At 45.8% G+C, this 288,358-nt stretch overlaps 3 protein-coding genes across 6 annotated transcripts; 2 read left to right on the plus strand and 1 right to left on the minus strand.

The window, feature by feature from the left end:
* Nucleotides 1–23,304: 23,304 nt before the first annotated feature.
* Nucleotides 23,305–40,506, minus strand: STX2 (syntaxin 2). 3 transcript variants are annotated; one of them, XM_054288867.1, is made up of 11 exons: nt 40,419–40,506; nt 33,806–33,877; nt 33,206–33,305; nt 31,873–31,947; nt 31,402–31,475; nt 30,568–30,676; nt 29,247–29,320; nt 29,017–29,154; nt 27,546–27,656; nt 26,443–26,503; nt 23,305–25,354 (listed from the first exon to the last, which is right to left on the minus strand). In XM_054288867.1, exons 1-11 carry the CDS (start codon nt 40,446–40,448, stop codon nt 25,188–25,190), a joined length of 1,011 nt encoding a protein of 336 aa, XP_054144842.1. In that variant the 5' UTR covers nt 40,449–40,506; the 3' UTR covers nt 23,305–25,187. The 3 variants fall into 3 exon arrangements, with proteins under 3 accessions (XP_054144842.1, XP_054144840.1, XP_054144841.1); XM_054288865.1 differs by having other exon boundaries at nt 26,376–26,503; XM_054288866.1 differs by lacking the exon at nt 26,443–26,503.
* A 3,325-nt stretch (nt 40,507–43,831) lies between these two features.
* Nucleotides 43,832–48,998, plus strand: RAN (RAN, member RAS oncogene family). Its single transcript, XM_054288722.1, has 7 exons — nt 43,832–43,924; nt 44,674–44,716; nt 45,616–45,700; nt 45,797–45,922; nt 46,845–47,032; nt 47,524–47,694; nt 47,772–48,998. The coding sequence occupies exons 2-7, from the start codon at nt 44,681–44,683 to the stop codon at nt 47,814–47,816; spliced, it is 651 nt and encodes a 216-aa protein (XP_054144697.1). The 5' UTR covers nt 43,832–43,924; nt 44,674–44,680; the 3' UTR covers nt 47,817–48,998.
* Nucleotides 48,999–58,674: 9,676 nt separating this feature from the next.
* On the plus strand, nt 58,675–168,739 carry ADGRD1 (adhesion G protein-coupled receptor D1). Of its 2 annotated transcripts, XM_054288934.1 has the most exons (26): nt 58,675–58,758; nt 58,854–58,890; nt 60,963–61,046; nt 65,013–65,108; nt 67,540–67,662; nt 67,992–68,171; nt 69,836–70,084; nt 71,955–72,019; nt 72,575–72,730; nt 74,502–74,561; nt 75,810–75,927; nt 76,874–76,984; nt 78,774–78,849; nt 82,735–82,876; nt 116,006–116,079; nt 118,179–118,302; nt 130,726–130,829; nt 133,645–133,756; nt 137,192–137,345; nt 139,070–139,136; nt 140,054–140,120; nt 143,560–143,651; nt 164,162–164,288; nt 165,494–165,535; nt 167,914–168,006; nt 168,644–168,739. In XM_054288934.1, exons 1-26 carry the CDS (start codon nt 58,690–58,692, stop codon nt 168,737–168,739), a joined length of 2,718 nt encoding a protein of 905 aa, XP_054144909.1. In that variant the 5' UTR covers nt 58,675–58,689. The 2 variants fall into 2 exon arrangements, with proteins under 2 accessions (XP_054144909.1, XP_054144910.1); XM_054288935.1 differs by lacking the exon at nt 65,013–65,108.
* Nucleotides 168,740–288,358: the final 119,619 nt, after the last annotated feature.

Raw genomic sequence — 288,358 nt, forward strand, 5'->3', positions numbered from 1 at the left:
ACAGACAGATGTTTGCGCTCCCTGGGGCTCTGGGCTAGCAGAACCTGCCACCCACATCCCTCACTGCTCTGTCCAAGGTGGTGTTCCTGAATTCCATCTGAACTCCATTCCTGAACTCCATCTGAATTCCATTCCCGAATTGCACCTCAGAGCCTGCCACAGGTGCAGTGCGGGTGGGCAGGACAGAGCTCAGTGACAGCGGGGACAGACAGACAGACAGTGACCTGGACCTTTCCAGCAGCTGGAGCTCCAAGCTGCAGATTCCAGCTGAAATGAAAACCCTTTGTCCTGCTGCTTGCCCAGCTCTGGGGATGGACAGGATCTCTGCCCTGAAATTTCCCGACACATTTCCCGTGACAGTGGAACCTTTAATAATGGTGTTTCCCCCAGCCTGGGCTGCCAGTGAAACCACCCTGGCGGCTGTCAGCTCTCTCACAGCACCCAGAATAAATGAGTGAGATGAGTTTGTCACCAGACAAAACCATCCTCGCGTCTCTGCTCCAGCATCAGCCAGACTGAACAATTCCCACCACGACAGCAGAGAGCAAACACTGCTGAAAATGCAGAGTTTGGCTTGTGGCTAATTACACACAGCCAGCTTGGGTGAATGGTGGTCTTGATTGTGAATGGGAAGACTGTTGATTTGATTTTTTAATAAATAAATTTAAAAATTAGAGCTCGCTTGTCACTTGCAGCTCAAAGCAAGGAAGAACAATGGGCAGCACTGGAGGCTGTCCAGGCATGCAATCCCAGCCCTGGAACAGAAACACCCAGAGCCAGCATCCCCAGAATGACAAAATGAATGCAGACAGCTGACAAGAACAAAGCCCTGATAAGCAATAAATGCTCCCACCAACCCGTGGAGAACACTGCAGAGAAAGCATGATTTACTTTGATTTGGGGAGTGGACTATGTGGCAAAGTGAACTGCTTCCTTCAAAATCAGCTAAGGACTGGGCTTTTCTTTTTTAATGGGAACAATAAAATCTTCAGCAACTACATTATATTAACTATATACTATTATACCTTTTTTATATATATATATATATACACAATATAAAATATATAAATTATATATTATATATAAATTATATATTATATATATATAATATAAATATATGTACAATATACAATATAAAATACATAAATTAGAAATTATATAAATCTATAAATTATAAAATATATAAAATATATTTTATAATTATATAAATATATATAAAATATATATTTTCTATATTATATATATAAATATATATAAAATATATTTTATATATATTATAAAAATATATAATAACTACAAGCTATTAAACTACTTTTCCACACTTTTCTCCATCTAGGTCCCCATGGCTCTGTGCTCCCCTTTGTGAAGCAGACCCTCTGGAGCCCCCTTGGCACACAAACCTCCCTCCATCAGTGAAACCCCACAAAGCCAGCTCTGCTGGGAGCTGCACTGACCAAACCCCAGCCTGCAAAGCCTGCTGTCCCTTCTCCACCCTGCCCTGAATTCCCCTCCCTTGCTCTCAGCATCCCATTGGCCTGCCCTGTCATTTTAAAGCCTTCTCCATCCCTCTGACTCTCACAGAGGCTCCTGCTGGAGCTGACACCAATTCTGCTCAGCACTGCAGTCTGGAGGGCTCCCATATTTTTAGCTACTGTGCCAAATTGCTCTGAATCTAATTAGTCAAACACCTATCTGCAGAAATCTATCCCGAATGCAAAGTGAGAGCCTGCTGTCAAAGTTCTGATGATGAATTCAAAGCAACTTTGGTGCCTTCTGGGCAGGAAGCTCTGGTGCAAGTGACTCACGGTGCTGTGTCAATCTAACACCACTTCTGGCTGAAATCTCAGAAAGCAGAGCATGGCAGAAGGTGCCAATAAATCCTGTGGCCAGAGCAAGAAACGGCATTCTTGGGAAAACACAAATCTGGCTATTAGAGGGAATCATTGCTTTATTTATTACTCTTTAGCACTGATATAAAACTTACAAGGATAAGCTAAGGTAAAGAGGCAAGAGACATGTCCATACTACGGAGATTTCTTCCATGAAGTATCAAATAATTTACCTCATTTACAAATTAGAAAAGCCATGTGTCACCCTGCAGGAGCACCATATAACACATACAATAAATACATAATACAATACCTCTCTTTTCCATGGGGCTGCTGGTTTTTATGTAAATGAATTATCTATTGGCCAGACCAGTTTTTCTTCCACTTCACACATGTAACTAATACATTTCTTACTGGAATTATCCCGCAGTGATACTGCCACAAGTCTAAGGAGAATCAGGCCTTTAAGCCCTAAGTATTATCAACACAAAATGCAAATCCTTTAAAAAGGATTCGAGGTGGCTTTTTATGAGGAAATGACGGTGAGGAAAATGTCTGACTGCCTCTGACACAAACAACAGGACACGAGCTGAGGACTCATCTCTGTGAAGAAATGTGAAACCCAAATGGAGCCAGAACTCATCTGATGGCAGCTGCTGTCTCTCAATAGCCAACCCACCCTGAAATCCTCCTGGCAGCACAGAACCCTCGTTTGGCAAAAACAGAGGGGATCAAACAGCATCCTGAGCCTGTCCTGCACAGCCCAGGGTCTGTGCACCCTGCCCCAGAGCAGCCCTGGGAACATTTCTGGGCAAAAAGGGACAATTGTGGGCAAAAAGGAACGGTTCTGGGCAAAAAGGAACGGTTCTGGGCAAAGAGCAGAACGATTCTGGCCAAGGGGCAGAACCATTCTGGGCAAAAAGGACCAATTCTGCTCCCCAGCAGCCGGCCCAGGGCTGTGCTGATCACTGTAAATGATGCCAGCACCAGGTTTAATGGACCTGCCGGGGCAGAACGGATCCTGCAGGGAGGGACTGTGCCGTGCCAGGCCAGGCCGTGCCAGGGCCCTGCAGGGAGGGACCGTGCCGTGCCAGGGCCCTGCAGGCCGTGCCAGGCCAGGCCGTGCCAGGGCCCTGCAGGGAGGGACCGTGCCGTGCCAGGCCAGGCCGTGCCAGGCCAGGCCGTGCCAGGGCCCTGCAGGGAGGGACCGTGCCGTGCCAGGCCAGGCCGTGCCAGGCCAGGCCGTGCCAGGGCCCTGCAGGGAGGGACCGTGCCGTGCCAGGGCCCTGCAGGCTGTGCCAGGCCAGGCCGTGCCAGGGCCCTGCAGGCTGTGCCAGGCCGGGCCGTGCCAGGCCAGGCCGTGCCAGGGCCCTGCAGGCTGCCCTGCCCTGCCCGTGCCAGGTGAGCAGCCTGGCAGGCACTAATGGCACTAATGGCACTAATCAGAGCTCAGCTCAGCCCCTGCAGAGCAGCCGGACTCACATGTGCCCACACTGAGCTCCACTCCTCCACAGAAACACAGCTCCCTTCAGGCACTGAGCATCTGGGATCATCTACATGGAAATTGTAAATGATGCTTCAACATTTTACCAGCACCAACCATTTTTCAACATGCACTGCAGTCACTGAGATTAGAGATGCTCACAATTAAAAATGCATCCATTTATTATGCAAAATCGACAATATAAATCTTCATGGGATTATTCTGTTTCTCATTAGAGGTGTATAAACTCGAGTTGTCTGGGCCCTCTGACACTCAGTCAAGGAATGGGCACCGTGAGGTGTAATTTATATCCCCTCTAAGACAGGTACTGAAAATAGAAACCTTTCTTTTTCCATCTATTTCTGTGAGTTATTACTGCCTGAGCATTAATGTGATGGTGCTAAAGGTGCCCCTTTCTGGCCAGCTAACAGCACACGTACCTTGGCTTCCCACTTGCTTTTCTCACATAAAGAGGAGTCACTTAAAGCTCACCTGGACCCCACACCTGTGCTCACACCCTCACTGCACATGGGACTGTGCCTGGAATTGCTGCTGCCTCCTGCCCTTCTGCAGGGAGCTCTCTGAATAAAGGCAGGTGAAATCACAGAACCAGCCCAGGAACTGAGAATCAATTCACTCTGACTTCCCTATCAAGTTGTATGAAGATTATTTAAAGGATTTTCTCCGTTCTCCATCTGCATCCTGCACCAGCAGAGGGGTGGAATTGCTGATATGCAAGTCACATCCACCTCCCTCCCTGATCCACTCAATCAAAGTGAGATTCCCTGCAATCTCCTGCCTCCCATCTCTGAAGGCATGTGGTCACTTTGAAGATTCCTTGAAGCTTGCAGCCTTTTCCCTTGTCACTAAATTCTGTTTCTCCTGGATATCTCACTCCTTTATCACTGCCAGTATAAGTTGTTAATGCACATCTGTATACAAACATTGGAATTGTATACAAATACCGAGATTGTATACAAATACCGGAGTTCATCCTTCCCACTGAAAACAAACCCCAAAACCCCCTCATCTCCTGCAGGTGTGTGCCTTGCATGCTCTGCTGGCAGCTCAGATTCCATTAGTGATGGAATCAGACCCACCTTGTCACTTTGTCACTGTCAGACAACAAAGAATAAGCTCTTTTAGTGTTTCATAACATAAGCTCCCCAAATTCTGGTTTGTTCATAGAGCCCTTTCTTCTCCTTGCTCCAGTTCCAGCTCATCCTTCCTGAACACAAATCCCACACTGGCACAAAAAGCCAGAGCTTTAAGGGGTGTTTTGAGAATTCCACTCTCTTTGTAAATGGTGTTAATTATTGATGATGGAAATGACGGGAGTTGTTTCTCACACCTCTCAGAGTGGGATACTGTGATATTTCCCCTGAAGTATTTACTTGCTGTCTTTATTATTTATGTAGCAGTGGTCTGTTACCAATCCAGCAGTGATGGATAGTGATAGTGAGCATTCCTGTGGGATTTCATCCCTAAAGCAGGTTTGATGGGAGTGTGAAAACCCAAATGCATTTTCCCATGCACACTTGTGCTGGATTGCAGCAGTGGGACCCGTGCACACAAGGAGATTTACCCCAGATCTGAGTAAGATACACTGCACCAACCCATCATGAAAGAAACCCAATCCAGCCCTGAAGTTACCCCAATAAATCATAAATTCTGATAATAGCAGTGCCATGGGCCTTTAAAGCACTGCAGCTCACAGGCATGCATTATTCTGCCTAGTTAATGCCAGCAATTATACTTTTAATGAATGTTGCAGGGAACAAAAACTAAACAGTGCTACATGCCTCAAATCTGCAATTTCCTAACAGCCATGACTGCTATGGAAATGCTGTTCTCTTGCAATTGTTACACAGCACAAACCCAATCTCATTTTCACCCCGAGGCAATGTGGGGCCAAGGACAGTCCCTCTCTGCTTACCCCTGAGTTCAGCTGGGAACAGGAGCACTCCACAAATGACAAGCTTGTGGAAAGCTGAATTGTGATGTACTGCTGAGGACAAAGCCAGTACCAACGACAGGGAATTAATAAATTAGTAAAACTCACCAGGGTTTAACAAAGAGCACGTCTGAATTCACTGATTGTAAGAAGCAGGCCCAGACAGACAACAGTGGAATCCCTTTACACACATGGAAAATAAACATATTTCCACCTTTTAATTCTCTGTTTTGCTCCCCACCTTCTCACTGGGTGTTTTTAAGCCTCTCCATCTCCTCCTCCCTCCTCAGTGGCTGGGAAACCCTGCAGGATCTGATCTCACTTCACTCAGCACTGAGAGCTGAACTGGGCAAGCCAGGCTGGCAAAACCCCCCAGAGAACACCAGGGCAGGTGGATGCTCGGCCCAGACACCTCTCCTGGTGCAAAAGTCCTCATTTCAAACACCAATTTCCAATTCACTGCAGCCAGCTCCATCCTCACAGCACCGTGCACAGCCCAGCTGCACCGGGGGAAATTCCTGTTCCCTAGTTACAGCAAATCAGGGAGAGGAAAATCCTTCCCAACAGCAGCACGGGCCCTCAGCGCTGTTAAATGGAGGGATATTAAACAATCAGCGCTCTGACCGAATGTTCTGGTGGTTTTCATGTGCCAGGCTAAATTCTGGTTACAGGAAGGATGGTGATGGTGACACAGCAGCAGGAACTGCGCTCCATCTCACATAAACCAGAGCTACCAAAATGGGAAGTACATTTATACACAAGATTTAGGGCTGCTGAACACAGACCCTTCCAGAGAGACATTTATAGTTCTGTACACCCAGCAGGAGCACAGGCAGCCCTTGGGGTGCACAAACTGGCTGTAGCCACACTGATTTATGAGAGCAGTAATTTTCTTAAAGATTAATAGATTTGCAGGCTCATTGCTATGAGTAGCACATGGCCAGTTAATTTAAAATGAAACAAAAAAGGTCTGGTTTTAGAAGATCAATACTTCCCCTCCTCCTTTCTCATACAGCATTTAATTAAGAGAAGCAATACAATGGACAAATGTTAGAGCAGGTTCTGCAAACAATACCCACGGATTTCCATTGACCCTGCTGAGTGACCCTGGGCACACAAACCTGAGGCACACTGAAAATTTCCCACCTGCAAAACGGACAGAATGACAGCAAACCATCATTCTTGGGCACTCAGTGAAGAGTTTTCCTACTGAAAAGTGCCACTGCAGACCAAGGGCTTCTCTAGACAAAATGCAGGTTCGCACAATTAGATTTCAATATGAGATTATAAACTTGTAAGCCTGATATTCTTTTAAAAAAAACCCCCAACACCCAAATTTCATCCAGTTCTTCCTGATTGCTCATTCCTAATTACAACTTTCACTCCAGACCACAGCAGCTCATTAACTGAGCCTTGCCAGCAGACAAAGAGTGAGGCAGAGATCTCCTGTGGGTGATCAGGAGCACAGAGCCACAGACAGACAGACTCACAGACAGACAGACTGACAGGACCCAGCCTGCAAGGCCATGCCCTGGCCAGGAAACCACAATGGGATTTGATTCCTGCAGGGCCAGGGCTGGTCCCTCCATGGAGGGCTCAAGCTGCACTGGAGAGGGATAAGGATGGAAAAAGATGGGTAAGGGTCTATAAGGGTGTACAAAGGATGTTTAAAGGTATATAGGGGTGCATTAAGGATGTATAAAGATGTAAAAGGGTGCACAAGGGTGTATTAAAGGTAAATAAGGGTGTATAATGGTGTATATTGACTATATAAAGAGTACACAAGGGTGTACAAGGGTGTATTAAAAATATATAAGGGGGCATAAGGGTGTATTAGGGATGTATTAAGGGTGTGTAAGGATGTACAAGGGTGTACAAGGGCGTATAAAGGTGAATAAAGGTGTGCAAGGTGTACAAGGGTGTGTTAAGGATGTGTTAAGGGTGTATAAGGATTTATAAGGATGCATAAAGATGCATAAAGATTACAAGGGTGTAATCTTTATGTACAAAAGGTGCACAAAGGGTGCACAAAGGGTGCTTTAGGCCCCAGGAGCTGTGTGTGCAGTGTGCCCAGGAGCTGGCTCTGGCTGCAGGAGGAGGAAGAGCTCTCACCCTGTGAGCGGACACGCTGCTGCCATTTACAAAAGGCTCCTTTAGCAAACCAGGCAGGGCCTAATGAATTAGCAAGCATTAAAAATTGATGGTCCCCGCACAGCATTTCTGAAAGCTGTATTGATTCACGTTTTCATTCTGCAGAAAGCACCAGGGCCCAGCTGGGATCTGGGGGGACACACGGGGAGGATTCCTGTGCTCAGGGCTGGATGGGCAGAGCTCTCAGATGGCACAGGGGCTCCTGGGTGCTGCATTTCGGGTGATTCCATCCCCACCTGGCTCCTGGATGCTCATTTAGGGTGATTCCATCCCCACCTGGACACTGCATTTAAGGTGATTCCATCCCCACCTGGATGCTGAATTTAACGTGATTCCATCCCCACCTGGACACTGCATTTAAGGTGAATCCATCCCCACCTGGATGCTGCATTTAACGTGGATTCCATCCCCACCTGGCAGGGGCTCCTGGGTGCTGCATTTCGGGTGATTCCATCCCCACCTGGATGCTGAATTTAACGTGGATTCCATCCCCACCTGGATGCTGCATTTCAGGCGGTTCCATGCCCACCTGGCAGGGCAGAGCTCGCAGCCAGCCCTGCCTGCAGGGATCACCAGAGCTGCCTGCACACATCCCTGGCAGGCAGCAGCACAGCCCAGGGCACACGGCCTGGGCCAGAACAAACCCTGCCCGGGGCTCCTGCAGCCAGCCCACACAGAGAACCTGCCCAGGCTCCAGACACAGCCTGCTGCCAGGCCCGGGATGACACAAGCACATTTCCACAACTACTTAAAGGTTATGTAATGGAGATCTGCAGAGCATTAGCTGTCACATGACGGCCCCGCTAAGATTCCAAAGTGCCACCTACCCAATGTAATTAGCCAGCAGTAAACAGGGGAGAAGGGATGGAAGGCGCTCCTGCAGCTGGCAGGGAAGGCTCCTGAGGCCCTGACGCCAGGGCTGGAGCAGGCAGGTGGGGAGGGCAGCGAGGAGGCCGTGCCAGGAGGGGCAATGGGGAGTGCCACCCATGCAGGAAATGCAGGGCACAGGGGCAGAACCAGCCCTGCAGGGCTGTGCCAGGGACGGCTGAGAGCGCCTTGCCCTGGGCTCTGGGCACCAGCAGCCCCCAAACCCTGACCCTGACCCTGACCCAACCCATCTCCATCCCTCTCCGGGCAGTGCCAGCCCCAGCCCGTGCCCAGGGACCCTGTGCTGTGTCCCCCTGGCACAGATCTGTGCAAATCCTGCCCGATGGACACCACAGACCCCTCACGGCGAGGGGCAGGGCTCTCACTGCATTTCCCATGGTTTTCCACACAGGAGTAGCCATGGTTCCCCCCATGGTTTCCCACACAGGCCAAAAGGCACCGTGGGATCCCATACAGGAATAACCAAGAGCATTTTTCAGCTCTGTGAGCAGGAGGTACAGAAATACTCAGCAGGAGCTGGAAAGGTGAAGTCACAGAATAAGTGCCCTGTTCTGGAGGAATTTAGCCTAGATGTAGGATTTTTCTAAGCCAACCCTAAACAAGTTAACCTGCCTCAAGAAAGGCTTATTTTCCTTTCGAAGCTGGCAAGAGTTGGGGGTATAATTGTAATTTTTCCCATCACACATCCAGTGTAAAGACTTGAGGAGGCTGCCTATAAAAATGATTGACGCTCCTCAGTGAAAGAAAATAAATCAGGGCAGTTCTATGGGAGGCAAGGGGTGCATTGATGGGCGCCCAGCAGCTCCCCATGCTCACACCCAGCCCTGAGGAAGAGGGGCTGGTGCAGGGTGGTCCCCAAAGGAGAACTGGAGAAGGTTCTGATTGCCTGAGATGGGAGCAGGGAATCTGTGCCAGGCTGTGATCCCCTCAGTGCCTCCCTCTGGCTCACAGGAACAGCCTGCCCTGCTGCTGATCAGCCCTGGGCACAGCAATGCCTGCTGCTCCACAAACCAGCCCTGCGTGCGGCAGAAAATGAACTTTATCACAATTATATATATTCTAAAATAGCAAAAATCCGCTCCCCTGTCCCATTCCCTGTGTCCTGGCACTGCTCTGTAAATGCCTCCCCCAAACCACTGCCACCAGCAGGGGAATGAGGCTCCTCACTCCCACTGGACATCCCCACCAGCAGCACAGAGCTGACCAAATGTACTTCAGAAACCCCAGAACAAATTCAGGTTCTTCTGGCACTCAGCAGTGTTCTTCTATAGACCAGCAGCACACAATGCAGGCTGTCAAGTGATTTATAAGTAGCATCTAGAAGCCTCTGCTGGGATTCAGCATCCTGATGGAGAAAATAGTATTTGGTCTGAAAATCTCATTTCCAGAGCAGATAAAATAAACAGAATGTAGTGTAAAGAGTTCAGTATTATTCCCACTTACAGGAGGAGAACAGAGCCCAGGAGATGCTGAATGCTTTGCTCAGGGCCATTCACAGAACCTTTTCTGGAGCTCTTTTCTCCATCTCTGAGTGTGACAGTGCTCACAGGGATCTCAGGATGAGGGAAGGGACGAGGATCTGACTCCATGTATCACAAGGCTGATTTGTTATTTTATAATATATATTACATTGAAACTATACTAAAAGAATAGAAGAAAGGATTTCATCAGAAGGCTAGCAAGGAATAGAAAAAGCAAGAATGATAACAAAGGCTCTGTCTCGGACAGAGAGTCCAAGCCAGCTGACTGTGACTGGCCATTAATCAGAAACAACCACACAGACCAATCCCAGATGCACCTGTTGCATCCCACAGCAGCAGATAACCATTGTTTGCATTTTGCTCCTGAGGCCTCCCAGCTTCTCAGGAGGGAAAACCCTAAGGAAAGGATTTTCCATAAAAGATGTCTGTGACAGCTGAGCCCCCCTGCCCTGCCCAGAGCCCTTCACACCCTGTCTGAGCCCTTCTCTCCATCCCCGAGCCCCCTGCCCTGCCCAGAGCCCATTGCTGGAGCTTTTCCCAGCACAGAGCCCACCTGGGTCCATGGCACCCTGCTTGGGAGCAGCTGCATTTCCCCAGCACTGTGGCTACACTCCAGCTCTATTTTTACTCCTGATATTGGGATATATTTTTCAATTCTAGCAGCAAGTGCTGCTCTAACAGAGGAAACGCTGCTGTCAGCAGCACAATCCTCATCTGTGCTGGGCAGGCATCAACACAGAGCACCAACAAGCACAGGAACCACAGGTGCTGGCCAAAACCTGAACAGATTTCAGCTCCTGGGTCCTGTGCACAGAGGTTTCCAAACACAGAGAGGAGCTGGTGTCTGCACAGCCTGACGTGCGATCAGAACGGGATGCACAGGCTGTGACAGGGGGAAACAAAGGATCCGCACAAAATTCCAGTTAGTCAGAACCTTTTGCTGAATAATAACCCAAAAATAAGTCCCAGGAAAGTCGTGACTAACAGGCACTTCAGCTGCTGTGACATGTCTCCTAGCAGTGAGGAGGGCCTGAAACACTTTCAGTGAAATGACAAACAGCCCTGACTGTCAAACCACACTGCGTTCAACAGCAACATGGAGAGGAAGGACATGCCCAGCCAGCTTCCCTTCACAGAGCACAGTCAGCCTGATTTTGGATATTTAGCTCTGACCTGTGCCGGGGTGTTTGCACAGAAAGGAAACCCCCTGACCCCCGAGGATGTTAATTACCCACTGATCACAGGCTGCTCATTCCTCTTGTGGCAGCCCAGAAAGGCTCAGGGTTTTGTTACAGGAGTGCTGGAATATTGATTTAAGGCTCAGTATCACACAATGGATGCACAGATTTGTTCGGGCAGATGCAGAAATACAAATCCACAGTTTGTACAGGTAAGGATGGACAGGTATGAACTGACAGGTATGGATGTACAGATTTCTTTATGCAGATGCAGAAATACATCCATGGCTTGTACAGATATGGATGCACAGGTAAGGATGCACAGATTTCTTTATGCAAATGCAGAAATACATCCATGGCTTGTACAGGTAAGGATGCACAGATTTCTTTATGCAAATGCAGAAATACATCCATGGCTTGTACAGGTAAGGATGCACAGATTTCTTTATGCAAATGCAGAAGTACATCCACAGCTTGTACAGGCATGGGACTGCTCACATCTACGGAGAGATGCTTCAGGTTTCTGAGCTTGCAGTTGTCAGTTAATTAAGTAGCATTTAGCTGCTTTAGTTTCTCCATTTCCATGCAGAAATTTCTCCATTACCATGCAGAAATCTGTGGCACTGCCCTGCCCCGTATTTTGTCCCACCTCACTCTTCCTACCCCTAAACCCCACGTGCTGTTTTAGAGCTGTCACTTGGTTTTAATTCCAGAAATTTCAACACGCTGCCTGTCTCAGAAAGGTGCCCCAGGCAGAGACAAACACATCAAGCTGGGTGTAACAGCAGAGCCCCCGTGTTCTGTGCCTGCAGCAGGCAGTCATGCTGTATTTTGGCAGGCTGGAGCCCGTTCAGGTACCCGAGCAGGGAAAATCAGGGCTGCTCTCCAGCCTGCAGACAGCAGGGCCTAGTCACTGGCTTCATTTAGAGCCGGTCTTTCCCCTTTTAAAAATAAAACAGTCGGCACAGAGCCACTGACCAGGACCATCAGATCAAAAGGAACAACAAAGAGGCACCTAAAAAACCCCAACCTCCTTTAAGGTACCAGAAGTAGCACAAATGCGCTTCAAAGGCTGTCTACAGTGCTGAGTCCTGGCTGACATCTGGAACATTTCATCTGAATTACCTTCTCCCTTTGTCAGCTGGGTAGACAGCCCCCCTCCAATAAAAATGTAACACCTCCCCATCAAAACCACCAAAATACAAAGTGGCTACAGCAACTTTCCTATCGGTGCCACATCCTGCTATTTTTTATCCTATTGGCTTTATGGGGATGCTGTATCCTCCCCTCTGCTGCTTGGTCTGTGTTTCAGTATTTCTGAAATACAGTATTGGTTTGCCTTCAGTATTTCATGCTGTTTTCTTTAGGCCCTGTTCTATCTTGCCAAGCCATATTCCTTATTTTTATTTGGATTGTATCAATCATGGTATTCGTCCCCTGTCACAGAATACTTGGCGCAATTCCTAATGTTACAACCAGTGGGTTTGAATTAAGGTATTTCTTTAAAATATTTACAATCCCTTAAGAAGCAGACTCTGTATTTACCAGATACAGTGCCAAGGCTCACTAATAAGTTATTCTGCTGAGTTATTTTGTGTACAAACCCTGCACCACGACCTGCACTGGACAGAACAGCCCAGGCAGTGTTTTACCGCTAAAAAACCAGGCAGCAGTGGATTAAAAAGGAAAAAAGGAAGCTGTGATGTGCCCTGAGGCTCTGCTCGGCCACAGCTGCACTGAGGCCGAGCACAGCTTAATGTCGCCCATCACATCGCGGTGGCACAGACACACCCCCGAGCCCAGGCAGTGTGGGGAGAGGGCAATAATAATAATAATAATAATAATAAACCCTGTAACGCTGAGCACAGCACACTGACACACACTAATTCACCGGCATTTGTGGAAATGGGCAATAATAAACGGTATTATTGTGTTGTATGTGCTGGTCTGCAGAGCAGACAGCCCCAGTCCTGCTGTCTGTAGTGCCCGTGTGTCTGTCCGTGTCTGTGTGCACATCTCGCCGTTCGGTGGCAAAGGATGGGCTATTTCCTTGCAGTCGGGCCGGTTTAGCACCAAAGGATGGGCTATTTCCTTGCACTTGGGCTGGTTTAGCACCAAAGGATGGGCTATTTCCTTGCACTTGGGCTGGTTTAGCACCAAAGGATGGGCTATTTCCTTGCACTTGGGCTGGTTTAGCACCAAAGGATGGGCTATTTCCTTGCACTTGGGCTGGTTTAGCACCAAAGGATGGGCTATTTCCTTGCAGTCGGGCCGGTTTAGCACCAAAGGATGGGCTATTTCCTTGCACTTGGGCTGGTTTAGCACCAAAGGATGGGCTATTTCCTTGCAGTCGGGCTGGTTCAGCCCCAGATGCCAGACGAACCGCACGTATTCGCAGGGACAGCGGCTGTGCGGAGCAGCGGCCGCGATGACTTTGCCCTGACACCACAATCCACACTGGCAAAGCGAACACAAAAGCCGGGGAGCAGCCCCGTGCCGGGGCTGGGGACAGGGACAGCCACCGCCAGCTCTGCCCACGGGCACCAACGGAGCAGAGCAGAAACACGGCCATCAGACCGGCCAAAATGGCTTTTGTTCCATCGGAAACCCTAAAAGCGACTGGGAAATGACATCAGATTAAACATCAGTCGCAGGGAGGATGGAATAATCTAGCAAGAGTTTAATCCCTTTACCTAGCGCTCGTGCACGATGCACATTTTATTATTCAGAGCAGCACCTAGCAGGGACGATGCAGTGAAGGGCATCGCCGAAAACGCTGCAGAATAATAAAGTTTGCCTGCCTGCGATCCGAGTTACCGATGCCGGAAGGGGACTGTCCTCCCGCACACGCATCCGCATCCCCATCCCTATTACCATCCCCATCCCATCCCCGCGGCCCCGGAGCACCGCGGCCGTTCCCGGGAGCGCTCCCCGCGTACCTGCGCTCAGGCGGGGCCGAGGGCGAGCGGGATCCTGCGGGAGCGGCGCGGGGCCGGCAGCAGCGGCTCCGGTGTCAGCAGCAGCGGCTCCGGGTATCGGGGCGGAGCGGGGCCGGCAGCAGCAGATCCGGGTGTCGGCAGCAGCCGCAACTCGGGTGTCGGTAGCCGCAGCTCCGGTGTCGGAGGGAGCGGAGCGGGGCCGGGCCGGCAGCGGCTCCGGTGTCGGTAACAGCGGCTCCCGTGTCGGGGGAGCTCCGGTGTCCGCAGCAGCCGCAGCTCCCGGGGTCGGAGCAGCTCCGGGGCCGGGCAGGAGCTCAAGCTGTCGGTACAGCCGCAGCTCCGGTGTCGGTAGCAGCAGCTCGAGTCCGGCAGCAGCCGCAGCTCCGGGGCCGGCGGTAGCTCCGGTGTCGAAGCAGCAGCTCCCGGTGTCGAAGCAGCTCCGGGGCCGGCAGTAGCCCCGGTGTCGGTAACAGCAGCTCCGGTCCGGCAGCAGCCGCAGCTCCGGCGGCGCTCGGCGCTCGCTGCTCGGCGCTCGCTGCTCGGCGCTCGCTGCTCGGCGCTCGGGGCCGGCGCTCACGGGCGCGCCGCGGGCGGGCAGGCGCGGGGCCGAGCGAGCATCGCGGCCGTGCCGGGCCCGCAGCCCGCGGTGGGGAGGCTCCGCAGCCCCAAGATGGCTCTGGCGGGCCCGCGGCGCTCACATGGCCCGCGCCGGGCCGGGCCGCGCCCGGAGCGCCTGCGGCTGCGGCTGCGGCAGGGCCGGGGCTGCGCTAGCGCTGGGGCCGCCGCCGCGGGCTCGGCTCTGGCCTGCGGGCACGGAGCGACGGAGCCAGCATGCCAGCCCGGCCCCGGGCTCGCCGCGCCCCGCCCGCCCCGTGGAGGCGCGGCGGCGCCGCTGCGGAAGGGAATTAAGGCGGATTACCTGGAGCATCCCCGCGTTCCGCTTCCCGGGACAACGGGGGGCACCGCGTTCCCACAGAGCTCCCGAGGGGCAGCGACACCTCCCCAGCAGGCACGGGGACGCGCTCCAAGGGGATACGGGGAAAGATTGTCAATAAATCAAATTTTAGAAACCCAGCTTCAGTCGTTTTTCTCATTGTTTCTTGCTCCTAGCTTCTCTGAGCACAGGTGATTTGAGTGACAGAATCTGATCGCTTTGGGAGTGCATTCACTACAGCACAACTGAATTCCCCGGGCTGATGAAGGTTAAATCATCGAGAAAATATATGAATTATATTGAGTGGTATTTCTGTATTTCCCTTTTAGTATTTCACAGAGGAAGGAAATATTGCCCTCTCAAGGCACTATTTTATTGAATTCTGCTAAAGTATCTGGAGAAATACACCCCTCAATTCAATGCTGTTTTTCCTACAGTTCCTTCTCAGACACCAGCCTTCCTCCCATGGTTTTACCCACAGGCATTATGAGGAAGAGCAGCAGAGTTTTTGGAAAAGTTTGGCATTGACAAAAGCAGGCAGATTTCCCCCCAAGCGCAATGGTTCTCTCTGACATTGGAGTGCATGGGCAGTGCCCTGCTCTCCAGAACTGCAGCACCTGATGCTGCCCTGGAGGGGATGAGGAGCCATGGAAGAGGGAACTCTCAGACGATCTCTGTCCCAGGTTCTGTGCCACCTGCATTTCCAGCCCAGTGTGAGCCCCTGATGGTCACTGAGCAGCTGGGGGATCTCTGGGAACTCTCAGACGATCTCTGTCCCAGGTTCTGTGCCACTTTTTCATTTCCAGCTCAATTGAACCCCTGATGGTCACTGAGCAGCTGGGGGATCTCTCCCTCCTGGCCTTGTCAGGATTCCTGCTCCCACCCATCCCGTCAGAGCCCCCAGAACTCCCAGACCACCCCCATTTACACGGAGCCGGTTTCTCCTCAGGGGTTTGGGGTTCAGTGGGGGGCACGGTGTGCCCTGCAGGTCACTGCTGCAATCCTGCCCTCGCTGTGCGGGTGGAACGCCCAGATGTGAGCTCTGAGCTCTGAGCTCTGAGCCTGGTGCCGCTGCAGAGCAGCAGATGAGGAGAAGGTTCACAGACAGTCTGTGCTGCCTCCCAGCAGATCTGCGCTGGCACCGTCCAGAGAGACCAGAACATTCTGAGTGAGAGCTCCAAAACCTCAAAACAAGGTCCCCAGACCGCCCTGTTGTGCGGATCCCAGCCCCAAAGGACCTTCCCTGAGATCCCCCATCACTGCAGCAGAACAGAACTGGCATTTTCTGAGGGGAGAGCTGCTCCCAGCCAGGCTCCTGTGCTCGTGCCCAGATTAGATCATGGCTCTGGTCATCAGGCAAGGCACTCTTACTTTTATAACCACTTCATGCCATAAATGCCTTGCTTTTTTGGGGGTTTTTTGAGTCTAATTTTGGCTAGTCAGATTTTCCCCTCAGCTGAGCTGCACTTCAAACTGCAATGCTCCCTCTGACAGCACCAGCGCCGAGCTCGCTGTGCTCCAGCCCCAGCTCAGACCTGCAGCTCGGGATCTCGGCTGCACCAGAATATTCTGGCACATTCTGCAGATCTGCCTGGAACGTGGCTGCTTCTCTGCGTGCATTTGTACAAGCGAAACAGAAACTCACCAGGCCAACCTGACCCCTGAAAGGCTCTCAGGTCAGTGTAAAATGGAGTTATTGACGTGTTCAACTGAGCCAAGCCAGCTCTGCTCCTTCCCTGTCAGGGTGGGTTTAAAACATGAATATCTGTGCAGGGGGGTGTGGGAACACACAGGGATAAAATATGTAAATTATCATAAACTTTCTGAAAGCCTTCTTTTAAACATATGCAAAGTTATATGAGTAAATTTGATTAAGCCACTCTGAAAGTAAAATACCAGTACAGACTCACTGCTAGGAAGGTTTTAAAACATATTCTTTATCTCAAGAACATGTTTAGCAATTTGAGTCATAAAAATTTGACACATGCAACTTGTTGTGCCACAGCAGACGAGAACTGACATTTTACTGGAACTGTAAGATGTTAGGATTTATTATCATAAATATTTTATTATTATTTTGGTAGTTTGTGTGGATTTGTACCTACCCTCAGGTCTCCCAGCTGATTTTGGAGCTCTTCACACGCCTCTTGCAGCATTGGATCTCCATGTCTTTTTTGCTTTTGGATTGTTTGTTGATGTTTTGGTGATGCTGAGAGTTAGCACTGACAAGGAGCATTTTCTGCTGTGGAGGCAGAGTTCTGGAGACGGTTTTGTGATGGCAGCAGTGTTATTGGATCACAGTGTCAATGGAGATGAAGGGTTGGCAGCCCGGTAAGGAAAAAATACATTTCTCATTTTTCATGTCATTCTTGCTAAAGCTTTGTCTGAGGGGAAAAATTTAATTCAAATTCTATCAGAAATCACAGCATAAGTGCTTTATTTGAAAGATTTCTCCCTCAGACATTTCATTCCAGCTGTAAGTGAATAAGAGACAATCCTGCCTGATCAGTCACCGGTATGGAGATGGGGCTGACACGAGGAAAGGAAAAGCAGACAGTTTCTTTTCTTTCCCTTTCTCTTTCCCTTTCCTTTCCCCCACCCAGCCACGCTGGGTGACTCTGGGGTCACCGATGGGTTTGCCACTGGATGGCAACAGAGCGCTGCTGCTGCTGCTGCTGCTGCTGCTGCTGCTGCTGCTGCTGCTGCTGCTGCTGCTGCTGCTGCTGCGCCTCCGCCAGCCCGTGCCGAGCTGAGCCGTGCTGAACAGATCCGTGCTGAACCGAGCCGTGCTGAACCGATCTGTGCCAAGCCAAGCTCACAGCCTGTTCAGAACCGATCCATGCCAAACCGATCCGTGCCGAACCGATCCGTGCTGAGCCGATCTGTGCTGAACCGATCCGTGCCGAGCTCACAGCCCGTTCAGGACCAATCTGTGCTGAACCAATCCACGCTGAACCGATCCGTGCCAAGCCGATCTGTGCTGAACCGATCCGTGCCGAGCTCACAGCCCGTTCAGGACCAATCTGTGCTGAACCAATCCATGCTGAACCGATCCGTGCCAAACCGATCCGTGCCGAGCCGAGCCGTGCTGAGCTCACAGCCCGTTCAGAACCGATCCGTTCTGAGCCGATCTGTGCTGAGCCAAGCCGTGCCTGCCCGCGGCTCTCCGGTGCTGCGGTCCCCGGGCGCTGGGGCACCAAGCCGTGCCCGGGCTGTGTGCTGGGATGTTTCTGTGTGCCCCAGCCCTGCCCAGCCCAGCCCGGCCCGGCCTGGCTCGGCTCAGCCCGGCCCAGCCCGGGGGTCCCTGAGGTGCCCAGGTTTCAGCTGTGCCCGCTGCCCCACCTCACACTCACTCCATCTTTAAGGCAATAAACCTCCAAATTTCCTGTGATGGAAATTTCTGCCCCAAAGTGGGGTTTGGGCACAAGCTGCCCCTGCCTCGGGCAGCTCCAGCAGCACAGCTCAGTGCAGGGGAAAACCCGATTCTGTTGTGAATGCAGAGTGAGAAAAGCAGAACCAGCCCCAGGCGTGTTATAGCTGCTAACTCTGCAGAGGAATATTTAACTGGTGCCTTTCTCCTATCAGGCATTAAACTGGTGAGTAAAGGATGCAGTAAAATCCCGAGAGCTGCCAAACACTTAAGTGTTCATTGATTTTTGTAAAGCATTTTTTATCGTGTTTGTACCCACCGAAGGGAGAAACACTGGAAGCTCTGCAGAGGGGATCCATTAGTGAGCAGAAAAGATGAATCGCAGCAAACACCAGGTACAGCTGGCTCCCACTGAGGCACCCAAAGCCGCGGGAAAAGCAATTTCTCTGCAGGCAGATGGGGCTGTGCCTCCATCTCCAGCCGTCCTGGGCTGGTCCTCAGGGCTGCCTGCCTCCCCTCAGGCTCAGGGCTTTGGGAAGGAGCTGATCCCCCCTCTCACTGGGCACATGTGCAGACAAATGGTCCAGAATCTTCACAAAGGCATTCAACATCAGCATCGGGGGCTTTTTGGTTTTGGGTTTTTTTTTTTGCGTGTTGGGGGATCACTGCAAACTGGCCAATATTTTAAAATTAGTGTCTTACAATGCAAGCAGTATATAACTCCAATTAGAAGAGTAAAGAAGAATGGGGTAGTCCTGTCACTGGTTAACACTCACAACGTCACTCCTAAAACTGCAGAGGGTTACTGGTGTAATTTGTGCCTCTCTCCTGCATTCAGGGACACTGAGCAGGGCTGGTTCCCCTCTCCTGTCCAGGGACACTGAGCAGGGCTGGTTCCTCTCTCCTGGCCAGGGACACTGAGCAGGGCTGGTTCCCCTCTCCTGGCCAGGGACACTGAGCAGGGCTGGTTCCCCTCTCCTGGCCCAGGATGCTGATCCTCTCTCCTGTCCAGGGACACTGAGCAGGGCTGGTTCCCCTCTCCTGGCCCAGGATGCTGATCCTCTCTCCTGTCCAGGGACACACTGAGCAGGGCTGGTTCCCCTCTCCTGGCCAGGGACACTGAGCAGGGCTGGTTCCCCTCTCCTGTCCAGGGACACTGAGCAGGGCTGGTTCCTCTCTCCCGGCCCAGGATGCTGATCCTTTCTCCTGTCCAGGGACACTGAGCAGGGCTGGTTCCCCTCTCCTGGCCCAGGATGCTGATTCTCTCTCCTGGCCAGGGACACTGAGCAGGGCTGGTTCCCCTCTCCTGCCCAGAGGATGCTGATCCTCTCTCCTGTCCAGGGACACTGAGCAGGGCTGGTTCCTCTCTCCTGTCCAGGGACACTGAGCAGGGCTGGTTCCTCCCTGCTGCCCCTGAGATGCCCCTGCCCCTCGCTCCGAGCTGGCTGCAGGCGCTGGCAGAGCAGCTGCTCCCTCACTTTACATAACATTTAATCTTGTGTAACCAAGACCGCTCCCACAGGGCAAACACAGGGTGAGATCTCTTTTTTCCAGGCACACCACCCTCATTTCCAGCTCCTCTCTCTCTGTGAGTCAGGCTGGCTCTGCTTGGCCAGCAGCATGGGCTCAGTCCCATTGAGTGTGGAGCTCACATTGGAGGGAAGGTGAACCCTGCAGCACCAAGCAAGAAATTCTCTTTGGGATGGGGAGTTTGGAGTTTGTTCTTTGCTCTGGTCAGATCTCAGAATTATCCAACTACTGACCATTTACAGCAATTCAGCTCAGCTTTCCTTTTTCTGCTGTGCATTACTGCACTGTGCTGAGGCACTGGGGGTGCCAGAGTGTGAGGGCAGAGCTTGATGTTAATGAAACAGCTCCCCTTTAAGCACATAAAAGGTTTTTAATGCAATTAAAATAGTGCCACATTCACTTCTCTAGTATAAATGGTAGGGAAGCCATCAAGGGCACTTATTTATGTCTGTGTGGGATGAAAAGAATGCTCATGGAAACCCAAGAAAAGCATCCTGGCCCACAGGGCTGAGTCACTCTGTCAGCACATGCTTGCCTTAGCAATGAACCTGCTCTGAGGAGGCAAAACACAGAAAGCAGATATGGAACCTAAGCCCAGCTCTAGTGTGGGTTTGGGAACCCAGCTGGATTGCAGGGAAACTGAGATTTTGCCTTTATTTTTCTTAAATCTCGCCTGAAGTTTATAGTGATCTCTGTTATTTTAGGGATTAAAACATAACTATATTAGCTGTGATTAAAATACACGTCAACACTTGCTGCATTTTATTGTCCTGTGAGTTGATGCTTTGTTTCTAAGACTGGTTTGTTCCACGGTTTTATTTGCCTCACATTGGAAGGAAAACCATGCCCAAAACCCCATTAGGGGGAACTGCAGAAATGGGAGCTCTGACAGAATCTGTCTATAAATAGCTGCAAAGTCAAGGGAGCACAAGAGTGCCCAGCTGTCAGCCCGGGCCTGGCAGAGCTGTGCCCAGGCTGCTGGGCAGCAGGGCTGGGTGGGAGCAGCATTGCAGCATTGCAGGATTGCAGGGGTTGTGAGCCCCAAACTGCCCCCAAACCCCCAGCTCTGCACGGCACAGGTGCCCCTCTCTCCACGGCACACCTGCCCTTCTCCCCATGGCACAGGTGCCCTTCTCTCTCCCCATGGCACAGGTGCCCCTCTCCCCATGGCACAGGTGCCCTTCTCTCTCCACGGCACACCTGCCCTTCTCTCCCCATGGCACAGGTTCTCTTCTCTCTCCCCATGGCACAGGTGCCCCTCTCTCCACGGCACACCTGCCCTTCTCCCCATGGCACAGGTGCCCTTCTCTCTCCCCATGGCACAGGTGCCCCTCTCTCCATGGCACAGGTGCCCTTCTCTCTCCATGGCACACCTGTCCTTCTCTCTCCCCATGGCACACCTGCCCTTCTCCCCATGGCACAGGTGCCCCCTTCTCCCCATGGCACAGGTGCCCTTCTCTCTCCCCATGGCACAGGTTCCCTTCTCTCTCCCCATGGCACAGGTTCCCTTCTCTCCCTGTTCCCCTGGGCCCTTCAAACCCCACTGCTCACCTTGCTGTGGTTCCTGCCGTGGTTCTGAACCCAGTTTCAGGTGAACTTATTTTAAATCCTGCCGTCAGTGGCTACTGAGGAATAGCCTCGTTCACTGTGTGAATCCGTGGTGAGAAATAGCTCTGCACTGTAGGAGTATCTAAATGCACCTTCCACACATGCAAATGAATTTATTTAAAATCAGCGTAGCCCTTGGTGGGCAGCTCAGGAGGCAGGGGCTGGTTTGGAACGTGGGGACATGAGAAGGAGCTGTGATTATTTAAGCAATGGATGTTTAGGATGGTTGCACTGGGACAGCAACATCAGTTCCCCACAAATGGTGATGTCAGGTATGAGGAATAATAATAAAATATATTACTAATAATTAAAAATGAATATAATAATAGAATAAAGAATAAAAACAGGCCAGGCAAGCCCCATGGGAAATCCAGGAGACACAAACACTGAACCAAATCCTTATTGTGGATGATTTGTTGTGAGGATAAACATCTTGCTTTCCAAAACCTGCACGTGCAGCCCAGCCCAGCCCCACAGGACACCCAGAGGAGCTGAGAGCTCACAGCAGAATCTCCCTCCCCTCCTTGGGCCCTGCTGCCTGTGCTTCAGGAGAATTGTGTATTTAGCGGCCCTCTCACAGCTGCGGTGAAATTGTTATTAGCTACTGAAATGTTAATGATGCTCTGAATTTCCCCTGCACAAACGAGCTCTTTTTAAAAGCCTCACATTTGAAACGTCCCCATCACGGCTCCCAAAATGAAAATAAAACTGCAAGTCAGGCTCCAGCTCCAGTGAGAGAACTGCTGACAGGAACATCAGGGGAGTAATGAGTGTATGGAAATATTCCAGCTTGCAGGAATGAAGCCAGAGCAGCCTCTCACAGGTGCAGCTTCATTTCCCCTTCATTTCCTCTGAGCCCAAAAGCCCCTGTGCAGCCAGGGGAGCAGTGATCTGCATGTGACAAACAATGCCCAGAAGAGGGCCCAGCCTGCGCTTCCCACACAGCACAAAATGTGACGTTTTCCCAAACAAAAAAAGTGCAAAGTAAACAGAGAAAATTGTATGGCAACACCCTGAATTATTGAACGGCCAGCTATGCAGAACAAACATAATTAAAGGGTCTCATTATCTTCTAAATAATCATTGTAAATAATGCTTTAGATAATTACTTCATTAGTTCTCAAAACACTGGCTTTTATTCTCCTCTGAGATTCTACCCACTAACTCTACTCTGAATAAATTGCCAAAAGGGAAAAGCAAAAGCAGAGCGAGCGTGCGAGCTGGAAATGCAATGTGCGCTCGTAGGAACTGATTCAAACCCAGGGTGTTTTGAAATGGGTTTTTTGCAGCTTTTCAGATGAAAAGCAGTTTGTTGGTATATTGAATGTGTGTATTTCTCCCTTCAGCCTGCTGGCTGCTCAGCCAGGCTGCCCTGCTTGCAGCTCTCAGCCGATGCTGCAGAGGGGACTGGAGCTCGGTCGCTCCCACTGAACACATTCCAGAGCTTTCCCCAGACCCAGCTCCACACTGGGAGCTGAGCTCAACCCCGAAATCCCAGGGAAGGCCTGGAAGAGCACAACCAGAATTACCTGTGTTTCCTGAGAGCCTTCCCATGGCAGGGAACTCTGCAGCGTGCAGGGCACGGGGCTGGGAGGGAGCTCTGACAGAAACGGCTTTGTCTGCAGGCTTTGCTTTCCACTTTCCCAATGTAAAACCCCAAAACCCTCCCTGCTGCCAGGCTGTCCCAGGAGCTGTCCCAAATTATTTCTGTGTGAAGAGAGCACTCACTCATTGCAACCTGGGGGTTTCTTACACTGACATTTCTGTAAAAATCTCCCCCATGCGCACAGCTTAAATTAACGCACCCCATTGTTTTCCCCATAATTATCTCCACACCTTTCTTGGTGGGACGCTGCAGAGAAGATGCCACCTTACCCTGTGTTTGATGTAAGCCAGTTCAACGCTTCTGGAACATTCCAGGGCCCCAGGAGCAGCAGGGACACCACGCAGACACAGCAGGCTGGCTGGATGAGTTTATTAGTGCATAGGTTAGAGATTCACTCCCTCCGACCTCCAAGCAAAGAGGTCCACGTGAAAAGGCCTGTTTTGCTTTAAAACAAACTCATTGAGGCAGCTGTTCAACAAGAAGTAAAAACTGTGGAGTAGCCTATTCCAATTTCTGGTCTTGATGGGTAATTACTGCATTACAGAGAGAAAAATTCAACAGGACAGGATTCTGAGGGTCAGTTTACATAACCAGCTGGAAAACAGCAGGAGTGATTTCCCCCCATCTAATTCGCATACCTGTATAAATAATATTTACTGATAAAAATCTAGAAAACTACAGAATAAAAGATATTTACCTAGAATGAGCATTAAGGCAACCAATCCTTCCTTACTTTGCATGTAAACTTCCTCCCAAACATCAGTGAGCATTCTGGACTCAGAGGTAAAAGAAATTTGTTCATTGTTGAAGCCGAATTTTCCAAGCGACTTCTTTATGGCTGACTTGTAAAGAGACCAGTAATAATAATAACAATATTTGTTTTCTTCTTTAAACATGCTTGACATCTGAATAGCTCCAGCATATTCACAGTATACCTGGACAGCAAAGCAGGAATATTCATACATACAAGAGGAACTGTAAACTTTGCTGAATTTTATGAAGCCTGAATTCTCCCTTACTGAGTAACTTTGATCTCAGACACTTTCAACAAAACCCAAGTTTAAGGATTCTAAACTGGTAGGACCGAGTTACTGCAGGCAACATGAGAGCTGAATATCCGAACACACTGATGAGCACAGTTTTAGGCTATGTTTAAAAAGGCACAAATCATCCTCTCCTCTCCTTCTCTCAGAGTGTAAATATATCTACATATCTACATGGATATGCTTAAACAACGAGGAGTCACAAACCCAAGTTACAAATATCTTACACACAAAAATACAAAAATAACCTGTAACACTAAATGCAGTTATTTGGGTACATTTGAATTCTTTGAAGCTTTCAAGTGGTGCAAGCTGGCATTACAAAGGCATGTGTACACCAAAACACTTCATCCATGTTATAGCCACACACATTTCATAACAAATCAGTGTCTTAGTTTGTGTTAAGTTTCAGATCGTCTGGGGGAGCTCATCCCCCTGTGCTCTATTCATACACCAACATTAGCAAACTCCAGAACAAGAAAACTTGATTTGGCTTTACAAAGTCATTTTTGTCATATCCATGTAAGCAATAAGGCTAAACTGATCCATCAGTCTCCTTTGCACAAGAACTACCTGTACAATTACCCGCCCAAGTGCAAATTCAGCATTTCAGAGCTGTGTGCTTTTACCAGAAATGCTGCAACTAACTTTTTATGAACCACGAAGGAAGCATTTAAAGCAGTTAACCTTGACAGAAAAATAAAAAACCTGGCAAGTGTAAAAAAGCTTTTTTTCGTTTTTCTTCTCAAGTAATGCACTAGGCAGTTAAAGGAGTAGTCCTGTCAGGATAAGATATTTTAGCACTTGTCGGAGAAAAAGCATAAGGTTTAAATAGGTTAAGGTGACTAAATAATTAATACACTTAAACACAAGGCTACATCTCATAAAAACATTCACAAGAGTGCTAACAAAGGCAGCACTGGCAAGGTACTTAAAGTCATGATTAGAGTTAGGTTAGCAATAGGAAAAAAAGCCAAACACTCAAAACTCAATAGTCTCTCAACTCCCTACTGCAACTGTAACACTGAGATGTGAAAAAACCCGAAGTTATTTAGTTCAAAACCAAGTTTCAGTCTCACAAGTGTCTAGTTTATGCTGTAAAATCCATACACCCCCTGGTACATTCTGATCTTCATTTGTGAGTAAACATTAAGAGTGATTCTGTTTCACTTTCAGCCGTTAGTGACAGGTCATCATGGTAAGGCATCACTGTGGAAAAGGTTTGGTTTCCCTGCAGATGCTCTGGAGTTCCTCAAGGTTGGTAACTCTTGGAATGTGCTTGCTAGGACAGAGTTGTTGCTAGGATAATTCCAAGTATCAGAAGCAGTACAGTTACACATATTATTATGAACATCAATTTCTGCAGGGAAAAGAGAGGAAAGTTAAGACTGAAATACTTTGTCAGAACAGAATTAAACCCATTCAGAGCCACAGCAAGACTGACAGCCAGGCTGAGTGCTGGGATTTTCTTTCTAAGGAGCAATCACTGCTATGAGTTCCTGTTTCTAACACACATGTAACCACAGTCACAAGACAGAGCATCTGTGCAACATTTCCCTATTTTCCTTTCCAGAATGTTGGCTATTACTCATGCCCAACTTCTGTAAACATCATTACAAACAGATGTAGGTCAGCTCTAGGCAGCTGCTCACTGCCACCCTCCCTGGATAAATATTTGCAGCCTGCTCAGGCCCTCACAGCTGCACCCTGAGTGGAACCCACCAGAAGGTCAGAGAAACCGTGCAGGCTTAGCTCAGAGGAGCTGCAGGGGTTAAAAAGGAGAGATGCACTGTGCAAACCAGGAGTGACTGGGGCAGGAGTTCCTGACTGCAGGGAATGACAGTGAATTCTGCCCCCTCCCACAAACCTGGGTGTTAAAGGGTGTTAGTACAGAAATGTGAATTTCTGGGGAGCTGTCTGAACTGGGCCCTGCTCCTGGTGCAGCTGTGGGTGCAGCCCAGAGACTGGGCATGCTGCAGGCTGCATTTGCTGCACCCACACGCAGCAGGAGCTGCTGCTGCCTGCTCAGCCTGGCCAGGCACTGTCTGGATGGGAAATGGGACTTTACTGCAGAGGAACATGGACACCGAGACAAATCCCACGTCCCAAACACATTGCTGTGTCCCACTGCTTCATTCAGGCGAGCATTAACAAACAGTTTCAAAGTAAGAAACTGAAGATGCTCTCCAAGCCATAACAGCCAATTTCATGGCTGCAGACATCTACTTTTTAAAAACTCTGTTTAAAACCACAGAAACCCCCACTGGGGTCACCACCACAGGTCCTGCAGGGCCACAGGGGAGGGGGCACACAGGAAGGGTGAGCAGAAGGAGACAGAGAAAACAAGAGCCAAATTAGAAATTAGTTGATTAGTTACTTACTGCCACAGTGGCAGGAAGCCATGCATGCTGAGGTTATCCAAGCATCACCGAATACCCACAGACAAACCAATTATTAGAGCTACTATGGCAATCAACACCACTGACACAATGATAATTATCACCATTTTCTGTCAAAAAAACAAGGCAGTGTAAATATTAGGCATATTAACACTTGCATTTATGTTCAATTTTTCAAGTAGTTTTTAGATCCACAAGCACTTTCATTAAAGCCTCCCATATTCTTAAATTGAGATAAATTTATCTGTATAATCTTGCAAATGTAAGAATTAAGGTTTCTAAACAGGTAAACTCGTGTGATTAACGCCTGTACAGTTATCAGAGATGACACAAGCCCCATTTACATAGACATTAAGTGGGCTCTTTGAACACTTCTGAAAAGATCTTTTATAAAGGATCAGGCGTGTTATCTCTGGGTGGATCTCTATCTATAGAAAATGAATTATTCCCTCAGATCCAGCTCACCAGAACGAGCCTCACCCAACTGCACAGCACATCAAAAGGGGAAATTAGAATGCAAAAATAAACTACTTAGTAGTCTGACATCAGAATATATTATTGGTGGCTGATGGGAAGAAAGATACTGAAACAAAGCAAGTGCCCTGGAAAGTGCCAGAGCCTTCCTTTGAACTCAGGTCCTCCACAAATTCAGTGCCATGGCACAATGCCACATCCCTTCCACAGGGAAGATTCCCCTAATTTATCTAAAATCATTAAAAATCAAAGCAGAATTTTTAAAAAATAAGCCTATTCAGCAAAATCACTTTTAATTTTTTCTGCTAGCAAATGGATTTCATAGCTTTAAATTCAGGTAAATTCACTTGTGATAAACAGCCAGAAACTTTTAAGGTTATTTAGAATCTGAATAACCTAAGGTATTGTGAAAGCTGATAAGAAAAATATGGGAATTTATCCACTGAAATAATACATTAATTCTTCTTTTGGGGTTTTCACACTCTGTAATAGCAGTTCTGAGTGGGAAACTGTGAACACGCCCTTAGCTGTGCACGATGTGTTCTCACAGTCCCAGAAGTGTCCGTCCTCTGCTGGTATTACAAATTTTCAGTATTAACTGCAGCAGCCATTCACACTGGAAATGCTGCCGTGCTAAATTAAAACAGTGCCTAGCACAATGACAGAAAGACAACATACCCTGCGTGCTTTGCTTTGATATTTAACTGCCTTCTTTGTCTCTTCTTTTGCATGCTCCACATAGTCTGTGGCATTCATCACGTTCTTCTCTATGTTGTTGATCATTTCTCCCTTAAAACGAGATTTTGAAGGAAAACCAGGTTATTGGAATGCACGGATCTTTGTTTAACCAGTCTAAAAGAAAGGCTCTAGAACACCAAGAACTACTTTCACAATCAATGATGCACGTACTGGGGAAAATGTAAAACATGACATTTGTTCTGTGTGGCATGTGAAGGAAAAAGGGAATGAGAAGCAAGGGCTGCCAGCTCTGAGGAACCAGGGATGCTCATGGGCAGGGCAGGGGAGTTTCTCCCTGTGCAGGAGCAGAGGTGAGCGCCTGCAAACAGCCCTGGTGTGCAGGGAGGGAGGCTCGGCAGCCACAGCTGAGCGGCACACCGGGATCAGAGAGCCCTGAGAGGGACAGGGGGACGCTCCCTGCCTCCACAGGCCCCACAGCTGTCTGGGAGCACACACACACGTGAGCTGCTCGGGGACTGGGGGGTCAGGGCATGGCAAACTCAAATCGATCATGAGCAATGGCGGCTGGCAGTGAAATGGAGGACTGGTGAGGGATGACAGTAAGTCTGTTACCTGTGTCTCTGTCCAGCAGAAGAAATAATCAGCAGCATAAACAGCAAAGCATTACACAATGATGCACAAGTAACTTCTGTTTGTGTGTAATTCAAAAGAAACCTGCCACCAATTTCTCTTGGCTGTACATTTAATATCAAAGCAACAAAGGACTTCGAGAACAAAACCCAATTACCAAGAACATGCAAGCTCCTCTAACTTGCTTTTCAGGCAAGTTTCTCTTTAACACTATTCTTTTCACTTTCCTGCAGAAGTCAAACCATTTTAAGGTCAGGGTTAAGAATACTTTTGGTGGATATTTGGTATTTAAAGGCTAAAAGTAGAACAGATTTATGTACATGTCAAGACAAAGCCTATGAATACAAGAGATGACTTGAAGGACTTGTCAAGCCCTTTACATTCACACTGGTGAACACAGAACTGCACTTCTGCAAGAGGGGCAAGGTGCACACAGCCTTGCTGACACACGTGTTATTCCACCGAGGCTGAGAACCCAAAATCCCCAAGGAATTAACAACATTCCACAAGATAGTTTTTCTTACTTAAACATGCCCAGAGATGTTCCAGCATATTGCAATTAATCAAATAGAAAAAAATATTAAATATACTGACTGGAAGGCAAGTCTGTGGTCAGTTACTGAAAGCATAAGGACACTGAGATGGTCAATTTGTCCACAACAAAACAAGGAACCTCCAGTAATTGAGTTCCGTTATTATTACTCCAACCACAGCCCAGAGCCACTCTAGACCTGCACTACCTGAATGTGACCAGCTGCTCTGCCCGTGGCAAGGGAAGGGCGAGGCCAGCCCAGCCCTGTGCCCGGGCAGCCCCACGCACCTGCGTCTCCACAAACATGGCCATGTCCATGAAGAGCTCGTGCAGCTCGCGGATGCTGGACTCCAGCCTCATGATGTCCTTGTGCCGCGACTCGATCTCGTTCAGCGCCTGCCGGGTGATCTGCGAGTCCGAAATGATCTGGGACGGGGACACGGGGACAGGCTGAGCGCCAGCGCCCTCCAGGAGCAGCGCAGCGGGGCAAGGGCAGGGGCTGGCACACAAATACATACATCAGAAGTGAAAATGGAGGGATTGCCGCTCTCCAACATCTCCTCCAGCTCCTCGTCAGTGGTGGTCTTGCCAGCTAGGATAAAGACAACAATTAGCACGAGAGGCTAATGACAAACTTGAAAAGCACACTTTTTACTTTGAAAAGTAACATTTTCTTGTAATTTGCCAGTTCCCCTCTTAGCATTCCCCATTTCAGCAACGTATATATTTGTTTCTATAGAGAGCAATAAAAAAAAACCTAATTTTAGGCACTTTCCAAGGTAGAGACACTTTCCAAGACACTTTTCCACTGAGCTTCAAAGTAAAGTCAGGAACTTTTGTAAATACTCCCAATAATGAATTGGAAGTAAGTCATATGTGAGTCAGTCAACAAATGATTAAAGCACATGTAACAGCAGCACTGATTTCATGCCAGATGAAGTGTCCTTGTGGACAAAAATGGAACCACAAAAAAAGAGCTGTTATCCTGTTAGGCATGTTAATTTTGGAATGGCTTTTAATAACACTTGCTGTTTCAGAATGCAGCTTTTCTTGATGCCTCATTTAAAGTTGCAACATTGGAAGTAAATGAAGCAAAGGAAAAAGATAATTTCTTTAATAATTTTCAATCTAAAGGAAATTATTGAATTTTCTCTCTTTTCTTTACAGCTGTTCTGAAAAGAGTAATATCAAGGAGTTTGTGCCATGCAGTAAAACTGTTACTTTTCTCTCACACCCTGTGAGATGCTGTCCAAGATCTCCGATGCTTTGAACACCAATGAATAAGGAACAAAGGGGGCACTAACAATGAATAACTGGTTGGTTTGAACAAGGGGGCACTAAGAATAAATAACTGGTTGGTTTGAACAAGGGGGGCACTAACAATAAAAAACTGGCTGGTTTGAACAAGGGGGCATTACCAATAAATAACTGGTTGGTTTGAACAGGGGGCACCAGCAACAATTAATTGCTTGGTTTGAACGCGGGGGCACTACCAACAGGTAACTGGTTGGTTTGAACGTGGGGGCACTACCAACAGGTAACTGGTTGGTTTGAACGCGGGGGCACTACCAACAGGTAACTGGTTGGTTTGAACGCGGGGGCACTACCAACAGGTAACTGGTTGGTTTGAACGTGGGGGCACTACCAACAGGTAACTGGTTGGTTTGAACGCGGGGGCACTACCAACAGGTAACTGGTTGGTTTGAACGCGGGGGCACTACCAACAGGTAACTGGTTGGTTTGAACGTGGGGGCACTACCAACAGGTAACTGGTTGGTTTGAACGCGGGGGCACTACCAACAGGTAACTGGTTGGTTTTGGGGCACTGGGGTCACTCACTGATCTCCAGCTGCCTCTGGATGCGGCCCTTGCTGCGCTCCCGGAACAGCGTCTGCGTCTCGTTGTACTCGGTCATCACCTCCACAAACTTGTGTGCCAGCACCGAGTGCTGAGGGGACAGACAGGGGACAGCGGTGAGACGGGGACAGACAGGGGGCAGGGGTGAGATGGGGACAGACAGGGGGATAGCGGTGAGATGGGGACAGACAGGGGGACAGGGGTGAGACGGGGACAGACAGGGGACAGGGGTGAGATGGGGACAGACAGGGGGACAGCGGTGAGACAGGGACAGACAGGGGGACAGGGGTGAGACGGGGACAGACAGGGGGACAGCGGTGAGACAGGGACAGACAGGGGGACAGGGGTGAGACAGGGACAGACAGGGGGATAGCGGTGAGATGGGGACAGACAGGGGACAGGGGTGAGACGGGGACAGACAGGGGGACAGGGGTGAGACGGGGACAGACAGGGGGACAGCGGTGAGACGGGGACAGACAGGGGGACAGCGGTGAGACAGGGACAGACAGGGGGATAGCGGTGAGATGGGGACAGACAGGGGGACAGGGGTGAGACGGGGACAGACAGGGGGACAGGGTATCAGGGAGGGACAGACAGGGGGACAGGGTATCAGGGAGGGACAGACAGGGACAGAGAGGGGCAGACAGGGGTGTCAGAAAGGACCATTTCTGTCACACAGCAACAGCTCCGCACGACACCTCCCAGTGGCACTCAGAGCCCCACAAAGCAGCACAGGAGCTCTGAAATGAGCTCAGAACACTTAAACTCATTCTCCACCAGAACCCCCTGGTTTTCTTTAGGCTGCAGGGAGCCTACCTGTGTTTTTCTGATCCTGAGGTCCACTGATGTCCGATTGGCATTTTCACCCTGATCAAAGCTCTGCTCAATAGCTGGGAACAGGACAAGTGTACAGAGTCAGTGTCAGCAATTTAAGAGCTCAATTACTGTGTAAATATTATTATTACTTTTTAAAGGTACAAGCTCCCCAGAGACATGTGTAACATTCAGGGGAGAGGGGAGGCATATATAAGTAAAATTTTAAAATAATTGTGGTAATTGGTAGAGATCTTTAAACACAGTAACTGCTTCAATCATACTCTTAACATTACACTGGAAAATTTTTAAAAGGTGTCATTTTGCAGTTAAAGTTAATCTTCTTCCAAAATATCATCTCCCCAAAAAGCACTTCAGTCGCAGAAGACACTTCTCTATGGAGGAATTACTTTGCATTGTCATTTTCTAGGTTATTTCTGAAAGCAAGGAGCTTCACTTGTCCTCACAACTTACCCTTTAACCTGGCCCGGATTTTATTAGCAATCTTCTTGATTTCCTCATTTAGTTCTTCAAGTTCTTCCTTTGTTCCTTTAAAAAAAAAGATTTTTGAACCATTAATGATTGATTATAATAAGTCAGCAAGTCTACAAATCCACGTTGTAATCTCAGAATTTCATTCAGTACAACTCCTAAGTACTTTACTGTTTTTGTAACAGCAACCATCAGGGGCTTGCTTCTCATGACAGGCTTACACCTGGGCAATATTATTATTACCAAATCTTCAACTAAACCAGGTGACAAACAGTTTTGTTAACACTTTCAGGGTAATGTCAATCTGCTAGTTGAAAGTTAAATGCTCCTGAGCTGTAAGTGCAGGAGAAAGCGGGGATTTCTCTCCCCTTTTCTGCGAGTGCTGGGTACCATGTGTGCACTGCTTCAGCCCTCAGTGACATGTCTGTGCCAGGCACCACCGGGGACATTCTGAGGCTTCCAGCAGAGCATTCAGGGAGCTGTGCACATCCCCAGGAACACACACTGCTCACAGGGGCTGCCATGCAACAGCCAGGTGGGCCCTGGTTCAACCCGAGACCCTGAAAAAGCGGCTGCAAAATCGGCTGTGGGAATGCAAACAAACACCAAGGACAACAGGATAAAATAACACCCCAAATTCAGTTTCCACCACTGAGATGAAGTCACAAGATAAATGGCAAGGCAGCATTGCAACATTCACACATCATCTCAGCATCTTTTGTTCCCTTTTCTCTGAGCCCTGCCCAGGAGCACAGACAAGGGCTGGGCCAGGGCCACGCTCTGGGCAGGGGCCCTGAACTTCCCAGTTCTGTGCTGGGAAAGCACAACTGCACTCCCAGCTCTGGGGTAAAGCCTCTAAAAACGGGGCTGCACGTGGAACTGCAAGTTCTGCAGGGGAACTGCACGTGGAACTGCCAGCACTGCAGCAGCAGCTGGCCCTGGTGCCACGCAGGAATAAAGACCTGACAGCACAAGTTGCAGCTGACAACTTCAGCATTTCCACAGATTAGAGGAAACCTAAGCAGCCTCTCTGCTTCAGAAGGAAAACACCCATATTAAACTGAGTTTTGGTCTAGGAAAGGTTTGGATGATGCAAGAAATATTCTGAACACACATTTTTTCAAATGAGACTTAAAAAAGGTCAAAATAAACAAATGTAAGTATTAGTTCAATATAAAAATGAAAATGTTTACTTAGTGTTACATTTTGCATCCTGAACATCTGAACTTCTATTCCTATGGACAGCTAAAATAAGCAAACAATATTTCAGAATATCTAGCCACCCTTATGTGACATCTTTAAAATTATTACTCACTTCCTTCAGGATTTGGTGCTGACAGGATAATGCTGTGCTGCTTCTTCACTTCTTCCACATTTTGTGCTATTTTTGCTATGTTATTTCTAATTTCCTCAACCTAGAGGAAGGAAATATGACAAAGAAGACATTAGAATAATTTAGGGCCCATATTTTTTTAAAAAACAAACAAACAAACAAAACCTGCTAATAAAACCCAAGCTATTTCATCTGTAAGTAGCAGAGAAAGAAATCCCAGCAGAAGTGTCAACATTTAAACAGTCTGTAATTAATTTTTTTAAACTATAACCCAGTAGTGGTAATAGCAAATATATTCTGAATGGCCAAAAACTTAAGTGCTAATATTCCTCATACACAATTATTTTAAAATTTTATTAGCAAATTTATTATTGACAGGGAACTAAAAACATTTCTCTGCAATAAACACAGAAAATACCCTGAAATAAACTAACAAAGCATTACCAACATTTGTTTTGGCATACAATTACCAACCACACTGGGGAGGATGTGTAGATGAGTTGTTAAACCTCATTACTGAAATTAAAAGGCACAGAGAGGGAACAGTCAGTCTTCAATCCACGGTGAAAATTGTAACCTTACCTGTTGGAAGAAGTCATCCATAAAATGGTCTTTCTCGATGATAACTGTCTCCCCATCTTCATTTCCTTTATACTGTAAAAGACAACAAACACAAATGTGTGACATGACCCCAGGACACGCTCTGAGGAACCCACAGCCCTGCCCCGCTGCTGCTCACACACATCTCCATCAGCAGTGCTCCCAGCCAGGGAGGTTTGCCCTTGCTGAGGGCTGTAATCTAAAAGCAAACAGGCAGAGAGGCCCCAGGAGTCAAGTGACTCCTGGAGAGCAGTGACTGAGTGCTGGGAGCCCCAGTGAAATGCACTGCACCAGAAATGAACCAGAAATGCATCCCTGCATTGGTGAGGAACCCAGGCTCTGCCCCATTCCCACCAGGCAGCCCCAGTGAAATGCACCACACCATAAATGCATCCCTGCATTGGTGAGGAACCCAGGCTCTGCCCCATTCCCACCAGGCAGCCCCAGTGAAATGCACCACACCAGAAATGCATCCCTGCATTGGTGAGGAACCCAGGCTCTGCCCCATTCCCACCAGGCAGCCCCAGTGAAATGCACCACACCAGAAATGCATCCCTGCATTGGTGAGGAACCCAGGCTCTGCCCCATTCCCACCAGGCAGCCCCAGTGAAATGCACCACACCAGAAATGCATCCTGACCTGGCTGAGGAACCCAGGCTCTGCCCCATTCCCCAGCCCAACCCACGGCTCTCAGCTTCTATCACAGGAAAAGACACAATTCATGTGCATCACAGAAGGGAAAGAGTTCAAGCTTCTCCCCTTCCATTCCCTCCTGGAGCACACACTGTTTGAAGTGCAGTGGGTCAAAATTAAAACAAAATATTACCCTTAACATACAGTCAACAGGTTATCTGTTAGGAAAAACAAACGACAAGATAATTGTCATTAAGGGACTTTCATTACAAGACACCTTTCTTTTCTTACAAGGCCATCTGATCTCCTAACACCCACTTTCTGCTCCTCACCTCTGATCCTATTACCCAAGAAGTTTAGTTCTGGTTTTCTTAAATTACAGGAGATACGCATTGTTTGCATGACAATTCTGCAATTTAATCCCGTGTCAAACACTGCCATTATCTTATGAAGAAGTTACTGTCAATTAACACAATCTAGGAGCGGCCCAGCCCTCGGGAGAAGTTCCAGACTCGGTGCCAGCTCCTCTCCCACAAGCTCAGGGAATGCACCGAGCCCGGGGCAGAGCCCATCTGGGTTCGTGCTGGGGAAACAAACAAAGATGCCCCGGGAGAAATGCAGGGGGGAGATGTCGCTGCCCTCCCGGACCAGCCCCAGGGCTGGCTGCCCTGAGCACGGGGAAGCCACTCATGGTGGGGAGATAACGCCACAACTCACATTATCTGTCCTTACAGATTGCCATCAATTAACAGCCTTGCTCAACACAAGGAAGGGAGGAAGGATGTGCCCCAAGGACGTCAGGCACAACTTCACCATTCCCAAGACTGCACTGCTACCAAGCCACAAGCTCCAAGTTAATGTTGAAAAAGGAGCTACGCTTTAAAGACATTTCATTATCTATGCAAAAGAACTATTTATGTTTACTGATAAAGGATAATTTTTCTCCTTGTTCATAACTGCATCCTATATTTAGCTATCTGGACTAAAAATCATGAAAATAGCACCTACTAAGGGATTCCGAATGTCAGCTTTTAGTAAACCACGTAACACCTGAGTGAATCCTGACTGAATGAAAGACAGCAATGTGACTCAGAAATGTGTCTGGAGATCTCAGCTGGGAGGCAGCTGACCATGACTCCCAGCCCACAGCCTGTGCCGTGTGTGTTCCACTGTCCCACCTGGTGGCAGCGATACCACTGACAGATCCATTTGTTCAAGGATTTATGGGCAGCCCGCCTCAGTCAGCAGCACTTGAGACACCTGAGGAATTTGTCAACCTCTGTTTTCTGTATTCCTAAATCATCTCTTACCTAAAATACAGCTCATTTGCTGACTCCCTTCAACTGATGAGCTTTTGTGCCTCTTCTGACAAGCACACCAGTGACCAAGAACTCACTTTTATCAGTTTAGCAGAAACACACTGCTCTCCCTGGACTTCACCTCCCCAGTACAAGCAGTATCACAAGAAGCTGATAAAAAGTTTCACGTCAATGCCAAGAGCAATCTAATAAACTCTGTTTGCAGCTCCTACCTTGACCTTGGGACTCAAAGCCTGGGATACACAGCTCCATAAACACTCAGAGACTGAGAAATCCATCCAGCCCCAGCAGGGGCCGGTGCTGCTGTGGCTGGGACAGGGTTAACTCTCTCCCCAAACAGCTGGGTTTGGGCTGTGTTTGGGATTTGTGCAGGGCTGATGACACAGGGATGTTGCAGTTATACACCTCCAGAGGCCAGGCCTTTCCTGCTCCCCTCCAAGGGGCTGGGGGGCACAGATGGGAGCAGCTGTCCCCAGTGACCCAAGGGACACTGCAGAGCACATGGCACCACGCTCAGTGCGTGAAGCTGCAGCAGGAAGGAAGGGGGGCACCTTTAAGGTTTGGGCATTGTCCTCCCAAGCCACTGTTACGTGTGACATAACAGTGTTATGCCACTTTTATGTCTGCTTTTCTGCCCATTGGAAGTAGGAAGGAATTCCTTTTCCTGCTTTGCTTGCGTGCAGCTTTTGCTTTACCAATTAAACTGCCTTTACTGACAATCCACGAGTTCTCTCCCTTCTGGAATTCTGCCCCATCCCACCCGGGTGAGAGTGAGAAAGCAGCCGTGTGCTGCTCTGGCTGCCAGCAGGGTTAAACTACAGAAATCCTCACCAATGTCATTTTTCAGCTCCAAGCAGAAACTATGCTGATGGTTTATGAAGCTTCTGTCACTTCCACTACCTTACAGAACTGCAGAAATAACTCAGGCCGGAGATCTCTTTGCAATGACTGACCTCTGGAACTGGAAACAGCTTTTGACTGAAAAACATGACTCCTACTTGCCCTTGAAGTTCTGCTCGAGGCTGGCAGTTTCTCAGAGCAGATCACGTGCAGATCCCTCCTGTGGCAGGCTGCTGACCATAGCTGACCATTCTGCTGGGGAACCGGCTCACAGGAGTGCCTTACCCAGAGCCACAGAGTCACAGCCTCCAGGAGTGCCTTACCCAGAGCCACAGCATCCTGGCCCACAGGAGGGCCTTACCCAGAGCCACAGCCTCTGTGCACCCAGGAACCCTCCTGCACCCAGCAGCCAGGGAGGGCCCGCAGAGGGCCAGCAGGGCTGGGGCAGGTCAATCATTAACAGCCCCGAGCAGCAGGGCTGCTCCAGCCCCAATAAAGCCCTCACGCTGCACGGAGGGCACGGCGCTCATCCTCAGCAATCCCCACGTCACAGCCTGACTCAGGCAGAAACAGCAGCCTGAGCCGTGCTCTCCTCCTGCTGCAAGCCTCGCTCTGTGCTTGTTTCTGCACCGCCCAGCTCCAGCAACCCCAGCCTCTGTGGCCGAGGCGTTCCACCTGCTCTGAACGGCTCTGGGGGCACTGAGACACCGTCCGAGAAAGCGTTTAGCAAAAATCAGTGTACTTCTGTTCCAGTCACAGGTCCTGCTTAAAAAAAGCTGCAGTCAGATATGAACTTGTAGAACTCGCTGTGTTCGACTCATTTTTCAAATATGAACTTGCTGTGTACGACTCATTTTTCGAACATTACACGTAACAGATCTTCATTAACACTCATGAGTAAAGAAATATAAAAATCAAGTACTTGAAATGATTCACCTATCAAGCATGAGAAATGGATTCCAGCAGACAGCCCAGCATCCCCTTCAGCACATCACAAGGGGGAAATCTGGGAGCCATGTGGGCAATGCAGCCCAAAGCTGAGACCTAACCCAGCACTCTGCCTGAGCAGAGGTTTATGCCTAACCTCCTCCTGAAATGGCAGAACAACAAGGAAGTCTGAATAAGTTTTACTGCCAGACTTTAAAAGGCAGTCTGTTTGCAATACCTGAAGCTAGCTAAACGGGCTCGGCTGAAGCTCTGAACATGGACTGTACAGCTCTTTTAGAGCCCTTTCAGATGGACCTGTGTCTGTGAACAGCACACCACTCAAGGCTGGGAGCACACCTTGCAATCACAGCTATGTACTACTCATTTTCTTCTTCCCTAAACATCTACTACAAACCACTGCTGAAAACAGTGTATTGGATCAGAGAACCTTTTCATCTTATATTTATTGTGCTCAAAATAACTAAAACCATTTGGATTTGCTCAATTGTCCCATTAATTGTATTAAAAGACAATTCAAACAGCTTAAAGAAGTTCATTTGGGCCTGCTTAGAGTAATTTAGAAATGACATTAAAATAACCCCCTAAAGTTGAACAATTACAATTATGGTGGCTGTCTTCTCAAAAAGCACATGGTTTACAAAACTTCTCTGAGCCAAGAAAACAAGAGGAAGCAGCATTATCTGAAGGCTATATAATCTGCATGTCATCAACCACTTCTTTCTCTGGCCACTGTTTAACAGCCTAAACATAGTGCCCTAACAAAAATATCAGGCAGTTATGTTAATGTTGTGTCAAGGAACCACAAGCACTGATAGGCAGCATTTCTCCCTCTTCCTTACAACGATCTAGGAAAAACTAACAGCAAAGTGTTTTGCTGGCTGCCCAGTAAAATGCAGGAACACACGAATGAGGAGATGGGAAATGAGAATTTCTGCTCATTCTGAAGGCAATGGTGTGCTCAGTTAGAGCAGGCCAGTGCAGCCTGGGATCTTTGGGACTCCTTGTGCACCAGCGAGGTTCTGGGGGCTGGAGGGAGCTGACCCACCTGGCACAGGTGAGGAGTGCCCAAGGAGGGAGCTGACCCACCTGGCACAGGTGAGGTGCACCCAAAGGAGGGAGCTGACCCACCTGGCACAGGTGAGGAGTGCCCAAGGAGGGAGCTGACCCACCTGGCACAGGTGAGGAGTGCCCAAAGGAACAGGGAAACCCTCATGGTAAGGGAAAGAGGCGAGGCACAGCTATTCCTGAAGACTTTGCAGGCCTAGGCTGGCTGGAAAACCACAATGCCTATGTTCCACTCTTAGTGATTAGCCAAATGCAATACAGTGAAAGTACATTCATAAACCTAAACGCTTTGGAAACAGGCAAGCAATAGTTAACACATTATTTCTTTGGATTCACTATTCCTTTTCAGAGCATCTCATCCATGTGTCAAGCATCTCTGTTCAAAGCATTCATTCTATAAAAGAGAAACCACTTCACAAAATCATTATATTTTTGTTATTTCAGATAAAGAAGATGGAAGCTGCTACTTCAATGAGCTGCCCGTGGAAATGGGAATATCCATCTCCCTTGGATATGCAACTTCACAAAACTTCAGGTCAACTACACACTTCTAATTGTGACAAAACATAGACTAGATCTTCAGTTGTCTTCTTTAGAACAAAATGTTTAAGCTGTTCATTAATTCTACAGAGGAAATGACATTGATGAACACATGAAACACTTCAGCAATACTGGCCCATACATATTTAAAACGCAGCCCACTACAGTAATGTTTTCAGATGTGAAATTCTAAAGCTGCGTTACAAATTCCTCTGTTCAGCTGCATGAAACACTTTTAACGCTGTCAATTGGGGGTGTGGCAGGGTGTGGACTTGGTTTCTTCCATTTACAGAAACACAGAACAGGATTAAGTCTGCGGGTACAGAACTATAAATATAAAGCAAATTTGGATCGCTACTGGTTGTTTCCTCTATCTGGGAAGTGTGCACCAGCACCGAAATCCGGCACGCGTTCCCACAGCCTGGAAAGGGAATAACTACACCTGAAAGAAATGACACTGGTTTTTTGGCATGACTCCAAGACATCATTCCTGGTAGAGAAACTGTAATTTAATAATCCTAAAACTTTTCCAATGCCTATTCACCCTTTCAGAGAGGAAGACAAAGAGACTGGTAATTCCATCACTAGGGATGGAGCTCCCAAAATGTGTTTTATGATCCAGAAGATGAAAGAGCCCCAGACCCGAGTGCAGCTCAACACAGCCCAACTTCCACACGTACGTGGAGTACTGGAACTATCACAGGAACTCCTGAGCGTTCTCCATTTCCATTCCTTTTCAGGAAAGAAACAAAACAAACCCAGAACAAAAACCCTCCAATATCCTTTTATTCTACCCAAGTCATATCCTGTTGCAGACAGACGGATGGTGCCTGTCCCCAGACTGTCCCTTCTTTTTTAGGATACTGTTTCCAAAGCACAAGTAGGGGAAAGGAAAGGAGCGTATAAACAGAGGCAGCTACCATTTTGTAAACACGCGGAAAATGAGGCTGGCAGAGCGCTTTCCTGCCGCATCACGGCCCGGGAGCCGCCGGGCGGGCCAACCCGCCCCGCCACGGCTCCGGGGCGGCACCACCGGGGAATTCAGCGGAACTCGGAGCAATTCAGCGCAATTCCGCGCCGCCCGAGGCGCTCCGCAGCGCCGGCGAGCAGCGGAGCGGGGCTCGCTCAGACACGGCGGAGGGCGGCACGGAGCCCGGGATCCCGGCGGGAGCGGGGCCCGCCCGGCCCGCGGCGCCGCCATCCACCCATCCATCCATCCCGCCCGCCCGCCGCCCCGGCCCCGCGCCCACCTCGGCCAGGTCGGCCAGCCGGTCCTTCATCCCCGCGGCGGCCCCGCGGCGCTGCCGCCCTGCGCGCTGCTTCCTCCGCGGGGCCCGCCCGCCTGCCCGGCCGGCCGCGCACCGCGCACGCGCGGGCCCGGGCCGCGCCCCGCCCGGCGCCGTGACGTGAGGGGACGGGGGCGGGCAGCGGGCACGGCGGCGGGCACGGCTACATGGGCACGGCTGCATGGAGCGGGGAGAGGGCACCGACAGCGGGCACGGCTACATGGGCACGGCTGCATGGGCACGGCGGGCGGGGAGCGGGCACCGACAGCGGGCACGGCTTACATGGGCACGGCTGCATGGGCATGGCTACATGGGCACGGCTACATGGGCACAAGGAGCGGGCACGGCTAAATGGGCACGGCGGGCGGGGAGCGGGCACTGACAGCCGGCTCGGTTACATGGGCACAAGGAGCGGGGAGCGGGCACCGAGAGCCGGGAACGGGCACGGCTAAATGGGCACGGCGAGCCGGGAGCGGGCACGAGGGAGCGGGCATAATGGACCGGTCACGGCGGGCAGTCCAGCCCCACAGAGCGGGCACGATGGAGCGGGCATAATGGACCGGTCACGGCGGGCAGTCCAGCCCCACAGAGCGGGCACGATGGAGCGGGCATAATGGACCGGTCACGGCGGGCAGTCCAGCCCCACAGAGCGGGCACGATGGAGCGGGCATAATGGACCGGTCACGGCGGGCAGTCCAGCCCCACAGAACGGGCACGATGGAGCGGGCATAATGGACCGGTCACGGCGGGCAGTCCAGCCCCACAGAATGGGCACGATGGAGCGGGCATAATGGACCGGTCACGGCGGGCAGTCCAGCCCCACAGAACGGGCACGATGGAGCGGGCACGGCGGGCAGTCCGTAACTATTCTGCTGATTACCTTCGGATCTCACAGACTAATCTAGGCAGTGATCTAACACCAATGAAGTGTTTTGCTGCCTTTGCTGAATGGGTTATCTGGAGCAGGTGTTTTGTGCATCCTCTGAACTGAACGCTTAATTATACATGCCGATAAAACAGCTGCTAAAAACTAGATTCCACATGGTAATTTATCTTTTTAACAGTGAAATAAGTGTTTGCCAGAAGTTCAAATGCTGTGATAATGGAATTTTTAATAATTCCAAATTAAAGTGCTAGATAGCTTGCAGGGAAAAAGAAGTTCACTAATAAATTTGTTACAATATTAAGAAATAACTAAAGCACATACACAGTGTTACACAGACAGTTACAGATTGCTTTTCTCCGCATGTTTATATCCTTTAAAACTGCCAAACTCCACTAATGTGGCTTTATGGCCTCCTATTCATAAACACATTCCTGTTTGTCAAAAGGAGAGGTGGAATTCACAAGGGTTTTACCAGGATAGCATTGTGCTGAGAAATATAAAAGATGAGTTGCATATTCTGAAAAAATAATCCTGACACCTAGAGGCGCTCAGCAAAAATGCTAGAAACCACACAAACCCAACTCCTCTCAAAAAGGGAAGGCAAATTCAATGTGCCAGTGATTTTTCCAAGCAAATCTCATACAATATTTGGATTGGCATTACACTATCAAATAAGCAAAAATCACAGCACACGCCAGCTGCTCTTGTAAAGCTTTGCGTGTATTTTGTGTCTATGTCAGAGGAAATTTACAAGAAATAAACTACATTTGTATATGTCAGCTGCCATGAAATACTTTCCTTGTCAATTACATTCATTCAGATATATGTAAAAACATATCATTTATTTATTCTAGATAATGGGGACAGCAGCAAAGATAATAAAAGTAATTTAAGTATACTGGATAAAAAAAAAATACCAGAGGCCTTAAAAACCAGAGTGAACCCAAGAGCTTGGTATTTATAGACACATGCAAAACTCGTGTGTTCTTTGAAAGTCAGTTTTCAAATGAGTTTTTTTCACTGATGTTTGGACAGAGTTTTGAGATCTTGGAGAACAATTCTAAATGCAAGTCTTCCAGAACAACTTTTGCTTTCATTGCTGCACTCAGTGAATGCAGGTCAGTTTGGATGAAGAATGGAAAATCACGGTTGTGAGGCACCATGAAGGAAAGCCCCTTAGACCACAGCTCATCGTACCTGAGAGCTGCTCAGTTAAACCCTCCTGCTGTAAAAGCCTCTTTATTAAAGAGGCGCACTGCCACACTGGAGGCTGTTGAACAATTTATCGAAGTAACTACATGCCTTTTTTCACTTTGTCTGTGGAGAGAGCATCACCAGCTGACAGCACGTCCCAGGATTCTATCGATGCAGCGGCTGTGTCACCCACAGCAGGACAGCTCGGCAGTGACCACAGCTGCCACAGTGCCCAGGAGCTGCTCCGGCCACCAGGGCTGACTGCCCGGCCTGCCCAGTGACCACTGGCCAGCCGGGAGAGGAGCCCTGAGTGCTGCGGGCAGTGCTGGCCCCTCGCTCTGTGAGGGCCGTGGGGTGCTGGATGTGCCCAACGAGGCCACCGGAGGTGTGGAGAGTGCATCCTTGGAGGAGCCGTGAGGGCACTCAGGGGGCACCTCCTGCTCCCCTCAGCTGGCAGCAGGGCACCATCAGCTGAGGCCAGTGCCTCCTGCCTGCAGCCAGGCCACCACAGCGCAGGGCCTCGAGGCCACATACACTTTGGGTATTTGGGAATGCTGTTGGGTTGTTCGGGTACTGGAGGAGGATGCCCCGGGGGATGATGGAGTCACATCCCCGAGGTGCCTGCCAGGATGAGGGGCTGTTTGGGAGGCCGTGCTGGGCGGGCATTCAGGCCGGCTGGCCTCACAGGGCCCTGCCCGGTGCCCACGAAGAATCGTAACTCAGCTGTGGGAGATTGTTACGACAGAAGGAGTTGTAAAAAGTGCGGTCTAGTTACTTTTTAGTGGTTCAAGCTTGTGTGAAAGGCCTGAGGGTTTGTAGGGCAGAGCGTGCACACACGGACTGTGGAAGGCAGTGCTCCTTCTCACATCTCCAAACGCTCCGTACCTGCTGCCTTTTGTGTGTAACCCGTGCCACACTCGCTAACTCTGCTAACAATTGATCTGAGTTGAGATACAGGAAATGTAAAGGCCTTTTAAAAGTAATTATTCTGCCGATTATCTACGGATCTCACGGACTAATCTTTTAGGCAGTGATCTAACACCACTGAAGTGTTTTGCTGCCTTTGCTGAATGGGGAGCAGATGTTTTGTGCATCCTCTGAACCGAACGCTTAATTACACATGCTGATTATTCTGCCCGGTGCCCCGCTCGGTGCCATGACCCGCTCAGTGTCCCGCTCTGGGCCCCACTCGGTGCCATGCCCGCGGCGCTCCCTCATGGCCGCGGCCCGGCCCCGCCTCCCGCCGCCTCCCGCGCGCCGCGCACCACGTGACGCACGGCCCCGCCCCCGCCCGCGGCCGCGCGGCGTCGCCGTCCGGGTATTTGAACGGCGCTTCCGCCATTTTCCCTGCGCCCGGCACGGAGCGAGGAGCGGGAGAGCCTCAGTAGAGGTACGGGCCCGGTACCGGCCGGGGCTCGGCCCCCCGCGCCCCGCCGCCATCGGGACACGCGTGGCCGCTCTGCAAAGCGCCACCGGCGGGGGCGGCGGTGGCCGTTAGCTCGCGGCTGGGATGGGCTGGGCTGGGCTGGGCGGCGGGAGGCTGCGCCTGAGGGAGCGTTGCGGCTGCGGGAGCTGAGGCGCGTGGCGGCTGTTCGGCCCCGGGAGCGGGGCGCTGGGAGGGCCGGGGCCGTGCGCGGCTCCGTCCGCGATGGAAGGGCGGGCGCGATGCGCGGGGCGGCGAGCGGGGCCCCGCGGCCCGGGCGGGGGGAGGCGGCGCTGCTCAGTCATGGTGGCTCATGGCGGGGAGCGCGCCCGGCCCGGTGCGCGAGGAGGCCCGGCCGGGCGGGCCCCGCTCGGAGCTCCGCGGGACGGGCCGCGGCCTCTCCCGATGGGGCAGCAGCTCCATTGAGCGGCGGGATGCTGGGTCTGGGCGGGCCGGGAGGACTCTCCGCGGATCCGGAGCGGGGCCGGCCGCGGCTCAGCCGCCCTGCCGAGGCCTTGGCCCGGCCCTGGCGCGGCGGGCCCGGCGGGCGCGGGGCGGGCGGAGGCGGCGCCGCCATTGCCGCGCGCGGTGCCGCCACACGCGGGCGGGAGGCGCCGCCCGGGCCGGGCCGGCCGGAGCGCGCCCGGAGCTGGAAACGGCCCCTTCCGGCGGGACCGCTCCCCGCGCTCGCTCTCACGCTGCCATTTCCCCCGCAGAGCCAGCATGGCCGCCCAAGGAGAGCCACAAGTGCAGTTTAAGGTAAGCGAGGGCTCGCGCCTTGGCTTTGGGGATTTTTTTCCCCTTCGCTAGAAAAGTAGCGTAAAGGACTCTCGAGTGTCGACGTGGATGGTGGGTTTGGTTTCGAAGTGCTCGTCTTTCCTTAATGGGGCGATTTACTGTAGTGTTGGATACAGCACACACAAAAAGAGTCTGTTGACTGTGCCAATATATTCTATTTGCAGTTTAGTTTAATACATTTTAATAAATAGTTGCCTACAGAATGATTTTTAAATTTAAGAATTCAAGTGCACTGTAGAAGTGAATTAGACTTGCTCGGAATGAATTAGAATAGCATTCTTTCTGTTATGTGCTCATTGTTAAGTGTTTCAGAAGAAAATTTTCCGGTGTTTTGAGTGGCTGATGGGTTGGTGGTGTTTTTTGTTATCTTAACAGCCAGAAAGTCCTGAAGACTGCTTCTTGAAGGTTGTTACTTGTGTTTCCTGCAATTCTTTGCTAGTGTATTCTAGTTCAAGGTGCAAACGTTGATGGGTTTTTAGAGTTGTTGGTCTCTTTGATTGTAAGATAATTGGTTTCGCCAGTAGATATTTGGATAATTTCCTCTCTAAATCTGGTTGCATTCAGGTTGAAAGCCCTAAACATTCCATTCAGTCTGTTGTAGTAGTTTAGTAGAACCATATTCACAATTCAGTGCAGCTCTTACCTACAAGGACTAGATAAGACTGACCAGAGTTACATCATGATGGATGGGCTTAACAGATTGGTTCCCACAGGGAGATGCTTCATGGGGAGTTCTGTCTTTGTTTACAGCTCCTTGTAGGAACTAAACTCTTTGTAGCAGTGAGTAGTATCTGTGCTAGAATGACTGATAAGTGTCTCAAAATGCATTATTCTGACTTTTGTCCTTTATCTCTCCTCAGCTTGTTCTGGTTGGTGACGGTGGCACTGGTAAAACAACATTTGTGAAGCGTCACTTGACTGGTGAATTTGAAAAGAAGTATGTAGGTATGTCTGAAGAAATATTGAGCTCCAATATCTCACAAATGGAAGTTTAATCCATGACTTGCTAAATGCACTAAATGCTTTTTGTTCTTTTCCTAGCAACGCTGGGTGTTGAAGTTCACCCTCTGGTGTTCCATACCAACAGAGGCCCTATTAAATTTAATGTATGGGACACAGCTGGCCAGGAGAAGTTTGGTGGCCTGCGTGATGGCTACTATATCCAAGGTAAGAGCTGTGGGGGGACACTTCTGTGCCTCTCAGGGCTCAGTGCTTCCTTCTGCCCATGCTGGCCCTGCTGGAAGCTGTCAGTGTGGCTGCAGTGATGAGCTGGCGTAGAACTCCTCAGACTCTTTGTAGAGAGGATAATGTCCTTTGCCAGACAACATGTGCCAACGTGGGAACATGGTAGGGTTGTGTTTCAGGGGTTACTGTGGGTTCTGGTGTTGGTGGAATGGCCAGGTACCACTGGCAGCCTTTGCTGGTTAAGGGGGAAACTTTCACTGAGTGCAGGTTTCTGTCTCTGTTGCTGTGCTCGGGCAGGGCCTTGGAGCACAAACTCAAAGTTTTCAAGAAAGCTGGACACCTTCGTGGCAGAGTCTGTGTTTCTGAAAATGGGCAGTGTTCCTTACTGCTGCTTGGCAAAGATCTGTCCTGTGCCACTTCACTCACTTGCATATCTTTATTATATCTTCTTTTTATATAATATTCTTGAGTTCCTCAAGAAACTGCTCTGGATAAGAGCATCCTGAGATGTGGACCACTGGCCCTCAGCCGACCTTTAAGCCTTATTAGCATGTCTGAGATGAGTTGAATAGGTGTTAACTGATTCTGCCAGGTATTTGGGTAAATCCAAGTTGGCTTCCATAGTCTTGTATATTCCCATATGTGCAATGCCCTGTTCCTCAGTGATACGGCTGAGCTGGTAAAGGCAGCACAGCTGTGGGGTGACACAGCATGGGCCGGGTTCTGTGCACTTCTGCACTGACCTGGTGAGCAGAGCAGCAGCTGTCACAACTGTGATGCTGAGAGGGAAATGGTAATGCAGGTGCTTAACCCTAACGTGGGATGTCTCTGGGTTCCTCTTCTCCATCCTGTGTTGAAAGCAAGTGGTTACACCAGGTGTAACTTGACTTTGCTTCTCTTGCAGCTCAGTGTGCCATCATCATGTTTGATGTAACATCAAGAGTTACTTACAAGAATGTACCTAACTGGCATAGAGATCTGGTACGAGTATGTGAAAATATCCCTATAGTGTTGTGTGGCAACAAAGTGGATATTAAGGACAGAAAAGTCAAGGCAAAATCCATTGTGTTCCATAGGAAGAAGAATCTCCAGGTAAGTCCCGAGGAATCCAGTTGGTTTTGTCTTCTGAGTGCAGCTGGGCTGTGGATGGTGAATTGGGTACTGTGCCAGCCTCACATCTGTTGGCTCTTCAAACCAAAATTCAGGGCAGGGCAAGGTGATGATGATAAGGATGATCATCACTGGCCTGGAGCAGAAGCTGTGACAAGTTCTTAAAGAACTTGTGTGCATTTGGCTGTAGCTGCTCAGAATCTCATCCCATGGCAGGACTGGGACTACAGTAGATCATGTCACAGGAGTATTGCCTTCTGAAATTTTGTCCTGGATGAGATTTGATAACCTTTTAGTTCATAGTTTCTGCCAGAAACTGCTTGTTTCTGGACACTTAAGTCATAACTGCTTATGAGTATGGAAACAAAAGCCATGCAGTCAAAAAAAAGAAAGGAAGGTAAAAGAGTTGATTATCTTAATGCTGTAAATATTAGAGGGTTTTTAAGATAATGTCTTATGTGTTGTTTTTTCAGTATTATGACATTTCAGCTAAGAGTAACTACAACTTTGAGAAGCCTTTCCTGTGGCTTGCTAGGAAGCTAATTGGAGATCCCAACTTGGAGTTTGTTGCCATGCCTGCCCTTGCACCTCCTGAAGTTGTTATGGACCCAGCACTGGCAGCACAGTATGAGCAGGACTTACAGGTCAGTGACAGGGAGCTGCTGTCTCGCTCGGGGCACAGACAGCAGAGCAGTTCTGAAGTGTGCCTTCTTTGTTGCAGATTGCTCAGACCACTGCACTGCCAGATGAGGATGATGACCTGTGAGGGATGAAGCTGGAGCCCAGCGTCAGAAGTCTAGTTTTATAGGCAACTGTCCTGTGATGTTGGTGATGCAGCGTGTTTGCCACTTTATTATCTAGCTGAACAGAACATGTGCTTAATCTTTGGGATGCTGAAAGAGATGAATGGGCTTCGGAGAGTGAATGTGGCAGTTTAAAAAAAACAAACAAAACAAAATGAAAAAAAAAACCAAAACAAAAAACCTTCATATTTTGGACCTGCATATTTAGCTGTTTTTTGGACTGCAATTACTTCCCCTTTTGAGTTTTAAATACAAGACTGCTGCAGTCACATCAGAGTGTTAAGTGGAAAATCTTGTTTCTGTCATTCCCATTCTTTTGTTTAGGTAATAAAGTTGTATTTCAAGTATCTCCAAGCAAGTGAACTTTCATGCATTGTTAGGAAAACTGTTCAAAGTGTCTTCTGTTCTTCATTTGAGGGTAATACTTGATTGTCTACTACTGCGTTTCTCATTCTGTTTTCCTTCCTGCTTCTCATTTTAAGCTCCTCTTGCTAATTCCGAGCTAACAGTAACCCTGTCCTTTTTTGTGGGCTGCCAGAGCTGAGGCGTGAGGCAGGCTGAAGTGCCAGGCAGAGCCCCAGCAGCGAGGGGAGCGTTGGTGCTGCAGGGGTGCAGAGCACAGCCTGCAGTTGTGCCTGCACGTGCTGCAGCTGCATGCAGCCCCAGCTCCTCACTGGCACCTTCAGCTCTGTTTCAGCAGCCAGAAGCAAACGGCACCCAGGCCTGTGAGCTGACTTCAGCTGTGTCTGTGCATGGAGCAGCAGTAGAGCTAGAGCTGGTTAAAGCAATCCTAAGCATCTTCAAACTCACTAACCAGAGAACAGCCGTGGTTGGAGCTGAAACGTTCCTGCCTACCCAGTGCTATATTAGCTGGAGCCACAGTGATTTAAACATCTAGACTTTACTGTAACTGCACCAAGTTCTTAATTTGAGACTGGCTTATTACAGCACAAATGGTGGAAAATGTCAACTTTTAACACTACCTTGTAGAGATGAATCTTGGTCAATATTAGTACTGCTAGTAAGCAAAACTTAAGTTTAGGAATTTTTTTTTCAGTAGTGTTTGAGTACATGAAGTCTTGAACTCTTCAGTTTTGTATTTTTGGTTTCTTAATAAAGTGGAGCATTTCATTTATTCCTTTTAACTTGCATGTTTGTGTACATTAATTACTTCAATATTCAGCTTTTGCTGCCTAGTAGCAAAAATTGGACTATGATTATTGTGCAAGATTGCTCTTGCGTCATTTTTAAGCTAGTTCAGTTTGGGAATTCTTGGGGCGTTGGGTTTTTGGTTTGTTTTTTGGCTACTCAGAAGTGTTTAAGACTTGAAGCTCCTGGATGAAAACGAGAGGTGTTGCACACTTGGTGTTTGTAAAGGGACAAATTCCTGCTGAATGTTGCATTGACTCTTCTTGCTGCATAATCCTGCTCTAACTCCTGTTGTGGGCTTTTGCCTGTAGTGTCACTAATTGCTGTGCAGGTCGTGGCTAATCCTGCTGCCTTGGCTGCTGCTCTGCTGCTGTGCTGTGGTAGCTCTGTGCCTTCAGGCTCCCACTTTGGAAACTGCGGCTCCAAACCGGCATGGGACCCTTAGGGAGGAGCAGGCAGCAGCAGCCCCGGAGCTGAGCTGGTGTGGTGTGACAGTGTCAGCGGTGTCATTGTCACAGCTCCCCTGCCTGGCAGCTCCTGCCCTTGGTGTGGTGTGACAGTGTCAGCGGTGTCATTGTCACAGCTCCCCTGCCTGGCAGCTCCTGCACAAAAAGCTGCTGGGAGCTGCCCTAACCCACCTGGGAGCTTGGCTCTAATCCTCTGACAGAGAGGAGTGCTCATCCTGCTGTAAGGGAATCTTCCATTTGCAGTGTTTGGGGAGCGGAGCAAAGCCCGCTTGCAGCATTTGTTTAGTCCTTGTGAATTCTTGATTTCAAATAATGCAGGTACCCTCATATTTATATTAACATTACCAGAACTTTTAGTGGATCAAACTTCTCTCTAAACTCATGGGTTTAATATATTAAATACAAGCATTCAAAATTGAATGCTATTAATATGGTTCAGGTTTCTAGGAGACAATTATGGCTTGCTCGGAGTTGCCTATTTCTGTGTTGGCACTTTATTAGCAAGGACTGAAAACCAACTGTAAAACAGCCATAAACAGGAAGCTCCTCAAGGTTGTGGTGATCTGTAACATCAAAAAAGAAAAGTTTTCTGTGTCCCTCCTCCTGTGATTGCTGAAGTGACAAAGTCACTGATTTTACCTTTCCCAATGCAGCCTTTCCAGTCACTGTACAAGGTGCTGAGCCAAAGACAGCAGATTAATTCAATAACAAATGGTTTTTGTGCTGAACTTCTTTCAGTGGACAGTCTGCCCCGGTCTGATTTCCCAGCAGTGATAATAATTAATTCCTGTTGCTCCGCTGTATGAACTTGCCACTGCACAAAACCAGAGGTAACTTGCTGATGGCTTTTTTCCATCTTGGTGCCTTTAACAAATCCCACTGGAGGGGGGAGCACTGTGTGTTTTGTTTAGACTGAGAATACAAAGGTTAGTTTTCCTGTCAGAATTTTTCAATGGATAACAACATTAAAAAAGGGAAAGATTCCCGGGTTTTCTGGGCAGGTTTTAGGGAATGAGCTCAAGCCAGAGAGCTTTGTTGCATTTATAATTTAAAAAGTGGGTCATAATTAACAAGGAATCTGCAATTTTTGGCATTATTCATTGTCATTTGATTCTGGATCTAGTACTTTTGTTTCTTACTTGTACTGGATGTTTTGTTTTATTGGAATACCGAAGTTGGGGTCTAGGTATAACGCTTATTTCAGACCACAGCAAGAGAGAATCCTGCCCGGTTTATGAGTGAGGAGCTGCCTGGGACGGGTCCCTGCAGGCTTGGCCAGGCCCAGAGCAGCCGTGAGCAGCTCTCGGCTCTCGGAGTGAACGATGAACGGCTCCGATGGAGCTGGGAACAGCCGTGTCCCGGGCACCGGGCGGGCACTGCAGAATTAACCAATCAATCAATCAGTTAATTAATTAATGCCCTTTTCCCGCGCAGCAGGGGGGATTCTCCGAGCACACGGGGGCCATGCCGGGACGCTGCCGGGCCGTTCCGGGATGGTCCGGGTCCTTCCGGGCCGCTTTTGGGCCCTTCCGGGCTGCTTTTGGGCCGGTTCCGGGCCGTTCCGGGCTGGTTTGGGGCCGTTCCGGACCGATTTTGGGCCCTTCCGGGCTGGTTTGGGGCCGTTCCGGACTGACTTTGGGCCGTTCCGGGCCGTTCCGGGCTGGTTTGGGGCCGTTCCGGGCTGGTTTGGGGCCGTTCCGGGCCGTTCCGAGCGCTGTCCCGGCCCCCGCTGCAGTTCCCATTTCGGCCACGCGGTGGCGGCCGCCGCCCGCCCAGCGGCTCTCGGTCCCTTCAGAAATTGATATTAACGTTCATTTTTACATTGATTTTTGTATTTTTATGTTGTTTTTTTTTTTTTTTACATTTCCACGTCGAGTTTTTGCATTTCTACGTTGATTTTTATATTTTTTACAGGTGAAATCCGCCAGAAGCGTGAAATGCACCCTGACCGAGCTCTGCAGGTGGATTCCTCCATCCTGATGCTCTCAGCACAGCGCAGCGCAGCAGCACCATCATCCTTCCCACAATTCATCACATTTATGTGAAGAACTGTTACAATCAGAGCTTGTTAGAGGCAGACAGCCAACATATTGATAACTGACATTGAAATAAAGTATAGCTTCACCGGGGGAAAAACTCATCCATCCATCCAGCAGCACATCCAGCAGAGCACAGCAGATATTTTTGATGAGAAAACAATGCTGTCTGATTTAGTTCATCACTAAAGCACTTTCCAGGCTGATTTGTATTTTAATTTCCACCTGTGGAGTGGATGGGGGCTCCAGTGGTTCACTACTAGCAGAGGATTAATGGTTTTATTCTCTTTGAGCAAAAAATCCTGCTCCTAAACACATGGCAAATATCCCTGGCTGTGGCAAATCTGACGTGCTGAGTTTGTAATGCCATTTCCACAGGTGCTGGCCTGGCCACAGAGCTGTTTCTCCCTATTTAACTCTACAGATTGGTGTGCTGGGCATTCCTTGGTGTTTCCATCTCCTGCTCTTTGTCCCAGCTGACTTTGCATATGCTAAAAAGTCTTAGAGCCCAGAAGGGAAACACTGAATCTCTTGAAAATTCTGAATTTCTAACTAATTAAAAGGGATATGAATCAGGTTGCATCAATCCTCTCTAGCTGCAATGACATCTGAAAATGACGTTTCTCTAAGGAGCCTATGGAAATCACGGAGGGATTGACAAATCCTCCAGAAAAAGAAAGGGGGATTTCTTTGATCTCCATATCCTATCCATTTCCATAGTCCAAATCGCATTTTGAATGGTTGTTTTTATTCCAGTTTACTTTCCTGCAGTGTGCATGAAGAACAATGGCAGATACAAATGGGATTTTCTTTTCTTTTCTTTCATTTATTGTTTTGGAAGGATGTTTTAAGGCAGTTCCAGGACTCCAGGGCGTGCGCTGTGATTTCGGGATGTTTGGGACGGGGGTTCCTCGGGCAGATGTGAGTGATTGTTCAGGTTCTGGAGCAAACCCAGAGGGGCCCCAGGGCCCAGGGGGGCACGGAGGGGAATCTGTGCTGGCTTTGCTGTGGGCGCTGGCCCAGGAGCCAGGGCGGGCACCTGGAGGGACGGGGCTTGTTCTGGAATTGTTTCCGTGCCTTTGCAGTGTATGGTAGCGATAATCCGTGCTGTTCGTGTATAAAATATTGTAAAATCCAAACTGTGTATTTTGGCCACCCTGGCCGTGGCAGTGCCTCATTCACATACATGCAGTTCCCGGACTATGTTGAGATAAACATCGAGGTTCCAGTGTAAGAATAGAAGTTTCCAGGCCGATAATCACCGGATTGGGTCCCGGCACCACTCCAGAGTGATCGCTGCCTCGAGGATTGCACCGACCACGATGCTGGACGCCGTGTGAACGCTGGATTCCCCGAATTTCTGCGACACCGTCAGACACCTGGGCTGGACCTTTGTCCATGCAGAGCCCCGGTTCTGCATGTGAAGGGACACAAAGAACATCCCAGGGGCTGCTGCTGCCTCCTCCTGCTGAGCTCTGCAGGCCCTGGGACCTCTGGGAGCTGCAAATGCCCCAAAGAAAAGCTGCCACAAACCCTACAGGCAGCATTCATCACCCTTTAGGGATTATTCACCATTATCATCTAATATTACAAACATTATTTGTGTAATTAGGGGCACCTGAGTGCCTGAGTGGTCCCACAACGTTCCCAGTTACACACGGGAGCTTCTGGCAAAAAGGATTTGGCTTAATCACACAAAAAAAGGATTTGTAAAACATTGTATTTACACAATTATCCAATTTTATGTGAGCTTGGCATTAAGACTCAGATAATCAAAGATTTGATTAAATTAAATCTTTGAGATTGGCGCAAAATCCTAGAGTGCTTAGCAAAAATCTGATGTTTCCTTCAGCGCATGGAGTCAGATACTCAAGGCACTATCGAGATGCAAAGGCTGTCCAATGAACAGAAAATAGACAATAAAAGGGCCAATCCAATAACTCTGTTAGGAGCTGGGACCTCATTTAGGGAAACTTTGAATGTATAATTTATTGTATGGTTTTATCTACCGGCTAAATTGGTCTTTGAATCATCAGTGTCTTAATGTTTTCCTAAGGAATATCTCTCTCTATATATAAAAATATAAAATCAGTTTAACATTACATATGTTGCACAACAAAAGCATTTTCATTTGATTAGGCCCAAATCGCATTGCCAAAACGCTGTATTTTGTTTTCTGGCATCCACCAGCAACTTCTCATATTCTTAATTAGAAAAACATTTTTCCCTGCTCGCGTTGGCCTTGCTGGGTTGACTGCAGGGTTTGCGTTTGTTTTCCTTTTCCCCATCTGAGCTGCTCCGTTTGTCCTTCCCAGCTCTGTCAGCCCAGAGATCCCGTGGGATGGGCTGGGGAACTCCACCGAAAAAATCAGATTGGTAATTACGGTTTGACCGAAATATCGTTAATTACAGCTTAACCCAAACATCGATAATGACTTGATCAAAACATCGATAATGGCTTGATCAAAACATCGTTAATGGCTTGGTCTGTCCTGGGCAGTGGAGCTGTGCAGTGGCCACCCTTTGATGCCCTCTGTTCGGGCATTTTGGAGGGAGTTTAGGGGGTTTTGGAGGTGCTGTGGGTATTCAGAGGATATTTAGGATATTCAGAGGGTATTTAGGGTATTTAGGAGGCTGTTTTGCGTATTCAGAGGGTATTTCAGATATTTTGGAGGGTGCTGTGGATATTCAGAGGGTATTTAGTGTGTTTTGGAGGGTGCTGTGGATATTCACAGGGTGTTTGGGTATTTTGGGTATTTAGAGGGTGATTAGGGTGCTTTGGAAGGTGCTGTGGCTATTTGGAGGGTATTTAGCTGGTGTTTTGGGTATTCAGAGGGTATTAAGGTATTTTGGGTATTCACAGGGTATTTAGCTGCAGTTTCAGAGCGCGTTGTGCAGGGCAGAGCTGTAAACCCTCAGTTCCTGCTGCCCCTAAGGGCTTTTTCAGCACTTTCAGGGCTCTTTGCAGGTTTAGAAGGAAAACAGAACTCGTGTGCTGCAAACCTTAAGGAAAAGCGCAACTCAGCCTTTTCTACCCCATCCCCTACATCGGTGCAGATTGATAAGGTGATAATATCTGAAATAATCGATTTTTCCACCTTTTTTAAAGCAAAAACGCCCTGGCTTTGAGGGAGGTTTGCGTTTTCCTGCTCCCCGGAGCCAGGGGGCTGCCGCATCCCGAGCCAATCTCCGCGTTTGGCCAATTAGCGCAATTAGTGGCAATTACCCATTAGCGGGGATCGATGGGCACACTCCAGGGAGAGCAAAGGGAACATTCCTCGGTCTCCGGGAAGGGGATGCAGCTGCAAATGGCCTTTACCGTGCAAATCCCCCCCAAATGGCACCTGCGCGCACCTGAGCGGCTCCGGGAGCCGAGGACAGACGGGCGGGTTCGCAGAGCTGCGGTGATCGGTGTGAGCCAATTAATTAAATAAATCCCTCCACGAGCGCTGGGCCGGGTGTGCATTAGCAGGAACAGCGGCAGTGAATGTGCGGGATGTGCGCTGATCTGTCAGCTGTAATCTGACAGAGCCTGGCACTGACACACAGACAGACAGACAGACAGACAGCCTGGCCAGAGCCGCTGTAACCCGCAATATTCACCCGTGTTAGCGGAGACTGCGATGTGAGAGCTCTACAGAACCGATCCATTCCCAACCCGCTCCTTCCCGAGGCGTTTGCCGGAACGGTTCAGCCCCGGCCGTGCTCCGGTTCTCTCAGGGTGAATAAATGGGCGATTCCAGGGCAGGAGCAGCGAAATCACACAGGGTTTGTGTCCTGCAGGGTCGGGGATCCTCTCTCAGCGATGGCTCCCGAGCTTTGCTCAGGTGTCAGCGCCAGGTGTGGCTCAGCCACAGAGGCTCCGCACCCGGGCTGGGGTCGGTGCCAGCGGCAGCCTGTGCTGCCTCCGGGCCGGTCCGGGCTCCAGCCTGGCCTGCAAGGACCTGCAAGGGCTTCCAGGGACCCACAGGGACCTGCAAGCACCTGAAAGAACCTGCAGGGACCTGCAAGGGCCTACGAGGGCTTCCAGGAACCTGCAAGGACCTGCAAGGGCTTCCAGGGACCCACAGGGACCTGCAAGGACCTGCAAGGGCTCCCAGGGACCTGCAAGGACCTGCAAGGGCTCCCAGGAACCCACAGGGACCTGCAAGGACCTGCAAGGGCTCCCAGGAACCCACAGGGACCTGCAGGGCCCCACCAGGACTGTCAATGACCTCTGTTCCATGCTGGGCTCCCCGGAGCCTCCCTGGTGCCCAGCCCTCAAATTATTAAATGTATTAAACTAAACTGCAAATCGAACATATTGACACGGTTAACAGTGACTCCAGTTTGCCCCGCGGCGCTGCCCCATCTGTCCTGGGCGCTCTGTGGCTTTCCCAGTTCGCGTTTCAGAGCATCCCAGGGATAAATTCGGAGTTTGTTTCTGCACAGTCCCCAGTGTCTGCAGCAGTTTGCTGTTTCTGCAGAAATTCCTGGCAGGGAAATTGTTTGCTTGGATCCTCACACTTGTTTTGGTAAGCGTATTCCGTCCCCTGACAGGCCCCTCTTGGCAAATATTTCAAATTCCTGCCTTTCTCTTTTTACATTTTAGCTTCTTCTCGGGATTTTTAGCTGCAGATCTCTGTTATTCCTAAGAAAGGCTCTAATTGTCACCATAGGGTTTGCACAGAATTCCTCCTCTTCCTGCAGGACATCCAGGAGATTTGGCTCTCACTAATGAGGGAGGAAGGCTCAAAAAGCTGGAGGGAAATAGGCAAATACACTCATTTTTGTAGGAACTGAAATTCAAAAATTCAGAATTTTCAAAATGATTCTTTTATGGGCCCTAAATCAGGATTGCACACAAAACTCACGTTTCATTTCAACACTGAAATTTTGTAGCACTGAACCTGGGTAACCTCGGAGCATCCATGCAGCGTGAGGGGCTTAGGGAATGCCCAGGAAGGGGAACAGAAAAGGTGTGGATGGAGAACAGGTGCAGGTAGAGAACGTCCCCAGAAAGGAGAATAGAACAGGTACAGAATATCTCCATACAGGAAAATAGAACAGGTGCAGGTACAGAATAGCTACAGGTACAGAGTGTTGATAGGGAAATGCAGGGAAGGAGTTAACAGGGATGGAAAGCTTATCAAATTTTGTTCAAAATAGTAGTCTTTCAGTTAATTTGGCTGAAAATAAAGAACTTTGAGAGAACTGAAAACAAGGCTTTATCGCAGAAGAGCAGATAAAATTAAGAATATCAGCTAGTTCTAGCTGCTATTTTTCCTTTACATGTAAAATGCTGGTTAATTGTGACATGGAGTGCAATTGGGAGACTCTCATAAAATACTTACATGTAATTATTTTTATTAAAACACGAAGCAAAGCAGCAACTGCAGAAGATTTTTCCTAACTTTGTGCAGCTGTGAGGACACCGGTGAGATGAGGAGTGCCTCAGTTTCCCCTGCTCGGTACAGAAAAAGTAAAACCAATCCCTGGGAGCGCCGTGCGATTGCAATCAGTGATTTAAAGCTTTCTTCGGACAGAGTACAACATGAGTTTGTTGTTTTTTAATAAACAGGTGTCAGGTGTTAGGTGTTGTTTTTAATAAACAGGTGTCGGATTTTGGAGGTGTTGTTTTTTTTTTAATAAACAGGTGCCAGGTGTTGTTTTTAATAAACAGGTGTCGGATTTTGGAGGTGTTGTTTTTAATAAACAGGTGCCAGGTGTTTTCAATAAGCAGGTGTCGGGTTCCAGGGTGTTTGAGCTGCAGGTGCTGGGCTGGGTGTGGCCGCGATCGCTCCCAGGTGCGGATTTTGGGGAGCTCCCTCCGTGCCGGGGCTGGGGCCGCTCCCAGCGGCGGGACAGGGACAGGAATGGACAGAAATGGATATAAATGGGCAGAAATGGCCAGGAATGGATCGGAACGGGCAGGAACGGGAAGGGCAGGGTGGGACGGGGCCGGAGGGCAGCGCTGACATCAGCGCGGGCTGCGGAAGCGGCGTGAGCGGGACGGGCGGGATCGCGCCGCTCCTTTCGGCCCCTTTCGGCTCATTTCAGCCCGTTTCAGCCCATTTCAGCCCGTTTCAGCCCATTTCAGCCCGTTTGAGCCCAACTGGAGCCATCAGAGAGTTTTCCCGGGGTCACAGGCAGCGCCTCCGAGCTCGGGGGCGAGCGGAGCGGCGGGAAGCGCAGAGCGCGGACAGAAAGTCACAAACGAGATCTTTTCGGCTCGTTTCGGACCATTTCGGGTAATTTCAGCCCATTTCGGACCATTTGAACCCACCTGGGAGCCATCAAGGAGTTTTCCCCGGGGTCACAGGGAGCGCCTGTTCCTGCTCGGAGCCAGCGGAGCTACCGGGAGCAGAGAGCGCGGACAGAAAGTTACAAACGAGATCTTTTCGGCTCGTTTCGGCCCATTTCGGATCATTTCAGCCTATTTCAGCCCATTTCGACCCACCTGGGAGCCATCAAGGAGTTTTCCCGGGGTCACAGGGAGCGCCTGTTCCTGCTCGGAGCCAGCGGAGCTACCGGGAGCAGAGAGCGCGGACAGAAAGTTGTAGATAAGATCTTTTCGGCCCATTTTGGCTCATTTCAGCCCATTTCGACCCACCTGGGAGCCATCAAGGAGTTTTCCCGGGGTCACAGGGAGCGCCTGTTCCTGCAGCGCCTCGGAGCGAGCGGAGCTGGGGAGGAGCGCAGATCACGGACAGAAAGTTGCAGATAAGATCTTTTCGGCTCTTTTCGGCCCATTTCGGCTCATTTCAGACCATTTCAGACCATTTCAGCCCGTTTGACCCGCCTGGGGGCGGACAGGGAGTTTCCCCGGGGTCTCTCCCTCGCAGCGAGCGGAGCTGGAGCGCAGCCCGCGGACACAAAGTTCAACCCGGATCTTTTCTCTTTTGGCAATAGAGGTGTTGGGCTCCTTGCCACGGGACAGCACAGCTCCGGCGCTTGCCGCGCGTTTCTGTGAGTTTTCCTCCGGTCGCGGGAGTTTATTCGGAGTTAAATGAAGATACCGAGGGGTGAAGCAAGAAAACAGCGCTCGGAGGGTCTGCGAGGACATTTTGCCAGCGCTGAAGGGATGGACCTTTTGAACCTGCATGGAAAATGTCCCTTTTGATACCAAAAGTCGCAAAGGAAAACTTATGATTGGAACCTTGCAGGAGTTTGAGTTCAGCTCTACTTTTAGCCTTGCACAGACCATGGAGAGTTTGTTACCGCTGCTCTGTTGCCATTATTCCTTGCTGATTTTATTTCAGCAGAAATACCAGGTAATGCTGTGAACCCCCGCAGTGCCGAGGGGTGTTTGGGCTCCTCGCAGCGGTTCTGCCCGCCCGTGTCTCACTGTGCGCTGTTTTCTGTGCAGGTGTACGGGAACCATTCCCAGCTCCCCAAACACCCAGGTAAGGAACGCTCTGCTTCCATTTTCTGAAAACGTGCTTGAGTATTTATTGGCTTTTTTTGCAGTTTGTGGGGGTTTTTTTATTCCCTTAGTACCCCAAAGAAGCTGAGCCCTTGTTTGAGTGCCAGCTTGTATTAAAAATGCGATATCCAAAGTGTCAGGCTGTCCCAGGCGTTTTGAATTCAGCACCCCACCCACGGAATATTCTGGACGCAAACACGTTTGGAGAAAAATGCCTTCTATTTGATACGTGGGAAATCCTATCCTCACTTTCCTGAGTGTGAGTTTCCGAGTCAGATCTCTGCACAGAATGTTTTCCTTTCCCCCCATGTTCAGCGTTTTTGGTTCAGTGCTGAACACTTGGATGTGCCAGTTTGTTCACTTTGCTGTTCCCTGGCACAGCTTCAGCTCCTCTCCCCTCCTCCCAGCCTCGCACTCGGGTTTAAATCAGTCACAGAGCAGATTAAGGATTTCTCATCTGTTTCCAATGTGAAAAACTCCCTGAGAGCTCGGAAGGGTTTGTGTGTGCAACTGCAGAATTCCTCCGTTTATATAAATAGTTTAACCTCAAGCCTCGTGGTGGTGTGCAAGTACAGCTTTACTGCTTTGCCAGCCCCTGGGGTGCCTTTTTCGGCTGTGACCACATGTAATTACTCTCGAGTGAAAGGCAGAGCGGTGGGGAGAGGCCGCGTCTGTTGGGGCAGTAATTAATGGCTTCTGCTGCACCGAAAAAAGAGAGTCCCATTTCCTAAAAACGAGCGTCTGTGGCCTCTGGCTGGTGGAACAAAGGGGAAACGCTGCTGCCCCGGGTGGGGGGCGCCACGGGCTGGCTTTGGGGTGCTGGCTTTGGGGTGCAGGGATGGGTGCAGGGATGGGTGCAGGCTTTGCTGCAGGAATGGGTGCAGGGTTTGGGGTGCGGGCTTTGCTGCAGGGATGGTGCTGGGTTTGGAACCAGCCCTGGGGTCTCTCCTGGTCGGTGTCACTGCCTCTGAAAGGATTTTACATTCAGGACAAACAGGTGCTTGATCCAGAGGCCTCAGGTGAGTTGGGGTTGCCTGGAATTTTCAGATTTTGTTTTGTGCGGGTTTCTGTGCTCCAAGGCTGCAGTGCCCTCTCCTCTCAGTGCCAGCTGTGCCCTTCTCTGCCCCCCGGGCCCCCAGAGGGGATGGAGATCCACAGAACCCCTTTTCCCTCCCATTTCCATCCCATGGGACGTCTTGTCTGTGCTCTGCTCCCCTCCCGAGGGAAAGCCTCTATGGCGACGGCAAACACTGAGTTAGGTGGGCTAAGAATAGAGCCTGGATTAATGAACTCAGTTATGAATCATTTGTTAGATATCTCTGGTGTGGCTGGCTTTGGGAGCCAGTCTGAGCAGTTCTCGTACCCTCACAAGATGCAGAACTCGGAGTCCTGTTTGCTCAGACCTGCAATTGCCTCTTGTGAAGTTTAGCAATTTTATCAACTTTGCACTCAAAATAAAAAAATAAATCTTAGGATTCGTCACCTCAGAAACTGCGCCATGAGGATGGAGACCGTCAAAGGGCTCTACAGGGGGGCATCAGGCACTTGATTGAAATTTTAATATCCATGATACCAAACTCTGGTGTATCCAGGGCAGGACAAGGACAGAGCAAACATCAAACAGGCCAAAGGGTTTGGTCTGCAAGGTGAGGAAAGGTGTGGGATGAGCCACAGAGGCCAAGGACGCAGCTCCCAGGGCTCTGGGCTGTCCCTGCTGCTCCAAACTTCAGGAAAATCTGGAATTATCTCAGTGGATGCTGCATTCACCAGCAGAGGTTCAGTCAGAGACTGTGACCCCTTTTAGGTGCAATTAGAAGGAGAATCAGCTGGGATTCAGAAGCAGGTTTTCTGCAGTGGCTAATCAGTGATAAGGCTTTAATCTACTCTGCTGCTCTGATTTATGGCCTCGCTTGTGTGCCACGCTTGATTTACATAAAATATTTTGGTTTACTTAACCTTCCGACCTCTTTTATGGTTATTTTCTGTGGAGACTCGTTACGCACCTCGCTGCTCTTTTAATTTAATAATCTCCTGACCTGTGTTTCTTGGAAGGGTTCAAAGTGCTGGCATCAGCCTCCCACTACTGGCCCCTGGAAGATGTGGATGGGATCCGGGAGTTCCGCGACACCAACGGAGGTACCGAGGCTGCCCTGGCACGGCAAAGGGGGATCGGCTCTGTGTGCCTGCGGGAGATGGCACAGGGATCAGCTCTGTGTGCCTGTGGGAGATGGCACAGGGATCGGTTCTGTGCCTGCGGGAGATGGCACAGGGATCAGCTCTGTGTGCCTGTGGGAGATGGCACAGGGATCGGCTCTGTGTGCCTGTGGGAGATGGCACAGGGATCAGCTCTGTGTGCCTGTGGGAGATGGCACAGGGGATCGGCTCTGTGTGCCTTTGGGAGATGGCACAGGGGGATCAGCTCTGTGCCTGTGGGAGATGGCGCAGGGGATCGGCTCTGTGTGCCTGTGGGAGATGGCGCAGGGATCAGCTCTGTGCCTGTGGGAGATGGCACAGGGATCAGCTCTGTGTGCCTGCGGGAGATGGCACAGGGATCAGCTCTGTGTGCCTGTGGGAGATGGCACAGGGATCAGCTCTGTGCCTGTGGGAGGGCAGCAGGACGTGGCACAGGGGGATCAGCTCTGTGTGCCTTTGGGAGATGGCGCAGGGATCAGTTCTGTGTGCCTGTGGGAGATGGCACAGGGGGATCAGTTCTGTGTGCCTGTGGGAGATGGCACAGGGGGATCAGCTCTGTGTGCCTGTGGGAGATGGCACAGGGGGATCAGCTCTGTGTGCCTGTGGGAGATGGCACAGGGGGATCAGCTCTGTGTGCCTGTGGGAGATGGCACAGGGGGATCAGCTCTGTGTGCCTGTGGGAGATGGCACAGGGATCAGTTCTGTGTGCCTGTGGGAGATGGCACAGGGATCAGCTCTGTGCCTGCGGGAGATGGCACAGGGATCAGTTCTGTGTGCCTGCGGGAGATGGCACAGGGATCAGTTCTGTGCCTGCGGGAGATGGCACAGGGATCAGCTCTGTGTGCCTGCGGGAGATGGCACAGGGATCAGTTCTGTGTGCCTGCGGGAGATGGCACAGGGATCAGTTCTGTGTGCCTGCGGGAGATGGCACAGGGATCAGCTCTGTGTGCCTGCGGGAGATGGCACAGGGATCAGCTCTGTGCCTGTGGGAGATGGCACAGGGATCAGATCTGTGTGCCTGCGGGAGATGGCACAGGGATCGGCTCTGTGTGCCTGTGGGAGATGGCACAGGGATCAGCTCTGTGTGCCTGTGGGAGATGGCGCAGGGATCAGCTCTGTGTGCCTGTGGGAGATGGCACAGGGATCGGCTCTGTGTGCCTGTGGGAGATGGCACAGGGATCAGCTCTGTGCCTGTGGGAGATGGCACAGGGATCAGCTCTGTGCCTGCGGGAGATGGCACAGGGGGATCAGCTCTGTGTGCCTGTGGGAGATGGCACAGGGATCGGCTCTGTGTGCCTGTGGGAGATGGCACAGGGGATCGGCTCTGTGTGCCTGTGGGAGATGGCACAGGGATCAGCTCTGTGCCTGTGGGAGGGCAGCAGGACGTGGCACAGGGGGATCGGCTCTGTGTGCCTGCAGGACACAGCACAGGGGATCAGTTCTGTGGCTCAGAGCTCGGGGTTTTCCCCAGTTAATGTGTTTGCAGGGCTCCGATGCCCAAACGACGCTGTGTTTGTGATCTCTGGTTTTTATGGAGTGTTCTCCGGGGTTTTATGGGCTGGGTGTGCGTGGCTGAGGTAATAAAGAGAGGAGTTAATGATGCGCGGAGCCATTGGGATCACGCTGTTACTGGCTGGTTTGGTGCAGGCCCCAGGGCGCTCGGGGGTCCCTGGCCGTGCCAGCAGGGCACGGAGGGGGCTCTGCTTTGGTTGGGGGGCAGTTCAATGAACGTTCATGTAGCTCTACGCAAAGAAATGAGTGAGAGGTGTCTGATGGGAGCCCACACTGTCCTATCTGCCTTTGGGAGCCTCATTATTGCAGCGTGAGCTGATAGACGTTAAATTCTTTTCCCAGCTGGGCGAAATCGGGAGAGATTTGCTGAGGCCAAGCCGTCCCTGATGAGCCAGGGTGGGGACCCAGAGGGAATGGCACTGCTGCTCTCTGGGTGGGAGGCACTGCCCTGGGCGTCCCCAGAGCTGTGGGGGTGTCCCTCCATCCCCAGGACTGAGCTGAGCTCTGCTCCTCTCAGTTTCAGGGTCCCCAGAGCTGGTTCTGCCCCACTGACACCGTGGCCAGCCCCAGATGTGCTGCTGGGCGTCCCCAGATGTGCTGCTGGGCCTCCCCAGAGCCCCCCAGTGTCCCCCAAACTTCCACCACAAATGGCAATGTCAGTCTGTGATCCGTGACTATCCAAACCCCTTCCCTGGAGAGGTGTTCAAGTGTTCTCAGCCCAAACTTTGACCTCTTTCCACAACGTTTCTGAAGGAATGGAATTGCCTGACCAGAAATAGATCTGGGCAATGTTCTGCTTCCATTAGGAGCTGATGGCACCACTCCTACTGACTGCAAGAGAATGATAATTTGGCTTACAGAAGTTGCCACATATGTTCTCTAGAAGTGTGTTAAAGTAATTTTCTGACCCTGGACTCCACGTGGTTTCAAAAAGAATGAGGAGCTCCATATCTAGCACTGTCTTGGCAATCACAGTACAACCAAGCTGTTTTGAAAATTATATATATATAAAATACAGCTCTTGGAAAAGGACAATTGATGTTAGATTGTTTCTCGAATTTAGTTTAGTTTTACTCCAGCAAAATTCAGGAATATTTCAGTGCCTTGGAAGACAGAAAGCAGAAGAGATGAAGTTCCTGGTGCTCGCAGGAGCAATCTCCTTGGATTCCTATTGCAACATGGTGACAAAGGAATTTATAAACGAGCCAGCTGCAGCACTTTGCTGAACACATGGGGTGGATTTTGTCCTGCAGTTCCTTGCAGGGGACCCCATGGCCAGAGGTGTTGGTCTCTGCAGTGCTGCATTCCCTGCAGCGCTGCCCTGGGTGCTCAGGTTCCTCCCACTTGTTTGCATTGCACCTTATCACACACAGATATCATTTCAGCTGCCTCCAGCGGGGGTTTTATCTAGCTGATATTTCACTTTGATATACAAGAAAAGTGTTCTTTATTGCTGCGAGCTACTCCAGGTGACAATTAGCTTGGTGCGGGCTCCATTCTGATTACACAACTCTTCTGTTTATTGCAGAGTCTGCCTTGTTTTTCCACTCATCATATCATGCAATTATTTTCATTCCATGTTTCTCCTCTTAAATCCTTGAAGCACCATGATCTGTCTGTCACGTTAATCCATTTTATTTGTTGAAGTCATTGTGTGTGGAGCCAGATTTATATCTCTCAAAGCATTCGTGTGCTGAGAGTGTGGCAGCAAATTAATGCTTTGGAAATCTCAGCACTAGCAGCAATTGAAAGGAAACAATCAGCTCAAAATATAGCAAATAAAAAGAAAGTGGCCGCGCTCAGGTTTTTCATCTGGCCCCTCGATTTTAATGCATTTTTATCTGGAGGGTTTTGTGTGTGTTTTTCTTTTCCTAAGAGCATTTGTCTTTTTGTTCTGCGAGCTCAGTTGGTCTAAATGCCAAATCGATGTCTCTCCATCTACTTTCATGGGCTTTTCATCAGGCTTTATTTGCCTGCCCAGGGTAAACAATTACAGTGTGCAAGACACTGTTAAATTTTCAAAATCAGAGAAAAAAAAACCAGAGCATAAAACCTTATGGCCAGACATAAAAAAGTTGGATATTTTCTGATATTTGGCTGGAGTTTCTCGTATTTTGGTTTGTGTCCGTTGCTCTGATCTGCTCTGTGGGCACAAATGAGCAGAGCCTGGCCCATTTTTCCATTTCCAGCCGGGATTTTGCAGATTTTTGTGCTCAGCACCTGAGGGGAACCTTCCTGCAGTGGCTCTGCCTTCCCTGAGCAGGTGGAGCCGGGGCGGGTTTCAGTCGGCAGATCTGAGATTTGTGCTGTGTGAGAGATATGAACTGGCCATTCATTGCTGACGGTGTTTATTCATTGTTTGCTCATTTGCCTGTTTTCTTTTGTTGTTCCACCCAGCTCTAAGAATCCACAACTTCACTGTGCTTCCTCCCCATAACTCTACCTTTGTAAATACCAATGACTCTGCCTACTCTAACTCCTCTGCAACTGTAGGTGAGGAATCTCTGGTTTTTTGTTCTGCATTGCTCAGGCGTGGATGGTTCTTGTAACCCCGGATTCAGAGTGAACTCTGGGTTCGGGTTCAAGTGGTCGTGTGGTAAATGGGTGGTATCATTATTATTGTTATTATTATTGTTATTATTAGTGTTATTATTTACTATTATTATTTACTATTATTATTTACTATTATTATTTATTATTATTATTATTATTATTATTATTATTATTATTATTATTATTATTATTTCTTCGCTGTCACACACTGCTGGAAAAGCAGCCCTGCAGTGTTACCTGCATTGCTGGGATTCTGGGAGAGGCATCCCCACGTGAATCCCATGAGAGGAAGGGCCCCAGGGATCCTCCAAAACCTAAAGAAATTAATATTGTGCTTAAAAGAAACAGAGGCGACATTTCAGAGGAACATGTGAGAGTAAGCAGGTTAATTTTTTTCTTGTCTTTCAAGGCTGAAATGGAAAAAAAGCCCTCTGGTTTTCACTGGTTTATAATGGTTTTAGAGGACATATTAAGAAAGACAAATGCAAGCAGATTGAGTGGGGTGTTGTCAGTCATGACAACTTTGATTAACATGATAGTTTATTTTGGTTTTTTGTTTGTTTGTTTTTTTTAATGAGAAGCAAATATTTATATATGTATAAAAATTAATTATTATATCAATTTTTTTAACACCCACACACAGAAACTGCCAATTCCAGGCAGGATCCTGGCAGGCTGGGAAGCAGCTGCAGCAGCTCAAAGTCCCTTAATTTCAGTAATTGCATTTGCGCTGTGTGGCTGCGATGGAGGTGTGACCTGGTGCCCGCTGTGCCTCGGGTATAGCTCACATCAAGGTGTCACAAACCCGACCTGGGGACGAGGATGGAGATGGCAAAGCTGTCATTGGGCTGCTCAGATAGGGACACTTCTACATTGCAGTACTAAACCCAGTGTGTTTTACTCTCTAACAGTAAAAGTGTGCTGGCAAGTGGGAACTCTATTAATGGTGAACTCCAAATGACCCTAATTCCTTCCAGCCCTCTCTTATCTGCTTTATAGACCATTTGCACAGTTCTCACATAATAAAGTGTGTTTAATTTGAGCATTAGAGAGACACCCCTGGCAAAGGAAGGGCTGGGGGAACAGAAATGTGTCACCTTATGGGAGCTTCCTGCAGAGGGAATTTATAATTCAGGTGCCTTGAGAAGAGCTTGGGAATGCTTGATTTACCCCATAGTACACACTCACATTTTAAAAAGGAACTAAATTTTATCTGTCAGTTAGAGGTGGGGCTTGATGGCTTCTTCCTCAAAGAAGAGGGGAAAATACCTGAAAACTGGTATTTAAATAAGGATAATTTATTATCCTTATTTATGTTTCAATGTGAAACATGAAATTCGGTGCATTGAAACATGCATTCGCTGCATTCATTGAGGAAAGGAAAATGTGTCTCATGCTGGAGCTTCCTCAGAAACAGCAATCCAACATTCTCTGCTCCCTGCAGGCATCTCAGCCCAGCAGGAGCTTTGGTTGGGGTTTTTGGTTGTGGTTTCCCATTGTCTGCATTGTAAAATCAGCCGGGACAAACAGGAAAGCTCCCCATCGTTTTCTGCGAGCTGCACTCAGACCCTGAGGGGTTCACAATGCAGCAAAGCAGCCCCAGGCTCTGTGCTGAGAGCGTCCCTGTGCTCAGGGTGGGAGAGGAGCACCAGCGCTGTTCTGTGCGAGGGAGCACCGGGAAATCACAAACAAATTACTCATTATCCCCATTGGGTAAATAGTCATTGTCCCCATTGGGTAAATTACTCGTTATCCACATTGGGTGAAGCAATTGCCTTTCCAAGGGCCAAGCGCACCCCAGCAGAGCATGTCTGAGATCCGTTTCTGTCTTTGAGTGCACTTTGTCAGGGATCTTTCATTGAGGTATTTCCCATTGAAAACGAGATTGATCACCAGCTTGCCCTTTCAAAAACTGAAAAAAGAAACACTGTTTTGTTACCTTTTAATTGGTGAAAGAATTTCTTTACTGGCTCAGCCTAACATGGTAAGACACCTCTAGGAAGGGCCTGGCATTCCAAACTGTGCAAAGCAGAAAGTTTACTCAGATTACTCTAAAATAATTATTTTTGGGTGTATGGGTTCTGTCAGTCTTAGTTAACCACGGAGCTGAGTGGGTATGAGTGCAATATGTACAAACTTGAAACGAAAGAGATGTCTGTGCGGTCTTTAAAAATACAACAATGGAAACAAGCAAAGAAACTGAACGCACAAAACTGGAACACAAAACACCAAAAAGGAAAACAACACAGAAAAGCCCTACAGTTGGACCTAGATAAACATCTGAGCTATAGCCAGCTGTTAAAATCACATTTCCAGGAAGTTTGAAGCTTTCCTTTGTGTGAATGTTAAACTGGATTTGGTTTTGCTCTAGATATTGTAGAAGGGATGGTGAACAAAGGGATTTACGTGACTGAAAAGAAAGGAGTCACCTTTCTCTTCTTTGGGAGCTACAGAAATTCCTGCATCAGTAATCCAGAGGCGTGTGGGCCTGAAGGTGAGAAACCCATTCATTGTGATTGACTTTTGCTGCCAAACTATGTTATTCAATAGTCGTTTTTTCTTTCCTCCTTGGAATGAAATCTAAAAACGAGGCTTGACACTTTGCTGACTTCTGAGACAATTGAGTGCTGATTGCTGAAACTTTAGTTTTTTCCAGCTGCAAGTTAAATTGGAGCTGGAGCTCTGTTGATTTTAAAAAGGCTGTCCTGGTTGGTGCCAGCAGATGACCTGAGCTCAGAGGCATTCCCACCGCCTGTGCTCTGCACGCTGGAGATCTTCAATTGCGCTCGGTTTTCTCATTCATTCTGCTCTCCCTCCCTTCAGGGGTGACGTTCTCCTTCTTCTGGAAGACCCAGGACCAGCAGGCCAAGCTTCTCCCTGCCTCTGGGGGCCGAGTGATCTCCAGCGGCTTCAAGATCTGCTCCAGCGAGGGCGAGGGCTCCGTGGAATTCTACACCCGGGGCAGCGCCATGATGAGGTGGAAAGCGAGCTTCAGCCCGCCGGGTAAAGTCTCTACATTTAAAAAAAGAACGATTTCTTTGCAGCATTTTGCTTTATTCCTGCAGACAGATGTGACCGTGTCCACAGGGGTTTTCAGGTGAGGGAAGAGATGAGAGTGTTGACTCCATGTTCAGAAGGCTTGATTTATTATTTTATGATGTACATTACATTAAAACTATACTAAAAAGAATAGAAGGAAAAGTTTCATCTCAGAAGGCTAGCTAAGCTAAGAATAGAAAGGAATGAATAATAAAGGTCTGTGTCTTGGACAGAGAGTCCAAGCCAATTGGGCTGTGGTTGGCCATTAATTGCAAACATCCAACATGGGCCAATCCCAGATGCACCTGTTGCATTCCACAGCAGCGGATAACCGTTGTTTACATTTTGTTCCTGAATCCTCTCACCTCCTCAGGAGGAAAAATCCTAAGAAAGGATTTTTAATGAAAAGATGTCTGTGACAACAGAGGTGGTGAGAAGAGCACAACTCAAGGAAAGAGAAGGGGATATACAAAAGCTGCAGCTTTTGGGGATATAGCTCCAGCTGCAGACACCTCTGGGCTGGAGAGCTCTCCTGGCGTGGGGAGGGAGGGGTGAGGTGCAAAAGGAAAGCAGAGATGTGCAATAGAACACTTGCCATGGCCAGCAGCCCTGGGCCAGCCTGCAGGGGTGTCTGGAGTGAGTCCTCATTGACTCCCGTGCTTCCTGCATGTCTGGGTGGGAGCAGGAGCAGAGAATGCAGGTTCACCCCGTGGCACCCCAGGGCTGCTCTCTGCTGAGTTCAGCCTTTATTTGGAAACTCTCTGACTGCTCTTTGGTGCCTTCATGATGCTGCTTCTGTTGAGTGCCATGTTTCCTGTGCCAGGCCATAGCATTAATAAACATTCTGGTATATCACATATCTCACTGCTCTGTCTAAACTGTGCCTTGCTGGGGAGCACTAATATCTACTGACTGGAACAAATGCTGGTCTTCCAGTAATGCTAATGGCATTCCATAAATATTTTCTGGCCCTAATTTGGCTGCCTGTACATTGTTAAAATTGGACTCACGGTAGCAGTTTCATAAACCTTAATGAATCAGTTCAGAAATCTTCTTTTAAGAGAAAAGCTGCAAATGGCAAGAATAATTCACACGTTTGTGGATTATCCAGTCCAAGTGAAAATGAGTATTGTGTTTTCTGGCTCTCAAGCATATCAAGGGAACGGTGAGAACTTCAGAGTGGTTTATGTGCTTGTTCTCCTGGAGTCCTTGTGCTGCTCTCTCTGGGCTGGGTTTGAGGCAGGAGTGAAGAGTGATCTTGGCCAGCAGCACTGAGCGGGGGAATTTATGGAGCTGCAGCGAGCCCGGGCTCAGGCAGGGCTGGGGGCATCCTGCCAGGCATGGGCTTCCCCAGGGGGGTGAGGATTCATGGGCACAGCACCAGCATTGCATGGCTCACCATGGCCCTGCTGGCAGCTCCATGGCAGGGAGAGTCCAACAGGGAGCTCTGGATGGAGCTGCCCCCATTCCCACTGAGCCTCTGCTGCCTTGCGGGTCCCCACTGGACCCCGTTTTGGGGGCTCTGGAGCTGCCCCAGCCCTGCTGAGCCTCTCCCTTGCAGGTCCCCACTGGACCCCGTTTTGGGGGCTCTGGAGCTGCCCCAGCCCTGCTGAGCCTCTCCCTTGCAGGTCCCTACTGGACGCACGTGCTGTTCACCTGGCGCTCGAGGGAAGGCCTGAAGGTGTACGTGAACGGCTCGCTGAGCACCACGGACCCCGAGGGGAAGGTGTTCTACGACTATGGGGACGCCAGCCCTGACCTGCTGGGCGCGGAGGGAGCGGCCCCGCGCTCGGTCAGCGGCGCCTTCGACGAGTTTGTGATCTGGGAGAGGGCGCTGAGCCCGCGCGAGGTGCGCCAGTACTTCACTGCCGCCGTGGGTGAGTGCGGCTGGGGCAGGGCTGTGAGAAACGGCTGCTCGCTTTTCACAGTTTGTGTTATAAATTAATTAACCAATTCGGTTAATAAAGAGAATTTATTCAGTATTAAAATACAATTGCAAAAAGGCCAAAGATCAGCTCGGCGCCGAGCCTGCGCACGGCGCGCCAGTGCTTCACTGCCGCCGTGGGTGAGTGGGGCCAGGCTGGGCAGAGCTGGGTGGGCAGGACACCTGTGAGAAACAGCTGCTCACTTTTCATAGTTTGTGTTATAAATGAATTAGCCAATTTGATTAACAAGGAGAATTTATTCAGTATTAAAATACAATCATAAAATGGGCACAAGCAAAGATCAGATTGCACGAGGTGCACCAGTGCTTCACTGCCGCCGTGGGTGAGTGGGGCTGGGGCAGGGCACCTGTCAAAAAAGGCTGCTCACTTTTCATAGTTTTCAATCTTTAAAAGGTTTATTATGCTCTGCTCATGGTGGAAAAAATGCTTTTGCATTTGGCTGCTGTGTCTTTGACAACAGTGGAGGGTTACTATAACACCGTCCACTCCAGCTGCCATTATTCATCCTCTGTGATTAATGCAGCTCCACAGAAATGTTCTGCTGCCAAACCCCAGAGCAGCAGCTTTTCACATTGCCCCCATTCATCAATATGTGTGCCCTGTCCCACTGCCAGGGAGGGATGGCTTAAATAAACACAGGGAGACCCCTTTTTAACCCCTTTTTAACCCCTGTGCGCCCAGCACTGCCCTCTGACGGACTGGGAAGGTCCTCCCGGGGAATCAGATCCTGCTCCCTGTCCTTCCCTCTGGGCTGTGCTGAGGGGTCTCTGGGCCCCAAATCTGATTCTGCACATCAGTGCTGGAGCTCCCTTCTGAAACCCTCCTGGCCCTCCCATTCTGCCAATTCCAGATTTTTCCAGAGCTGTGCAGAATTCTGCCTGCATCCCACCCTTAATCCCTGCTGGTTTTCGGGAGGCTGCATCCCAAACTCCTTGATTTGTGCCTTGAGATGCTCATGCCGTGAGCACCTGTGACTTTACTGCAATTTCCATGGCATTAATTGCTCTGTTGATGGGGTTTTCTCCTAAACTCCTGGTTCCACAAGTTTTTTAGTGTCATGTGGAACTATCAGAATGCTGTGAAAAATAAATGTATGCCTCTTAATTGAAAGTGAAGCTGGATGTGTATTTTCCAGGGGCTTAGGAATTCAAATGTAAAGGGATGCCAGGTATGTATTTTTTTTAATTAGACAGAAGAACTCCAAGCCAACATTGCTTTAATGTGATCAGGTGTTTTGGAGCACTTGGGAAATGTGGCAATTTAATTTTTGGCTTTTCTCTTTAAAATAATAGACTGATTGGATTTTATAAAATTTCCCACTTAATGTATGAAATTAGAATATTCTCAGAGGAAGCAATGGGTATTACAATAGTAATGAACATAAGTAGAAAGGCTATGATATCTATTTATTGATTTTGGGGGATTTCTAGCAGGGTTGAAGCAGGGTAATGTGGTTTGACATAAGCAAATAGAATAGTCTGGTTTTTAATTGAGTGAATGTTCATGTTCCTTTTGGATCTGAGAAATGGGTCCTGTGCATGCAGCTAGTGTTGGATTGAGATTCCACACCCCTGGCAAATAATAACTCTTGCTCAGATGCAGATTAGAAGAAAATTTGATTTCTCTATCACAAGGCTGTGTGGCTACAGTACTGGAAATAAATAAAATCCACAGAACAGCAAATCTGCTGCTTTCAGTTGGAACTGATCCAGCCTGAGGTGGGAATTTATATATAAAATTATGTATCCGATATAAGAAATCCAGATTTGTAACGGCCTCATTTGTGTTTGCATTTCCCCAGGTGTGCAAGTCCTGCTCTCCTCAACGCTGCCCTGGTCTGTGATGACAACCACGACAAGCCCTGTGGTAGGACAGAGCTCAGACTCTTTTCCATAAAGGCAGAACGTGCATAAATCAGAGTTACACACCCTCCTCCCTGCCTGATTTCTCTTAATGGCACTTACTTTCATGCCTCAATTATAAATGCTTTTGGACATGCATGGGCAGAAGTTTTGGCCGCTGTGGGAAGGTGGGAACACAAAGGAAGTTCCCTGTTAAATGAAATATTTACTATATTAAATAATGAAAAAAAGTAGCAACTTATGAAGTATTGCTATTAACTTTGAAAATACAAGAGGCTAAAATTTTGATAATGTTCCTTTTCCTTCCCTCCTTGGGCCCGTGCAGATAATCTGGGATATTCTGTGCTGATTTCTGGCCCTGCTGAGGGCAGCACAGATAATTTGGTGTATGTTGTATGTCTGTTGAGGGCAGTATGGGTAACCTGGTCTCTCCTGTGCCGTTCTCTGCCCTGCTGGGATGCAGTATGGGTAACCTGGTCTCTCCTGTGCCGTTCTCTGCCCTGCTGGGATGCAGTATGGGTAACCTGGTCTCTCCTGTGCCGGTTTCTGTCCCTTGCAGCTCCCCACGGACGCGTACCAGCCGGTCCTGGCGGCGCTGAGCCGGCACAGGGGCAGCTCCCCCTCGGCCCTGTCCCTGCTGGGGCACCTGCAGAACGTGTCCTGCAGCCTGCCCAGCCACGCCCTGGCGCAGCACACGGCCCTGAGCCTGGCACAGGTGAGTGGGGCCCAGGTGAGCCCCAGGTGAGCCTGGCATGCCCAGGGCAGCTTGGGAAGCCTCTGCTCCCTGCAGACACCCCCTGTGAAAGAGCTGTGGCTCTTTAGGGAGCAGCAGGAGTTGGGCAGAGCTGAAACGTCTCTCCAAACGTCTGAAATCTCCCTGGAGATGTCGCTTTATGCCTCTGCACCCATCCTGAGCAAGGAAGGCGCCGAGGGGCTGGGTCTCCTCTCCCAAACGACAAGGACAAGAGGAAACGGCCTCAGGTGGTGCCAGGGGAGATTTCAGCTGGATTTTAGGGTAAAATCCTTCCCTGAAAGGGCTTCAAGCACTGGGGCAGCCTGCCCAGGGAGATGGTGGAGTCGCTGTCCCCTCTGAAATGGGCTGAAGGAATTTGTTTTGTCCAAGCCAATGCACAGATGGGAAAAAGCAAGCAGGTGTTTTCTGCAGGGTGAGCTGAGAACAGGGGCCGTGTGCCACTAACATAAAGGTATAACATAACTAACATAAAGTTATAACATAACTAACATAAAGTTATAGCATGACTAACATAAAGTTATAACAGAGTGCAGGAAAGCCATGGGCACTAACATACAGTTATAACATAACTAACATAAAGTTATAACAGTGCTGGAAAGCGATGGGCGTCTAATTCCCTGATTTCAGCCAAGCCATTATTGCAGAGATCAGCTCTGGCCCCGCTGCTGATTGTTCCCCTGAGCCCGAGGGTAATTCCAGAGTGACAAGGGCGCTTTATTCAGACAAAAAATACAAATAAACCCTCTGCAAACCACAGCGACAGCGACTGAGAGACTGCGTGGAAAGCTTAGCATTTGCAAACTCTAAAGCTTGGATTTCACGGATCACAGTGTAATATGCAGCAGCAAAAGCCCTTCTGAAAAGCCCTAATTCGTTGTTTCCTTTGTTTTCCCGGGATATTTCCGTGTGCTCTGGCTGCAGAGGGAGCAGCATCCTGCCCGTGCCTGCTCCCCATCACTGCAGTCCCTGCTGGCGCTGCTCTGGGCGCCACCACAGCCATTTGCAGGCAGAAATTGGGCCGTGATTATCCTCAGCAGAGCTATTTTGGGACGCAAATACGAGAGTCTGATCATACAGAGCAGCCCGTCATTTGCCTGATTGATGTGGGGCTCTGCATTGTCTGCAGCTAATTCTGAGAGACAGGCGCCGAGGTTTTCTGTGCAGTTATCTCTGCCTGATCGTGCACGCCTCACAGCGCCAGGAAATTTGATTTAAGTGACGTGCAATAAACTCTCTGATTACTGACACACGTTATAATGAATCGCTTCTGACAAGTCTGACTTGGGTTTGTTGTGTGGTGTCTTCCACATCTCACCGTGTGGAATGACTATTATCATTCTGTGAAGGCTTTTGAATGGATGAGTTTGAGCTGGAAATGTGGGTTTTCCTTTTTGATTTTCTGTGCAGTTTCTGTGCTCCCTTTTCCCCTTGCATGCCAGCAGGACTGTGTCGCAGACATCTTTTCATGAAAATCTTTTTCTTGGCATTTTTTCTTCCTGACAAGCTGTGAAGCCTCAGAGACCAAATGCAAACAATGGTTATCTGCTGCTGTGGGATGCAACAGGTGCATCTGTGATTGGTCTCATGGGGTTGTTTGTGATTAATGGCCAACCACGCTGCAATGGGAGTGGGCTTGGCATCCTAACATGGACCTGAGAAAATCCTGGCAGAGATCTGCCCTGCCAGGAGATGTAGCTGGTCAATAAGTAATCGAGTTTTGTTTGTCTTTCAGGCGTTTTTGAAAGCTATTGAAGACTTCCTGTTGCTGTCTGACTGGATTGATGGACCAGAGGTAAGAGAAACGGGCTCAGATTGGTGATTCCCCTCAGCTGCACAAATCCTCATGATGGCAACTGAAATGATTGCCACTATTACTTCTCTTTTTGGCACTATGACTTATTTTATCATCTGTCACTGATGAAAGACCTGCAGGGTGAATCCAGAAATTTCCTGAGTTTTTTGCTTGAATGTTAAAAACCCACAGATTTCAGGAAAGAGAGCTTTTAAACTGAGAGAAGGAGAAGCTAAAGCACAGGGAGGTCTCATTGAAGCCTAAAATGCTTTTGAGACCAAAGGATGTCTAATTGATTTAAGTTCTTAGTGTCAGATCCTTGCTCATCTCTGGTGTAAATGGATTTCAGATAAAACAGGTTTCCTTTTCACTGGAACATGCATTAATGGTGAGATTTCATGAATCAAGTTTCTTCCTGGAGCGTTAAAGTTGCCTTTATGCTGAGGAGCATTTGAATAAAGATGAAAGAAAGGCTGAGCTGCAGCGTCTCAGCTGGTGCTCCGAGAAAGACCCAGTGCCAATCTTTAGATATTGTCAGGAACAATTCTGGCCAGTTGTGGCCTCATCCTGCTGAGTGCTGAGTGCAGCTGGCTGTGGAGCTGTGGGGCAGCTCTCCTTCGGCTGCTCCATAAACAGCATTTTGGGAATTGCACTCCATCCTGCTGAGTGCAGCTGGCTGTGGAGCTGTGGGGCAGCTCTCCTTCGGCTGCTCTGCAAATGTGCCCGTGCTCACAGGGGTCCCAGGGTGAGGGAAGAGATGAGGATCTGACTCCATGTTTCACAAGGCCGATTTATTGTTTTATGATATATATTACATTAAAACTACACTAAAAGAATAGAATGAAGGATTTCATCAGAAGGCTGGCTAAGAACAGAAAAGGAAAGAATGGTAACAAAGGTTTGTTGCTCAGCTCTCTGTCCAAGCCAGCTGGGCTGTTATTGGCCATTAATTACAAACAACCAATCCCAGATACACCTGTTGCATTCCACAGCAGCAGATAACCATTGTTTACATTTTGTTCCTGAGGCCTCTCAGCTTCTCAGGAGGGAAAACCCTAAGGAAAGGATTTTCCATAAAAGATGTCTGCGACATACGAACGCTTTGGGAATTACACTCTGGGTGGCCTCGGTTTGGGTGACGCCTTCTCCAGGGAGGGTGGGAGCCCCTGGGCTGGGCTCAGTCCCTGCTGACCCGTGTCCGTCTGTCTGTCCCTGCTCACCCGTGTCTGTGTGTCCGTCCCCCCGCAGAGCCCCGCCGTGCTCAGCAGCCTGATCTACACCATCGACACGGTGCTGGCTCACCTGTCCCTGCACCTGGAGGGGAACTCGCTGCCTCTGACCCTCGAGGGCTCCTCGCCCGTGGCAGGTGGGGCTGCACAGCTGGCACAGCTGGTGGGGCTGGCACAGCTGGTGGGGCTGGCACAGCTGGCACAGCTGGTGGGGCTGGCACAGCTGGCACAGGTGGGGCTGGCACAGGTGGGGCTGGCACAGCTGGCACAGCTGGTGGGGCTGGCACAGCTGGCACAGGTGGGGCTGCACAGCTGGCACAGCTGCACAGGTGGGGCTGGCACAGCTGGTGGGGCTGGCACAGCTGCACAGCTGGCACGGCTGGCACAGCTGGCAGGGCTGGCACAGGTGGGGCTGCACAGCTGGCACAGCTGGCACTGCTACTCCTCTTCTCCTGAACCCCTGGGCCTGAGCCCTCCTTGCCAGCACACACACAGCTCCTCATCCCTCTGAGCAATGCCAAGCTGAGTTTCACTTGTCACTGGAGGCGATGGGCTCTGGCTGTGCCTGGGCTTCCCCGGGGCTGTTTGGGGAGGATTCAGAATCAGGGTTACGTGTGAAGGGTTCAGTAATGCTGTGCTAATGGAGTTAAAGGGCCTGGAGCTCATGTGCAGCCCCTGGAGCTTTGGGTGCTACAAAACCTTCATCTTTGCAGTGCTTTTCCAAGAGACTGAAAATGATAGGAATAGTCTTGACCTTTTTGGAGAATTTTATTTTACTGCGGGTTAGCATCTTGGCGCCTTAATTTGATCTGCACCTTTGGATGCTGCAGGTGTCAGAGGAGTTAAATCTGCTCTGGCTGCCTGCGCTGCCTTTTGAGCCTCCTCTGAGGGCTGAATAACCTGAGCAGCCCCAGGGGCAGGAGTGCTGCTGGGGGGGCTCTGAGCTCTGCCCTGGGGGGCTCTGAGCCTGTTCTGGGGTTTAATACAGGAATATCGAAACGGCTGCAGCAGCTCAGGGAGGGCAGGTTAGGCAGGCAGGGGGTGCAGGGGCTGTGCTGATGTTTCTGTCTGGCTGCCCCACAGATTATGCTGTGGTCAAAATGCTCCCTCAGAGCCTGAACGTGTCCCACTATCGGTTCCCATCCCGGGGGCAGAGCTACATCTCCATTCCCAGCGAGGCTTTCCATGGAAAAGGTAAGGAGGAGATTAAACAGAGAGCTGCACCCGTGTGCACAGGGTGCCCAAAATGACTTTGCTGTAGGACAGCTTTTGGTTCGCTCTGTTTTCCCAGGTAACTGATTTGATCCCTGTGGATTGCACCGAGGCTGAGGAAGCAGCAGCAGCCCTGTCAGGCTAACGAGCAATTAATGTGGTGCAGTTTTCATACTAATTGGATTAATATTGAATAATGGGGCTGAGCTACAGAGACCGAAGCCATTTAATTCTGACACATTTTTACATCAGAGAAACCATAATTTCGTAATTATTCTTTTATAATTATCTGAACTGGTTATTTTTAAGAAATTCTAGGATGTCAGGTCAGGTATTACCTATCCCTTCATGCAAAATTGGTCTTTTGTCTAAAATTAAACTGTAAAATGAGAGGTTTCAGCAATAGCAGCTACAGGAACAGAATGAAGATACAGACTACACTCATGGCAAAAAGGCAGAGCTCAGAAATCCATACCTATGCAAAAATTTTAAAATCCCCAAAAGAAGCATGGCTAAAATCTGCACCTTTAGTCAAGACTCTGAAATAGCAATGTTAATTATCTGTGCTTTACTCAGAGGTTGAAGGAACCCATCTACTTCCATTCTCAAATCTGTGAAAATGTGACTTGTGTGCCCCAAATTCCAGCCCACAGAATTCACCCACCCAGAGCTTTTCTGCAGCCACCTCTGCAGAGGGGTGGTCGGTCCCTGCTCCATGAAGTGCAAAGTTAGCTGAAAATAACCTGCAGTGAGGAATTCCCTGCTAATTACTGACCTGTCTGCCTGATTGGGGGTGGCAGCTTTGTTTCTCTGCACTGGCTGCAGACTGCAAGTCCTCCCAGGTTTGAGTAACTGTAATTGCAAACCAACTTGGAATGCCAAAAATAGCATGTGAGGGGAGTTTCTCCCTTTCCCACTTCTGCAGCTCCTCACCATACGGGTTTTCTTTGATTTTCCAGACCGTTGTCATGCTTTCTTTTAATGTAATATATATCATAAAATAACAAATCAAACCTTGTGAAACACGGAGTCAGATCCTCGTCCCTTCCCTCACCCTCAGACCCCTGTGAGCACGGTCACAGGGCAGGGCTGGGCAAGGCTGGGCAAGGCTGGGCTCCCAGGGAACAGGGGCTGCAGCCCTGGAAGGGTTCTCCTGCTGCAGTAACCCTGTTCCCTCTCCCTGTTCTGAGCAATGACCCTGTTCTGGGGTATAGCCCTGCTCCCTGTCCCTGTTATAGGGTATAACCCTGTTCCCTGTCCCTGTTCTGGGGTATAACCCTGTTCTGGGGTATAACCCTGCTCCCTGTCCCTGTTATAGGGTATAACCCTGTTCCCTCTCCCTGTTCTGGGGTATAACCCTGTTCCCTGTCCCTGTTCTGAGCAATGACCCTGTTCTGGGGTATAGCCCTGCTCCCTGTCCCTGTTATAGGGTATAGCCCTGTTCCCTGTCCCTGTTCTGGGGTATAACCCTGTTCTGGGGTATAACCCTGTTCCCTGTCCCTGTTATAGGGTATAGCCCTGCTCCCTGTCCCTGTTCTGGGGTATAACCCTGTTCCCTGTCCCTGTTCTGAGCAATAACCTTGTTCTGGGGTATAACCCTGTTCCCTGTCCCTGTTATAGGGTATAGCCCTGCTCCCTGTCCCTGTCCCGGGGTATAACCCTGTTCCCTGTCCCTGTTCTGAGCAATAACCTTGTTCTGGGGTATAACCCTGTTCCCTGTCCCTGTTCTGGGGAATTAACCCTGTTCCCTGTCCCTGTTCCCTCTCCACAGGCTGCATCACCATCGTGGGCCTGCTCTACCACAGCATGCATCGCTTCTTTAACAACATCAACCCCGAGGACACCAGGTGAGTGCCTGAGCCCTGCAGCAGGTGCCAGCCTGTTCCTTGCTGGGTGACACCTGCAGCAGGTGCCAGCCTGTTCATTGCTGGATGATACCTGGGCATACCTGCAGCAGGTGCCAGCCTGTTCCTTGCTGTGGGGATACCTGGGGACACCTGCAGCAGGTACCAGCCTGTTCCTTGCTGGGTGACACCTGCAGCAGGTACCAGCCTGTGCTGACACCTGGGCACAGCCCTGTCCTTATCACCTGGGAACAAACGACAAGCCACAACCCTGCCTCTGCAGGGCTGAGGCTGTGCACTCATTGACCAGGCAGGGATTGAATTTGCACTGCATGGTTTATTTTAGGTGGCAATAAAATAGATTCCATAGCGACATATTTGTCTTTCCTTGTCTTCTCCTTCCACTCATCAGCTGTGGTACTAGAATTTCATAATTTAACCTGTCTCCTACAAGGAAATAGCATTTTTTTCTCCTAATCCTAGAGACCCATAAGGTAATTCTATAACAGAAGACCAGGCAATTCTTTGCAGACCTTGTGCTTTGCGTAGTACCCCAGTGAGATCATTATTAGATAAGATAAAGCAGAGCGGCTCCCAGGCTGTGCTGTTCCCTGCCCTGCCCTCTCACAGGTGGCTCTAAGGCAGCTCTGCCTCCACTCTGCAATGTTTTGTGCTCACATCAAGAAATTGGGGCAATAACTTATGGCAGCCTATGTTTTCCAAAGAGGAAGATCAGTGCAATTTGTTAGGGTAATAAGATGTAATCTCAGTTTTTCAAAGGGACAAAGAGAATTGCAGTGATCCTGGCTCAGGTCAGAGTTTACTGAAGATGCTGCATGTCAAAGCTCTGTATTTAAAGCACTGTCAGACCCTGGGGCTGTGGTGCACAAAAGGAACAGATCTGTAATCTTGGAGTGCATTCCCTGAAATCTGGAGATCCATTGCTGCTCCCCTGAGCTGGGTTTGATTTCAGCACTCATTCTGAGAATCAAGGGTCTGCCCTGTTCACAATTGTAAAAAATACAAAATCGCTGGCAAAGAAATGTTTCCTACATTTCTACAATTAACTCAAACCGTGATGTCTGCAGTATGTCATGCACTATGAGATCTTGTCCTTAAACCTGTAGATGCAGGTCTGCCCAAACCAGCATCCAAAAAGGCAATAATTCAGGGAATGCTGCATCCAAAAAGGCAATAATTCAGGGAATGCTGCCTTAGCTATTCTTCTCTGTGGAGCCAAACCCCAGGTACTCAAAGATGTTTTAAAATAAGTATGCACTTCTCTTTTGCTTGCGTTTCTTTTTTGTACCTACTGTTATAACTTTTTTGCTTACTTTTCAGTAGAATAATTTTTTTTTTCTCAGAGTAGTTTGTTTTAGAGAATTTCTTTTGTGTTCCTTCTACCACTGGGCTACTTCCACACCTGTAATTTGAAACCCAACCTTCTTCTTTTCTTGTGGTGGAAAACCAAAACCAAAACTCTTGGAGCTTTTGTGCTGTGCAGACACAGAGTTATTTTCAGGCTCCATAAATACCAGTTTCCGAGGGGAGCAGCTTTTGATTGTTCACCCAGAGAAGACGAAACCCAGCAATGTTTGAGCCCATCCTGCTGCTGCTCAGGGCAGTTTGTGTAAACGTGGGGCTGGCACCAGGGCCAGGGTGAGGAAAGGCTTTGCAGGAGCTCCATTCCCCAATTCTGGCTGTGCAGGAGCTCCATTCCCCAATTCTGGCTGTGCAGGAGCTCCATTCCCCAATTCTGGTGAGGGTTTGTCACACTCCAAAATTCACCAGGGTCTCTGAAGGGAAAACAAGCAGAGGAAGGGTGTGGGAAAAGCATCCACGCTCCTAATCTGGGTAGGAATAACCCCAAACTGCTGGATAATGAGTTTCACTGCACAAGTCCTTACCTAAACTGAAATTTGCGGTACCAGAGCAGCAAATTCTGCCTCAGATGAACAAGTCCCATTCCCTGCTGGTTTCTGGGAGCAGAAGTAATCTCTGGTGCTGATGGGTGTTTAAGGTCAGAACTGAAGGGTTGTGCTAAATGAGTTCTGTTCTGTGACAAGGAGCTGAGTGCAGTTATTTCAGTGTGGGTTTTGGGGTTTTTCTGAAATAAAAACAAGAAACCACTGCAGACAGGTGGTGGGTGCAAACAAGGTGGTTTTTCATTTGTTTCTGGCCCTCTCCAGGTGGGCTGTGTTTGGGAACCCAGGCTGGTGGTTAATTCACCCAGGCTGACATTTCCCTGGTGAAACCCATTAATCCACTGCTCAAGGCACAGATGACAGCAGTCATTTATTTAATCCTGCAGTTTGGTACTGAGAGGGTAAAAAATCTACCCTGAACCCAATGGATCTCAGTTACTCCAGAATGTGGAAAATGCCAAACTCACAAGTTTTACCTTAAAATAAGGGTTCTTATGTACTGCAAAATGACTTCTCCCTAGAATAAATTCATTTCCAGTCTAATCAGCTGTTTAGTCCAGTTCAGCTGTGTGTGTTGTGACCTGTCTTTCCCTCCAACAAATCTAACTGGACATCATCTATTTTTCAAGGTAGAGCTATAAATCACCTCTAAATACATTCCTGTGTTTATTTTGAGCAGTTTGTCTGTGTGTCTCTCACACACTGATTTATCTGTTTGACCAGCCAGCCCCTGCCAGTTTCCTCCTCACTTTCAGGGAATTGTTTGGATCCCTCCTTGGGATTCTCCCTAGTTCCCTGAAACACTTCCAGCAAGGCTTGAGACCCTTTGCAAGGAGGAGCAGGGTGAAGGAGGAGCTTTGCTGGCAGTCCCCAGTGTCCAGAGCTGTTCCCCATCCTTTACAGTGTCCAGAGCTGTTCCCCAATCCTGTACAGGTGTGCAGAGCTGTTCCCCATCCTTTACAGGTGTCCCCATCCTTTACAGTGTCCAGAGCTGTTCCCCAATCCTGTACAGGTGTGCAGAGCTGTTCCCCACCCTTTACAGGTGTCAGAGCTGTCCCCATCCTGTACAGGTGTCCCCATCCTGTACAGGTGTCCCCATCCTTCACAGGTGTCCCCATCCTTCACAGGTGTCCCTGTCCTTCACAGGTGTCCCCATCCTGTACAGGTGTCCCCATCCTTCACAGGTGTCCCCATCCTTCACAGGTGTCCCTATCCTTCACAGGTGTCCCCATCCTGTACAGGTGTCCCTGTCCTTCACAGGTGTCCCTGTCCTTCACAGGTGTCCCCATCCTTCACAGGTGTCCCCATCCTGTACAGGTGTCCCTGTCCTTCACAGGTGTCCCCATCCTTCACAGGTGTCCCTGTCCTTCACAGGTGTCCCCATCCTGTACAGGTGTCCCCATCCTTCACAGGTGTCCCCATCCTGTACAGGTGTCCCCATCCTTCACAGGTGTCCCTGTCCTTCACAGGTGTCCCCATCCTGTACAGGTGTCCCCATCCTGTACAGGTGTCCCTGTCCTTCACAGGTGTCCCCATCCTTCACAGGTGTCCCCATCCTGTACAGGTGTCCCCATCCTGTACAGGTGTCCCTGTCCTTCACAGGTGTCCCCATCCTGTACAGGTGTCCCCATCCTGTACAGGTGTCCCCATCCTTCACAGGTGTCCCCATCCTTCACAGGTGTCCCCATCCTGTACAGGTGTCCCCATCCTGTACAGGTGTCCCTGTCCTTCACAGGTGTCCCCATCCTGTACAGGTGTCCCCATCCTGTACAGGTGTCCCCATCCTTCACAGGTGTCCCCATCCTTCACAGTGCACAGCCTCTGCTCCTGTGGGACCTCTGGGGCCAGACCTGGCTGCCCTGGAGGGACTCGGGGAACAAGGAGGGTCTGTGCCCCTCTGCTGTTATATATGAACTAAACCCCAGTGGTTATTTGTTCCCTAACGTGTCTGCTCCTTCCCAAGGATTGCTGGAGCTGCTGCCCACCGGGGCTCCCTGATCTCAGCCAGCAGTTTGCTCATCTCCATCAAGGTGGAGCCCCTGCCCCAGCTGTCCTACAACCTGTCGGGCTCTCCCCTCATCACCATCCAGCTCAGCCACACCCTGGTGAGTGACACGGGGCTGCTGCTCTGGGCTCTGCAGGATTTCCGTGCCTGGGATCCTTTCTTTGTGCTTCTCCCGTGATTTTTGTGGGCGTTTTTAGCAGCAGCTCAGTTGCCATTTGTGGCTGCCACATTCCTGTTTTCCCCAGCATTGTGGTTTCTTTCTCCTCAGTGCCAAAGGCTGCTGAGGGCTGGAACTCAGGCAGCTCGAGCCCTTGTGTGTGTTTTGGTGTGCTGTGCAGCCTGCGGCACGCTGGGGTGAAGTGCTGCTTTCCCTCCCCACTGGGGTGCTCAATAGCAACAATTCCCTTGTGGTTTTTGCTTTTTGATCCTGGTCCACACTGAGATAACTGAGGGGTTTTGATGGTTTTGTGCCAGTGGAATGGAGGAGCTCAGGATTGATGGTTTGATATCAGTGGAATGGAGGAGCTCAGTTTCTCATGGTTTGGTATCAGTGGAATGGAGGAGCTCAGGCTCTGATGGTTTGGTGCCAGTGGAATGCAGGAGCTCAGTTTCTCATGGTTTGGTATCAGAATGGAGGAGCTCAGACTCTGAGGGGCTGAGAGGAGGCAGTGCAGCATCTCTGACCCACTTACTGCCGTGAATGGGAGCAGCAAGGAAAGATTTAAATTCTTAAGCATTTCCTAGAATACATCTCTTAGATGTTCTCCTGAATATTTTATCATATTTTCCTTTTAAAGCTATTTCCAAGCTGTTTATCTTCTTTCTGTTGGGCTTTTGGTGAGGCTGGAGCAGCAGCAGGGAGGATCCCTGAGGCCCGGGAGTGAAATGTGCTGTTTTGCTGACATTTTCCAAACAGAGAGCCCCAAATGTCCCCAGAGGCCTCTCGGAGGTGGGCACTGGTGAGGAGAGAGTTTTGCGTAGATAATTCCAAATGCACCTTGCTGTACCTGCCCAGGTTGTCCCCTGCTGCAGAGGTGGTGATTCATTGGCAGCTCTTGCATGAACCTGTGGTTTTCCCTTTTCTGGGGCACAGATAGGAATGCTGCATTTGTCAGGAATCTCTCTTTGCTCCAGGCAGCAGAGCCCCGAGGAGGGGAAGGATGAATGTGTCAGGAAAATTCATCCACAAACACCACAGGTTTATGTCCAAAAAGGAGACACAGGAGCCCTTTTGGCTTTATTTGAATAGAGGAGAGGCCGTGGGGCATCCCCTGGGGTCTCTCACATTTTTGGAGGATGCACCCTCCTTTTTAGCCCAATTTCCCATCCACATTTTAAAACACGAGGTATTCCAAACGGGGACTGATTAATTAATTAGGGAAGGGTACAGGGAATATCTGTCAGTGCTGTGTCAGTGCTTCCCTTGGCAGAGCTGGGCTGTGGGGCTCAGAACTCACCTCAGAGCCAATAAAAACCTGTTAATTCAGGTTAATTCAGGTTAATTCGTGGGCCAGGGGGGGCAGGCTGGGCGCTGCCAGGGGGATTGGCTGTAATTGCAGCACAGCCTCTGTGAACACTGAATAAATTTCATTGCTCTTCTTCATCAGCAAAATTTTGCCTGAATTAAGTCCTCTAAGAGGACAATTTTATTTAATTTAAATACACGCTAAATTGCAATGGTCAGTTGTTATTCAGGAGTGCTTCAGGGACAGAGAGACATTTTTTGACAGATGTAGAAAGTGGTGATGCTCTGCTCTTCACCAGCTCAGTGAGTTACCATGTGCAGAGCACAGGAATTCACAGAAACCCCCAGAGTCTCCTCCAGGCCTGGGGAGGATGTGGAGGCTGAGGGACCTGCCCAGATGTTTGTAGTGAGGCAACAGCACATTCTGTAAAATGATTATCTGGAAAAAAAAAAAAAAATCCTGTTTCCAGCAAGATGTTTTTCATAGCAGGAACAACTGGAGAAGCACTGACATTTCTCTGCTGTGATCCAAGGAATTACAGCACAGGGTAGAAATTCAGAAGGGATGAGTGTCGGGGCTGAAATGCAGCACGATGTGCTCTGGAAAAAGCCAGGGGAGGAAATGGTGTCGAACAGCCCCAGAGCTCTGTGGAGCCCTCACGGCTGCGCAGCATCAGCAGCCCTGGGTGCTGCCCTGCTGGAGCTCAGCCTGACACAGCTGTGGCTGATGGAGCACACGTGTTTGCCAGGGAAATCAGCCCACAAACACCAGGGGTTCATGTACAAAAGGAGACAGAGCTGTCCTTTCTGGCTTTATTCCAATAAAGGGAGAGGCCGTGGGGCGTTCCCCTGGGGTCTCTCACATTTTTGGAGGACACAGCCTCCTTTTTATCCCAGTTTCCCAGCTGCATTTCCCTTCTCTCTTTCCCCATTTCTGAGGTACCTGAGAGGTTCAGACTCCCCAAAATGCCTGATACTGGAGATTCCCCTCTAATGTACAACCCTCCCCTTTAGTTTTTCATTCTTACGGAATTTAGGGGTTTTTCCCCATTTCTGAGGTACTTGAGAGGTTCAGACTTCCTGATATGCCTGATACTGGAGATTCCCCTCTAATGTACAACCCTCCTTTTAAATTTTTAATTCTTACGGAATTTAGGAGTTTTTCTTCCCCATTGTTTCTTTCATTTTTCAATGTCCAGTTTCATTTATCGGCAAACCTAAACTTTATTTGTAAAAGCAAAATATCTTTTTCCATTCACCAATCAGTGGAATCCTTCCCGTTGTTTCTTTTATCTCCCAGTGCTGGTGTCATCCACCAGCTTGTTTGGAAAGACAAATCTGCTGTTCCTCTCATTTTGCTGCTGTGAGTCCCTGTGTTCCAGGCTGCTTTCAGCTGTAGGAGCAGCAGCAGGGTGTGAATCAGGCACGTTGAGCACAAAGAGGGCGCAGAAGTGCAGGGACAATGAGACAATGAGGAGGTGGCACAGGAGGGCAGCGCTCCCATCCCTCACTCGTGGCTGGCACTGCAGAGACAGCTGCCTCACATCTGGAGGAAAACTTCTCGTACACTCGTTTCGAGCACTTGGAGTTCTCTCCAGGGCTTTGTTTCCTCGTTGCTCTTTGCAGAACAGGAACATGTGCAGCTGCAGTTTGGAGAGTTATGAGCTCCTGGCTGCTGCTGCCTCTGTGAGAATCCTCTCGTGAAGATTAGATGCAAATTGGGAATTCTTAATGCAGCTGCTTTTCCCTCAAGTATAGTTTGGGGCAGTGCCACTTTGAGGAATTGTTTGGTTCTGGGAAAAAAGGCATGTTTTACTGAGATACTGCGAGTCAGGACTGATTTAGCATTGTTCCATGTCAGTGCTGGTCCATTTTAACAAACACCGTGCTTGGGGAACCGAGAGGTGCTCATCTTTGCTGCCGTGCTCTCACACTGCATCCTCCAGCAGCTGCTCCTCTCCTCTGTGGGAGCTGCCTCTGCTCTGTCCCCTTGTGCAGGGAGGGCTTCAGACCAGGCCCTGCTGGGACCTTCCCTCCACAGGGAGGCCTCAGCAGCCCCTGCTCTCTGATACCAGCTCCTTCCTTTGGCAGCTTCTCTGCATCATCATCAACCCCTTCCTTCAGCAGCCCCTGCTCTCTGATATCAGCTCCTTCCTTTGGCAGCTTCTCCTCTGCATTATCAGCTTCTCCTCTATCAGCCTCTCCTCTCCATTATCATCTCCTTCCTTCATTAAGTAACTTCTCCCAGTTATATCTCCTTCCTTTAGCATCTTCTCCTCTCCATCATGAGCTTCTCCTCTGGATTACCAGCTCCTTCCTTCCTCTAGCATCTTCTCCTCTGGATTATCAGCTCCTTCCTCTATCAGCCTCTCCTCTCCATTATCATCCACTCCTTCCTCCCTTCCTTTAGCATCTTCTCCTCTTGATTATTATCAGCTCCTTCCTTCAGCAGCTGCTGCTCCCAGTCCCTCTCCTGTTCCTGATACCCTCTCCCACTCTGTCCCTGGCTCTCCCATTCCCCTCTCTGGTTCCCAGTCTCTTTCCCACTCTGTTCCTGGCTCTCCCAGTCCCTCTGCTGTCCCTGGCTGTCCTGCAGGAGCTGCAGGAACATCTCAGCATTGGGGGATGCTGCCCTGCAGGCACCTCAGACCCTCTCCTCAAGCTCAGCCTCTCCTCGCTTGTCCCTTCTCTCTGAGCTCTGGATGAGGCAGTGGATTCTGCCTGAAAGCTCACCCAAATCCCTTCCTCTTCTCTCTCTTGCTCCTGGCCAGGCCACACCTGGGGTTTGTTTAACAGCATTGCTGATAAGAAAATAAAACAAGGGAAGAAGCAATTCCCGTTGGTACACAAATGCTGGTGTTACCCTGGGGGAGGCAAATCAATGTGGAGCCAATTAATTTTTATGGCAAGTTAAGTGTTGGCTAATTGATATATTGATTGAGGAAAAACAATGAATCTTGCCCACATCTGCAGAACACAGGTGGAATTTTTCAGCGGATGGACTTTGACAGAGACAACTGGACTAAAATACAATTGAAACTGTGACTCTTGCAGAATGTACCACAATTAAGCAAGAAGAAACAATAATAATCCAGGTCATTATTTTATAATCAATGCAAAGTTTGGCACTGTGTTACACAAGTGAAGTCCTTGCTGTAAGGAATTCTCCACTGAGTCAGGAGGGCAGAGCACTGACACCTTAGAGAGGAGGAGATGGCACGTTTGGGGTTTGTTCCCTCCACGTTTGGGGTTTGTTCCCTCCCCACTGCCCATTCCCCAGGCCCTGGAACTGCTCTCCTGGTGGATAATGCCATTTACAGCCAGGAGGGTTTTGGGGTTGTCGTTCTGGCAGGAAATGTGCAGCTGCTGGGGAGGGATTCTCCCTTTTTGACAGAAAAAGAGGAGTTCAGTGCTTCCCAGTCCTTCCCAGCTGAGGAGGCAGCACGGGCTGGCTCAGAGCAATTCCTGCAGGACAGGGAGGAGCTGCCTTGGAGGAGACGAGCCAGCGCTGCATTGCTGCCAGCGCTGCATTGCTTCTTTCCCTGCATTGCTGCCAGTGCAGCACTTCTCCTTCCTCTGCATTGCTGCCAGCGCTGCATTGCTCCTTCCCTGCATTGCTGCCAGCGCTGCATTGCTCCTTTCTCTGCATTGCTGCCAGCGCTGCATTGCTCCCTCCTCTGCATTGCTGCCGGTGCAGCACTTCTCCTTCCTCTGCATTGCTGTCATCCCTGCATTGCTGCCAGCTCTGCATTGCTCGCTCCTGTGCACTGCTGCCAGTTCTGCATTGCTGCCAGTGCAGCATTGCTCCTTCCTCTGCATTGCTGCCAGTGCAGTACTTCTCCTTCCTCTGCATTGCTGTCATCCCTGCATTGCTGCCAGCTCTGCATTGCTCGCTCCTGTGCACTGCTGCCAGTTCTGCATTGCTGCCAGTGCAGCATTGCTCCTTCCTCTGCATTGCTGCCAGCTCTCCCATGCCCACAGGGCTGGCACCACAGCCCCAGGCCGAGCTCCCCATGCCCACAGGGCACTGCAGCCGCTCCTCCCTGGCTCTCAGGCAGGCAATGCATGACCTGACTGCCCAAGGAGATCGCTGATTAACCAACCTGCAAGGAAAAAAACATCCCGTGGCAATTGGGATGGGCTCACCGCGAACTGTGTGTGGGTTGTGCTGCTCCTTGTCAGCACTTTCTGCAGCAGAATTCGTATTTGCCGGAGGATGTTTAAAATAATTTCAATAGCGAGAGCTCCGGGAGCCAGTGCTGTCTGTATTCCTCATTCCTTGTTTCTGTCTGCTATGATAATTGACATCAAATACAGCTTGAATAGCCAGCAAAAGAATAACTTTGGAGAAAGCACCAGACACACCAGGGAATTTGCTTTTCCTGAGTGATTTTGCAATTATTCAGCCACACTGGTGGAATCTTACTGATTCCCATTTGTCCTTAGGGAAGCCAATTCTACCCTCAATAAGATTTGGAATGACAGATTTGGGAGAAAGCTTTTTTGTTTGTTTCTTTGTGGTTTTTTCCACCTTGACCTAAAAATAAGTTTTCGTGATTTTTGCATGTGGCAGGCATATGGTAATTTTTTAGGAGTATTACTTTAAAGGCTCTCAGAACTGGATTGATTTTTCTCTATCAAGAAACTCAGCTTTGCAGTGTAATGCTATTCATTTGCACTCCAAGTAATTAAAAAGCTAGAACAGTATTGAGTTTTTCTTCTAACCTCTGACTTCTCAGTTTCACCTTCTGTGTAATGGTTGCTTTGTGAGTCATACAGAACTTTTCCCCTAGATTTATTCAGCGTTGGAGTCCTGATTTCCATTGGTTTTGATACATGAAACTCTTTGTATTAGTATTGACGTGATCTATTTCCTAGTCGAAGGCTTTTGTTTGTTCTTGCTCAAAGTGGGGAGAAAGCATTGTTGTAGAAATGGGCTGCATGATTATAGAAATGGGCTGCATGGTTATAGAGATGGGCTGCATGGTTATAGAGATGGGCTGCATGGTTATAGAAATGGGCTCCATGGTTACAGAAATGGGCTCCATCACTATAGAAATGGGCTCCATCATTATAAATATGGGCTCCATCACTATAGAAATGGGCTGCAGGGTTATAGAGATGGGCTCCATGGTTATAGAACTGGGCTCCATCATTATAGAAATGGGCTCCATCACTATAGAAATGGGCTCCATGGTTATAGAAATGGGCTCCATGGTTACAGAAATGGGCTCCATCACTATAGAAATGGGCTCCATCATTATAAATATGGGCTCCATCACTATAGAAATGGGCTGCAGGGTTATAGAGATGGGCTCCATGGTTATAGAAATGGGCTGCATGATTATAGACATGGGCTCCATCACTATAGAAATGGGCTCCATCATTATAGAAATGGCTCAAGCTTTGTTGGGACCAGGTTCTCATGTTGACTCAGCCAGCAGAGCTTACGGGGTGAGTGAAATGGTGCCAGTTTGGATGAACAGGACATTCCCAGGTTTTGCGCTTCCAAAATGGCCCAAACTTCCCAAAAGGTGCTTGCTGCAAGCCTGGAGAGCAGGGCAGGGACAATGCACCATGATGGGGCATTATTCCAGAGGGACACACCAAAGCCTTGAGGCTTTGACTGTTGGAGTGCAGTTGTTTGCTGCTCCAAAATGTGTTATTATTAACACTGATCATTGTTTTAAGGAACAAGTGACCTTACACTTATCTAACCACCTTGAAGTACGTGATGTCACTTTAAATAATGTATTTCACAGTGAGCCACACAAACATCAGACCCAAATATGTCCTGTGAACATGAAACCTGAGGAATGATAGAGGAATTTCCCATAAAAAATTTATGAAGAATTTGCAGAGACTTAGTGGTTTATTGTGGTAAATTCTCTACCCAAGGGAACAAAAGCATAACTTCAGTATGTAGTATATTTCTATACTGTATATTTTGATTCTTCATAGTCTGCAGAGTGATTAGCTTCTCACTTCTCTGTTTGCTTTTTTTGTATATCCCAGAAGTAGATTTACATATTTGAGCTCGTTCTCTGCCTTTCTCTTGAGGAAAGTTAGAACTCAGTATATATTGTCTAAAAAAATCCCAAAATCGCACATAAATATTCTTCCACTTCAGGAAAAAAAAGATTGAGTTTTCTTCCTGCAACTATCAACTAGCCAGCAGAAAACAAATGGACTGGCAAGAATATTTACCAGAGCAGCAAATTTTAAGTGGTTACAGAAGACTGTTCCTGGAAGGCACACTCCAAAAAGGAAGATGTGACCTTTTTTTTTTTCCTAGGTATCTACTATATTTTGGATGTTTTATACATAATTGCCTGATTCTGTCTTCACTGCAGATGTGTTGAAACAGTTGGAGATTTACTGGATTACATATAGTGATCAAATGTTTAAAGGCAGACAATCATTGCGCAGACCACAGCAGTGCCAGGCCAGTGAGACAGGAGGCTGAGCCCATTCGTTCTGTGTGCAGGGCTTGTCATCATTTCCCATCAGTTTGGGAGCTCCAGCCCTGTCAGAGATCCATCAGTGCTTCCAGGACACATTTTTATTTTCAGGGCTCTATAGCTCTCGGCTGAAATGTCACATTTGTGGTATCATCAAAACATATAAAACCCAGTTCAGTCATGCAGGAAGGAATATGGGGAAAATAAAGGGCTTTTATAGTATCATTCCCTTTTAACTTTTTCTCTGTCTTTCTAAATGCATTCCTTAGGCTTAGAAAACTGCACACTGCAGAAAATCCAAAATGGGGCAGCTTTTCCTCAGCAGCTAATCCAAGCTCCTGTCCCTGCAAATATCAATCTCCACATCTCATCTGGGCAGCCTCCTCAGCAGGCACAAAGAGCACCTCTGGCTCCCTGATGCGTCCCAAGTGCTCCCAGTGCCCCCTCCCTGTGCCACCTCCCTGTCCCAGTGTCCCCTCCCTGTGCCAGGGTCCCCTCCCTGTGCCTGTCCCATCTCCCTGTGACAGTGCCAATTCTCTGTGTCAGTGCCATCTCCCTGTGCCAGTGTCCCCTCTGTGTGTCCCCTCCCTGTGCCAGGGTCCCCTCCCTGTGCCTGTCCCATCTCCCTGTGACAGTGCCAATTCTCTGTGTCAGTGCCATTTCTCTGTGCCAGTGTCCCCTCTGTGTGTCCCCTCCCTGTCCCAGTGTCCTCTCTCTGTGCCTGTCCCACCTCCCTGTGACAGTGCCATTTCTCTATGCCAGTGTCCCCTCCCTGTCCCAGTGCCCCCTCTCTGTGTCAGTGCCACCTCCCTGTGTCCCCTCCCTGTGCCAATGTCCCCTCTCTGTCCCATTGTCCCCTCCCTGTGCTCCTGCTGAGCTGGCTGGGAGGTGGCTCAGCCACATTCAGCTGAGGGCTCTGCAGGACAGCACACAGAGAGCAATATTTAATATTTCACATTTTGTACACAACATCTCCCATGACAGAACGTCTGCCAACCCCGAGAAAACATAAGCTAAAAATAAGGGTAAATTTCAGAGCACTTGGGGAAAAAAACTGTGCAACTTAAACATATGGTCTGATGAGAGTGTAAGTAGCTTATATTTTGGGAGCTAAATATAGATGAGTGTATTCTAGTGTACTCTATTTAATTTGAGAGCGTGGCAGAAGTGCAGCTCTGTTCTCTGTTGATGAAAATTGGTGTTACACTGCAAACCTCACTGGCAGGAGGACAGAAGCGCCCGAAGCCCCGTGTGCTGCTGTGCTGTGAGCAGGACGAGGCTGCAGCGTGCTGCTCTGCCCCTCTCTGGGTCTGGGGTCCCGGGGAGCCCCCAGAGCCCTGCAGGGCAGGGGTGGCTCTGCCTGCTGCCCTGGCTGCCCCTGCTGGCACACAGCAGTGATTCACACCGCAGTGATGGCACGTTGTGGTGCCAGCAGCTGTTTATAACCCTCACAACATTCCCTGTTCCTGTGGGAAGCGTTCCTGCAGGGCTGGCAGGGAAATGATCGCTTTCAGATGTCACAGAGGACGGGGACACGGCTTCCTTGCCTGCCCTGTGGGGAGGTGACCGGGTCTGCTGGGCCCCAGGCAGGGAGGAGCAGCTGGGAGAGCAGGAGGATGCTGTGCCCACCTGGGACACCCTCACACAGCCCCAGGCAAGGAGGAACCTCCTGCCCTTGTCCCACAGCTGCCTCCTGCCCCTCTGCCAGCCTTGGGAGTCATATCCGCAATGGCCATATCAAACAAGCCTGCCGTGTTATTTCATTTAGAGCCACTCTGGTTTGTGATTCATTCCTCTGGTGCAGCACGCGTAAGGATGTTCCAGGTTCATTCTGTCCTGCCCGTGCCAGCCACAAAAGCTGCAGCCCTGGAGCAAATGTGAGCAGTGAGGCAGTGCCTGCAGCAGGGCAGTGTCTGGGTGGGAGCACCAGGAGGTGGTCTCTGTTATCACTGAAATGGGTGTTAAACAAACTAAACACAGCCCAGCATCGCTGAACCTGCTGAATGTGCAGGTCTGGGTGGGCCAGGAGTGAAAATCAGCCAGGACAGTGCAGGGGCACAGCTGAGCTGCAGAGCCTGCTCTGCTTTGTGAGCAGAGAGTGAAAGCTTTTCTGTCCCCTGTTGGCATGTGTGTCTCCTGAGCTCATATGGACTTCAGCTTGGAGGGGTTGCATGAGAATTGGATATTCCCAGCTTGTTCTGCAAAGAGGTTGCTCGGGGTGAGCCTGTAAAACAAAGCACTTTTCACTGTACATGATCCTGCCTTTTTCACAAGTGTCTCAGACCACCCGTGGTGGCCAGAGCCAGATTCTGCAGCAGGAAATGCAGCCAGCCTGGACTGAGGCATCTGGGGAAAAAAGGGCCCTTGGTAATGAAGGAATGTGAAATAATTGCCGTTCCATATTGCTCTTTGTTTTCCAATGGTTGGAATTGTAACGAGAGATCATCTCAAGATACAGAGAATTTCAGATTTCCAGTTTGTTTCTAGGATGTTCAGTCCCCAGGGGCTCTTGGCTGAATGTGGGATGGCAATGAAGTCTGTAAGGTTTTTTTAATTGGTTTAAGGAGGGCAGGGGAGGCGAGCACTTACACACCAAGCTGGGGAAATAAGAGGGAGCATGAGCCTGGGTTATGGTGTGGGAGATGAGTCACGGCGCTGCAGTTCTGATTTAGTCTCTCAGGGTTTGTGAATGTCCTGGCTTTCCAAGGGGGCACTGAAACATCTGTTGCTTCTTTGTTTGTTCATCTTGTATTGTTCATCCTTCAGGCCAGGAAGAAAAACAATCAGGGCAACTCTTCTGGGCCAATTCTGTCTTTTCCAGCCCTTGTAATGAGAGAGGGCTCTTCGCTTCCCATGAGAAGGCACTGCAGCTGGGATGTCACAGAAAGGCAGCCCTGCACCTCCTCAGGAACTTCTCCCTGGCCCTGCTCCCACCTCATTTTTTATTGCCTGGGTTTCCTTAACCCAGCTGCCAAAGAGGTGGCAGTTTGTGTGATATACTGATATATCCACAGCGCTCTGTTCACCTGCGGGCAGCAGGGCATCCATCATTGCCCTCATTTCAGGCCAAGCCCTGGAATTTAACAGGGTGCAGTAACCCAGGCTGTGGCACCAGCCCTGGCTCCATGGGATAACAGAGCTGTTCAAACAGGGGGGCCTGGCCTGGCTGCATCTCCTGCAGGGCTCCAGAGTGGGGGCACCAGCCCTGGGGGAGCCCCCAGCCCTGGGAGAGGGACTGGGGCTGTGGGAATTGGGGCAGAATGGGGAATATCTGCAGGTAAAGGTGTCAGATCCTCACTCAGCTCTGTGATGAGTGGGGCTGTGGGAATTGGGGCAGAATGGGGAATATCTGCAGGTAAAGGTGTCAGATCCTCACTCAGCTCTGGGGTGAATGGGGCTGTGGGAATTGGGGCAGAATGGGGAATATCTGCAGGTAAAGGTGTCAGATCCTCACTCAGCTCTGTGATGAGTGGGGCTGTGGGAATTGGGGCAGAATGGGGAATATCTGCAGGTAAAGGTGTCAGATCCTCACTCAGCTCTGGGGTGAATGGGGCTGTGGGAATTGGGGCAGAATGGGGAATATCTGCAGGTAAAGGTGTCAGATCTTCACTCAGCTCTGTGATGAGTGGGGCTGTGGGAATTGGGGCAGAATTGGGAATATCTGCAGGTGAAGGTGTCAGATCTTCACTCAGCTCTGGGGTGAGTGAATGGGGCTGTGAGAATTGGGGCAGAATGGGGAATATCTGCAAATGAAGGTGTCAGATATTCACTCAGCTCTGGGTGAGGGACTGGGGCTGTGGGAATTGGGGCAGAATGGGGAATATCTGCAGGCGAAGGTGTCAGATCCTCACTCAGCTCTGGGGTGAGTGAATGGGGCTGTGAGAATTGGGGCAGAATTGGGAATGTCTGCAGGCGAAGGTGTCAGATCCTCACTCAGCTCTGGATGAGGGACTCAGGACTGTGGGAATTGGGAATATCTGCAAATGAAGGTGTCAGCTCCTCACTCAGCTCTGGGTGAAGGAGTCAGTCTCTGCTCCTCCCAGCTGCTCCCCTTGTTCTGCAGGAGTTTAGCAAAGTGTTTCCATGACATTTTAGCTCCCCTGGGACAGCGTGCCCATGCAGTTTGGTGTGCAGTTTGAGAAGCCAGAATCAGTTATTATTTGCGTTCTCCTTCCTGCTGCTCTGTCCATGAAAGCCAATTTCCATTCCTGAGCTGCATGCCGGGTCTGGCCTGGATCAATGTGAGCCAGACTTGGCCCTGGCACAGCACAGAGCACAGAGCTCTGTCTGCAGGGGGAAATAGTGAGGGGATGCATTGGGTGCTGCTGTGGCTCTGCCCAGGACAGTGCCCACCCTGCAGCCTGAGTTCGCCCCTCTGAGTGCCTGCCCAGAGCAGCACCAACTCCTCTTTGTTCTGTTTGGCACCACGTTTCACAGCAAGCAGGAGGCTCCTTCCACACCTGCAAGGGGAAGGAGCTGAGTGTTTGCCGTCTGTGTGCTTGGCAGACACAGCAGGCAGGTCTGTGGGGACAGATCCGGGGCAATACCTGCGTAAGAAGGTAATTTAGGAGAAATGGGGTGTTGTAATCAATCCCTGCTGCTAGGTGAGCGCTGGGTTGATAAACTGCAAGATGAATCAACCTCTTCAATGCCGTCTGTATGAAATTATGAGATGGATAGGACCGGAGGAATAATAGAATGCAAAATAAGACCCAGTAGGGTGCAGCAACTGTACAAGGCCAAAACTCTGTGAAAAGCAACATAATAAAGAGAAATATATGCAGAGGCCAGCAGCTGAATGCATTAGCGCTGAGCAGTGCCCGTATTTCTGTCTGGAGTTTCAGGTGTCAGCAGCTCCCAATGCCCTCTCCTTTCCCAGCCTCTCCAGCAGCTGGGTCCTGCTTTCCTTCCTTCCTTCCTTCAGAGCCATCAGGGGATTTAATGTCCTCTCAGCACCGCCAGGCAGGTCTAGGGTGTTCCAAGGCACCTGTGAGAAAGTTCAAGGTTTGCTGTTTACCAAATGCATGAAGGAAAGGGTGAAGATGAAGTGGTTATGGAGGAGTACAGTAATACAGGACTTGGTGGGATAAAGCAGGCAGAGATGGCAGTGAACCAGCCACTGTCAGGCACAGAGAACAGCCGGCTGCTGCACAGGGTGACCCCCAGACGAGGGAAAGGTGCGTGAGCCTTCCTTGGAAGGCTATTTCAGAAATGAAGAGCTGGTAAGAAGCCTTGTTATACTGGAGTTATACTGGACCTGTTGCTTCCCAGCGATAAATTCAGTTTCTTTTAAAGCATTATCCTAAGGTTGATTTTATCTGATCCATATTGGAGATGGATTCATAAAGTGCTTTGAAGCATGATTTAAAAGAACAAAGTGCAGCTGCTGGTGATGTGCTGGGGCCCCACAGCCTTTTCTGTCTGCATCCCTGGCCCTGGGCTGCTCTGCTGTTCTGCAGCACAATTGCTTTGTGTTTCCTGTGTGAGAGCCTCAATCAATAGCCAGCTCTGCTCCAGTGGCAGGGTGTTGTTGTAGAACAGCATCTCCTTGCTGCCATCGGTGTTTGCTTCAACAGAGCCTTGTCATGCCAGCCATTGCTCTGCAGGCAGTCATTGCCATTCAGAGGTTTAACTTGAGCTCAGTTCTCTTTGAGGAGTTCATTCCTGGCTGGGGGGGCTGAGTGCCTGACCTGGGGTTGTTAACTGAGCACCTGAGGTCACTGCTGTCCCCAAACAGTCCTGCTTGTTAATATTTGCTCATTTAATTGAGGTGTTGTTCTCTTGGTCTGGATGGCCATCAGCCTTATTTGTCCACAAAAAAAAGAGATGACTGAACTCACTTTTTAAATTACCCTTCTCTTTCCTGCCCCTCCTCTTTTGCTGAGCCCTCAGAGCAAGCTGTGCCCTGGCAGCTGTGTGATTGCAGTGCACCTGTGCTTGCCAGCAAGGTTCCTGCTTTCTGTGCATTGACCCCTGGGCTCCCCAAGGGCCAGCAGCCTTCCTTCCAGTGGCTCCTAAACCCCAACGTGACGGTGTTCCTTATGTCGAAGGAAGAGACGAGGATCTGACTCCATGTTTAACACGGCTGATTTATTTTTTTATGATATATATTACATTAAAACTATAATAAAAGAATAGAAGAAAAGGTTTCATCAGAAGGCTAGCTAAGAATAGAATAGCAAAGAATGATAACAAAGAGAGCTGTCTTAGACTCTCTGTCGGAGCCAGCTGACTGTGATTGGCCATTAATTACAAACAACCCCATGAGCCCAATCCCAGATGCACCTGTTGCATTCCACAGCAGCAGATAATCAATGTTTGCGTTTTGTTCCTGAGGCCTCCCAGCTTCTCAGGAGGAAAAATCCTAAGGAAAGTATTTTCCATAAAAGATGTCTGCGACACCCCAACATCTGGATTTTGGCTGAACTGAACTATTCCAGACCTAAACACAACAAAAGCATGTCATGTTATACTTAGAGTAGGCAAGTTTTGAGGGTGTTTCGGAATTTATTTTCAAAAATAATTCACCCCTGTGCAGTGTCTGGGCTGGAGGGGTCCTTGCCCTGCACAGGCACCCCCAGCCGCACCAACCCACCCGTGTGTGATCAGCTTTATTCCTGTGCTGAACCCACAGCCTGGGGCAGCTGCCAGGGCAGAACTGACCCATCCCAGGGAGATCAGTGCCGGGCAAGGCGAGGTGGCACAGCTGAATTCACCGCGTGTGAATTCACATTGCGCAACATCGGTAAATAAGCGTCGTGAGGGACAATAAATCCCCCACGCCCTGGTCTTCGTTTATCTTAAACAGCAAAACAAATGAAACCAAATTAAACTCATAAGTCATTGTGAGAGCGGCGTCCAAAAAAATGTCAGTTCCAATAAATTATGACAAATAAAAGTATTGGCATAAACTCCCAGGATTTATATCACTGACACCGCAATAAGGCCATCGTTAGTTGATCTTGAGACATGACTCAAAATGTGAAGAATGAGAATATAAATATAAATAAAGGGATTTTTTCCCTAAATGCTGAAAGGGTTATTTTTAACACAGCAAACATTTTCTTTTTAAGTTAACACTAGTCAGTGTAATTGGAAGAATTTTTCAGTGGGTTTAGCACAGCCAGCTGAAGTATTCAAAATAATCTGTACAGAACTGTCACGGAGCTGGATTAAATGGATTATTATACTAATCTGATTATAATAACCCAGAGCATCAGCCACAGTCCCCACAATGAGCTCTTGCTAATGAGTTCTGTATTACTTTTCCTTAGATGTAGCATTTCTGGGAGGAGAGAATTTATTTTTCAAAATATAAATTCTGCACTCATATTTTTCATTCATGGCAGTGAGTTTTTGTTCTGAAGCACCCAAGATATTTTTCATCCTTTAATTAAATCACATCAGTGTTCAAATAACAGAGACTGCCTGTCAAAGAGTACAGTGCAGTCATTCAAGTGATCTCCACCAGAATAATTACCCTACAATCAAGCAGTAATTTGCCTTTTCAAGGAGACTGAATGATCCAGATTGATTGAGAAAAATGAGCTGTTTTTTAAAATAGGAAATTAGAGATGTTCATTTCACATTCTACATTTTAAAAAAATAATTAATGGTGAGATGCCATTTGGGTAATCTGGAATGGCTCCAGACAAACCCCAGGACGGGCTGGTACCTTCAGGCTGGCACTGGGGGAGTCAGAGCTGGGTGTTTGTGAATTAACCTCAGCACTGTGGCCGTTTCACAGTGGGGTTTGTCTTGCCCTCAGACTGTGTGGAATTATTGATTCCGGGAGCCTGGCCATCCTCTGAGGGTCCCTTGCACACAGAAAAACACCCAGACAAGGGAATTGCTGCCTTGACAGTAATTGGTTATTTTCAGTCCTGGAAATATAATTATTTTTCTGTATTTCCTTTTTTTATCTGGCCTTTAAATTTGTGATTAATCCTGGTCTTAATGAAACCTCAATGCTGTACAAGACATCTCTTCAATGGGTGTCTGTTTAAATCAAAGTATTTAATCTGAGACAATCATGTTGTATGATCAGAGCACTGAGAGCAGGAAAAGGCTGACGGACAAATGGTGGTTTAAGGAAAGCTGGGAGAGGTACAGAGAAATGTATGTGGAGAAAACTCTAAAGCAAGCAAAAGATGTGGCCAGCAAGTTAAATTATAAGGGTAAAGTTTAAAGCAATTTCTTCCAGAAACCCCTGAAGGTTTTGTGGAATAAGGCAATTTCTTCAGTCCTGACACTGCAAGAGCGTACGAAATTGGAATAAAATGACCAAAAATGAAAACAATGCTCAAACTGTGAACCAAACAGTCGCTGTGTTTCTGTGAAATTCAGAAGATATTGTTAGCTGACAGTGCAAAGCGCTGGCTGTGTGCTCGAGCTGCATTGGAGCTGTGCAGAGAGCTTTCCGTGTGGCATTTGGGCTGGGCTGGGCATTTTGGGTGAATCTGAGCCCTCCATCACCCTTCAGGAGCTGGAAGGGCCAGGATGGTGCCAGGAGCCAGATGCTCTGAGCAAACCATGCATTTGGGAGGCGTGCCTCCCTTTCTGAGCTGTCTGGGGCTAAAATAAGAACAAAGACTGGGAATTAGCTGGTTTTGGTGGAGTTCATCTTTGTGCCTTTTCGCCTTTGCTGCTCCAGTTTCGAGCAGGACCAGGCTGAGCCGCCAGGGAATTTTGTTCACAAACCTGGAGTTCTGCTGCCCTGGCACCTCAGGGCTCCATCCCTTTGGAAACGCTCAGCATGCAGCTCCTCACAGGCTCTCTGCTTCTGCTCCGACTCTGGAACAAAGTGTGGCTGCTCCTCTCTCGCAATTCTCTTGTTTCCATTCGTTTAACTGCAGTTTTTAGGGCTGTTGCTGAATTAAAGTAAAAATTGCTTTTGTTCAGAATAGCAGTCCTGAATGTGTGAATCTGCTTTCTGTAAGGGTGACTATTAAGATGGATGTCTTTGCATAAGAAGCTGATTTCCATGTATTTACCCCATGCTTTTACTGCCCCGTGGTCCCTCAATTAGGGCTTCTGTGGTTCCCTTGATCACTGTGTTTGTGAGCTGTGTAAAGTGAGTGCTTGTGATCACAAAGGCAAAAGGAAAAGATAATTTTACACTGACCAAGCCTTTGATACCTAGACCCCATTCCTGGACCCGGCACAATCCACTTCTGTAACTTGGGGCGAGCTGTTTAAACGCAGTTGGGGCACTTGGATCAGACACAAAGCGGAGTGGGGAATTATCTCAGGAAGGGAAATGGTCAGTGATAATTCAGTTTGCCCATCTGTGTGATGGCAAAGAAACCGAGGCATGCTGGGCACCCCAAGGGCCCCAGATAAAACCGTGTGTGCTCCTAATGAAATAAAACTCGGGAGTGGGAAAGTCAGTTTGACTGTGCTTTGAGGGCTGTGTTGAGGGCCCAGTTCATGGGGGAACAAAGCCCAGACGAGCTCATCTAGTCCAAGTAGTTCAGGAGGCTTCCCCTGTGAGTCCCCAGACACCTGAGCTCACCTGGAGCCCTCTGCTCCCCTCAGGGGATGCTGCAGTGCCCAGGTGAGCAGGACAAAATTCCTCTTTGGTTGAACTCAATTTTCCTCAAAGTCCCGAGGAGCCACTGCACTGGGGTTTACAGAACAAGTTATTTTAGTCCTTTTTACTGCCACGGATGAGATTGTTTGACTTACAATTTAAAACATGTTTTGGGAGAAAAATCACTGTATATAAATGAAAGAAATTATTATTACTATTATGGGGTTCTCCATAACTTTTGTAGTTTATAGGCTGTCAGCATTTTCTTTAGAGGCCCTCTATTTTAGGTGTCTCAGTTTGGCCTTGAAGTTGTTCTCAAAGTTAAAAGCTGAAATACTAAAAACCATCTCAAAGCAAAGCTGTTTCCCTTCCCTCTCTTTATCTGATAAAATGAAAACAAGATCTTTAGGAACTTTATATCACTAGGACACAGATAAATAAATGTCATTGTTGGCTTCAGGCTCCGTTGAGTGTTAAAATTAAAAAAGCCAAACCCAGAGCCCCAAATACAGCAGAGAACAAAGGAACCCCAAAGCACTGTTTGTGTTTTATCCTGATGCTAACCTGGGGAAGGCTTTGCCCCAGCAGGGCTGATCTGTGGCTCAGGTGAATGCGGTGCCCCTGATCCTCCTGCACCCAAATCAGAGATCAAACCCCTTCACTGCGAGAGGAAATTGGGCAGAGCAGGAGGGGCTGCTGTGTTTGGGTCAGGAAACGTGGAAAACACAAACGCCAGGTGTGTCCTTGGAGCTGTGGGTGATAAATGCCCCCGCAGGATTTCCTGTGCTGTGCTGAGCCACCTGAGCCACCTCCCTGTCCTTGGAACAGACAGGTAGGGCGCAATTTAACATTTTCTTCATTAAATTAGAGCCTGGAAACCCGGGGAGTGTGACCCGGAGGAGGAACATGGAAATGTTTTGAACACGTTGCAGTACTTCTGTTCAAAATGAGGGGACAATTCTCTGATCACTCGGTGATTTCTGCAGGGAAATGCATCAGACACAGGGTTTGTGCCACAGCCCAGGCTCAGCCCTGCTGGACCCACCCTGGAGCTCCCTGTGGCTCCAGAGGGACATAAAGAGATTAAAGATGATGCCGGGGCTGATACTGAGCTGCCTTAGTGAGCCAGTTGTCAACAGGAGCTTTTCCAGCAGAGACACGAGGGGCGAAACACCCCAGGAGCAGCTGACTCACCTCGCCAGGTGCGGCCCTTGGGGTTTGCTGCTCCTCCTGCTCTGCTGGGCTTGGGTGTGGCAAGGACCGGGGGATTTTGGCAAGGCAAACCGCGGGAAGAGAAGTAGGAACAAATCTCCAGAAAAAGCCGGGTTGGATCAATATTTTGCTGGTGGGAAATAAGCAAAAATGAAGCATTAGTGTGTAAAAAAGAAATAAGAGGCCTGACTGTGTTTCTGGTGGGAGTGCTTGGAGGGTTCCCTGAGCTGCTGTGTGCACTGGGTGCATCCTGCTGGAAATGGGCACCACCAGAGGGGAGCACAGCACGGTTTGAAAGGGCAGCAGGGAGAATTGATTGGTAAATAACATCTCAGACAGGATTTTGGCAAGGAATGGAAGAAAATAAAACTTTTGAAAGTTTTATTGGAGCTTTCAAAAGTTTTATTTTCTTTCATTCCTTGCCGTTCTCTCTGCAGTGCTCTGAGACAGGAGGGGGACCCCTCGTGTGAGTCCCAGAGCAAGGAATGGCTGAGCTTTCCTCTCTCTGTCCCCTCTGCTGCATTTCCAGTCCCAGAGCAAGGAATGGCTGTGCTTTCCTCTCTCTGTCCCCTCTGCTGCATTTCCAGTCCCAGAGCAAGGAATGGCTGAGCTTTCCTCTCTCTGTCCCCTCTGCTGCATTTCCAGTCCCAGAGCAAGGAATGGCTGAGCTTTCCCTCTCTGTCCCCTCTGCTGCATTTCCAGTCCCAGAGCAAGGAATGGCTGAGCTTTCCCTCTCTGTCCCCTCTGCTGCATTTCCAGTCCCAGAGCAAGGAATGGCTGAGCTTTCCCTCTCTGTCCCCTCTGCTGCATTTCCAGTCCCAGAGCAAGGAATGGCTGAGCTTTCCTCTCTGTGTCCCCTCTGCTGCATTTCCAGTCCCAGAGCAAGGAATGGCTGAGCTTTCCTCTCTCTGTCCCCTCTGCTGCATTTCCAGTCCCAGAGCAAGGAATGGCTGAGCTTTCCTCTCTCTGTCCCCTCTGCTGCTTTCTGAGTCCCTGCAGCACGAGCAGACCATCATGAGGGGCTGGCCATAAAGCAGAAGATTGCCTTTAAATGATATTTCTTTTCTTTGTGTTGGTGCTCAGGGCAGTTTCACTCGGTGCTTTGAGCTGGTGATGGATGCCTGGGCTGTCCCACAGTGCTGTGAGCCCAGCAGTGAAATTTGGGGGTTGTTTCTGTGTGCTGTGAGTGCAGCAGAGCCCTCTGAGTGCAGGGCAGGGCTCCAGGAGAAAGGGAAAAAGGGAAAAGCTCCCCGGGACTGCCTTGGTGCCCCCGGGCTTGGCTGTGCTGCAGAGAATCCAAACCCTTCCCTGGGGAACGCTGCTCTGCCCCTTCCTTCGGTTCTAGAAATCCTTGAGTTTGAATTATTCACCACAAGAGTTTGTGCAGGCGCCTCTGATGTGTGCAGGAAAGGACCTGGCATTTCCAATGAAGCACTTTTGTGTCCCTCTGGGTGAGCAGGGGTGGTGTGAGCGCAGGGTAGCGACGCTCAGCGCGTGCCATTTTTGGTTAGGAGGGTACTGAAAAGGTTCCTAAGCTGTAAGTCATTGCTGGAAGGGATCTCTTGACTTATTTGGGTTGCGTATCACTCTGTGACCAGCTAGCCATCATCTCTTTATTAAAATAATGCATTGATTTTCTGGGCTGTCAGCCACTTATTATTTATAAAGAGGTCTTAATTGGAAGTGCTGTCCCATTGGAAATATTCCCATGAGCACCAGCAAGAATGTTTCCCAAAATAGCCTGTTTAGCAAAAGAAAGAAATCCTCAACCTCTGTGGCATAAAACGCCCTCAGCTCTCACCCAGATGATGCTGAAGAGTTCTGCCATGCTGGGAGGCACTGTGCTCCTGAAAATGAACACATTTAATGTTCCTGAACGGGGCTGCCCTGCTGTGGATAGCCGTGATGGCTGTGCCTTGTGCCACAGGGCAGCTCCCTGTGGGTCAGGGCTCCTCTGGGCCCTGCAGAGCCCCTGGCACACAGCACTCTGCTCAAGGGTTGGGATTTTTGGTCTGTAACTTTGATGGTCTGCAGAATCTTCCCAGTCCACTGAATTGTGCACTCAGCCATTTCTGTTTACATACAATTATGGTTCTATCAGATCTAAAAGCATTTCCACTATTGGTGTAATACATTTTTCCTAAAGAAGTAACAAGACAGGGAAATTCACCGATAGGTTACAGGGTGGTGTGTCCAGGAGCTCATAGCAATGTCACACTCATGTATTTTATGTAGTTACTGAAGCCTGACCAGGAGCTGAAAACCCAGGTTACCAAGAGGAGACATTTCCCTTAAAGCCCAGGTTACCATAATGGGACATTTCCCTTAAAGCCCGGGTTACCCATGAGGAGACATTGCCCTGAAGGGCAGGAAAGGAAAGGAGAGGAGCTCAGCAGTGCTGCCATTGAAGGGAGCAGATAATTTCTCATTCTCTGCCCATCTAAAGCTGTTGCACTCACTGACAGACAAGGGAGTTGGGAGGCTTTGTGAAGCTCTGCTGTGCACATTCCTCAGACCATTAGATCAGTTTCCAGAGGGACCCATGCTCATTTCAGGGATCTTGGAGAAACTGAGCCAGCAGGGCTGGGAGCTGGGAAACGGAAGAATATTCACATTTCATGGCAGGGGATGCCTTCATGTGGCACCTGAGACCTGGCTGATGAACCAGCCCATCCCTGTGGAGAGCTCTGGGGTTTGCTCCATCCCTGTGGAGAGGTTTTAGGGTTTGCCCCATCCCTGCCATCCCTCCTAGAGGGGTTTTGGGGTTTGCCCCATCCCTGCACCCCCTGTGGCACGGTGGGGTTGCTGTGCCCCCCTGCCCACTCCTCCTTCAGTGGATGTTCATGCAAACCTTCAGCTGGGCACAACCTGATGTTATTTGCAATGAGACTAAAGTCTGAAAGGTTGAATGTGCTCCTCCTTTGAAACTTCCATCCTGGTTACCCCAGGAAAAGCCCAGTGCAGTCCCAGCTTGCCCTGGCAGCTCTGCAGCCCTCTGTGCTGGGAGGGATGGGCACGGGTCCTGCCCCTGCTGCCCCAACACTCACCTCTCTGCCCCTGCTGCCCCAACACTCACCTCTCTGCCCCTGCTGCACCAACATTCACCTCTCTTTCCCCTCTCTGCCCTGCTCTGTCTGGGATGTGCACACTGCTTCCCTGACTCCCGCTCCCTCATCTGAGAAATCAACTCCGTGGCTCAGTCTCGCATTGCTCAGCCTCCTAGCTGGAGTTAATGCTCCAGGCCTAATCCCAGGCTGGTTCTCAATTTGTTGGATGTGGTTGATGCACACATCAAATAGTTCTGGCACCCTGGTGCTTCCTGTGAATGAAAAATGACATGGAATAGTTTGTGCGAATTTCATCCCCATTCATGCAGCAGACTAAAAGACAACTCATGTTTGGCAAATACACAGGAATGGGAGAACAGATTCAAATTGGAGGAAAAAAATGTAAATGTTCTCAAGAGAGGGTTTTTCCCACAATGGAAAGAAAGAATAAATTTTTAAAACAGTAATGGAAACCATTGAAAGATGTGGTCAGGAGACTGTAATATCTTAATGAGGTGCTAAGATCTAGGCAATATTCTTGCAAGAGGGTGTGTTACATCTCCTCGCAGCTCTTGGGGCATTACAGAGGAGAGTTTTTATATCTGGATGAGGATGGAGAGCAGCCCCAGCTGGGCTGTGTCTGTCCAGCTCAGCCCCACTCCTGTCCCCCTTGCGTGGCTCCTTCTCTTTATTTATTGACTGTGCTTAGCACAGCAGCTGTAACTTATTAAAGCGAGGAAAACGTGCGCGTTTGTGGGGTAACTGGCTGGTTTTGGCTCATTTTCGCTTTGTTGGCTAGAAATGGTCAGGTGAAGCAGAGGGATGGGTGTGTGTGTGTGTGTCCCTGGCCAGAGCCGGGCAGGGGGCTCGGGGACAGCCCTGGATCTGGGCAGGCTCCTGGATTTGCTCTCTGGGAAGTGCCCGGCTCAGGTGGGGGCTCAGGCGGGAGCTGGGGCTGGGCTCCCCTGTCCCAGCAGGGCACACAGCCTGTGCCCATTACTTTACTCCATTACCCCATCAATTCCTGGATAATGATGGGGACTGAGACGGAGAGACGGGAAAGAACCTGCGGAAAGTCGCATGGGAGAAGCGAATTGGGGAATAAAACCAAATGTCCCAAATCCAAGTGACGTTTTGGTCACACAAAGTAAACATTCCCTTATCTCACCTAGCGGGCCCGAATATCCCGTCCTTAAGCAAGCGTAAGGTTCTGTAATATTTTCCAGTCTGGTTGCAGCAGCCTTATCGCGGGGGGACGGAGCCTGGCTGTGCTGCGGGATGTTCATTGTGCTCTGTCATTATTTGTACCCCAGCGCTCACATTGTCCTGCCCGGGAACGCTCATTGTGCTCTGTCATTATTGGTACCCCAGCGCTCACATTGTCCTGCCCGGGAACGCTCATTGTGCTCTGTCATTATTGGTACCCCAGTGTTCCCATTGTCCTGCCCGGGAACGCTCATTGTGCTCTGTCATTATTGGTACCCCAGCGCTCACATTGTCCTGCCCGGGAACGCTCATTGTGCTCTGTCATTATTGGTACCCCAGTGTTCCCATTGTCCTGCCCGGGAATGCTCATTGTGCTCTGTCATTATTTGTACCCCAGCGCTCACATTGTCCTGCCCGGGAATGCTCATTGTGCTCTGTCATTATTGGTACCCCAGTGTTCCCATTGTCCTGCCCGGGAACGCTCATTGTGCTCTGTCATTATTGGTACCCCAGCGCTCACATTGTCCTGCCCGGGAACGCTCATTGTGCTCTGTCATTATTGGTACCCCAGTGTTCCCATTGTCCTGCCCGGGAACGCTCATTGTGCTCTGTCATTATTGGTACCCCAGCGCTCACATTGTCCTGCCCGGGAACGCTCATTGTGCTCTGTCATTATTGGTACCCCAGCGTTCCCATTGTCCCGGGAGATCAGCGGAGCAAGGAAGATAAATGCACTGGCCAGGGCATGGAAGGGCTGAAAGGGGCAGCACAGAACAGAGGCTGCACATGGAGTTCACAAGGAATGTGAGGCGCTGCTTTCACAGCCGACACTCGCATAGCCGGGGTTTAATGAGAATGGAAAACGCTAACATATAAATCCAGCCCTAAAAAATATATCCACAACAAACCACTGAGTGGTAAATATTTTCGCCATTAAGCCTGGCACTCCGTTCCTGACGTGAACTATTAAAACTCCTCCTAAAGCTTTCATTAAATCATGTCTTCAAAACTCCCTTTCAAACATGCTGCTCTGTATGGAAGGGAATGAGCCTGCAGAGGGATGAGGACCAACCAGCTCAGTATCCTGCAAAAACTTGGGTTTTTCCGAGGCGTGATATTCAGACCTGATCAAACTCTGACCAAAATTGACCAAGGGGGTTCCAACAGCCCCGGAGCATCCCTGGAGCATCCCTGGAGCATCCCTGTGTTAGGAAAATTAATCCACAAACACCAGAGGTTTATGTCCAAAAGAGACAGAGCTGTCCTTTCTGGCTTTATTCCAATGAAGGGAGAGGCCATGGGGCATTCCCTGGCATCTCTCAGATTTTTGGAGGAAGCAGCCTCCTTTTAATCCTAATTTCCAGCTGCATTTCCCTTCTCTCTTTCCCCATTGGCTGAGGTACCTGAGAGGTACAGACCTCCCAAAATACCTGATACCAAAGATTTTCTTCTAATGTATAACCCTCCCTTTTAATTTTTAATTCTTACTGCATTTAGGGGTTTTTCCCCATTTCTGAGGTACTTGAGAGGTTCAAACTTCCCAATATGCCTGATACCGAAAATTCCTCTCTAATGTCCAACCCTCCCTTTTCATTTTAATTCTTACGGAATTTAGGAGTTTTTCTTCCCCATTGTTTCTTTCATCTCTCAATGTCCAATTCCATTTACCAGCAAACCTAAACTTTATTTGTAAAAGCAAAATATCTTTTTCCATTCACCAATCAGTGGAATCCTTCCCGTTGTTTCTTTTATCTCCCACCCAGTGCTGGTTTTGTCTGTCAGTAGACCCAGAGCTTGTTTGGAAAGACAAATCTGCTGTTCCTCTCAATCGGAGCATCCCTGGAGCATCCCTGGAGTGTCCCCAGAGCATCCCTGGCCCCTCTGGCACCGCTGCTCCGGGGATACCCCGGGGATGCTCCGGGGATAATCCGGGGATAATCCGGGGATGCTCCAGGGATACTCTGGGGATACTCTGGGGATGCTCCTAGGATGCTCCTAGGATGCTCCGGGGATGCTCCGGGGATGCTCCGAGGATGCTCCAGGGATTCTCCGGGGATGCTCTGAGGATACTCCAAGGATGCTCCGGGGATGCTCTGAGGATGCTCCAAGGATGCTCCGGGGATGCTCCGAGGATGCTCCAGGGATTCTCCGGGGATGCTCTGAGGATGCTCTGAGGATGCTCCGGGGATGCTCCGGGGATGCTCCAGGGATGCTCCAAGGATGCTCCGGGGATGCTCCGAGGATGCTCCAGGGATGCTCCAAGGATGCTCTGAGGATGCTCCGAGGATGCTCCGGGGATGCTCCGGGGATGCTCCGAGGATGCTCCAGGGATTCTCCGGGGATGCTCTGAGGATGCTCCAAGGATGCTCCGGGGATGCTCCGAGGATGCTCCAGGGATGTTCCCGTTCTGCCCCGCTCCTGTCCCTGCTCCTGCAGGGTTTGGCCCCATCCGACCCCTCCTGCTCCCAGGGTTTCCTGTCCCCGGCAGGCAGCTCTGTCCCTGGGGGTGAAGGGCAGGGGGTTGCAGCCTTTGTAGAGAAGATGAATGCACTGTTCCCAAATATTCCATAAACAGCTCATTATTCCTCTTATTATCATGCAGAGTAAGTGAAATTTTAATGTTTCACCGCTCCGGGCTGTCAAAGTCCTTGTGCTCTTCAAAGAGGAGGGCTCGGATTCTGTTCAGTCTTTGTGGAGGGAAATTAGGGCATCTTTGTGCTTTTTAAAGATATGTTTAGAAAAGGTCATACGTACTGCTTCTTCACTTGGAAGTGTATCTTGGGATAACCACGATGTCCTGCTGTGTGAAAAATTGCCTGAAAGGTCTCTAAAGCCTTCTCCATACTAAATATGAGTGAATATGGATTGATTCTTCTTAATTATGACATTCACTCTTGCAGGAAACAGATGTTTGCTAACTCAGATTTCATTTCTGGCTTGGCAGAGAAGTGCGTACAACTGGAATCAATGAGGGCCAGTGAGAATTGCCATTGCTGCTGGCTTCTTGAGCTCGGTGCTGCTTTTGAGCTCTGCACAGCTTCTTGCTGTCGCTGGAGCTCATTATTAGCAGGCAGCAAACCTCTGTATCCTGGGGGTTTCATTGCACCTGAGCTTGGTGAAAGCAGAAATGCAGGAGTGTGTGTGGGCTCAGCCCTGGCTGCTCACTCCTGATGCTGGGGCTGAGCTGCCCCAGGCTCTCCCTTCTCACCTGAGTTCCCTGCCTCAGTGACAGGGATGGGAATCACAGTGAGATGCTGACTGTCCTGGGTGGTTCCTGTCTGCTGCAAATGTTCCTTTTCTCACCAAAAAAATTATAAAAAGCCAGCAGGAGGAAAAGTCCAGGCACGGTTTTGGAAAGTGAGAATTGTGGAAATTCTGCCTAACAGGAAAAGTATTTTTAAAACCGGTTCTCCCGTGTGCATCCCTTTAAGGGGTTCTGGTCCATGCGTGCCTCCTGGTCTCTGTCACAGCTGCTGCCGTGGCCTGGACGGTGTTCCCTGCCCAGAGCTCTCTGCTGGGCCTGCAGGGCTGCATGGCAAGGGAAACGTCTCTGTCTTTGTCAAAACACAGGTACATGGGGAGAGGAAGGTTCATTTGCTTCTTTAATCATGCTTCTGCTGGATTAGAGAACGTGTCCTTTTATAAATGGCTTTTCCTGCAGCAGTCAGGCCAGTTGTTTTCCTTTGGGAATACTTTCACATGAGTTTTTAAAGAAAAACAGAGCAGATTAACAAAGGGTGCATAGGAGGCATGTCTGCTTCTTGTTTTAGAAAAGCAACACATTTTTAATGTAATAATGCAGAGTAGCAGAAAAAGGCATAGAATAGAAAACAACCTTAACAAAAGGCACCACAGTCTATTTCATTAAGCAATTTTGGAAAGTTATCCTGGATTTGTATCAGCATTATCACAAAATCTATTGCATTATTCTGCTTGTAGACTGACTTTGCCTCAGTGTCACTGGCTCAGCTCTGCCCTCACTCCATCCCTCCATACAGCTTTACATGGCTCTGTACACAGAATTTTACATATGGATGTAACTGTTTAACTGGAAGGACATAGCAAAACTCTCTGACTGCTATGTTGCTAATTATGTAAATGAGACTACTTATTGAGAGACAATACTAATATTTTCACCTCTTCTTTCTTTGGAATAGAGCTGTGCTTTAAAGAACATGAAAAATGTTTTCACTTAAGCATTAAGGCAGCTTTTCACACAGATCATCAGTTCAGTTCTGTCTGTTGGTGCTTACACAAGGAAAGCTGCCACGCTGAGCTCTGCTTCTCCCTGACTGGCATTTAAATTTTTTAAACATCAAATATTTACTGATGTAATCCAGTTGCTCACCAAATTGAATTTCAAAGGTCCTTATCCTGCAGTTTCTGTTTGTGCACATCTCCCACTCAATGCATCTCTAATGAAAATGAACCTGCTTCTTTCTGGAGCTGTTTTTTAACCTTTCTGTGCTCTCCTTTATTACCGTGATTTACAACAATATGGTGAGTGTTATTAATCCAGACTGCAGTCAGTGGGTGTTTGCCATGGGTTTGCACTGCAGTGCTGCATCTTAAATGGTTCTGGCGTCCAAACTGGAGCAGCTTTGGCTTGCAGCCCCTCATCATGCCCAGTGCTCACAGCCCACAGAGCAGGAAAGGGAAATGCACTGCAAGGTGTTTGAGATCTTTGAGGCTGAGCAAGGTGGGGAAGCACAGCCCCAGAGGATTTCAATCAGTGGGGCTCAGCAGGGCGAGGTTTGTGCTCAGGGGTCCTGGGGCATCCATCAGCTCTGCCCCACGTGCTGTGCTCAGTGAAACCCAGAGCGGTTTCTTGGGTGGAACTTCTCTGCTAGGGTGGGAATTCTGCAGCTGGAAAATTAAAGAAAAGCCACCTGGAGCTGTGTGTGTGTGTGTTGGGGAGCTGATAATTTAAACTCAGGGGTTGCAGACAGTTTCTGCTGGCAGAATTCCTTGAGCAGTGAGGAGAGAACTGGCGTTGATGCTGCTGAGCACCCAAACCCAGAGAGCAGGGCTGCTGCTCCTTGAGCACAAAATGCCCCACATTTCCTGCTAAATGCACCTGAAATGCACCCCAGGAGCACCCAAACCCAGAGAGCAGGGCTGCTGCTCCTTGAGCACGAAATGCCCCACATCTCCTGCTAAATGCACCTGAAATGCAGCCCAGGAGCACCCAGGGACAGATCACAGGTGAGGCTGTGGCAGGACAGGGCTGACAGCCCTCACTGGCACATGCAAGGCTCACAAGGCTCACACATTGCCTTGGCAGCTGCTGCAACTGACAGCCCCTTGTGCAGTGCTGTAAAAAGATGGGATTCTCATAAGAGAATGGCATTTTTATTCAAATGGATGTGGGCTTGAAAAACAGCAAGATCCTCTGATGTTCTACACATTTGAAAGCAGTAATTTTTTTTTTTTGCTGTGTGCCATAATTAAAGAAGAAAGCAGCAGGACAATTCCCTCGTCCATTCCCTCCTCCTTTTCCCTCTCTCTTATAGAAATGATATCTGGTAGAGCAGCCAAGATATTTTTCAGTCTGGTGCTCATGGGTCTTTTCATTACTTTTCTGTTCTCACACTGCTTGCCCAGTACAGCAGCTGTTAAATAGACAACTCTGAGAACTGGGGAAGGATATTGGTGAAATATTTGATTAACACTATTTTTGCAGGAAATTGATATGTCAACTATTTTTATCCTCAGGCAAAGGAATAATCAAACCCAATCCATGTGGCAACCTTCTCCAATTTCAGATGACTTTATAACCTCTGATATTTCACTCATTTTTACTTTTATATTGCAGTCTGTCACAGCCTCCCACCCTTGGTGATTTCATGCAGTTTTTTTAACTGTGTGATTGTCCCATTAGGAAATACATTCAGCAAACTTTCCTGTTGGAAAGTGTTGTGCTCATTGCTTCAGAAAGTGTGTGCTGGCACAGCTCTGTTCACAACAATGAAACATCTGAAAGTCTGGCTTTTATCCACAACACACTCTAATTCCCTATTCATAACCGAAATTCCTTTTTGTGCAATTTGCCGTTTTTTTTTCATTACATACGCTAGTTACATCTTAGGGTGAATCAGTCAAATGGACTCTAAATTAAAATAGTTGGCTGATCTGAGCCCCAGATCTGTTGCAATGCAGATTTCACAGAGCTTGGAAGAAAACAGCCAATACAGCCACCATAGACAGGGGTGATTATTCTTTCTGTCTGTCTTTTTCCAGGTAACTGAGCAGATGAATGTGCCCTCAAGCTTTAATCTTCTGGCTAATTAGGAGAAATAGGTGGAAAGGAAAGTCAGTAAACCGTGTGAGCCTGAATAGGTCACGCTAACAGTCAGGATGTCACTGTGAGGACAGGAAATCCTTACATTAGATGCATCATTTTAGTCTCTAATTTAATCCATAGAACAGAATCAAAATTTGTTTTGAGCCGTACGCACATAAGTGAGGAAACAGAGACAAACTGGACTTAGTGGGGTAAATTGTCAGCTGTTTGGATGAGAGGAAGCCCAGCGAGAGGAAGCCCAGCTCGCTGGGCTGGGAGCTGCTGAGTTCAGGTCAGTGCAGCCCTGCCCCAAAGGTTCCTCCTTCACCCTGGAGAGGGAAGGCGCTCGCCCTCCGCTCCTGGTGGCACCTCTGTGTGCCCCAGTGTTTGCTTCTGAACCCAGGGAGGAGAGGAGGGACCAGCGAATCCCACAAAGGTTCACCCCACCCTCTGGGGCTGCTCCTCCTTGGCAAGCCTTCCCCAGCAGCTGCTGCCTGTGTCCCTCTGCAGTCGCGTTCTGACACTTCCTGCAGCGGCTTTTCCTGAAGGTTCCCTCTCAGCCCCCTTCCCTGGCCTCCTCTTCCTCCCAGCAGGGCCTGTGCCTGGCTCCCACCAGGGCTGGGGTCCCCCCACATCCCTGTGAGCAGCCCTGGGCTCTGCTGGGCTCACTGGGGCAGGGGCTGCTGGACAGCCCTGGGGTCAGACAGACAGACTGACTGACTGACTGACTGACTGACAATGCAGAGTTACTCAGGCTGGAAAGGACTCTCAGACCCTCGGGTGTCAGCACAGACAGACAGACATGCGCAGAATTATTCAGGCTGGAAAAGACCCTCAGACCCTCAGGTGTGCACACAGACAGACACACAGACAGACACAAACAGAATTACTCAGGCTGGAAAAGACCCTCAGACCCTCAGGTGTGCACACAGACAGACACACAAGCACAGAATTACTCAGGCTGGAAAAGACCCTCCTAAGCTGGGTCCCAGCAGCCCCTCCTCAGGGCACAGGCTGAGCAGACAGGCACTGACTCTGCCCTGCTTTGGTGCCTCCTTCAGTGTAATTTTTCCTCTCTCAGTGCAATTCTTTTTGCATGAGAGGCTGCGTGTGGCCCCCTCCGTGCAGAAGGAGTGATTTGAATGATTTGGATTACAGAGAGCACGTGCACAGATCCTGGATTACTCAGTGTGCTGCTGCTTTCCCTCCCCTGAAAGCTTCATAAACTGTCCTTTCACAGGCTTTTAATAAACACTCAAGTGACTTAATCTTTTAGTGTAAAGGCCTACTTGTATTTTAAGCTTCCTGTTATCAATGTCATTAAATCAATATCCTCAGTTCCACAGGATCCAAGCCACATACAAGCTGTCACACACAGTTTAACTTTAAAAGGGCAATATTGAGGTACAGTCAGTTCCTTTTTCATAGATTAGAGAGTACTTTGAAGTAGAGCTGTTGAAGATCAGAGGGAGTTTATTCCTCTGCAGCCAGTTTCTTACGTGTTGGGGGCTCTCCATCCCAATGACAGTTCTGCTGCAGAACTTCAGTGAAGCCTCAGAAGATGTTTCATGCAGTTATCATAAATGACACGAAAGCCTTGTGGGGATTATATAATGGGTGATAAAGCACAGGACAGATTCTTTAAGAGAAATAAGAAGGCAAATTAGGATAGACTTTTCTTTGCCATTCTTTAATCTGTTTATCTATTTCTCATTATTATTATTTACTTATTCTTTGTCCATCTGAGTGCACACACAGCTCAGGACAGGTCAGAGCCTCACTTGGTGTGGTTCATTGTCTAATGAGTGACATCTGTGTTTAGAGTTGAGATGGAGCAAAACAAGGACTTGTTTCTTGCCAGAGAGATGTAATTGAGGGTAAAGCATACATCTGGGATTTATTTGTGTAAAACATGCACGACTGCAGTACCATGTCTCCTTCCAACCTGACCCTGAGGTGCCCCTTCCATTTAGAGTATTAGAATCCAGATTTATCCAGAGAAATCTTACAAATCAGAAATGGCAGTTATTGCTCCATCTTTGCTGTCATTACAGCAGATCTTTCTCTCTCTCCCTTTCTGTGGTTTTTTAGCCGCTGTCTGTAGCAGAAGTGAAATAATTTGTAATTGAAGGCAGCTGTAGGTTCTCTCAGTTGTTCACTTCAGGAGAGATGGTGGAGTCACATCACTGAGCACAGCTGGTGCTCAGGGACAGTGCTGGGGTGACAGTGCTGGGGTGACAGTGACAATCCTGGCTGACAGTGACAGCGCTGGGGTGACAGTGACAGTGCTGGGGTGACAGTGCTGCGGTGACAGTGAGAGCCCTGGGTGACAGTGACAGTGCTGGGGTGACAGTCCTGTACAGTGTAGGTGGCCTTTGAGTCCCAGTAAAATATCAGTATTGTACTTGGATATCTGTATACAGGCCTTGCCCCGGTAAGTCCCGGTTGTTCTTGATGGGCTGCAGCTGCCATGTCCTTCATTGGGCTGCAGCTGTGGCTAGTGAAGATAACTGGGATAAAAGGGGTGGGTTGGCTAGTCAGGGAGAGTCTGGAAGGAGCAATGTGTAGAAGAAGGAGGAGTCTGTGCTGTGAAGCTCTGCAGCCGTAAGAAAACACTGAGGAGGTATGGGACTCTAGAAATGTGATAACAGTCCTCGTGTGACAGTGGCAGTGCTGGAGGAACAGTCCTGATGTGACAGTGGCAGTGCTGGGGTGACAGTCCTGAGGTGACAGTGGCAGCCCTCTCTCACAAAGCACCTGACCTGCAGCCCCACCCTGGGACAAAGGCTGCGGAGAAGGTGAGGCAGGAGCTGCAAACCTGGGCCAGGGATGAGCTCAGGGAGATAAGAAAATCCTGTTTATGCTGAGCAGGGAATGAATGCCCTTATCTGCAGCACGGCTGGCAGGTGCGTGGCACTCAGGAGGAGCCCTGCAAGCCCTGGCTGGGCAGAAATTCTCAGCTATCTCCAGGCAGGAGGGAGCTGTGCTACCTTGTGCCTGGCACTCCTGGGAGAGGAGAATTGCATCAGGAACTTCTTGTACTTGGTTGAGTTTCAGCAGGATGAGGTGGTGGGGTTTTTTTCTTCATTCCCTAAAACAAGGAGAGCAGAACTTGATTATCTTTGGTCTTGGCAGCAGAACTGTGTTGCAATAATCCGAGAGCTGTTAATTCACCAGTGATTTTTTTATGTTGAAGACTCTTGTAATTAAAAAAATGCCATAAGGCAGGGCCCACATAATGTGGAATTTAGGGATTTATGTATTAGAAAGGGTTGAACAAACACTGGAAATCCTCTAGTTTGCATTTTTTGTCTGTAACAAACTATTACTTCACTCCAATATCATTTGAATAATTTTGTCATCAAGCTCATGTAACGGAGTGGAGAATGGGATCTCAAAGCTTCTGGAATACAGGAGATTGAGTTAGTTGCTAAACCTGTTTATGGAAGATAGAAATTATGTCATTATAATGCTGAGGTGTGCTAAAATAAAATCTTGAATTACAGCATGGCTCTTTCAGTTTGAATGTATGTTTTAAAATAATTGCTGTTGTGGAAAGAAAATGTCTGGGAGTCGGTCATTGTAGTGCACATATTTCAGAGTTATTAATCGTTAAATGTGACATTTTTATTGCACAGTGAGAACAAACGATGAACAAAACCCAAAGAAGCCAAGTATAGCTGAGGAATGATGTCCCAGTCCCGCAGAAATGAACACAAGTGTTTGTGCTTATGTACAATTGTGGTCCTGGTTTGCTGCTTAAGGGAGGCACAGATTCCTCATTCAGAGCAGGGAAAGTTTAATCCCAGTGCGTAAAATTAGGGCTGAATATCATCTTTGCATGTTTGGAGCTTGTGTTGGAGATGTGAGGACTGAACAATTTCCCTGCCAGTTCTGCTGTGTTAATCTCAGAACTATTGTAGTCTCTTGAAATCATTGTAGCAATGAGAATGTGAAGTAGATTAATAGTGGAATTTAGCCCTTTTTAAACGTTCCTTCAGGGTTTCTGTTTTTCTCTTGCAGACGCCCAGACAATACAGCCAAGCACTAAATGAAAGCAACAGAGTTCATCTTTACTGTGCATTCCTGGATTATAGGTACGTTGCATAATTCCACATTCTTTAGCTTGGTTTTATTTCACTACGCTTACTTTGTGATGCTGTGTATTTATATTTTTCTTGCTTCCTTTCACTCATGGAAATGGTTAAGGAAATGGAACCACTGGCTTACAAAAACCACAATCTGATTGTTTCTTATCACAGACAGGAGAGCTAGTGTTCCCAGCCCCTGGGTTGGGTGGTGATTGGGAGCTGGAAACGTTTTGTGAGCAAAGTCGCAGCCTGATACAAATCCTGCTTATCTTGTTTTGTGAGTGAGTCCTGGGCACCTGCTCGGATGCTCCAGGGTGGCCAAGCTCCAGCACAGCTCTGCTTTCGCTGGCCCTGTGCCACAGCAGCCTGTGAAATCGGTATTTCAGAGCTGGGAGTTCTGGCCAATGCGTGGAATGGATAACATCACGCAATGGCCCATCTTGAATGCAAATTAGAATTAAAGGGAAATAAATATCACCTTGAATTTCACTCAGAAAATAAGATCTATGGAAAAGCAGTAGCTTTTTATTCTTTATTTCTTTTTTTTTTAGCACTGAATAAATTTAATTTTTTTTCCTTTTGAAATACGCTGCTCTTAGTGATCTCATTGAGAAGGAATACAAATGGTGAATTTTTAATTTCATGGGGATTAACAGGTTTTGCGTGCAAGCCTAACTGATGCAGCAATGGTGTGGGATGCTGTGATCCCTCCTGAGCACCGTGCACTTGGGAAGGTCACAGTAATTGTTTCACTGAAGTTCTGCCCACCTGTGCTGAGCTGCCCCAGCTGTTGGCAGTTCCTCGTTGTTATGGTTACTCACAAATTGCGATAAATTAGAAGCAGGTTTTATGAAGCAAATGAACGTGGCTGGGGCATTGCTCTCCACTGGGGCTGGGGCCCTGGGGGCTTTGTGAGGATACAAACCCAGAAATGAAACCTGTCCTTGCAGATGAGCCAGGATGGGTTTATTCCCTGTGCACCATAGTTAATTTGGTTTCTGACCCACAGCAGAGTCTCTCTGAGAACTCAAAGAGGTCCTAAAGGGCAGGGGAATGAGGTAATACCTCTCTTTAAGAGGGGAGCACAGACCACTCAGTCAGTCTGCAGGACTCGGAGAAATACCAGAAGAGATAAATATTGCCTGTCAAACAGGGGGTGCGTGACCTGTGGTGCCTGATGGACCTTCTGGGTCCCCACCCTGCCCCAAGGCTGGCAGGGCACAGGGAATTCTGGCTCGTCCCAGGAAAAGCCAGCTCATGAGGATCACTGCTCAAAACCAAACAGCAAGGTGGTGGGGATCACTGCTCAAAACCAAACAGCAAGGTGGTGGGGATCACTGCTCAAAACCAAACAGCAAGGTGGTGAGGATCACTGCTCAAAACCAAACAGCAAGGTGGTGGGGATCACTGCTCAAAACCAAACAGCAAGGTGGTGAGGATCACTGCTCAAAACCAAGCAGCAAGGTGGTGAGGATCACTGCTCAAAAACAAGCAGCAAGGTGGTGAGGATCACTGCTCAAAAACAAGCAGCAAGGTGGTGAGGATCACTGCTCAAAAACAAGCAGCAGAGCGGTGAGGATGCTGAGAGCAGCCCCACAGCCTGCCCAGCCATTCCTGCAGCAGGAGCTGCCCCTTGGGTGCAGGGACACAACTGACCTGGAATTGGTGCTGTCAGCCTGAATTGCTGTGACAGCATGGCCGTGACACTGGGCAAGGGTCAGGCACCACAGAACACTCTGATTCTGGGGGTTTTGCAAGATATTGACTTGTCTGGTGCTGCAGTTCTCAGAACTGGGTCTGGGTGAAATGCCATAAATGAGATGCAAAATGTAATGTAAATGTAAAAGCAGTTATCATTCATTGATGATAAAACTGGGAACAGGTCTCTAGAGACGTTCATGGCGGGCTCTGATCTGTGCCTTGTCCTGTGAATATTTTCCTTTACTGTTTCCATGGTGTAACTGAGGGGACGCTCGCAGTGTTGGGGGGTCTGCAGCCTGAGACAGCTCCAGGCCTTTCCGTGTCCTGTGCAGCACGGAGCACGTGGAGCTCACCTCCAGCAGGTGCATTTGGGCAGGGATAACGTTTGGTTCCTGTGCCCCCAGCAATGGAAGCGGCGTCTGGTCCGACGAGGGCTGCGCGAGGCAGAGTGGGGACCTCAACTACTCCGTGTGCCTCTGCAACCACCTCACCAACTTCGCCATCCTGATGCAAGTGGTGCCGCTGCAGGTGAGGCTCAGCGGGGCAGGGACTCTGTCTGGTGGAAATGCGCCATAAACACATCGGTTACACCCTCTCATCACCCGAGTGACTGAAGCTGGGTGCACTTACACCCCGCTTGTATTTATTTCTTGTTTCTGTTGTGTTGTCCAGAGAGTTTAATTCACACCCCAGCCCTTTGTGCCTGTCTGTCCACTTGAAGGGGGGCTGGCTTCCTCAGGTCATCCTGTTTTTATCTAGCCATTATTATCTTTATTGCTTGTAAAGCACCTAATGGCCCCATCTGGTTTCCAAGTACAGTTTTTCTAGGAACTCTTCAGGCTGATAATAAAATGCAGCTTTGCCTCAAGACCTCCCATCTTGCAAGGCAGAAATGTCTTGGGGGAAATGTGCTATTATTAACCCTGTTTTAAGGAGCAGCATTCAGGGAATTAGCCAGGATTAAACAGGACAGCACCAATTAAATGTCACTGTAAGATTGGTTGGTTCTCCACTGGGAATAGTTCTGAAGGGCCCAGCTTTCAACTAAACAGATTTAGGATTGTGATGATTAATGGGATGCTGCCATAAGTTTTAGTATCATGTAATATTAGTAATTAGAGATCAAAGATATTTCATACAGAATTCTTTGGAATCACGTTTTCCTGAAGAGGTCTGAAACACATAACTGGGAAAGGCTGGATGTGAATGGACCTTCCAGTGCCTCACAGTCCTGTAACAGCTCCATTTTCAATAGTTTCTCTCTCCTTTAGTTTTTGGTCTGATGCATTTACACCCACCAGAATATTTTTCCACAGCTTTGTTTTCCCCTTTATGATAAAAGGAAAATCTCATCCCAAATCTTTGTGCAAGGCATTTCCTTCAAATGGACCATTTAGGGTTTTCTTGTGGTATAATTTTTTTAACTAGTGAAAAGAACTGTTACCTTCATTGTGTGATTGGCATGAAGATGAGAGCCAGGCAAGACAGAATTCTGCCTTTTGAGCAGCCACAAATTCCCAGAACGCCTGCTGAGTAAACCTTGCTGAACCAGCCTGACAATTGGAAGCTTCTCCCAGGTGTCCTTGGAACCCTCTTAAGCAAATGCTAAAATGCTGCGGGTTTTGAGCACATCCTTGTGTTTGCTCACCATGCTCAGGAATTCGTGAGCCAAGGTTCAAAGGGCCCCTTTAAATCTCCCCTTGGAACAAACGCTCCGAGACGTTGCTGCAGTGATGTTAGATCTGGTCTTGAACTTTTGTATATTTTAATCTTCTGCTCGTAAATGAAGTGCACAGATAATATGAAGCAAGTAAAGGAGGGTGGGAGTATGCAATTGCCACATTTGAACAGTTCTGTTTACACAGCTACAATGCATCTGTGGCCAGACAATTTGAAATGGATCACGGTTTTTTGTATGAACACTGTTTTTGACAGAATGTTTATTTTTCTCTAGACTCTGGAAAAAATTAGATTCTTACCCAAAAGGCTCTGCTTTTCATAAAAATTGGAAATAGGTTATTGGACATGAACTGCCTGAAAACTGTAGATTTTTTCATCAAAAGCTGTATTTTGGTACCAAAAAAAAGGGGGGAATTAACTTTTCATGGGAACTCTCTGGGTGTTTTACACTTCCGCTCTCCTGTGGAAAGTGCCATTCCCTTTCTCCCCAGGGTACAGATAAATCAGCTCCCAGGGGAGCAGAGATTTCCATGCAGCAAAACCAGGGGGCACAGTTCTGCCAGCCCTGGCAGAAACGCAGGCAGCTGCACAGAAAACAATTTAAAAAGCTAAAAAGGGGGATACTGACAGCTGTGTTCTCTTATTCCTTAGCGCTGCAGAACTGTTATTAATTTATGCTCCTACCTTGGGGAGGAATTACACTGTCCCACGTGGATTCCATTTGGTTCCACTGAGACATTCATAGGAATGAAACTGCAGGGCGCCCTGCATTTGCTGCTGCTGTCTCTTGAGCACTGGAAATGCCGAGATGAGGGGTCTGATGAACTGTCAGACATGTGTGGCACAGGCTGTCAGGCGGGTGTAATTTCTGGGGAGCACAGAAGTGCCAGAAAGTTCTTGAGAACAAGCTGTGAGTTCTCCATTTTCCTTCTTGATCTTTGCTCAGAACAGGTTAGGTTAATTCAGTCGCTGTTCTACTGTTTGCCAGCTGGAGGTAATCTCCAAAGGCTGAAATCTGCTGAGATGAAAAATCATTTTTATTCCAATATTCAGAGAAAGGAATTAAAGGGACTAGTCACAAAGGAAAGTATGAAATTCTGGGATATTAATTTAAACGTGACAAAATGAACCTTCACTGTGATGTCTGTGGGCTCTACGCCAGGATGGGGAGAGCTTTGAATGCTGTGAATTAGCTAAAACTGAGCTGGGATTACAAACGTGGCTGCACAGCACTCCGGATTTTGCGCTGGTTTCAGCAGGAGCCCTAAGGCGCTGCAGCCAGGGTGACTGTGGAAGAGGGACACACAGAATGCTGCCGCTGAGCTCAGCTCAGAGCCTTCAGAGGCGCGGGCATTAGCAGCTGTAACGAGTTTATTTTGGGTTGAATGACCACCTTGGAAACCCCCAGCCTTGTGGTGCTCAGCTGTGAGCCTGGCACTGCCTGGTGCCCTGCTGAGGGCTGGACTGTTTGTGTTTTATCACTCTGGGTTGTGTCTGTGTCAGCCTGGCCCGCATTCCTGCTTGCTGACATTGGTTTATCTTGCTGGTCCTCACCGGAGAACGATAACATTTATTTTGAATTCTGGAGATTAGTGGTCATCCACTGGCTTAAACAAATAAATGAGTTGATTGAAGGTAGGATGGGGCTGCAGATGAGCAGAATGTTCCTGAAGGAACGTGTTCAACCCTTGACTGCCTTTGAGAAGTGTCAGGGGTGTCATTAGGGTCAGCAGGAAATCAGGATGTGGGGACTGCAGGGAGCTCTTGGACAGTTCTGGCCAGGTCAGTGAGGCTGAGGATTGCTCAGTGCCACCTCCCAGCACACGCTGGCTCACAGGGGCTGGGCAGACATGAAGCTTCTCTTAAGCTTTTCCTCCTGATGGGGAACCTGAGGCAGGGGGGAGAGGTCCCTCTAGCAAACAGGTCATTGCTGCAGCTGCACTTTGGGAGTTCCTGTGCACAGAGCATGTTCCAGGCTCTCCTCCACCCAGCACAAACAGCTGGGCAGCACTGGAGCACTGGGCAGCTGCGGTGGGAGAAAGGAGGAACCCATTTGTCTGGATGTGTTTGTTCCCTGTGGGGATGGCCAGGAGGAGCAGAGGCAGGGCCAGCAGCTGCCTGAGGGTTTGCAGCAGTGTCCCCCTGGGTGGGACAGGGGACATGGGACATCCCCTTGGGCTGGGGGCCAGCTCTGTGCTGGGGGCTCCTAACAGGGGCAGTGTCAGGAGAGGCAGAGCATCAGCCCTGGCACACACACACAGACAGGAGCTCTCCTTCCTCGACAGCAGGAGCCCAGCCCAGCACAGAGCTGCCCCAGAAAGGGCTTCACAGAACGTTGAGATGCTGTTGCTGCACTTTGGGCAGCTTCGCTCCCCCCATCACTCAGGGGCCCTCTGCTCCTGCCAAGGAACATGCCAGCCATCTGGCAGGTTTGTTTCTGTAGTGATCCAGCAGCTCCGAAGCGTGCCAGGCTATTTGTACCATCTGCCACCAAAATGTCACTTCAGCTAAAGGATGGTGGGCACCTGGGGACCCAGGGTTCAAAAATCCTTTTAAAGAGCAATCATTTTCTCCCACAGGAAAATAGAGTTTGAACCTTGGGTCCCCCTCCCCCAGAACAGCAGTGCAGGACGCAGCTGAAATATTTATGTCTCCTAAACCATTCTCTAAATTGCTCTTTTTTCCTGCTTTTCCTCTTGCTGTCTTTTCCAACTGTGAGAATATAAAAACGGCTCCTATAAAGTTCACATGTGGATGGGCATTTCCCGCTAAGCAGGAGTGTTATACAATCTGTGGTAGAAATTGTTTGGGGTTTTGAACACGTTTTCTGCATTTCTAAAGCTAGAAATGACTTTGTTTTTATGCCATTTGTAGCCTGTTCGCAATTCAGAAGAGACAATCAATCAATACAGTTCAAGCAGCTCACCAATAGGCTTGTAAGCAGACAAGTGTTTATACAAGGGAAAATACTTAAAACTGTCTGATCTTGATGGTGGAGCTGTAGAAACAACCCTTAGCATTTTTAGGGAGCCCAGGATTGTGTTCATCTGTGAGCTTCTATTTACAAAAAGAAAACCATGCCCAATTTCTTTTCTTGTGGCAATATATGTGTTTTTATTTTAGCTTTCACTGTTATAGCTGAGTTTTGATAATGCATGGCTGACTGAGAAAAAGGTGCATCAATTCATGTTCATAAAGGCTGTTTTGAGAAAGTCCTGGTATTGCAAAATGCTTTAAAAATATGGGGGATAGATGGGTAATTTATCAGTTTGGAGCATTGTTTCCTAAATCTAATATTGCAGTTATTAATCAAACACTGCACTCTGTGTGCAATAAAATAGCAGTCTGAAACCATAAGCTTTCTTCTTAAAATTTTCAGCCAGCTCCACACTCAAATAGGACAATGAAATGGAAATAATGTGGCACTCTCTGATTTCTGCTGTTTTGTAATTTTTGTATAATTACTTTTCTCAGCATGCTTTTCATTGCTGGGAACATGAAAAGAATAATGCCTAAGTCCAGTAATTTTTCTTTGTGTTGCGTATTTAAAAATTGGATAGGCACTGTGAATTTTTTGGTCCTTGTTCATTACTGCTGACATTTTGTGTAACTGAAAAGATCTCCACAGACAGTTCAGACAGCCTCGGCCATCAGATGAACAAAGATAAACCAGCCTGGCTGTTTATTCCAGCGCTGCTTTGTAAACTTTCTTTGCTCTCTCTCACTCTCTCTGCTTGCCCCTCCATTTCATGGCAGGGATTGTTGTCCCTGTGCAGGAGCACATCTGGGTATTGTCCCTGGCTTTGGGTGTCAGATTCCTTTTGTCCTTAGGGCACCCGTGCTGTCTTCCCTGAAAATCGAGCCCTGCCCTTGATTTTGAACCCTTGATTTTTAACTTGATTTCCTTGATTTTCTTGATTTTGAATTTATTCCTTCCTTTGCTGTTCCACCCCTCTGCCAGCACAGCTCTGTTGATTTCCATGGGAGGAAACTGGAGAATTTCTGGTTGTCCCCAATCCCACAGAATTACAGGGGAAAACTTGGGCCAGTGCTGCAGGATACTAAACCCTCGAATTCCTCAGAGAATTGTTTGGCAGTTACTGAATTTCACTCAGCAGGGGAGAGCAAAAATGACTTTTTATTTTGGAAAGCACAAATCTTTAAGAGTGCTATTACTGTCGAAATAAGTGCTTTGTTTGAGAAGCATGATAGGGTATCTATTTTAATCAGAAAACTCACCAAAAGAACACAGACTTCCTTTCTGTGGTGGAAATGAAAGCACTGAACCAGAAAAGGCAGAAAAAACCCGCCCTGCTCTGCGCTAACAGATTTTAGAAGAACTTGGAAATGTCAGCTTTTCTGATCCCCAAACTTCATTATAATCTGGTACCACCTCACAACTTGAGTCCTTCCTCCCTGCCATGCTTCCTTCAAGCTTCATTTGAACTAAGAACTTTGAGATTTGTAATGAGCAGAACCCCTACTGTTTGATGACACAGTGCCCAGAACTACTTTGAAAGATGATGTGGGCATTTAGAAGTACTAATTAATATCTTGGCAGACATATTTGGAAAATCCTGTATTTTTCGTGTCACAGTGAAAAGTTTTAAATAAGCAACGCCAGGCTGGGCTGGCTGGAGGGAAATGTGCCTTTAATCCTGAAATGCCCCCTCTGCAGCACTTTGTTGGAAATTGCTGGGAGCTTTGGAGTTAATAGAGAAGGGGAATTCAAAAACAATTCTGCTGGAAATGGCTGATAAAGATGATTGCACTGTGAAGCGTGACTCTCAGAGACCTTTTTTTCTTTAAATTCGCAGTATCTGACGCATTGTGGCTTGAGAAAAGAAGTTTGTGCACCAAATTGGGCTTTTCTGTGGGTGGTGATTGCACGGTGCCACTCAGCATGGCCCCACCAAAACCCAGCCTGTGCTCTCAGGGAGCAGACTGAGCCTCCTGAGCTCAGCACAGATGTTCATTTCAAAAATGGAATGTTATGTACCTAACACAGTGCTTGGCAAGCTGAACGAAAACAGAGATTTGTATTGTTGTTATTATTATTTAACATATAAATAAAGGCCTCTCTGGACTGAGATTGAATTTCAGCAGCCTTTCTGGAGGCAATTAAAACCATTAGCTTCGTCAGCCAAGGCCAGCGTTTTAATGTCTCTGAGACACTCAGGCTGCCAAAGTTAATTATTCATCCTTTTCTTAATTGGAGTCAGATCACATTTTAAAGGTACAACTGCAGTGGATTTGGCTGTAACTGTTCCCCAGGAGATGCTCGGGGAGGATGTTCAGGTTTGCAGAGGGTTTGGGGGGATTTCAGTGCCGGGCAGCCCCTGCAGATCTGTCAGATAATAAACAGGGAAATCCATCTGCACCGCAGGGAGCTTCCTGGCGGGGAATTTCCTGTGGGATGCAAAGCTGACCAAAAGGGAGATGAAAATCTAACTCACTCTCCTGTTTGGGCTTAGGGCAGAATGCAGTTGTCATGGCATTTCCAGCAGTGAACAAATACCTGGTTTAGTGAAATTTATCCACTCATGGGCACATGCAGACATATCCTGGGCTGTGCCAGGGAGTGAGGCTGAAATACCAACCAGGGCTGCGATATCCTCCTCAGCTTGCAGGACTCATCTTTGAGGCTGTGAAGCCTTCTTTGGTTCAAGAACTTGCCTTTTTCTGGAGGGCGAATTGTTTTTCAGAAAGGAGATTTCTAAAGCAGTTTGGACAGCGAAATTACTGCTTTTTGTGTCTAAATAGTGAAGCTGTAACTTGGTACAGCTGTCAGGATCAGCTATGACAAGCCCTGGTTGAAGTATTTGAGCTTGGTCTGATGTGTGACCTCTGAAGACAGAAATAGAGAGATGATTTGCAGGATGTGAAGGGAAAATTTTAGGTTAGAAGTGCCTTCCTTTGGAGAAAGCCAGAAGTTCACCCTTTGCCAAGCAGACGAGTGCAGCCAGTGGCCTGCGAGGTGAATAATTTGGAAAAGGACAGGGACAGGAGGGCAATGTGCCCTGGAAAAAGGGAGCCCAGGCAGGTGCTCTGGGCTGGCCAGGGGCTGCTGTGCTCCTCTGTGTGGTCACTCAGTAACTACATATAAATAAGGAGCTTTTCTCCTCTAGGCACAAACCATTTTTCCTGTGGAGCCTACTGAATAAGGCTTTCAGCCTGAATGACCTTTCCCTGCTCCTCCAGATACAAAAGTACCATCTCATTATTGTAATATATTTTCATCTCCCTTGCGGTTATTTATAAACAGAGGGGTTAGATATCACTTTCTTTTTTTTTTTTTCCTCTTTTTTTTTTTTTCCTGTGAACAGCATTATAAATGAAGGATTTGTACTTGCAGTCTGAGCTGGTGTGTTTCCAGGAGCATTTCTCAGCTTGCTTGTGAGGCAGCTTTTGCTTGCCTGTGAGTGTCCAAACCAGAAGTGTTGAGCAGTAGTAGCTGCTGTTAGGAGGGAGAGCAGGGCTGGGGCAGTGCCCCAGGAGGGAGGATCTGCTCCATCCCTGCTTTGGCCAGGCTCCCAGCAGCACCCAGGGATGGTACAGCCTAGGCTGAGAGGGTGGGAGCAAGTTTCGATTTTACCGTGTCAAAGCCGAAGCTCAGAAACATCTGTCTCTTAGTGCTGGCGATTGCTGACACTCCTGACTGCGTGAGCTCGTTTCCTGCCTTTTCCGGGTAAAGAACGACCGTATCAATGCAAGGAAGCTAAACATTTTAGAAGAAAGGAATAATTTAATGTAGATTGGGACAAGTGTGAGAATCAGGCTCATGGGATGACTTCACAGCTCACTCAATGTTTTATTTGGTACTTTTAAATGCTATTTTGCTTAATAATAGCATTACAGCTTGATTAGAGTTTTTGTGCTGACTACAAAAACATCCCAAATCACTGTTTTACATTCCACATCATGCAGGAAGTCTGTAAACTTTCTAAAAGACAAGCTGAGGTAAGGTAAAATCAGCCCTTATCAGAGCATTGGAATTAATTGAAAGAGTTTCTTAATTAATGAGGCCCAAGGCTTTGACAACCCAGGTACTTCCAACAAATTGCTCCTTGTTATGCCTTCAGATGGGAACACGCCACATCCAGATGTTCAGGGACAGCTGGGTTGGGAGGTTTGTGGGGCTCTGATGTCTTTAAATACAAATTCTTTTTCCTCCTTCACCACAGCCCTGCAGTGAGGCTGCACACCCTGGAGATCACCCCAAGCCTGGTTTTGTGCTCTTTCGTGTGCTTTTTCCTGTTCTTTCCCTGCAGTTCACACCTGCTCTCAGCCCTTGTGCAGCCGTCCATCCATCTGAGCCCAGCCCCTGCAGCCCCTCTGGGCCCTTCCTTGTAGTAGACCTGGCTCAAAGCTGAGAGCAGCTCCTGTAGGATTCTCTGGGCCTTTCCTAGCAGTTAGACCTGGCTCAAAGCTGAATCCAGCCTCTGTAGGATTCTCTGGGCCCTTCCTAGCAGTTAGACCTGGCTCAAAGCTGAGAGCAGCTCCTGTAGGATTCTCTGGGCCCTTCCTTGTAGTAGACCTGGCTCAAAGCTGAGAGCAGCTCCTGTAGGATTCTCTGGGCCCTTCCTAGCAGTTAGACCTGGCTCAAAGCTGAATCCAGCCTCTGTAGGATTCTCTGGGCCTTTCCTAGCAGTTAGACCTGGCTCAAAGCTGAATCCAGCCTCTGTAGGATTCTCTGGGCCCTTCCTAGCAGTTAGACCTGGCTCAAAGCTGAGAGCAGCTCCTGTAGGATTCTCTGGGCCCTTCCTAGCAGTTAGACCTGGCTCAAAGCTGAGAGCAGCTCCTGTAGGATTCTCTGGGCCTTTCCTAGCAGTTAGACCTGGCTCAAAGCTGAGAGCAGCTCCTGTAGGATTCTCTGGGCCCTTCCTAGCAGTTAGACCTGGCTCAAAGCTGAGCCCAGCCCTGCCCTCACCCAGGACAAGGGGCAAGCTGGGCTGCAGTGCTGCTGCTTTCACAAAGCTCCCGCCAGGCTGATGAGTGTTGGTTCAGGAGCAGCTCTCTCAGAGCCTCATCAGATTCTGGCTGTGCTCACCAGAGCAAGAGCAATTTCCAGCCCACAGGTGCAGGGACCTATGCAGGGTATTTCAGGTTTCAGTGAATCTTGTACATTTTGTTGTAGAAGAGATTACTTTTTTTTCCCTTTTTCATTTCTAAGTCATAGAGGATTCACATTTTGTCTCGCCCTGCAGGGGTTTCTGGAGAAAGACTGAACTAAAACCCAGAGACAGGGTTTCTTAGAAACACGACATCAAAGAAATTGGAGAGAAAAAACCATATCTGTATGATCATTATCTTCTTTTGGATTACTGTGGGAAAAACCAAACAGTTTGTTTTTGGGGGGGATGGAACACCTTTCCCACATGGAAAGAACTGGGTTTGTTCAGCCTGGAGAGGAGAAGGCTCCAGGCTGACCTAACTGCGCCCTTCCAGCACCTGGAGGTCCTGCAAGGTGGAGAGGAACTGTTCACCGGAGCAGGCAGTGGCAGGAAAGGGGGTACGGCTTCAAAGGGAAGGAGGGGAGGTTTAGAGCAGACATTGGGCAGGAATTGTTCCCTGGCAGGGTGGGCAGCCCTGGCACAGGTGCCCAGAGCAGCTGGGGCTGCCCCTGGATCCCTGCAGTGCCCAAGGCCAGGCTGGACACTGGGGCTGGGAGCACCTGGCACAGTGGGAGGTGTCCCTGCCATGGCAGGGGTGGCACTGGAGGGGCTCTGAGGTCCCTTCCAACCCAGCCTTTCTGTGATTTTTGCCCATTTCCCCTGGTTTGCTCCTTGGCCCTTCTGCATTTGTCAGTGACAGTAAGGGCACAGCACTGCTCTGGATCTCTGCCAGGGCAAACACCGAGACAGAGCGCTGCAAATCTGAATTCTCCCTGAGCAGAGAAACTCTCCAGGGAACATTTTCTGGCTTAAAGACTGCTGAGAAATACTGATTTCAGAGTGGCTTTACATCTGAAAAGCCTCCTCCGCTCCCCTTCTCCTCCTGCAGAATGGTGAGCCACCTGCAGCCAGGCAAAAGGGTGGAGGCACCAGGAAATAAGGTCCATGCATTTTGGACACGAATGCACCTGATGAGGAAATCACTTCCAAACTGCTCCGTTTACCACACAGATTATTCCTATTTCAGGAATATTCTGTGCAGAATGCCTGTGCATGCCTGCTTTGGGGGATGAGGGATGACAGCATCTCTTTTGTAGGAATTATCTGGAGCTTTAAAGCTGTTCCAGTACACAGAACTCTTTTGTTTCTGTAATTGATGCTGTCCAGTCAGGGAAAAGAAATGTGTCTTTGGCTGGAAAAGAAAAAATACTCAAGAGCTGCATCATATTTCCTAGGAACAGGAACACCATAGCAACAGTTGTCTTTCAGTGCGTCCCTTAAAGGCTCTCAGATGGCTGAGCTCTTCTGCTGGAAACCCAGCACACGTGAGCTTGGCAGATAATTACACTAAAAACACACATACACAACACATCTTTTGTCTGTATTTATGTTTTCCCATGACCACATGGCACATTATTTCTCTCCTGTAAAAGGAATTTTAATGGGGAGTTTATTGGTTGAGCTGCTTCGGTTTGATAATCTCTGATGGAATACTTCATTTGGGTGGGAAGTTTTATTGTGTGTGTGTGTAAAATAATAGAAAATCCCAAACATATGTGAAAGACTAGTTTTTATTAGATAAATGTGCTGTAGAAAAGTTTTGGAAAGATATCATTCCTTTTAGTATTTTTTTATAATCAATGAATTTCTTTCAGCTTGGAATTTAATTAATAGTAAATTGAGATTGAAGCAATAACGCAGTATCTCAAGCATCATAATTAAAACTTTTTGATTAATTTTTTTCCTTCAGTTTATGAAAATGTCAAGTCTATCCAAAATCGAGTGAGGAAATATGTTTGAAAATTCTTCTAGGATGAGAAAGCTTTTTCCTGCCTAGCTCTGTTCTACTTATTACATATTAATACTGCCTGGCTCCCTTTGCTGGGTGGGGCTCTTTTGTCATTCTTTTATGAGAACTTGCATGGAAAGTTAAAACACATGCTGATTAATTTGAGTGGCCAAACCACCCTGTCCTGCCTGCATTGACTCTGTCCAGGTCTAACACAGATCCTGGTGGAGTTACAGTTCAAATGTTCCTAACAATTGCATTGCAATGCGTCCACAAGAGATGCCAGCAGGCAGAGGCTGAGAGCAGAGCTTTGCCCTCACACTGGGTCTGTGCTGGGGTTTCCATGCTGGGGTGTCAGCCCAGCTCCCTCAGCAGGCACTGCAGCTCCATCCATTGCACAGAGCCAGTGATGGATCTGTCATTTCAATGGCTGTGAACGGCTCTGGTGGGTGGGTTCTCTGGTTTGCTGGGCCTCCCTGCACAGGGGTGCTTGCACAGGCATGGGAATGACTGGGAGCATCACTGGGAGAGAGTATCGCTGCCAGTATCACTGTAGGCATCACTGAGAGCATTGCTGCTGCATCCCTGGGAGCATCACTGCAGTATCACTGTCAGCATCCCTGTGAGCATATCAGGGCCCTGCCAGTTGCTGGGCTGAGCTGCCCAGGCTGCCCAAGCCCTGCAGCCACAGCAGGAACTGCTGCTGCTGGGGACCCGGGCTGGGACACAGGGCAGGGACACTGTGGGCAGGGCTGGTTGTGCTGAGTGTGACACCAGCTCACAGCTCTGTCCTGCTCTCTCTGAGTGTGCTCAGTGTGGCACCAGCTCACAGCTCTGTTCTGCTCTCTCTTTGCTCAGTGTGGCACCAGCTCACAGCTCTGTTCTGCTCTCTCTGTGTGTGACACCATCTCCCAGCTGTGTCCTGGTCTCTGTGCTCAGTGTGACACCAGCTCACAGCTCTGTTCTGCTCTCTCTGTATGCTCAGTGTGACACCAGCTCACAGCTCTGTTCTGCTCTCTCTTTGCTCAGTGTGGCACCATCTCACAGCTCTGTTCTGGACTCTCTCTCTGTGTGACCCCATCTCCCAGCTGTGTCCTGGTCTCTCTCTCTCTGTGTGACACCATCTCCCTGCTGTGTCCTGGTCTCTGTGCTCAGTGTGACCCCAGCTCACAGCTCTGTTCTGCTCTCTCTTTGCTCAGTGTGGCACCATCTCACAGCTCTGTTCTGGACTCTCTCTGTGTGTGACACCATCTCCCAGCTGTGTCCTGGTCTCTCTCTCTGTGTGTGACCCCATCTCCCAGCTGTGTCCTGCTCTCTCTGTGCTCAGTGTGACCCCAGCTCACAGCTCTGCTCTCTCTCCTGCTGCAGCTGACGAGAGAACACCAGGTGGCCCTCTCCTCCATCACTTACATCGGCTGTGCTCTGTCCATCCTCTGCCTGACGATCACCCTGGTCACGTTCGCCGTGCTGTCGTGAGTAATTTTAACTTCATCCCTGCTGGGCAGCCAGCACTCAGCAGGGCGAGCAGGACCCCTTCAGCTGCTCAGGATAAAACAAAGGCTATTAATTCTACAACCTTCCTTAATTAGATCCTGCACACGTATTTGTAACACTTGGTTGGTTATTTCTAAATTACTTTCGTTTCCTGAAATGGGGTGGTCTTTATATAGCCAGCTATTTCAGTCTCGTGAGAGATTTTGGTTTTTTTACCTGTCCATGCTTTGTTATAGTTCAGGAATCTTGTAAAGAGCCTTGTAGGAGGCCTTGGTCCGGACTGCAGTACAAGGTGAGCAGGGACTGCAGGACCACCCCCTCTGCCCCCCACATCTCTGGGGTGCTCAGGGTACACAGACAGCCCTTTCTGCTGTTCCACTGCCCTGTCTGTGAGGCAGGGTGTGCAGAAAGGAATGCCCAGTAAGGAAGTCGCAGTCAGCACTGGCTGCCTGACTTTATTTTCACACAGCTTGTACACAATTACCTCATGCAGCCCACGTTTATGTTCAATGTCTCGCTGTTCTCCATCACGCTGCTTTCTGTGGTGCTTTACTGGGGTGAAGGACACTGTAAGCAGTGTGAAATTCTCTCCATGGCTCGTGGTTAGGAACCTCTGCACCTCCTGCCCAGAGCAGGGCAGCCCTGTGAGAGCTCTCTGTGCTGGGAGGGTTTCTGCCCCAGGGCACCCAGGACCTTTATTCCTATTTATGTTCCCCTGGTGACAAATGACTTTGAGGCCCAGCTGGGCTTCATGCAAACGTTTCTGGAAAAAAGCTTTCATAAAGGTTTGTGTCTAAATAAGAAACAGAAAACCTGACTAAGGGTGAAGTAACTTGTCCAAGGCTGTGCAGCACTTTGGGAGTACAGCAAGGAGTGGAATTCTTGCCTCCTTTCACACACTAAGCCATATTGTTCCCACTTAAGAGTTTGATTCTTGTTTTCTGTGCCTGAGCGTGTATTTTGGACATGCTGTTAAGAGGCCAGTTTCTAGGGAAAAGGACTAGCTGAATCTCAGTAAACTGATTGCAATGCTTGTTTTTTTCCAGACCCCGTATTATTTCCAAGTTTTGAGATCTGTGTTGGTCATACTTGAATTAAGAGCATAATCTGTGGCAAAACCCTCTCTAAATGTCCAACATCTGCCTATCTGACATTGTGCTGTTGGCATGTTTGGGCTAAGGGGAATGATCTGCTCCACTTTAGTCTGAGGGCAAAATTGGATGTTGGAGTGTTTAGAAAGGAAAAGGGAGCAAAAGGAGGAGGTGTTGCTGCAGCAGGGCTGAAAACTCCTCAAGCAGCTGGAGGCAAACAAGACTTGGAAGAGAGCTTGGAGCCAGCTGACTGTCACAGGGGTTAAGCACCCCACCTACATACAGCATCCTTCAAACTGCCAATTGAAAATAATTTGATTATCTTTTCACTGGAGAGCAGGGTCTCGTTAAGCAGCTGAAGCGGAATTTTGCAATGTGGTGTTGGATGACTGTGACATAAGTGCGGAAGAATCTGGCAAGTTCTTTGCTCCTCCATGTCCTGGCAAGGGCAGCCCCTTCCCGGGGGACGGCGAGCTGGGTGACACTGCCCAGCCTGTGGCACATGGAGCCCCTCAGAACAGAACCACTGGCACCAGCAGAGCATCCCTGAGTTACCTTTGGGATCTCAGTACTTCTTGTGCTCTCCCTCTCCATTCCCGTTCCATGGAGCAGGGCAGCAGGAGGGGGCATTGGAATAGGAACCTGTTATCACCAGCACTGTTTGTTTTTCAAAGGGAACAGAATTTAAGGCAAGGCCTGAGATGTTCAGATCAATGTTTTTGTTTTCTGTTTCTTATTTTGGGATGAGAACAGAAACACGAGGTCAGCAGACTTCCAGGAGAGCCTGTTCTTGTCAGATTTCCAGCTGGTTTCTGAAAAGCCAAGGGAGATATGTTCAAATGGTGTTGAAACCGCAGTCAGGTTCCTGTCAAGGCAGGCACTGCCCATCTGTGTATGGAGCTATTGTTCTCAGAGGTTATATTTGTACAAATCAGAGTAGGAACCAATGTCATTTCCCAGAAAGGTGAATACCAACAAAATAAACCCAGGAGCTCTGGCACAGAGTGGGCACAGGTGCCACGTGCTTTCTGTGAGGTGTGAGCTCTTTGTCAGCCCTCCAGGACCAAGCCCTTGCTGATATTCTGCCGCTGGCCATCGCTTTGCCATGTGCAGGTGGATGTTCTGTGCCTGCAGGGGACAGAGGGATGCCTTGCCCAGGTGCTGCCCTGCCCAGGTGCTGCCCACGCAGGGGTGCCCTGCCCAGGTGCTGCCCATGGAGGGGTGCCCTGCTCAGGTGCTGCCCACGCAGGGGTGCCCTGCCCAGGTGCTGCCCACGGAGGGACGCCCTGCCCAGGTGCTGCCCACGGAGGGATGCCCTGCCCACACAGGGATGCCCTGCCCAGGTGCTGCCCACGCAGGGACGCCCTGCCCACGCAGGGACGCCCTGCCCAGGCTGCCCACGCAGGGGTGCCCTGCTCAGGTGCTGCCCACGCAGGGGTGCCCTGCCCAGGTGCTGCCCACGGAGGGACGCCCTGCCCAGGTGCTGCCCACACAGGGGTGCCCTGCCCGGGTGCTGCCCACGGAGGGACGCCCTGCCCAGGTGCTGCCCACGGAGGGACGCCCTGCCCAGGTGCTGCCCATGCAGGGACGCCCTGCCCAGATGCTGCCCACGCCGCTGGCGGGAGGGCTGCAGAGGCCCCGGGGTCAGACCAAGAGCCCGCTCAGTGCCCCGGGGCCGTGCTGAGTGTTTCTGTGCCCGCAGGTCCGTCAGCACCATCCGCAACCAGCGCTACCACATCCACGCCAACCTGTCGAGCGCCGTGCTGCTGGCCCAGGCCCTGCTGCTGGCCAGCTTCCAGTTCAGCCCCGCAACCGTGAGTCTCGGGGGTCCTGGGCAGCCCCGGGCAGGGTGGGACACGGGCACGGCCAGGGGAGATCTGGCTTTAACAACCCTAGCCAAAAACCATCCTGCTGCAGGGGAGCTCCTCGGGCAGGGCACCAGCTCCAAACCATTAAACTGGCACCCAAAACAGCCCAGTTAGAGCCAGACAAATAGGCCAAGTTAACTGCATCGCATACCACTACACCCAATTTCTTTCCCCTGTTAATTTTAAAAACGCAATTTAAAGTAACACGGGGTCTTTGATGGAAAGTTCCACCTGAAAAGCAGAAGCAAAACCTGATTTTACAATAAACTTCCACTGTGTTTGTGCTGGTAAAAACTCGGCTAGCCTTGTGACCAGCTGCTGCTCCACATTGTTTTTCAGAAGCAGCCAGTGGTTTCTATTATTGGGGGTGGTGGTGGTGGTATTTTTTCTCAGTAGAAGTAAATATGAGGTTTGCACATTGTTCGTTTTGCCAATACAACAGCTACCTAAATTTATATTCAGCTCAAATGGGATCCCTTGAATTTCTGCTACGTTTATAAGTAACTGTAATGCCTGGTTTGCACAGGCAGTCATTACCTGAGGACCTAAAAGCACTTTGGAAAACTAAGTTCATATTCTTTTGCTGTTTAACATGCGGGTGGGTCCTGAGTGAGCCATGCAATGTGCAAGGGAGAAAATGAGGGGGGGATGGTTCAGGAGGAAAGTGAAATTGAGACATTGGAAAGCAGCAAAAGATGAAACTGAAGACAGTAGAAACCAGGCATGAAAATAATCCTCTTCAAGTAGAGAGCTAAAACCCCGTTGAAAGGACATGGGCTCGAGGGCAATGGGAGGTTCACCCAGCATGACAGTGTCAGGTATTCTCACAGGGCTTTCTTTTTCACCCGTCCCAAATTGTCAGACAATTCGGCTGAGTCACTTCAGATGGTGTGTGAAAGCCTCTTTACAGCTCAGCAAGGCCAGCAGGGCCTCAGTCTGTTCCTGGGGTGGAGCTCCAGCTGTGCCCTGCTGTGGGGTGGGATGGAGCTCCAGCTGTGTGTCCTGCTGTGGGGTGGAGCTCCAGCTGTGCCCTGCTGTGGGATGGAGCTCCAGCTGTGTGTCCTGCTGTGGGGTAGGATGGAGCTCCAGCTGTGTGTCCTGCTGTGGGATGATGTGGAGCTCCAGCTGTGTGTCCTGCTGTGGGGTGGAGCTCCAGCTGTGTCCTGCTGTGGGCTGCAGGCCCCATATTCTCCAGGTACCAGCCCCAGAGCCACCCACGCTCATGACCTGCCCTGGTCGCACCCAGGCCCTGCTCATTCCAGCTTGTGCAGCTCTCACACAGGCTCAGGCTGCAGTTTGGTGGGTGCAGATTTCCCCTTAAACCTGTCCCAAACCTGCTTTGGTGAAATTGGGACGGCAGCATGAGGAAGTGAGAGCTGTTTTACACCCCAGGCTTTGGGAAATGAAGTGTTTCACAGAATCCAAGGATTTTTTAGCCCTGCCTCCTCTATAAGAGCTGTAATTGTTTGGGATAACTCTGTAAAGATCTGAAAGTTGACAGGCCTGATGTACATACTGTCTGCTGGGCTTTTATTTTTATGCTTTGTCCTCTTGGAGTCCGGGGGCCTGTGATTCATCCTTTATTGGTCTCCTGTCGTTACCCGCTCCTGACTAGCTCTGACAGCAGCCGAAATGCCTTTAATTGCAGCTGTAATTGGACTGCTGAGCGGGTTTACAGAGAGGGGGGCAGTGTTTGCCCTGTCAGTGTGTGCCTGTGCCAGGGCTGCAGTGTGGGGCTGGGCTGTTTGGGCGCCCTGCAGGACCCTCTGTGCCCCCCTGCCCGAGCTGGCATCCCCTCCTTGCCCTGGGCCTGCCCATCTTTCCCCTCTCTGGCTTGGGGATATTGCAGCTTTGATTGCAGATACGGCACACAGCATCCCCTGCTATTCTCAGATGCGTTATTCAATGATTTACAATTCATTCCGAAAGCAATTTTTCTTTTGTAGAATAACAGTGGATTTTTTTTTTCTTTTGTAGGATAATAATGATTTTTAACCATAAAGCTCTATCTTCACAAACAGGACTTTAAACTTTCAAGTACACCTAATTTATTCATTTATTTATAAAAAGCTGGTCATTGACACCTATCTTCAATAGTTAACTGATCATGACATATTCCAGGAAGGCAATTCGTCCCAAAATCGGGATGTCTTTTTGTGTCTTTATATTATTGAGACACAGGAAAATGAAAATTGAAGTATAAGGTGTCAGCCAGCCATGGGTTTTTTCCAGCACAACCAGGAAAATCTAATGTCTCTACTATCTGCAGTTCTGGATTGGGGTGTTTATCTCTTTCTCACTCAATACTCCTGCCTGGAATTGCTGGAAACATCCAAAAGGAGAGGTGAAACAAGCTGCTTTTGTTTGTGATATAGCTGTAAAATTACCTGTCTGTTTTAAGACTGTCCCCAGGAAAGAAATGACAAATATTGTCTGGCCTTTCTGAAAGCCTGCTTCACCTTCTCACCAGCAGTAGCAGGACAGACCTTGCTGCTGGCTGGGCTGCTTTTCCCATTTGCACAGACCTCCAGCTGTCACCTCTAGGAGCAGCAGGAGCAAGATCTGCCTTTTTACAGGCGTTCTGCTAAAAGTGGGTGTTTCACAGGTGCAGCAAGAGAGACATGCTTGGGTTCAGTGTGGGAAGGCTCAGCTTTTACTGAAGGCAATTTTGCCATATAACGGTAACTGCTAAGCAATAATTAGGGCAAAAACCTCACCAGAATGAGCAGCAACTTTGCTATGGGTTTTATGTAAAATCTGCAAGCAGGTATTACACAAAATTCTATACAGACCAATCTCCTGCTACTTCACTGTGTGCCATTTTTCTGCTGCTTTGTGAATCATATTGTTTGGCTACTCTAAAGTTGGAAAATATCCATTTGACAGAACTAGCCTGGACGTCAGCTTTATGTTGCATTTAGATTTTTGTGGACTAATCTTCTGGTAGAAATCAAAAGGCATTAAAGTGGATTTTATAGCCTTATGATAAAATTAACTGGAAAGGCTCTTACAGCTTTTGTCAATAAGCTAATCTGGTTTAATAATATGTCACTGAACTTTGTGAAATACTAGACCACATACAGACCTCACTTACACAAATTAACCTCAAATTTATTGCTTTTGAACACAAGTAGTCCCATTGGATTTGCATTAGAATGTCCTTGCTCTAGTCTGGGCAGGAAAGCCTCCATTTTCATTGCACTACCAAGTCCCAACATTTCAAATGCAATAGAAAAATGAAATTGTCTATTGCTTTCTAAGACAGTTTTACTCCAGTGATTTAGCATTTAGCCTGTAAATGTCTACAGAAGTTTAAAAAAAAGAAAACTGATGTGACTGTATCACAAAGAAGTAATGTATTCATTTTTACTCCTAATTTAGCTGCCTTGCAAGATATTGGCCATTCTCCTTCATTTTTTCTTCCTGAGTGCGTTTGCCTGGATGCTGGTGGAAGGATTTCATCTTTACAGCATGGTGATCAAAGTATTTGGGTCAGAAGAAAGCAAGCACTTATATTATTATGGAATTGGATGGGGTAAGCATTTAGTAGCTGCTTACTTTAAGTCTCCTCACTATAGGACGAGATTACATTCAGAAGCACATTTGAAATTGTCATCTTACGATCACAGTTTGCCTTACTGAGAGCAGGTCTGTTGGGTGAGAAAATGCAGAATTGTTCTGACTGCAACCAGACCTCAAAAGGTGCAGCCCTTGAGCCAGCCCAGTGCAGGGAAAGCCACAACCTCTGCAGACCAGACCAGACCAGACCCTGATTGTCGCATCAGTGCAGCTCCGAGGCAGGGAGGTCTCACCTCACTGCTGTGCTCTTTCTTTGGCTCCAGCTCACACCAGGGGCTCGTTCCATCTGCATCCTGCAAAGTCACGCGTGAAAAGCGGGCACAGGAGTGTCAGGAGATTGCATGCGCTGGTGCTTTGCTGCAGCAAAGCTTTCTTGTCCCTCCGATTGCCGGTGACAGAGTTTGTGGTGCTGGATGCTTTCCCACTTCAGCCACTTTCCTTTCCTGCAGAAACTGCCACCGAGTGAAGACTTGGTTCTGAGCTGTCAAATGACAGAAATTCCATAATTTCCTGTTATTTGTTGCCCAGATCTGATGTAACACAGCAGAGGAAAATCATAGAAAATGAACTTCCCAATATAAATTGGGAGAATATACTCATCCCCACCAAGCAAAGTAGATATTTTCATCATTGGAGGGAAACACACTTTCTGTTGTGTCTAGTGCTTTATCTTTCTCAATAAATTATCATCTTTCTCAATAAATGACATACTTAGCCTTTTAGAACTGATGTCCTAAAATTGTTTTGAATTATATGCCACAGAGTTTCTACAGCCTGTTTTTTTTGTATTCTTTGGGTTTTTTCCTTGTAAAGAAGTCACAGAAGCTTTCAAAATACAATGCTTCTTAATTACTAAGAATACCCCATATTTATAAATATATATTTTCATATAAATATTTAAATATCTATAAATGTGCTTCTAGCTGCAGTTATTAAAGAATGAAAATACTTCTTCCAAAAATGATACTTCTGACAGTACTGGAAAACTTTACATGATTTGTGAGGATGATAGTGGTAAAATTAAGCAGAAATTGCCTGTCAGAGAATTTTGCAAAACCCTCATGCAGAAAACCTAAAGAATTAAAAAGAAAATTGATACTTTAAGCTATCATGTCTAATACTCTGTCTGGGACCTGTTTATTAAATTCTGTAAGATGATCAAAGCTCAAACCTTCACATTTTATTAAATCATACAGGAATTAGCAGGCAATCATTTAATATTTGAAGGGATGGCTTTCACTGCATCCAGAACTGCTGGCAGTAAATCTCTGGCCTCCTCTCCAGCTCCTGGCCTGGAATGAAGTGGCCCAGCAGGACCTGGCAGTGGTTAAAGGAGGTTAAAATAAGGCTGAAACTGCTTCTCATGTAGCACTGCTTGGAGAGCAGGAGGCAGAACGTCCATAAACCAAACCCAGGCTTGAACAGGACTGTGGTTCCCAGGGAAATTAGTGCTGATCCCGTTTAACAGTTAAACTAGTTCTGTATTAAAAAGTCATTTTGTCTGACATCGGTTAATTAATGTTGGATTAAACAGCTGCAGGAGGATGTCAAGTTAGACTAAATTTGAAAATGGCTCTGAGCTGTTCATGCAAAATTTAGCAGACCCTGCAGGGCTCACTGGAAGATGTGCTTTCATTCCTAATAACGCCTCTGGATCTGCCTTTCCCTGCCCTGCTGCAGGCTGCCCACTGGTGATCTGTGTCATTTCTGCCTCCTCGTCCCTGGACAGCTACGGAGAAAGTGGCAAGTGAGTATGGAGACGCCTGCTGCAGGTGCCGTGGGGCTGGAGACCTGTGAATGTGTTAACTGGGCTGTGGTGCTGCACATCCCCCTGAGGAGCGGAGCAGAGAGGCTGTGAGAGGACGGCTTGTGTAGGGATGTTGTTAAACACAGAAGACTCGTGTCTGCTTCTCGCAGAGATGATGCACAGAAAGCTCCTGAGGCCTTTCCCTGCTTTTCGCTCCTCGGTGAGCTCCCTGCTCAGGGGGAAAGCTTGCACCAAGATGAGAGAAATCATCGACTAATGATATTCAATCTAACAAAGAAAACTGCAGTTACACACCTGAAATCTGGAATGGATAATATCCAAAACGTTGAAAATTAATTTCCTTTCTGATTTAGGAAAAGAAGAGCAAATTTATGTGAAAAAACACCATATGATTTAATCCTAAAATAATTCACAGGTGGTGAAGTGAAATCAGGGCTGTAAGAAGGGCCTGGTTATGTTTGCCAGCCCCTTCCCCACCAGCAGCCAGGGGAGGCAGGGGGGCTGCAATTTGTCTCTGGCTGCAATGAGATAAATTCACTGCAATGAGACATTTCAGAGCGCTGCAGCCCTGAAACAGCCTGTAGCTGAGGACACCAGAGCAGCAAATTGCAAATAAAGCATTTCCTCTATTCCCATCTTCGCACTGCTGGGAGGGTGGGCTGGGGCAGGGAGGGGTCACTGACTGTGTGACAAACCCAGGTGAGACCCACCTTGGGTCCCAGTGTCAGGGGAGAAGGAGCCCTGTCCTGGCGGGCTATCATTCTCTTCCTTCCAAAATTCATCATCTTCTTGCACTCTCCTTTGGCTGTTTTATAAGTTGGGGGTTTTTTTAATTGATAACATTACTGATTAAATGACTATGTGTTTCCTCTGGAACAACTCTGCTCTCCCTGCAGCTGCTGGCTCTCCCTGGAGGACGGAGCAATCTGGGCTTTTGTGGCACCAGCCATGTTTGTCATTCTGGTAGGTACAGGACAGCGGGCTGGGCAGGGCTGGCAGGTGGGTTTGTTGGGCTCAGGTAAGGCTGTCAGGTGAGTTTGCTGGGTTCAGATAAAGTTGTCCAGGTGAGTTTGCAGGGCTCAGGCAGGGCAGGTTGGCTGGACAGGGCTGCCCAGGTGAGTTTGCTGGGCTCGGGTAGGGCTGTCCAGGTGTGTTTGCAGGGCTGCTCAGGTGAGTTTGCTGGGTCCAGCCCTGATGAGCTGCCCCTTCCCAGGGGCGCAGGGTCACAGCTGCAGGGCTGGCACACAAACACTGCACAGCAGGCGGAGAATGGTGCTCACACCCCCACAGCAGGTGGTGAATGGTGCTCACCTGTTGAATTGCAGGGAGTTGTAGCTGTGCTCACTCCAGGGGTCAGCACCTCAGTTTGCATTCCAAGGTGTGTAGATATAGATGATTGGAGAGCAATTAAAATAATCTAATATTCAAATGTCCCCTGCTCACGTTAGCATTGCTTTCTGGCCATTGCTGAGCACCAAAGGAGGAAGTGAGATGCTGTCAGTGGCACCAAACCTCCCCAGGCTGCTGCCCAAGCACAGTGGTCACCAAAACACCCCAGGTAGTGAAATTCTCACCTGAGCCAGCACAGCCTCCTGCAGTCTGCATGTGCAGCTGCCTGGCAGAGAAAGTGAGAGTTTAACTGGCTGGCTCTGACTTATGATATATAACATTTGTGCAGCTCAAATTATGTTCTTGTAGGGATGCAAATACTTTCAGAAAGAGAAAGAGTGAGCTCACAAGGTTGATCCACGTAGAGCAATTTGTTAAATAGTCTAAACCCAGCTCTGCCCAAAATAGCAGCAAGAGAGCTGACAAATTACCTCTCTGGGCATTGGAAATTCCAGCTGAAAAATGTGTTGGTGCCTATAGGGAAATAACAGGGCTAAACACTATCTGGTGTGTGTGCATGCGTGCCCGTGTTCTCTAAATAAATTAGCCACCAGCTGCATAAACTAGCATTTAAGTCTGAAAATACTTCTCAAAACGCAGTTTTTGACTAGTTCAACCAGCAGTGTCTCTGCCAAGAAAGAGGATTTTGCTGTGAGGAAAACAGGGGGCTGCTCCTTTCAACTCCCACTCCCCAGAGACCAGGCCGACACAGCCCATGCACATTTATCCTGCCCAGCCTCACAGGCACCCCAGACACCACGGAGCCTAAAGCAGAGGGATGTGGAGGCACTGTGGCTGGGGAGGAACACTCACACTCTTTTCTAGGCGGTAATTCACAGAACCTCCCAGCCCTACACAGATTCCCACACCAAATATGCTCCTTCCTTGGGGCTTGAGTCAAGGGATGTGATGAAGGAAATAGTTCCCTCTATAGGTATGTCTTTTGGCTTCTGCCTACATCTTAAAGCTTTGAGATCACTGTCCCCCACACCCCAAACACAGCACACAAGCCTCTACATCACCCTCCTAAAGCAGCTTCACAAAAAGCCCTTGCAGTTAATCTGCAAACCAAACTGAGCTCAGCCCAAGTGTCTGGGACGTGTCTTCAGTCGAGGGGGAAAACCCAACCTGACAAAGCACCTGAATTTTTGGCAGAAGACATTAAAACTTCTGGCAGAAGGTTTGTTTGTTATCAGCCCTGTGCTGCCTGGGTGTTTCCATGGATGGGGCAGAGTTCAGGGAGTTCTGTGTGCCTGGAGCAGAGGCTGTGCTGCAGGCAGGGTGAGCAGCACACCCTGGGCTGCAGGGGCAGAGCCTCTCTGTTTCTGGATGGGGCAGAATTCAGGGAGTTCTGTGCCTGGAGCAGAGGCTGTGCTGCAGGCAGGGTGAGCAGCACACCCTGGGCTGCAGAGGCAGAGCCTCTCTGTTTCTGTCCCTGTAATTTGGATTTTCCTGGTGCTGCAGTCCCAGTGAGCATTGGCAAGGCTCTGAGCACAGCACAGAAATGGCTTTCTCAAATGTGCTCCTTACCACCTCAAAGGATTTACAGAGGTTATTTACAAAATATGATCTGGTAGCAATAGGGAAGATGGGCCCAAGACCATGGAATTTCACCTCTTATCTCTTAAAGCTGATTGAGCAACAGGCACACTTGAGGAGCTGGCAGTTCCACAGGATGGCCCTTGGATAAACTCAAGAGCCATGGCAAAAATGAACTATTACAGATATGCTCTGATTCTACAGCACGTGATGATCTGCCCTTAGAAACCTAAAATAAAAAAGGGGTCAGAAGATTTGGAAAAAAACCCCAAGAAAAAAAAAAATCATTATAATCAAATTTAAATACCTTTAATTCACCCTCTTTTCCTCAGAGTTAGAATATTTATGTCAAAGTAGAGGATGATTATCGAGTCTTAACTGAGGAACAGCACTTTCTTTGAACTCTTCTCTTTCTTTTTGTTCTGTAGTTCAGGATAGTTTTGTTCTACCCTTGTTCTTGACGCTTTGTAGCTGATGGGCAGCTTTGGACAGGAAGGGGGAAATATGTCTTTCACCTTCACATTGTCTACCTTTTTCTTCTTTAAATCCAGGGTCTTTGCCCAGCAAGACAATCTTTGCCACATTTCCTTTAAGAGATAAAGATTTCCTTCTTCCTTCACCTGTGACTCCAGCACAAACTTTCCTTTGTTGAACATTTTCAGTGTTAGTCTTTTCAAGATTTCCTGCTTTTCTCTTGGGAATTCTTTTCATTTTATTGATGTTTCTGCTGGACCTGACATCAAAAAGAGCGGAGCCTTTGAAGAGCACAGTTCAGATTTATCATATTTTTCTCACTGCTCCTTTAAAATGGTCTTGTACCCAAGATTATCTGATCTGCAGTCAGGGTATTGATCTACAGTCAGGGTATGTATTGATTTACAATCAAGGTATTGATTTACAGTCAGGGTATTTACTGATTTACAGTCAGGGTATTTACTGATTTACAATCAGGACATTGATTTACAGTCAGGCTACTGATTTACACTCAGGGTACTGATTGACAGAGTATTGATTTACAGGCAGGGTATTGATTTACAGTCAGGTTATTGATTTACACTCAGGGTACTGATTTACACTCAGGGTACTGATTTACACTCAGGGTATTGATTGACAGAGTATTGATTTAAGTCAGGATATCGATTGACACTCAGGATATTGATATGCAGTCAGGATATTGATTTACCGTCAGGGTATCGATTTACACTCAGGGTATTGATTTGTGTGTGGGGATCCCGAGCGCCTTGGCCGTGGGCAATGCACCCATGCGGGTTATCCTGAGCAGGCAGGGGAGCTGCTGAAGGAGGGAGGGAAGCTGTGGGGTGCGGATCAGTGACACAGCCCAGCCCTGGCGGCCTCTCTTGGCACATAAAGCCAGCACAGAAGGCTCTGGTTGCTGCTGGGCTGGTGCCACGCCCCAGGGCAGCCTGCCCCTCACTCCTGACCAAGGCTCCTTCCTCCTCCTCCTCCTCCTCAGGTCAACATCGGCATTCTCGTCGCTGTCACAAGGGTCATCTCCAGGATCAGCGCAGACAGCTACAAGGTCCATGGGGATGCTAACGCCTTCAAGTAAGTTCTTCTCATTGAAATGACAGCACCACTCTCCCAGGAGCACTGCTACACCATGGGCTGCTCCCAGAGCACTGCACCACCCCTCTTCAGAGAGCAGACACTGTAAAGGTGTGCTCCCCTTGAATGCAGCCATTAGCCTGTGTTTGTTAAAGCTGCACGGGGTGAAACCTGTGGCTCAGAGGAGCTGAAGTGTTTCCCTGCCTATTGCAGGAAACAGCATGTGCTGATTCATTGTTTTCCCTTTTGTAAATGGAGACTTTCCTCTTCCTGCTACGGTGAAAAGCTGAATTTCACAGAGCGTCATCAATCTGTCCAGGGTTATTGCAACTCTTCTGCTCCTTCTGAGGACAGACCTTGCTTCTAGCCCCAGTTCAGTATAATATTTAGGCATATGCTTATCCTTAAGACTCTCTTGACATTGCAAAGCACACAGACTTACACTGGATTTGAATGTGTGCCTGAATTCAAGCAGATCTTTATTTCATAGTGCCTGGAGCCCCTTGGGGTGGCGGCCTCTGGGAGTGAGCCATCTTTGAAATAGCACTAGCAAGTCTGGAGGGGAAATGGGGAAATGTAAGGCGCTCACGGAGATACGTCTGAATTACAAGGACAAATTCTGATCTCTGAAATATACAGAGAGATTACATGTGTGAGGCTAAGAAGATAATTTAATATATCAGGGCTAAGTTAAGATGTTGAATATTCTGTTTTGTATCTCCTAAAGAAGCTTTAGTCCAAATAGAGAAATGACACTGTATATAAACAAAAGAATATGGAACTTAGGTAGCAGAAAAATGTGATGATGGTTTGTGTTTAATGTTTCTGAGGCACAGTTTATTGTATGATAAGGATTTGGTGCCACTGTTCTGAAATGGTATCATAAAAAATAATTTTTATGCTTGGATTACTTATGTACTTTTGAAATTGTCATTAAGTTTTAAATATTGGTGACAGTTACCTAATTGAAGTTAGTTTACTTATTGCACACTTATCCAACAGGAAAAGAAAAACAGTAAATAAGTCTACACGAAAATCAATATGATAATTACACTGTAGTGAAATGAGAAGCCTGGGAATTAAAATGACTGTTTCAGGTTTGGCTGAGCTCCTGTGACCTTCAGAAATACAAAGGAAATATCGAAACTTAGGAAGCAAATAACTCTACGTTGTCAATGCCCATTTCTATGCACTGTTAGAAATATGAAGACAAAGACACATGTCATAAGTACCAGAGGAGCTACAGAGGTTGCTCCATGTACTTGGATATTTCACTGTATTGCAAGGAGTGGATTCAATACACACTGTACCCTGCACACTAACACACTTTATTTTATTTAATCTGTGTGTGTGCACATAAGTAAATTGATTTATGAATGATTGGTTGAGGAACAAGATGTAATGCCTTTAATGAGGAGCGCATGTTCTTATCCCAGATATTATCAGCTGTAGATTTGGAATGGGGTAACTCTGTACTGAAAATGAGACTCCTCCAGGTACCCTGGCTGAGAGATGCTCCTTGTGCCAAGGCTTTTCCACATTACAGTTTCAGGATTTGACCTAACAAAAGTTACAGGGAGAAAAGAGGAGAAAAAATGTTATCAGAGGGTTGATACATCTGAAAACTCGAACCATTAAGTTATTAAGTGGAAATATGCTCTTACAGAACAGCTTTCCTCCCAGAAATAAATTAAGTCAACAAAATATAATAGACGGTAAATAGAACTTAAAGAATAGTTCTTCTGTTCATATCATTAAAGAAATGGGTCCTCAAAAGAAGTTTGAAAAGAGAAGTGCATAAATACATGTTCAAATCAGATCCTGGGAAGTGTTTATAGCCTGATTTAACATAGCAGTGGGGCATGATGAAGTAGAGTTTTATGTACAGAGGATGTCATGGGGAGAATAACCGATCTATTGAAAAAAAGATAATGATAAAGCCTTTATAGCACAGAGTTGATATGCTAGTATGAAATCCTTGTGTGCAGTTTCCAAGAAATAAGAGAACAGAGCAGAGCAGGGCTCTGATCTGACGGGTGCAGGGGCAGTGTTCTCACGGTGTGCAATCCCTGTGGCTCCAGCATTGCAGCCCCTGGGAGCTGATTAGAGGCTGTTAGCCCGGGAGGGAGGATGTGCACAGCACAACAGACCGGTGACAAACACGGGGGCCAGAAAAGCAGAAAGGTTGGTAGCTCCAGTGAGAAGGACTGGATTGGCTTTGGATCAACAGGCTGAGCAGGCTGAGGGAGGGGTCCCCAGAGGCTGCAGAATGCTTTTTGCACCCCGAATAAAGGGGCTGCCAGGCACCCCTGGGTGCTGCACCCCGTGGGCATCGCTGAGGGCAGGGCTGGGCTGTGGCAGCAGCAGGTTATCAAGCCTGCTCACTAAGGCACAGCTGGAGAAGGTGGCACGGTGGGGTTTGGTGAGGCAGGAACGCTTTGGCACCGTCCGCAGCAGCCAGGGGGGACGTGAGGAGAAGCGGCTCCCTCAGGGCTGGGCTTGTGCTTTCAGACTGCCAGAGGCAGAAAATGGGAGCTGCAGGGCCAGGAGCTGTGGGGGAGAACCTGCTCAGCCCAGTGAACCTGGGGCAGAAAGGAAGAGGGACTTCAGTGCTGTCCTTTCCAACTGGGGTGGGACGTACATGGTCAGACAGGAGCTGCTGGGGCAGCAGGGACAGCAGGTCAGACAGCAGGACAGACACCTCCCCAGCAGGGACAGCAGGACAGACAGCAGGACAGACAGCAGGACAGACACCTCCCCAGCAGGGACAGCAGGTCAGACAGCAGGGACATCAAGGACAGCAGGTCAGCAGGTCAGACACCTTCCCAGCAGGGACAGCAGGACAGACAGCAGGACAGACAGCAGGACAGACAGCAGGACAGACACCTCCCCAGCAGGGACAGCAGGTCAGACAGCAGGGACATCAAGGACAGCAGGTCAGCAGGTCAGACACCTTCCCAGCAGGGACAGCAGGGACAGCAGGACAGACAGCAGGACAGACACCTTCCCAGCAGGGACAGCAGGTCAGACAGCAGGACAGACACCTTCCCAGCAGGGACAGCAGGACAGACAGCAGGACAGACAGCAGGACAGACAGCAGGGACATCAAGGACAGCAGGTCAGCAGGTCAGACACCTTCCCAGCAGGGACAGCAGGACAGACAGCAGGACAGACAGCAGGACAGACACCTCCCCAGCAGGGACAGCAGGACAGACAGCAGGACAGACAGCAGGACAGACAGCAGGGACATCAAGGACAGCAGGTCAGCAGGACAGACACCTTCCCAGCAGGGACAGCAGGTCAGACAGCAGGACAGACAGCAGGACAGACACCTCCCCAGCAGGGACAGCAGGACAGACAGCAGGACAGACAGCAGGACAGACACCTCCCCAGCAGGGACAGCAGGACAGACACCTTCCCAGCAGGGACAGCAGGACAGACAGCAGGACAGACAGCAGGACAGACAGCAGGACAGACACCTTCCCAGCAGGGACAGCAGGACAGACAGCAGGACAGACAGCAGGACAGACACCTTCCTAGCAGGGACAGCAGGACAGACAGCAGGACAGACAGCAGGACAGACACCTCCCCAGCAGGGACAGCAGGACAGACAGCAGGACAGACAGCAGGACAGACACCTTCCCAGCAGGGACAGCAGGACAGACAGCAGGACAGACACCTCCCCAGCAGGGACAGCAGGACAGACAGCAGGACAGACAGCAGGACAGACACCTCCCCAGCAGGGTCACCCCTGCAGTGACCCTGAGCTGGGGGCCTGGCAGCACTGACCAAAGGGGCAGGAGCCCCAGGAGGTGCCAGTGCCACCTCTCTCCCTGGTGGCTCAGGTCTGTGAGCACCTGGCTGAGTGGCCTCGCACCTGTGGATGTTCCCAAAGCAGAAATCCCAGCCTGCAGGTGTCACAGAGCAGGCTCCTCCTCAGGCTGGCCTCTGGCAAACTGCAGTCACACTGACGAGGATAAACCCCACTGGTGCTGGCAGAGGAGCTGCCCTGCTCTGTGTCCCGGGCTCTGGGCTCAGTCGGGCTGACACCAGCCCTGGGCCCTGCTCCTTGTGCTGATGTCCTCTGTTCAAGGCTCCTCTCGCCTGCCCCAGGAGCTCTGGTTTCCCCCCAGGGGCAGAGGGAAGCCCAGGCTGGGCTCAGACACCGTCTCTGCACGTCTCAATCCAGGTGTGGTGGCTCAGCCACACCTGAGCGGAGATCACCTCGGGAAATCCTGACAACAGAGACATTCTGGGTCGTGATGGGATCGGTTAGCAAGGGTGTTTATTGCTGGAGAACTGCTGCTGCTGCTGGAGCATGTTTACTTTCTGAAAAATTAAGTTACTTGGCAATGCGAGAGGATATTACCAACAAGGCTTGTTTCTCTTGGCAACAAGCAGCAATAAACTGATGTAATTATTTAGAGTAATTGTTCCCGATTTTCCATATGGCAGCAGGTCCTCTCAAATGCTGACTCAAACGTGACTGCAGAGTGTGCACCAGGGTAGCCAGTGCTCTGCTTGGGAGGCAGCAGCTGGCAAACCTCAGGTTTAAAAAGCCAAAACATAAAAGAAAGTTGTGAGCAAAATTCCTTTTAGTGTCCTAAAGTGAATTTTTTATTCATCTTCCCCATTTCCCCCAGAACAAAGTGCAGCTCCTGGCTTGTTGGTCTCTTCAGGCTGTCACAGAGGAGACATCAGAGACCATCCTGCTGAGCACCCTGTTCTGCTCTCACCGCCACTGCTGTGCTCCTGTGCTTGTTTGAAGTAAACAAAAACAGTGCCCCTAAAAGGAATTTAACATGCTGCATAAAAGACTGAGCTTTAATGATACATAAACTGCAAAATACCCAGTAATTTAAGGCAAAATGAATACAATTAAACACTTTATGATCAGAGACACTAATTAAAGCATGATAGACTCCTGTAACGGTCTGAATAGTAAGTATTTGGTCACTAGTAATTTTCTTATGTGTGAAAATAGCTACTTTTTTAGTGTCTGAAACTTTATTGTGCAAGACCAGTTTACTGGAAAGAGCTGAGCAAAGAATTATTATCATCTCCTTTTATTACCTCAATCTACTTAAGATCATGTTTTTGTGTTGTTTTTGAAGCATATTGAACACGTATAGAATATGAAATTTTCCTTTAGTTGTCATTGATTATACTTGAACCTTTTATTAGAGGATTAGCTATTGATTCTCAGCAAAATAATTTTGAGCAATAATTCAGTTGTGGCTTAATTAGAATGTTTTGCATCCAGGGAACAGATTTTCTGCCAAAAATCTAATTTGTTTTAGTTTATAGAATGCTGAATCTAATACCTTGAAATACTTAAATGCATACATACAGCATTTGTTTGAATTATCCATTCCTTTTTTAGGGACATAACTAATCATATGTTTGAGTTTAAGCAGTAACCTCTCTAAGCTTAATGCAATTAAAGCAGATTAGTTTAATGGAATTGCTCATGTGCTTGAAAAGGCACATGATTACATTTCTGAGTTATGAACCATTGCAACTCTTTTTTTGACTTATTTCTGCTGCATCTAAAGACTTTACTCAGCTCACTCATTGACGTATAAGGGCCTAAATAAGATTTTTTTTGCTTACTGCCCAGCCCTTTCAAAGTCTCATTGCTTTTTGCATGGCAAGTGAGTTTTGTGTGACAGTGAGAGGGATCCCCAGTGTGACAGTGTTGGACAAGGGCGCGTTTCCCTCCCCGTGGGACAGCTCTTGCCCGATCCCATTTAGCGCAGGTAATAACTGGACTGAGTTCCCCTGGCTGCAAGGGTTGGGGCACAACACAAAGAACTGGCAGGGATCTGTGTGGCACTGACAGATATTAACTGAGCAGAGCAGGGAATGCCCAGCTTGTCTCCACTGCAGGAGTGGTTTGGGTTTGGAGCACACACAGCACATCCAGCCATCCCCTGTGATTCCCCAGCCAGCTCGCTTCTGCATGCTGCTGTCCAGAAGAGACACTTCCATTAACTTCTCTTGAATAAGCTGCCACGTCCAGCTCTTATTAAATGCATTCTCACTGCTTACTCTGAAATGGTCCAATGAGTTGGAAAAATCTCTGTCTTTTTTATAAACTGTACGCTTTACTCAGTGAACCAAAAGTGATAGCTATCGTAATCATCCATGGAGAAAGCAATTACAGCAAAATCAGAAATATTTCTTTGCTATTCAAGCTATTCTTTCTCTCAATTCATTATTTTCTTCATCCCTCAAACTCAGTGAAATAGTAAAACAGTTAACCATTGGAAAAATATGCTTTCTCTTTAGTTAAATTAGTGACTGAAAATTGGAAAAAATGGCAGCAGCTGTAGGGAATGGGAGCAAAACAAGGCTGCAGGAAAATCTCAGCACAGGGAGTAAGTCATGTCAGCTTGCTGTGCTAGTTCCATCTGCATTTTTAATAGATCACAAACCCCTGCCCAGGAAACTGGAACAGAGCTGCAGCTTTGGTGCAGACCTGGTCCTTCCTTGGTTTGAGAGCTGCGCAGAAGCGTTTCCCCAGGCCAGGAGGGCTGTCCCGAGCACTCAGGTGCTGCACACACACCTGGGCTCCGTTCCCCAGGCCAGGAGGGCTGTCCCGAGCACTCAGGTGCTGCACACACACCTGGGCTCCGTTCCCCAGGCCAGGAGGGCTGTCCCGAGCACTCAGGTGCTGCACACACACCTGGGCTCTCTCAGTAATAGCTGGCCATTCCACAGCGCTTCGCAAAGCCATCGATCGCACCCCTGCAGCACGGGCTGTGTGCAGGTTGTTCATGCATTTATTTAATCACTGATCCATTCCCTGCCACGGCTCTGCCTCGGTGCTTTCCTTTGTTTATGAACCCAGGGCTCTCCTCGGTGTTTTCCTTTGTTTATAAACACTCCCCAGCCCCTCCACCTCCCGCCTGGGGTACAAATCCGGGAGTCAGCGCTGATAACTTCGCTGCTTTGTCATCAGCTGTTGTTCTGAGAGCTCCTGTGTGTTTGCTGCACTTTGTTCTTGTGATTCCATCCCTGTTTGGTGTCCAAGGACTCCTCGTTGCAAGGATCACTCCCAGCTGTGGATTTCCACAGAATGTTCTTGTCAATCACAGCATTGCTGGGAGCCCTCACAAGAGCTCTCCTGCCACAGCAATCCCACAATCTCCTCCATAACTAAATTCCACCTCCTTGGGATGCCATTGGAGAATGTTTCTGCTTTTTTATTTTCCATCTCTTTCCACAAGGAAGGTGAGGAGCAAGTTGCAATCTGTAAACTCTCCTGAAAGTCTTCAGGGATTCAAAATCCACAGCACTAGGAAATCCTTTCAGTGCCTGTCTGGGTGGCAGATGTTTGCAGGCAGCCCTCAGAGACAGGGAGCACCTGCTTTTGTGTGCTCTAATGAAAAGGAAAAAGCTTTTTCCATGTGCTGAAGGAGAGCCATCCATTAGACAGAGCAGTGTGACAGGCCAAATCTGCTTTCAGCAGCTCCTTCCCAATTTCTCACTGTGTGAGAGGAATCGTGCTCATTGAACATGGCTTCAAACAGCATGAGGGATGCACCTCCTAGGCACTGTTGGAAGGAGAAAAGTTGACTGGCAACAAAGGAAAGAATTAAAATGAAAGTATTAAGCAGTAACAACTAGTGAGCTGAAGTGCTACTGCCAATGATAATGGCTTCAACCTAATTAAATTTTTGGCTCATTGAATATGGCAAATACAAATGCAGTTGGGGTGTCTCCTTATTAGACTCAGGGTTTTAGACTAAAAATAACATGGGTTTGAGTGTTGCCAATGAGGGTATTAATGAGGGAGTGCTAATCTTTCAGAGACCGCAATGACAGTAATGGGAGTGCTTTCTCCACTGCAGATGCTGAGAGTCACAGGCTGCAGAAAGGCTCCAGGCCACGCTGCCTTTGTTCAGCAGCATTTCAGGCACTTTTTGGGAGGAGTATTAAAAGATTAAAAGGATGTAAAGCATAGCTGCAGAGGGGAGGCTGCCCTGCAAAAAGGAGACAAGCAGGGACAAATAGAAACAGGCTTAATCTGATGAAATAAATCAAATATCTTTAAGCTTCCTGTAGTGGGGAGTAGCAAAGCAGTGGGTCTGGGTCCCTGGAGAGCTGCAGCCTTTGAGCAGCTCTCACAGTGCTGGGACCCTGCCTGCCCGGGCTGATTCTGCTGCCAGGAGCAGCAGCAGCCCTGTCTGAGCTGGGTGACGCTGGGAGCCTTCCACAGCTGGATTTTCCCTTGGCTGTGTCCTTTGTGGGAAGGGCTTTGTGTCTGTCACTGCTCCTCAGGCAGGATTTGTTGCGCTGGCTCCAAGGGAACACAGCTCTGATGCTTGTGCCTGTTTCTCTCTGTGGTAGGAAGGGCAGCAGGACAAAACAGATGGGTACAAAATATGCAGGGAAAACTTCATCTTTAACAGGTGCTGGGTTTTCTGAGTATACAGATAAACCAATTTTTATTAGAGGTGCTTGGTCATGTTTGCTTTCACAGGTGAATATCAGGAGAGAATGAGGTTTATTAAAACCTGCTCATTAAATCCCTGTGATGAAACCTTGCTGTGAGCAGAACAGAATCAGTGCTGGAGGTGAAGGGGCCCTACCAAGCCCCCCTCCAGCTGTTAGCATCTGTCCAGAGCCTTGTGCTGTTCCTGCTGACCTGTGGCTGGATCAGTTCCTGACCCCAGCCCACAGTCCCTGTGTTGGCTGCAGCTGTGCCCTGTCCTCTGCAGAGCTGGGGGCTCACAGCTCATCTCCCCGGGGCAAGCAGGGCTCGCACAGCATTCAGTGGGAACAGAGCTCTCTGCTGGCCCTTGGCTGAGGCTGGAGCAGCATTCAGTGGGAACAGAGCTCTCTGCTGGCCCTTGGCTGAGGCTGGAGCGCTCCTGTGAGCCCTTCATGGCACACCAGGTGCAGAGCAGTCAGGGCAAGGGTGCTGATGACAGAATGGAACTGAGACATCTGAGAGCAGCGCACGGGGCTGTCACTGCACTGTCCCCTCCTGCTGCCAAAGCTCTCTGAAGGACAGCTTGTCTCTTTCACTTCTAGAATTATGGCAACTTTCAGGTTTTAAAAATCTATAGCTTTGAAGTTGGCATTAATTTGTTATTAAAACGTCCTAACTGGATTTAGTTTTCCATCTTTTAATATCAGACTTGAAGCCATGAAAGTGCTGGTGGGAGGACGGGGCTGTGAGTCACAGCTTGGTGCCCGGTTCCAGAGCAACAATTAACTGCTGCTCGTTCATCACAAATGGGACAATTCCCTGTGAACAGCAATAACCTCAAGAGTTTGCCTGAGCGGCTTCATTTGCACCCTTGGCTCCAATTTATAACCCTGGAACTCTGTGTCAGCTCTATGCAGATTAATAAGAACAAATATTACAGTTGTGGCGTTGCAGAATACAAATGTTATTTAAGCATGTGCCTCGTGCAGAGCTCTGGGCAGCCTGTAAATCACTGCCCAGTCTGACACAGCCCCTAGCTAAGTGCGGCTTATGTATTTTCCCAATAAAGCAATCTGAGAATAAAATAGAATAAATGGGAAATACAGGTAATTGCAATAAAGAAGGGATGCTCCCTTAGCATCAGAAATTGTGTTAAACCCTGAGGTGCTCTCTTGGAGCACACAATAAGAGACATAGAAATGCACTGGGCCCCAGCAGCCCGTGCAGCCCTGGTTCCCTTCCCTGGGTGTGCCTCTGAGGCAGCAGAGCAGGCAGGGACGCAGGGTTTCTGTGCCACCGCTGCAGGTACAGCTCCACGAAGCACAGAACGTGACATCTCAGTCTGTGTGCTGACCTTGATCCCTGCTGGTGCTGCAGGTACAGCTCCATGAAGCACAGAACATGATTTCTCAGTCCTGGCTGGTGCTGCAGGTACAGCTCCATGAAGCACAGAACATGATTTCCAGTCTGTGTGCTGACCTTGGTCCCTGCTGGTGCTGCCATTGCCATGGAAACGGGAGGAGATTGCTCTGTTGATACCGTTGTGTAATTGGGGGTCACTGGGGCTGCTGGGGCCGAGAGATCATTTCCAGAATTCAGCTCCTCGGGGGCAGGATGCTGCTCCACACACATTTTCCTCATCATTTGACATGGTTGTTGCTTTGTCATCCTCAATTAAAATGTGGGTCCCGCTGACTTTGGGTAAAAAGGCAGAAATTTTTGCCAAACCGCAGATTCCTAGAGAATCTGCTTTGACGTGGTTGTTACTTTGTCATCCTCAATTAAAATGTGGGTCCCACTGACTTTGGGTTAAAAGGCAGAAAATTTTGCCAAACCGCAGATTCCTAGAGAAAGCTGCTTTTTCCTGGGTGTTTCTGGGCTACAGAACGTCCCAGCTGCGCAGTTTGTTGCCACTTGTCAGCCGAGGAGTGGCAAATGGCTGTGTAATTGTCTCTGACAATTTTGAAATGTGTGTAGAACACAATCACATTTACTGGTAAAAGCCTCTGGTGGTGGAATTTTGAGTCTCTTCAGGGAGTAACTTGTTCAGAAGCTTTTTTTCTCCTAAAGAGTTGGTGTTTCTTCAAGGAAAGTTTGAGAAAGGAGGAATTGGAGCCTGGGCCATTTTAGACAGGCCATGTTTTCTAGATTACCAATAATTTTTGATGCTTGCCTCCAGTTTTTCCAAAGAACCACACTTTGCTTGAAAGCTCAAACCCCAACATGGAGCACAGGGTAGGGGCTGCTTCTTATTTTTAGCATATGGTGTGCCTGGTTTGACATCCCAGAGCAGGGAAAACAAAATTAATCATAGTGGGTTTTCACCACTGACTGCAGCTTTACAACTCTTAAAAACAGCTCTGTAAAGTGTGTTTCATTATAGCTATAATTATTTAAAGGGAGCTAGCTCTATAAGTCTTAAAAACAGGTCCGTAAACTGAGTTTCATTGTAGTTGTAATTAATTAAATGAAGCTAGCCCTATGCAGTCCTGTGCTTTGGACAAGTCCTGACATTCCTAGGGAGGAAAGGCCCCATCCACTCTCTGCTCCGGGTCTGGCAAGGCAGCAGGGATGTGCGGTGCCACCTTCTGCTGCTCCATTGCTGTCTGCTGCCCCAGGGCTGTTGGCAGCTCTGCCTGCTGCTGCTTTCCCTCTCTCTGGGCTGCTCTGTGTTTGTGATGCAGCCTCTGCCTTCCCTGTGTGCCCTTTGCCACCGGGTTCCCTGGCAGAGCTCCCTGCACAGCTCTGCCCCGCAGGCACAAGGAGCACCAGGGGCCCTTTGGGCCATCCCCCCGTGTCACCCTGGCCCTGCCACCTCACCTCCCTGCTCCCAGCTCCCTGTGGAGCTTCCCCACATGATGGAACAGCCATAAAGGAGATTGAGATGGCTGTAAATAGAGCAGCAAGGCTAATTTTCAGAATGTTGTTTCGAGATGTCTTGCAGAGATGGAGCCAGTTAAAAGTGGCAGGGGTTGGGCTGCTGCAGTTCCCTGCAGATCCATGCAGATTGATGCCTCACACTGAGCTGCCCTGAGGGTGCAGGGTGCTGCCGTGGGAAAGGAGAAATCCTGCCCTGGGAGCTTGGAAAGAGGATGGAACGATGGGGAAATGGAAAATCCAGCCAGATGTTGGGGGAAGAGTGGATCACATCCATCCTGCTCCAGCCACGGGCGGCATCTGACCCTCTGAGATCTGCATTTCTGGGTCCTGCAACAGACAGGTGGGCAGGCTTTTGGGCATCAGCTGCCACAGGCAGTGCCACAGGCAGTGCCCTCTCCTGCTTTTGGGATAAGCTTGTGACCGTGTTCAAAGGGGTTCTTGGATGAGGGTAGAGACAAGGAGCTGACTCCGTGTTTCAGAAGGCTGATTTATTATTTTATGGTATGTATTACATTAAAACTATACTAAAAGAATAGAAGAAAAGGTTTCATCAGAAGGCTGGCTAAGGATAGAATAGAAAGGAATGATAACAAAGGTTTGTGGCTCGGACAGAGAACCCAAGCCAGCTGTCTGTGATTGGCCATTAATTAGAAACAACCACATGAGACCAATCACAGATGCACCTGTTACATTCCACAGCAGCAAATAGGCAAGTGAATATTTGTGTTCAAGAAAGGAATAAATCTTCACTATTGCAAGCATCAGGGCCAGTTCTTTTCCTTTTAAACTGCTTTCATTTTCCACATGATTTTCTAAGAATTTAATTATTTTGGCTTCTGGCCATGGCCATCAGCTAGCACCCCTGGGAAATTCGTTCTGCCATCCATTTCTGGAGCCTCATGCATTTTCAGCAGCCACATTTTTGGATTTCCAAAAAGCATAACCCATGACTGAAACAAAGGACCTGCCCACGCTGTGCACCTGGCTGTTGATGAGTGCACCCCTGACTGTGAGTTTGTCCTCCGGGGTGTCCTGTCACTGTAGGACATGAAAGAACACAAACTCACCATTGTTCTCAAGGTGAAGAAAAAGGGAGGGTTGTTTTCTGACTCCAACATTTATAGGTTTCCAAAAGTGGCAGTGGATTGGAGGGTGACAGTGCCACCTCTCCAATGACACTGGACAAACCAACAGTCCATCAACCTTATCCTCCTCCATAAAGGAACGCAAAACAATGAGTTATTTACAGAAGGTGTGTGAGAAAGTTCACTACAAGAATGTCAACATCAGAAGGCTTAGAAAATCTTACAAAACCAGGGTGACACTGTCCCTGCTCACTGTGACTGTTCTCAGCAGCCCTGAAGAGGTTTGGGCAGGTTTGTCCTGCAGGGTCCTTTGGCAGCTGCTGTGGAAAAGAGAAAACACCTCCTGCTCCTCCCGAGGTCCAGGTGATGCTCCTGGACAGGCAGAGCAGGAAAGGGAGCCCAGAGGCACCTGGGGCTCTGGAAATGAACACACAAATTAATCGTTAATAATTAATAATTAATGAGCAGCAAGGCCAGCGAGGGCAGCAGCCCCAGCCCCTGCAGGGATGGAGATTCCTGGGGGCCTCTGGGGGTCCCTTGAGGGGCTGAGCACAGGTCCCAGCCCCTCCTCATCCTCACCCATTCATTAACCCCTGACTGCCTGTGGAGCACTCCTCTGCTGTGAGAATAACTCCCTCATTTTCTTTGATGACTTAATGGCAAAGTTCAGTGGGAAGTTAGCTCTTGCCTTGGGCTTGGGTATTGAGGAGCAGAGAACGCTGCCTCAACAGCAGGGCAATGAGAGATTAGTGCCAAAAATGCTGGAGAAAGGAACTGCAGGAAAAGGAAGGTAAAATCCCCCTGCAAGCTCTGTTTCCCTGGGGAAATCACAAGCTCCTAAAATTCAGCTTGCAGTGACTTTATGTTTTAATTCTTTGTATTTGTTTTTAATAACTTGCACTAAAGACAAGGAGAAGGACCTGTTTTGGTTCAGTACTTAATTTTGGGAGTTTTTTTTTCTTTTGTATTTTTAGAATCTGGAAGGAATGGAGGTAATAAGGGATTTGATCTGTGGAAAGCCTCAGCAAGGCAGGGATTCCTAAATCCCTGGCTAGGTGCTGAAGTCAGTGCTGCAGCCCCTGGAATTGCCTTCTCAGTATTAAAATTCCTAAGGTAGCTCCATTTCTGGTCATGGCCTTAATTTTGTCTGGCTTGATGGGGATTTGAAGTGAGACTTGAGTTCCAGTCCCTGCTCTGCTGAATGTTTAATATAAATTCAGCAATATTAATAAAGCGAGGATTAGGTAGGACTCTTCTCTCTCAGGGAGTGCCTTGTGACTAATCTGTGGAGCTCACCTTCTCTCTCTGAGCCAGACAATATTTAATTATTCAATATATAATTGTGGGGCAGGTTCAACAGGCAAGAATGAGCACCAAGCAGGGAGTCAGAATGCTTTTCTGCAGAAATGGAAAGGGCAATCCCTTGGGCAAAGCATGATTGGAGCCCAGGCTCCTGTGTCCTGGGCAAATGCTGTGCCTCCCAAAAGCAGCCTGGGGGTTTTGGGAAGGATTTTTGGGAAGGTTTTTGGGAAGGATTTTTGGGAAGGATTTTGGGAAGGGTATTTGGGAAGGGTATTTGGGAAGGACTTTTGGGAAGGATTTTGGGAAGGTTTTTGGGAAGGATTTTTGGGAAGGATTTTTGGGATGGATTTTTGGGAAGGATTTTGGGAAGGGTATTTGGGAAGGGTATTTGGCAAGGGTATTTGGGAAGGATTTTTGGGAAGGATTTTTGGGAAGGTTTTTGGGAAGGATTTTTGGGAAGGGTATTTGGGAAGGTGTGTGAGGGGAGAGGCTGCTGTGGCAGCATCTGCCCTCCTGGGAGGGTGTATGGGGAAAGGGCAGACTGTTAACACTGAGAGAAGGAACAATTCCACCTCCCTTCCCACTCAGGGGATAAAAATCAATCTGAATTTATTTGCTGTTGCAGCCTAGAATGTTTTTTTCTGTAGCTACAATGCTCTCATTTAGCCTCTTCCTGGTTTATAAATGACACCCACAAGAAAGCAATGATCTGAAGTGACTGTAAATGGTTCTTAGTCAGATTCACACCATTATTTTGAAAGTGCAAATAACATTTGGGAAATGGGAAATGGCCTCTGCAGTTATTAGTTTTGTCTTCTTTTCCCCTTTAATTTGCCGTAGTTCTGCCTAGAAATCACCCCAGATTAGGTAAGGAGCTGTGTATGTGCTGATGGAAGTGCATTCCCTGTGCCAGCAGCCTGACTGTGCAGGCAGGGCAGAGGGGAGGAGGAGGAGGAGCAGGCACACGTGTGTTTGTGTATGTGCAGAATTCATGAGCTGCTGTTGGAGTCGGGAGCAGAGGCAAACCCCACGTGTGTCCTTCAGGATGGAGTTGTGCCCCTTGGAGTGCAAGGGAGCTCATTGCTCTGACCCAGATGGACTCAGTGGCTCCTCATCAGCCCTGGAGATTGTTCTGTGCTTTTTGTGCCCTTTGCTGCCTCCTTCCATCAGACAGATGAGTGTCACCATTATTGCTCATTTGTCCTTTTGCCGTTGGTGGCAGCTCAGCCCTGCGGCACCTGCGGCACCCACAGCACCTGCAGCACCTGCAGCACGTGCTGTAACAAACAGGAAACTGCAGTTAAATTATTGTTTTTTCAGTCACGAGTCTGAAATGTTAGTCACAGGTTTGGGGATTTATTTATTTTTATATAAAACACAATGGGTGCTGCTGGAAGTGACTAGAGAGGAGCTCAAGAAATGAGAGAAACTTTAGTTAAAAGACCTGTCTTGTTCTGTGAATTGTGGTGAAGGAATTTTGTTTTTTGTTAGACAGTATTTCCTCCAATGATTATATAATCTTGGCTTACGAGTCTGAATTTAGTTCTTGCTTCAGCAGGCATCCTGACAGGAAAGTGGGTGTCAGAAGTCTTGAAAGGATTAGTGCTCCATATAGAACCAATAAAATTGATTTGTGAATTAGGGCCCCCTTCACAGAAGTCATAAAGTTTTCCTTCTGCAAGCAGAGAAATTCTCTCTCGTAAGGTGTCAGTGTGGTTGTTCTGCACGGGTGTAAATATCAATAGTGTGCTCAGGGCAGGGATGAGCTGCGGGACAGGGACAGTCACAGCTCAGTGGGGCTGTGTGGATGGGAAGAGAGCTCTGTCAAGAAGCTTTTACTTCTCAGGAAATAGAATTCAACCCCAAGAACAGGAAAAGGGAAGGAAAGCATCTTTTTTTTCAGCTGGAGATTGAAAGGGTGAGTGGATGTTGAATGGACAGCTTAGCAATTAATGGAGGGAGAGAATGCTGTTCCTGTGTCTGAAAAATTGATTGAGGCCTTTCAAAGGAGCTGGGCTCTGGCTGTCTGCCAGAGGGGCTCAGCCACGAGTGCTCAGTGAGTGGGACAGCATCTGAGCTGCCAGGGCCTGGCACAGCTGCAGGGCATTACCTGCAGGGCATTACCTGGCACACTTGCAGGGCGTTACCTGGCACACCTGCAGGGCATTGCCTGCAGGGCGTTACCTGGCACAGCTTCAGGCATTACCTGGCACACCTGTAGGTGTTACCTGGCACAGCTGCAGGGCATTGCCTGAGCTGCCAGGGCCTGGCACAGCTGCAGGCATTACCTGGCACACTTGCAGGGCGTTACCTGGCACGCCTGCAGGCATTACCTGGCACACCTGTAGGTGTTACCTGTGCTCCCAGGGCTCCCCAAGCCCTGCCAAAGCCCGTTTGGCTCTGGGTGAGCAGAGCTCCATCAGTCTCTGCCACCCCAAGGGGTTTTGGTGCAGGGTGGAGCAGCCCCAAAGCACAGCCTGAACTCACAGGTAGGCTCTGTGCAGATACTCGCACCCCAAAGGCTTCTCCAGGTACTCCGGATGTAAAAATTAAATCAGAGTATTTTTGTATGTAAGTATTTTTGTGTTTTCCAGAAATTGTCTCAGTAACGACAGTGGTTTTTTCTACAAAGAAACCCCAAAAACAACAACTTGGCAAAATGTGATGATAGAAAGGGGATTCTGTGCTGGATTTGCTTTGTTCCCCATGAATTCATTCCAGGACTGATCCTTCAGTGTGTTTAGATGCAGAGAGACAAAATCTCACCACACTTGGTGCTATTGGACTGAGCTTTGAAAGTGCATGTGAGACACTGTTAATTTGAGGCTGCTAATTTTGTGAGGCTGTTAATTGCCAGGGCATGAGAAGGGGCACTCAGGGGAAATGTAGATGGCTGTTCTGTTTTCTGACACATTTGGGCACAAGAAAGAAGCTTCTAGCAAGGTTTCTGAGCTCCTGGTGGGGCTGAACCACAGTACCTGCAGAGTAAGCACAGCCCCTGCCCCAAATTAGTGCTTCATGTCACACTTTCATGGACAATGTAAAGCTCCATTGATGCTAGGGACTGTTTTCTTTTAGGTTGCACAGCATAAGTCGTGCATGGGGAAGTATTCCTTCTCCAAAAGCTTCTATTTGATTGTGCTCTGTATCTTAGTGTACTAGAACTAATCTACTAAAATATTCATGTACCAAAGGAAAACTGGAATAAAAAGAAAAGATAAAGTACGTGCAGCGTGTCAGAATTAATGCACCTAGTGGAACATTAACTTTTGTATTTCTCGGGTTTTTTTAACCTTGCTACCTTAATGGCATTCTGAAGCAGCATTTTACAGTTGGTATTTTTCTTTTTTAAAGTTAAAAGATTAAAGAGGAATAAGGGTAGGAAGGGGAGGGGTAAGTGGGAGAAGACAAAAGAGCTCCAGGAACCGTAGAACCGGGTCCTTTGATTGGTAGGTAAAGCCCATAAACACCTTGAATTAATAATTTCCTACTCAGGATGAAATGCCAAATTGCATAGAAGGCTATGCAATAACTAGGGGAAAATAAAAAAAAAATTCTTACTGAGATTTAAGAGAATCATAGGCAGAGCTGACCCTCAGTCTTGAACAAATTTCACCTTTGCATGGCTGCTTTTCTAAATGAGTGTGCATGAAACATTAATACTCTAGCATGGAAAATTCCACATCTGGATTGTATTTTCATTTTAGCTATGGAATTCTGCTGCGCATGTGCTGAACTTTGGGCTTCATGAGGAGCCATCTTTATTTAAACGTGATTTTTAAAATTATATTAGTAATTTGCAATATTAAAGGCTTCTGGAAATCCAAACTGTAAGAATGGTTTTGGAAACATTGAAAATTGACTGCCAGACTATTCTGCCCCCAGCTACAAATCAGACGAAGCCCTTGATGCTCTGACTCAAAGGGAAACCATGATAACATTTTTGGCAACAAAATACTTGGGGAAAATTATATTCCAAACTGAAAATTTTATTAAACCAGAGAGTGTGAGAACAAAGGGGGGAAAGAAAAGAAGGTGGTTTGTGGCGAAGGGAGTTTTACAGGTGGAGCTGTGCTGGGTGTGCCAGTCCCTGCTGGTTCAGGATGCAGAGGGTTAACCCTGAACCCTCCAGAGATCTGGATGTCCCTGATCCATCCCCAGGTGTTCAAACCTGAACTCTCCAGGGTCTGGGTGTACCTGGTCCATTCCCAGGTGTTTGAACACCTGAGCACATCCTGGGGTATGGATGTACCTGATCCATCCCCAGGTGTTCACACACCTGAACCCTCCAGGGTCTGGATGTACCTGGATGTCCCTGATCCATCCCCAGGTGTTGGGACACCTGATCCATCCCCAGGTGTTTGAACACCTGAACTCTCCAGGGTCTGGATGTCCCTGATCCATCCCCAGGTGTTGGGACACCTGATCCATCCCCAGGTGTTTGAACACCTGAACTCTCCAGGGTCTGGATCCATCCCCAGGTGTTCCTGGCCTGCCCAGCCCCTGATCCCGCACTCTGCGTTTTCCCGAGTGCTCAGTGCCATTTCACAGCTCTTCCTGCACAAACTCCATGGCAGGAGCTGTTCTGCTGGCAGCTCCCCAGTGCAGCATATTTCATCTTAGAGTCTGGGGAGGATCTTTAATCCTATCAGAGAAAAAAAAAACAACCCAGAGCATCTTTGATTCACAAAAATAAACTTGTGTAAGTTGTTTAAAAATTGTATCTTTTAAAATGCGCTTTAAAATTTAAATAGGACCTCAAGCTTTAAGACATTCCTTCATTTTCTGACGGAAAAATTCCTTGAAGAATTAGATTGAATTGTGCAGAAATATTCATGGCTGAGCATACAGAGATATGAATCAATACAGAAAAAACCCCAACCAGAACAGAAAAAAAATCTAGATGCTTCCCTGTCCCAGATTTCCCTATAAACTTCATGACACACTTTTAGTTGAGGATATAATGAAGTGTGTGCTCAGGTCACTGAAATGGACAAGACATCTTGTCTCCAAGTTTAATTAAAAGATTTCTTCATTGAATTGTGCTGTACAAAAATATAATTTGTTTTGTGTTTGCTGTAATTACAAGCAGTCTCCTGTCAGGCAGCTCTGTGCATTTCTCTCAATGTGTGCTTTAATCTGTGCAAGGGGGCACAAGGCACAAGTAGGACATTAATCTCCCTGAAACGGCTTTTTTTTCTTGCATAGGTTCCCATCTAAATAGAAATCTGGTCATTTCTGAAAAACACGGTTTTAGCAAGCAGGGACTGACTTTTAGTTCCTCACTACCCCTGTTTCTTTTCTGCCCCGTGGCTTCTCTGTCTGTAACTGCACCATGGACTGAATTAACCGATATTTTAAACACTTAATTTGATCAATCTGCATTAATCCCATGGGCTACCACAGGAGCTCACCAAGTGTTTGTAGAAGCTGGATCAGATCTGCCTTGCTGGCACATGCTCCAGATGGGGACTGGTCCCTTCTTTGTGCTTTTCCTGCTGAATTGTTCTCAGCTGGCCAGGAGGGGCTGGCACTGGAAATGTGCCTGGTGTGCACAGGTTCATCTGCTCCTGCAGGTGGATTGCTGCTGGCTCTTTGGCAATGCCATGACAGCAGGGTGCTTTGCCCCTATCCTGGTGAGTGTTCTGGGTGCGCACGGGTGGATTGCTGCTGGCTCTTCGGCAATGCCATGACAGCAGGGTGCTTTGCCCCTATCCTGGTGAGTGTTCTGGGTGCGCACAGGTGGATTGCTGCTGGCTCTGCAGCTGTGTCTCCATGGCAGGCTGGTTTGCAGCTATCCTGGTGAGTGTTCTGGGTGCGCACAGGTGGATTGCTGCTGGCTCTCCAGCTGTGCCTCCATGGCAGGGTGCTTTGCCCCTATCCTGGTGAGTGTTCTGGGTGCGCACGGGTGGATTGCTGCTGGCTCTTCGGCAATGCCATGACAGCAGGGTGGTTTTCCCCTGGCCTGAGGAGTGTTCTGGGTGTGCACAGGTGGATTGCTGCTGGCTCTGCAGCTGTGCCTCCATGGCAGGGTGCTTTGCCCCTATCCTGGTGAGTGTTCTGGGTGTGCACAGGTGGATTGCTGCTGGCTCTGCAGCTGTGCCTCCATGGCAGGGTGCTTTGCCCCTATCCTGGTGAGTGTTCTGGGTGTGCACAGGTGGATTGCTGCTGGCTCTGCAGCTGTGCCTCCATGGCAGGGTGCTTTGCCCCTATCCTGGTGAGTGTTCTGGGTGTGCACAGGTGGATTGCTGCTGGCTCTGCAGCTGTGCCTCCATGGCAGGGTGCTTTGCCCCTATCCTGGTGAGTGTTCTGGGTGCGCATGGGTGGATTGCTGCTGGCTCTTTGGCAATGCCATGATAGCAGGGTGCTTTGCCCCTGCCCTGGTGAGTGTTCTGGCTGATCCCAGGCTGGACAGGCTGTGTCTGTGCGTGGGCTGGGATGTGCAGCACTCGCTGCCCTCTGACTCCTGCCCTTGGCTGCCCACTACAAACCTCTCTGTGAACTGAGGCCATGCCTGCCCTGTTTTTATGTGTTTTTATCACCATCTCTCAGATCTGTTTCCCTGCTCCCTCAGTTCATGACTCACCACCTGTATTTATCCTGTGTGATACCAATGTTCTGTTATCCCCTTTTCCACAGATGAAAAAATAATTAAAATCTTTCCCATCAAAATAATTTTATAGTAAAGAGGAGTTCTGCCTGCTGCCTTGCTGCCAGAACGTAATTGATAAACTCCTTGGTGTGGAGGCTGACATTGCTTTAATGGTCTCACCACAATTTCCTGTGTTCATTTTCTCCCACAGACTAACAGCTAAAGCCGTGGCTGTTCTCTTACCCATCCTGGGCAGCTCGTGGATCTTTGGCATTTTGGCTGTCAATGCCCACGCTTTAGTATTTCAGTACATATTTGCTGTTTTTAATTCACTACAGGTAAGTACCTGGTGGGGAAATCTATGGCTACAGAAGTGCTTCTGAGATCCAATTAAATGCCTCATTAGTAATGTCTTCACATGTTTATGTTTATTGCATTTTTTCCTGTGTTCCTTCCTCTGTCTTTTAAGTCTGTGCTAAGCACGGAGTGCTGGCAATTGCTTGTCTTTGTTTGAACAGAACTTGTATCCCACTCCTTGGAGTTTCCAGTAGCAATAATTAAATAAATGAGACAGCACTGAGCCTCAGAAATGAAAAGAAATTCATTCTTGCAGCACTGTGTACCACAGGCAGGATTCTTCTGTAGAGATACCAGGCCAACTTTTCAATGCCAATTTGAGGCTTCATTACTGAGACTAAATGAAAGCAAACAGAAGTTTATGGGAAAGATCAAAAGTGGAGCTATTCCCTGTGCAGTACAGAGCTCCTGCATGCAGGAAGCTCAGCCCTCATCTCCTTGGCACTGCAACCCAGAAAAGCAGCTCTGTCCGAGGAGGAATGTAAACATCTGCTTGGCTTTGAGCAGACATTTCAGCACAGGCATAACCTGTATATAGGCGTGTTACAGGGCATTCCCAAGCAGTGGGTACAAAGAGGAGGGAAAAACAATCTCATGTAAATCCTTTCTCTAATTGGAAACAAACACCACTGTGGATACAAAACCAGTGAAACAGGACTCTTAGTGCTGAAAACTGCTGCCAGAAAAATAAAATTACTTTGTGAGGGAAGGGGATTTTCACGTTGCATTGGACTTTTCACTTAGCATTGGACTAAAAGCCCAAAGATAGCAAAATTCTGCTGTGAAAATTCTCCTGGTGCTAATACCTTGCTTTTCTAACCTGAAAAATCCTGATCTGGTGTTTCCCTGAAAGCATTTCCCTCTCCTTGGTCTTTGCAACCACAAACAAAAAGTTCTCGTGTTGTCATGAAACAAGAATTTCTGCATATTTTCAGCCAGATTTTTCCTTTAGTACAGCAAAGTTTAGGAGGTGTTCTTTTGCAGGAATAGTTCCAGAGAAGCCCCACAGTGACCCAGTGCTGCAGGTTTCTCCAGTTTCACTTGGGACACTCTGGTTTAGTGCACTCAGATATTTACAGGGCTCCAGCTCCTGATGCCTGTTCTGTACACACTGAGAGAAACACAGTATGAAACATTTGATTTTTCACAGCCAGACCTCACCCTTGTCCCTTTTTTCTGTTTTCAGGGATTTTTCATGTTCCTGTTTCACTGTCTTCTGAACTCAGAGGTATGTAACCAAATGGTGTTAATGAATCTGGTGTTACCAAATTCAAAGAACATAAGTGTGAAGCAAGAAAAGACTTTCTGCATTATCATTGCCTGCTATGCCACTGATTTCCTTTTTCTTTTAATTAGTCCATGACTCTTCTGGCTCCGTGACTTGCAGCATTTTTACCCGTGCTTGACGTTTGTTTTAATTGGCATTTAATTAGAGGAAGGTTTGAAGCACAGAACCAAGATAAGAGGAGCAGCTGAAGAGTCAGGAGGAAACTGTTCTGGAGCTGTGGGGCTGAGCAGGCAGGACTGCTCTGTGGGGAGAGGATGCTGCAGAATGGGAGCAGGATTGCCCTGTGGGGAGAGCATGCTCCAGAATCAGAGCAGGCAGGATTGCCCTGTGGGGAGAGGATGCTCCAGAATGGGAGCAGGACTGCTCTGTGGGGAGAGGATGCTGCAGAATGAAGCAGGACTGCTCTGTGGGGAGAGGATGCTCCAGAATGGGAGCAGGATTGCCCTGTGGGGAGAGCATGCTCCAGAATCAGAGCAGGCAGGATTGCCCTGTGGGGAGAGGATGCTCCAGAATGGGAGCAGGACTGCTCTGTGGGGAGAGGATGCTGCACAATGGGAGCAGGACTGCTCTGTGGGGAGAGGATGCTGCAGAATGAAGCAGGATTGCTCTGTGGGGAGAGGATGCTCCAGAATGGGAGCAGGACTGCTCTGTGGGGAGAGGATGCTGCACAATGGGAGCAGGACTGCTCTGTGGGGAGAGGATGCTGCAGAATGAAGCAGGATTGCTCTGTGGGGAGAGGATGCTCCAGAATGGGAGCAGGATTGCCCTGTGGGGAGAGGATGCTGCACAATGGGAGCAGGACTGCTCTGTGGGGAGAGGATTGAATGGGACCAGGAGAATGGGAGCTGGACTCACCCTGGCAGTCCCTGCTGGGGGCTCTGGTACAGCTGCAGCCCCAGCGAGGAAAATAAATATCATTCTCAGCAAAACACACTTCTGGATGTTGCCCATGCAGTCCTTAATGGGAAGCCCTACTGGGCAGAAGATATTCCAGGTATTTTTCTTGGCAGGAAGTTCAGGTGTTCGCAGGGGACTGAGGCATTTTTTGCATTAAGGCTTCATTAGAACAGCTGGGATAAAGCCAAGACAAGGCTGATGTAAATTTGGCTTGCAGCATCGTCTCCTCCCGTGGCAGATAGCAGAAAATGCCCAGCCACAAGTATTGCTGAAGGAAATGGTTTTTGTGGGAGCCGTTTGCAGAGCTGCCAGGGCAGGGCCCAGTGCAGACCCCGGCAGCTTTGGCTCTGCACAGGTTTTGTCCTGGACGCTCATGAGGAGCTCTGCCCCATAACCTGCTGCTGCTTCTGTGCTCTTCTGTAGAGAAATTATTATTTGTTAATATTTGCCAACCTGTTCCAGCCCAGAGCATTCACTGATGTGATCTCTGCCAAAATCAGTTTGGAGAGTCAGGTCCGATTGTGGATCTCTTGGTCTTTATTGAAATCAAGTAAAATTAAGCAAGCAGGTTAAAGGTAGGGAGGAAAAATATTTCTTTATTCTATTCTCCCCCAGGCTTAGAAATCTTCAAGTTTCAAATGTTTTAGATCAAATACAAATATTTGAATTGCTGTTATTTTTTCTGGAACCTCATGAGAAATTAAATTCAGAAACTTTTCAGAATTTTTATCCTCAAAAACCACACAGCTGATGCTGAACTGTTATTTTTGGAGAGCAGGTCCTACTGGCTCCTTCACAGGCAGTGCATGTCTAAAATACTCCTTTAGCTAAACAGCAGGAACTCTTGAGAATTTCTTTCTGGGAAGTAAAACCCCGATATTGTAAAGAAACATCCATGGACTGGGTACAGAAGTGGCTGGGTGAAAAAGGGCTTTTATTTCCAGACAGAAATGCGCTGGTATTGTAAAGAATTACAGGAGAATGAGCCAAGGTGCCCTTGATCTCCACACCAGTCACTTCCAGCCTCAGTCCCTGACCAGTCTCCCCTCCTTGTCTCACCATCTGTCCTTTCTGCAGCTGATTTTCCCTTGGTGGAGAATATTGCTCCATCTCCAGGGACCCCCATCCAGCACCTTTCAGTGACCAATTCTGCAGCAGGCTGGCAGCTGCTCTCTGTGCTGGTGGCACCTGGACCTGTCGGTGCAGCCAGGGAGAGCCTGGGGCTCCGTGTGCAGTCAGGAAATGTGAAACTGTCCCAGGGAAAAGTCCATAAAGACAAAGAAAAGTGTAGGGGTGGATTGTTTGTTGTTTAATAGCACGGTGACATTTGTGTGGAGGGAGGAAAAAGGGGAAATGATTGCAGGCTGCACCTGTGAAAACAAACACAGCTTTTTCAGCTGTTTTCACTGTTTTTGCCAAAGGTTAGAGCTGCCTTTAAGCACAAAACCAAGGTCTGGTCCCTCACCAGCAGTTCAACACGCAACATCAATGTGAAGCCCTTCAATTCAGACATTGTAAGTATTGCTCCTTTTTTCCCCTACTGTACTTGAGAGTGTTTCCCATTAAATTCTGTTGGAAAGAACAGAGCAGGCCCATGGGTGTTTTTAGTACCAGCCTAATGCAAGGTGCAGACAGGTGGAGCCAGCAAGCACAAAGTTGCAGCTGTAATATCTGTTTTGAAAGCAAAGGACAAAACTCTGCTTTCTGGGAAACCATCAGATAAAAGCAAGCAGCTTTATGAGCTCTGGCTATGGTTAGTAAGGCCATTCCCACCAACTGCAATGGACTTGTGCATTTTGGCAGCATTTAGCAGTGTATTGCTCTGATGATGGTGGCTCTCTGGTAGGGCTTTCTTACTGTTAAACCAACACATGAATGTCATTTTCCAGCTCTCCTTAGATTGCCTTGAGACAGAAGACATTTGTTTTTATAAGGAACCAGACATCTGAAGTGATAGGTATTATGAAGTGATCGTTGCCAATCACCCCAGATCCTGGCAATAACTGTTTAAGAATCCTTTATGGCATATGCTCTCCAGACCCTGTGACAACACTGTAATGTAAACAGATGCTTTCAAGCTTTTATTTCATCCAGGCAAGAGTTGCTTGGCAAAATAAATAAATAGATTTTCTATACTATTTTATTTTCCAGATGAGTGGGAACAGGCCAGGCACAACCCCCACCAAGCTGAACACCTGGGATAAAAGCAGCAATTCAGCAAACCGCATTGATTTATCAGCAGTGTGACAGGAGCAGCAGCTCCTCAGAGAAAACCGAGCCATACATCAGGACCTCCACACCGTGTCCACCAGCTGTTCCTCACTGCCAGTGACAGCACAGAACTGGGGTTTAAATCACTGCCTAATGAATTGGGAATTGCCATGTTGTTTTGTTGAGTAAATAGCCCTCGTTGCTTGCCTTCAGAACTGTAACACGTTCTTGCACTTGGCTATTAGCAATACCTGTAAAAGTGACCAGCACAAATATACACTGGATGGTTTTGTCAGCAATGATGAAAACGCTAGGTACGCAAGGAGGGCTTATTGCTCCCTGAATCATTCCAGCTCCCAGAACTGAGGGAAAGCACCATACCTCTGAAAAGATGGGTTTTTATGCTCCAAAATGAAATGCTTCCCATTGTGATGTTGTAATGAGACTATTCCAGACTTGCTGTGCTCTCTCTGTTTACATTTTTTACCTTGCAGAATTATCAAAGTGAAGTTGATTCCAAACACGTATTATGGTGTTTATCTAAATGCTACAAGGAGGCCAGGGCTTGAGGGAGAAGCAGGTTCCAGCTCCCCACTCCCAGCGTGGGTGTGGATGAGCAAAGCTGATAAACACGTGAACAGCACCTGGCAGGTGTAAATCTCCTGGATGTGGCCTGTTAGCATTTTAGCTCCTCCTCTTGCCATGTTGTCAGAGGCAGAGCTGGCTGTGGTGGTCCTAGAGCAGCCCCCAGCACCTCTGTTGCTGCTCTGTGTCTGTATTGCCATACAAATTATCAATTATTGCCCTGCTTTGCCTGCAGCTCGGGGCTGCAATCCACAGCTCTCCGTCGAGTGCATTTTCCAAACTCACTGTGGCCTCTAGGAGCCAAGAGCTGGCACTGTGACTTACCTTGCTCCTTTTTCTGGTCGTTTTGAGGCACTGAACTCCTGCCACGAGGGTGTAACACACTGATATACTGTGAAGGCAGCCAGCCTGCAAACAGCTCTGTGTATTATTTCCTGCAGACAGCTTTTAAACAGGGCTCTGCAGTCTCTTTTGTGCTTTCAGACTCTGCTCAGCATTTAGCAGCTTCTGCTTTAGTACTGCCATGAAGTACCTTTAAGGAGGAAATGAACACTGTGATTTTTATTCTGAGCAGTGTTTTGTGGGTTGTGGAGCGGTGTTTGGAGCACGGGGCAGGGCCACCCCAGCTGTGCACCAGAGTTCACCCCTGGCACAGCCCCTGGGGCTTCTCTGGGGTTTATTCAGCATCCCGGGTCTGCAGAGGGATTCCCCAGGGTGGCTCTGCAGCCCCAGCTCCTGTCCCCTGTGCCTCAGACATCAGCAGGAATTCACTGTCCTGAGCCCCTGGGCTGCCAAAGTACTGCCGAAAATATGCAAAAAAACCCCCCAAACAGGCAGAAAATATGCAACTCTTCAACCTCGCCTCTTGCTAAGATGTTTCATGCTGGGGTTTTTTAACCTTAATTAAATGTTTGTGTATTCAGCAGCTCAGAGCATTCCTGGTCCCAGTGAATGTGCTGTTTGTTTCCAAGAGAAAAGGTATTTACGCTCTAATGTGCAGAGTGGAAATTTTCTATTGCATAGTAAATTTATCAAAAAGTTAAATGAAAGTAAATTGATCTTTAACCCACCAATTATGGCTGAATTTTGCCAGGTGTTTAATCCAAAAGACATGGAATTTAAAGTTTAGAAAAACTCAATGCATTTAATTTCTGTTTGATCCAAACCAAGTTTTGTCCCTGTTTCCTTCCTGCACTAAAAAATTATCTGTTTCAGTTTGGCCCAATCTTTCCTGCCTTTTCCCCTTCCCAGCCAAGACCTGTTGGTGTGATCCCCAGACTGGAAGCCCAGAGTCCACCCAAGCTTACAGCTCAGAACATTCTACAGAAATTATTTTAGTTGCACCAGGTCTGCGCTGGATTTCTGCAGCTGGAATACAGCAGAACTGCACATCACACATTTAAATCCACGGGCTTTAATCTCATGTTTCCTAGTGCTAAATAACTCCAGTGGTTGACAGCTAACTCCAAACAGAGGCTCAGTAAAAGCTAAATATGCAGATGGCAGTGTCTTTATTTTGGCTTTTCTGTATGGTTTCCTCCTAGCCTTTTCTGCACTGCTCTGTCTTAGAACTGTGCAAATATATGGGCTTTTCTTGGCGTGAAAATTATTTTTTTCCCCCAAAAGACCCTGTAGACAGAACCCTTGGAATGTACAGAGGAGATGGAATAGAGGAGTACTGTGATAACAGTGGTCAGAGTTTGTCTTGTGTGCAGACAATGTATTTAAGCATATTTTTATATTGGACCATATGAGTTCTTTTGGTTTTGGTTTGTTTCTTTGGTTTGCTTTTGGTTGTTTTACACTGTGACCACAAATGCAGATTGAAACCCTCCTTGATCATTTTCCAACCATTGTGTTATAGCACAAAGTTCTGTGAATGAACCAGACAACATATAAAAGCTTTTTTTTTTTGTTTAATTTAAGCCTAATTTTTAAGATTATTCCCCTCTGCACAATTTTTATGACCTGGGCTGTATTGGTCATTTTGTGGCCGCCCTGTGTCCATTTGGAAAAATCCCCAAACAGGAGCCACAGCAGTGACACTGCTACAAAAGGGCTGCATCTGGTTTTCATCTAGGTGTGCTCTGGTTTAAAATTGTTCACCAAAACTAAGACAGGCATGAAAAGGTGTTTGTTTTATACTCCGGAATGGGGCAGGCAGTGTTATGAGGGAGGCCTGGTCACCCTCCCCAGTGTCCCCATTAAGACAAACATGAAAATGTGTTTGGTTTTGTACTCTCGAATGGGACAGGGCAGTGTGGTGAGGGAGCCCTGGTCACCCCTGGTCACCCCTGGGTCCTCCCTGGCTGCAGGGGCTGGGGATGGAGCAGTTTTCCCTTGTTCTTGGCCCCTGAGGTTGGGAGCACTGAATTTCTCACACAGCATCGGGGATGGGGCTTCTCCTGGTTTTGATAAACTGGTGAAAATCCCCACCAAGCACAAGTGTGTTCCCTTGCCATGGATATCCATTCTTTTTGTTTGATTCAAAGTGTTTTTCTTGGTACTGAATGCAGCAAATGTACTGAATAAGAAATGCTCAAATGAATCTTTAAACAATCTCTTTCTGTCCTCAGTCTCTTGAAGCTTGAAAATCTTGCAGTTTATTTATGGGCTTGTATATAGCAGTTATTACAATATTTTTTTTTGGACGGCATCATTTTGTCAACAGTATGAAATCTTAATTGAATGAAATGTGAGTTTTAAAAATAGGTAATGTAGCAAGAATGACTTTGCCAGTAATTAGCAAAATAATTTCGTGTTGTTGTTTTTTCTCCCTCAAATAAAGAAGAAATCTTAATTTCCTAAAAGGACTTTGTATTTATTAAAATGATTCTTTTGACACGGGCTGTAAACAACAGCATAACAATGAAGGTTCCCTGTCAGTGCTATTGTTGCAGTTATCCATCAGAGCAATTACACATCCTGTGAGAGACCTGCTGATGTGCAGGCAATATTTCTGTTAAACTTTATACCTGGTATTTCTTTATAGAGAATAGCTGCACTGAGCCTCCCCAGCAGAGAGAGAGCCTCTGGCATTCAGTGCAGGGCCAGGGCCAGGCCCTGCCTGAAGTTCTGGCTCTGGGACTGTTTCAGCCCACAGCAGGTCAGAAGGGATGGGTTCTGAGATAATACTTCTTGTATGAAAGCTTTATTACTCTTACATTTATCTGAAAATGAGAATGCAAGCCCAGAAACGTCACATCTCCATCTCCCGAGCTCCCTCTCGGGGTGCAGCTCCTTCCCAGGCCAGGGCTGGTTCTGTGGTGATTGCCAGGCTGCCAGCTGCCTCCTCTGTGCTGCACAGGTGTGCAGGTGTGGTGAGGGGTGCAAAAATAACTGGAGCAATTATATGCTGAAAAATTAAAGATTAGAATTTAGATGAGAAAGGTTTTTCATCCTCTTTCTTCCCTTTGTCTCCTTTAAAACCATGTAGCAAGTCATACATAAAAGAAAGCCTTCTTGCTATTTTCTGAAACACAGAGGTTATTAACATTTATCATTCATGACAGAATAATAAATTAGATCATTTTGGCACTGGCTTACATCATGTTTGCCTTTAAAAATATTTTCATTATATCTGTGTTATGCTTGGCTGGCTCCATGTAGTGTGTCATGGATAGTTATTGCTATAATTGCCCTTGTTCACACCATTTTCCTTCTCAATAATCCCATATGTTTTGGAATTCAGAGGCCATATTTCATCTTGTCAAGGCTGATTACAGCACTAACTGCACCACTGACATCAGCATTCTCCCCAGGTGCTGGCACAGGGCAGAATCACCGAGTCCCAGGGGGTGTCTGGGCTCTGCCTCGGCTCCTCACCCACCCCTGCTCTGATGGGAGCTCTGCTGGCCCAGGGGAGCTCCCCAGAGCTGCTTTGGGCTGCTCGTTCCCCTGCACCAAAGGCAAAACTGAAATTTTCTCCTGTCTCTGTTATTTTCTGTTGTTACTGAATAAAATCAGGCTTGATTGGGCACTGAGTGTGTCCCTTTAGGCATCCTCCAAGCTGAGCTTTTGCTGATATCTACTCACAAACAAAATAAAGCATAAAACAGTTCAAGACAAAAAAACCCCAAACCAAACCACACACAAAACCACACCAGAACTGCAGCACAATTAGCAGCTCTGCCATTGCTAAACCCTAGCTTTAGTTCATGCTCATAATATTCTGTAAGAAAATGCAGAATAAAACCATAATCAGGGGAGTACTTAGGAGCATTTCAGTGGACAGAAAGGGTAATAGTCGTGCCACGACTTCAAAAATGCCAAGACACAAAAATAGTTGTGCCACGACTTGTATGTCGCAGACATCTTTCCATGTAAAATCCTTCCCTTAAGATTTTTTCTTCCTGAGAAGCTGAGAGGCCTCAGAGACAAAATGTAAACAATGGTTATCTGCTGCTGTGGAATGCATCAGGTGGATTTTTGATTAGCCCATGCTAGATGTTTAAAATCAATGGCCAATCAAGGCCTAGCCTTTTGTTTTCATTCTCTCTTTTCTATTCTTAGCTTAGCTAGCCTTCTGAGAACTTTTTCTTGTATTCTTTTAGTGTAGTTTTAATGTAATATATATCATAAAATAATAAATCAAGCCTTCTCTAACATGGAATCAGATCCTCATCTCTTCCCTCATCCTTAGACCCCTCTGAACACCATAACACTTGCATGAATAATTTCTCTTTGAATCCACAGCAGTTCCAACCAACCAACCTTCTGAAATCAGTTTTATTTTCAGTGTACCCTCAGCCTCTTAATAATGCCTTCTCATTAGGAAAATGTTTGGTCCTGTGAGCATCTAACTGCAGGAAAAACACAGTCCCTTCTGGCTGTGCATCAGTGCAGTAATTTAACAAGGAGAGAGAGATAATCTGCTTCTCCATATCAGAGCTTTTCATTCAATAGAGCTATTTTTTCAGATAACAGCCTCGGTAATGACACCACAAGAAATGCACACTGGGAAGCACAAAACAGCTCAAATCTGCTTTCTTTCTGTGTACTATAATTTGTGAGACATTGCACCTTCCCAGGGAGAAAGGAAGAACTCAGAGCTGACCTTTCATGGCCTTTAAAAACAAGCACATTTCAAACTCTCAAATTCCAGTTATCCATTTGGCAATTAACATTCTTTAAGTGCATCACCACCACTAGGTGCCTCCCACAATCCTTTAAGAACAAATTTCTTTTTCATCACTTGTGCAGTCATTCCCCTAAGTTCTCTGTTTCACTATCTGGCATTATCTATTCGGGTGAAGCTAGAACAGATGTCACAAAATGCAGGCAATTGCCTCCTACATGGTCTACAGGTTGCTGCTTTTGCAGGATTAATTTTTGGGACTGGCACAGGGAGGAGGTTATGGTACCTCCACTTTGACCTTCTGCTTTCTCTGCCTACAGATGGTGGCTTTTGTAAAATGAAAGCAATTGCAACTCAAATTGTGTTTGTCTGGGATGTGAAAGGCAGCTGGGCTCTGTTCCTGGCAATGAAATATGTTTACAGGTCTTGCTCCCCTCTACATTCTGTAAAGCTGATTACTTCCCTTCCCGTAAATACCTTTTCAGTTCATTTAACTCCTCAGGCCTTTCTTACCTGGCCTTGCCAGAACTTACCTCAGATACTGTGAATGTCCCTTTCTGCAATCTGCATTTTCCTTTTCTCCTGTAACATGGGCTCAGGGCTGCTGTGCCTGGCCGGGGGACTGAGGCTCTGTGAGAAACAGAATTTGTGGCTATCTCTAAAGCCCGGGGGGTCGGCAGCTCATTTGTAAACATTCATGTACACAAATCCATCCTTGGCCAAGAGCTCTTCTCAAAACCTCCTCTCGGGGCGCTGGGAAGCAGCTCCTGAGCTGCTGTGAATTGGCAGCAATTAAATTACAGGCTGGGGCCACCTGAGGGCTGCTCTGGCTGAATTCTGCAGCAGCCAGAACTGCCCCCAGCCCTCCTGAGGCTCCGCTCCTGGCCCTGCCCTGCCATGCCCTGTCTGGCTCCTGTTCTGAGAGCCTCCAGCTCGCTCCTGGGCTGGCTGGGTGCTTGGCATGGCAGCTGCTGGCTGAACTCCACCTCTGGCTGCTTCATTTACTCGTATGCTCTGAACTTGGCATGGGAGGGATTTGGGGGCTCTTGGATGCCAGTTCCTGCAGAAGCTATTTCTCTCACAGACAGAACAAGGGGATTTTGGGGGCTCTCAAAATGCCAGTTCCCGCAGAAGGTATTTCTCCTCTGCACACAGAACAAGGGCACAAACGTAGAAGTAGCTGCTTTGAATTTCTAAGAATAAGTAATTATTATTATTATTTGCCCCTCCAGGGAGCCCATTCTCTGCTCCCAGCTCCATGCCATGGGCACAGGCACGGGCAGGTGAATCTGCTCCCATAATTGAGGTTATTTCACCCTTTAGCACTCCAGGCCAGAGAGTTCTGTGGGAATGGGCCAGGCCCTGTTGCCCACCCTTTGCTGCAATGCTTCCTGCCGCTGCTCCCCACCTAGGTTTCTCTGCTGTCTCACAACCCGCAGGGGTGCAGCAAATGAAGGATTTATCTGAAGAGGGAAACAACTGATCCCAAACCCCTCACATCTGGATAAAGCCTGCCCGAGACCGGCACAGCTGTGATCTGCTGTGTTCCCATCCCAGCACAGCCATTCCCAGACAGGGGCTGCTTCTGTTCCTACAAGGTCAGCAGTCTCCATGGAAACCCCTACTGGAGGCAGCACTTAAAATGGATTTTCTGATGAATAATTCCACTGGCATTCTGGAGCAGCGAAGAGCCCTTCCTGGGGGCTGTGCCAGGGCTCCTCTGACACAGCTCCACAAGAGCAGCTGGGAATGGCCCCAGCCAGCTCCTCCTGCCCCTGCTGGGATCAGCTGCTCCCTGTCCTGGTGCCCCGATGTCCTGCTGTCCTGCTGTCTTGCTATCCCAATGTCCTGCTGTCCCGCTGTCCTGCTGTCCTGCTGTCCTGCTGTCCTGCTGTCCTGCTGTCCTGCTGTCTTGCTGTCCTGGTGTCCTGCTGTCCCGCTGTCCTGCTGTCCTGCTGTCCTGCTGTCCTGCTGTCCTGCTATCCCAATGTCCTGCTGTCCCAATGTCCTGCTGTCCTGGTGTCCTGGTGTCCCAATGTCCTGCTGTCCTGCTGTCTTGCTGTCCTGCTGTCCTGGTGTCCTGCTGTCCCGCTGTCCTGCTGTCTTGCTGTCCTGCTGTCCTGCTGTCCCGCTGTCCTGCTGTCCCAATGTCCCAATGTCCTGCTGTCCTGGTGTCCTGCTGTCCTGCTGTCCTGCTGTCCCGCTGTCCTGCTGTCCCAATGTCCTGGTGTCCTGGTGTCCTGGTGTCCTGCTGTCCCACTGTCCTGCTGTCCCAATGTCCCAATGTCCCAATGTCCCAATGTCCCAATGTCCTGCTGTCCCGCTGTCCTGCTGTCCCAATGTCCCAATGTCCTGCTGTCCTGCTGTCTTGCTGTCCTGCTGTCCTGCTGTCCCAATGTCCCAATGTCCTGCTGTCCTGCTGTCCCGCTGTCCTGCTGTCCCAATGTCCCAATGTCCTGCTGTCCTGCTGTCTTGCTGTCCTGCTGTCCCAATGTCCCAATGTCCTGCTGTCCCGATGTCCCGCTGTCCTGCTGTCCTGCTGTCCCAATGTCCCAATGTCCCAATGTCCTGCTGTCCTGCTGTCCCACTGTCCTGCTGTCCCAATGTCCCAATGTCCTGCTGTCCTGCTGTCTTGCTGTCCTGCTGTCCTGCTGTCCTGCTGTCCCGCTGTCCTGCTGTCCCAATGTCCCAATGTCCTGCTGTCCTGCTGTCCTGGTGTCCTGGTGTCCCAATGTCCTGCTGTCCTGCTGTCCCGCTGTCCTGCTGTCCCAATGTCCCAATGTCCTGCTGTCCTGCTGTCCCACTGTCCTGCTGTCCTGCTGTCCCGCTGTCCTGCTGTCCTGCTGTCCTGCTGTCCCGCTGTCCTGCTGTCCCGCTGTCCCAATGTCCCAATGTCCCAATGTCCTGCTGTCTTGCTGTCCTGCTGTCCTGCTGTCCTGCTGTCCCGCTGTCCCAATGTCCCAATGTCCCAATGTCCTGCTGTCCTGCTGTCCCGCTGTCCTGCTGTCCCAATGTCCTGCTGTCCTGCTGTCCTGCTGTCCCGCTGTCCTGCTGTCCCAATGTCCCAATGTCCTGCTGTCCTGCTGTCCTGCTGTCCTGCTGTCCCGCTGTCCTGCTGTCCCAATGTCCCAATGTCCTGCTGTCCCAATGTCCTGCTGTCCTCTGTGCTCCTCAGCCAACCAGGATTTCAGTTCCAGGGCTCCAAGCACCCCAGCAACACCAGGACAGGAGTGTCCTTGATGGATCCACTGGATGAGAAATGCACCAAACCCTGACGCATCTCAGTCAAAAAGCTAATCCACTTCTCTTTAGCAATTGAAGATTTCAGGACATTTAAAGACAGAACAGTAAACCCTGCCCTAATCTGTGAAAAGTATTCTCCTGAGTTTTGTGTGCAGTGTTTACACGCTATTCATTATTATTGTAAATACAAATAACACTCTTGATGACAGCAAAAGGTACTAACAGCAGTAAACTTCGGATCAGACCTTGACCTACACCAGTATTACCAGAAAAAGCCAATTTTCAATAAAGAAGGCAAAGACAACACTTTAAAACAAGTCAACACAGCAGCCAGAATGAAGAAGATAAAGGGCTTTTGTATCTGACTTTTCTATAGGGTATGAATAGTTACCAAGTCTATTTTAAAACATCATAAAATTCAGAACAAAATAAAAAAGAAATGCTCACAATTTACCAGACATTATATTATTTACTGGTCCTGGAGAATGACAGTCCTGGTTTATGATCCAAATTCCAGATAAGAACTGGCAGCAAAGCAAATAGAATAAGAAAAGTTATTTTATACAAGGAAAGTGGCAGAAAGAGCATATGTTTGTTATCTTGCCCAGAACAGCCCAGTTCTCTGTCAGAAAAGACAACACTTATGATCAGCCTCATGAGAAAAAGTAGATAAAAGAGCAAAATAAGAAATGAAAGGAATAATTTTCCCTCTCCTGCCTGGAAGGCCAGGCTGAGGGAAGGGCAGCAGGTTCCATTCCTGTGAGCACAGGTTCACTCCAGGAGCTGAGGGAAGGGCAGCAGGTTCCATTTCCTTTTTCACTGTTCTATGTATTCCTGATAAACCTGCAACAATTTTTCCAGTCTTCTAATTACTGCCAGCTATAACATAGTAAAAGTTTCCCCCAGAATTTACACCCTTAGGATATCTGTTGCTGATGGAACCCTTTTCCTCCCAGTTAGTAAGAATTAAAGAGATCCAGCTGAACAGAAATGAGTCATGAACTCTGCTGTCAGAGTCTGTCTGAGCAGTGATTGCTGGCTACCATTTCTCTGTTCTCATTCAGGCAGAAGTCATTAGAAAAGATTTAATCAAGAGAGAGTAATGAACTTGATAGAAGCTGGCCAGACAAATGAGAAAGCCACTTGACTGCTGTTAAAAGATGCTGGATTTTTGAGTCAGGCCCTACATTTTTTATGGAGTTAATGTAACCTCCGTTGTCTATTTCAGCTGAACTCCTGTTTCCCAGCTATAAGTCAAATTCTGGGTCAGATGCAAGCCTGCCACTCTAGAGATGTCTGTGTGCATATAGGCATATATTAGTATGTCAATATACCTTAACATTTATGATCTGAAAATCTGAGCTGTTTTGGCTGCCTCACATCTTCATCACTTTTAATTTTCTTGTCTCACTTATCTTCCAGCTGAACAGAGTGAAGCAGAAAAACACAAGTTGCCATCAGGCTGTCACAATTTAGTGCTAGCTGTTTACAGGACAGGAAGTTTCAGGACTGAAAGATTTCTCTCACCAAAAGGCTACAGACATTTTGGATAAATATGATCATTGATAGTATTCAAAGATAAAAATATTGTAATTAATAGTATGCCACAAACAATACAAACAAGTGAATACCATCCCATTTTGGTAGACAAACCCTCCAATTTGAAGTCTAATGGAGTCAATTTGTTGGAAGACTTCCAGTCGTTTCAGTAAGGTTTTTGTCAGGTCTTATTCTGGAGCTGACTGAGACATTGACATTTATTTACTCCCTCAGAGTAACTACTGGTGCTCAGACTGTCTGCTGAAATCTTGTCACAAATGTTCACAGCTTGCCATTCCCATGTAATTTTTAGTTGTATGAGTCAAGTAACTGTAATTAACCACAAGAATATTGAAGACTGACAAAAATGGAATACTGCAATAGGTTATGCATAGTGCCAGATAGAAAATATTTAGTCACTTGTTGGGTCTGCTTCCTCCCTTGATAGAACTCACGATGAACTAGAAATATGTGCATCAAACTTGGCTTCTGGCAGAAGAAATATTGGAATAAATCACCCCCACGCTTCCCTGCCTATTTCTGTGCTTAGGTCAAGCACTCAAATGTTCTTGGGGAACAAACACAGACCCTCTTCAATCAAAGTTTGCTGCTGAGTTCAAGTAAATGTTGTGCTACTTTTTGTTCAAATTGTTCCTCTTGGGATATATTTGTGGTTCGCTAGCTACCAGCAAGGAGTCCTGAGCAAGTCATTACTGTTTAAGACAACAGTTTACGGTACATGCCATTTCACTTCAAAAAGGAAAAAATACAAGGTTTTTTTACCGAAATGTAATTTCAGAATGGAAATGTAAGAGGAAGAAAACTATTTGTGGAAATCAAAAACAGATCCTGTGTCTTCAGAGTATTTGTCTACAATATGTGAAAAGAATTCCATTCTGTATCTCAATATTGTCTTTTCACATCTCCTGGTGAGAATCTTATTCCAAATCTGTGCCACACTGATCCCTCCTCTCTCTAATGAATACATAAGGGACATTTCCGGGAGAAATGGAAACAGTGAGGTGAAAAAACCGAATGTTTTGTAACCAGGTATATATCTCTGAAGCCCAACCTCTACCTCATACTGCATTCCATGATGAAGAAAATTATGTCTCAGGGAAAATGCCCTGACTCGAAACAAAACAACACAAGGTACACAGCAGTCCAGTGTCAGAGTAGCAGCGGAGATTTTTCAACCCATTAAACAAGTCACTGATTTTCATCTCTGTTTTAAACTAAAGAAATGGGAAAAGAAGTAAATACTCCGTGTTACCTGCAAACACAAGAGTACTGAGATGCAACCTGGGCTTTAAAAAGCCAAGTGAAGGTGCCCGGCCGATCCCACAGAGCCCTTCAGAGGAAAAGCAGAGCTCTGCAAACATCCGAACGTTAAAAGAACAATCTCAACTCTATTTGTTCTGGAGGCAAAGAGCAAGCTGCTCGTGTGCTCAGTGCCGTCCCAGCAGGCAGGAGCGTCCCTGGGCTGTGGCTGGGCTGGTTTGGCTCTCCCAGGGCTCCGGGGGCACCTGGGGGAGCACAGCACCGTTCCGATGGGATTTCATGATTTGCATTCACGATTTGCACAGTCATGCTCCATTTGCACAGCCATTCTTCATGTGCACAATCATTCTCCTTTTGCACAATCATTCTCCATTTGAACAATCGTTCTTCATGCGCACATTCTCCATTTGCACAATCATTCTCCATTTGCACAGCCATTCGTCATTTGCACAGCCATTCTTCATTTGCACAATCATTCTCCATTTGCACAGCCATTCTTCATTTGCACAGCCATCCTTCATTTGCACAATCATTCTCCATTTGCACAGCCATTCTTCATTTGCACAGCCATTCTTCATGTGCACAATCATTCTTCATTTGCACAATCATTCTCCATTTGAACAATCGTTCTTCATGTGCACATTCTCCATTTGCACAGCCATTCGTCATTTGCACAGCCATTCTTCATTTGCACAATCATTCTTCATTTGCACAATCATTCTCCATTTGCACAGCCATTCTTCATGTGCACAATCATTCTCCATTTGCACAATCATTCTCCATTTGCACAGCCATTCTCCATTTGCACAGCCATTCTTCATTTGCACAATCATTCTTTATTTGCACAAGGATGAGGGCATTTGGTCACTTTCTCTGCACACCAACTGGACCCTGTTCAATAACACCCTGAGCACCTTTGTGGTTTTTGCTCGCCCTGAATTCAAGCCTGGCCTATGGAGCATTTTGTAATAAGCTGCTGAGTACTTAGCTCCATGTTTAAGTAGCCAGCTCTTATTTTTCTCGTGCCATTGCACTAATCACCACAAGGTCTAAAGGATTTGAACAGCTAAATCCTGCTCTCATAAGTGGCTGGGCAGCTGCAAGGCCAAGCAGTAAAAGGCATTGAACAGGTCTTAAAGTCTAAATCATGGTGGCACAGACATTAAAACATCCTTAACTCCTCAAATGCAAATGAGACCTAGAAAAATGTTCAAGTAACAGCTACGGTCCAATTACTTTCAACAAATGTTTTTGAAGGTACAGCTATGTGGCCTCTGTCCCATGTTACCAATGGTGTGACTTGGATTCCCAAATCAGCTAGAAACTTTCAAAAATGCTTCCATTTTTCTTTCTTTAAAACACAATTTGTAATAATATTGGGGGGAAGGGGGAACTTCTAACAGTTGTTACTCATTAAAACTTTTAATATGTTGTCTTTACCCAGTTGCAGACAGCTATTGCAGAGATTTCAGGAAAATACTTCATTAGTATTTGAATTTTAGTCTCTGAAACAATAATGGCCTAAAATATTTCAGTATTCTCTTTGCATCCCTGCAAAAGGAAAAGAAATCTCACTCAAGTCAAAATGTTTTTTATTGTCCATTGATCTGTACAACCAAAACCTACAGCAACTAATTTCCCAGATTAAACTAATAAATTAAGATTGCCTCACTAGAAACCTGACTATGGCGAAAAAAAGGCAGTAAGGGAAAGAGATTTATTGAGATGAAAGAAATCTCCATTTTAGCTGCACTTTCTTAGCTCCTCTGGTCAGGATTAGCTGACAGTTATCAGAGTCCAAGATAAAGATATATAATGTTTAGAAATGGCACCTAAGCTATTATTCCAGAGAACAAGCAGAGTGTGTTATTAATCTTGGGTTCTTAGGCCAACTAAATTGCTGTCAGTAAATCAGTAATTATTTATGGAGCTTCTTTACAGTGACTAACTAAAGGATTGCAATTATTTATCACACAGTTGCTCTGCAGAGTGAATTCAACCCTACCTTTTGCTAGCTCACAGTGAGTGAGGGTGCAGTTCCTGGGGAGATGGGTGGGTTTCCCATCTTTATTTACCCATCCCCAGCAGCAGCCAGAGCAAAACTGAAGCATCTGTTAGTTTGACAAACTTGCCACATACAGGATTAACTCCACAGCTCTTGAACTGTGTGAAGAATGAATTGTCCATACTACTCACAGGTTCCCAGGCTACTGATCCCCTGCAAGTCAGACAATTAAAAATAATGTGACTTTCAGCAGGGTTCACTGTATCTATTTTTAATGTTATGGCATTAAAAGCAATTTCTACACTTACTACTTTGAGCAGATGTATGTAATAAGGAAAACTCCAGGCTGGCAAAGCCTGAAGGTGATAAAAGGATGGAATTTTGGGGGGCAGATGAATTTAAAAGCCTGTAGGAAGATCCTGTAACTAGAACCTGCAACAATTCAGCCAGTTAAGAGGAACTTTTTTGCAATATCAGTATGGTTGCTGTTTCACAGAAAATAAAATCAAATCAGAACTGCCCTATGCTGTTACTGCTCACACACCTGGATAGCTCAGCCCCAGGGCAGGGAGCCTTGCTGCACCACAGGTGTGTGCAACACCAGTATTGGCCCCAACCTGTTTTTGTGACTTTTTAAGAAAAATAATGTTTTCTAATTACAAAAGAAGAGAACGAAGACTACATAGACATAAGGTAGATCAAAATCCACAGTGAAACTAATGGAATGCCTGGAATAATATCTAAATTAGCAGCAGGAAAGACTGTTCAGGTACAGTGAACTCCCTAGGATTTCTCTGCAGAAAGCAGAGCATCCTGAAGGCTTTGAAGGTGTGGGCCAGGCTTCTCCTTGTGAGCTCCAAACCTCAAACAGCCTCTCTAAACGCCGGCAAGCTGGGAGTCAGAGACTCCCTGTTGTCCCTCTTTTCAAACCTGCAGTTTGCTGCAGTGAAAAGAGGCAGGAGCTCCCGAGGAGAGCTGCCAGGACCCAGAATCACTGCAGGAATTGTGCCTGGGTTTTTCTACTCGTTGCAAAGGAAGTATCAGAAGGCATTAGTTCTGCTCTGCAATCATGAAAGCCACTTTGCAGCAGGATTTAGCAAACCAGAGCATCTGGCAGAAGCCAAGCTGGCATAGCTCTTGGGAAGTCTTTCTAAAGACCCTCTACGTGGATGGGAGAGGGAGGGAGAAAATCATCTGGAGCTGATTAAAGATTTTAGATGTGCCATAAGTGAATAATAACCACGGCAGAACGCAGCACGTGAACAATTGTGCTCTGTGCAAAATCCTCCTGCGCCTGTTAAACATTTTAAACTATGTACTTTTCATTTACATTTAAATTAAACGGGAGTCATTCCGTTGGAGGCAAACGCCCATGGAAGTTGTTGAAAGAGTTTGCGGCGGTTTCAAAGGCAAGGTAATCACAGCATCATCTCGCAGAAGGGCTGTTCCTGGGAACAGCAACTGCTGCAGGTCCTTCAGAGCTCTAATTGCTCTGCCCTCGCCTCTGGTGCTTCATTCTGCTCAGCGTGAGCGTAACCAGGTGCTGCGTTTCAGAACAGAACAGAGCGATGCTTTAGATGTGTGAAAGTGAAGGTTTGGAACACGATAAAACCAATTCCCCCCGGAGCTGATGGGAGATCAGAAAGAAGGGCTAAACAGGACGTGTAAAACTATTGTCATGAGGCAGAGCACAGACCTCGGGAACCGGGGAGCACCTCAGGCAGAACTGACTGGAATTCACAATTCATTGCAAACTGACAACTCGAAAGGGGTTAAAAATGGGACGAAAAACATTTCAGTTGTGTTCAAGGCAGCAAACTCCATTTCCACATAAAATGAAGCTTCCAAATGGCTCCACACTGAGAATAAAGCGTGGAACCAGTGTGGTGTCACACAGGAAGGTTTGCAAACGCCACCAAAACTGAGGCTGCTCGCAGAAATAGGTTTGGGGCTGACAGGAAGGGGAGCAGGAATTGAAGCCCTTGAGCTGATCCCCTATTGCCTGCACCCAGCATACGTTCACCTTCAGCACTGCAGCTAAATCCAGGGTCATAGCTGAATTCAGATAGCAGAGCAAGAGGAAAATAAGAAAATAATTACATAATTACCTGCTATTTTAATGAGCATTTCCAGCTGTAAATATAATCAAAAGAATTATAAATACTGAGGAATACTCCTGTCAGAAAACAGACCGATTAAATGTAGATGGTGCCGTATCCTGCCTGCTGCTGAGAGCCAAGAGCTGCAGACAAACTGGGATCCCTGAGCCTGCTTTGGCCTCAGAACTCAAGGTCTCACATGCACTGAAGCACTCACATTGGCTCAGGCTGCGCAGTTAACTAATTTAACTGACATTTCATTTTCGTTTCTTTGGTACAAGATCAGCCCCTTTTTCCCTCTGTGCCACCTGCGAGTACAAAACGTTATCTTGTCTTAATTTAAATTATTATAACAAGCCCATTCAAGGTATAAATTCTGGCAAGATTTCAGATCTCTGCAGAAGGCCGGTACAACACTTGTGGCCAGATTAATCCCCACTTAAACCTCCTGAAGTTTTGAACTGGATTTTCTGAGGCACAGAATCTGCCACAGTTCAGAGCAGATTGCAGGAGATCCTGTGCTGCTGCTGCCTCAATGAACTCTCTTCTCCTGCCCACAGATGAACATCCATTCTTGGACAGAAATCTAGAGGTTTTATGAAAATTTTTATTCAAGTCACATGAGGCAGAAAGATCCAAGCAAGAAATAAAAATCTGGTGGTGGATGAAGACTTGCAGTGTGCCTGATTAGATAAATTGCTTGAACTGCTATGATTACCAAATAAATCCATGCTCAATCCTAAGATTACTTTAGACAAACAGCCAAGGGCTAACTATAATCAACATCCTCAATTATCCAGTAAGTTCTGATCTGTTCAGAGCTTTCTACAAAGAACATTATCATGCTATCTAAGCCATATTCTTTAGTTTTCAATCCTAGAGCTATTTTTCTTCAAAATATATTTATCTCTGTTATAAGGGTTCCCCTCTGTCTCTCCATCTGTAATAACAGTGCAATAAAATGTATTTATTTGATCAATATCAAGAAACACACTTTTCTATGTACTTGCAAACAGGGAAGGAATATTATTTCCAGTGCAATACACCCAATGCAAAGCATTAAACCATTTTGTGCGTGAGTTTTCAAAAAGCTAAATCTCTGCATTTCTTAGTTTAAAACCAGAACTATTTACATGTATACGCAGCAATGCAACAAAATAAATATTTCAACCTAAATAATCAGGAGGTGATCACGAGTCAGCAGAGTTTTTAAACAGAGAAGGAAAGGACTTTGATGGAGGAGAGCAAAGGATCCGGGATGTGCACAGGACGGAGAAGATGCAGAGCTGGATGAGGGAAGGCAGGGAATTACCAGAATCTTGGATTTGGCAGCAAACCCAGCTCTCCACAAGCTAGGACAGTGGGGAGAAGCATGGTATTAACCACTCATCATTGTATTGTGGTTAAAGAAGCAAAATTGTATTTCTACAAGCTGCTCGCCAAGGTAAAATGAAGTTTGTTATCTCAAAAATATGAACTTCCCCCAAGACAAATCAGCTGAGGAAAAGGAGCAACAAAAATCTATTTTCTGATGGACACAAAGACAATGTGTTTATGTTTCAGATCTAGCAGTTTTGTTCTCCCACCTTCAATTATCCATAATCCTCCTCCCACCTTTCAAGATTAACAGAAGCTTTTTATTTACAGAGATTTGTTTTTACACTCAGTCTCCTGTCAAGAAAGGCACCTGTAGCTCTGACAAACATCTCCAGGCCTCACTAATCAGTGCTTTTGTTTTCTTTACAGCAAATTTAATACAAAGGTTGTAGGGAGAGTCAGGGAGACTGATGACCCCCATTTAATGACAAATAGGAACAACGCTGGGATCTCAGCAGAGGCTGCTCCTTGCTGATTAAACAACTGCTCCAGGCCCAGCTGAGATGGCTCATTTGTAAGGGCGAGATGGGGATTCAGCTTTCAAGCCCAGTTAGCCTTTGTGTCCCTGCCTAGCCCCCAAGCACAGGCTCCAGCAAGGGACATCAATCATCTATCCCAGAACTATTATCTCACAATGACACCCTCATTCCTGATCAGCCACACAACTGTCCTCGCTGCGAGCAAATACATTGTTCTTTTCGCATTTGGAGTATGACTTCAAATAATGTTTGTTGTAGGCAAGAACTGGTTTTGACAGATATATTTGACAAATGATCTGAGGGGAAAAAAAAAGATTGAAAGGTTAAGAATAAAAGTGCTGGTACTACTCATTAAAATGGGCTTTGATTAACACAATAATTATCTATGAAATAAAGGGATATGTATAATGAGGAAAGATAAAAATATACTGAACACTATATGATAAAGCTGAAAGACTGCTGGAATGATGGGCTAGGACACCTATAAGTAGCTGAACCCAAAGAATTGGATGTCTTTTGTATATCAACATGCTTTTGAACAATTAGAGAGAGAACAGCACTGAAGATTAAACCAAAAAAATCATGCACATTCCTCAGATGTTTTTTAAAACCTCTCTTCAGCTTGGAACATGGGCATGAGTTTGTTACTGCAAGTTCATGCCATCATTTCTTTGTAGGCCAGCCAGAAGAAGCCCTTCACAATAAGGACTTACCCCAGGTGTGTACACTAAAAACCCAGACACCTGACATCACAAGTGCAGGTTATCTGGAGAAGCAAGAGCAGTGTGTTTCTGAGAACAATGGGGTGTGTTCTCTCCTGATTTTCCAGTGTGCTCCAAAATGCTCCTCCGAGCTCTTGCATCCTGGGCCACCATGCAGGATGTGTCTGCAGGGATGTGTCTGCCAGCACATTCATCTCAGGGAGGAATTTCCCCTGCCCATGGAGGGTTCCAGACCCTGCAGGGTCAGAACAAACCCTTCAGTGCCTGCGCTGCAACATCCCGGCTGCTGCTGGGATGCTGAGCAGGATAACGGGATAAAGAGGGAGGAGAACGGGAGCTGGGTGATGCTCTGCGCTTCTTAACTCCTCGCTGGGTTTTCCTTATGAACGTTCCACACAAACTCCCACCTCTCTGAGCCCACTCCTTGCAGGGAATTCCAAGCAGGATGAGCAGTCCATGGCCCCAGGGATGTCTGTGTCAAACAGTGCAGAAATCTTCCGGACTCGCACAGTTTAGAAGAACAAATAAACCACACACCCAATACACAAGAGCTGCGCTCATTTGGAGACCAAAATGCAAAAACAATTATTTGTTATAAATATTTAATATCCTTAATGCTTCCAACACGTCCAACATTTGCTTGCTCTTTTTTTTCCCTTCAACTCTTGGCTTCTGTAAATGCTAAAAGCCAGCTGTGGCTCACGATTGCATCAAATTATTTTACTGAGTAAACACCAGGTCAATCCATTTTCCAAACATGCCAACAGAAATTGTTCACATTTCTTTTGTAGAGTACAAGGCTGATTCCAAAGCAATTATAGACTTGACAATGATGGACCAAATGTATCTCATATTTTTCTTTACATTTTTTAGCATTAGTTTGACTGAAAAATCCCCAAGGCAACTTCAAACACTCCTCTTCTGACCTTATTTTGCCAAACTTAATTAAAACCAGGAAGCAAACTGCTATTTATTTCTGTACTGCTTTGTTCCTGTCATGTACTAACTGAAAGACAAAAGGAATTTGATTCTTTAGGTGCCATAAATCCCAACTGCCTTCATCAAGAGGTGCTTCAGAGCCTAGCAGCTGTTTTGAGAGCAGATTTAGAAGGAGCCATAAAGGTTTTGTGTCAGTTGTGTTTTAACATCGGGTTTGTCTACTGTTTTTTAAGTTAAATTGTTAAATTGCACTGTCTCTGTGGCTGGCTTTCCCCACTTGCTCCCATTCAAACCCTTGCAGTTCTGCTGCCTTGGCTCTCAGGGAAGGAAAGGGATTTTCATCTGCGGGGTGGAAAGTTTGGGGGTCCCAGACTCTGGACACAGCAGGTTGGTGTAAATAATTTCTGAGTTCCTTGGTGGGAAATGTTGCTCACGAAAACTGAGGTGGAAACCCTGAGGAAACCAGAAGATGTTTTGAACGGGAGATTTTTGCTGGCGCACATCTCCAACAGCAGAGTCCAAATCTGGCACCCTGAGCCACACGGGCGGCAGAGCCTGCAGGTGCAAGGAATTCTTTCTCTGCTAATGCGTGTCTGGCCATATAATTGTGCCTTTATCTATAATCTAAGTAATGTCTTCTGAAAACAGGCTGAGAAAACCAGATCTACTTACTGTGGGAGTAATTGGAATGCATTATAAAGGAAAAAACCAAAATCCATTTCAGATATAATTTCAACTACCCTCTAGCTTTAGCCTTAGGGAAAGAAAATTCTAAGACTTACTTGCAATCTTCCCTTATTTTGAATGTTTCATTTTGGTTTCAAGATTATTTGCAGCCCCCATTAATCTGGTGGGCTCCCAGGTGTATTCCTAAAATGTGGTTACATTTGAAACAGCCAGGAAACTGCATTTTGTATCTTTCAGTAGAGAGAAATGGATGGAAAGTTTCCTCAGGCTTAATTTCTCATATTTGCTCATGTACTTGATTCAACTTTATAAGCATTTAATTTGGTTTTGATGGTTGTTTAATCAGTTTAATTACTATCTTCAATTATTTTCAGATTTTTGTCTGTATCTTAAACTTCTGAAGTCCAGTTTAATCTTTATAAGCCTGGCTACCTTGGCATTTTGAGCTCCATGCTTTGTATTACAAAAGCAGCAAAATGCCTGGGATAAGGATGATCTGTCTGTAGTGGTGGGAACTGGCCTCTCCTGCATCAACCTTGGGAGAACAGGACTCCAACAATTCCCCTCTAAATTAGGTCTTCTGGCATACAAAACTTTATTTTCCAACATACAGCCAATTTTCTCACCTTTACCCATTGGGGGCTGAACTCTCTATTGCTTCTTTAGAGACCTTTGGAATAAAGCTGTCTTTCATACAAAATCCCTTTCTCACTATGTTGGCAGTTTAAGAGGATCAGGAAAAAGCAACAAATAATTTACTTCCACTTTAATGCTCCTTTAAATGGTCAGAAAAGAGTTTCAGTGCAAACTACAGCCAGATCTATTGCTAGTACCCAGCAGCATATCATGAAAGGAGACATATCTAAGATTAAAAATAATAATCATAAAAATCATCCGTGGAGAAGAATCCATCTAAAGTTGTTATTCAGTGGCTGGCACAGAAAATACATTCTCTACCTGAGACTAGTAATGAGTCATCCAAGCAACTTGAAATGAAAAGCATATCGAAGGGATATTAAAACTAAAAGAATTTAGAATCCAAAAATAAACAAATATGATCATTCCAGGCAGGTAAATACTTCAGGAGATTACTGAGAAAGATGGGATTAATATCAATCTTATCTCCAAAGCAGAGGACTTAAAAGTACATATGGCAATCTGCTGGTGTTATTGGTATAAAAATTCATGCTAGATGGCAGACAGGGAATTCAAAACAGACCTCTTTATTTTTTCCCTCTCTCAGATAAAGAAAATCTGAGAATAAACAAGAATAACTCAGTGTGTGAAAACATGGACTGGCAGAAAGGTAAAGAAACAAAACAGAATTCAAGTCTCCTTGGCAAATCTATCTATATGCAGGCTTCATTTCACACAGATTCAGAAATTAAGATTAAGGCATGGGATGCAGGGTCACAGCACTCTGGGTGCTCTGAAGCAATATATTGAATTACATTGTGGGTCAGATTCCTCCAGAGACAAGAGACAAAGTCATCTTCAAAAACTAGAAAGGACGTTTGAGAAATCAGGCTAAAGAATCATAAATTAACTAGGGGAAAAATGCAAAGGTGAGAAGAAGAGGCTGCTGGAGAGTACAAATGTGCCCAGGACAGGGCCAGGGGAGGCAGAGCAGTGCCAGGGGCCGATGGCAGCTGGGACACAGGTTCTGCACAGGTTGGGCACATCAGCCAGTCCCAGGAACAGCCCAGAGCCTGGTGCCACAGGCTGCTGTCCATTTGTCCCTACACTGGGGCTCTTTCACATGAATTGAACCTGTTTAGGCACAGGTATGATACGCTATTTTCCCCTGGATCTCCAGGCAAAATCATCAAAACTGTGATTATTTGTATCTTAACTAGTTAGCTACACCCTCTGAGATGTTCTTACATGCATTAAGATTCTATCTGTACACAATATATATATCAAGCTATGACAGAGAGTGGTAATTTATTGGGAAAAAAGGATTGCTAATATCCTAAAATAACAATTTCTGCAGAAGGGCTTCTAATCAACTTCAAAATCCATGCACTTGAGGTATCCTTGAAGAATTTAATGTGTTTCTTGTACTAATGATATATTTTTTCTGTGAAGTTAAAGTAATAATTTTCACATCATTTTAATGTGTTGGTACTGTTCATTAAAGCAAAGATTAGGTTGCAAGATGATAGCATGCTATTAAGCCTAAAAAAAAAAAGAAAAGAAAAGAAAAGAAATTAACTATTTTGACACTAACTAGGCATAATTAATGGCTATCTGAAGAGGATTTCCAAGTAATAGTACACAGCTCGTTGACAGCAGGGTAAGAAATTCCATAATTCCATGAGAGCAAATGTGCCAAATTGCATTTAAAGCTCTGTAGAGGTTTGTATGAAGTACATGTAAAAATCAGGTGATGGGAATCTGAACTTCCAACTCTTGTGGCTGCACCATGATCTATCTGTACACATCAAATGGTGCATCAACAACTGCTAAAGGCTGCTAAGCAACAGGGAGAAGAAAAGAAATTATAGATAACGCACACTTTCTGCCAAAAGAGCAGAGTAAAACCTTTTTCCAAAGGCTTTGTGATGACCTTGTTAAAAGCCAATGACAGCTACAGCAATGCCCACCAGGTGCGTTTCTAGCTCTGTATTTAGAGAAGGAAACGGATTGATTCTCCTGCAGCCAGAAGGGAATGCCCAGAGCCCTCACGGGGCAGGGCCAGCCCTGGAGAGAGGAAAGGAACGGGCTGGGAGTGTGCCCGGGCCCCAGGGCAGGTGGCAGGTGACCCAGGGCAGGTCACAGGTGAGGACAGAGACCCAGGGCAGGTGACAGGTGAGGACAGAGTCCCAGGGCTCCTCTGGGACCCAGTGCAGGTGACAGGTGACCCAGGGCAGGTCCCAAGAGAGGACAGAGACCCAGGGCAGGTCACAGGTGAGGACAGAGACCCAGGGCAGGTGACAGGTGATGATACACACCAGGGCAGGTCCCAGGTGACCCAGGGCAGGTCCCAGGAGAGGACAGACACCAGTCAGGGCCGCACTGCAGAGCAGCCAGGTGCCAACCCACCTTTAGCACACACACACAAACCGTGCACATTGCCGCCAATCTCACAGCCCTGCTTGCCTGCTTTTGTCCCCAAACCCAGGTACAAACGAGCCAGGGAAGGTGCCTGGGCCCAGGCTGCTGTCAGCAGCCAACAAGGAGGAGCCAGGACTGTGGCCCCTGCTATCAAAGGGACCCACAGGGAATTGCTGCACCGGCCCAGGTGACGGGCAATTAGAGATGCTGCTCTGCACAGGGATGATTTCCTTGGGGGAATTCACTGGAGCAGAGCAGGCCTTTGTTGCAGGCTCTGGTGCCGGCTGTGAGCACAAGGACAGGGAGCAGAGGCAGACACAGATAGCGAGCCTGGAGCTGCCAGCATGCACAGTGACAGAGGGAGCTGTGCCTTGTGCATTGCTGCAGAATGGTGTGCGGGAGCAGAGGCAGGGCACAGATAGCGAGCCTGGAGCTGCCAGCATGCACAGTGACAGAGGGAGCTGTGCCTGGTGCATTGCTGCAGAATGGTGTGCGGGAGCAGAGGCAGACACAGATAACGAGCCTGGAGCTGCCAGCATGCACAGTGACAGAGGGAGCTGTGCCTGGTGCATTGCTGCAGAATGGTGTGCGGGAGCAGAGGCAGACACAGATAGCGAGCCTGGAGCTGCCAGCATGCACAGTGACAGACGGAGCTGTGCCTTGTGCATTGCTGCAGAATGGTGTGCGGGAGCAGAGGCAGACACAGATAGCGAGCCTGGAGCTGCCGGCACAGTGACAGAGGCAGCTGTGCCTGGTGCATTGCTGCAGAATGGTGTGCGGGAGCAGAGGCAGGGCGCAGATAGCGAGCCTGGAGCTGCCAGCATGCACAGTGACAGAGGGAGCTGTGCCTGGTGCATTGCTGCAGAATGGTGTGCGGGAGCAGAGGCAGACACAGATAGCGAGCCTGGAGCTGCCAGCATGCACAGTGACAGAGGGAGCTGTGCCTGGTGCATTGCTGCAGAATGGTGTGCGGGAGCAGAGGCAGACACAGATAGCGAGCCTGGAGCTGCCAGCATGCACAGTGACAGAGGGAGCTGTGCCTGGTGCATTGCTGCAGAATGGTGTGCGGGAGCAGAGGCAGACACAGATAGCGAGCCTGGAGCTGCCAGCATGCACAGTGACAGAGGGAGCTGTGCCTGGTGCATTGCTGCAGAATGGTGTGCGGGAGCAGAGGCAGACACAGATAGCGAGCCTGGAGCTGCCAGCATGCACAGTGACAGAGGGAGCTGTGCCTGGTGCATTGCTGCAGAATGGTGTGCGGGAGCAGAGGCAGGGCACAGATAACGAGCCTGGAGCTGCCGGCACAGTGACAGAGGGAGCTGTGCCTTGTGCATTGCTGCAGAATGGTGTGCGGGAGCAGAGGCAGGGCGCAGATAGCGAGCCTGGAGCTGCCAGCATGCACAGTGACAGAGGGAGCTGTGCCTGGTGCATTGCTGCAGAATGGTGTGCGGGAGCAGAGGCAGACACAGATAGCGAGCCTGGAGCTGCCGGCACGCACAGTGACAGACGGAGCTGTGCCTGGTGCATTGCTGCAGAATGGTGTGCGGGAGCAGAGGCAGGGCGCAGATAGCGAGCCTGGAGCTGCCAGCATGCACAGTGACAGAGGGAGCTGTGCCTGGTGCATTGCTGCAGAATGGTGTGCGGGAGCAGAGGCAGGGCACAGATAGCGAGCCTGGAGCTGCCAGCATGCACAGTGACAGAGGGAGCTGTGCCTGGTGCATTGCTGCAGAATGGTGTGCGGGAGCAGAGGCAGGGCACAGATAGCGAGCCTGGAGCTGCCAGCATGCACAGTGACAGAGGGAGCTGTGCCTGGTGCATTGCTGCAGAATGGTGCGCGGGAGCAGAGGCAGGGCACAGATAGCGAGCCTGGAGCTGCCAGCATGCACAGTGACAGAGGGAGCTGTGCCTGGTGCATTTTGTGCCTCTGCTGCAGAATGATGTGCGGGCGTGGGGCTGCGCTCCACAGCAGCTCCAGCAAAACCTCCTGCTCCTCAGCTGCAGGCTGAGTGTGAGCTGGAATGGCTGCAGCAATGAGCACGCAGAAATTGCTGTTGTGTCCAGGCTTCCCAGCTCCACTTTCACAGCTTGCGATTTTAATATTTCCTTCTAAATTCCTCTTTTACCTTTCTTTCCTTTATAACAGCACAATAATCCGTCTCATGGCTATTCATCCTTCTGATTATTCTCCTTGTCAGCTATTTGTACATTTTTACCTTTTGTGGGAATGCCACACGAAAGAATAAACTTAATAATAGAACGTTAATAAACACCCTTGTTATTCTGGCTCCTCCAGCTTCTCTCATCCACATTTTGTTCCCTCTTTTAAGCAAGGTCCCACACAAGACTCCCTCAGCTAATCAGAGGATAAACTTAAAAGGAAGAGATGAATAAATCACATTAAACTGGGAAGCAGCCAACATGTTTTCAAAAAACAGAAGGTGAAATCTCAGCCCCAGCTGAAGCTCCTAGCAAAACTCCTCGATTTCAGGAGGATTTAACTCATCCTGAATGTCAGACCTCTGTGGCCTGTCACTTCTTGCCATTTGGATGAGACCTGAAGCTGTATGAGAAGAGGAAGCTCCCCAAACACTCAGAGAGCTGTTTTCCCAGCAAATGCAGCTTCAGGGCTGTTCCTCTAAGGATCCTTGGCTTTACTGCTGATTACTTTTAAAATGTGCTGACAGAATTTGAAAATAAGAGCTCCTGATCTCCACTTCTCATTGCATTTAACTTCTCTGTAAAGTATTTTTAACTGTTTGCAAAAGTGTTTCTCCCTAAAATGAGAGGAAATAAAGGAAATAAAGGATTTGCTTCCTGGATAGCAAGGGATCTGGTGGGCAGTGAGGAAAAACAGCCCAAGGAAAAACCAGCTGCCCCTGTTTAGAAAAGTAATCACTGGATGCTGTAATGCCTTCCAGTTATAAACTTGGTTCAATGGGTCACCAAATTAAAGCAGTGATAACAAAATCAACTTTTTGTGCAAAGAGAGGAGGAAAGAAAGGAGAAAGCTCTGTGAGACATGGGGTGTGTTAATCATGTGAGAAAAGAGATGACCAAGGTGCCTCTTGTACCTTCTGTGAGCAGCAGCTGCTTCCTTTGGTGTCCCTGAGACACAAAGAGCATCCCTGCTCACCAGAGGGACCTGGCTGATATTATTATTATTATTATTATTATTATTATTATTATTATTATTATTATTATTATTATTATTATTATTATTATTATTGTATTAAGTACTCCAGCCAGTGACATTAATGAACCAGAGCTGCCTGGCACCACCATGGCCCTGGGCCAGTTCACAACTTGGTGTTTGTGAATTTCTGGAAGAATCCTTTTGTTCATATGCTCAGGGTAAGGGAAGGGATGGGGCTTTTCTAACGCATCTTTGAAAAAATGAATTTTTAATGAAAACAAAACTCTTTTTCTATCCTTTTACAGCCCAAAGATCCTTGCTTCTCAAGGAGAAAGAAAATGCTGAACTGATTCAGAAAGGGAGACATTTTTATGGAGAAAGAGACACTTTTAGCACCAATTATTCCTATCCAGCTGATTGTTATAGCTTTGGCTCCAAGAGGATGGATTATGACCAAAAGATTTATACTGAAGCACTGATAGAAATGAATACTTATTGTAAATTAAGTTGAACAAAAGGGTGGGCCTGTGTCTTAGCCCCACAGGGATCTGAGATCACCTCCCACATATTCCCACATATTTATCTGTGCACAGAATTAAACTCCACTGCCACCACTTCAGTTTGGCACAGCCAGGTAACAAACCTCCTCCTTTCCCCGCACCTTTTCTGCTTTTTACTGTAAGGGCTTCCATTCAGGGTGGTGATGGGCAGACACAATTCCCAGCAGAGCTGCCTTTGGAAAAACCTTTGCCATCCCAATACAGGAATGAACGAGGTCGTACAGAAAACCTTGGGGAGACCAAGAGCACCTCACGAGAAATAAGTTCTGGTACAATCAAAACAGATGTAGCAGATCTTATAGAGATCTCAAAATATTTAAGGAAATTTAAGGGAAAAAGTTATTACTTTATACCTGTAACAGATTACATATTGAAATTTGTATCTTTTCTCTTTAACTTGTGCTGATTACTGTTAATTACTTTTCTTTCCAATGAAAAATAGAAGTTCTAATCAATTCAAACCTTTACTAAAGATCATATCAGCTAACGTGGCAGTGATCTCTGGCCCTTCAGAGAAAGAGGCTCCCAGCAGGATCTGAAGACTTCCTGTTATAGCCCAGGGTAATTAATGCTTTCCTGTTACTGCTGCACTGTGGACCAGAACAGGCTTAATTAAAACCTTCTGCTATGGACTGCAGAGCTGGATTTTTATACAAACATGTGCATGAGCCACAAGTATTTTTTTCATGTCAGTTTTCATTGCTAATTTCTGGCATGTAAATTGGACAAAGGTCTCTCTTCCTGTCATGTATAGTTCAAGATCTGTGTTTAAAATACCATTATGAGGTAAATGAAGAAATAGCCAGATTTACATAGCAGACCTTGAACCAGAGCTGACAAGAACTATATGACTTGGTAATCACCCCTACAAAACAAATATAAAAAATGTTAAAAATACAGTCAGTTCAGAGAGTGACATTTCAGGTAAACCACTAAAAACTTTAATCTTTTCATCTTCCCAAAAATCACCGTCTCAACTCCTGAATTCCCTCAGTGACTTTCTCAAAAACTTGATTATTCAACCAGTTTCTGGTCTTTGTGAGTAAAAAATTTGAATTTGCTTTGATTTGAGGTTCAATCCTTCCTGGAGTGAAACCAAAAAGGCAGGACGTACATAAATGCCATTATAGGGTATAACAAAAGTAGAAAAGAGCCAAAATCGCCTTAGCACTTCTCTGCAGCTTTCTATGCAGCTTTAGCAGTTAATTGAGCCTGCAGTGGTTCTGTTTAATTTAAAAAAACTTCCAGCTGTGGGGTGTGCCTTGTTTCTGCCTTCACACAAATCTGTGGGTGAATTGCAAGAGCTTTCTACCCCTAAGTCACATTTTTGTACGCGGTGTAAGCTCCAGGCAAGCAAAGTTTGCTCTTTTTGAGGGAGAGGAGAGCAGACCCTCCCTGGGGCTCAGCCTGGAAGGGGTGTGGTGCTGGAAAATAAAAAATAAAAAATAAAAAAATAAAAAAAAAATAAGTGTGCCTCAGGGGAGAGCAGCAGGAGAAAACCCAGAGGCCAGAATGGGCAGGAGAGCAATTGCAGACACTGCACAGCTCCAGTCCCACACGAGCTGCACCCCAGGCAAGCTGGAACCTGCCACTGAGCAAGGGGAAACAGGAAAACCCGTGTTCGTCAGATGAATGAGACAAGATTAATGTTTATCTGAAAACCGAGAAGAAAACAGCATTATTTGTTTCATAGCTTAGTCTATTCTGTGATAGTATTTGCGTTTTCTCATGTATTGATGCTCGTGATTTTCTCCAAGAACATAAAAGTCGGCTGCAGAAACTGGGACAAGAGGCTGAGAAGAGATAATGTTGGAAAGAAGAGATAATATTGGAAAGAAGAGATAACATTGGAAAGAGGAGCATCTCACCATCTGTCCTCTGTGGGTTTTTTCCTACACATCATGCAGAAGCAGGGGCCAGTTTTGGATACTTTGATCCTGAAAGATTCAGAGTTCTAATTCAAAGTTATCTCTGTCCATGGAAAGAATAGCAGATGCTCTGCTAAGTGATGGCAGGATCCCAGAGATCATATCAGAGCAGGAGCCACAAAGATAATTTAACCAGGATGTCGCTGCCGTTGTGCAGAATGGGAGCCAAACCAAACTAGTTCCCAAGATCACAAATTAAACAGAGAGAAACAGCCAGAACGGGTTCTCTTGTCCTTTTCTCGCTCATGTAGCACATGCACCATTTTAATTTCTTTTGCACAAATGGCACCCCCAGGTTGCTGTTCTTGTGCTCCTGCATGGGCCTGTCCTGGAGGAGCCCATTCCAGGTAGGATTAGTGTGGATAATCAGCCACAAACCATTTGTGTAACAGAACTTCTCCACCTTACAAGTTTGCGCTGCATTATCCTTTTTTCCCCCACCAAGCCAATAGTTGGGATTTTCACAAAGATGACCACAAAGCGTCCATCCTGCTGGGGAAATGCCCCAGAGTGTTCCTCTGCGTGGTGCTGTGCTGTCGCTGTGCTGTGTGCCCGCTGCCAGAGCTCTCCCATCTGCAGCCTTGCCCACCAAGCAGTCCCCGTGTCCCAAGCACCCTCTGCCCCATCAGGGATGGATAATGCCCAGCAGCCTCTCCCCTTTCTCCTTCAGCCCATCCTAAATGCAGCATCCCACAGGAGGAGGGAAGCTTACAGCTGCTGAAATAGCATGGAGCCAATTTCAGCCTTCCTCGTGCCAATTTGCTAAAGCAGCCCAAGGGACAACGTTTGCATCAGCTTAAGAGGTCCTTGAAATGCTCTGGAGAGTAAGGGAGAGCTGCCATCACTCCTGTGGTGGCTGATCATCTGAGAAATGCAGCGCTGGTACCAGCCCAGCAAAGCTTTTAAGCATATATCTATTTTTAAGTTCTGTGTAGACTAAAAATAAGTTTATTGTATGAGGCTGTAAAGCAAGATGAAAAAAAAGGTGATGTAGATGGGCAATTCATCTGTTGAGTAGAAGTGAGCACAGGTAAGTGGATGTAAATGACAGAAAAGAGGACAATATAGAGAGAGAGAATTGCTGTCATTACCATAGCAACAGCAGCACAGCAATTATGTGAAACACCACAGACAGCAAAAAATTATTACTTATTTTCACCTGGAATTTCATGTCTTATGGCATATTTGCTTTAACTCTAGACATTACACACAGTGTGTGAATCCTTCCCTTTCCCATATCAATTCAATCAGAGACAAGCTTGGGTTGGAGGAACCCCAAAAATCATCAAATTCCAGCAAATTCCAGCAAATTCCAGCCCCTGTTGTGGGCAGGGACATCCTCCACCAGCCCATGAGCAGCCCTCGAGGAAAAAAATAGGATGGCTAAATATTATCTTTCTGGACTGACATTAGGGGCAAGTTATGGCCACATAAGGCATCAGCGACTTAAAATCATTGAGGAACACAATTTTCTTTAGAAAAGTCAAGTGGGTTTATGCTGGAATGGAATGGCTATGAAACAGTTTAATGAAACAATTTTTGCAAATGCCTCAGCTTATCTTCCAAACTGATTTAACTGGAAAGAGCCTTTTATAGCCACATAGATTCCAACACATCACCAAAACTGCTGATAACTGCTGGCTTGAGCATGAAAAACGATCCTGTTATTGTGCCATAAATCAGGATATCTGCTTGAGCTGGAGCAGAGTGCACTGCCAGGGGCACGGGAGGAGTGGGGCTGCCTGGGTGGAACTGGAAGGGGAGGGAAATGTTACCTGCCACCATCAAACAGCACCTGCACAGCAATGCAGAGAGAAAGAGGAATAAAACAATGCATCTTCCTGCCCCTCTGCATCCATCGTTCTCATCCAACCAGCTCTCCAGCATGCTGACCTACATCCATCACTGCCTCTCCTGGTTAAGGAAAAAAGACTTCCAAGCCTTTGAATAGCAACACTTGAGGTCTGCATTCACTTTAAGTGGAAAATATTACAAACTCTAACCTGTTTAAAACATTCAAACCATTATTATCCACTTTCATCACTCTTTCCATATTTTGTCCTATATTTCTTGCCAAAACAGAGCCTGTTATATAAGTTTTTATGCCTCATTTGCATATTCCTTCAAATACATTTCTATTAATTGATTTTTCACTGCCTTCCAAATTTAGCTCCTGCCATTTTTTTTTCTTCTTTTTTTTTTTTTTTCCCTGGCCCAAAACTTTTTGCAGTCTGCTGGTTTTGAATTAGCTTTTATTTAACATTTCCAGGTCAAGCCTTTGGCTGGCAATAAGATGCATTTTTGAGCAGGAGCAGGGAAAGCAGGCTCTCCCCTGGGACAGCGCAGGAGATGCTGCAGCGTTTGCAGTGCCCAGGCAGCATTTCCTGCACTGCTGCACGCGGGCTCAGCCTCTGCAGCCAGTGCCAGTCCCCAGAATTGCCAGCTTGTCCATTTGCTGTGCTGCTTTCAGCCCTGTGGGACACACACAGCAGGTGCTCTGAGGAAAAAGGACATTAATAGCAATAAGCCTGGGTGGACACAGCTGAGAGAAAGGAAAGCATCACCAGCAGGATTGAAAGTGTTTAGAGTTCAGGTTATGGAATTACAAGATGGAAAGCTTCATTGTGAAATCACATAAGATTACATATTGTAAGTTTATAAAAAGGGAGAGCATGTGGTTCAAGATCAGACTTCTTCTGGCAGAGCTCTGGGTCCAGAGAAATATCTGAGAGAATTTGCCTTGGGCTGACACTGCCAGCACATCCTTCCTCAAAGGCTCACCCCGCTTCTGCGAGGCAGGACATCAGGACATCAGGTAGATGATTCCAGAGAAAATAAAATATTTTGTGTCTACCGCTTTGCACAAGAGTCTGGAATGTACAACAAACATAAACGACCTTATGACAAACCCTTCAGCTTTGTGAGTGTCCTGAGTAACTTCTTCCCTTACCACAGCTACAATGGGAGGAAAGGACATCTTGTAATCTATTGAGTGAGAGGGGCAGAGGGGTCCCCCACTGACACTCGGCATCATTTGGAGCTGGGACTGTGAGATCGCATCACACCACGCAGGCCAGCGCTCCCTCCCTGCTCCCGCTCCCTCTGTGGGCGCTGCAGGCACACAGCCTGCCCCAGGCAAGGCTTGTCTCCCAGCCCGTGGCAGGAAAAGCGTTTTATTTCATTTCATCGGGGCAGTCACACCTGTCTGATCCTGAGGGATCAATTCTGCCTCCTCCCGAGAGGCTGCTGTGGAACTGTGCAGGAATTCAGACCATGGCAGCTCTGCCATGGTTTAAAGACATCACCTTTGGGACAGAGGTGAGATTTTGTTTAAAAATGGAAAAGGCTCAGGCATTGAGATTTGAATACAAACCTACAGTAACACCACAGTTCAGTTACTCTGAAATTGTTTTGCTGAACTAAGGCATCAACAAAAGCTGTTTTTTTTCCTTTGCTAATTGTACTTAGACCTTCTCAAAATCATTTGTGATCATTCCCATAACATCATCAAAATGTGCCGCCTTTCTTTACAAATAAGTAAATGTTTCTGCTGGGTTTCACCATTCGTTGTCATCATTTTCTTGGACACCTTACATTACCGGAAAAATATCACTACACAAATGATAGGATCTGTGTTTTAGCAGACCCACACTCACAGTATTTGATTGTGTCCAGATGCAGAAGGAATATTTTGTACTCGAGCTCCCCTCCTGCCCAGGATCTGCAGCACGAGCCAAGCAGGGGCATCTCCCTGGAGCTGAGGCAGCAATGCCATGCACAGCAGAGATTTACGGACAGAAATTCCACTCAAGAGCCAGCAGACTCCTCATGGCCACGAGAAAAAACAGATAATTTCCTACAGCACCAGAGCAGCCTTGAACAAAACCATAAACCAGCTGCATTTTCAAACCACCTGCAGGCAGCAGGGACAGGACAAGAGTCAAGAAGAAGAAAAAAAAATCTTCAAAATTATAATAGAAATACATTTTAGGGTAATTCAGAACTATAATGAGATTGCAAATTAAGATCCGCATAAATATATGGACATTTTCCCAGAGTAAAGAATCATCTTTCCATTTCATTCACAGAAAGGAATATATATTAGGGCAGGAAATCATTAGGAATAATTAATTAGTATGAACATACATCGTAATTTTTCTCATTTGGCTTCATAGCATTATCCACTGCAAAATAGCACTCCAAACAAATTAAAATGTTCAATTGCAGCTGCAACAATAATTTTTGGAGAGTACAACGTTAAAGTACTCACAAGGTCAAGGGAATCGGAGACACCTGAATGAGGCAGTGAGGCTTTAGAGGGCTCCTGAAGTGGAAATTGCACACACAGACACAGCTCCCACCTCTCATGCTCGGGGACTGTTTTTCTGAGCAGCTGCTTGAGCTGCCATTGCAAGCACTGCTGAAGTCACAGCAAATTCAAAAGCAATTCTGATTTTCTTGTCTCAAGTGACACCATGTAGCTCTGGGTTAAATTACCTTCAGATGCTTTAAATGCAACTTAAAACATAGCACTTACAATCAGGAAAACATTATTGTTTGTGAATGTTTTATAATGATACTATGGAAAAACCCATCTTTGCTCAGATGATGGCAAAAAAAGAAAGGTAGAAAAAAAGCCTTGGAATGCTACTACTTGCCAGGTTACCCCCATTAAGTCAGGGGACTGCAATCACCATTTTTATTTGTACCCAGCAGTACAGATAGGAAAATGACACTAACTTAAAATAGCTAACAACTCCAAAAATTATCCTTATTGTTTTTTTAAAAATATTAATAATTAAAACTTGCTCCCAAAAATGGATCACACATAATTTGCATATCTACAAAGCCTTGCAGGAGCTGTGAATATGGAAAGAATCAACACACAGAGAAATTAGACTTAAAAATGTTGTAGCATTTTATTCACCTCAGTGGAGATACCAATAGCACAGATTAGTAACCTGAGGACAATGGAGGACCTGGCTGGAAGCAGCTTGGTGGCAATGGGCAGGCAGCTGGGCAAGAAATCACTTAATATTTTAAAAAATGTGTCATTCTTATACACTTAATGGGTCTTGTCGAGGTTTTCTCTTAATTAATGGATTTTTACAGTAATTACCAGAATTTGGGGTAACTGCTTCATGGCAAAGTATCAAAAAATAAAATAAATACACAGAACTGGTCAGCCGATGTCACTGTGTTGTCATTGCAACGTGGCCAAAAGTACACAAATCATCAGCAGGAAAGAAAATCTTCTATGCAAGCAAGAGGTAAGAGAAAGTCTGGGCCATGAAGGAGTAGTCTTGTTGTTAGACAGCAGAACTGGAAGAACAGGATGCCAAAAGGATGATGGCCTTTGTTTGTCCCTCAGTTATGATCTCTGATTTATTCCTGTGGTTCCCTGGGGGCGTTCCCAGCACTGCCAGTGTCACTGAGCTCCCTGCACTGTCAGGTGTCACTGTCACGTTCCCAGCACTGCCAGTGTCACTGAGCTCCCTGCACTGTCAGGTGTCACTGTCACGTTCCCAGCACTGCCAGGTGTCACTGAGCTCCCTGCACTGTCAGGTGTCACTGTCACGTTCCCAGCACTGTCAGTGTCACTGAGCTCCCTGCACTGTCAGGTGTCACTGTCACGTTCCCAGCACTGTCAGTGTCACTGAGCTCCCTGCACTGTCAGGTGTCACTGTCACGTTCCCAGCACTGCCAGTGTCACTGAGCTCCCTGCACTGTCAGGTGTCACTGTCACGTTCCCAGCACTGCCAGTGTCACTGAGCTCCCTGCACTGTCAGGTGTCACTGTCACGTTCCCAGCACTGCCAGTGTCACTGAGCTCCCTGCACTGTCAGGTGTCACTGTCACGTTCCCAGCACTGCCAGTGTCACTGAGCTCCCTGCACTGTCAGGTGTCACTGTCACGTTCCCAGCACTGCCAGGTGTCACTGAGCTCCCTGCTCCTGTGGATGAGCACCTGGGGAAATGCTCCAGCGGCACCAGACAGGTCTGCATGGTCAGCTGCACCATCTGAGCACCTCCTTCCAGTGCACATCTTCCAGGAAAATTCCAGTTCTGTGAATGTGTGGATCTGCCACACTTGCTCACCTGTTGATGTAAGACAATAGCACTACCTTCCACAATAAGGTCAGCATTTTATGGACATGGAATATTCTCCTGCATAAAAACAGTCTTTTCTTCCCTAAAGTGGCCACATTACAGTAAACTGCTGAAAATCTCCGTGCAAAAACTGCATCTTCCAGCTTGATGTGCCTGAGAGCTGCTGTCTAACTACAAACATCCAAACCACGAGGGGTGTCGTACCCAGAGAATGAATAATGCAATGTCTCTGCATATTGCTGGGTGGAACAAAACCCTGAAATGAGTCAGGATGCAGAGCAGCACCATGGCAGAGGCAGCCTGGCTCCGAATGAGCTCCCAGCCAGGAGCATCCCCGGCAGACTGTGAGAGCAGGATCAGCCAGGAGCATATAATAATAATAATAATAATAATAATAATAATAATAATAATAATAATAATAATAGAACACCAGGATAAAATGAAGAAAAATCCCCCTGCTTATCGTTTAAATAAATTCTGAGTAAGGATTACAGCATCAAGGGTACTTTGCAGTTAGGTGTTACACTTTAAAATAGCTGAGGGCTGTTAATATTGGTCCTGCAAGCTCTCCTGTTGATACCTGTGTGCAGTGTTTATTGACATTAATAAACAGCTGCAAGCCAAGTCTCTCATGAGGACTGGCGCCACTCAGGTACTTTTGTAAAGATACTGCTGATAATTACAATTCAGAGAAGCTGTGATTGACTCAGAGTAGAAGATTTTTAAAAGACTAAGTAGCTTTGACTATATTAATTTGAGTTCTTATTCTGGAACAAAGTATTCTGGCTTGTAACTCTTACAGAAACACATGCAATTATTGGGTTTTTTATCATGACAATTTTACTCTTCCATTAGAGCTCTGGAAAACCCATCAATATTTGTCAAATGAAAAAGGTTAAAATGATGGAGAAAAATGTACTGAGCAATTGTATAAATTGAGGGAAGAAAATCTACCAAGCTTTCCTGATTACAATTTTACAGTCAGATCTCACTTTCAATCAAGGTTCAAGCCCAGCATTATAAGCATTGTTCAGTAATATAGCAAGTGACAGCTCCTGTCCCAAAGAGATCAGCTTATTAATATAATTTGATTTATAAGATGCAGTAATTATATTACGCATGAAACTTGCCCCTAATGATGCCAAGAGCTACACATTGATCTCTAAAATGGAATTCTGTGCTAGTATTTGGTTATTCTCTGATGAATGCATTTGCCATCTAAGGATGTTCACAGTGTAGGACCAAAAGTAATTTCAGATAGCCTAACTTATTTTTTGACAAAAAAAGCAGATGGATTTGTTTGTCCATTTATTTGTTTGTTCGTTTAAACAAATTTATTTCCTGTAGGACCAGGGCCAGAAACAGCCCGTATCTGTGGGGTCCTTAAAGGGTCTTGCATGGTCTGAAATGATGAAATCCAACAGAAAACAACTGGACTGGAGCAGATGAACCAGGATCTGAAGGAAAGGATCCAAAGGCTGGACAAGGGAGGGACTGGGCAGTGTGTGATGGCAGCAATGCCACCCTGCTCTGTCACTCGGGGTCACAAGGAGAGCTGCACTATGTGTGCATTAAAAAACTCCCACTTCATTGAAAATTCAAACACACGAGGGAGGGTAGGTGGACATGTCAATTCTGGTGTCATTTAGAAGTACTTCTGAAGAACATGGGCTAAAATGTCATAATATTATCTTTAACACCATTAAACATTCTAAGAATTCAATCAACATACTCCATGCAATTACATAATTAAAACTCAGAATAAAATAGAATTGCTGTTTTATGACCATCATTACATAATGAGTGGTTTTATGGCAATCTCAGCTAATTCTGGATTTGGGTAATTTAAAAAAGCTGATTTCCACAATATCATTCATGATTTTGATTCAGAATTCTTCAAAATAAAGAGGAATTCTGTCAAAGATGTTGTTTGTGGTTTCCTCTTTTTAAAAGATTTGAGAGGGATTTTCCTTTTGAAAAGCATTCAATAAGAGCTTAAAAACTTGGAAAATGCAGAGTGAAAATTTTTTAGAGGCATAAACAGGCAGCTTCAAGCTGACTAACAGAAATGCTCAGCACAGAGTGATTCTTAATGAAGATGCTAAGCCCCAGAAAATAACCATTTATGGCCAATATATAACTTAACTGAAAACAGCAGCTCAGTCCCAGAGCTGCCTCCCACGCGCCACATTCCGCGCTGTGCATCTCGAGATCTGGAGCATGAAAGACACGGCCTGAGGAGGAGAAGGGAGAAAGACTGGAAGGAAATAAATCTCTGTGTGTGTCTATTGTGCCTGTCAAACCCCGGCTCCCTTTGAGCAGCTCTGTGTCCTGCAGAGCCTCAGCAGCAGCAAATCCTTCAAGGGCTGGACCAGAAAACCTCCTAAGGAGAAGAAGAAGCTTGGAAAATGAAACCAAGAAGATCACATCCTCAAATTATTGATAACCACCTAATTTCAGGTTTTATTAAGCCCATCTGATCTATGAGTCAAGGATACACGGAGCATTTTTCTTGATCTCAGTACTTCATTGTTCATAGCATAGGCAAAAATTTTCTCCATTATTTCTCAACTATTATGGTGAGGTATAAAGCAGCAGAACATTAGATAATGAGTGCATCAGTATATTCAGGAGTGTTGTAATAGTTTTTATGTTAGTTCAGATTGCTATCCAGATGGGTACCTGCTGCTGAAATATATTTTTAGCTGTCAAAATTGAAGTCTATGCAAGCACTCACCGCAGAAGAGAATAAATATTCCAAGAAAATTTTGGTGTCCCCTTTTCAGTTGTTTCAGGAATTGCCCCCAAAAAAAGTGTTTTTCAAGTACTGAAAAAAATTGCATTCCTCTCACCTCTTCAAAACACAAAAGGAAGCACAGAGTAGAGTTAGATGTAAAAGAACTTCACTTGAAAGCTCAGCTTACAGATGAACCATCTGTACCTATAATTTTCGTTTTCTGTTTGCCTGTCCTCCAGCATTAACACCAGGCAGTCATGGTGGGCTACTTGTTCCAGGTGTCTAACCATGACAGACAGTTCACTGGCCAAATTCTGCTCTTTAATCTCCTTGAATTTATCACTAATGTTGAATATGTACATTTAGATTGACTTTTATTTTTTTATTTCAAGAATTCCACTAATGTAGGAAATGAAACTACTGTTTAAGCCAAGTTTTCATGTGACTTTGCATGAGTGTCAGTCGTAGTTATAGGTCAGAAGATATTTTGCCAAATTTGAACCGAATCTTTGGAAGATAAAAGGAAATTCAGGACTGTCCTTTTTTTTTCACTACAACTTTCCAGTCTAGACTGCCATTATAAGATAGAGGGAAATTATTTATTGCTGGGTCTCCACAAACCAAACTGGAATTCTAAGTATAGAGACATCAGGTTCACATCTGCATTTATCTTCCGCTTGTATTGTTTCCCCCTTCCTTTCCAGTTGCACTCACCCTATAATATGCTGTGTTGTGCCTTCCAGTTCACTGCCGTGTGGAACTTACTCCTGGCTGAATTTTCTGCATTGCTTTGGGAACAGAGCCAGATGCTGCAGCATCCACTGTGAGCAGCTTGGCACTTGGAACGCTCTGCTAAGAGAAACAGTAATTGTGGGTTTCTGTGGACCCCATTTTAAGGGTTTTGTTTTGTTTTGTTTCTCTTCTAAATAGTACACAAATATGCACAGAGTAAAACAGTATATGCTGATATGTGCAGTTATAACCTCCAGGGACTTCGTATTTCTCTCTCTGGAGACCTGTCCCGAGAGGCAACTGCCCAGCTGGAATCTCCACTCTCCTGTTCAAATGTTGGTTCAGAGCTATGTTAGAGCGGTGCTAGCTCAATGCTGTGAATGCTGCTTTAGGAAGGAAAGGACAAAGTTGATTTTTAAAATTTTACTAGATTTATCTGACAGTGACACCTCTCTTGATTTAGGCCACGCTGATGAATTCGCAGCCATAGCAGCATCTTGCAGAGCTGCGCAGCCAAAAGCTGTGTCATCTGAGGAAGCTGTTGAAAAGCAAACCCATCCTTCTGAAGTGTCTTTGCTTTTTGCAATTTGAGATTTTTCCAGCTGCTTTCTTTGCCTTCACTTGCCCAGATTTTCCTGCTCTGAGCTCAGTTTTGCACAAATGTAATCAAGAGCGTGACATTCATCAGCCTCACCAAATGAGAAGATGCTGCTGCCTCTCTGGGTGCAGTGCACTCTCTCACAGTAATTTGGCATCAGCTGAGCCCAGCCTGGCCTCAGTCCCCCCGATCCCAGAGCTCGGTGCTGGGAGAGGGCGAGGCAGAGGCGTCAGACACACCAGCCTGGCATTTCTCATTTAATCTGCAGCTCCAGGGTGGGCAGTGCCAAAGGGATTGCAGTGGGCAGGTTTCTAGCAGCGGCAATCAGCAAGTGATGGATTTTGTGGCTGGCATCCTCTTGGCTCCTCTGTATGCTCCACGTTTGTGCAGTTGCTGGAGAGCTGTGGAGCTGTCTGTAGGTGAGAGAGTGTGAATTTACTGCTACACCATTACCATTTATTTTTTGGATATGTCTTTCTTTAATGTTCTATGCCACAAACACTTGGAACACCCTGTCTAGGAATGCTTTATGCTAAAAGCAGCCAATTCTTCCTCTACTTACAGTTATATTTTTTATAAAAGTACATTTATTATGCCATAAATGCCTCTAAGCTGATGAAAATGGTGCCTCTTTCATCGCATGGTAAGGGCTCGTTACTGCATATTTCGGAGATGATTTTACTCTGTTTTGCTTCTCTGTTTTGTGTCACCAGATGAGAACACAACCTCTCAAGGGGGAACGGGGATATTAACCCCACACATTTGTGCCCTGCATCCCTGAGCAAGCAGCCAGCTGAAAGCTGTGTGTGTGGAGCAGGGGTCTGGCAGGACAGGAGTGGGCAGAAGGATTTCCTTCCCCTCAATGGAAGATGTTGTTTGGGTCTCACTCTCTGTTAGCTGCCAGGTTTTGATAGACCTAGAAGCACTCGCTTGGAAGACTCTTCCTTCACCAACTTTGTCTGAAGCCAGCCTGAACAGGCTTAGAACTGAGGTGGAAGGAATATTAACAGCAGGGGAATAGGCAGATGGCACAACTGTACATGTTTCATTCCCTGTGGAAAACCAGACACAGTTTTCTGTCAGAAACTTGCAGTTTTGAAACATTTAATGGGAAGTTGTTTGAAGCACACCTCTGTAAATTGCAGGAACTTAAATGTGATGTCCTAGCCTTTGTGTATAGTTTAGTCCTGTGTGAATAATCACATACTGAAACCCCCCCACATCTCAAGTGATTTTCTCCTATTCATAATTTCCTCTGTGCTGGCATCTTCTGTCTGTGAAATGGGAATACAGCACCTCTTACCTCCTGTCAGCACTGCAGACTGAACCTCATAAAAATCCTGTAAGAAGTGCTACTGAAAAGCTGACAAGGAAAGAGGGGTTTGGTTTCAAGCTAGAATTTACCTATGATGTAGCAGGGAGGACCAAATTCTCAGCAATAAAACAAAGATTCCCTGTCAGTAAAAGTGTCTGTGCTGCCAGTCTGTGTGTGAAAGAGGTCCTGGGGGTAACTGGTGTGTAGTCCCACACTCATGGCACTGCCAGAATGCATTTGTACAGGATGGTTTCACTAAGCTTGGACAAATAGGATTGTCTCTGGCGTTTCCCAATGCTTGGCTTTTGTTCTTTACTAACACCCCTGTTGGCAGGTATGGGTGTGTAACAGTGGAATTCCTCCCCCACAGAAGTGCCCCCCTCTTCAGGAAACACAAGGACGTGCTCTGGTAATGAAGGAGGTCAGTACAAACGATCTGGTTTTAACGCATCTGTGAAACACCTGACCATAAAGCAGCTCCAAATCCAAAATTTCACTGGAAGAGCCATGTACAAATCTCTGCAAAACTACCAGGAACACCAGCTGCCTTCTGCTTTCTTAGATCAAACACACTAGAAGCAGAAGCTGTGAGCAGCTCTTTTCCATTTGATGGTTGGAAGTGGTTTGACATTGCATTGGTAGGATAAAAATACCTGAGGAGCCACATGTCACAGATACACAGCAGGCTTCAGGAATGAATAACTCAGCATCCCACCTAGGTTTTTTTGTCAACAGTTTGTTCAAATACCAAGACAAGTATTCCAAAATGTGGAGGGATAGAATGTAAGAAAATAAAGATAGATAGTGCAGAAGGTAGTCTCACACCTGAGGAGTTGCAGCTGTACTAATCACCAAAGATTAGGAACAGGCCCGCCCTTAACAGGTCACAGGTGTGTCCAATTAAGTAAACGAGTGCTATAAAAGAGTGGGTGAGGAGGCAGTTGGAGTTTGTTGGCTGTGCTGTGAGGAAGAAGGAGTCGGTGCTGTGAGGAGCTGCGCATGCAAAATCACCAGAAAGGTATGGAACTTTTGCAATATGATAGCAACACCAAAATGCAGTGGAAAGATCAGTCAGTCAGAACATTCTAACTGACTTTGACCAATGCTGTGTCATCCTGAAAACATACTTGATGAGTCCTCTGTGCATCCAGAGGGCTACCAAATGTGTCTGCTCTTCCATGAGAGCTTGGACCTGCCTGGGGCAGAAAGCCTCAGCAACCTTTTAAACCTGAGTTGGGGTGCCCAGTTTGCCATGAGAGGCAGGATAAATCAGGTCTGGCCCGGGAAGGAGCTCTTGTGTCCCTGTTCTCGTTGGGCTGCCCGTGTGTGAGGGGGATACCTCGATAATGCAGGAGCCCTTGCTGCAGTGTGTTGTGTCCAGGGAGGTGCAGCTGTGGGGCAGGGAACAAATGAGATGGGTCCTCATTTCAGAAAGCTCCAGAATCCATTTATTGCCCCCAGGGAGGAGCTCTTGTGTCCCTGTTCTCCTTGGGCTGTTCGTGTGTGAGGGGGATATCTCGAGAATGCAGGAGCTCCTGCTGCAGTGCATTGCAGCTGGGCTCATCGTGTCCAGGGAGGTGCTGCTGTGGGGCAGGGAACAAAGGAGATGGGTCCTCATTTCAGAAAGCTCCAGAATCCATTTATTGCCCCCAGGGAGGAGGGGTGGGATAGAGACAAAAGACAGGCCAGAGTTGTGGGGTTTTCTAGGGTATCACAAGCATGGAGTTAGGGTCTGGGTCCAGGGATGAGTAATTAGCCACACCACAAACAAGGGTGAGCTCAAACTCCTGCCTCACAGGGACACTCCACACCCACCTGTGGCCTGGATGCATTGCAGAGGGGAGCGTGCACATCATTGAAAATGTATGAAAACATGTAAAAAACTGTCTGGGTGTTATCTAAAGCATCATAGTGAAAACCTTTCTTACTGATTCAATAGTCAGTTTTAATGCACTTTTAACTGCCAGTGTGGAAGTGTGCTTTGTTTACAGCCTTCGTATGTTACATACTGTGGTTCAAAATCTGACATTGGATTGCTGATACCTTCTGGAAACAAAAAAAATTAATGACTTCTATGCTGTCTTGGAAACTCTGTTTGGGTGTGTTGGTAGCTTTGCTGTTGAAAGTTGCTGTGGTCTCTTGTTTTCTGGTAAAGGCTTTCATCTCAAAAAGAAAGCCAGAAAGGATACTAGGAAAATCTAAAAAGGAGAATGTGGAAAAGGCTGAAAATCTTTATTCATAGGAACTTTCTAAAATTTGTCGCTGTTTATACCCCTGAAAAGATGCCTGCTGCCTTGCCCTTGAAACAACAGACAGGCTTAGTTATTAACTCAAGCTTTTATTAATGGGGCAGGGAGGCGATGTAGGCACCCTGAGAGCTCTCAGTGCTGGAGTGGTGTGTCCTTTGTTTCTGAAATCATTATTAGAGCAGAAGGTGCAGCTCCTTGATAAGAAGCGGTATCTAGTAAAGATGCACCGTCCCTTCTGCCTTTCCAGGGAATTGTTTCTAGCGGAGAGGCAATGTCTGTCAGCTTTCTGCGAGGGAGGGTCAGGCCATCAGCCGCTCTGCTTATCTCATGCCAGCCAAATGAGTCATCAACAGGCTGCTGCTGCCTCACGAGCTTCTGGAACACTTTGCAGCCTCTTCTGTCAATGGGGAGACCACAAAGGGTCCCCAAACTGCTGATTGCTCTTCACAGGGGGCTGTATGTTGCAATAGCTCATTTTCTCCTCTCTGGTGATTCTCTGCCCATATGTCTGCTGTGCTTCTTTCTTACGTGCACTGAAGAAATATTTTGTGGAATAAAATTATCTTGCAGAATCTTAGGATGTGCTCATGACCAGGGTTTTCATTAAGCTGTGTTTCTAAAGAAACCTAGCAGTATATTAGAAGCTTTTGCTGTATTTTGGAAAGGTTAATTTGCACCATGTTCCTATCAACTGGAATGGGTTTTATCTCAACATTATATTTGGAAACTAAGGCACAGAGGTGTGAGAGCATAAGGCAATTTGTTTAAGATCACACAGAGTAAAACTCTCCCTAACTTGGACACGGTACTTGGCTGAAGTGTCTAAATAACTTTATGGTGCTGATTTCTGCAAGAGAAGAGAAAGCTCTGACCCTCTGGCACTGCAGCAAGCAGAGCTGGCTGTCAGCATCACACCCAAGAAGGTTTCTTTTAGTGAGAGTGATCATAATGGGTTTCTGCTTGCATTATAACCAAGATTAGAGGTTTAAATATCAGTTCAAATTACATTGTGGGACATTTGGTGTGAGCACAGCAAAAGTTGGCTGTGCCTTTTTTCCAAAGGTCTCGTCCATATGATCTGAAAAGAGAATAAATGGCTTCCTGCTCCTAAAGGCCTTCCTGTGCAATACCAGGGACTGCATCTCTGCCTGGATGTGGATTTTCACCCAGTGCAGAGCAGTGAGGATTTGCCTCTTCAGTCAGGACTGTGACAATCTGTGATAGACAGAGCTCTCGTCAAAGCCAGTGACGAGATCTATGTGTGCTCCAGGGCCTGGAGCTCGTGGCATTGTCATTTTCCTGGGGACACCAGCACCCAGAGGAGTGCCAGCAATACATGGGGTGACAGAGACATTGGGATCAGAGCTGCTGCTTCTATGTTGTCTAATGACTCATCTGCTTGAGATTAATTATGCACAGACTGTTAGTGTCCTTCATGATATCTGAAGTAGAAAAACACTCCCATGAACTCCCAAAGGGTGAAAGCTATTTTGTATTTCAGTAATTCCCATAATAAAAATGAGCAGAACCTAAATAATGCAGAATCTTGTGACTGCTCTGTTTAAATTAGTTCCTCTTTTGTTTGCATTCATTTGTTCAACCACAGCACTCTGTGCCAGTCATTGACTGCATAAATGCAAGTGATGGCAAGTTTTCTTTTTGTGCTTAATCCAGTTATTGAAATGTTCACTTTAGTTTTTCTTTTTTTCTTAAAGTACTAAAGGATTAGAAGCCCAACTCCATTTGAAGTTCACTGGATGATGGACATCAATTCCCTTAGGCTTCTTCAGAAGTCCCATTTCCTTTCTCTAGTGACAATTATCAAATATCTGTGTTTCAGCTAATAAATAAAGCTTGGCAGCAACCAACCTGTTTGTTCTGTGGCATGAAGGAAATGGCATCTATCCATGCAGCTGTGGGAAAATTGTGCAGGCGGAACTAAGAGTAAACAATTAGGCAAAAATATGTATATTGTTTGGTATTCCTTGTCCCACCTTTCTTACACACACAAAAGATGTTTGCATATGCAATGAGATCTTCCTGTTAAAATTTAATAGTGTGCTGAAGTGTTACTGTCTCTAACACAGTGGTGTGTACATTGCTTGGCAAAATATTTGTGGGTTTAGCTTTATGCCTAAGTGTAAGAAATTAATGTCATAGTCATAATTGATCCTAGGAGGATTGGGTGGTCACATCTAGGAAAAGCCAGAGAATATGACAGAATCGTGAAAATATGAAAAGTCTCGAATGCTTTGACCTTGTTTTGGACATTAGGCAGCAATGGTGTGCGGTTTCTTTCCCCTCTCTGCAAAAGTCTGGGCTGGAGTATAACGAGATGTTTATTGCAAGTCACATCAAAGAATAGGTCAGAGCACAGGAGAGATAATGATTTGTGAAAGAGCAGCTAATCTGCTTTCACAGAAAAAATGAGAGACATGGGAAGCACTGTAAAAGGAATAGGAGATATTTTGAATGGGTGTTTAATACACTCAGCTTTTTCTTTGTTGAGAAGGTCAAATGAGAAACACACGTCCATCTCCTCACCTCAGCCTCTCTCAGAGGCTGAGATATAATTGACTTGGATCAGTTCAATGGTTTTAGCCTGGAAGGCAATTGAGAAAAAAATTCTAGTTTTTGATGTTGTCTTTGTCCCTTTCAGTCCTGCATTCAGAAGCTTCCCAGTAAAATGTCCATCATCTTTCTGGGTTTTGTACTTTCTCGTTGTTTGTGTACTTGTAATGTGTGAAAATCCCAGAAACCATGAACACACAAAAGAGGAATATTTTTCTTCAATCACTGTATTTGAATCATATTGGTAATGCTAATAATATCCATAAGATGAAGCTACCTTTCAGATGAGTTTAGTCTGTCCCAGGAAGCAGGGTGTCTGAGGCTGTGGAAGGGCATCTGAATCGCACCAGTTTTCAGCTGTTTATGTGGTTCAGAACCACAAACCATCCTTAACTTTCTGTAATGGAGCATAACACTAGTGAGGGATGGGATGCTTGGCTAGAATATGCCACAGTAATTGCAGAGTCCATAATTAGCTGTACAGTGGGAAATAGATGTACAATAGCTGTACATGGGAAATGGATGATAAACTATCTGCATAATGTGACTTGTCTCTGCTAATCTGATTCTGCCATGCATGAAGTTCAACTCCCCTGTTGCTTGCCATTCATTGAGACTGTGCTTGTACAGATGCATCTCTGAAAGGACAGAGCAGTGAAGGGTAAGGATTATTGTGCGCTGTGACAGAAGCGAGATGGGCAAAATGTTCTTAAACTGTTGTGCTGTGCCTCCCTGTTTTAAATCATGAGCAAAAGAGACACTGCTTGCAGAAGCTATTGCCTTCATGATGTTATCAGTCTTGATTTCACCACAGAATTCTCATAGAATTTAGCGTCATGAATGGATGTTGCATCCCACTCTGAAATACTTCCTTGCTACTGACATGCCTTTTATGCAGCTTTGGTAAGCATAAAAAGGAAAACTTGTTGCTCTGCCTCCTTCTCCCATTCTTTTCACTTGCAGTCATAAACAGCATTCTCAGCCATTCTTTTTTTTCTCCTATCACTTCAGTGCTCCTCAGACTTTTGGACTAGCATCTAGTAAAGCCCCTCTACCCCGCTCAACTCCTGCCAGAACACCATTTCCATCCTTATCTCAGCATCAGTTCCCATACTGGGAGCGTTAGTTGCATTTTTGGTTTATAGGGAAAATTTTAAATAATAATCAAAACCCCCACATTATTTTGCTGTGAAATAATGAGGTAAATCTTGTTTCTCACCCATTGTACAGACACTTTAAATAATATATTTTTATTATGGTAATGCCACAGAGGCCCTTAGAATTTGCAGGTTTGGCCCCTTATGATTTGCAGTGTAGCTCCCTATGATTCTCCTGCAGCTTTTTGCTTCAGGTTTCCTGCCATGATCTTGCAAAGGCAGTGAGGGTGATTACATCCATCTCTTGGCACATGGTGAAGCTCTCACAGCTCGGCCTGTTCCTTCGTGGTGCAGAGCACACGTCCCCACGTGGACACGGGTGAGGACAGGCTCTGAAGGGAACAGATGTTGACCACTGTGGAAATGCAGCTTTACCTTCAAGCTGCAGCTTCTCTTCCACCACCTCAGCCCCCTCCCAGCTCTACCTCTGCCTTCAAAGGCAGTTTGAAAGGCAAATACTTTTATGTTACTCTTTGATCTAATTTAATCTCAGTAATTTCTCGTGTTATAAACCACTCAGAGTGAATAAACCAGTAATTAGATATTATGGCTTAGTTAGGTGTAATTAGCTACTTAAAGGAGGGCTAATTATGCTGCTAATGGGATTTCCCATTTTTGGGAGGTAAGAGGGATAATGTTAAAATATATCCACAAGTCTCTCTTTAATGCACAGAGTTAGCAGTCTACTGATCTTCTGTGTTTCGCTCTCTAACTCTTCAGCTGAAAATGTTCCATTTTACTGGCAAGTTTCTCTGTTTTAGTGCCTTCTCTGTGAGGGGGTATCTCTGCTGAGGACAGCAATGGATAGAAAGGAGGAGGCTGAACAGGAGGGCAAAGCCCAGCCTTTGCCTTGGGCACCAAGTGCGCACAGAAGATCAGGCTGTCATGGTCCAGATGGAGCACATCAGGGATTCTGGTTGAATTGACCCTCTGCCCCTGGCCAGCTCTGGGGGTGTCACCAAGGGGTGTGAGCGGGAAGGCAGCCAGCTGGGGCTGTACCCATCAGGGATTCTGGTTGAATTGACCCTCTTCCCCTGGCCTCTGGCCAGCTTTGGGGATGTCACCAAGGGGTGTGAGCGGGAAGGCAGCCAGCTGGGGCTGTGCAGCAGCGTCACTTTATCACAAGGTTTATTTTCTTGTTGCAGTGTGAATCACCAGCTCTTGTTTCCACTGTGGATGCTATGTCAAAACAATATAAAGCACCCCAAGGCAAGAGAAGGAGGTTTTGTACAACCGCATATGCAGGAGAGCTTCCCACATTGATCCTCAACCTGACATAGAGAGCTGTGCACATCTCAGCCCTGATTCACTTTGCCTGTGGACCCTGGAGTGAGAGTCAGTGTGGCCACTTCCACTCTCTTGGGGCTTTTTCTGCATTCAGCTGCTTGTGATCTTTCACAAATCAGTGTCAGCAGTGGAATGATAGAAGGGATGTGGTGCTGCTCTAACCTCACCGTGAAAACAAATGCTTTTTACTTCTGCATGAGGAAGAGGGATATTGTTAGTCTATTTAAAATCGATCGCCAAAGGCAAGGAGGTGTTTTCAAGATCAGACTTTCCAATTTTTGGTCTCCTTGCCTCTATGGTACCCTGTCCTTCAGCTTTGGCTTCTTTTGCTGTGGTTCCATGAGGCTGGGAAAGAGAGGAACAGTAGGAATGGTGTAGTTAGACATGTTTTGAGCCACCACAGGGCAACTGCAGCAGCCATTCAAGCTTTCCTGTCTAATTACCATAAGTAATTAATAGCTACCCAGGAGCAAGACTCAGATTAAATAATTCCCACCAAAGTTGTCCTCCAAAGTACTCATTTGACCAAATGTTCAAGGTAACTCCTTATAACTTGAAAGCAGGCTAGGAAAGCGTCATTAGCTGCAGTACAAATTCAGATGAGCTTAGTAGCTTTGCTGAATTTTGTTCTGGCATTTTTCTCTGCTTTTTGGTGTTGTGCTGGAAAAGGACAACAATTAAAACTTTCCCACTAGGGTTGTATTGGTTTCTCTTCCTTAGGTGTCCAACATTCACCCTGTCTGTCAAACAAGGCAGTTCCAAATCCTCCATAAAGATTACATCACTGCAAATGATGAGACTTTGGGGAGGTGGTGTCTGCCCTTATCCCCTAAAATCTATCTTGGGAGGATTTCCATAATCTCTCTGAAATCCTGGATTTCCAGAACCCTTCACAGGCCTATCTAAAACCTCTCTTTTTTGAGAGCTGTGCAGGGAGGCAGTCACATTGCTCTGCTGCAATCTGGCTTGGTGCTGTTAATACTTTCTCTACAATTCCCTGCAACATCGTGTATTTTTAAAAGTATTTTTAAAGACTGAGCAATCACATGAAGTAAATACATAAAAAATCTTCTTTGAAGATTCTGGAGTCTGATTTTCAGGTTATGCTTTTATTTAGTGATTTTATTTTAGACATTTTATTTAAGACTATAGGAAGAAAAAATGCTGTACGCAGATATAAAATCTTTTATATCTAATAGATCAGATGATGAAGTGGGAAAAATTAGCCTTTTGTACCCAAGAATTTTTCTGGAGAAAGGATATTAAGAAGAACTTGAATAACTAGATACAATTCTAAATTGTCCAACAAATCAGCTGGTCTGTTACAGCTAATTGCAAACTCTGCCCTTTGTTTGAAGGAGAATTGAATAGCTTATATTCAACGGAATATCTGCAGTTCCTTTGGGAACTGGATGTCTTTATGTAAAAATCTAATTATTATGTTAATCATTATTCAAATAGGAAGGAGTAAACTACAGACCTCCGACTGCAAGGTGACAATGGGAAGATATCAATCATTACATTTGTTTGTGTAATACAGGAATGTTCACGGTTTGTTGAATGAAAACCAAGTCTCGGGGGGGGGGGGGGAGGGCAAAAAAATTGCCTTGAAAATCAATGAAGTCATGGCAGTTGTAATTTAGTTTTGATACAGCTGAAAATTAGTTAATATTCTTATCTGTGACAAATAAAAATGTGACTTGTGTAGGCAGTTTTCCATGTGACTGTTGGTATATATGCATATATATAATTTTCTTTTCCCCTAGTCACACAGAAATAGGCAACATTATTAACAATGAAAAAGACAGCTCAGAATCAAAAGATGATTAAAAAGGCTTCTTGTGAGTGTCAGGGCAGTGATTGAAGAGAGAGAGCCTTCGGAGACTGCGTTGTTGTGGCACTGCAGGAACAAGTCCAGAAATAACCAGGAATGGGCAGAGCCCAAGGGCTCAGAGCTGTCTCTGCAGACAGGGAGCAGCTCCCGGGCGTTTGCGGTCTCTGTGGTTTCTGCCTTCAGCCTTTTCTGGTGGGGAAGATGGAACAGAAACAAGCTGGGCTGAACAAGAGAGTTAGGAATGTGTAAGGATATGTAGGAATTGAAAGCAAAGGGGAGGCTTGTATTGATGAAAGGATTTACCTGCAAACGTTGGGCACAGAGAAAACAGCTCGAAGCTTAGGGCACCAGAACTCGGCTCAGGAGAAAAAGCCTCAAGTCACCAAGAGGTTTCTTATGACTTTGGAACAGCAACTGGGTTCCATGAGGATCAGTTCTGTATTTGTAACACTGACGTGGGAAACCCCTTATTTTACATTCTTTTCTGGTGGAATCAACCAGACCAATCCCTTCAAACCATTTTGCAAATATTTCCCCATTTTATGTCTATCAGTGTAGAAAAATAACTAACCCTTTATCATGTACAATACTTGTATTTTTTACCTTTAGGAAGGTGTAAACACCTTTAAAGTAACATACCATAAATGTGCCTACAACACATATAAAGGACTGCTGAAGAGGAATATGCTTTCCTTTTACCTTTCTCTTATGCCAGTCATTAGAAAGTCAGTCATATGTTGCAGCACAATGGATCAATTTCATTGTGTACCAGTGATAAATTTAATATACTCTGTACATGAAAATCCCATTATTGTGATTTTACATATATAAATATATGGATTCTAATAAAAGCAAAAGAAACAGTTGCACTGATTGAACTCCTTTAAAAAGTACTTACCTAAAAAAGTAACAGGATCCTAGTAAATTCTTTCAACTTGCTATTCTTTTGCAGTGCTCATTTTTCTAATGCAAGCTGTACTGCATTAAGCCATCAGATAAAAGAGTGCTAACAGCCTGGCCACATTTTCATCTAACAAAGGCTACATTTAGCTGCCTCAATTATGAGTGGAAGCTTTAGATAGAAAAAAAGGACAACAGAGCAATTTATTTTTACAATAAAACTATTAATTCTTGCACCCTCCCCTCCTTACAATATTCTGATGCTTAACACTACATTATTGGGACAATTTTAATATAATTGTGGTTGCTTTTGTTCCAGCTCTTCCAGATTTTCAGATGTGGCCTTAGAATTGACTGTCCTTGGCCAGAGTGAAATGTTCCCTTTAACAGGGCTGCAATTGTCATCTTCAAAAAATTGCCTGAAACATCTTTTGCTGTTTTTAGGATCCTTTTGGATTTAGGGAAAAGAAAGGGAAAACATAACTTCATGATGCTCCTCTCTTTGGGTAATTTAACCAACATAAATCTTGTAACATCATTGCTGGGGTTTTCATGGTCTGAAGCTCAATATGTGGCCACTCAACTGTTTTTCCTCATAATCTTTAGGTGCATTATAACTTATTTTCTTTTGCAGCAGTCTGAAGTATACAGAACCTAACTCCTAATACAAATAATTCATTAGCAACAGGCTATGTTGATTCTGGAACCAAATATAGTAATTATCCTAAAGGTCCTTAAAATGCCTCTTGAACAATGATTTGGAGCAGTGGGTCATTTACACAGCCAGTAACAGTCTACGGAGCATTTAATCTTCCAGTTGCTGGTCTGCCCCTCAGCCAGGCTCGTGCTGGCTCGTGTGTTTGTGGGCTATGCTGAGTGGGTGGATGCTGCACGCTGCCGGCTGGTTGGCACTCTCAGAAGCATGGAGGAATAAATGGACCCTTGCACCTGAATTCCTTTTAGTTTTTAGCATGTCAGCTTCCATTCAGTGCAGGAATACAGTGCTTTGTAATTCAGCTCACCGTCTTTACTGGGCTGTTTTCTTCATCGCTATGCATGTGGCTGGCTCTGGTGGGCTGTGATATGGTTATGCAATGGCGATGTGAATGGCATCTCTCTGGGTGTATGAAATTTATACTGTTGTGCTTATATTATGCAATGGCAGTGTGAATGGCATCTCTCTGGGTGTATAAAATTTATACTGTTCTGCTCTTATGCCTATTAAGAGAAAACTGCTCTTTTGTTTTGGACATAGGTGATTTCTCAGTCATTAATGGTCCAGTCCATCCGTGAGCTTTTTGAACTGGGCATCACCCCCAGTCTTGCAGCTCCAGCAGTTTCAGACACTTTGTACTTGTGGCTGATCTTTTCCCCTAAAAAAGCAAGAGCAGTTCTGCGGGGTTTGTTTTATACTGCAAGCACAATCCCCAAAACTGGTTCTGGTCTCTGTTTACCTTAAGGTATTCAAACCTTAACAAAGAGAATGTACTGCAGTACAGGACACTTGTTCTCTGCTGCCTTTCCCCTAATGAGTAATTTGGGTTTTATACCTCTGAATGTGGCTCTTGCAGGTGCAGGCATTAATTTTTCATCTTCTGAGGTTTGGCTCGAGGAATAGGACCAGTCAGAGGCACAGACACCCTGCTAGAAATGAAGCCTACTACCCTTTTCCATAAAGGTGTGAGAACAATTCTTTCAACACTCCTGGAAAATAATCACAGTTTGTCCTTCCTCAAGAGGAATTTTTTTCCTGCTGTTTCTGTTCTGGTCAAATTCCTTGCAGTGATTGTTAAAAGCAAGTTGTGCAGCCGAGGATTGGGATGGAGATAATTTGCTGGAATATGGAACAGTGCATGGTGGGAATGCTCTGCTAGGAAACTAGAGACTGTGCCTGGGAAAAAAAGAAAACCTGTAAAATAATAATAAAAAAATTATTGTTCAAAAGTAAATGCATCAACCTCATCCTGAGAGACATCTGACCTGTATTTGTTTCTGCTATAATTATATGGAATGCACTGGAATAACTATAAAGTGTGCTGTCGTTGTTAATTTTGGTCTTGCTGTCAGGAAAATTTGCCATGCTCACCATCCATTTTCCTGAGGAACAGGAGAGGTTTGGGGCTGTGTTAGCAATGAGGGGGAGATTTCCTGAAAAAAATGGCATTTTTCTGGACAGCTTTTGTAAATATACAGCCACCAGGAAACTCAGTTCTGCATAGTCTAAAATATAGTCTGGATCCATAAAGTAAGCACCCATACTCACTTGACTTAATCCTGCATATCATGTAATAATTTTTCTTGATAAGGTAAGAATCTGGCTGATATAATAGGCCTTTTAAATCTATGTACTCATTGAAAGTAAAGATTCCAACAAGAATTGAATTTATTATTCTTTCTTTTTGCTTTTGCAGATTGTCTGTTTTTAGGCCACTTTTGAGTCACTTAACTGTAATGTGACTGAATTATACACAGTTGAAATGCCATACATAAGAGCTTGTTATCTCTTACATTCTCTTACAATGATTGGATTCCGTTTTAAATTAGGTTATGCGAGTGCAGTTGGTGACAGTTACTTCTTCAGATATGTCCATATTGTTGTAAGATCAATACTTCATTGATTCAAACGGTAAGAGAGCTACTATTAGATTTCATGGAGTTATTAATTAGCAAAATACCAGTAGTGCATACTGAATCACTAGGGTTTTATTGCTTAATTATAAGCCTAACTAAGCATATCCTCTGTCCTAATTAGTGGAAAATGAGTTAAAAATATACAGGAAATGGCCTACTTCTGTATGCAGTCACAGTTTAATTTTCTTTAATTTCCAGATATTATATCAACATTATAAAATATTCAACACATGTATTTCATAGATCTGCTGCCATTAGTGTCAAATTCGTCGATGCAGCTTAACTAATCTAGAAGTAAGTTTAGAAATTAGTGCTAATACACTGTTTATGAAGGCTGACAGCACTTTAATCATAAATAAGACATATCAATTTCAAGTGCTCAAATACAATTAAATGCCAATGTGAGACATAGTCAACAGGACTAGAGGTACAGAACCCCCTCTTAAAAAGAGCTTGATTTTTCAACTATAGAAATATGGGCAACATCCACCAAGGATCCAGAGATCTCCCACTAGCAAGGGCTGTGCTTGGTTTAAAATTACACCTGTGAGTTTAAAAGTGGATTTGTTTTTTCATTAATAGGTTTGGTTGTGATTAGCTGGTGACTTTGAGCAACATCTAACTCCCTGTCAGCCTCAGCACATGGTGTGAAGGAAGATGAAACCAGAATTATGCCCACTCTGTGTTGGTTGTGGCTTGGGGTTTTTTTCTGGTTTTATTTTGTTTAGTTTGTGAACAGTAGGATTTTCAGCTGACTATAGTTCTGATATTCAATCTCTCTTCCTGGCTGATCTTCATTTACTAACCTGTTAAATCAGAGTACCCAGGGGATATTTAGGTAGTTCATGCAATAGTCTGGGTATCTCTGGCAGCTGTCTAGAAGCTATATAGGAATTGTGAAGTGTAATCAATAAATGAGGAAAAAATATGGGAAGAGAAGAGTTCATTTGAGGCTGCTCAAACTGAAGGTACCAGCTCTGGCCTGGAAGCTGCCTGAGCTGCAGATCTCTGAGGGCTGTATCACAGGATGTGTGCCTTGTTCTCACAGAATTCCTCATTTGCTGCTGGAGACAAAGTCCCAGCTCTGGCCTGAAAGGTGGCCTCTGCTCTGACCTGGTGCAGGCACCACAGTGCAATTAATGCGCATCAGTTCTGCTGCTGGATGTGGGCTAATGTGCGGCCTCTTGTCCTCTTGTTCCAATCTTAATTGCATGAATTAGCTTCTCTGTTGAGATGGTGAAATCTCTAAGTACCAGGTCAGAGGGAGAGTGGGTGACATGCCAGAAATGAACATTTCATGCCAGAAGTTTGTTCAGGGGGAGCTGACACAGTCAGCTTGAGCGAGGAATGTGAAACCAGGGGTGTGCAGACAGCCCTGCCTGAATGGCACATCGTTCCTGTGGAAGGGGGAAAGGTTTTGTGGTGTTCTGGTGAGCCCTCCAATGATCAACAAAATCAGTCCTTTGGAGCTGATCCCACCGGGCATCTTCTACTGCATATTGTCAGGACAGGCCTCCAGAATGGCACACTTAATAAGGCTCTCATATTTTCTCACATTCTCCACCTCTGTGCATATTCAGAGCTCTTTTACACTTATTCTGTATTGGGCAAATGCATAACCTGGCGCTGGACCAGCAATGGGAAATTGTGGAGCTGTCTCACCCTGAGGATTTCTAGGTGGAGTTTGTATCTGGAGAAGAGAGCAATGAGCTAAAAGCCGAGATCAAAGAGCAGGTGGTCCCTGCCACAGGCTGGACAATGGCCTGAGCAGCCCATTGCTTAACCCTGCTTTGAGCAGTGGGTTGGCAGGGGAAGGTCTCCAGGGGTCCCTTCTGGCCACCATTCTGTGTCTGTAAAAGGATGTCTGTCAGTGTGTGAGTCAAAATGAGTTTTCTGGGTATGGCAGAACATCTGCCAGGAGCACAGAAATCATTTAGGCTCCTCCAGAGAAATCAGTTGCTCATAACAAACATCTTGAGGTATGTGGGAAACGCCTGTGGGGAGAAAGGTAACTCTGTTATTGTCTGCTGGCAATAACACATTCCTGCCAGTAGTTTTATTGCCATCAGTCATATTTCCCTCAAGTGTGCTCAGGGGGCAAACAAGTCCTGAATATCAGGAGATGACTAATGTACTTGGGTAGTGGCAAACTTCCTCAGCAGTGTCAGCTTCAGACACTTGGATGGCCCTTGGATGCCATGAGCTTCCTCTGCACTGCCACCCTCACAAAAAGCATTCCAGGGAAGGGGAACAATCTCTTTCTGCATAATTCTTGTTTCCCGTTAGCTGGATTTCAAGTTTTGCAGCAATCCTGAGTTGAACTGATCTGAAACACGGTGGAAATCTATATGCCACAGGAATTTCCTCAATGATCAGTGCCTGATATGTTTTTATGCAAATTTCATATTGCCAAGGTGAAAAAGCTCTCTAGAATGTCTCATGGCGACCAAATCTATATATAATGAGAAAGCTCCAAATCTCTTCCAGCATGTACCTTTCACAAAGTGCCCAATGTACCATCCCACAAATTCTCAGTGGTATTTACACTGCTCCCCCTACCCAGCCCCACCCTCAAACTCCATAGTTAAACTCATAAAATTTGATCCAAATTCCATTTTCCCCTTCTCACCATTTGCCCTGGTAAACTTGAAAATCTGGTCACTGAATTGTGACAAACCAGTGGAACTCAGAATGCCTGGAGATCTTTTCAGGCTTTTTCCCAAGCTGTTTAACCACAGGCATCAAAGGAGCAGTCACTGTTGAAGTCTGACCCTCAGAGCCCTGCGTACATAGTAATGAATTTCAGGTATACTGAAGAGGGTCATTGATAGGAAGTCTTGAAGGGAGTCTCTGGAACAGAGTTCAGAATCCCTGGGGAATGCCAGCTCCAGGAACTTCTTAAATGAAAAGCTTATAAAGGAATTCACATCTCCTCAACACAGCGAGTTCCCTGCAGAAATCTTCCCTTGTCCAGTTGACTCCCAAATGCATTTGGACCAAAACTAGAATATGCATAAAAGCAGGAAAGGCATTGGAATGACTGACTTTGAAGGAAACAATGGTAAATAAGGGTAAATAAGCATTTTTTGCTTGCTGAGGCTTTGCTGCTTTACACGCTGAAGGAAATCCACAGAGGCCTCCATGACTCTTCTAGTGCAAGCTGGGGAAGGTGAAAAGTATTTACAGCAAGATGCTTGTGGATCTTAGGTCTTTGTATGAGGCAAGAAATTGTTTGATAAAGGTATTTAAAACATTTCCAAAAGATTTTTGAACTATGTGTTTTGTAAAACCACGCAGTAAATTGAAAATGTCATTTCCTTTACCAAAAGGAAACAGAAAATGAAACAATATCTAAAAACATACATGCAGTGCGTGTGTAATCAATAGGAGCAGGTGCCTGCAAGTGTGAGAAAGGGACTGATCCACTGACTGATCCATCCTGCTCTATTACCTTTGAGTGGTGGGAAAGAGTGTGCCCCACATGTACCAGGATTCCTGACATCAGTATCTCCACTACAATACTTCCACTGAAAGCATCTAGTTTTTGTCACTGTTTTTTACAGAAGTCCTTGGGAGAATTTATCATTCAGGTTTTTTTTCTTGACAGGCTTGTGAGCCTTTGTTATTTGTTGAAGTCAGTTGTAAAAGCTCAGTGTTGATTTTGCTGGGTGACAGCACACAGTAATTGCACTTGATTTGGCATTAAGTTGCATGGATAAATACATATTTGTAAGAGTTGGTGAGCAACCTTATCTGAAAATTGCCATTAACACTTCGTGGAATAAACCAAAGATACTCCTGCATCTATTTGGTGGTACAAATGACAGCCTTATATGATGCCACTGCATATAGATACAGGAAGATTACAATTCCACCCATCATTCTCAAAGAATAATTTGTCATTCTCATCTCCCTCTGAGCTTTCTATTCTTTGATTTTGTTATTGTTATCAGAAAGATGAATCTCTCTGTGCCTTGCTGGTGTAGTTTCTCCCCTCTAAGTTCTCTGCACATATATCCACTTGGATGAGAGGAAGAAATGCAGGTAATGTAATCTTTAAAAACAGAAGAACAAATTTGCAGACTCTCTCATGCAAGAAGTTCTGTGTGCTCAGACAGGCTGTGCGCTACCTTAGCGTCAAATAATTTCATGCAAAATGGACATTTTCCCTAGCAGAAAGGTTGATGCTGACCTCTAAAAGAAGAGAACATTATGCAGCCTGTTTGGCTGTAGAGGAGGGTGGTTTACGTTGGCTGAAGACTTCTGGAATGAGAAGTGCTCTCGAGATGGGGCTTTAAATGAGCTGGCAATATTAAAGCTGGTGCTGTCCAGCTTCAGCTGCTGCCTGGCTGGTCAGGGTAAGGTTTTGTTCTTGACTTGCACACAGCTGTGAGCCACTGGTGTTAGCAGAATACTGGAGAAAGCAACAGCTGTCCTCTTTAGTCAGCGCTAGAAAAACACTCATTTTAATTACCCGAATTAAAACCCCCCAAACCTAAATTGGATTAAATGCATTTGATTTGCATGGTTTAATGATTTAATTTGTAGCTGTTTGTTTACTGTTCTTCTCTTGATAGAGTTAAGGAAAAAAAGTAGTTTATCTATCACAATGGGTAGATCTTCCATTTCCACTCAATTCAAGTCTTTTAGAAGACAAATAATTTCCTCTTTTTCCATTTCACAGGAAAGCAAAGATAAATATAATCTTCCATACCTGTAATTGCACTGATAAACTGTATATATATGTGGCCCCAGATAAAAGCATCATATCTGTTTTAGTGACTTCAGGACTATTAAGATTACCCCATTTATTTATAACCATATGAATGTGACAGTATCCCGTTTAGGTTTTGTATTCTACAGCACATCAATAATCTTAGAAAAATGCTTTTCTGTGCTCTGTGAGGCAAGGTTGATAAGGTAAACCGCTAGAATGGATTTAAGCATTTGAGGAATTTTCAAGGACATCTGCTAGGGAGGAAGAGACTTTTTGGGTTTCTTTGTCTAGTTATGTGTGTCACAGATTACTGATATTTGTAACCTGCATTATCATGTTGTGTTTAAAGGGTTCCTATGAACACTCTGCATTATGAATATGAACGAGGCCAAACTTTCTCAGGAGAAAGAGGTTCTTGTCTATTAAAATAGCTGCAAGGAATGGGCACCCACACAGCGAGCCAAAAACAAAACAGTGCGCTGACCCCAGGTGCACTGGGTTCTCCCCAAAAAAACAAGTTTCCAAGCAGAAGAACCCTGACCCAACCAAACTCCCCCATTTATAGCCCCCTTTGAGTCCAGGATTGTCCATTTTGGATCCACATGGTGATTGCTCCATTTCCAGGCTGCTCAATGGTCCTTAACGCCGTTCATTCTGGATCAATCGTTTCTGCAGGGCTTTGAATGATGGTCAGATCTTCCATCCAATCCATCTTCAACCTCGCCTTGTCCCGCCAGACCAGTGTTCCACCAAACCCTGGACCCTTCTCCTAGCACATTCTAATATTCCCCCCCCCCGCTGAACATAATGCAATTAATATCACATAATTAATACAATATAATTGAACTATACTCTAATTTAACATAACTTTTACCTATAACACTCTGGATGTGCAGAGCTCCCGCTCCCCAGGGAGCCATCTTTTCTTTTCTGTTGCTTTTTCCTGTTAATTAAGTGTTGATGGAGACTTCCCACTGTTTTCTTCTGGAGTCTTTTCCATAGTCATACCTTAGACAATTTTTCCTGGAATTCTGCCTAAAGATTTCTGTTGTTTTTTTGGTGTTGTTACATTACTCTTGGCTGCACAGTCACTGATCTGCTTCAGTGATCTCCAAGTGATTATGGAACTCAGAGGTGTTGGGTTATCTTGGTATGATGCTGTATGTAGGGAGGGGGCACGTGCAGATTCTACTCTCCATATCCAATGCAGTTGGCCAATCCATCATTAAACCCTTTTTATCCATTTATATGGGAACATAAAAGGTGTGTACTTTCCAGGACAGCTGCCTGCACATAAATGAATTTCATCCCCAGCAAATTTCCAGAGGCTGGGATTGAGCCCAAGAGTCCTTGTATTCAATCTTAGACTGCACTACCTTCTAGTGGCATTCCACAATATTTCCTCCCTTTTAACTTTTTAGCACTTGCTGGAAATTTGCACGTGCTTTACAAAGAAGTCTGGAAAATTGAGGTCTGTGGGGCTGCTGAGGAGTGTGCAGTGAGCCTGCACCACAATCTAGTCCTCTCCCTTCTCCTAGGACTAGTTTTTCTGCAGTAATCAGCCAGTTCAGGAAACTGCTCTGGCCCCAAAGCAAAGAATTATTAATACTCAGCTTAATCAGCTTCCTGATTGAGACGGCTGCAGAGCCCAGCAAGCTGAGCTGGTGCCAGCACAAGAGGGAGAGAATTCTTGTAGGCTGGGAAGGAAAAGGAAGATAGGCATTAAATCAATTTGACCATGGAACTGTACTTCAGGTCTAACAAACCACGTAATGCGTTGCTATTCAAAGCTGCGGTATAAATATCTTTAATGTGTGTTTGAAGCAGAGGTGTATTCACAAATGAGAGTCAGAGAATGTCTGTCAGGGGTACGGAGCCACTGCACGATGCTGAGGTTCTCAGCATCAGACTCCTGGAGACACATCCATGCCATGCTGTGCTTTCTGTCAGCCCAGGTGGGGCTCCCTGCCATGCCCACGGTAGGGAGCTGCAGCCCCTGGCTCTGGTGAGTGCATCTGCAGGTTATTTTCCATTCTCTGCCTCTCGAGCATTCCCTGGGGGCCCTTCCACACTTCACTTCCAAGATTTTCCCAGATGGCTGCTCTGCAACCCAGATGTTGTTTATTTATTCATTTGTCACTTTAAAAGCAGCAATACCGAAAAGGGAATAGAATGAGACAAGTGTCTTCTCCATCCGAGGGAAAAGAAAGGGACCTGTCAGTTTCCAGCATGTGCCTCTTTGAGGCCAAGGAGGTTGTCACAAAGTGTTGCTCCTCTCCTAAAAGCATCTTCCCATCCTTCTACAACCAGAAGGCTTCTGTTCAGTGAGAAGCTGGGCTTTAGAAACCTAAAGAGGTGTCAGCACTGTATGGCTCAGCAGGAGCTACTTACGCATCGCATCTGGGAAACTTCCCTTTGCTAGTGGTTAGGTTGACAGCAGCCTGTGGCAGAAATCCAAGGTCTCTGGAGATCCTCTGTGAGGTACCACTCTGCTCCAGTGGCTCTTCCATGGGGTTAAAATACATGTATTGTGTAGATACGCCAAAGTCACTACTAAATTTATATTTTAATTTATGTCACGCTAAATTTATATATGAAACTGAGTGTTGTAATATCATTTTTGGGAACCTCTTTCAAAAGCATAGTTATGAATCCCATACTGACAGTCCTGTCAGAACACAGAATCTCTTATAAATACTGGTTTCTGTGCAGTATTAATGCGATCAGCCTTTTGCAGGGGTTCAAATAATAGTGAGTGGAAAAAGCTTGTGTGCAAAAGTTCAAGCACCAGCAGCCTTCCCAGTGGGGCATTCCAGGCCACGCAGCTCCCCAGGGCCTTAAAGACCTTTTTGACCACTCTGCTGCTCTGAATAATGAGGCCCTCAGAATGGCACAGTTCTTTCAGTGTTGCTAAAGAGATGGAGGAGGCCTTGGGCTGCAGGCATTCTCTTTAATGATATTACTATGAAAACTGTTACTATGAAAACCTCTTGTCCGTTCATTTGTCAGAAGGCATTTTTACACAGGTACATTTATCACCCAAGATCAAATGTAATAGAAAACCTGGCACAGCACACAGCACTCCGCTGTCTCTGAGTTGCACAGAGGTGCTCAGACAGTCTGTGGCCTGTGACATTTCTGCCTGGGTGCTGGGGCTGGTTTCCTGGACTGGAAATAGATGCGTTACTACCTGAATGAACACGTGTCAGAGAGATGCTCCAGCCTTCCATCTCACTGGCTCCTGTGGCAGCCACACTTCTGGCTTTGCTCACATGTGCCTGATGTATTTGTACCCTCCCTCTCCCTCCCACCCATCTTAGAACCAGCTGGAGTAAATTTCTATCAGGTTTTTTTTTTGCTGAAAAATTATTCATATTCATTTGATGAAGCATCTTCTAGGAAAGCTCACAGGCAATTTCAGGCTTTGACAGGATGGAGCTCATTAACTTCCACCCAAGCTAAATGTCAGCTTACATACTAATGTCAGTTTTCTTTTGCCTCTCTGTGCCCAGTCCCATCTTTTAGAAAACCAAATGCTCAGGGTAATTTTTAATCCACGAAATCACAACAGCTAAGAGTTCGGCCCCAGATGTATTTTTCCAGCAGGAGCTATTATGTAAGACACTGCAAATTGTGGGCTTGTTCTCTCACCACCTCAGAGGAAAAAGGGGCTCCTTAAGGAATTAGAGTAGAAGTAAAAAATTCAAATGTAGTAAAAAATAATTAAATGTGAGAAAATTCTGGAGAGCATTGAATTTTTTAAATTTTAGATTATCAGAACAAATCCATTTATTTGGTAATTAGAAGAGTAATAGCAATGGTGAAGGAGGCAATGAATAACAGTAAAAAAATAAAGAAACTGTATTACTTCTTTTGCATGCACATAGGAGGCAAATCTGTAAGACAAACAATTGGAATTTTTTTGCATCTGTATAATAAATACACTCAACTTTCTCCCAAGTGACATATTTAACAGAAGTTGGTTCACAATAAGTTAAATGTCCCATTCCTTTGGGCAGAGATTTTTTGGTTTTACAAAAACTCATGTAATGAGCTAAGTAACAACCAAAAGGGGAGCATAAGAAAGGATTTAAAAAATACTTTCCATTACTTTTTTTTTAGTGGTTCTTCCAGCTTTCTTTGTGATGCTTGTGATGATTGTTCTTAAGGTGGGATTTTATTCTATTGTATGTGCACTTTGGAGATAACTTTTCTCAAGTCTGTGGTTTCTGTTCCTTTTGAAAAGAATAATTTTGCTGCATTATCCTGCTTCTTGGAAAAGTCAAAGCAACATGTTGCCAGGATTAGGAATAATATGCATGCAGAGCATCTGAACCAGGAAGATTTAGCATTCATATGCGCAGGAAACAAGAAATATACCAATTCTTTTGCTTCCAGCAGCAAACCAATAAGGCTTGGAAAATTATTTATAAAAATACTAAGAGATTTTTAGTTTACACAGTGAAGCAAGGAGCACTGTTTAGACAAATTTGCACCAGGAAGTGGCACTTTTTCCTTTTAATAAAAATTTCTAAAATGGAAAATATTTGTGTAAATAGAACGCTGCAATCACTTTGCATGGATGTATTTCTGCTCCCATGTAAATCACCAGGGATTTACTGTGACTATGAAGTTGCTGGTCTTTGAAACCTTCCTCTCAAACATGGAAGATGGGATTTGCTGCCTTTTGTTGGTGCTCTCCTTTAAGGGAACACAGGAGTTTGTGTTTGCAGATTACTGGTGCTCCTGAAGAGGTGAATTCATAAACTCAGCCAAGCAATATTTGCACGGCTGCCATTCCTGGGCACTGCTTCACACGTTCTCTGCGAATATTCTCTGTGAACACGCCAAGCGTTAGGAGGAAGTTTTCCTGACCATGAGCAGGTTCTTACAGCTGAGGTGAGAGGGGAGCAGCACGACTAAACTTTCCCATTTCTGCTGTTAATAGCTTCTAGTCTTGGTCCAGTACCCTGTGATCCAATCTCTAGGTTATGGTGTGTGTATGATGTATGTTTTTGTCACCTCAGAAGTGTGAAAATACTTTAGAAGGGCTGAAGAACTTCATGGTGACTGGAAAGTAATTTTTTGTAGTGATGAGCACCCTGAGGTTTATAGCCCTGAGTCTGGTAGGAGCTGCAGGTGAAATAGCTGCATATGCACATCAGGACATTCCTTGGAGCTGCTGAGAGCCCCAGCAGGCAATAACCCTGTGTTCAGGGCAATAACCCTGTGTTCAGGTCCTTGTGGTGACATGGCAAGGCTCACCTGAATTGCTGCCAGCACCATTCAGGATTTCAAAACTTGTAACTGCGCAGGCTTTCTGAATAGCCAATCTGGAAGCATTTGGCAAACTCTTTGTGCTGGGTTTGCTGTAGGTGCATTTGGAAATCTCTGTTGAACTCTGTGTCTGAGTGAGCGTTGCAGTGTTAACATATGAATATATTTTGCTGACAATGTTCTGGAAATAAAAATCACACATAGGAGAGGCACAAAATGAGCATTGGGTGAAATGTGCTCGGAGAAATGAACTCCACAAAAATAAGAAGAAATATTCAAACGCATTTTATTTTTCAGAAATATTTGCTGGTGCTAGGGCCATCAAGTTATGGTAGGTGATAGACTGAGCTGTTTCTGTCAGGAGTGAGAGCGATCGTGTTCCCTAAAGACAACTCCAGGCTGATCTCTGGAACAGATAGATTTGGAGGCTGGCCAAACCCTATCTCTTTTTAAGAATGCTTATTGCATACAATGTCAGAAAAAAGTGTAGCAAATCTCATTTTCCCTGTTAATTTGTTCCACAAAGGATACGGTAACTGAGGACACAGGGGAGAAGTCCACAGCCCTGTACAAATCTGAGTGCCTTACACATACATTATTTATGTTGCAGACTGAGGTGGAATTTTGGTCTGTTGGGCACTGAATTTTTACAGTAGAGTGTAGAGAAATTATTCAAACCAGGTGTTTCTGTAATTGCAGCGCACTGGGGACAGCACTGAGAGCAGACCAGATCCCAGATTCACCCTTTCAGCTGAACGATGCTGTGGTTTAGTGTTAGTACACAAGGCAATAAAATAAATTGCAATGGAAAATAAGGCAGACTGGCTGCTTCAAACTGCTGAGTTTTGATTGCACTTTGTGTCTTTACCTTTTGTTTGCCTATATTCAGGCTTTTATACCAGGATAATGGCATGAGGACATGAATCTGCTCATTTAAACTGAGAGAAAATTGTTGTCTCCTTATCACAAAAGTTCCACACCTCCTTGGTGTTTCTGGTGGGCAGCTCTCGGAGCACTGACTCTGTTCCTCACACAGCAGCCAAGTGACCCCAGCTCCCTTCTCACCCAGCCACCCCACTCTTTCACGGCATCTTCTTCTCATCGGGTGCAGCTGTGCCCTGGTAAAGTCAGGCCTGCTCCTGATCTTTGATAGTTGGCCCAGCTGCAACTCCTTAGGGGTGAGATTGCTTTCTACACTATCTTTATTTTCTTATATTCCATCCCCCTACAAGAACTACTTGTGATGGGTAAAATCCAGCACATCTGCAATGTGCCCTCTGCTCCTATCACTGCCCCAACGTGTGGTAATGCACTGATACCCCAGAGCAGGGTTATTCACCTCCCTGCTCTGCACAGGCAGAAAGGGTGAGAAGAAGAAGGGAAAAAGTGAAGAACCAAGTGTTCCTTGATGAAATTTGAAACATAAGCAACATTCTCATTTAAATGGATTTTAATGCATTGCCCCAGAGTACTTGAGCATAGGCAGGGCTGCTTGGTGCAAGTCTGATTTCCCCTAGAAACTCAAAGCAGGCATTTTCTATGATACCAATGTGAAATTGAGTGTGGGTGTACTGGTTTTTTTTAAAGAAAAGATCTGTATATGACCCAGAGTATTGCTATGCCAATGACATCTTGGTCTTTTAAATAATGTATTTATGAATCCTTTTAGTGACAGTATTATCTCTTGGTGGAGTTTCTCATTTGATGCCACACCTGTGTCTTCCTGAGAGAATAGAAAATCTCTGACTTTTGCCATCTGTTTCAGCCAGCCAGCCTGTGCTTATAATTTCTAAATAATATTTGAAAGGGCAGGAAAACAGAAAGCAAGAAATCCATGCAAATAAGTCTCTGGAATATGAATATCACGGGTCTGTTTGCTGCATAGTGTCACGGGAAAATGCCTTTGTGAGGAATTTAAATGAAGTGTGGGGTAGGAGCTGTGCCTTGCTGCCTTGGCTTGCCGTAGCCCCAGCGATGTTTGCAGAGGGGCTGGAGCAGTTGTGCAGTCTATTGCAGCCAGGGTGGGTCTGAGGGCTCGGTGATGCCCTCCCTCAGGGCGGGCTCTGGGGGTGTGCATTCACACCTACACACACTTTGCTGCGCAGAAAAATCCTCTGAGCCCCCGGGTGCTGTGCTGAGAACCCCAGGAACCCACCAGGAGCAGCATTTCCTCCTGGAGCCTACAGTATTTAAAAATCTATGGTATTTTCCATGCATTCCTGGTGGCTGCAGCATTGATATGCAAAACATGCAGGTTGTGATAAATAGTTGCCACAGCTCTTTACTAGCAGAAATATTTAATGTCAGAGGAAGGTTCTAACTGTGAGCATTCTTTTAAAAATACTGCCCATAATTTTGCTGCAACCTTCTCAGTTTGTGTATGTAAAACAGAAAGTCCTATCGTTTGTTAACTATAAATACCATGTTATGTGTATTTTTCTTATTCCCCTGAAAATCACAACTGTTATATATACCCGAGAGACGCGTTTTGGAAGAAACAATAACATCTAAATTGTACGTTGCCTTAAAAAGTGTTACTTTGTGAGTGAATTGTAATTTTTTCTGTTTTAATTGGGAAACTTTTGTAGCAGAAAGTTGTAAAGTACCAGGATTCTAAAATAACCATAAAATGTATAAAAATGTCTGGAAGCACGTTGTCAATGAATCAAATGCTGTAACCAAATCTTTTTAGAGTCTTGTGCAGTGTCTAATTTTAAATTAGTTATGTGCTTGTCCAAGGCAAGTGATGTGAGCTGTTCTGCTCATGCAAAGACTTGAATTTTTTAAAACATACATTTGTTTTAGAAGCGTGGTGTCATGGAAAAGCAATGCACCAGTACCACATGGGCGGCCTTCCCATTTTTAAATGGACTTCTAATTAATAGAGAAACTTCTCTTTGGGTGGTTTTGGGTTCCCCATCTGCACACTTACCCAAGCGTCCATATAGTTTTTTATTGTTTACTGAAAGCTTGGCCTGCCAACAGCTGACCTGATATGTTCTATGTATACCCCTGCATGGAGATAATAATTAGAAAAGCTGCCTCCACCCCAGAGAGCATGAAAATCCAGAGTTTTTCCTGTAATCAGTGGCTTGGAAAATCAAGAGGAAATTGAAGCCAGAATTTTGGCAGACAGAGTCTAGACAGGTCTCATGTATCAATAGGAAGAGGAGATAAATATTAGAGAAATATTATTCATCTTAAAACAAGATGCAGTTGCAGCTGTTGGAAGAAGTGATTTTATTCAGAAACTTGTGGAAGAGTTGTGTAGTGAAGATGTGATTCATTTCACTAGGAACCCGAGTGAGTGCCAGGTATTTTATTACCTTCCACAGGGAGTTACTTCCAGAGGTAGTAAATTTTCATTTAAGCTTCCTTTGTTGGCTATTATCCCTTTGATTTCTTTCTTTAATTAAATCATACACATTTACTGGCTGATTTTCCTTTGTTCTATTTAACCACTCTCAATCTTTTAGTGTTGATGAGAAGGGAACAAATAAATATCTGAAATATATACCTTGGCTGCAAAGCCAGATGCAGTAAATCCTGTGACAGAAATAACAAGTTGTTCTCTGAAGGATATTTATTGCATTTAGCCACCCCAGAAGACAGCTCTGAAAATTCTAATCTCCTAAGAATCCCAGATTAGATACAGTAATATGATAGGGGAGAGAGAGAAAGCATCCGGGAATGGATTTTCTGTGTTTTGGAGCTTTGGTAAGCAATCTCTCTGGCAGCTACCACGGCTAAAATGTGCCAGCAGTATTTCTGTAATTACAGTCTCTGGCTGTAAATTCTCCCTCCTGTTCTGTCTGGTGCTGTTATCTATTAATAAGTGAGCCTGTGTCCATTATTCTGATTGTTTCTCTTTCAGCAATGCAATGTTTCTTTAATGCTGCTTCTCTTCTTGCTTACGCCAAAATTCTGTTCATTTTAGCAGCAACAAGGAAAAAGCTAGCTAATCTCACAGAACTTAGAGACTGCTAATTAGTTAACTATAATTAAAAAAAACCCCTCCATTTTGTATTGAATGTAGGACATAACTAACTGGAATAACAAGGGCTTCCCTGCTTATGTATTGCCAGTGAGTGATGCATATTCTCTGTAAATAAAGTATCTGTCAGGACGCAGATGATAAAATTTGAATTTTGCATTTTCAATGAATTTGTGGAAGCTTTGACATTTATTATGGCAGAAAGCAGTTACGTAGAGTCGAGTTTTAAATCAATAGATGTTCTTATGAGATGTTCAAATTAAAGGCATTTTGAATGAATTGTTTACACTTCAGCTTTCTAGTTATGTTCCAGAATAAATGACTTTTTGAATAACTCATTTACTAGATACAGAATTTTTAAGATTGGTATTTGTAGAAATTTTTGTTGGACATTGCGACAAGGTAGGGAGTGGGAATCTTCAATGAAAGCTCAGTATGCTTTTCATATCTGGCTCAAAAAAAATTATTTTATATTGCCAGAGATAGAAAAGTGACAAGGTGAAATACAAAGTTCTTAGTTTTTTCTCCTGGAAAACCAGCTTTGTTATCAATTCTGTTTGAGAGAGTAAGAGAATTGAAATAAAGTTGATGTCCTGGACCTGTACTAAATTCATGAATGAAGAGGAAAAAAGCTATTTTATGTTATGTAAAGCATACTTGACATCTTTGCTGTCACTGCTGGTTGTGAAGCTGGTCAGGAAGAGCAATGTTCCTTGACAGCCCTGTATTGCAGAGTTAAAGGGTTGTGGGAGATCAGGTAAGTTTGCCTTAAGAATTCTACAAAGGAATCTGTTGAGGAAAGCAAAACCTGACAATATCAGAGTCTAAATTCCAGAAAATTCCTTAAATGCAAGGAAACCTCAGTGTTCCCTGGCTCTACTCTCTACTGCATGAATAGTGCTGAGTTAGGTTTAAAGACACTGTACCCCTGCATGCCTGTGACTCTATAGTTATGGATAAGGTTATAAATATTAGCTTCAGAATTGTTATCAGTCGTCTGTAGAATGCTCTGGAAGCTGTATACACAGAAATCTAAATGCATATGTAAGCAATGAGAGTCAGTTCAGGTCTATGCATTTACCAAGGTTTCTACTCAGAGGCTCAGCTGGAGGGAGTTTAAGTCTTAAGTTATCTATAGTATTTTCCATCAACATTTTGCATTTTAGGCTGCGCCTCTGTATTGCAAAGGGTTTTGATTTCAGCTTTTCACCAGGAAAAATGCAATGGTTTTCCCTGATAGAAATTTCAAGGCAGAACTTTCAAGAAGCTTATGAGGTTTTTACTCTCTGCCTTAATTGCCTCATCTGTAACACAAAGGTCAAAATAATACTTTGTGAGCTGCTTTGAAGGCTATGGGTGAAAAGATATTTAAATTGTTTGCTGGTAGTGTTTGGGAAATAATTCTCTCATTCAACACTTTCACAATGCATTTCCATTCATTGTTGGTTTAAATCTAACTGACAACAATCTTAATTGGTCTTAAATTAAATCTCTCCCCTGGTTATGAGATTGAAGAAAAGCCTAAGGAGTATAAATTTTAGATTTCTATCTTTATTTGCATCTGAAATTGTAATGAAGTAAAGGATTCGGGGATGCTTATTTGTCATGTTTGATAAAACTACATGAGAATTGTTTCTCCTTCCAAGACAGTCTACCGCTTTTGTTATGTATATTAAACCAAACGCCCTCAAAACAAACAGTTTTCAAGACTAATGTCTGAGATTAAATAATTCCCAGCGGCGTCCCTTCACTAATGAGAATAAAAGGTGGTGCCCCGGAGACAGCCCAGTGGAGAGCAGGCAGCCTCCACAATAGATGTATTCAAACAAATTCTTTGTTATGCAGTGAGAGAGAAACCGCCCAGACAGCCTTTTGGAAGTGCTTTTACTCAAGTGCAGACCCTTGGGACTCTGTGCCCTTGTTTTCCTCTGCGCCAGTCGGAAAAATTTCAAGCAGGGATTAAATGGATCGTGATTTCCATACATTTGACTGTGTGAAGTCCTTGGGGTCCCCTCTAGGGATAAAGAGGTGGAGTGCACACCAAACAAAAGTGAGTGATGTAAAGGGCATTCTGGCCTGGGGCAGTGTGGAGTCATCCTTGGTGGGGAGAGCTACCCGCAGAGGGATCCCCATCCTTGGTGGGGAGAGCTACCTGCAAGAGGGATCCCCATCCTTGGTGGGGAGAGCTACCTGCAAGAGGGATCCCCATCCTTGGTGGATCCTCCCTGCAGAGGGATCCCCATCTGCTCAGCAAATGCCAGCAGCTTCTTCAGGCCGGCTTTAGAACTTGAAAGGGCAAGGAGATTAACAGAACTCGGGAAAACTTATTTGTTAAAGCTGCATATTTAAATGATGATAGAATCTTTACAATAACATTCAAAGCGAAGTTGTGTGGGAAAAAAATGGAGGTAATTCATTTATGATTCAGTTTAATGGTGGAACTGCTGCTCTGTGCAGTTTCTAAAAGGAGAACATCATTACTGCTGAACAAGCACTGGCTGATTTTAAGGCAAGCTGCTGGAAACAAAATTTGTTTTAAATTAGTGAGTAGTTTGCAATATCTTTAAATACTGTCTAAGGTAAATGTATATTCTGCCTGTTCACCACTGTGACACTGTGGTATTCCAGCTGCAGACTTGTGAAGTTTACTTCAGTAATCCCAAATTTACCTTTTATAATATGGATTATCTGTTCCTCATCCAAACTGTGCTACTGTACTTCCCACTATGGTGTTCTGTTTTCATAATGAGTCTGGAAGGAATTTAGAAAAATTCTAATTTGGAAAGTGTGTGTTCAAAAAATACACAAAGGATATTTGTGCATCTTCAGTGTTTCAGGTTTTTTTCAGTGAATATTTATGCAAACTGTAAGGGTTTTTTTATTTTTGTAAATTAACCAGCAGAAGTAGTGAGTGAGATTTTACATCTCCTGTCATGATTAAAGAATATAATTAAGCAATGTGCTGTAGATGTGGTTAAAGGTGGGAATGTAAATGAAGTTCTTTAATTAAACAGTGGGCTGTTTGATTCAAAATTTGATTCACGAAAGCACTTCAGTGTAGGCTTTGGTCCTAATCCATTTGGATGCTATCTTCTGTACTTTCAAGATTGTGTTCATGTGCACTTTACCATGTTGAGGGCAAAAGGACTGAGAGCATGGTCAGACTGCATTTTGGACAGGATTGGCTGTTTTTGCAGTTAATTAAACATCTATTTTGGAGTTGCAATTAGACAAATTTGAAGAAGCGGTTCTTTCCATGGGCTGGAGTAGACTCTGCCGCCAGAGGGGAGTATTTCCAGGAAAAAAAGCATGGAGAAGAATTAATCAAGATAATAAGCTGTGTTTACATCGAAGCTGAGAATCAATTCTGTTTGCATTCGGTTTTGTTAATGGAAATATACATTATTTTATTAGTCAAATGGCACAATTAATTACAGCTCTCTGGGGCTGCTTTATGACTATTACACTGCTTACAATTAATCCTAATGGAAAGAACAGACTGAAAATTCATGGTCACTTGTACATTTTTATAACTGATTATTGCTTCCAAGTGCCCAACGCGGTGGCACTTGCTTCGGAAAACAATCTTTGTGAATGTTGGAGAAGCCGAGTCCAAAGCCATTGTGTTCCTGTGGCTTTGACCGGGGCATCTCTCCAAGGTGTTCCGGCCTCACTGGTTGCTGGTGCTTGCTCCTGCCCTGGGTGGCCGCTGCCACCCAAACAGTTCATTTATTTAGGTCTTCTGTGTCACAGATCTGACTGTAAAATGGAACTGGAGACCGCTAAAATGCTGTTAAAGACAAGCTGCTAACCTCACTTCAGCTGATCTTGAAATGCAAACAGGCAGCTACTGGCAGAGAAGGAGGGGAGAAGAAATGCAAGGCTAATGATATATTCCTTTCTTCCTGGTGTTAAATAGCCCTTCATTTGTCCTTCCAGTTTATTGAAATTGTGGTCACTTTTGTAGCTACGAAGGCTGGCATTTCTGGACTGTCATAATTCATCTGTGACACTGATGGGCTGCTAGCAAAAGTCTTGCAGCAAGTAAAGTGCTTATGATAATGTCCATCTCCTCTTTCCCAAATGAGATGGGAGGATTTTTATGAATCTTTCAATATTTTTGATCTAATTTCAATAGTGAATATATTATTTATTCCTTTAATGGGAAATGTAATGAGTTGGGATGGCTATTTTACTAGGACATCTGCCAGGGAATGGCTGTAGTTTAATGTGAGTGAGCAGTAATGGCTGCAGCTTACTGGGGACACTGTTAATGAATGTTCTGCTTAGTAGAGACTTCCTTAACCAGTACCAAGAGATTTGGTGGTGATTAGTCAGACCTCAGGAGCTAAACGAGTCAGCCAGGAAAGTGGGATTGTAAACTCATATGTACGATTATACTAAATAAACATAGAATGTAGCACGTCTTCCCATGCATTATTCACTCTGGTATTTTATTTTCTAAAATCTTGTCTAGGCTTCTCTTACCAATTTTTTAATATCCTTTAAAATTCCTTGGTCCCAAAAGCTTCAATCAAGTGAGTATTTAAATAGTTGAAGGGATCAGGCCCAGAGTACATTATCTATAGCCATTATTTTAACAGTTTTAATAATGTTTTCAAGTTATTTCCTATGTGGATATTTCAATTTTGGTGCATGGGGAGGTTCATTCCAATATTGTCACTGGCAAATCAGGTAACACAACTTTGACTTTTTTTTTATGTTTATGCTGAGCTCATTATTGTTTTTTATGGAATATTTTCAGTCAGTGCAGTTGTTGTGCAGATTGAGGACGTCTAGTGGAGCTTGTGTTGATCTCTGTCACCACATTTCTCTGCCATGGAAATGAGGGGATGAATCTGTGTGAGCAGTGGGGAGAAGGACTTGTGGTTTTAGGAGGCAGTCAGTGCTGGCAAATGTTTGCTGGTCATACATTACAGCTATATCTTGAGAGATTTTGGGTGTCTCATTTGCTGCACAGATCAAATAAAGAATTTTTAATTAGTAGAGTTTCAGCTTGTGAGCATAAAGGCACATGGAGCAAAGCTGAAGTCTTTTAAGATACATCACATTGTCTGCAGAACTGTGGTGGTCCCTTTTGAATGTGAAAGTAACAGAAAACTTGAAAAACATGATCAAAAATGTATTGAAATATCCTGCCTGATGTATCTAGTCTTGATTGATCTTGAAATTGTAACTCTTACAAAGGACATAAAAGTTAATAAAATGAAATTACCATTTCACTTATCCCTAGTGGGCTATTTTACATGACTGTGAGTAATTTCCTGCATTGTGACCGTCTGTGATTATGGCATGAGTAAATGTGTGATGTCTGTCAGATTTTCTTTTCACAATGCTGTACTTCACAATAATTCCAATGCGTATGAAAAGATGTGTGGGGAGTGGGCAGTTGGTACAGCTGGCAGGCCTGCACACCTGGCATCTGCCACGCCAGAGCCACACACACCTAGAGATGGAGAAAGAGGAGGCTTTCCACTCTTGTTTTGGCTCAGTCTTTGGGAATGGGGTAGGATTGGGCTGCCAGGTCCTGTGAGTCAGAGGATCTTGAGTGCAAGGTTTTCTGTTGGTGAACATTGAAATTGTCAGGGACCAGCTCAATATTCACAAGTGCATGGAGCGTGGTGGAGCTCATCCCAGAGCACTGCAGCACCTGGAGCATGTCATGGCAGGACCCCTTTTCACCACCTACCAAAGGCCTTGGGGATTGTGGAGGCTCCTGTTGGCTATCTCAAATTATTAAATGAGACTTGGTTTTTTCCTTCATTTTATCTCTCTCTTGCCTTCTGTAAGACAGAGGAGGAGAAGAGTCCTCTCTTAAAATGATGGATGTAGCTATGCCTCTTATTCATGATGTTATTACTTTTGCTATGATCTTAAATAGGATGATACCATGCAAAAAAGCCAAAGATTAGAAGAATCATTAGCTTTCATGAGTAATTATGGGGCACTAGCTGGGTCTCACACACTGTGAGAGCTGTAATTTGTAATAATGGTGTACCTATTAAGGAAGGAATGAGTCATAACTGAGGGTATCTTTTCTAAGAATTGCTTGCCTACAAATGCTTAATAGAATAGTATTCCTACTGTGGCTTCCCAGCTGCTTGGCTGTGGGTCTGTGCAAATCCTCTGTGCAGCCTGAAGCAACAGCAGCTGGTAGTGCAACTCTTAGAAATATCCCCAAATAAATGCCAGAAAAATAATAAGAAAGCTTTTGAGAAAAAGGACAATGGAAGTCCAGTAGTACAATCCCTCTAGCATAATATAATAATGTGTATAATGCTTGTCTGGAAATTCTGCAGCTAAGATAAAATCTGATGCTGAATCCTGAACACATCATTGTGTGAATTCAAAGTTCTAGATAACTTTCCTTATTCTAAACACCTCTTGCTCCCTGACATTCTGCCTTCAACTTGAGTAAATCACTTCAGTGCCCAACTTTTATTCCTGTCTTTCTTCTAAGTATGTGCTTTTAGCAAAATAGTTATGCAATGCTATTTCTTCAATTGTAACTAAGATTTTATATCAATTTTTTGCAAGCAGGTGGTTTTTACACCCATGTTCTGTATCAACTCCTAAAGCCAACAGATGCAAGGAGAGCTACTTGTGGAATTAGTTTGGCAATGAAAATGACTACGCAAGGAGTCCTTACATGCTCTGCTCACTGCTGATTTACTAAATGCAGCAAACTTTGGAGCAATAAATGTCTGAGTAGCATTTTTGCCTGATTTTCCTGAGAGTCTCAGTATTTGCAAACACAACATTCTCTTAAGTAGCAGGTTTAAATTATTAAGTGTGAACTTAATAGTGAGCTATGAAGTGTGAGTTCTAAAAGACAAGGTTGGCTGGTTTAGTGACAAAGTCTGAAGAATATAAATGCTTGTTTTGCACGCAGCATGGATATAAGGAGTCCAGGGGAAAAAATATTTGCTCATTGACTGATTCTGAATATGGTATTTAAATCTTCTTGGATTACAACAGTCAAATACAGTGGCTTTCAGTGAGTGTAGTGTCCTACAGAGAATTTGGATTCCTATTCCCTAATCAAGATGATGAGTGCACTAAAATGCAAATAAAAGTAACCTCATAGAAAGGTTGATTTCTTTCACTATGCATGTGTAAATATAAGCAAAACCTGGAGGATTTAGCTTTCCTTAGTGCTTTTTGTAGGGGGAGGAAGAAAAGGAGGTGCCAGTTCCATTTGACTTTGGGTTTTATGAATGCAAACTCATCTAAATGTTTGTCTGGTCCAATATCCTTCCTATGACAGTGACCTGCAGCAGGCAGAGGAATAAAGTCTGGATACACTGATGCTAGCTTGGGAGAGGGCTCTCTGCCAGCCAGTCAGAATTTAAAGAATTTCAAGTGCACAGACAATTCATGAAGATACTCATCACTGAATACTTTTAGTCATTTTGGAAAGGGAGGCAAAATACTGTGGCTGTCAAGTTGTTTTGGTGGTTTTTTGCTATGACAAGTGAGACACTATGCTATTTCTTTCACTTTTCCCCATCTCAAATTGTGACAATAGGTCTGTTTGTCATGATGACATGCAAAAAGGCCCTTTTGTCCAAGTGTTAGAAGTTGTTTTGAGGAAGGGCTGAAAGGTTTGTGGAAAAGGTGCCTCAAATCACACTGACTTTTTTTTCTTGGTAGTTCAGAGTGTTCAAAGCACTCACTTCTTGAGGTGAGTTACTCTCCTGTGGTGTTTTGTTCAGTCTCACAGATTTGTAGTTCTGATGTGGTGAGAATTCCCAGTGCTGACTGGAAATGGTGTCTTTGGTCCTGTTAAAATTAGTAACTCGGTGCTAGGAACATGGATCACTGTGGGGTTTTGTTTTGCTTCGCTGTCAATAAAAGGTGTTCTACAGATGCTGTTGGGAGTGCTCACAGGCAATTCTTGCATTTGTCCTAGGAATGCTGGCACACCATGTTCTTGGAAAACAGTCCTACCCTTTGTAAGCCTGGTGAGAAAATCCAATCTGTTCTTCCGAAACGAGCTCTGTCACAGCCTCTGCCAGTTCTGCTGCAGCTCCTCCTGGCAGTAATTAGATCATTTGTCTCATCTGGAGAGCTCAGCCTGCTGCACTTCATACAGTAGTGCTGAGTCCCAGAGCTCGTGTTTGAACAGAGCTGACCGAGTGTAAACACGGATGGGATGTCAGGATCCTTGCTCTGGGCTTTCTCCTTAGCCTTAAATGTTTCTATTCCTTCATGAACTTTCAGCCTTTACAAATCTGCAGGGCACAATCAGGAGGGATTGTGAGAAACCGTGAGCTGCATCCTGATCCTTGTCCTTGGTACATTGGATGTGTGTGATGTCCTGTGCAGCCGGGAGGGAGCTGCCCTGTCCCCAGGCTGCCCAAACCCTGCAGGGCCACAGCTGGAGCTGGGAGCAGCAGCTGCTGCCAGGCGAGAAAATTATGCAGCTGGGGCTGAGCCCGGGCACACAGAGCTGGGAGCAGCAGCTGTTCTGGCTGGGGCTGCCCCTGTCCCCAAACCCTGCAGGCACAGCTGGGGCACAGCTGGGGCTGGGCGCACAGAGCTGGGAGCAGCAGCTGTTCTGGCTGGGGCTGCCCCTGTCCCCAAACCCTGTGGGCACAGCTGGGGCTGGGCACACGGAGCTGGGGCACAGCTGGGCACACAGAGCTGGGAACAGCAGCTGCTGCCAGCCCGGGGCTGCCCCTGTCCCCAAACCCTGTGGGCACAGCTGGAGCACAGCTGGGGCTGGGCACACGGAGCTGGGGCACAGCTGGGGCTGGGCGCACAGAGCTGGGAACAGCAGCTGTTCTGGCTGGGGCTGCCCCTGTCCCCAAACCCTGCAGGCACAGCTGGGGCACAGCTGGGGCTGGGCACACAGAGCTGGGAACAGCAGCTGCTGCCAGCCCGGGGCTGCCCCACGGGCTGTGCCTGTGGCAGAGCCAGCCCAGCCCTGCTGGCACAGGGTTACGTGTGCCTTAGGCTTGTACATCCACAAATGCTTCCTGCTCTCCTCCTGCTCCGAGCTCAGGCTACAGATGGAGCCACATAAAGCACCAGGCTTGAATTTTCCAGGCTGGTATCCGCATTTGCCAAAAGTGCTTTGGGATTGAGCGATGATTTCAATTAAATATCTGTTAAATCTTTAAAACTTTTCTATTAAAACTTAGTGTCATGCTGATTAGCTCATTTATGTTGTCTTTCTGAAAATAAATCTGCTTTTTAATTTACCATGTGAATATTGGTAGCCAGCTGCTTGGAAGAGTTAAAAGAGCATTGCACAAAAGTTGCTGAATGCTTTCTTGTATGTGAGAAATTGGAAATAGATAGCTGATCTGTAAAATATACAGAAATGCAGTGAATAAGCTATGGTAATTAGAACAAGAGCAGATAGTGACTAAAGAGCAAGGTCAGCCAGGACTTATGAAATTTCCTGACTAAGGCAAGCTACAAAGAAACTTTTCTCAAAAGCAGAGCAAGCTGGAATAATTTGAAATCGTGAGAAATTATGATGAATAAGCTAAGGGAGTGGTGTAAGGCACCAGAGGTTTATTTTGAACTGATGTAATATGAGGTATTCATTGCAACCTTCCTGAATTATAAATGTCTGGTGATGCTTTGCTGGATAGAGCATTTCTTTAGCTAACCTGCTAGTTTCCATCAGCTGCTCTTACACAATGTAGGAAAAATGGAGAAGGTGGTGGAGAAGGTAACAGAATCATCAACTTCAGTTTGTAAAGGCTAAACCAACATGGAAGTGGCTGTTATTTCAGAGTCTGGTCCAAGAAATTGAAATCTAAACGTTCGTGCATGTTCATGAATGAAAACTGTAATACAAAATTTTTAGTGGGGTTCCTAGGAGTATTCTTATTAACTCCAAGTGCTAACATACGTCAAATATTTATGATGCATTTAGTGCAGAGATCCACTCTTGATTCAGGAAATGATCAGAAGCTGAATCTGCTCTGCTGGTGTTTGAGACTTGATAGGTGGGTCAGGCAGCCCACAAGTTAATACTGAGACTTTGTCTTGGGGTGTAAAGCAGATGTTTCCCTCAAAAACCTGGGGGCAGCCAGCCTGTGGATGAGTCGGCTGAAAAGACTATGTTTAACAGAATAAATTCTATGGATCGTGGAGTGACACAAACAGTTCACAAAGTCATTGCGCAACACTGTGGTGTTGTGCAGGAGGTTTGAGGAGCTCTCGTGGAAGCAATGGCAACTCTTGTGTTAAATTGTGTTCCTCATTTAACCGAGATAATTATGCAAATAACTTGTATCACTGTTCCTTGGTGCTAAGGAAGAGCTGCAATGCATTAGAAGAGATTCTAATCATTACATCTAATTACACTGGAATGAGAATTACTGGAAATCTTCAAGTGGCAATTATTCTTTTTATTATATTTAAGGCAATCAAAGCCAGAAATGCTGTGTTCATAGTTTATTACAAAAAGTCTGATGTAAGGAATATCTAAGAGCTTTGAACCTACTGAAGTCCTAGTGCTTTTATATTTTTATCTTCTTCCTTTTTCTCTAAACCATGTAGGACAAGCATTTCAGCTTAATCAGTGGTTTGAAAACCTACACCTCCACACAAGGCTTCCATCTCTTGCTAAACTTAGGTCTGTATTTTCTCAGCTTGGCTTTACATGGCTTTATGCTGGCTGTTTTTCTGCTGCACACAGCCCAGGTAATTGGCTGCTCTGTGTTGCTGTGATTGTAGCCCAGAAAATGTGGATGTGGCTCTGACAGAAGACATTCTGTCTGAAATGAGGACTCTGTTGGGTTGAGCATTCTGTGCACACAGTTATGTGCAATGATTGCCTGAAAAAGCCATCTAATTATAATTAGTGCCTTTGCCAAGCGTTGCTCTAAACTGTTCAAGCTACTATAAAATCACACTGTAACGCAAGTTAAGTACCCCACACACTGATGGAAGGCTATTGTGCTGGATTCTAAAGTAAAACTCTGAAAACATTAATCTGAGCAGCTGAAAGAGGTAAATGCTGAAGCTGAGACCCTGCACAGAACAAGCCTCTCTGTGTTATCAAACTTCTCAGAAGAGATCTTACGAGACAGACTTTCCCTGTCATTTGGTTTTAAAGAAAGAACAATGCTTGAACAGGTACCTGGGAGCCTCAGCTCCTGAGAGGAGAGTAAGTCAGATGGATTCTAACCTGATATTTTCCAGAATCCTTATGTGTTCCAAGACAAAGGAATTGTATGGAGGCTTTCAGAAGGCAGCACATATATCTCTGTTGGAAACTGAAAACTACTCTCTGCAGATGTTTTCAGCAGCCTGTTACTGAGTGAGGGGTGGCTGAAGAACCACACCAGCACTATCATAGGGAAATGGAACTGGAACCTGCCTGTCCTCTAATGGGCCATGACTGATGTCACAACATCCCTGAATCCTTGTCAGACTATAGGTTTTTATTTTTATTTTGGTTATTCTGAAAGTTCAGGGTTTTTTTTAACAAGTTCTTCTTCCCACTCTACCTGAGACCCTAAGAAGGAAAACTTCCCAAGGAAATTGCCCAATCTTCCCTTTCTGTTCCTCTCATGGTAACCCTGGTCTCACCAAATTGTCTGTCTGTCTGTCTAATTTGTTCCTGAAATTGAAGCTGGATCTATATTCCTTCAAACAGTCATATCTCTAATTGAAACATATTTCTTAAACTACTGGTTTGGTTTTTTTTACTTTGTATCTCATGTCTTTTAAGCACAGCTTTCAAAGAAAAGTTTCTTAATGAAGCACCATGTCCTATTCTCTCTTTTCTTCAACTTCTGTTGGGAGATTAGTACATTTATATTGATGCTTTCCTTGGTTTTATGGTGTGTATTTTCCAAGTTCAGTTGTCATGTGCAAGGCAGGTTGTGGTTTCTTGGTATTATTTTTATAAATATAATAATCAACTCCCTGCCTAGACTTCTAAAGAGCCAGGTATTCATGTTTGGACTGTTTAAAATCCGGAAACAGTAGTGCAGCTTGTTTGAGTCCTCTCAAGCCATGGTTTGCCTGTTGCAGTTTGAGTTCTCTGTTCTTTGTTCAACACCGCTTGCCTTAGTCTCTGCATCAGACCAAAAGAGGAATTGGAGCACCCAGTTTCTCACTGCCCTCTGTCATTAAATTCTGTTCCCTGTGTACTTCCCATTAATTCCCTCAGGGACTGATCCTAAGGCTGCTCTGGGATCTCTGAATTCAGGGCAATGGATATATTGCAGAGGCCTGACTCTGAGACCCACTGAGACAATTAGGGGATAATAAAGGTTGCCTTATCCGTGGTTGTGAGATGACAATTTACTCCAGGAAGGAAGGCTAACCCCATAAATCTGACTTTGGCTCAGCCAGTGAGGGAACACCTCTGTGTGGTGTTGGGACCTTGCTTTCCTTTCCTCCAGGGAGGGAACTCCTGTCCTCTCCTGTCCTTTGGCCACTCTTCCACTGGGTTGTTTCAGTAACTGTGCTCGAGAAACTCCACCACATCTTTTGTCACATTGCCCAGCAGTTCCTCCTTATTTAGTGCTAATTTGTATGCTCTGCAGTGCTTTGTTTGTGAGATTTAGAATTCTCAGTACTTTTCTGTAATTTTCTATGTAATAGGATTTTAATACATAGAAAGCAAATGATCTCTTTGGAATGTTTAAAGCCCTAACCTAGCTCCCTGATTATCTAAGTATTTCCTACTGCTGATAGCTACTTTTAAAGCATTTACTTTGTTTGTGGCTTTCACGGGAGTCTTTATTTGCATTTGGTGTCTGCATTAGACCTGTTGGTGTTTGGATCTGTTGCAATATACTGCATCAGGGCATGCTTATTAGCACAAATCTTTTTAGTCTGGAAGATAAGGCTGTTGCTGTATGTAAAATATGGAAGTATGGAGCTGACTAGAGGTTTTACCAGTTGAGATATTTAGTTTAGAGGGTTTGTTAGCATGGCCACCTCTTCTGAAGCTGTAACAAGTATTGGTTGGAAGAATTTCTTTTAATATCAGTGGAAGGAAGGTGACCAAATTAAAAAAAAAAAATCCATTTCAGTGTGAGTCTTGCTGTTACCAATACAATTTCAGCTTGATTAAAATTAGTTTTAGTGACTTTAAGCAGAAATTTGTACTGATGCAGTGAACATTTTCTGCCATCCTTTCTGTCGCGTTTCTTTTCTCTGTCACAATCTCTCTTTGGACTCTGTACATAACAAGAACGATCTATCATTATAATAATTGCTACTGCTGCTGGAATAGTTTCAAAATTGTGAAAACAGCTAGGCGTGGTAGGATAGGACTGTGCCTGTGTCTGAGCAGAGTTTCTAATTTCTCTGGTGGAGCCCACTTTTTGTGCACTGCTGGAGCGGTTGGCACACAGTGGCACTGAACCCTGATGCAGCACTGGCACAGAAAAGATGCCAACAAGGTGAAATATGGAGGTAAAATATTAAAACTGGAGACGGAAACTTGTTAGGTTAATACATAGTACAAATATGGTGACCATTAAAGCATTGTTTTTTCATATTTAACAGCCCATGAAACACTTCAAATGTTTTTTTAAATTTCCCTTTGCATACTGCATAATAATCAAAGATATTTAAAGACACTGCACAAAAATGACAAACATCTTTATGCGAACTCGATGTCAAGAATCCATTGATGGAGTGTTTGGCTGAAACTCTTTACTTAAACACCAAACCCCCTTTTGCCAAATCTAACATTAAAGAAGACTTTGTCCAATAATATGTACCCATTATGTCTTTGATGTACAGCCATGACAATGATCTGAGTGAAGGATTATGGCGCAGCTTTAAGCAGAGGAGAAAGCTACTTTAAGACCACAGTATTAACCCACCATGGTATCTCTGGAGCAGCACAACTCATCTAGCAAATTAAGGACAAATTCAGGTTATTAAGCGTAATTAAATCTTTTTTAACAGGATTTAGCAGCACCTATCTAGAGGTTCCCAGTCCTGATTTAAATTTGTCTCGGGCTTGTGGCAGGACCACATAAGTCACTGGGAAGATTCCTGTGCTCTTTGGTGGCCTTTGGGTCAGACTGATCTGCAGACAGATGCTCACAGACACATCAGCGTTACAAATGGCAGAATACATATTTCCGCAGCCACCCTTTTATCTGACAGCTGCTCCATTAATGCATTTCTGAACCTACAAGTCTGCTCCCCAGTTAATGGCTCATAATGCAAATAGATAATTGTTGACTATTTCCTGCAAAATGAAGCAATCCCTATGCTTTTTTAAAGTTATTTAACACTTTATTTTGCATTTTCGGAATACTGTTCGGAGCCCAGAAAGGAGAGGTCAGCATTTTCCCTTTTTCTAGTGTTAAATCTGAAATGGGTATTTTGTGATCCCTCTAAGCTGTTTTAGAGATAATTGTTTTTGATCTGTCTGAAATATTATCATTGCTTTTTACTGTATCTTAATTTCGGCTCATGTTCAGTTAGTCAAAATTTCCTTCTATTTTAAATCAGTTTAAAAATTAGCATATACTTTTTTCTTCCTATATTGATAACTGATATCGAAGGAAAGTGTCAAAAGACTAGAGACAGCAAAATCCTCAAGAGTTCTTGTGTCAAATGGTTTCACGTAACAAAGAAACACAACACAAATACAGTATCTGATATTTTTATTCTCTGTGAAATTTCCAATGCAAGTTACTCTGTTATTTCTTGTTAGAATGTGGACCACAGACATAATTATTTTGCCTAGAAAAATTGTGTTTAAAAATATTGTAATGATTCTTTAGAAATGGGATCATCTCAGTCGCTTTGGAAGAGGAAACACAGCAATCCTCAGAGCAGCTGGAGTCCAGTGCAGACACAGCTCAGTTCACTCCTGCCTGACTCTGCTCCTCTCTCAAGCTGTAGCTCTGTGCCTTGAACTTCCCTCCGCCAGGGGAGCCTCTCTGTCAGGAACAACTTCAGAAATCAAAATCCATCCCCGCAGAGATCACTGCACACAAAGCAGCGTAGCCCCCGCATTTGCTCTTACAGAACATCAGCAGCAGCAGAACAGAGGACCCCTGGTGGTCATGGTAATTTGCTGTTTATATAAACTGGTGGAATTTAATCACTAATGAATGGAAGTGTGGGGTTTGAAGGTAAAAGATCCAATGCTGCCCCAGTTTCCCCTCACTGAGAGCTTTTCCCTTTGCATTTGGATGTAATTGGAAGTGTGCTATCCTGCAGAACCTGCAGAGGAGGTGCGTGCATGGGTATTCCCTTCTCAGGAAAAGGCTGTGGTGGAGGGGGATAGAATATAAGAAAATAAAGATAGTGTAGAAAGCAATCTCACCCCTAAGGAGTTGCAGCTGGGCCAACTATCAAAGATCAGGAGCAGGCCTGACTTTAACAGGGCACAGCTGCACCCGATGAGAAGAAGATGCCGTGAAAGAGTGGGGTGGCTGGGTGAGAAGGGAGCTGGGGTCACTTGGCTGCTGTGTGAGGAACAGAGTCAGTGCTCCGAGAGCTGCCCACCAGAAACACCAAGGAGGTGTGGAACTTTTGTGATAAGGAGACAACAGCGTGGAACCCCTGCAAAAAGATTACAGCAATGTGGAGTTTTTGACGGGTTTGAAATGAAATATCAAAAAACCCAAAAGCCTCAAAATTAAGTGTTTTCACATTTTCATATTATTCCCTCCACTTTTTTCTAGCACAATATATAGAACTTTGCCCAAATCCTCTGCTAATTTTAATTTGCCATGTTCTCTTTATTACATTGAATGTTTCTAATATGAGAAGCTACTTTTTAGGAATAAAATTCCTGGAGATACCTTATGTTTTCAAAGGAGCCACATGCATTATTTTCATAGTTGGACTTGAATCAGTAGCACCTCACTTGTGTTCATAAAATATCATGACCAAGTGAAAATGGCTTGATAATCCTGGTATTTCCCTGATTTGAGCATTTACAGAACAAAAAATACTAGCCAATGTTGAAGTATTTCAGTTTTTCTGTACAGGTGGATTTGGGGTTTTTTGGGGGGGTGGGGTTTTTTTTTTGTTTGTGTTGTTTTTTGGGTTTTTTTTGTAGTTGGGTTTTTTTGGGGTATTTTGGAGGGCAGGGGGTTGAAATAACTGTCTCTGGTACTTTAAAAGCTCTGGTAAAAACTGAGACCAATCTCACCTGCAGAGGAGGAATGGCAGCATCAAGTTGGGAGGCAGGTATGTAACTCGGTACCCAGCCCTGTGTAAGGCCTGTTAGAACTCTAAAATGAAACCAGCTGACGTGCAGGGGGAGAGATGAACATGTAGTATATCACAGGTATAATAAAAAGTAGCATTTTAAATTGAAGAACTGTAGTTATTTTAAGCCATAAATTAAACATTCCCATTAAAAGCCTTGTGAAATATAATGTTACTTTAAATCAGAACAGGTTTCTTATGCCATCATTTTAGTTAGGTTGGAGGATCTCAGCCTATCCTTAATATTCCTCATTGAGTTATTAAAGATAGATCTATCATTAGAGTTAACAGCTTTTCAATAAAAGGTAGTTAATTGTATGTACAGAATCTGAATGACTTTTTTCACTTTGAATTACAGTCATTGATAATACCCTACTTTGATATTAAATGCAAATACAGTTCCTACTTCAAAGAAGCTGTTATGGAAGATACCACCTCTCTGTCCAGAAACGTCTGCTACACTTCTATGGGAAAAAGAATTGTTCCACTTGGTTATATCAGTTACAGTACTGCATTTGTGTTTGGAAGTTTGAGTCTATGTACTATTGGTGCTTTTCCCACGGAAAACCAAAGATGTAATGCTGTACATACAATTTTGTGTTAGTTCTGATTACCACATGTAATTGGATGAATGATTTAAATAGCATCTCCTAGTGAGAGGAAAAATAAATAGAGCAACGCACACATTCCTTTGCTTTTTTACTGTGTGTAAGTGGGTTGGTCATTGATGAGATTTGCTTTAGCAAATAGAGAAGAATATATTGTATTTTAGGAGAGTGATTGCATGGATTGCTAACAGACATTTGAACTGGATTATTGGTTAGCTGTGTGACTGTTCTGTGAGGAGCCAGATAATGCTTAAAGTGTGCTTGTCTTGTGGCTAAAGTTATGTTAGACTATTCCAGAATGGCAAATTGCAGGGTTTTGCTCAAGAGCTTCTTGCCTGCCTGTGGTGTTTGATTCCAGCTCTGCTCTGGTGCCACATTTGGGATCCCTGAGGAGCTGCTGTTTGGTTTGGGCTTTGTTTATCTGCCATCAAGCTGGATTCAAAGTTGTTTTGAGGAGTGTTTGCTGCAGGGATGCCCACTGGATTTTTGGATTTATAGCACTACTTGCACTGTCCATCGTCTCTCAGCTCCACCAGAAAAAGGATTCTTGGGCTCTGAGCTCGCCACGTGCATCAGCTGTGTTTTGTCACTGTGAATAAATGGACAGTGGAATAGGAGGTGGGATGGATGGGCACAGGTTAGGATAGATAGCCTCATGAGACCTTGCAGGGGACCCACTGGGGTGCTCGGGGGGAGTTCCTCCAGCACTGCAGCCACAGGGAGCTCCTGCGCAGCCTCTGCATCCTCACTGTGAGCCACAGCCCTGGCTCAGGCCAAAGCATCCTGCCCCACTTTGAGTGGCCGGTCTGAATGCACCCCGTAGCTCACTCATTATCTCTGGGATGAACTGGATGGAACTGCTGCAGTGCCCAGTTGTGCAGCTGAGTGCAGCCCCAAAGAAAGAAACAAGCTGTGGCACAGATATTGAAGCAGCTGCACAGGTGCTATGTTATTTTCTCAGCTGAATTTCTCTTTGTAAGTACCTGAGTTCTGTAACTGGAGCAGGCTCAGTAGAAGAAGCAGTGCTTTAAATTCCTCATCAGCTGCACTTTTCTGGAAGGCACCATGGAGACAGAGTTCTGAGACAGAACCACGTCTCAGTTGAATTGAAAAAATCCTCCACTTACCTCCTCTCTACTTATCTGTTGAGCAACTGATCTCACACAAGTAGTTTCTTTCCACGTGGCTTTGGTAAATCTAATAGCATCTTAAAAAGCAGCAGTTTACCTTGTTTGGCTTTTAAGACTGTGAAATTTAAAGTCTATTTTGGTTCATGCAGGAGCCACACTGGATAGGTCTGTTTTATTTTCCATTACTATTTTCTGTTGTGAAGCTTGTGACTTCTGAAATGCGAGGAAGGGGAGAAAAGTCATTACTTTTTTTAGTGCTGAGGAGGTGGAGGTAGAAAAGCTGCTTGTATTGTCTTGAGTAACATTTGGGAGCAAAAACTTCAGTTCTGAAATTTCAGCTTGAGGGATATGTACAAAGCAGACTCATGTTACTGAAGATCAGCTGTAGATTTCATGGGTTAATATGATCTATGCATTTATGTTTTACCTGGTACCGTTTTCCCCCCATCTGACACATGATTTTCAGAATAGCAGCATTTCTCTGAGCTGAGGCCGAGTCTGCTGTGTGCCTTGGCTGCACCAGTGTCCCGGGAGAGCCCTGCAGGGCCCTGCATGGCTGGAGGCTCTTTCTAGGAGAGATGGACAATGAGCTCGTTACAGAGCACCCATGGCTGCTCACACGAACTGGAGGCGTCTGGAGCCCCGGTTCTGCTCTGAGTATTGCTTTTGGCCAGTGGATATTTTTCACAGAATGTCGGTGGTATTCCAAGAGCGCAGTACAGGAGAGAATTATTGCTGTGTCTTGCTTTATCTTGATGCTCTCATGGATAAAAAATGTCTCTTCTCTACAGCTTTCTTTCAGGCTTTTTGCTTTCTGGCAGTAAAGAGACCACAATATCTTTATTTTCAAGGGATGTCTGTACTGTACATCTTGCTTGAGTCGTTCCTTGAGGCTCCAGTAGCCCTTGCCTGGCCCACAGCAGTTTCAGCCCCTGAGTGCTGAGGTCCAGGGCACTGAAATCCACCCAGACTGGGCTCCTGCACGGCCAGAACACTTTCCCCAGTCTCAGAGCAAGCCAGAGAGACATGCAATGTTAAAAATAAAATGCAAATGCCGGAGTTATTTGAATATAATCACTTTATTAATTTAGCTGTCGAACAGATACTGATGACAGTCTAATAATAAGGTCCAAAATGTTCTTTCTCATTAACGGAGTTAATGAACTCACACATCTTATGAATTTCATTTTAATTATTAGCAATAATTTATACGAGAGAGAGAACTGACAAAAAATATTCCTATTGAGGAGCAGAAAATTGGTAAATCTGCTAATGAGAGAGATGCCGAGTGCCATGACAGAAAATTGTAAAATGATTCCTCCAGTTCTGACTCGTGTCTGAAGTTGCTCTGTGGCTGGATATTTTCCAAACCTCAGCACCCTTGGCCTTCCCACTGCAGTGCCATTGTACGTGCCTTTGGCATGCACGAGAAATACTCGTTTAAAGACAAAAAATCTGTGCCAATGTACAGGTTGGATATTACAAAATTCTAAGGATTTCTTTAGTAATAATATATTTTTTTAATTTCCCTTAATTTAAAAGATTTTAAAAAATAATTGAATGCAAATATTTTCCTTGAATTGAAAAGTGTGTCTCCTCTTTTAAACTCCAGCTTCTTCAAAAATTAAATTTCAAAAGTTACAGTTCAGAAGAAGAACTGGTTTTCTATCTGGTCATGGTCTCCATTTCTGTAAAGTTAAGATACTTTTTGCCATTACACCATGTTAGGCTGGGTTTTTTTTGTCACTCAGGACAACGGAAGCAGCAAACATCTTGCTCTAAGGAAGCAATTTTGGTTCTGAAAGTTTTCTGATATTTTACACCTCTAATGGACATTCATGACTAACTTAAAATGAGTAAATGATATCATTTTGTCCTATACTTCATTGGTTTAATTTCCTTTGGCTTTCATGCTCGGATTTCAGTGTGTATTGATTTCAGAACCTTGTTGATGTCAGAAATAACTAACTTGAAACTGCTGAAACTGTGATCAATATGCATAAAAGATAAGCCATAAACCTACAGGAAATGCTGAAAGAGGAAAGTTAGGACTCAGTGGAGGCAGCAGATGTTTTCTAGAACAGCAATCAGCATGCAAAGTTGATTTAGGCACATTAGCATAGTTAGGAGAGTACCTAAGGAGTCTTTGCTGTTATTACAATGTTTTTTACATTACACCCTGTAGGTACACTTCAGGAAATATAATTCCAGCTGAAATTTGGATAGCTGTGAGAGAGAGAAAGGAATAGTGGCCTTCCTAAGATCAACCAGCTCAGGTAGGAGCAGCATTTGGACCCTTTGCTTTGACTCCTGCACTCTGATGGAGGTGCCACACAACCTTCAGACCTGTTCCATTTTGAGCAAGAGCTGAAAGCTCAGGTCTGCAAACTTTCCTGAAATTCAAATTGCAATCTTGATATTTTAACAATGTTTTATCAGACTTCTTTCATTAACTTGATGGACCATACGTTTTTGGTTTTTTTTCAATGAATATTTGATCTGAAGGGAGCATAATTGTGATGTAAAATGACATTGTAGTATTGTTTGTTGCGTGGCATTTGCACTTGGAAACACAGATCAAACTTGTCTTTGATGCACGGAGTTGCCCTCTGTGCTTTGACTGCAGAGGAAGGTGGAAGTGACTGCTTTAATTTGCCAGATGGGTGGGACGAATCCAACCAGAGTGTGGGATATTTGAATTTGTGTACTGATGCTACTAATACATTAGGCTGCTTTGATTTTTCAAACCTTACATGTCAAACAGTGGAAGAAGTACCTCACATGTCAAATACCGAGGAAGCAAAGTTGCTCAGCCCTGTGTGTAATTGTTGGGTGATAACATTCATGTGATAATGTAATAGGACTGGCAGAATGACAAATTCTGCTCTTTTCAAATCCCAAGGAAACAAGACAAACTTGAAGTGCTGATAGCAGGCTGTCAGTGTGCTTGTTTCAGCAGCAGCAGGGCAGTGTCTCTGCCATCTCAGCATGGTTGAGGATTAGCAGCTTCCCCCTTACGCTAAGGGGTGTCAGGGCTCCAGCAGGGCAGCTGGAGTTCCCTGGGTATTCCTATATTCCTATTCTCCTGTTTTACATTTCCCCCTTTCCAATTAGTGGGAACGTTTCAGGACTGCTATGACTTCTCAAATGGCTTGATCTATTGAAATTCATTTTTTCTTGTTGTGACCTTTGTAATTCACTTTTTCACCCTATTTGCATTCATCGGAGTTCCCTAGTCAAAGTACAAAGTGGAAACTGCAGCACTAATCAAAAGTGGTCAGATAAAATAGATGAGTATGAGATGAGTAAATGGAACGAATTGTCCATCCTGCCTGGAGTGCCAGAGCTCTGCACCCTCGAGTCATCTCCCTTCCCTCTGCAGTCAGCCCACGATGTGCTCACAGCTCCAGGTCTCCAGCAAATGACCAATTACAAACTCTTATCCCTCTAAAAACCCACTCGACTTCTTTTCATCTTGCAGTTGGTTTTTATTTCTGAGGATTTTGATATTACCTGAAGAGTTGTATCTACCTTATATTACAAAATTCCACCGGAATAGCTGCATTAATGGATGAGCTGTATTGATGAAATCATGTGTCTGAAAGCTGAACAAGTGTAATGGGTGTCATTAGAGGTATTTTGGTAAATTCAGGGCTTTGTTTATACCATTTGTGCCTTCAGCCTTTGTTGACAAATAGTTAAAGTACAGGCCTTAAGTGAATTATGATATAATTTATATAATATATAAAAAAATAATTTTTTTTTTAAGTGGAACCAAGAATTCCAGAGTCTGAAACCATGGTCAGGGTTGGTAAACCACTTGAGCTGATCTTGGACTCTAAGCTCCAACTCCAGGGCACATTCTGTAACAGTTAAATGCTAATGAGAGTGGACATGTTGTATTTTATGGTTCGGACCTCTTTTTTACTCTCTCTACACTAGTGCCTGACTCTGAGCCCTTGTGTTTGTATTTAAAATGGATTAAATCTGTTCCTTAGGAAATACTTGGAGTATGAAAGCTGCTGTTTTAAATTAGTTCATTACAGCTTTACGTGCATAACTGCATAAGCATTCATTTGCTTCCTACTTTGATCACCTCTGATCCTGGCTGTTAATGCTGCTGGCTTCCACAAGCCTTTTTTCCCTTTGACTGTTTTTTAATTCTAACTTGAAGTTGTGAAGAGCAGATTCCGTTTATTTCCCATGATAAGGACTTGCCTTTATTTAAAATAATTTTAACTTAGGTCAGGTCTACTGGGACATTTTTGCATCTGCATTGGAAAAGCATTGATGTACCAGCACTGTTTTGCTTCTGCTGTGTTTCACCTGACAAAGCACCTTGGTCTGTGTCACTGAAGGGCACTGCAGAAATGTAATGTAGTATTATTTATTTATTTCATAGCTGACAAGCTGCCTCCCAAGTACATCAGAGAGCACATTTGCCATTTCAATTTTTGTTGTACTCCGGCTATGTACTTTCTTCACTTATGGCTTCTTGGGACATTTCTGTGGTCTTTTTCTGTGATTAGACACTTGGATTTTACACCAAATTTACCTGTTTCAGCCCTTTGCATCAGGCATCTATTAATGATTTATTTTCAGTGCTTAGTGTTGTGGGTTAACCATGGTGGCCACTCAAGCACCACAGAGTTGCTCCCTCACTTATTTCCCTACCCGGCCTGTGGCCCAGGAGAGGAGAAAAGGAAAAGTGGAAGTAAAAAATGTTGGGGGTGAGGAAAACACCAAAAAACCTCTTAATAAGTGAAGGATAAGTGGAAAAAGAGGTAAGAAGGCGTCGAAATAAACGATGAAAAGGCAATAATTCCTCCCCTCCCACAATAGAACAGTGCCCAGCTGGTTCCTGAGGAAAAGACAGGCCAACCCCTCTAAAATCCCTTGCTTTCCATTCTGTTGGTGAGCACCATGGATGTTCCAGGCTACGGAATATTTCTTCAGTTAATTTGGGTTATCTGCCTGGCTGTGTCCCTCTCAGGCTGTTCTGCCTCTCGCCTGTTGGGTGGGGGCAGAGTGAGGGGCAGAGGGGCCCCTCTTGCTGAACATGAGGGTGTTGGCAGCTCTGCTTTGGTACTGCAGCGAGTGCAGACTCTTGGAAATGGCACAAACTTTAAAGGAGGCATTCTTGTTTTGTGTTATGTTTTCCTGTTAAGTGATAGAGGACGTTGCCATTGCGACGCGTGGTTGAGTTAATGCACTGTGTTACTGCTTCACAAAAGCATCTCATGCAGGGTAATGTGATCTGTAGTTTTAGAGAATTTACATCAGGCTTTTGTAACTGCTGTGCCACGGTGCCCAAAGTATGGGTACGAATTTCCACTGGATAGCATTTGGCAAAGCTGAGACTGCTGAGTGGGAAGAGAAACCTTGAATAGTCAGGAAGCAAGCTAATGAGATGAATGGCTTTAATACTTTTGCGAACCATTCTAAATCTACTCATACTGGAAATGCATGCAATTATCCATAAAATAAATTGCCTTTATCTCATAATTGTCTTTGCTAATTACCTTTTTAACAAATTAAAAGGTGAGAGGGCTGAATGCTTACATCTATGATTTTCAGTAGTGCATGCTTTTATTGTGCCTTTGTTTACATTGACACACGTCCCTGGTGTAAAAACATTATGTTTCCGCTTTGCCCTAGTACCTGGAGCAAAGCCTGACTCTGCAATCAGTGCTACCTGGGAATAAGAATTCTCTATAATTGATGAGATCCACAGGCCTGTTCCTTACTGCAGTACTTTTTCCAAATGGGAGAAAATGTTCCAAATAGGAACTGCCTGCAATTAAAATTGTAGTGCACCATTACAGTGGTGCAGTGTGTCCTTGTAATGTCCTGGGGCATGTTTTCTTGTTTTCCACCCCAGCTGCAGACTGAAAGGATCGAAAAGAAAATGCATATTATAGAACTAGAAAGAAACATAGAGAAAGCTGCTTTTATCACTGAGTGATGCATATAAAAATGGCTGTAGAATTACCTTGATCCTCCTGTCTTGATTGTTAAATCTTTCATGGTCCAGAATTTTCCCAAGTTCTGATCTACGAAGAGGGAGAAATTTAACAGCTAGAGATTGGAACTGCTGACAGTAATTTCATCTTGTTTGTTTAGGATTTATCATAATGGCATCCCATCTGCAAGGCAGGACCATTACAGTGCTTCCACTATTCTTCTTGTTTTCTGCTTCTCTGACTAAACCCCTACACAGGTAACAAAGGAGCTAGAAAATAACATGAATTTAGATATGAGGCTCTACTTTCTGCCTATGACATGGTACAACATGCAAGTGATATTCTAAAATGTATAAAATGTCATTTGGTATGTCTATGTTTTAACAATTTGATTGAGCTACACCAGGGAATCTGAGTGCCAGTAACTGTTATGCCATCATCTTGGTAACAAAAATGTATATTGGCAGATCGTACACAAGTTTTGCTCCACTGATTAGCGATAGTTCAAAATTTAATTTTATCAAAGTCTCCCAAATTTTCACCACATAAAGGTGAATTAGGGAGCTTTTCTTACACAGCCTGCACAGTTTAAAACTGTACCAGCAGAACTATGAATACAGAAAAGCGCTTTCAGCAGTGCCCCAGAGCATTGTCCTGCTGCTCTGATGGTCCACATGGGAAGCAGAGCTTCCTACTACTCACTGCTCAAAAAAATCTTCCTTGGAAGAGAAATCAGCATCCAGGTTAACTGAGCTCTGCCCTGATTATCCCTGCTTCAAAGCTGCACAGAGTTATTGCGTGATCATTCCTCTGTACTCTTATCACAGATATATCCGCCTTGACTTGTGGAAGCAAATGCAATAAGGCAGAAAAAACCAGCTTTGATCCTTTCCCCCTGGATTACAGGATAATTTGTTTGGCCTCTGAACATGTGATGTATTATTGGGAAGGCACATGATAAGGACTTGCACTGAGAAAACCTCTCTAAAATATGCCCTGGGATGAAAGCAGCACTCAGGTTTTCATTTGCATCCCCAGAGCACTCAGATTATGCACTCTGTGCTCAGTTAAGAGGTTTTTGTGCCCGAGGGGCAGGGGAGTCAGAGGTTACCGAGAGAGAGCCTAGGTCAGAGCTGAAGTGGGCACTGTTGAGGCACCATGGATTGTGCAAGATGCCATAAGGAGTGAGCACTCTGATCTGCAGAGGGCAGTTGTACAGTCCTTTCTTTTTTATGGGATTTCAGACAGATTTCTGCACAGTTTCTGTCAGATTGGCACTTATGCTTTGCGGGTTTTTCCCCCCTACTCTGTTTGCTGAGATAAAACAAAATTTGGTTAATACAGGGTTTGAGATAAGGCATCAGGACACCCATATGAAACATGACACACTACAGAATCCAGGTAATAAACCCAAACACACAGCTTGTGTCTTGTACCCTGAAAGACTCCTTTGGCTAAAATTGTTAAAGCTGGCTGAGCATGAAGAAAAAAAATCTGCTTCCTCTTCATGTTCATATTCCCATTCTTTATTCAAAGAACTTTGAGCCAGTGAGCCTAGAGGAGACAAATTAATTAAAATTGGTAGGAGATTGAAAGAATAAAGGTGATGGAAATAATAAAATTAGAGACTTAATTCTCTGAATTAATGTATGCCAGTGACATCTATTATGCAACGCTTGTTTCCTTAACAGCAAAGTATTTGAATCTAGAAATTTTTTTTTTAATTTCCCAGCAGATATTGTATCTGGGGTTGTGATAGGCCAGATAAACTGTTCAGTGTCTTTGTTTTGTCATAAAGGCATTTAGCTTATCTTGAAAGTCTAACTATTTCTGTACAGTGAACTAAAACAAAACTTGGAAATCATAGTTTTGTGTGTTTATGTATGTCAGGGGGTTTAATCCAGTTTTGGAATAATTTACTATCTGTATCTGGATTTTGAGTTCTCTGTTCTCTCTTGCTAATTGTTGCCTGGCAGGGGTTGTGGAAAGGCCTCTTTGGAGATATCTCTGCTGTGCTGGAGCTCGGTGCTCTGACCTGGCTTTGGCTCCTGCTTATCCCTCCTGTCGGGACCTGTCAGCGTCTGCAGTGCTGGGACAGCATGCCTGGGTGAGGGTTAGGGGTCCTCTCCCACCCCAGTGGTGCCTCCTGAGTTCCACCTGCACATCACCATTCAGGAGGGCAGAGCTGCAGAGTTTGGGCAGCAGCTGCAGCAGAGGTGATGTGTTAAAGATTGGCACTTGCAGGACTGGAATATACAGGGGCATCCTTTGAGGCTTCAGGTGTGTGATGCTGTTTCTGATGAGTTCCTGTCTTTGGTTTTTTTCTCTACTGTACGTGTCAAAAGACAGAGAGGAACTGCTAGATGTAGGGGACAACCAAGGAAACTTTTGTTGCTCGGTTAGACTTCTCCTTTTCTTTCATCTGCTGTCATCCTTCTTACCAGAGTGCTGTGAGAAAGCAATGATAAATTATAATTGTGGGAGAAAGTGGTCAAGGTAACAATTCTAGTCTGTAAAAACATGTACTTCTCCCATCTCAGTGTCATTTTTGTGAGAATATCTGCCATCAGGAAACAGCAGATCTCTACTGTCAGTTAGCTGTCTGCTGCGAGATGCAACCCAGATGTCTACCAGGAAACAGATGTACAAGCTACATAAAGCCAGATAAGACAGCTACAATATTCAGTGTATAAGGAAATCCTACTGCATACCATCCCCTCCATGCATTAAAAAAGAGCTGCTTCTTTTCACTTAAGAAAACTCTTCTCTTCTGAACAATGACATGCCATTTTCTGCTGGCTTTGAAATCTCCCTAATTTTTTTGCCTAATAAATTCCCATATTTGTTTGAGGAGCATCAATATATATTCCTGTACAGAAGCCATCTGGTTGTTTAGACACAGTAATATCCTCCACTGCCACTTCTTGTTAGCTTTATTTGCTATTTCAGTTTCTTCTATTTATAGCAGTGAGATGAGGATCACTTTAAACATGCAATTTCCTTTATTTCTTGCTGACCCAAGATTAATACTAAAGGAAGATTTTCAACTTTCAAGTGTGCCAGACAGGAGGCACCAGGTATTTTAAATGTCCAAACAAAAATAATTCCAGAAGGACATAAACACTGCCTGACTCAAATGCCAACAATAAGGAATATTCTTGTCAAGGATAATGAAAATTCAATCAGAACATGGAATTAATTTACAGGGTACAGATGAGTAGAAGAGCCAGCAAGAGAAATCTCAGAGAGCAAAGGGTCAAGTAAAACAAAGCTGTGGTCTAATCCTCAGCTTCATCTTAGTGATCCTTGCATGTCCAAGAGGTCTTGGTATTAAGAAGGGTTGATCTCAAGTGGGGTTTTTTGTTTTGTTTGGAATTTTTGTTTTGTTTGGGTTTTTGTTTGTTTGTGGGGGTTTGTATGGTTGTTGTTTTTTGTTTTGTGGATTTTTGGTTTGGTTTGGTTTGTTTTGGTGTGCTTTTTTTGGGTTAGTTTTTGTTAGTTTGTTGGTTGGTTTTATTGCTAGCTTGGGTCTGTTTGTGGGGGTTTTGGGGCTTTGGGTTGTTTGGGGTTTTTTTAAGAATGAATCTTCTCTTTGTAACAAGGCTCCAGCTGGGGCTGGTGATTGAGTTTTGGATGGGCAGTGCTGGATCTTGTATTCATAGGTTTGAGAAAGGTACTGCTTGCTGTTTGGGATGTGAATATATTTATTATCCTTTTTCTTAGTGGTTTGGCTGGGTCCCAGAGTATTTAATCCGCTGTTGTGCCATTATCATTATTATCTAAATGGCCTCGTTTCCTGACTGCGTGGCTTTTGGGTCGTTAATGTTACCAGAGTTCTGAGGTAAAATTATTTCTCAAATTTCCTTAACTCTTTCCTTATCTTCTTAGTAAATAAGAGTGATGATTTACATGCCCTGATGTTGGAGTTCTTGTGCCTCTGTGCCCCAGCTTGCTCGATGAGCAAAGGATGCATTCAGGAGCGTGAGTGTAGAATGTAAAAGAACCTCAGAACACAAGGTAATGAGACCTTGTGTTTCTGTGGCTAACTGTGATTCCCTGCTGGTCTGTCAGGGGTGGTGATTTTGTACAGGAGAGTTTGAGAAAATTCTATTTTCTGCCATCGGTTGTTAGTATAAACTTTTTCTCTGTCTAACAGAGAATTAACTCATGAAAATGTTGAATGAAATGGACAGACAGTAAAAGTAGAAAGAGTATTTTGTGCCCCTTCCCTGCTGCTCTTCTCCTACCCAAAAAAACTGCAATTTTCCAAAGCTGAGCGTGACAAAGACTCATTTCCCTGTCTAGTAGGTTTCTGCAATGCCACAGGAATGGTGAAGGGTCTAGAGGCAAATTCATGTGAGGAATGGCTGGGCTCACTTGGTCCGTTCAGTGTGGGAAGAGAAGACAGACAGGAGATCTCATTGTGGTCTAAAACTTCCTCGTAAGGGGAAGAGTAATTTTTAAAACTGGGGATGTGAAATCTCTAGAAATGCGAACTCAGGGATAAGCAGAGTGGTGAATCGGAAACTTCAAATGAGCAGTGCAAAAGAGATTTTTACACAGCTTTGTAGTATCTTGACATTCCATAAAGGCTTTTGTATTAATCTTTCAACAGAAAAAAAGATGGGTTTTTACCAGAGAAATAGCTAAAATACTTATAATTCATGGTCTGGATTTGAAATTTTTTGTTATTTTCTTTGCTTTTTGCAGAACTGAAAACTTTCAATAATATCATTTGCTGAAAATTGATTGATGCCTTGGCTTGTCATTGCCACTGTTTTCTGATCATTGTTTTCACAAAGTGCTGTTCTGCTTCAGCTTTCTCTGAAGTGGGATTTGGCATTTTCACATTTTCAGATGGGAAGTCGGTGATGAGATCTGTAGTGATGTTGTCGAAGAGCTCTCTGCTCCCGGGGCCATCGGCACGTGTGGTTCTATTCCAGACAGAAAACAAGCAGCTGTGATGGCAAGGAGCAACAGGGGGCTCAATTATGCCCAAATGCTCAATGTTTGTGCACCTGGCACCCTTAGGAGGTTGCACCGGTTTTTATTACAGAAATGTTTGTAAAAGAAGCTCTCTAGTCTTCAGTGGCACTCTAATAAAAGGCGTTTTATCCCCAGAAATGCTAATTCACCCAGTCTGATGAGAAACGATTTTTGAAGTGTACCCTTGGTGTGTCACATGGCACTTCCAGAAATGAAGTTTCAGTGTGTCAGGTCTGTTAATGGGGCTAACTGTTGAAAATAACTTTTATCTCCCATTGGATTAGAAAATAAGTTGGCTAATTGTATAAAATGCAACCTAGATGTTACACTGGAAAACATAGGTGGGATGACTGGCAAATATTATAGAATTACAATAAAAAAATTAAGGAAATTTTATTTCCTTTATTTAAATATGGTCTTAAAGGATTTATGAAAATATCAGTGTTCATTGAGAAGACCATCAGTGTCCATAAACTAATTTTAGTATTTTTGTGGTACTCACCTCAATGAAAGATGAATTTTATTTTGGATTTTCTCATATTAGCATCAAGAATTTCCCCAAATCCTGAGATGTTTTCTGCTTACTTAGCATCTGTAGGTGGCTGACAATGACACTATGCTGTATTAAAACTCTGATTCATATTTCCTGTGGCATAAGGTGCAAAATTTTAAAGGAGGTATTAAAGTTTAAGTAAACTTCTTAGTGCATCCTTATCTTCCAAACCCTTGAGGGTGTGGGGAAAACTAATGTTTTTTCCTTCCCTCTAGCTTTCTTATTTTGAGGAAGTAATAACATTGTGAGATGTTTTCATATTAGCCAAGAAATCTGAATAAAGTTAACAGAAAATAAAATATCATGCAATTTACCATTAAGTTCAGAGGAAATAGGTAGGTACATAGATAGATTAAAAGCATATTTTCACAGAAATAAAATAAATCTTGCATGAATTGGAGCTTCCTATTTCTTTCTCAGTGTGTTAAGCAGAACCGTCTCAGTTGTGAGCTGGTAACCATTGTTCCAGTGTTCTCTGGTACTCTCCTGGCATTTCTCTGGAGACTCTCAGCACTCAGAAAAGATGATTATGACAGAATTCTATCATAATAAAATGTATCAAGATGAGAGGTTTGCATCTTTAAAATAATCCAGAAATTTTGAGGTGACCAGTTTATAACTCCAGGGTATTATTAATATATTCCTCCATGTATCATAATTTTGCATATGAAATTCCTGTCAACTGAACAACTTAATTTATTGAGTAATGGGAAAACATCTTGCAATACATCAAACTTTAAAGTTCTTAATTTATTGTTGGAATAATTTCTGCGGTTTTAGGGACTCACATGAGCTAAACTTCAGATTTTTTTTTTTTAATAGTTTAGAAAACTGGTATAATTTCTATAGCATAAACCCAAAGTATCTTCTTGGTTTTTGTTAAATGACATTATCTAGAATAAATTATTTTCCCTTCATTTCAAACCAGAATAAATCCTAGACTGTTGGTCCTTGCAGTCATGTTCTACCTTGCACGATTTTGACTCAAAATCTTGTTGTAAATTTTAAATGGAGCTTGAAACATGTCTAATTTAGGAAATATTTACATATAATCAAGGAAACACAACAGGGAACTCTATTTAGTAGCAATGCAGTCAGTGCTGTAATTGATATTGGAAATCTTTCTAGGAGGATGCAGTTAGTTTAGCAAAGCAGTAATGGCCTCATATATTGCACACAGAGGAAACCAGCAAATTGCACTGCATATTTATTTACCACCTTCATCAGTATATTATGGTGTGAAGGGTGCTTTTATCTATTTAGTAAATTTGCTTTGTCATGACTCAGCCGATTAAGCCGCATTTTGTGCTTGATACTCTTTTCAGGATTTCTATTTGGGGGAGAGAAAGCCTGTCAGAAAAAGAAACTCCAAAACATTTTTTTAAAGAAAGCCTCAACAAAAGCCAAAACACCTGAAGTGTCTGAATGTATGATGTGAATAATACAAACGATGTAAGCAAGAAGACTTCCCAGAAAAGAGGAGTCACACTTTTAATCAAGTGCAATAGTGTGTGGACTGCACACATTACAGCACATTATGTCTTACTGGTGCTACAAACTATATTGATTTTTAGAATGCATAGCCTCAGCCTTTCCCTGAAAATATTCCAAGAAATCGCTCTTGTCACTTACTGCGATCCACAATATCCTACAGTGCTTGCAAACAGCCATGGAGCTTTTGTGGGGAAAACTGCTCAGGTTGGCATTCTGTGCTGCTGCAGTCTGGGGGCTCACTGGGCCGGGGCACAGGTTTGCTCTCAGGTGAGCAGGGTGGCAGAAAGGGCGGCACTGAGAGGCGCAGCCCTGGTTCCTTCTGGATGCCCTGGGGCAGGCTTGGCTTCCTTCCTTCCTTCCCCAAAGGCACCCAGCAGCAGCAGAGAGCACCTCACCTGGGCGGGCAAACACCCTCACCTGGGCAAATGAGCACCCTCATCTGGGCAAAGGAACCCTTTCACCTGGGCAGGCAAACACACCCCCTCACCTGGGCAAAGGAACAGCCTCACCTGGGCAAACACACCCGCTTACCTGGGCGAGGCCCCGTGGGTGTGCCCAGAGACCCCCAGGCCGAGGAGAGCAGCCCCTTCCCCCTGAGGATCCCCTTGGGCAGGATGTGCCCTCTGTCAGCCGGGATGCAGGAGCTCTGCCTCGGCTCCTGGGCCGAGCTGGAATCGTGGCAGGTATGATTTTCTTTTCGGTCTGTGTAGCTTCATTGATACAGGAATGTTGAGGAGGGTAATTTGCCTATGGGCACCGTTTTATTAAAAACATTTCTGCCATCCAGCAGTGCTCAGGTTCCTGGCCAGGAGCTCCAGCTCCACAGGCAGTAGCCTGGTGCTGGCTTTGTGATGCGTGGGGAGTGCATTGCCATTTATTGAAACGAGCTGTGAAAATAATAGATACAGCTCCAGGCTTGAGTGTGCATGCAACTTATTTCCGTTTGGGTTTAGATATCTTCCTTTCCTTCACCTCACAAGTCTACCAAACAAAATGGGTTGTAAATCAAGATATTCTGGATCCTGTGTTCAGCAAGAACTCATAACCCTTCTTTTTATATTTTGTGTTCTTTTCAGTTTAAATATTGACACCTTTTTTTAGCCAATTGATCAAAGTTCCCTTCATTTAATGTAGTGACTGCCTAAGTAACTGTGCCAGTGTTTCCTTTAATTTTCACTTAATTTTTTCAACTCACACTGATATGGTTGTGTGAGTTTAATATTAAGTTACTAATTTGTTGGAGGTGAAGGCAATCAGTATTAGAGTGAAAAAGCTATGAATCTTAATATTGGTCTGAACAGAAAATGTAATATTTAATACTTACTGCTCTAGTGAGACATTGAGCAAAGCACAAAATGATGATAAAGGAATAAGATGTTAGAAATATGTTAGAAAATGTGGGATTCTGCTTGTCTAGAAATACCTCGGGAGGTGATGAATTGAGATAGAAGAGACACTTGCTCACCAGCAGTTAATGAGATCTACCTGTGACAAGGGTTAGTGTTTAAATCCCTGATAAGCTGATAAGTGAAATCCAGATTGCTTTTGGAAGGTGTAATGTGTTTCTCTAGAAATTGCAGGAAAAACTTAAAATACTATGTTTATACTTTTTATTGTATTCAGTGTTCTGGGGATGAAATTTACTGGTATTTTCAATAGAATGGTTTAAAATGAAGTAAAACTGTTGTTTTCTAGTCAGGTTTTTAGTACTTTTATATCAAGGTGGTAATTTTAAAATTATGATGAAAGTCACATTTTCAGAGCCATAACACATTAGCTGAACTAAATAAATCATTGGATTGACCTGGATATCTTTTGAAAAATCATTCTGAGTCAACATCAATGCAACATGAGAATGAAAGAGGAATAATTTGCTTGAAGAAAATGGGTTTGTTAGCCTATAACTCAGCCAAGGTTGTTTGCATGTTTTAAACGTGGTCCAGGGCCACAATTCACACTGGAGCCTTTCCATGAAATGCCAGCAGCTTGAGCAAGGAGGGGCGCAGATTCATGCATTCTTTGCCATGTAAAAGCCTGCTATTTTATGAGACAAGAAATCAAGGTACAGCAGGAAATTCAAAGGCAATACAATTCCCAGGCTGCCAACGAAGGCACAGGTTAGTGATTAAATTATTGGTAGCATTATTAAGCAGAAATTTGCATCACTAAAGCTGTATTCAGATAACACATGCTTATTCCCTCTGTAGGACTGGTGTGTTTTGGAACCTTTTTTCCTTATACGATAATAAATATTTCACATGAATCTTGTGAACATTGAGAGGTGCAGCCATAGTCAACCTGGAATGCCCAGTAGATTAAAGGGATGAGCACAGGGCTTTTTTAATTAGAGTGAAGGGTTTTATTTAATATGTGGATATAGGGAAAATAGGAGATGGAAATTTTCCTAAAAATTCTTTAGAGAAAAGCCATGAAGAAGAGAGAACAGCACTGTTAAGGTCCTGTGACTTCTATTTTTCTCATAAAAAGCTCTTCTTTTAGCTTCTAATAGATTGTGAAACCTGAGCAACCAAACGCAAAGATTGTAGTAGCAGAGTCAATATGAGTGTTTTATGAATCCAGGTGGATAAGAAACAAGAATTGATCTAATTCTATGAAGTCCCTTTCTGACCCTGTTACATGCTATAACTCAAACTTCTGTTTATTCTATTTGAACTCAATGTGGGGAAAAATCCATAAAATGAAATGCAACAGTAAATACAGAACGTTAGTGCTTGGGAGAAACACCAAAACTGTCAGCACTTGTAAAAGAATTACTTTGTAAAAACATGGTCTGTCTTTATGTCCCTTTTACCTTTGTGCTTCTTACTGTCAGTTATGAGTCTGGAATGAGAGACTTCCTATTTATGCCTTCAATGGAATGCACGTTATTTTCTGTTTCTTTCTCTTGGTGTTTCAGCAATAGCTCACTGCCTGAACAAAGGGAGATTTCTGTGGGAAATTACTGCAAAATTATATAGGGATGTGGGCAACAGGAGTATCTGCAGCAGCAAGCATCCTTTGAAATATTTTAGTGTTTGGGGTCATTAAACATTATGTTAGAAGTGGGCATGAAAGAACAGTATTCCATATTCTTTTGAATATGAACAACAACAAATTATTGTTTATTCACTGAGCTTCTGCAGTTCCTATGCACTTCAAAACCACAGCTTTGTGTTTTTAATGCATCAAGGAAACCTAGGCAGAAAGGCCTGTGCTGTCCCTGAGGGTAACGTGGCTTGGCCTCCTACATTTCAGCTGAATTTAGCCAGATTTATTGGCTAAAAGTAAAAGCCAGAGCTGAAGTAGAAAGATGGCTCAGCAAGTGAGAGGCATAAATTAAATACTCAGGCCACATCATATGCCCTAAATCATATGTAGGAAATCACAGAGTTTTGAGAAGATTTAGCTTAAACATGCCTATAAATTGGTGTAGTGACTGTGACATTACCAGAGACTGGGAAAAATTACAAATGTATGGAATATAATTACCCATAGGAATCCTACTGGAGACAAGTTTGTTTAGTTTTATTACTGAAATGAACAGCCGTCTTCCTTCTTCTACTAAAGTTGGAAAGTAACTTTTTTGTTTGCTTGGACACTAAGATAGGGACTGGAATTTCAAATTCAGATTTAAAAAGTGAATTTAGGAGAGGTCAGATGAGGGTGAAGACTGAGGAGCATTCAGGTCCATAAGGAACCAAATGAAGCTTGTAATTTGCTGTCAAACGTTAATAATACATGAAGGAATATATTTGGGACTCTACATTTTCTCATGTAGAAAGTCAGTACTTCTAGTTCTGGATCAGGAGCTGTCAAATGGCTTGATCAGAAGGTCAGCTGTGTTCTGACCTGGAACATTTTGCTGTTTTAGCCATGAACTCTGACTTCTTCTGGTATGGGCTGTTTCTGCACGGGTTTTTATGTCTCCAGAGCCCTGTGTGAATGCTTTTAGGAATTCAGCTGTGCCAATGTTCGGTTACACAGCTGTGCATGATCGCTGCAGCACTGCCCCGACCCCTGCTTTGTGTGTGGGTGCCTCACTGTCACAGTGCCTGCTCCCATTGCACTACCCCGAGTGAAGCAGAGCTCAGACCCCCTTGCAAATGGCTTAAAGTCATGCAGACCTCACACTCAGAGGTTTCATTGCTTCCCTGCAGGAGCAAAATTATCTCTTTCTGTTTGTCTGCAGCTCAGGGTGTCTGAATTATAATCTGGAATTAGCAACGTCCTCACCTTCACCATAGCAGCCACCACCATTATTCATTGTGGTTTCCTTTTTCCTGAACATAGACCAGGCGTTACAGATTTAAGTTTGTTTTAAGGTTACTGAGGTGTGCAATGGGGCTGCTCATTGAGCAGAGGAGGATGCGCACCAACTTCACAGACAAATTCTGCTCTTAACAGATGGCCAAGGGTGAGAGCTGCCTCCTCTAATTAGCTTTCTGCTAATTAGATGCATTTTTCTTCCTTTGTTTTCTAACAGATAAAAAGTAATATACATATTCTTTTATATGAAATCTTTTTCTCAGTGGAGATGTTTGCTGGTGTAATTGAGGTGCTGTTTATCCAAGGTGGTGTCACTGCTGCTCAGTGACTGTGTGCACAGATTTCCATGTGGTGCACAGCCAAAGAACTCTGGTAACTTTGTGAAATAGAAGATTTCTGCATGATGAGGATTTGTCAAGATTACTGAATTACTAAGGAGAACAGGGATGAGTGCAGTGAACCCTTCCCAGAGACAGGGAATTGATTGGCATGTTCAACACGCACTGCATGCTTTCCTATTACAAAATCTGTACAGAATCTGTGGAGAATTTCCATCCTTGGAGGCCCCATTTTCCAGGGGCTAGAACCACTAATCTGAGTCACATTTCTCTATCCAGCCTCGTTTATTTCATCTGGGAAGCCTCGTCTGGTTGGGATGTCTGCTTCTCTGTCAGATTCGATTGAACCCAACCAAGAATTAATAAAAGTGTTGTTAATGAGTAACAGAGAGCACACTGTAATGTAACTCTCATTTCCTTAGGAAGAGTAGCTCAATAATGGCTTAATCTTTTGGTACTTAAATTATCCAGATAAACAACAACAGAACATAGGTACAAGGAGACAAAATGAAAATAAGACTTTTGTTTCCCTGTGTCCACTGTGTGATGGATAGTGGTGGGTGTAGCAAAGTTGTTTTCTGTGGCTGCATATTTTTATCCAAAGAATTTATTATTTTTTATATAAATTTCTCCATTTGAGTGGCGCTTCTTCTGTTTTGCTGCATGGTATCAGTTGTGAGTATATTAAAATGTCTGAGACATACAAGCTGAAATGCCAGCCAGAACAAAGTACTGCAAATACCAAACACAGCAGGCAGGAAGGGGATCCTTTCTGCACATGCTGTACCCTTCAAACTCCAGTTTGAAAGAAATCACCACTCCAGCTCTGCAGGAAATGGGATTCTGTGCATTATGCACACAAACTGATTTGAGCTGGTCAGCAGGTAGCATTAACCAGCTCTGGGGCATCCTCAGTAGATATGAGGCCTTTTTTCTCCACCAAATAGTTTTTCCATGTGTAAGTTTTGTTTCAGGCAGTAGATTTGTCCCATGTCAGCAGTTAATCTTCCACTGCTGACATTTCATAAATGCAGCGCAGGTCAGTTCCACAGTTATCATCTTGTGGGCTTCCCTTTAAAATAGCTTTTTTACTCCTGTCTAATACAAATAGTCATTTTTAAAACAGTGACAGATATCAGGTATAAAAGCTGGCAAGAAATAAATGCCTGTTTTTCTCAGTCTTTGGCCTGTGGTTTATTTTGTTTTGGGTTTTTTTTCCCCTCTGTAGCAGCATCTCTCAATCTTTGGATCCTTGCTGTCAGAATAATCATGAATATTAGTTACAGCAAGTGTTCCCAACAAAACATAAAACTGAACTTAAACTAGATTTCTTTCACTTCCATTCATTGAGTTCTCCAGTAAGTTAAAGTGCAATGAATGCCCTATTACATTTATCATTGTACTCAATGAAACTCGGCAGCTTGAATTCTATACTGTAGACCATGGTAGAAGACAGAGAATGATTTTAAAGCATGCCTGTTAAAACATACTTTTCTTTAGTTGGAAGGACCCTAAGGTGATTTCTAATTTCCACTTTCTTTTTTTCTTCTTTGTGTGTGTCTATCTAGTGTTTCCTGAGTTTTTCCATTGATTATGATGGAAAAGCAAAGAGCCTTTGGAATTCTGATAATAAATCATTGTAGCACTTGCTGAATTGCCTGGAATCCTGAATAATTGGTGTTTGGGCTACCAAAGACTGCCCCAGACATTTTCCAGCCTGTGTTACACCAATGCAGTTTCACTGCTGCCAGTGGAGCTGTACCATGGGTGACCAGGCCAGGAAATCCAACCCAGCCCTAATTCAGTTTGCTTCCACCTTCACTTGGTGTTTAACACTGTCAATCAGAGGCCTTTTCTGTAATCCTCTGGACCTGCTTAAACCCAATTTCGTTATGCTTATGAAAGAAATATGTAATTGTGTTTAAGATGCTCAGCAAAGTAATGTAGAAATAGTGATACTGTAAGAAAACTGGGGGAAAATTTGTCATTTACCAACATCTGGAAAGAGCTCCAGCTCCATGCAAATTGCAGTGACTAAAAATGCAGCCAGCAGGAAGCCATTAATTACAACATCCTCCTGCAATCCAGAGTCAATTGTAGAATGCTTTTTAATGTAGATGATGACTGTGACCAATACAGATTTTATTACTATTTCTATAAACCAGAAAATGAAATCATTCTGAATTGCTTTATTTAAATGTCAGGTTGACCACAGAGCTACTTGCTTTATGCCCATAATGTTGAATGAAAGTAATTTGGTTCCCTGCTGAGCCCCTGCATTTGTGCAGGAGGATGATTGGTTTAAGGCAGTTCTGTATTTTGATGTATCTTCATGCGTTAATAAGGAAAAAGACTGGAAGGTAATCTTAGCTGCACCTTACAGATCTCAAATTCTTCCTAATGTTAAATATCTCTGGGCCATAACAAGTGTATCTGCATTTTAGTCTGGCTGCATGTTAATGAGAGTACTGCCAACGAGGCAGAACAGGCAAACTGGGCCAGGCTCCCCATGTCTGCTGGAAATGGATCAGTGGGAGCTTGGGCTGGAGGTCTCCAGAGGTGCTGATGCTTCTGTGATTATTCCCTCTGTGGGATGGGTGCGTTTCTGAGCTGTTTGTGTTTCTGGCTGCCTGTGGGGCCCAGAGCTTACAAAGGTTTGGTGTTTCTGAGACTCCTTGGAAAGGGACAAGAGTCAGTGCTGACCCATGGTGTGCAAAGGGCTGTGGCACCTTCTGGGCTGAACTGAGCAGTGAACAGTTTCTGCCAATTTCCAATTCTCCTGAAAGTTCAGATGTTTCAGGCAACTGAAGTTGAAAATTTTCACTCATACAAAACTAGTAAAAATGAGAAAGAAATTGAAGGATATCCTTTGGTTTTGAAAGTCCAAGTTTTAGCCAGATCCATAGATACAAAAAACCTGCCGTGACCAACTTTAAAATGTGGGTTTTATGAGAACTCCATGGGAATTCACAGAAAAAGGAAAGATAAAATCAGAACTAACAGCATTGTACAATAATTGAACTCTGTGAGATACATTCCTTGTTAGATGTTGTACATGTGTAGTTAATAGTCTGAAACCTCATGAATATTAATCCTGAGACATCAAAGTAAGACTACAGTGTGTAACAGCAAGCTAATCTCCAAATTCAACAAACACAGTATACTTCTAATTTAGATAATGAAAGGCTTAGGGTTTTAACTAAAATAAATTTTGTGTAGTGGTAAAAGGATTGATAGTTTGAGTGATTTCCTCTGATGGCAGTGCTGCAGCACCCAGTTCTGAAAGCCTTGAATCTTTCAACACCATCTATTTCATAACAGGTCACTGATGCTTCTAAGCTGATATTTTAGGGTACCACTATCAGATTTATCACTTCTGGAAATTTTGCTTAATTCAGGGCATGTTTTACTTAAGGAGGACAACTTGAAACTGTCATGTCCTAAACCGTGTCAGCAAACCTGAATGCTTTACAGCTGGGAGCCCCCAGCCGGAGGCCTCTCAACAAGGGCAGTTTTCCAAGATTAGAGCCACTTAAAAGTGCTTCTAACTTTGCTTCCTTGCAAGGCTTTTCACTGGACACAAAGGGAAGCCGAGTGCCACTTTGGGGAAGTTTGTTTGCTTTGGCACTGTTACTCAAACCTTTGCTGATTTTGTCAATGTTTTGCTCTAAGCTTGATGTGCTCCCAGCGGTCTTGGAGTTTTCCAAGTCAAAAACCAGACCAATATTCCAGGCCAGTGCTAGAGGAACAAAACTTACACAAAGTAAATCAAATTCTGCAGCAAAACATTATGGGAGCTGAGTTTATAGTTGATAGTTGATGGTTAAGTCGATAGTTTGATGGTTAAGATGCTACAATTAGCAGTTTCTTCCAAATAACATGTGGGGGCGTGATTTTGTTGTTTTAAATGTACAATCACAGTGCACTAGTAAAAAAAGGAAATTAAATGTAAATAAGAAAAAGAATGTTAAGAGAGAGGAAAAGCAATCCCCTGGAAACTCATAAAATATGGGATTTTTTCCTTTAAAAGGGTATAAATTTAAAAAATATTTGTAAGTGTTGAATAAAATTGAACTGAAATAGCTTGAAGGCATTGCACAAGTGGCTGTAAGTAAAGATTTTAATAATGGTCTCTGCAGACAAAGAAGCAGTATGTCATAGCTATTGACTAACTCTGTTTTTAGAATGAAACTAAAAGTAAATTCAACATAGTGCTCTGAAGCACAGTCTATTGAACTGCTGAAGTTATTAAATGTGAGGGAGATGCATGGAGAGTGTATTTGTGAAAGAGATAAAAAAATTTCAACCCTTTTCCAACAACAAGACAAAAAAAGCTTGGGCTAACTGCCTGTTAGAATAAGTTGACATAATTTCAGCAGCTTCTCAATGGCAATTATAGAACTGCTATTACTTTAAGCAAAAATATGGCCTCTGTTATTTTGTTTATAAAGTGGTAAGAGTAATTTCAGGGTGTAATTCTGCTGGATGCTGCCTGTTTTCACTCAAAAAGCCTTCAAAATAAAAGTGGAATAGACGCTTTATTCAAAATTAAAGAAATTAAGCAGTTTGCAATACTCTGTGTGCAAGGGTACCACAAATACGCCAAGAAAGCTCTGCTTCACTGCTGCATGATTTTCTATTCCTGTATAAATGGCTTCATGCAGAGTAAATGATCTCTAGAAAACAACAGTCACTCAGAAGGAAAGACTCTTACACCTTTTTTATGACTGAAACTGCAGTTGAAGTGGCAGAGTTATATTTTTCAACAGTGCAGATACTCAAATGGCTCCCAGACCCTGAAAGCCAATGTGTATTCCCTGGATATTGAGTTATAATGTGCTGCTGGAATCTTGTCGCTGGTGTCTTGGAGAATCCTCTCTCAAAGTTTAAAGGGTGGGAAGGGCCAGCTGGTAAAGGATTGTGTGATATATTAGTGAAGGATCTTAAAACTGCCAGGTGGTGCTGAACACCTTCTGCTTTACTGCCCTCCATGGGATGCAAGGATTTCTGCTACCTCCCAAGATCAAATTTAATTTAATCTCTTTTTAACTTCTTAAACTGTGACAGGATTAAGAAATGCTAGGACATGGTTTATTACGCAGTTGGCTCTTAAATAACAGATGTTCCATGAAGATAACAAAGCCTGCATATTATAAATTGTCTGACTATTAACATCTTTATAAACCTTTACAATTATGCAATGTCACTAATTATTGTCTCTGAAGTATCTTTAGCCAAGAGGCTCTGTATGCAAGAAAAAGGAGTCAGGGCAGTGGTAAATGGCAATCTCAGAGGCTTTTAGCTTTCCTACATAACATGACAGCACTTGTTCCCCAGTATCACCCTGCTGCAGTAATTTTGTGTGTTCTTATAGAACAAAAAGGCAAGTTTCTAAAGCCAACATTATCTCTTTTCATTTCTGTGGCCCTTTTTGCTATTGTGAAATCTGCTTTTCTCTCAGCCTAAAACAAATTGAAGGGAGAGCCAACAGAAGACTATTTTGGAGTTCATAACCCAAGTTGTATCATGAAAAGTAATTTGTAGGTAGCAAGCCATTAACCTTGAAGAGGGGAAGGTCATCAGATTGGCAGCATTTTATTAAAAACCTGTGTGGGAAGAGAAGAACAATATCTCAAACTCATCACAAATGTGTGAAATGCCACGATCAATTTATAACTCAGTTAGCAGAGCTTAAAAAATTCACCTGATGAAATAAATTAGATTGAATTATATGGGAACATACCAAAGACAGTAGGAAATGACTGCTAACATTATTTTAAATCCTCATGTGCATGTAAACCAGGCTGTAAGGGTTTTTAACTAATTAAAAATAGAGCACATGGGTAACACTGCCTATCTGCTGACAGAAAGGCTTTTGCCAGTTTTCCTTTGATTACTGCCACCTTGTTACTGGCTCTACAGGAATTTGACTATTTATAATGATCTGTTTACACTCATTTAATGTAAAACTTCCCTGGGTCCTACTCATCCCTATGGCTCTCAAATTTTACATATTCTACTAAATTATATCATTGGCTTCTCAGAATTTGGGCATCCATTAGATCACTACGTGGGATAAAAACTCTGTAATGTTTGTAAATCTTCTTTGGAGAGGCCAAATATTTCACTTAATAATTGTCTTTTCTACTTAGGTAGTTCATAATTTGGTACTAATTTTGCTTTCTGGTTAGAGACAGTGGATGGAGGATTACAATGTGAAAGTACAAACTCCTTTTGAGATACTCAGCTTTAAGAAATGCAGGACGCTGGCAATATCTCTTCCTTTCCCCATTTCTGAAGCACATAGCATATTTTGAGGGTTTTGGTGTTTTGTACGTGATGTATGGTCGAGCACTGCCTGGATGCAGAGTCATTTACATTGAGGACTGTGATTGCAGAGGGCGGGCACAGTGGCCCAGACATCTCCTAAGCTGTCGTGCTTTAAGTCAGTGGCACTACACTGATGCTTTCATCAACACATGATTTGAAGCAATTTAACAGTGTAGCTGATGAATGTCACCTTTTACACAGCAATGTTTCCAAGCAGAAAGGTACCAAACCACAGAAAGTGTGAACAGATAGACTAACAGTTAGCATCAGTCTTCATTTATTCTGGATGACAAGAGCACTGAAAAGCCAAGGCAGTGACACTAATCCAATGCAGATAATAGACATAGCTACTGTTTAGAAGTCACCTTTTGTCCTTAACTACCTCAATTGATTGCCCATTACATATGTAATGCTTCCTTCTCTTTTTAAATAGGTGAAAATCTCGAGGTTCCATAGTGCATAGTCCTGAGGTAGCAATCACTGGTACAGTGATGCTCTAGCTGCTAAATATATAGACCTGGGGGGGAAAAAATGTTATTTACTGTCCCATCTATCCTGAACAGATACGTCCCCCAAATACCCTAATTGAGCCTGTGACAGGCAATATATATATTTTGCATAGGGGTCAGCACTAATAACAACTTCAAATACTGTGACAGCTGCTGCTCTTTACCAGAGAACATCACTATAAACACCTCATTTTTCATGATCTGCTTAGGAATAAATTATTTCATTATGCTGTATGATTAATAAGCATGCAAAAATAATTGCACTAGTTGATGGTTGGTTGAAAATGGATAAATGTTCATCATGTACAAGCTGCAGAAAATGAACTTCAGAGAGATCTGAGTCAGAACAAGTTTCAGTTCTCCAATGTGAACCAATGTAACTGTGTGCATAATTATAGAGTATTTTCATAATAACCAGGGCAGATTAGTATTTTTCAATGGTTTATGAATCATGCACATATATCTAACAGTAATCTCAGCGTACTGATTCAAACATAGCACAGTTCTCATTCTCAAAGGGGGAAAGCGTGGGTTCAATAGACAAATGATTATTGCATATTAACTTCTCCATCATTTCCTTACTTTTTCTGAGGCAAAGAAAGAGGAAAATGATCTATTGAAAGCTTTTCAAAGCCCTGAATACTGGGAGCTGCACTCTGGGGCAGGGGAGCTCTTTCTGAGTGATGTGGCAGAGCTGCTGCTGCTGAGCTGGTGTCCTGGTGAGGATGTTCCAGAAGCACAGAAGCTTGGGGATGCAGGGAGAAAGCAGCAGCCCCCGGGCCAGGACAGAGTGTGAGTGGCTGTGGGATGAGGGGTTCACTCCTGTCTATAGCCCATGCAAGGACAGAGTGCGAGTGGCTGTGGGATGAGGGGTTCACTCCACAGCCCATGCAAGGACAGAGTGTGAGTGGCTGTGGGATGAGGGTTCAATCCACAGCCCATGCAAGGACATGGAGTGTGAGTGGCTGTGGGATTAGGGGTTCAATCTAGTCTGTAGCCCATGCAAGACATGGAGCGTGTGTCAACTATCTCATTTCTGTTTGTAATCTCACAGATACTCTGAATTGCCTCTTGTGTTGTCTGGTCTGCAGGCTTGGGCTTCTGCAAATGGTTCTTTCAGAATCCCTACCTTCTTCAGAATAACATTCTTTTTCTTTTGCCTGCTGTCTCTTGTTGCTTTCCATGTTTTGAGAACATCTGTTGGTTCAGAAAAGGATTTGGAAATAGCTATAATCACATAATTTGCTGAAATTAATTTAGGTTAAAAAAAAAAGAAATACACAAACCTGCATTAAGAGATTAAGGAAATAAATTTTTATCCTTTTAAGCTGAAGTGACATGCAGTGTAAAACCATTACAGTATTGCATATATTGCTTTGAAAGACTCTTGGAGTGTGTCTATATAGTAGAAAATCAGGATATTTAATGTTTAAAAAATTTCTATAGTTTGTTAGAACTACACATTTCCTTCTGACTGCCATGAATGCTTCTTGATAATGTGGCTTGATTTCTGAGCTGAAATAAATTCCAAATGTTTGAGAACTTTATTTGAACATTATACTTCACTTCAAATTCCAAGACTTGTGTTACATGTAAAGCAATTTGTGAGTTGTTTTCTGTTTTTTTAAAATTTTGAACAACATTCCAGTTATAATCTTTTTTCTTAATTGCTTGAAATTAAAAATTTAGCAGCTGGGGTGAAGTGAACTGCAAAGTAGATCCCAGGGTTTTCATCTTCCAGCTGCATGTAGAACTATTCTCATAAAAATGAGGTATCTGTCTCTGAAGACTATCCCAGTAGCCAAAAAAGTTAATAAATATTAAGAAAGAAGGGAGGTTTGGTGACATGTCTGCTGGCGTCAAAACTTTCTGATTTATTCCCAAATAGAATGACAGTAGTACTTCTCCCAGTGCATTAAAACTGGTGGAAGCTGCTTACTCATTTTAAGACTTGCAGTCCCCAAGCCCAGGAGCAGGACATGTGTGGGTTTCTTTGCTTTTTTGTTTGCTTTCTGGTCCTGGTATACCCCAAACTTCAGAAAAGTTTCTAATAAAGTGATAGTCATTTAAAAAAATCTGAGATTATAAGTGTGTGAGTCTATGAGTGTGAGTAGCAGGATTATGCCTCATTAAATATTACCTTTGACAATTTAATTTAGTGAGTATAAAATTCTATTAAAATGTCATTTCTCTCTTACTGTGAGAAGGTGGTGAAAAGCAATAGGGGTCCACGTTTCACAGAAGAAAAGAATTTTTGCCGATTACAATTGTGATAGATTAAAAATTAATCAGTATAGTGTGTGAGACTTCTCCTGGTATTGGCTTTGCCTACAGGCTAACACAAAAGTGCAGCTTTCAGGATAATGAGCTTTTTAGGGCTCAGACAAGTGGGACTGGCAGTGGAGGAGTCTCCTGGTGCCACGTGGCTCTAAGTCATGGCCACTGTCCCTCCTTCAGCTGCTGGGCCAGAAATGGCCCAGTTTGGGCTCATCCTGCTGTGGAACCAGAGATGGGCTCGCAGCATGCACAGAAACGCTCAGTGCTGCAATTTTCAGAGTCACTGAGGCATTTTTGGCAAACTAGCTGAAACTTCCAATTCTTTACCAAGATCGGTATCAGAGATCATGTTTACCTGATGATAGGAAAAATCACATGGGGGCTTTTTTCTTCTCTAGATGTGATCTGAAATATTTGCCATGTGGGGTGTCCCTAATGTCCTGCTCCCAGTTTCTTTCTCCTGCATATGGGATGTATATTTTTAATACTAGAAGTTTTGCCTTGTTCATTTTCAGTTTTTATAAAGTTGGTGTGAGTATTAAAAATTCAGAGGAGAACTCAATTGCTTAATGCTTAAAGTAAATGCTTAATATTTAAGATTCTTGTTCCTCATTGTTATCTTTCATTAAATAGCATAATGAACTGCTTACTGTGGGGACAGAAACTATGATGGTTTTAAGTATTTTATAATAACGCTGTGTCGATGTAACTGCTGAGCAAAAGCTAAGTCTGCAAAAAAAGAAGAGAGGAGAGAAGTATGAGAGGTGCAAAAAAAGAGACAGGTAAACAAATGGAGCTCTATTTTCCCCTTCAGAAAAAATTTCTTCTTAAATCAGATTGATTAGTGCTCATTCTCTGAAGTCTAAAACTGCAAAAGGGTAACCTGCTTTCCCATGAGAAGTTTATTTTTTCTCTGTTATGGATAGCTTTGCCATTGTTGACTTTGTGTTATTGCATTCTCATTCTGATCCTTCCCAAGCAAAACCATCAGTGGACTTATTGAAGGGCTTTAACCTCTAACAAAATTCAACAGATCTGCTTCATTCCTCAGCTCAGTAACTGCATTTTCCACCCAAAGGTCAGCACAAGGGTCAGAGAATGTAGTCCTCCCATTTCTGCATTTGTAATGCAGATCTCTTGACAACACTGAAATTTCAGAGATTATTCCAGTCATGTTACAAAGCTGGATAAATGTGGGTGAGAGGTGGCTCTTTAAAACTGATGTCCAGTTACTGTTTGACTTCTGGAACCAAAGTGCTGCTTGTCAGTATTTGCTAAATGTAGGGCATTCTGCCAGTCAAAAATGTAAAGCCTGGCTCTAAATACTTATCACTTTTAGATTAGTCCCCAAAGCTGAAATACTTTTGTGTTCAATAACAAGATGAAATCAATTGAAAACCTAGACTCAATGTCTCAGTGCAAAAAAAAAAAAAAAAAAAATTAACCTTATATAGAAATTCTCTGGTGTATAGATTTTTATGTCATTTTATTTGCCTTCCAGGAGAAAGTATGTTCATCAAAACCATGCTTGAAGGCAAAAATGTTTTGAAGTGATTTATTTTAGTTTTGATAAATTCTATCATGAAAGTTATAGTTTATATTTCATATTAATTATAATCAGCAGTACATCAGAGATGATGTACTGCTGACTATTCCTCTTGACAGACTTAAAACTACACCTGTAGTAAATACATATTTTCCTGCTCCACAAATAATATGCAGGTATTCTCAGCACCCTTAACTCTGGTTTCCAGCAGTTCTCAGGCGGGATGTGCTTATCTAGGAATGCCATGGTACAGATAACCAAGCAAGCACAAAGCCTGCCCAGCACCCTGCAGTGCCACGGGGAGCTGGCACCCCGAGCCCTGGAACAAAAATCCACCTGGGCTGGAGCCAAAGCAATTAGTGCTGCTTCCCTGAAAGGTGATTATTCAGAGCAGCATGCTGAGGTGGGCTCCTGGCCCTGGAGATAACCTCCACCACCAGCCCAGGCACAGGCGCGTTTGTCCCCGCAGCAGTGGGATGGCTTTGCCTCCCCTCCATTGCTGCATTATTAAACTGTTTCTCTTTGTAATCTGAAAGAAATAAAGCAGCTTGATTGCGCTTTTCATATGGAATGTTGCCTTTGTAGTGGCTAAATCAAGGTCAGATGTTTCCTCTCTTCCTTAGTAAGTTCTGGATATGAATGGCATCTCTTGTAGAGGCTGACCAGAGGACAGTCATCAAAAATCTGTGGTGAATTCCAGGACACAGAGCCTCACCTCAAGTCCTGGTGCAGTTTGGGTGTCACATTTTAAGAAAAGGGTTAAGGTATTAGGGAGTGTCCAGAGGCAATTGAACAGGTAATGCCCCTCTGGGGAAAGCACCTCTCCCAACACCCGGCCTAAACCTCCCCTGTCACAGCTCCATGCTGTTCTCTCTCTCTGAGCCAAGTTATTCCCCTATTTGTGATAATAGAGGCTGATCTGACAAAGTCAGAAAAAGTTAGATGTTTCTTGTCTAAATGTAATAACAGTTCTGGGTTTATAATCTGGTCACTGGCTGAGCAGGTATTACCAAGTACCTGCTGGTACCACCAGGAATCCAGAATAATTAATTTCCATATGCATCAGCTCTTGGAAAATACAGCAGACAAGAACTTGAAAATCACCTACCTTAACACTGATGTCCCAAGATAAAGATAAGCTTAAGATTTGGCTACTGATTTCCTATTCTGTTATACATTTCAGAATAATACCTAATCAATACTGAAAAGTATCCAAAAATAGATTTTCTGTAACCTTGTAGCTTGGCTAGATGGAAATTAATAGGAACAAAAGAATCAGTGTATTGGATAAGATTAGACCCATTTATCTTGATGCTGACAGGTTAATATCAGCTATTTCAGAGAATAACTTTAGAAAGCTAACTTTATTTAAGCGTGTTAGAAGATAATTGTTTCCTTAGGAGGGAACTATCCGCTTTCCTAGCACAGCACATCTGAGGAAATGTGGATATAAGACCGCACAAATTTTCTGTGTGACTGAAATACTTTAGGCAGTACTGACAACCTTTCCTCATTCATGCCACTCATGCTTTTGCTTTTCATTCTTTTATTTTTTGTAAAAGCAACATAAGGACACTAAGCCGTGTGCTTCCAGAAATGTGCACTGCAATCTGCAAACAAAGCTCTGCTTCATCTTCCCTGTCTGGGAGCTGCATGTTTTGTCTTTGCAGGGTGAAGGAATAAAATGAGTCTGGGGCTAATTACAGAGTTATCCAAATGCTGCTCACGCCAAAAGGAACCATGTTTCCATCTCCTGTTTTGCTTAATAAAGTAACAACAGGACATTGCTGTCAGCATTATCTCCACAGCATCTTTTGAAATTAAAGCCGTGTATAAAATGTATTTTCAGTACAACACAATTTGTTACTCGGCTGAATGTGCAAATTGAGGTATCAGGAAGATGAGGCATTTCAGTTTTGCACAAACTGCTGACAGAGTGGGTGATCCCTGTCCTGCAGAGGAGCTGAAGTGAGTGGTGGCACTGCACAACCAGCTGTGGGAAGCACTATTAACCTCAACCTTTTAAGGAGTGGAAGGCAGTTTAGTAGAGTATTAGTATTTTCCTGATCTCCTGATTCAGCCAGAGATGCAGCACAGCTTTGGTGGTGTCTAAATTGACTTCTGTAAAAGTCTGCAGTGCTACACAGAGATTTGATATGTGTTCCTCAGTATGAAAAACAATATTTTTGAAGTTAGTTACTATCAATCAAGTTGTCATTCTTTCCTGGCTTGTAGTGATGCACTTACACGTCACAAACCATAACTTTAGTTCGAAAGGTTGTATTAATGCATTTTGTGAAAGGCTTAGAAAAACATTATGGCAACTGTTGGTAACAGAGAAGCTGAAGGGCTGGAAAGGACTGGGCATTAAGCCTTGTTCCTCTGAGCTTACCTAACTCTTTTAATTCCAAAATTTCTTTCCTGGTTACTCATACTTGTCACATAAATGATACACACAGTGCTAACATTATGACCATATTTCTCCCAGCATTCTGGCTGTCCTACAATCATAATTTCTCCCTTTTGGCTTGCAAATATTTGCATTCCTTCCCAGAGATGAAATTCAAGTACTCTGGTGTTTGTTTGAGTAGCAATTCAGAAAGATTAGAGGTTGCAGCTGGAGAGAAATGCCATTTGCAAGGGTACGGATGCGGCTGCTGCAGCAAGGCCAAAGCAATGTCTGGCTGAACCTCTGGCCTCACACCCTGCCCACTCTTCCAGGGCTTCTGGCACACAGCAGTTCCACAGTGGATGGGCTGGCAGAATTCTGATTGAGAGAGAATAGATGTGTGTATATATATGTATCTATGTATGTACATGTGTATATATATATGTGTGTGTGTATATTTATATATATATGTATATATGTGTGTGTGTGTAGGGGGATGGGAATCTTTTGCTTGATATCCTTTTGGTTCATGCTTTTTCCATGCTTTTCAATAACTGTCACACATTATTGTGGTGTTTAGGTTTTGTTTCCAAGCAAGCAAGGAAAAAAAAAAATTCTGTGCCTCATTTTCCACAAAGAATTTACCTGTCGACATTCATTCATGGGAGCCTACTTACCAAATAAAGTGGGCTATTCAGAAAGTGACCAAGGATGCATGTTTAGGTATTTTAAATACTGATTTTACACCAGAAAAGTCTGTTTGCTGAGGTGACTTGGTCTTGGCTGCCCAGAGCTCACTGGAATAATTTCTGTGATTGCTCATGAAGTCCAGCTGAGGCTGAAAAATGCTGCAGGGACCACTTGAGTGATGGCTCAAGGGGCACAGAGGAGGCAAAGCTCACTGACACCTCTTGATAATCAATCTGCACAGTAAGAATATTTTTGGCTATTTCAAGTGGATTTCTTCACAGAGATCAAACATTGCTCATAGATATTCCAGGATCTAAGAAGGCAGAGCTCAATAAATCATTTGCTTATTACTCAGTGGAAATTCAGGCACAAAGATATGTTCCCTTCATTCTTTTTCCTTTTTAACGTTAAAATGCTTGCCAAGTTAGGAACCTATAGAAAATTGTTGCACTTGCTGAATTTTAATTTTACTTCTGAGCAAGTTCTTGGTGTTGACCTTTAATTTAAAGAAGCTTTATATTCACTTTCAGCCTCCATGAAGCTTTCTGTTTAAGAGTTTGGTATAGCTGTTGAGAAACTTAGGGTTTTTTTGGTCTTAAAGGTCATATTTTCTTGGATTTTACCTACAAAACCTTGAGGTTGGAACACTTGCATTCAGAAAGGCTACTTTATATGCTGAAATTTAAATACACATTGTAGTAAATTACATGTAAAATTAACAGTAGCCGTGAAAGGCCTTGGATTTGAGCTGTTAAAAGTCAGAAAAACCAGACTTAATAATTTTTCAGGCTTTGAGCAATCTGGTCTAGTGGAAGGTGTCCCTGCCCATGGCAGGGGGATTGGAATGAGGTGGGCTTTAAGGTCCCTTCCCACACAGACCATTCTATGTTTCCATTCTGTCACAGAATTGCTGTGACAACCACTACAATCATGAGAGTTCACCCAAAAAAATTTAAAATCAAACACACCTGGAGAATCCAAGTGGTGACCTCTGTTTATGCCAGGTGACGTGCACACACATGGGGTAAAGACAAAGGTGGACCTCACAGCTGAGGACAATAGCAGATGTTTAGGGAAGAGTAAATGAAAATCAAGCATGTGGAATAATTTTCACATATCAGTCAGCACTAAATCAACTTTATGTTAACCCAAAATGTTTATGTTTTTCCTCTGCAGTTTAGGAGACTTTCCACATTGGAGAATGTTTTAAGTGTGAACTCTGTTAATAGTTGTAGTTGTGAAAAGGTTTCCACTTAATACTACACCCAGCACATTCTTATCAAGGTTAAAATACTTCACCAAAATGGAAGTTATTTCATCTCTAGATGAAATTTGAGCAGATGCAGAGTCACTGTCAGTTCCAACTGACAAGAGGCTTTTGTGCATCATCCTTATTTCATCAAGCATGAACAATTCCCATTGAAATCAAAAGGATTTTACCCCTGGTGTCTTTGGATGTGCTGGGACTTCTGTGGTGCCTGTGATCTAAAAATACCCTTTTGCTCTGCACAATTGACAAGGTGTTCTGAACAGTTAAGAACTGGCAGCCATCAGTGTCATTTGCCACAGTTTTGTAGGTGAGAAAATTGAGGCACAGAGAGGTTAAGACATCTGATGCTGATGTGAGAGAGATAATCCGGAGGTGAAGTTGCTGCTCCTCTGAATGGGAACATCTCCTGATGTCAGCTGTGCTGCAGGCTGTGACCTTGAAGCTCATTTTTGACACTTCTGTAGCCTCTACAAATGATGAGGGAAGAAGAATTCACTTAATTTCCTGAATTACAAAAGTAATATAGCTCTTCTCCCTCTACAAGAAAGGACAAAACTTTTTTTTTGGTAGTAAAAACAATGCTTTCAATGAACCCCAATGCTACAGATTTGTGGGTTTAAGGGATACAAAGACAATAATAATACTGCACTTTAACTCCTTTAGAGGCTCATTAAGAACAATGAAATAATGCAACTTTTTTGAAAAAAATCACAGAATGCATAAGATACCCAAGGAAGAGAGATGTTCAAACTGTTAAAGTACCACGCTGACAATATTGAAACAAACAATGCATTTTTCTCTAAACAAATTCATAAGAGAATATGGTCTGATAGTCACAGTACTAAGTCAAGTATTACAGAAATGAGAAGACCCTGGAACTGAAGACTTTTGAGTTTGTTATTGTTTAATGTTAGACTGGAAAGTATGCTCAAGAAATATAAGCCATATTTTGGCATGGCATTCTTCTCTATGTAGATACACATTTATTTTCCGGTGAGACTCCCCAATGTCTTTGACAGAGGCAAAACTTTCCATTTCCATGCCTGAATTCCTTTATGCTTCAGCAGTTTATTTGACTATAGCTATCATTTACACTGATGTATATTGGATAGCAGAAACATCCATTACTGGAAGGGGTGGCTGTTTCAGTTCCTCTCGCCATTTCCAGCTGAAAGGAGATGCATGTGTAAAACAGTAATGAAATATTTCTGCCTTTCTCCCCTGTGCTTCATGCTGGAAGCCTTAGGCACACTGCAGGATGATGAACCTCTTTGTGCTGCCCAAAGCCATATTGTCAATCTTGTCAGCATTCCTCATTGCTGAGGCCTGTGTCCTTGGTCAGTGATTTTCCTTCCCAGACCCCTTTGAGGTAAATGTGATTGCAGCACCTCAGCTTCCATCTGCAGACAGGGCTCTGCTGTTTTGAATGATGGGTCTGGGCATCCTGCTGGTAGCAATGTGAGCACTTAGAGCCAGATCACAAATGTGCTTAGGTGATGGATTGCAGTCAGTGATTCAAGGAGAATTTGAGGCCAAAATGGAATTGTGGAACATGGCTTTACCTCCTTTTTGTGTATGGAACAGAGAGCTGGTATTCAGACCTTCCTCTGCTTAAGCTGAGGGGCACAGGAAATGTTTCCAAAGATACTGCTCCTGTCCCTGCCAAGCTTTGCCAGCAGTCTAAGTGCTGTGGAATACTTTTGCCTGTAAAGGAGACATTCATCCAAAGCTGCAAAAAAACTGTTGCAAACAGGAATTGAATTTTATTGTAGTGTTTGCCTAGTATTATTAAACCTGATGTATTATTACTGATGAAAAACCTCAGGCAGAGAATGTATTAATTTTTCCAGTTCCTCTATTTTGAGAACTGGATCCATAAATATTACATAAATCTGTGGCCACTGTTCTTCTCCTCAAGCCATGTCTTTTTTTTTTTTTTCTCAAATGTGTCATTTCTTTAAAGGTTATTAGGATAACATCACAAAAGAAACCCTATAGCCTTAGGAAATGTAATTGAAATTATTTCTAAATTGCTGTGACCTTGTGACTGCAGTTTCTGCTGGTAGCTATTTTTCTGGAGATCCTGAGTGAAATATCACTCTCATGCTGTAAAAGAAACCTCAGTTATTTCTAACAATGTGTGTAGAACTCAGGTACAAGTTGTTTTGAATGCTTCCTAGCACCCCTCAAAGAAATTCTGAGAGGTGTTTGCCAGTGGGGCACTCCTGGTGCTCAGCAGGGCCCGGAATTGGGCACTTGGCACTCCCTGGGGGCTGCAAATACCTGAGCTGAGCTT

The sequence above is a fragment of the Melozone crissalis genome, unplaced genomic scaffold, assembly GCF_028551555.1.
Source record: "Melozone crissalis strain CALT ecotype California unplaced genomic scaffold, PUWL_Pcris_2 ptg000063l_1, whole genome shotgun sequence".
NCBI classification, from domain to species: domain Eukaryota; kingdom Metazoa; phylum Chordata; class Aves; order Passeriformes; family Passerellidae; genus Melozone; species Melozone crissalis.

Coding starts and splice junctions, on each gene's coding strand:
- RAN (XM_054288722.1), top strand. CDS start 44,681: ATGGCCGCCCAAGGAGAGCCACAAGTGCAGTTTAAG. Junction 44,717..45,615: donor AGCCACAAGTGCAGTTTAAG/GTAAGCGAGGGC, acceptor ATCTCTCCTCAG/CTTGTTCTGGTTGGTGACGG. Junction 45,701..45,796: donor ATTTGAAAAGAAGTATGTAG/GTATGTCTGAAG, acceptor TTCTTTTCCTAG/CAACGCTGGGTGTTGAAGTT.
- ADGRD1 (XM_054288934.1), top strand. CDS start 58,690: ATGGAGAGTTTGTTACCGCTGCTCTGTTGCCATTATTCCTTGCTGATT. Junction 72,020..72,574: donor CAACCACGACAAGCCCTGTG/GTAGGACAGAGC, acceptor TGTCCCTTGCAG/CTCCCCACGGACGCGTACCA. Junction 72,731..74,501: donor CGGCCCTGAGCCTGGCACAG/GTGAGTGGGGCC, acceptor TTTGTCTTTCAG/GCGTTTTTGAAAGCTATTGA.
- STX2 (XM_054288867.1), bottom strand. CDS start 40,448: ATGAAGGACCGGCTGGCCGACCTGGCCGAG. Junction 33,878..40,418: donor GGCTGGCCGACCTGGCCGAG/GTGGGCGCGGGG, acceptor TGTCTTTTACAG/TATAAAGGAAATGAAGATGG. Junction 29,321..30,567: donor CCAGAGGCAGCTGGAGATCA/GTGAGTGACCCC, acceptor TCTTTATCCTAG/CTGGCAAGACCACCACTGAC.